This window comes from Leptopilina heterotoma, unplaced genomic scaffold, assembly GCF_015476425.1.
Source record: "Leptopilina heterotoma isolate Lh14 unplaced genomic scaffold, ASM1547642v1 Lhet_183, whole genome shotgun sequence".
Taxonomy (NCBI): domain Eukaryota; kingdom Metazoa; phylum Arthropoda; class Insecta; order Hymenoptera; family Figitidae; genus Leptopilina; species Leptopilina heterotoma.
Genome location: NW_025110901.1, coordinates 2367198 through 2655555, shown reverse-complemented (window position 1 = coordinate 2655555; position 288358 = coordinate 2367198). Strand labels below are relative to the sequence as shown.

At 23.6% G+C, this 288358-nt stretch overlaps 18 protein-coding genes, 1 long non-coding RNA gene and 1 other non-coding gene across 36 annotated transcripts; 8 read left to right on the top strand and 12 right to left on the bottom strand.

The window, feature by feature from the left end:
• Nucleotides 1-2460: 2460 nt before the first annotated feature.
• On the top strand, nt 2461-2579 carry LOC122500403. Its single transcript, XR_006301472.1, has one exon. It is a non-coding gene; the product is annotated as a 5S ribosomal RNA (ribosomal RNA).
• A 3945-nt stretch (nt 2580-6524) lies between these two features.
• Nucleotides 6525-10137, bottom strand: LOC122500324. The gene is made up of 2 exons (XM_043609208.1): nt 9662-10137; nt 6525-8069 (listed from the first exon to the last, which is right to left on the bottom strand). The coding sequence occupies exon 2, from the start codon at nt 8044-8046 to the stop codon at nt 6574-6576; it is 1473 nt and encodes a 490-aa protein (XP_043465143.1). The 5' UTR covers nt 8047-8069; nt 9662-10137; the 3' UTR covers nt 6525-6573.
• A 2571-nt stretch (nt 10138-12708) lies between these two features.
• Nucleotides 12709-25421, bottom strand: LOC122500323. Of its 5 annotated transcripts, XR_006301459.1 has the most exons (4): nt 16521-16810; nt 15891-15936; nt 15167-15416; nt 12709-12882 (listed from the first exon to the last, which is right to left on the bottom strand). XR_006301459.1 is itself a non-coding variant. In XM_043609207.1 (3 exons), exons 2-3 carry the CDS (start codon nt 15409-15411, stop codon nt 12761-12763), a joined length of 243 nt encoding a protein of 80 aa, XP_043465142.1. In that variant the 5' UTR covers nt 15412-15416; nt 25240-25421; the 3' UTR covers nt 12731-12760. The 5 variants fall into 5 exon arrangements, 3 of the variants coding, with proteins under 3 accessions (XP_043465142.1, XP_043465140.1, XP_043465141.1); XM_043609207.1 differs by lacking the exons at nt 15891-15936; nt 16521-16810 and adding an exon at nt 25240-25421 and having other exon boundaries at nt 12731-12785; nt 15194-15416; XR_006301460.1 differs by lacking the exons at nt 12709-12882; nt 15891-15936 and having other exon boundaries at nt 14848-15416.
• Nucleotides 25422-26616: 1195 nt separating this feature from the next.
• On the bottom strand, nt 26617-32065 carry LOC122500322. Of its 2 annotated transcripts, XM_043609203.1 has the most exons (4): nt 31672-32065; nt 29726-29947; nt 29429-29474; nt 26617-29143 (listed from the first exon to the last, which is right to left on the bottom strand). In XM_043609203.1, the coding sequence occupies exon 4, from the start codon at nt 29136-29138 to the stop codon at nt 27438-27440; it is 1701 nt and encodes a 566-aa protein (XP_043465138.1). In that variant the 5' UTR covers nt 29139-29143; nt 29429-29474; nt 29726-29947; nt 31672-32065; the 3' UTR covers nt 26617-27437. The 2 variants fall into 2 exon arrangements, with proteins under 2 accessions (XP_043465138.1, XP_043465137.1); XM_043609202.1 differs by lacking the exon at nt 29726-29947.
• Nucleotides 32066-35515: 3450 nt separating this feature from the next.
• On the bottom strand, nt 35516-45028 carry LOC122500321. Of its 2 annotated transcripts, none has more exons than XM_043609201.1 (2): nt 44796-45028; nt 35516-37828 (listed from the first exon to the last, which is right to left on the bottom strand). In XM_043609201.1, exon 2 carries the CDS (start codon nt 37821-37823, stop codon nt 36078-36080), a length of 1746 nt encoding a protein of 581 aa, XP_043465136.1. In that variant the 5' UTR covers nt 37824-37828; nt 44796-45028; the 3' UTR covers nt 35516-36077. The 2 variants fall into 2 exon arrangements, 1 of the variants encoding a protein (XP_043465136.1); XR_006301458.1 differs by lacking the exon at nt 35516-37828 and adding an exon at nt 40911-41870.
• Nucleotides 45029-46300: 1272 nt separating this feature from the next.
• LOC122500332 lies at nt 46301-51462 on the bottom strand. The gene is made up of 2 exons (XM_043609217.1): nt 51333-51462; nt 46301-48464 (listed from the first exon to the last, which is right to left on the bottom strand). Exon 2 carries the CDS (start codon nt 48457-48459, stop codon nt 46756-46758), a length of 1704 nt encoding a protein of 567 aa, XP_043465152.1. The 5' UTR covers nt 48460-48464; nt 51333-51462; the 3' UTR covers nt 46301-46755.
• A 1188-nt stretch (nt 51463-52650) lies between these two features.
• Nucleotides 52651-83722, bottom strand: LOC122500335. 8 transcript variants are annotated; one of them, XR_006301463.1, is made up of 5 exons: nt 83585-83716; nt 75644-75934; nt 63259-63680; nt 59418-59510; nt 58619-58994 (listed from the first exon to the last, which is right to left on the bottom strand). XR_006301463.1 is itself a non-coding variant. In XM_043609220.1 (2 exons), the coding sequence occupies exon 2, from the start codon at nt 54783-54785 to the stop codon at nt 53037-53039; it is 1749 nt and encodes a 582-aa protein (XP_043465155.1). In that variant the 5' UTR covers nt 54786-54790; nt 83585-83716; the 3' UTR covers nt 52651-53036. The 8 variants fall into 8 exon arrangements, 3 of the variants coding, with proteins under 3 accessions (XP_043465155.1, XP_043465154.1, XP_043465156.1); XR_006301461.1 differs by lacking the exon at nt 75644-75934 and having other exon boundaries at nt 58621-58994; XR_006301465.1 differs by lacking the exon at nt 63259-63680 and having other exon boundaries at nt 58635-58994.
• A 16799-nt stretch (nt 83723-100521) lies between these two features.
• Nucleotides 100522-103259, bottom strand: LOC122500359. The gene has a single exon (XM_043609259.1). It carries the CDS (start codon nt 103044-103046, stop codon nt 101064-101066), a length of 1983 nt encoding a protein of 660 aa, XP_043465194.1. The 5' UTR covers nt 103047-103259; the 3' UTR covers nt 100522-101063.
• Nucleotides 103260-120077: 16818 nt separating this feature from the next.
• Nucleotides 120078-126818, bottom strand: LOC122500375 (autophagy protein 5). The gene is made up of 4 exons (XM_043609280.1): nt 126500-126818; nt 126212-126414; nt 123382-123704; nt 120078-120969 (listed from the first exon to the last, which is right to left on the bottom strand). The coding sequence occupies exons 1-4, from the start codon at nt 126653-126655 to the stop codon at nt 120857-120859; spliced, it is 795 nt and encodes a 264-aa protein (XP_043465215.1). The 5' UTR covers nt 126656-126818; the 3' UTR covers nt 120078-120856.
• Nucleotides 126819-130541: 3723 nt separating this feature from the next.
• On the top strand, nt 130542-131972 carry LOC122500376. Its single transcript, XM_043609281.1, has 2 exons — nt 130542-131623; nt 131728-131972. The coding sequence occupies exon 1, from the start codon at nt 130758-130760 to the stop codon at nt 131118-131120; it is 363 nt and encodes a 120-aa protein (XP_043465216.1). The 5' UTR covers nt 130542-130757; the 3' UTR covers nt 131121-131623; nt 131728-131972.
• Nucleotides 131973-137931: 5959 nt separating this feature from the next.
• LOC122500374 (growth hormone-regulated TBC protein 1-A) lies at nt 137932-143130 on the top strand. The gene is made up of 7 exons (XM_043609279.1): nt 137932-138098; nt 138360-138561; nt 139043-139273; nt 139485-139645; nt 139730-139838; nt 140024-140209; nt 142532-143130. Exons 1-7 carry the CDS (start codon nt 138079-138081, stop codon nt 142637-142639), a joined length of 1017 nt encoding a protein of 338 aa, XP_043465214.1. The 5' UTR covers nt 137932-138078; the 3' UTR covers nt 142640-143130.
• Nucleotides 143131-143846: 716 nt separating this feature from the next.
• Nucleotides 143847-145701, bottom strand: LOC122500372 (mitochondrial import inner membrane translocase subunit TIM14). 2 transcript variants are annotated; one of them, XM_043609276.1, is made up of 4 exons: nt 145558-145689; nt 145424-145462; nt 144754-144885; nt 143847-144215 (listed from the first exon to the last, which is right to left on the bottom strand). In XM_043609276.1, the coding sequence occupies exons 1-4, from the start codon at nt 145558-145560 to the stop codon at nt 144003-144005; spliced, it is 387 nt and encodes a 128-aa protein (XP_043465211.1). In that variant the 5' UTR covers nt 145561-145689; the 3' UTR covers nt 143847-144002. The 2 variants fall into 2 exon arrangements, with proteins under 2 accessions (XP_043465211.1, XP_043465212.1); XM_043609277.1 differs by lacking the exon at nt 145424-145462 and having other exon boundaries at nt 145558-145701.
• A 12-nt stretch (nt 145702-145713) lies between these two features.
• On the top strand, nt 145714-147649 carry LOC122500370 (40S ribosomal protein S16). Its single transcript, XM_043609275.1, has 5 exons — nt 145714-145824; nt 145914-145958; nt 146437-146568; nt 146775-146889; nt 147433-147649. Exons 1-5 carry the CDS (start codon nt 145798-145800, stop codon nt 147576-147578), a joined length of 465 nt encoding a protein of 154 aa, XP_043465210.1. The 5' UTR covers nt 145714-145797; the 3' UTR covers nt 147579-147649.
• Nucleotides 147650-163889: 16240 nt separating this feature from the next.
• LOC122500369 (protein kinase C) lies at nt 163890-210397 on the bottom strand. Of its 2 annotated transcripts, XM_043609273.1 has the most exons (9): nt 208659-210397; nt 196189-196249; nt 188038-188266; nt 178829-178860; nt 178056-178126; nt 174415-174556; nt 173498-174049; nt 167335-167927; nt 163890-164385 (listed from the first exon to the last, which is right to left on the bottom strand). In XM_043609273.1, exons 1-9 carry the CDS (start codon nt 208989-208991, stop codon nt 164221-164223), a joined length of 2178 nt encoding a protein of 725 aa, XP_043465208.1. In that variant the 5' UTR covers nt 208992-210397; the 3' UTR covers nt 163890-164220. The 2 variants fall into 2 exon arrangements, with proteins under 2 accessions (XP_043465208.1, XP_043465209.1); XM_043609274.1 differs by lacking the exons at nt 178829-178860; nt 196189-196249; nt 208659-210397 and having other exon boundaries at nt 188038-188249.
• Nucleotides 197387-208718, top strand: LOC122500373. The gene is made up of 3 exons (XR_006301467.1): nt 197387-197598; nt 199845-200143; nt 208581-208718. It is a non-coding gene; the product is annotated as an uncharacterized LOC122500373 (long non-coding RNA).
• A 5861-nt stretch (nt 210398-216258) lies between the features above and the next one.
• Nucleotides 216259-220811, top strand: LOC122500368 (iron-sulfur cluster assembly 2 homolog, mitochondrial). Its single transcript, XM_043609272.1, has 3 exons — nt 216259-216415; nt 216996-217217; nt 220353-220811. Exons 1-3 carry the CDS (start codon nt 216339-216341, stop codon nt 220528-220530), a joined length of 477 nt encoding a protein of 158 aa, XP_043465207.1. The 5' UTR covers nt 216259-216338; the 3' UTR covers nt 220531-220811.
• A 131-nt stretch (nt 220812-220942) lies between these two features.
• On the bottom strand, nt 220943-235379 carry LOC122500367 (protein phosphatase 1 regulatory subunit 21). The gene is made up of 6 exons (XM_043609271.1): nt 235305-235379; nt 230741-230900; nt 225116-225982; nt 221709-221855; nt 221328-221561; nt 220943-221181 (listed from the first exon to the last, which is right to left on the bottom strand). Exons 2-6 carry the CDS (start codon nt 230801-230803, stop codon nt 221161-221163), a joined length of 1332 nt encoding a protein of 443 aa, XP_043465206.1. The 5' UTR covers nt 230804-230900; nt 235305-235379; the 3' UTR covers nt 220943-221160.
• Nucleotides 235380-235648: 269 nt separating this feature from the next.
• On the top strand, nt 235649-277695 carry LOC122500365 (transcription factor IIIB 90 kDa subunit). The gene is made up of 16 exons (XM_043609268.1): nt 235649-235863; nt 239459-239672; nt 239783-239867; nt 242004-242140; nt 242367-242471; nt 265732-265881; nt 265966-266059; nt 266156-266288; nt 266401-266497; nt 269647-269772; nt 269855-269943; nt 270032-270164; nt 270241-270348; nt 272584-272767; nt 272855-273003; nt 276626-277695. The coding sequence occupies exons 2-16, from the start codon at nt 239459-239461 to the stop codon at nt 276760-276762; spliced, it is 1941 nt and encodes a 646-aa protein (XP_043465203.1). The 5' UTR covers nt 235649-235863; the 3' UTR covers nt 276763-277695.
• LOC122500366 (BTB/POZ domain-containing protein 6-B) lies at nt 245852-262337 on the bottom strand. 2 transcript variants are annotated; one of them, XM_043609270.1, is made up of 7 exons: nt 262088-262337; nt 257445-257726; nt 254660-254807; nt 254351-254567; nt 250498-250684; nt 250227-250405; nt 245852-247389 (listed from the first exon to the last, which is right to left on the bottom strand). In XM_043609270.1, the coding sequence occupies exons 1-7, from the start codon at nt 262176-262178 to the stop codon at nt 246925-246927; spliced, it is 1569 nt and encodes a 522-aa protein (XP_043465205.1). In that variant the 5' UTR covers nt 262179-262337; the 3' UTR covers nt 245852-246924. The 2 variants fall into 2 exon arrangements, with proteins under 2 accessions (XP_043465205.1, XP_043465204.1); XM_043609269.1 differs by lacking the exon at nt 262088-262337 and adding an exon at nt 261369-261608.
• A 2429-nt stretch (nt 277696-280124) lies between the features above and the next one.
• LOC122500320 (protein jagunal) lies at nt 280125-286204 on the top strand. Its single transcript, XM_043609200.1, has 4 exons — nt 280125-280420; nt 280940-281081; nt 285586-285801; nt 285892-286204. The coding sequence occupies exons 1-4, from the start codon at nt 280329-280331 to the stop codon at nt 286018-286020; spliced, it is 579 nt and encodes a 192-aa protein (XP_043465135.1). The 5' UTR covers nt 280125-280328; the 3' UTR covers nt 286021-286204.
• Nucleotides 286205-288358: the final 2154 nt, after the last annotated feature.

Sequence of the window (288358 nt, the reverse complement as noted above, 5' to 3'; positions counted from 1 at the left end):
TACTTAAGTGTTTAAGTTATAAAAAATGTCACAATTAAGAAAAAAGTAGGAATTTATAGTTTTAAGTACAGTAAATTGAAAAATTAATAGAATAATTTGTTTAAACAATGTTTAAATATTTAATTTTTTGTTTTTCTTTGATACTTAAATGTGGTAGTTACAAGAAAATGCACAATACAGAAAAAAACTAAAAATTTCTAACCCCAAGTACAATTTATGAAAAATGTAACAACAATTAATTGTTTAGACAATGTTTAATTAATTTTAATTTATTATTAGCAGATGTTATACTCATGACAAATTGCACAATTATTGTGAAAAAACTAGAAATTTCTAGCCCTAAGTGCAGATTAAAAAAAATAACAACAATTAATTGTTTAAACAATTTAATAAATTGTTATACTCTTTTTCATACATCAGAAACACTCAAACATTATTTAAATAGGTTTTTTAATTAATTTTGTTAATTAATGAAGCAAAAAAGGAATTTTTAAGATTTTAAGATTTTTTAATGCTTATTGTTATTAACATAATTATTTATGTCTTTTGAACAAATGTTAAATACCAATTTTTTCTTTTTGGTAATACTTGGGCATTAAATAATAAACAATATTCAATTTTGAAAAATAAAATAACAGATTGAGAAGTTGCATTTATTTTCATTTGTTTAAATAAATTGTTTATAATTTTATCAAATTACTTTAAGTTTTAATATGAAAAATGTTAATCAAAAATCGTGTTATTTTTATACAATCATACCAAAAATCATTAAATTTTACCTATTACTTTATTAAAAAAAACTTTTCTAAATTCGTGCAAAAAAGTTTGTTTAACAATATGTACAACAAAAAATCGAATTTCGCAAAACTGTTTAATTTGTATTTTTTATTTCAAACAGAGAAACATAATTTTTATGAAAAAATCTTGACCAACTGAAAATTAGTTGCCCACTTCACGAACTTTGTCCCATATATTTAAACAATAAGAATAAAAGTATAATTATTTTGAAAAATAAATTGTAAAAAATAAAAATTTTAATAAATGTACTTTAAAGTAATTCTTGCGTTTCTCTATTAAAAAAATTTATATTTCAAAACTTAAAGTTTCTTGTTAGCTTTGGGTACTTTTAAGACACAAATATCGTTCTCGTGAGTACGAGTTTTGTACAAACCTATTTTAAGTGTAGTACTTTAGTGTGGTCGCACATTTTTTGATAAATAAATTGTCACGATTTTACTGATTACACAATTTTTAAAAAATATTTTCACAATCAGTGCCACAATTTATTTCTGTGATTATTGTTTTCTTATTTTTCACAAATATATCTAGATAATATTGCCTTAATATGTATTATTCACACATTAGAAATATTTCATTTTGATATTTCTACAATCTATATAAATAATCTTTTAAAAATATTTCACTTAAAAATTTGTAAAATATTGTTTTTCTTATTTCACGAATATTTAAAATTAAGATTTTAGTCATTTTTTATTCTTATATTTCCTGAACATTTCACTGAAATATTCATACAACCAAATACTGCAATATTTCTTTTAGGCGGACATTTCACTGTTTCATCAACATGTTATGAACCTTTCATTGAAATATTTCAATATTTCCACGAAATATTCAGGACATATTCAGGAAATTTAACGTGCTGTGTGGGCGTTGTCGAAAGAAAATCTTATCAGTTGATATAGTTTGACGCGTGCTTCATTGTTAAAGAATCTTTAAATTTGGAAGACAATGTCTCTTTAAATTCAACAAAAACATTCTATTATATCAGATATATGATATAAGAATAAGAATTATCAAATAAGTAAGTGTGAGATAATTCTCATGTTTGGAGCACGTGGACTTTCAGAAATTCTGCGTACAGTGGTCTATATCTAATCAAAATTTAAAAAAATATATAAATTATACTTTCCTCAGTCTGGTAGCTAAATATCTAATCAAAATTTTAAAAAAATATAAATTATACTTTCCTCAGTCAGGTAGCTATATACACAAATGCTTCAATTTATTTTAAATTGAAGTTATTGATGTCTTTGTTTTCGAAAAAAAATAAAAAAATTTTTCCCTTATTTTTAAAAATATTTTATTTTCTAAAAATTTAAAAATTTCCGACTAAACTTTATAATTGACAATCAAAATTCATAATCATTTTTTTCCGTTATTTTAAAAAAATTTTGAATACAATTATTTTTTCAAAATTGTTTATCAAATTAACTATTCCATTATAATAATCCTAACAGTTTTAAATATTTTACTAAACTGAATGGACAATTTTCCGATTAAAATGGAAAATACAATAAAATTAGAACAAATTACAACTGTAGTTAAATTAGGAAATAATATAACTTCCACTTTTAATTATTTTTCTACACTAGACGAATATATTTTCGATTACGAATGGAAATAATTATGTCATTAAGAAAATCAACATTTCAGTATACAGGCAACGGCCACACCACGATGAAAAAACCAGTTCTCGTCCGATCACTGAAGTTAAGCATCTTTGGGCGCGGTTAGTACTTGGATGGGTGACCGCTTGGGAATACCGCGTGCTGTTGGCTTTTTTTTATTTTTTTTAATAAAAAAATTATAATAAATAATTTCATATCCAAAGCCTTTTTAACGTGTCTCTAATAAGACTTTTGTAAGTAAACCAAATTTTTATGATTTTTTTCGAACTCCTTAACAGTTTCAGATTAAAATTACTTCACGACTCAGAGTGATCGATTTCTTCATATTTTATAATAATTAAAGATGACTAAGTAATAAAATCATTATTTTATATTATAAGAATATTATACTTTTTAAAAATTATTTCCATTACTTCAATTCAATTATTATTTTCAAAACTTTTTAAAAAAAAATAATTTTAAAATTCAACTATTTCAAAGATTTACGCTATATTGCTTTTAATATTCAATTATAATCTAAAGTTTTAACTGAAAGTCATTTTTATGAAATGAAAATCAATTTTTATTAAAAACTTTTACAAGAATTTAATTATTTGAATGCAAAAGTAAATAATTTATTGAATAATTGAATGTTTCTCAAAATTTAATTCTCGTAATGAATTTTTTTTTGCTTAGGGAATTTTTGGAAATCTATCTACAGATACCTTGGATTCCGCACTCCAAGGTTATGTGGGGTTGGTATAATTAAAACATAAAGAAATATATAAAAAAATAAATGACATAATAAATTTAATAAACTGACGACCTACTGCCAGCCCGACCCACTGAAACCCGTAACCCTTCTTTTGGAGCCCTTTACCCTCCCTGGGAATTGTCGTAAGACTTTAGCCTTCGAGGTTTGCGCTCCAACTCTGTCGCTGATGCGACACTGTTCTTTCTCTGCGGTTCTCCTGCGTCATTAGTTAAAATTTAAAACTATTTCAATGTCAAGGCGGCATTCACAACACAACAATAAAAAAACAAATGTTAAAAAAGTGTAAAAATAAAATTGTAAACAGACATAGGCAACAGAAACAAGAAAGTAAACATATTGGAAGTAAAGTTCAAAAGATAAAATTGTAAAAGGACAAATAAAAATCACAAAATAAATTAAAATTGTAAAAGGACAAATGAAAATCACAGAGTAAATTAAATTAAACATAACAAAAATAAAAAGCTGATTAAAGACATAAAAGTTGTAGTGTGAAATTACGCCTTTTTTCTACTTTTGGTCCTTGCGAAAGTCTTCTTCGCCTCCTCAAGGGCAGTTCGGAAGATCCTGCAAGTTACACTTCCCGCAACGTGATGAACGTTTTTCGTTTCTGGGAACTTCTCCTTACACCAAAAGCAAAGCATATTCCTCTTGCAATCCACAGCCTTATGATCCACTTCACCGCACTTAAAACACACAGTCGATCTATCCGTCATGTTACATTCTCTTGCTAGGTGACCATAGCCGAGGCATCGATGACACCTTACTATCATAAGCCTCCTTCTGATCGGGCATGACATAAAACCAATTTTTATGCGTCCGAGCACCTCCAGCTTTGCAGCCTGATCCTGGTCGGTGACCACAATTGCGAGTTTCATCCCCCGCTTGTTAGGTCCAAGGACCGTCACTTTTCTGCTTTCTGCCGGTTCACTTATGAGATCCGATAGTGCCTCCTGCACCTCGTCCTCCTGGGTAAGGCAGTCCAGGTCGCGAATTCAAAAGATCGAAATCATCATTTCTTAAAAATTGACTTTAAAAGTACCGCATTTTCGTTTAAAATTTTTTTTTTATTTCAGCACATTAGTCCACTAGGTATTAATGTATACTAAAGAATAAATTTTGTTTTTTTTTATTTTAGACTGTCAGGAGCGGCTCTAGAGGGGGCACCGCAAACTCTTACAAATTTGAGATCGCCATTTTTGGGGCCCTCTACGAATCGTAAATAACGGTTGAAAAACGAAACAATTCTTTGTTTTTGTAGTTTTTATAATGTACTTTAAGGTGCAAAAATCGTTTTTAATATTTCAAATAAAATGTCTGTGAAGAAAAACATTAAAGTGGGGCCTATTTTTTGCCTTCGCAAACGCAAGTACGCCTTAAATAATTTAATTTCTTTTGTCGAATTTTATTAAAATTTGCATGAGCGTAATTACTTTTCTCATGGAATTTAATTATAATTGTAAGAAAAGTAATTAAAACGCTGCGATCAGTTTTATTATCAGTGAAAATAATTGAATCCTTAAGAAAAATTTCATTACTCTTCAAAATAATTGAATTTCTGCAACAATTTGTAACTTCTATAAAATAAAATTTTTTTCTAGTGTTTTTACCTAAAATTCTTCAATAAATCTATTATTTTTAATAATTTTTAAATTTTATGAGAATTCAATTATTTAAGTACAAAAATAAATCATTTACTAATTTCATGTTTCTTGAAATTAAATTCTCATAAAAGAATGTTATCAACAAATTTTTTAAATCATATTAAATTCTTTGAAAGAATTTTAATAAAAATTTTAAGAATAATTACATTTTTCGAGAAATTCGAATAAAATTACATAAAAAATAATTGAAACTATGCAATCAGCTTTAATATTTAGGAAAATAATTGAATTTCTGCAAAGAATTTTATTATTTATAAAAAGAATTGAATTCCTATAAAAAAGTTATTATTTATGAAAATAATTGAATTCTTGTGATGAATATTGTTATTTATGAAAATAATTGAATTTTACAATTAATTGAATTATTTATAAAAATAATTAAATCCTTGTAAAGAATTTTATAATTTATGAAAATAATTGAACTACTGCAAAAAATTTAATACGAAATTTTAAAACATTTCTTTTTAATTTATACAAATTCTATTTTTAATAATTGAATTCCTGTGAAATTTTTATTTTTTTTTTGGTAAATAATTCAATGTTCGTGTAGAAAATTGCACAAATTTTTTTAGTGATTGAATTCTTTTGGGAAATTTTATTAAAATAGTAGAATATTGAAAATTATTGAATTAACATAATTTTAGAAAATAATTGAAATTTTGACAAGAATTTTGCTATTCATTTATAAATATAATTGAAATCATCACAATTTTTTTAGATGTTTTGAAAATAATTGAATTTCTGCGAAGAATTTTATTAATTTCAAAAATAATTGAATTCTTGTGATGATTATATTAGTATTTATGAAAATAATTGAATTTTACAATGTATTTTATAAAAATTCCTGAAAATAATTGAATTTTACAATAAATTTTATAAAAATTCCTAAAAATAATTGAAAATCTATATAAAGAATTTTATTATTTATAAAAATAATTGAATCCTTGTAAAAATTTCTATTATTTATGAAAATAATTGAATGTTTGCGTAGAATTTTATTAAATTTTTTTTATAATATTGGAATTCTTTTGAAAAATTTTATTAAACTAGTAGATATTAAAAATCATTGAATTTTAGAAAACTTTTGAAAATTATTGAAATTTTGACAATAATTTGATTAAACTTTTGTAAAATAATTGAATATCAGAGAAGATTTTTATAATTTATACAGAGAATTGAAATTTTGACGAGAATTTTTTTTTTAATTTTTGAACGCAATTGAATTTAGTAACTATGTTACTAAGTTAGTTTGTAAGTTAGTAATTATAACTCACTAATTTACTATTCTCCTTGAAGAGGCTAAATTCCTTGATTTTTTACAAATCGTCGACTTTGGAGTTTTATTGAAAGTAAAATTTCATTCATAGTTAAAAATAACACCAAAATAGAGTATTTTAATCCTTTCTGGTGTTCATTTAATCCTAAAGGGATTAAACTGTTGGATATTATTTTAATCCATTCTGGTGTTATTTTAACACCCTCACGTTTGACTGTGTATGAAAAAAAATTTATTTTCATCTCCGAAGCCTTTTCCTTAAAATGTGCGAGTTTTTCTTTTGTTTTTAGAGATTTTAAGAACTAAAATTAATTTAATTTAATTTCAAAAAATAGTTTGAGTTAAAAAAAAGCTTCGTAACTTCATTAGGATTTTGATTACTTGATTGTGATTAAAGAACAAAATTTTGAGAATATTCCAATAATTTTATTTCATCCGTAAAAAATTGAGTATTTAACCAAATAAATCTTCGAGAATTTCCAAAACTCCTTTATTAGCTTCTCTTCTTTTTTGCTCGAATATCCAAGAAAGTCGATCCAATTCTTCCTGTTGCCTTCTTCTTTCCTCAATTCTTTGAATTTCATATTTCTTCTGTATTATTGAATTCAATATTTCTCGAACAATATTTTCAGTTTCTTTCACTTTCAATAATGATAAACTCAGTTCTTTTTGAATTGCAAACTCAAATTGTTTGGATTCATTCAAATTTAATAATTTATCGACAAATTTCATTAGATTATATTTCTCTATTATTTTCAATTCGTCAATTTTTCGAGACAATTCACTATGAACGTTTCCATATGCTTTGAGTATTTCGGGGAACGTTCGACTGTAATTAATGGCAATATTCAATTTCTTCTCATATCCGATTAAAATCGATAGAACATAATTTACGAATATTTCAAATTCTATAGCGCCATTAAAATTATTGACAGCTTTTGCAGTATTATCCATATCGGCAATAAAATCGTTTTGTAATTCTTCTAATGACTTCAGTGAATACAATGCTTCACGAACTTTAAATAAACAAATTCTCGATTGTTCAGAAATACTGGGACTTAGTTCCTTTAGGGAATATTTATCAATTCGTTGAGAATTTTGAATGACCGGAAAAATATTTACATCAATTGCTGAAGTGATAAGTCCAATTTCTTGAGGTCTTTTGAAGAAAGCAATACGATTATTATTCTTTATTAAAAATTGAATAAATTCTTTGGAAACTTTCGATATATCCATCTCACTGTTTGATAAGAATTGTGAGAATAATTTTTCATTTATAACTTCCATATCAACGGGAATGCCTTCGATTTTATTTGGAACCTTTGTAAATATTACGGATATACTGGTAAAGTATGGCTTCATTTTGACACCTAATAAATTTTCAACTGCGCTTAAAACCAATAGAAATGGTTTAATATTGTCATGAAGTATGTCATTTATGTCGATGGTTAAAATAATTTTCATAGATTTTACATTTTGTATTAATTGATGGAGATAAAAGGCATTTGTGATATCCTGTATTGCTCCTCTATTATCATCAAATCCAGGAGCATCCCAAATTGCAATTTGGGGTAATTTTTTCGATAACCATCTCTTTGGAATTGTTGTTTTTGACATTGGGCCAAATCCAATTTCCGGTCCTGGGGATTTATTGTCGACTTTTGATATATTTATGGAAGTGTATCTATTAATTCTCTCGGCTTTTAATTTATTGGCAATTAAATAATTTACCAAGGTGCTCTTTCCAGCTCTTGTTGCTCCAATGCAAAGTACAATATCCTCTTCCTTAACTTCCCTTTTCATGTATGCTGAAGCAGAGTGAAAGGTTTCTTCTAAAACTTTCAAATCTTTCTGACTGAGACAATCATTGTTGCCCTTGACAATTGATATCAGTGCACAAAGAATCAAAATGAACTTTAGCTTCATGGTTCTGCTTAAGTGAACTGATTCTGAAAAAGGAAAGTTAATTATATTATAATTATTTTGTATTGCAGTTTATTGTAAACAACTACAATTCATTTTAATTTAAGTAATTTTTAAAGAAATACTTATTATGACACAAAACTGAAAAAACTAATTAGAATTAAATTTTCAAATTATATTATATTTTTGAACTTTAAAGTATATAAAAACAATTTTAACAAATTTTGATAATTTCAAATTTGACATCGGATTTTCAAAATTGAAAATAATTAAACTTTCTTGTACGAGTAAAATTGAATTTCGCAAAAATTGTTAAAAATTAAAAATAAAATAAAATAAATTTAAATGATAAATAATCTTTATTACGAAAATTTTAATTATTCTGAAGAATAAAGAAGGTAAAAAAATTATTATATATTCAACTTTCTGAACAAAGAATATAAATAATATTTTTTTCAGAGAATTAACACTATACTTTTAATTCGCTAATTTTCAAAAAAAAACATCGAAAAAATCAATTATTTGACAAAAGTTTATGCAATTTATTTTTCACAATAATTCAATTACAAACACTAATATATTTACTAATAATCAAATTTTTCATAATAATTCAATTTTTCAACAAAAATTTTTATATAAATTCTGAGCATGAATTTAAATATTTTAATAAATAATAAAACTCATCGAAGAATTGCAATTATTTTTAACTCTATTTTAAATTAATTAATCGAAAACTTCAATTATTTTCACAAATAAAAATTAAATTAAAAATTAATTAAATTAAAAATTTATTATTAATTAATTAATTTATTTATTTATTAAATTAAAAATTAAAAGTACAAATGTTTGAATCATAAAGATGATGCTTTTAAATTTAAAAATTATAGTCATTGACTCAAAAGCATATATACTGTTAAATTAAAAAATTTTGTTCATTGATTCAAAAGGAATACCTTCGAATTAACATAGTATGCTGTGAATTTGAGAAATATGCTTTTGTTTCAAAGAAAGTGATACTATCGAATCATTAGAATCGGTGCTTTCAAAACAACAGCATATACGTTAGGCAGCCCGTTATGACACCCGTGCAGAAATTGCCCGCCCGGGCCCTGACCCCGCATGAAACAGGGAACCCGACCGGGCCCCGGTCTGGGAGCTCGTCAAATCGGGGGCAAATCGGGCTGTCGCCATGGCCCCGGTCGGTTTTATTGTTTCACCCCGACTTAGGGAAGCCCGGTCTGGCCCCGGCCAAAATTTCTACACGGGGCACTATTCAATGAATCAAACCCATATGTCATTGATTCAACAGCATTTTTTTCTCCGTGTATTTAAAATAAATTATTGTCAGAAGTAGAAAAAATTAAAGAGTTCTTTAGAATTCATGGAAATTTCATAGTTTATAAGGAAAACAAAAAGACAAAAATTCAGAATTTTCTTGTAAATTCTAAACGCATTTAATTTTTTCCATAATTTTATGAAATTTTCTGAACAAATATAAATATAATTATTATAAAAAAAAATTTTCTAAATAAGGATATTTCTTTAAAATGATTTACACTTGTTTCTGTTATAAGAGAAAATATTAACAAATTACAAAGTACTATTGTTTATAACTTACTTTTAAATTTACCGGATGAAGAAATTCATTTCCAACATTAGAAACCAAGAAATAATATATAATACACAAATAAGGCTTCAGCTACCAAATGAGACTAAATGTACAATGTAAATGTCCTCTTTCTCGTCTACAGTCAGGTCTCGCCAAGTGTTGTTTTCAGTAAGTGTCATGACTCACAAAGTGTCATCGTTCAAGACCCGACAACTGTCACTTTCCCTACTTTTTTTTACCCTCTCCAATGCTAAAAATGGACTTCCCCAAACCGGTTTGCAACATAAACCAATGAAATGACCACTTTTATTAAAGAAGCGTGGTTTAGGTCACTGACACTTACTGAGATAGACGGTCCCAAAAAATTCCCAGTGACGACACTTAGCGAGACCTGACTGTATATTAAAAAATTTAAATTAAAATACGCACATACTATATATTTGTGCTTATAAATAACAATAACAGTATTTGTGTGGATGAGAGATAAATCATAATCAGAAGATAATTGCGAGCATTTGCTGTTTTTTGTCACGAGAAGAAAAAAGAAGAATGAAAAATAAAAATAACAATAAGTCTACTATAATAGAATAATTTTCTATCTGGACGAAAGTGAATAAATATAAAACATTATTTTCCTTCTTGTTTGGAAAAAAACTATATACATCCGTTGCTGCACAAAATATTTCTTTATTAAAAATATAAAAATACAAATAAGAATACTTTAACATTTCGAACAAGTTTCACGAGACGTATTTCTGATTACATGGTCAACGAGAAAATACTGCAGATAGCGTTCGTGTCAGAATTTTATTTATCACTGCGTCTGGAATTATTATTATTATATCAGTGGTTCATATAACTATTAGTTTAACTATTAAAAATTAAAAAAAGCTATATTTAACTATCGAATTAGCAGCTGGTTTACTGACAAAAAAAATGGTATTCTTAACCATTGTATTTGTCTGTAGCTTTATATCTATAAATTCCAAAATGTGAATAACGAAGTAAAACTAGTTTGAAACATATTACAATTAAAAAAGCGAACCAACAAATCTTTTTCTTATTTCGTTTAAAATAGGAATCTGATTTAGGTAGTACAGCGCCAGATTGGGCCAAAGATACTGCATTATTATTATTAGGTTCTACCACTACATTTTGCAATTCCTCATTTATTTTATCAAACCTTCTTTCAAATTTTTCGATTTCCTTTTTCCAATCTAATTTTTGTATATCTGAACTCTCAAAGAAAACTTTTCTTTCATTATTTTTGCTTTCTACTTCTTGCAAACGCTTTCTAACTTCATAAACTCTATTTTCTTCATACTCTTCACGTTCTTCATTTAGCAAGTCATCATACTTTTTATCTACTTTATTCCCTAACATAAGCTCATAAAATATATCTATTTTTACAGTCAAAGCTACTTTATACAGAATTAATTGCAGATTTAAAGCGAGTTCATCCCATTCATTCATTTCTAAAATTTTGTCACTGAACTCAATTAATGAAGCTCTTTCCATCAATCTATCTATTACAATTATGATTCGAATTGAAACATCAATGGACTTAAGAAGCTTAATTTTCAGTGTTAAACTATTCTCTTCAATTATCCTTGAAATTTGTTTTTCTATTAACTTTAAATTTTTCAGATAAGTTTGTATTTCACATTCGTTCGACATCTTATTTATTATATTCTTTAGATCATGAATCTTTAACAGGCATATGTAACGCAACATGTTTTCTAATGCAATAAATTCTGCTTTTGAAGTTAATACTGAGCGCGTATTGAATAGAAAAATCTTGGAAGAATCGGGAATACAAATTTTCAATTTCTTTAGAGCGTCATTAGTTAAGCTTGTTAAAAACTGTTCTTTTAATGTCTTAGTAATAAATTCGATATTAATTGGAATATCATTTATAAAATCGGGTACCTTTGAAAAAACAATGGAGATGCTAGAAAACATGGATTTCATTTGATCTCCCAACAGATTTTCAAGTGCATTTAAAACAGAAAAAAACGGTTTGACGGAGTCATTTAGAATGTCATTAATATCGACAACTAAGATAATTTTTAACGACTTAACTCTTCGAATTAAGTGGAAAATGTAGAAAGCAAAGCAAAGGAAAGCACCTTTTGAGTCATCGAAGCCAGGAGCATCCCAGATACTCATGGAAGGAAAAGTATTTAACGTCCACCTTGAGGGAACTATAGAAGCGAATCCCATTAGAGGTCCTGCAGATGGATCATCAGCTACCCTAGTAGAAAAATTTGGTGGCGCTAGCATGGTGCTTTATTTATTTCGCGATTTAAAAGATGATTCTTATGTCATTTCTTTTGACGAATATAATTAAAAAAATTGTGTAAACATAAAAAACATTTACTAATTATCTGCCTGCAATGAAATTTAAACGTATTTAAAGATAAATACACATTTCGTTTAAAGTTATGGTAATAGATTTTAATTCAGAAAACGGTAACCTATTCTTAATCCCAAGCCTAATCAAAATTTTGATCATTATTTGCTGTATAAAATTGTTTTTAAATATGGAAATTTTAAGAATAAATTATTATTAAATTTCCATAAAAAATTATTTATTTCTTCACAGTAACAGTGTCAAAAATAGTTACACATGTTAAACATTGAAATTAAAATTTTTGAAATTAACCAATTCTTTTATAATAATAATAATAATAATAATAACAACTGAAAAAATTAAGTTCCTATTTAAAATCAGTAAATCTTTTCTGTCAGGTCAATTAAAAATAAAGAAAAAATAAATCTAGTTTGAGGTTATGTTTTCTAATTCGAATGGAGAGAAATTAATAATATATTTGATCCATTAAAAAGTATTTATTGTTATTCTTGGTGATAAATCGTTAGATTAATTACTTAAAATATATTAAAAAATTTTCTTGGAGGTTGAATAAAGCTTCATATATTAAAAATTCTTTTATAAATAAGTGTATAAATTAACGAATGAACAATAAATTTATAATGCAATATTAATTTATATTTAAATTTAATACAATTACAAATATATAAATACTTAGAATCCTTTACTATTATTGTTTTTAAATGCCACAATATTCAACAAGCAAACATTTACTTTTACTTTAAAAATAAAAGCAAACACCTTTGACAGTTTATGCAACAGAAATTTGAGGTTATGTTGCATTCTAGCAAAAAGTGCTCGCGCCATTCAAGGCGCTAGAAGACGTCGGCGAAATAAACTGCCATGCAAATTCCAGTGGTGGCGCTAGCATATATCTGGTAAGTTCTCAAATGCGCCACCGGTCAAATGCGCCACGGATCAATTGCGCCACTGGACAAAGGCCCCACATTTGTATATTCCAATTTTTATTTTTTAATTAATGGTATTTATATTAAAAACAGTAATATTTTGAAGAATAATTTTTTTTTGGAAACGTAATATATAAAAAAAGCAGGCTTCGCACTCATCTACTAAAATCTATACTATTTAGTCCTTTTTTTGTCAAATTTCTGACACTAAAAGATACATTTCCACAAATTACATTAGTTTAAATCCTCTAATGATTGAAAAAAAATTATTCTCAATCAATTTTTTGTGGTTCGATTAAAACGAGATTTTTTTAATCGTCAAATTTTAATTTTTCGATTGCTACTTTTTACTACTATTTTCAGATTTAAAGCTACTTTCTGCTACTTTTTTAAAAGTAATTGTCGAGTGCGAAGCCTGAAAGAGTAATAATTTATTAATTATTTGACAATGGTATTGAATTCTATAAATATTTCATTATTTTAACCTCTTAAAATATGTGACTTCTTTTTTTTAAATTCTGATCAAAGTGAAGCTCTGATGATTAAAATCGAGCCTTAAGATGTATAAAAAAGTTTTAAATAATTAGGCATCACAGACCGTGACAATTTTAAAAATTATATTAAAGCCAAATAATGTAATTAAAAGTTTTAAAAAATATGTTAAAATTGAATCTCAATTTTTCGACCAAATTTTGTAACTTTATTCGTCAATTAAATTTTTTTAAATAAAATCCTTATTTACCCCTATATTATTGCTAAATTAATATCTATCCTATCTCTCAAAAATATTAAACAGAAACAATTACAAATTGCATTATTCTATAGAAAAATTATATTAATAACTATAGAAAAATTATAATGTGAGTATAAAAATTGTAATATAATTAAGAATATAAATTTATTGGCAAAAAAATTATTTTATTGCCAAAATGCAGACGACAATCGACTCGAGCGCCAGGAAAAAAATAAAATTGCAAACGAATATAAATAAGATCTTCTCTTGTTTTGTTGAAAACTTCACGCTTCCAAGCGGATTTTTAAGATTAAAAGTCGATTTTCGGCTGCATTTTGGCAGAAAATTCTACACAATTTCTATAATATTGGAGTTTACTGATTTGTCTTTTTTTAAATTAATCCTTGGAGTTTTGCGCATCAATACATGGTAATTTAATATTAAAAAAAATATTGCGAACATTCTTCAATTTCCAATTGTTTAAAAGAATTTTCAATAACAATTATAATTATAATTTAGTGTCAGAAATTTGACAAAAAAAGGAGTAAATAGTATAGATTTTAGTAGATGAGTGCGAAGCCTGCTTTTTTATATATTACGTTTCCAAAAAAAAATTATTCTTCAAAATATTACTGTTTTTAATATAAATACCATTAATTATAAAATAAAAATTGGAATAATTTTTCTAAACTTCCGTAATATTTGAAACTTTATAAGAAGTCTTATCATTTCTAAAAGTATGAACGTGAATTCAGAAAAACTTTTACGTTAGCTAATTTAAAAAATTAATTAAATGAAATTCAAATTAGAAAATAGAATTATATTCAATATTACAATTGTTAATAAATTATATTTTATTTGTCTTCAAGAAAATTTAAGTACTTTCTAAGTTTAAAATAAATGCAATTAATTTATAATTATGAAAGTAAAATTAAGTATAATAAAATAAAGAATTCTTAATCTCGTTATTTAATTAAAATACAAACTAATTCTATAAAAATAAAGAGCTTTTGAAAATATCAAAAAATCTTATTATTAAAGGAATTATTAAATTATTCCAAAGAAAAAATATAAATAAAAACGATTTAAAAATAAAATGTTTCATAAATTAGTTATTAAAAAAAATTTCCACATTTCTTTAAACAATAATAATAATATTTATTATTATTATTATTATTAATATAAAATAAAAACAGCAACTTACCTCAAAAATGTTATCCGTAATTGATATAGAACATTTAATTAATTACCAGTTAATTAACACTTCACTTAAATTTATTTTCACTATACGGAGCGAAATTGGCAAGAAATTGAATTCACTTGACAAATTTCTATACCAAGAACACCTAGCTCCATCTCTCGAACAAACTTTTCACTTTCCTCAAATATGACAAATGTGGGGCCTTTGTCCAGTGGCGCAATTGATCCGTGGCGCATTTGACCGGTGGCGCATTTGTCCAGTGGCGCATTTGAGAACTTACCTCTAGGCTTCCATTAAATTTTTCTACCTGGGTAACGATATCTTTAGGAAGTTGCCTCTTCCAATTCTTTCAGCTTTCAAACGGTTACCAATGAGGGCATTTATTAAGGTGCTTTTGCCGGATCGAGTGCTTCCTATGCAAATAGCTGCATCTTCGTATTTGGCGTTTGTCGTTATATATTCCGAAGCATCAAGGAGAGCTTCTACTAACTTATTCTCCACATCATCGGGTGTTGCGACGTTCATGACGACTGAATAAAAAAAATTATGGTTATTATTAAGTTATAAAACATGAAGATATCGATTACTCCGAGTCGTCAAAATTGTAATTTTACAAAATTGCAAATTAAAACCTTTTGAAGTTTATCTATTTATGAAAATTGTAAATTCAACTCTTTTAAAATTCAATTTTAATAAATATAATTTTTAATTTTAATAATAATTACATTTATCTAGAAATTTGATTAACATTTTATTAAAAATAATTGAAATTCTGCGATGAGTTTTACTGCTTACGAAAATAATTAAACTCCTAAAAAGAATTTTATTATTTAGAAAAATAATTTAATATTATATTGCAAAGAAATTTATAAGAAAAATTTTTAAATAATTGAATTTCTTTGTAATGTTTATTAGTTTATGAAAATAATAGATATATTCGAAATCGCCGTACCGTCGGTACGGTAGTGTAAATGACATTTGGTAAAAACATAAATAAGACTCACTAAAATTTTTGATCCTTTTTGTCCTGGATCAGCCCTTCGTTATTTTCTGGAAAAAGAACAAAATTAATTTATTTTTAATTTTTAAAATCATTATATTGTAAATTGTAGTTTGAAAAGTGATTTATGTTACTGGAAATCATAAGTGATGAAGCATAAAATTATTTATTTTTTTGATAGTGATAACACATGATATCTTATCCTGCAGATGATCATAATTCATAAAGAAATATTTCTTATTTAAAAAAAAATAAACGTATTCTTTTTCTTACTTTTATAATTTCCAGACTTTCTTATCGTTTATATTTGGTTGATTGTACAGCTTTTGATTAATTTGAAACATATCATTAATGAGAAAATTCGGGAAATAAAGGACCCCGAAGGAAATACATTAGTTTTGGGTTCCAGGCGATTTTCTTATAAATTTTATGTTTGTATTCAGTTTAATGAAAACTGTTAAATTCAAAACCTTAATGGAACATGAACTGGAGCACAAAACTATAATGTATTTCCAGCGGGGTCCTTTTGATTAAGGAGAACTTGGGATTGAACCCTGATAAAGAGGGCAATTTTATCAAAATAGAATTTAATGGTAAAGAAAAATTGAAGAGAAAACATAGGAGGTCAACTTACAGATGCCTTTCTCTGCTCCCAATTGGCGTTAAATGTAAATATATTTTTATTCAATTAATAATTCACTGCAACACGTTTCACATTGCCGGTTGTGGATGTCAAATCTTTCGTCTCCTGCGTCGCTTTGATGAACCAGTCGGTCGACGCGACGACGAGATTTGCAATGAACCGCGTCGACTCAGTCTTGTCCACTTACTATAACTGGGCCGTACAGTACAGGAATTAACTACTTCACATTTGGTGGGGGTTTTCAAGGGGGTCGCAAACCCATCCCAAACAGAATGCAAGCTTCCCAGTAAACGAAAACTAATTGAAATGAATTAAAAAGAATTCACAAAGAGCTTTCGTGAATCCCGCTTTGTGACAAATACGAATTGGAGCCATGATGCAATTTTCCTGAATTCGTGAAACTGTATTGAACTTCCGAACCTTCTATCCGTACCAATTCACTGGACAAGTTTTGAGCCTTTAATTTTTTTCAATTCGTTAGCACGAATTCAATGCATTCCTTGGCCATTTCTTTCGAATGCGAATTCGTTTGGACAAATTGGTACATATTGAATTAAATTCAATTGAATATACAAAGAGCTTGAGTGAATCCCGCTTTGTGACAAATACGAATTGGAGCCTACCAAAAATGTTAATTCGTTTCAATTCATTTGAATTAGTTTTTTTTTACTGGGTTGCAACTTCCCGTGTCAAAATTTTGACCCTCTGTTTTTAAACCTTTTTTAAACCTAAAAACGATCCTATAGGTGACAGAACGGTGGACTGCTATCAAATTTCGTAAATCATTTTTGAACAATATTTTTAATACAATTTTAATCAAATTCCTGAAAATTGTACATATCTCTAGTCTTAAAAATTTTATTAAAATTCGTCAAAAGAATTCATTTCTTTAAAAATTTGGTAATAAAATTCTTTATATAAGAATTAAATTTTAAGAAACATTCAATTACATAATTTACTCTTGCATTTAAATAATAAAATTCTTATAGAATTTTCTAATAAAAATTGATTTAAAAATGAATTTTATAGTTAAAATTTAAGATAATAATTGAATATGAAAATATTTTAATGGATTTTTAATTATCTCGTCCGCCATGTTGGATCCGCCACTTTGAATTTTGAAAGTCTAACATTAGATTCGTAATCAGCGACCCCGAAGATCCCCGAGGAATGAATTTCCGTTAAAACTCATCAATTTTAGAATTATCCGCCATTTTGAATTTTAAAAAACTGACTTCAAATTTGAATTCAGCGACCACAAAAACCTTATATACATGATAAAACATATTTTTTTTGTGAACTTTTTTTTGGGTCCGTTTTTGGACTACAAGCGATTTTTAACTGAACTGCGAAGGGTTTAACTAAAATTCTTCTATAAATTAATTATTTTTAATAATTAGTTAAATATATATTGCCAAATGTAACTAATTTGACAAGATTTTGAATTATAAAAGTTTTTCAAAAATCTAAGTTTATTAAAATTTCTAATTAAATTCATTCAACATTGAAATTTTATAAAGTTTTAAATTGAAACCGTTTGAAGTTCATTTATTTATGAAAATTTTAAACTCAACTCTTTTAAAATTCAATTAATTTTGAAATATTTAAGAAAAAGTATTCATTAAATAATTTATTTATTTTATAATAGTTGTTCAAGATTTAAGTTATTTAAAAAAAAAGTTTTTTTACAATTTTCTTATGAAGTCTAAAAATTTAATTTTTTTAGTACCTACTTTTAATAAAAATTCCTGACTTTTTCCTGAATTCCCTACGTTAGAATTTATGATGATTATAATTATAATAATATTAAAAGGTTTTTTGGTTTTTTTTTGGTCCATCGTTTTTAGGTTCAAAAAAGGTTTAAAAAGAGAGAAAAAAACTTTAACTCTGGAGGGCACATTTTTCAAAATAGAATTTGATGTTAAAGAAAAATTAAAACGAAAACACAAAGAGGTCAACTTACCGAAGCCTTTCTCTGCTCACAATTCTATTAATTTAATTAATAATCCACTTCGATGAACCAGTCGGCCGGCGACGAGATTTAACCGCCGTGACTCAGTCTTGTCAACTTACTGACTACGCCGTACAGTATACGAATTAGGTACTTCACGATGATTAGGGGATTTCAAGATGGTCGCAAACCCATTATTCGCAAGCTTGCGGCTAGCTTAACTCAGCTGAAAAATCACTTAACAATTTTTATAACTTTTTTTTACCACAGTAAATTGTGAGGTAGTAAAAAGCGTTACAGATTAAATTAACACCAAAAAAGGATTAAAATAGTCCATTTTGGTGTTATTTTTTACTATAATAGAATTTTAATTATTTTAAATCAAAACCAAGTCATCAACGATTACTAACTGAGTGAGACCTGCTTAACTGTGTTAAAGAAATGTCATTGATTTTCTAAAATGTTAAAGCTTTTATGAAAATCTGTAGTTCATATAACAAAACAAAAAAACCCATATAACTGTTTTTTTAAATTTTTCTTATTTTATTTTTCATTAACAAAATATTACAACATTTTGAAAAAAGATTGATAACTCAAAATCCGTTTATATTAAATTAATGACACTTACTCTGATTACATAAAATTTTTCACTCTTTTAACAGAAAATATTTACATGATTGTGAATTTTAAAAAATTCCATATTTTTATTAACAATTTTATAAACAATTTGAATTATTTATATGTTCTACCATTACAATTGCAATAAAACTCATAAGGTGTACTCAGTAGCCTCTTCTTGAAGCCCAAAAAAAAATTTTTGTATTTTCAATTTGGAATGTACATATGGGTGACTTCAAATAAAAGAGAATTCTCCCTCCGAAGCATGTTGGAAAATGACAATTTTCAAATTAATGGTTACCAATATTAATTTCGAGTCATTTATATTTTCAAAATTACGGAAATAATATTCGCCGAGCTTAACATGACAGAATTTTTGTAAAAAAAAATTATTTTGTTTCTGAAAACCGTTAAAATTCTGCCAATTTTTACCTTGAAAAATTAAGCTGTGTATTGAAAATTTATAAGCTTGAATATTACAAAATAGTTATTCATTATATTCTGCGATGATAAGAACAGACAATTTCGAACCTCGGACCACTTTTATTTATTTTATTTACAAACGATGGCTCTTCTATATTTAAACATTCTTTATTTCTATTATTTGCGGATGATATGAAATTATATAAAGTTATCACCTCCATAGATGATGCCGAAGAGTTTCAAAAAGACATTGACAGATTATATCAATTTAACTCTTGTTAAATGTTAAGAAGTGTTCGGTAATCACTTTTTCAAAATCTTTATCACCGCAATTAATCAATTATAATATTAACAACACTATTCTAAATAGAGTTGGGGAGGTTCATGATCTTGGAGTAATTTTACAATCTAATTTCGATTTCACCAAAACATATAGATCACGTAGCTGAGAATTCTCTCTAAATCGATAGAGAATCTAATTACGTAGATTTAGAAGAAAAGAAAAATTGTTTTGGTAAAAATTGAGACCTGTAGAGTGATTTGAAACGAAAAAGTACATTTTTCGCCACTGTGTGGTGTAACTCCAGTCCGTGACTATATCGCTACCGGATGCTAAAATTCATGTATGATGGTTAAATTTTAATATGTTCCATTATATTTGAGTTTCTGACAGTAGACAGTTAAAATGTAAAAAATATACAAAAAATATTTAATCGAAAAAGTTAGGATATTTGAGGAGGTCGTTAAAACAATTAAATCAATGAGAATATTTTTTTTCGATTTTCTGTAAAATCACACTTATTGTCGTATAATTGTTGATAGATATGCACATACACACACAAACCCACATAGCACAATAATTTTCTGCAAATTTGCGGCAAGTTTTTAAAGCCAAATTTGAAAACTTGCCTGGCAAATTTGCGGCAAATACCAAAATGTCCGTTTGGTGGCAAGTTTGCAGAGCAAATTTGCAGAAAACTTGCGTGTCAAACTTGCAGATAATTTTGTAGCAAACTTTAGGAAAATTTGCAGCAAACTTTCAAAAAACCTAAAAATTCCCAAAAAAAAATCTTTTTGTATTCAAAATGTATGTAATTTGATAAACTTTGCTTTCCCTTACAGGGAAGGTGACATAAATGTAGTGCGCAGCTCTAGATGTCATAGAAAACTACTGCGCATGCATTTAACATTTACTTTGCTATGCAAATTTTCTGCAAATTTGCTCTGCCAACTTTCCACCAAACGAACATTTTTGTATTTACCGCAAGTTTGCTGCAAATTTGCCAGGCATGTTTTCGAATTTGACTTTGAAAACTTGCCGCAAATTTGCAGAAAATTATTGTGCTATGTGGGAAGTCGAACTCTAGAAAGACTAAAAATGCGGGACAGTAATGCCATTTCTGTCTATTTTTGTCTGTTTCTGATGGGTTATCTCGTTTTCTGTTTTGCCAATAATTGGTATCAAACTTGGAGGGTCAATTAATTGCACCACTAACTACCGGGAAAAAGTTTCAAATTAACAAAAATAAGCCCACAAGTCAATTTATGGAGCGGGGGACAGCAATATTTCCTTTTCAATGAAGTCACCCATATAAACTGCTATCATGATTTCGAGTTCTTTCGATTGCCTCAAGCCAATAGTTGGGTTTGAACGTTGGTAGTGACGAGGGAAAAGCTTCATCGCGGGTGTTAATAACATTGGGAATATTATACTGCAGAACTTCTTCTTTCCTGTTAAGATAAATAATTAGTGCTAGTACTTTTATAATTATGACTATACCAATCCTTATTTTCCACCACTTCGAACAACACGATGAATGCGGTTCCACCGGACCAGATTGGGCCAAAGATGCTTCATCATTATAATTAGGTTCTACTACTACATGTTGCAATTCTTCATTTGATTTATCAACCCTTCTTTCAAATTTTTCGATTTCGTTTTTCCAATTTTCATTTTGTTTCTTTAGTAGTTCATCTTGATCTAATTCAGAAAACACACCTAATTTTTGTATATCTGAATTCTCAAAGAAAACTTTTCTTTCATTATTTTTGCTTATTACTTTTTGTAATTCCTTTTCGCATTCATAAAATCTATTTTTATATACTCTTCGTGTTCTTCATTTAGCAAGTCATCATACTCTTTATCTACTATAGTCCCTAATATAAAATCATAAAATAAAATATCTTTTTTTACATTCGAAGATACATTACACAGAATTGATTGCAGATTTAAAGCGAGTTCATCCCGTTCATTCATTTCTAAAATTTTGTCACTAAATTCAATTAATGAAGCTCTTTCCATCAATCTATCTATTACAATTATGTTTCGAATTGAAACATCAACGAATTTTAGAAGTTCCATTTTCACTGTTAAACTATTCTCTGAAATTATCTTAAAAATTTGCTCTTCTTTTAACTTTAAATCGTTCAGATAAGTTTGTATTTCACATTCGTTCGACATCTTATTTATTATATCCTTTAGAGCATCATTTTTTGACTCATATATGGAACGCAACATGTTTCCTAATGCAATAAATTCTGCTTTTGAAGTTAATACTGAACGCGAATTGAATAAAAAAATCTTGGAAGAATTCGGAATACAAATTTTCAATTTTTTTAGGATGTCGTTATTTAAGCTTGTGGAGTTATTAATAGCATGACGAATATTATCAGTTGCTACAAAGATTTCTTTGCTCGGTTCCACTCTTTTAAAAAGAGCGATACGTTCGACATTTCTTGTTAAATAGAGTAAAAAACCTTTCGCCAAAGTTGTTAAATGAATGTCTTTGTTTGATAAAAACTGTTCTCTTAATACCTTGGTAATAAATTCGATATTAACTGGAATATCATTTATAAAATCGGGTACCTTTGAAAAAACAACGGAAATACTAGAAAACATGGATTTCATTTGATCTCCCAACAGATTTTCAAGTGCATTTAGAACAGACACAAACGGTTTGACGGAGTCATTTAGAATGTCATTAATATCTACAACTAAAATAATTTTTAACGACTTAACTCTTCGGATTAAGTGGAAAATGTAGAAAGCATTAACTACATCCCGCAAAGCACCTTTTGAATCATCGAAGCCAGGAGCATCCCAGATACTCATGGAAGGAAGAGTATTTGACGTCCACCTTGAGGGAACTGTAGAAGTGATTCCCATTTGAGGTCCTGAAGCTTGACCATCAGCTAAGGATATCTCAATGGTGTTGTCTCTTCCATTTCTTTCAGCTTTCAGACGGTTACCGGTGAGGGTATTTATTAAGGTGCTTTTGCCAGATCGAGTGCTTCCTAAGCAAACAGCAACATCTTCGTATTTGACGTTTGTTGTCATATGTTTCGAAGCATCATGGAGAGCTTCTACTAACTTTTGCACATCATCGGGTGTTGCGACGTTCATGACGACTAAATAAAAAAAATTATGGTTAAATTCAAATACTAAATAATAATGCAACTAAAATATAATATAAAAGAAAAATAGAGCAAATAGCACAAACAATATTGCGTTAATATTGACACCCCAGCTGAAAATGTTCTATAGAATTTCACCAGAATCATTCTATAGAATCATTCTATAGAATCACTCTATAGAAATTCTAGTAAATATTCTACAGAATTTCACTAGAACGATTCTACCCAATTTCTACATGAATTCTACTAAATGTTAGTGATTTTTAATTAAACAGAATTTCAATTCGTGAAATAATATTTTTCAACTTTATAATATTGTGTATTTAAATTTTACATCTGATTTATATGACAAATTTAAGGCAAAAATTTTATATATCATTTAAATATTTATAATTCATTTAACTTATAGTAACAGGGCTGCTCGCATCAGTGAAAGTATTTAAAAATACGGTTTTACGAACCCAAAATGAAAAATTACGAACCAATTATTATTATTACTGACGAAAATGTAACCAGTCTGAGTCAAATAAATTAGATATTAGAAATACTAAATACTAAATGCTAAATATTAGAAAATAAAAACTTAAAATATAAAAAAATTCAAATAAATAAACTTTTTCAAAAAAATTAATTTCAACATTCAATTATTTCTAAAAACTCACGCTAGGATATATGTATATTGCTTTTAATATTCAATTATTATCTTAAATTTTAACTGAAATTTATTTTAAATCAATTTTTGTTATAAAATTCTACTATAATTCAATTATTTAAATATGCAAAAATAAATAATTTATTGAACAATTGAATGTTTCTTAAAATTCAAAATTCTCATAAAGAATTTTACCAACATATTTTTAAATAATTGAATTCTTTTGTCGAATTTTATTAAAAACTATAAGAATAATTACATTTTCCAAGAAATTCGATTAAAATTGTATTAAAAATAGTTGAAATTCTACATTTAGTTATTTAGTTATTTAGTTTACTCTTGAAAACAATTGAATTTCTGCAATAATTTGTAACTTCTCCAAAATTAATTTTTTTTTAGTGTTAACTAAAATTTTTCTATAAATGCATTATTTTTAATAATTTTTTAAACAGTTCTTTCAGAATTTTCAAATTCAATTGTTTTTAACTGAAATACATTTTTAAATTAATTTTTATTAGAAAATTCTACTAGAATTCAATTATTTAAATGCAAAAAAAAATTTATTGTATATTTGAATGTTTCTTTAAATGGAATATAATTCTCATTAAGAACTTTATCAATAAATTTTTAAATAATTTAATTCGTTTGACGAATTTTAATAAAATTTTTGATAATAATTACATTTATCGAGGAATTTGATTAAAATTTTATTTAAAATAATTGAAATTCTGCGATGAGTTTTACTGTTTATGAAAATAATTAAACTCCTAGAAAGAATTTTATTATTTAGAAAAATAATTGAATCCCTCTAAAAATGTTATTAATTAGAAAAATAATTGAATTATATTGCGAAGAAATTTATAAAAAAAATTTGTAAATAATTGAATTTCTTTGAAATGTTTATTAGTTTATGAAAATAATAGATATTGAAAATCACCGTACCGACGGTACGGCAATGTAAATGACATTTGGTAAAAACATAAATAAGACTCACTAAAATTTTGGATCCTTTTTGTTCTGGATCAACCAACAATCCAACCTTACAGGCTACTTAGGAAATTGAAAATTAATTTATTCTTGTACTTTCGAGAAAGTATTTTTCATATAGCTGACTTCAGCATACTGGCTATAGTGTAATGTAAGCAAATAGTTTCAGATTTCACTTGCTATTAACGTTCTCTCACACTTCGTGTTCAAAAAGTGCGTTCAACAGCAAGTTTATGTTTCAAAATCATAAAGAAATATTTCTTATATTAGTAAAAAAAAATAAATATATAACTTTTCCTTACTTTTATAATTTTCAGATTTTCCTATCGTTTATATGTAGTTGATTGTACCGGTTTTGATTATAGTTTGAAACATATTATTAATGAGAAAATTCGGGAAATAAAGGACCCCGAAGGAAATACATTAGTTTTGGGTTCCAGGCGATTTTCTTATAAATTTTATGTTTGTATTCAGTTTAATGAAAACTGTTAAATTCAAAACCTTAATGGAACATGAACTGGAGCACAAAACTATAATGTATTTCCAGCGGGGTCCTTTTGATTAAGGAGAACTTGGGATTGAACCCTGATAAAGAGGGCAATTTTATCAAAATAGAATTTAATGGTAAAGAAAAATTGAAGAGAAAACATAGGAGGTCAACTTACAGATGCCTTTCTCTGCTCCCAATTGGCGTTAAATGTAAATATATTTTTATTCAATTAATAATTCACTGCAACACGTTTCACATTGCCGGTTGTGGATGTTAAATCTTTTGTCTCCGGCGTCTCTTCGATGAACCAGTCGGCCGACGACGAGATTTGCAATGAACCGCATCGACTCAGTCTTGTCCACTTACTATAACTGTGCCGTACAGTACAGGAATTAACTACTTCACGTTGGGTGGGGGTTTTCGAGGTGTTCGCAAACCCACCCCAAAATTGCAACTTCCCGAGTCAAAATTTAAACCCTCTTTTGACCCTCTCTTTTTAAACCTCTTTAGAACCTGAAAACAATGCGGAAAATCCATATTCCGATGTTTGGAGGTTTGAAAAGAGGATTTCAAATTTTTATAAAAATTAAATTTTTTAAATTTCTGACTGTCCTAATAGATTTATTGAAATTATTTAAAAACTGTTATTTGCATCTTCTATAGGGCAATTGAGGCTCCGGATCTTAAAAGGGCACTTTCCGCATAGAGTTTACATGGTGAAAGTGCCCTTTTAAGATCCGGAGCCTCAATTATAATACAACTACAATTTTTAATTGCTTTAATTGTTTTGTGTGATCGTAAGGAAACAATATCACCTGAATGAATTTGAAAAATAAATATGAATTGCATTTTTTAAACAGTGAAGATTGCTTTAGGTGACCGATTACTGTCGTATTCAGTAAATAAAAAATAGACTAACTTTACCCTTAAATTTTTTAACGGAAGCATACCTTTCTGTATTCTTATTTTAACAACGTTTGCAAAATCTGAATTTCATCATACTTTAAGGGCAATTTTTTCAAATTCTAAAAAAACTAATGGTGACGTTTTAATTCTGACGCTGATTTTGAGTTTTTAAAACAAAAATATAGAAACGTATGCTTCCTTTAAAAAATTAATCTTTTTTCTCATTTTTTTCCTGTTAAAAGTAGTTTTTTTAATTTTAACAAAAACAAGGGGTAATGTTTGAATTATGACATTCTTTTTGAATTGTTGAAAGAGAAATCTATGAATTTATTGTTTTGTTTAAAAAAAACAATCTTTATTTCATTATTCTGGGTTCACTATGCGTTAATAATTGCATAGGTATTAAGAAATCAAACATTGTAAAAATAATTTCTTTGTCATGTCAGAATTAAACCAACTTTGGTTTTTATATTTTGATGAACTACAAAACTTTCTCCACGAAAAAGAAAAATTATTAATAATTGTGTTCAGAAACTTTTTTTGGTTTTACATTTATAATAATTCTGTTCTTTATATTTTTATAGTTTATTTTATATTAGAAATGAAAATACATTTATAGTAGGTAAGTTAAATGAAATAGTTTAGGTAGACAAAAAATATAGAAACTATATTATATTTACTGATAAAGTTTACACACAAATAATTTTAAAATACAACTTTTTAAAAAACCTCCAAATTTTTCATTCGAATATTGTCAAATTTTACTAGGACTTAATACAGGAAAATGAACACATGATTCCATTCTCTTAAAAAAAAGCGATGAGGTTCACATTTTCTGTTAAATGTCAGATGCGGTCGGAAATATGTGGAAAATTTTTTTCGTATCTAAATTCTTAAAGAAAACTTTTCATTTACTATTTTTGCTTTTTACTTTTTTAAATCCTTTTTCACAATCATAAAATCTACTTTTTTATTTACTAATTTGTTTAACAAATAAACATTTTTTTTCATAAAAATGATTGGTTTAATAGTTTTGTGTGAACGTAAAGAACAATATCACCTGAATGAATTTGAAAAAATATATAAATTGCATTTTTTAAACAGTATTAATTAAAAATATTGTTTCAGGTGGCCGACTATACTGTTGTATTCTTACTTGTTTATTTGCAAATTTTCTTAACGAATAAGAAATTTTTTTTTGTAAACATGATTGGTATAATAGTTTTTGTCAGACCATAAGGAACACGAAAAAAAAAGATTATCAATAATTCTTTTTAGATATATTTTCTGGTTTTACATTTATAATAATTTTGGTATATTATAAATTTATTTATATTATATTTAAATAAATTTATTTTTATAGTTTACTATACATATTTGAAATAAAACTGTTTTGATAATCAACGAAAATTCAATGAAAAACTCATCAATGATTATAAAAGTGAAACTTTTATTTTTTAAATGAAATTATTTGAAAATGTAGTTACGAATTATGTACCTAATAAAAACTCCTGCTATAATACAAATTATACAAGTAAAAGCAAATTTTCCAATTTTAAACACTATTTGTAATGCCTTCGAACGAGGTTGGGCCACAGATGCTTTATCATTAGGATTAGGTTCTACTACTACATTTTGCAATTCCTCATTTACTTGATGAACCCCTCTGTCAAATTCTTCGATTTCATTTTGTTTCGTTAGTAAATTATCTAGATCTGATTCAGAAAACAAATCTATTTTGTTTGTATCTAAATTCTCAAAGAAATGTCTTCTTTCATTATTTTTGCTTATTACTTTTTTTAATTCCATTTCACAATCATAAAATCTATTTTTATACTCTTCATGTTCTTCATTTATCAAGTCGTCATATTCTTTATTTATTATCGTCTTTAATGTAAAATCATAAAATAAAATATCTTTTTTTACATTCGAAGATGCATTACATAGAATTGAATTCAGATTTAATGAAAGTTCATCGTATTCATTCATTTCTAAGATTTTGTCACTGAACTCAATTAAAGGAGCTCTCTCCAGCAATCTATGTTCTTCAATTTTGTTTCCAATTGAAACATCAATGGATTTTAGAAGTTTAATTTTCAGTGTGAAATTGTTTTCTTTAATTATGATAGAAATTCGTTTTTCGATTAACTTTAAATCGTTCAGATAAGTTTGTATTTCACATTCGTTCGACATCGTATTTATTATATTCTTTAGATCATGAATCTTTGACTGACATACGAAACGCAACATGTTTCCTAATGCAATAAATTCTTCTTTTGAAATTAATACTGAACGCGCATTAAATAGAAAAATCTTGGAAGAATTGGGAATACATATTTTCAGTGTCTTTAGAGCGTCATTATTTAAGCTTGTGGAATTATTAATAACTTGACGAATATTATCAGTTGCTACAAAGATATTTTCGCCTGGTTCCAATCTTTTAAAAAGAGCGACGCGATCCACATTTTTTGTTAAATAGAGTAAAAAATCTTTCGTCGACGGAGTTAAGAGCAAGTCCTCGGTCGTTAAAAACTGTTCTCTTAATGTCTTGGTAATAAATTCGATATTAACTGGAATATCATTTATAAAATCGGGCACCTTTGAAAAAACAACGGAGATGCTAGAAAACATGGATTTCATTTGATCCCCCAACAGATTTTCAAGTGCATTTAAAAGAGACAAAAATGGTTTGACATTATCATTTAGAATGTGATTAATATCTACAACTAGGATAATTTTTAACGACTTAACTTTTCGGATTAAGTGGAAAATATAGGAAGCATTAACTACATCCCGCGAAGCACCTCCTAAGTCATCGAAGCCAGGAGCATCCCAGATACTCATGGAAGGAAAAGTATTTGACCTCCACCTTGAGGGAACTGTAGAAGCGATTCCCATTTGAGGTCCTGATGATTGACCATCAGCTGAAGATATCTCAATGGCTCTGCCTCTTTCATTTCCTTCAACTTTCAAACGGTTACCAATGAGGGCATTTATTAAGGTGCTTTTGCCAGATCCAGTGCTTCCTAAGCAAACAGCAGCATCTTCATATTTGACGTTTGTTGTCATATGTTTCGAAGCATCATGAAGAGCTTCTACTAACTTCTGCACATCATCGGGTGGATTTTCCTTCGGCAAGTTATTCACGACTGATGTTGCCGCATTCATTACGACTAAATAAGAAAAATTATGATTACATTAAAATATTAAATAACGATTTATAAAAGAATAAGTTTTTGAATTTATTATTTAACAATTTAGAAGATATTTTTGTCCCAATAATCAATATGATGAAAATTTTCAAATTATCTAATAAATTTCGACCGTTTCGTTGGATTTTTGGCCAAAAATATATTCTAAATTATTAAACAATAATGCAACTAAAATATAATGTTAAAAGAAAATAGACCAAATAGCCTCAACACTACTGGTATTATGGTATAAAAAATAAGACTCACTAAAATTTTTGATCCTATTTGTTGTGGATCAACCTTTCGTTATTTCCTGGAAAAAAGAAGAAAATTCATTTATTTTTAATTTTTTAAATCGTACACTAAAAAAAATTTACTTGTAGAAAATGCTAAATCTTGTGTTGCATTATAAGAAACTATTTTCTAATTTAGGAAAAAGTGTCTTTTTTAAAATTGTGGTAAAGACTTTACTAATTTTTGTAGTGTAGCTTTCTGGTTTTTGATATATTTATACTAAAAATTCGAAGATATGAATGAATACCTATATTATATAGATATGAATACCTTTATAAATAGTATAATTTTATATGGGCCAATTACTGAGTCGATGTAGAAATCTGTTTGTCAAGAGGCGTCAAAAAGTAATATACGTAATATACATAAATGAAATATTTTAATTTTGTTAGCTCGCGCGAAGCATGAAGGTTTTACAAGGCAACTTCGGTTCAACTCGGAAGTGATCGGAGAAGTCCGCCATTCTTTTTGTATAAAGTTAACGAATATTCCCTAGAAAAATACAAACTCTTAGTCATTTCTATAAGAGAAGATGAAAATAACTGTAATAATTTTTGGCATTCTGTACTTTCATATTCAAATACTCAATTTTTAAAATAAATATACTAATTTTTACTCCTTTAAATATTGTACAATGATATATTCATAATATATTTTCTTAAATACTGAAAGAATAATTCAAAAAAACATATTAAAATACGTATATTAAAAAAATATTAAAATGCGTCAAAAGAAATAAATTCTTTAAAAATTTAATAATAAAATTCTTTATAAGAATTAAATTTTAAGAAACATTCAATTATATAATTTACTATTGTATTTAAATAATAGAATCCTCAATAAGTAGAAACTTTCTGTTTTCTCTCGGACTACAATTTGGGTTTTTCCAAGAGTAATAAAACATCTGTTTTCTTAACTCTGGGAACCTTCTCGAAGGCGCGTCACCAAAAATCCCCTCCGCAAGCAGGTAAATATGTAACCATTATGAAGGGTCAGAAATCAGTCCTGACAAGTAGTTGAAAGAATAATGATGTTTCATGTTCTAACTAAATTTATAATTATTTCTTTTCGCCCTCCTACACTTCTTAAAAATTATTTTCATATTCTATTATTATGTAAAATTTAAACTAAAATTAATTTTTAAATTAATTTTCAAAATAATTTTTAAATTAATTTTTATTAGAAAATTCTACGAGAATTCAATTATTTAAATTCAAAAATAAATTATTTATTAAATAATTGAATGTTTCTTAAAATTTAATTCTCATAAAGAATTTTATTAACAAATTTTTAAATAATTAAATTCGTTTGACGAATTTTAAGAATTTTTAGAATAGTTACATTTTTCAAGGAAAATTGATTAAAATTTTATTAAAAATAATTGAAATTCTGCGATGAGTTTTATTATTTCTAAAAGTAATTAAATTACTGAGAAGAAACATATAAAAAATTTGTAAATATTTAAATTCCTGAAAAATTTTTATTAATTTATGGAAATAATTAAATGTTTGCGTACAATTTTATCAAAATTGTTTTTAAATAATTGAATTATTTTGGGTAATTTTATTAAAATAGTAGATATTAAAAATCATTGAAATGAAAAAAATTTTTGAAAGCAATCGAATTTTAAAGAATTTTTTTATTTGTATAAAGATAATAATTTGGATTTTGTCAAAATTTTTTTGTAATTTTTTAACATAATTAAATTTTGTGATAAGAATATTATTACTTTTGAAAATAATTAAATTTCTACAATCATTCGAAACTTCTTCAAATGTCAATTTTTTAGTATAATATATAGTTAATTGTTTTGACGTTTATAACCCAAAAATATGTTTCTTTTTACTAAGTAATTACAAGCAATTTTATCTTTTAAAATAAACGAAGAATGAAGTTCAAAATGATGTTTGTATAAAGTAATTATTATATTACAAGTATTTAAAAAAATTATTTTTCATTCGATAATATTTCAAATTCTTTCTATATTTATGAACCAAGGTGGTTTATTTTTGTTGCTATTCAAATTGAGTAGTGTACACTAATCATTTTGAACATAGGTTTTTTTGGTGCATCGTTTTTAGTTTCAAAAATGGTTTAAAAAGAAAGGGTCAAAAGAGGGTCTAAATTTAAACTCGGGGGGGGGGGGGCACTTTTATCAAAATTGAATTTGATGTTAATGTAAAATTGAAGAAAAAAATACAAAGCGGTCAACTTACCGAAGTCTTTCTCTGCTCACAATTCTATTAATTTAATTAATAATCCACTGCAACACTTTTCACATTGATTCGCCATAAAGTTGACGGTTGTGGATGCTAAATCTTTTGTCTCCTGTGTCTCTGCGATGAATCAGTCGGCCGGCGACGAAATTTAACCGCCTTGACTCAGTCTTGTTCATTTACTGACTGCGCCGTACAGAGTATCCGAATTAGGTACTTCACGTGGGTGGGGGTTTTCAACGTGGCGTGGTCCCAAACAAAGCGAAACTTCCGTGTCAAAATTTAAACCCTCTTTTGAACCTGAACACGATCCTAAACAGGTTCCAATGCAGGAACATTAACTATATGAAATTTGATTAACAGTGGAAAATACCTTACAGTAATAATAAAATTACTCCTGATTCTCTTTTAAAACATTTATCAGTTGAGACTAGATAACAAGCTTAAAGTATATTTACTCAGTCATTAATAAAAATTTTAGTATAATGAGAAATAGTTATTGACAATAGAATGATTACAATATATATTAAAGAAAAAGTTTTATCTTTAGAATTTATTTAAACAAGATTTTTATTTGCAAATATGTTCATATTAAATATAAAATAATAATAATAATTTATTAATTTAATAGAATGAAGAATAATAATGAATATAATATATAAAATATTTTAAAAAATTAATAATAATCCAAGTTTCATATTTAAATCGTTTTAATCGCGGTACCCCGGGATTTCGCCCGGTTTGCCCTATAGTAGTTCCGCCACTGTCTAAATCTAAATCAGTAAAAATTACTTGTTTTTTTATTCTGACAAATTAACATTTAAAAAAAACATTTTAAAAAACGTTCCATGTTCTAAAAATGTTAAAAGTACGTAATTTGGCAAATATTAGACATTTGAGGAACGTAAATTTTTTTTATCACCGGACAGGACCCGGAGTTTATGTAACAAAGATCATTATTTATTGTCTAATATCCCACCAAAAAAAAAATTCTTGTTTTAAGCTTAGGTTTGTTTATGATGCATTGAAAAAATTTCAGTGCATCATAAATAAACCTCAGAGTTGCCACAGGTCAGGAAATTCAGGGAAAAGTCAGGGAAAGTAAAATTGGTCAGGGAAGTCAGGGAAAAGTCAGGGATTTTTAGTAAAAGTACTGGAAAAAATTGAATTTTAAAAATTCATGAAAAACTCTGAATTCTGATGTTTTTTTTATTTGCCTCGTAAACTATGAAATTACCACGAATTCTAATACAAAACCCTCAATTTTTTTCTATTTCTAATAATTATTTCTTTTTAAATAACTTAATTTTACAAGAACAATCAGAAAATTATGACTTATAAATTATTTAATGAATCATTTTTACAATTTTCATAAATACTAGATTGATAAAAGAATTTTAGTTAAAAATACTAAACAAAATTGAATTTTGGAAAAGTTACAAATAATTTCAGAAATTCAATTATTTTCAAAAGTAATAAAATTTTTCGCATAAATTCAATTATTTTCAAAAATTAAAAAAAATTCTGGTCATTTCAATTATATCTTTAAAAATAATAAAATTCTTCTCCTAAATTCAATTATCTTTATAAATAATACAATTTTTCTTCGAAATTCAATTATTTTTAAAAACTTTAATAAAATTCTTGGCAAAATTTCACAGGAATTCAATAATTTACAAAATATTTAATAAATTTCTTCGAAATAAATCAATTATTTTCATAAATAATAAAATTTTCACAGGAATTTATTTATTTAATATAAAAAATTTCAAAAAAAATTTTCTAAAAATATCAATTATTTAAAAAGAATTTTAAAAAATTCGTCGCAGGAATTCAATTATTTAAAAAAAAATTAACAAAATTCTTTTCAAAAGCATTCAATTATTGTTAGAAATAGTAAAGTTCTCCACAGAAATTCAATTATTTTTATAAACTTGAATAAAATTCGTTGGAAGAATTAAATTATGTTTTTATTATTATTATTATATTCAATTATGTTCAAAAATTTAAAAAAAAAATTCTTGTCAAACTTTCAATTATCTTTATAAATAATGAAATTCTTCAATATTCAATTATTTAAAAAAAATTTTTAAATATTCTCGTCAAAATTTCAATTATCGTTATAAATAATAAAATTCTTCTTCAAAATTCAATTATTTTTGAAAACTTAAATAAAATTCCTGTTAAAATTTCACAGGAATTCAATAATTTATAACATTTTTAATAAATTTCTTTGAAATAATTCAATTATTTTCGTAAATAATAAAATTTTCACATGAGTTCAATTATTTAATTATACAAAATTTCATAAAATTTTTCGAAAAAATATCAATTATTTAAAAAGATTTTTATAAAATTCGTCGCATGAATTCAATTATTTAAAAAAAATTTAACAAAGTTCTTTTCAAGAATTCAATTATTTTTAGAAATAATAAAATTCTTCACCGATATTCAATTATTTTAGAAAAATTTTAATAATATTTTTGGGAAAATTTCTTAATTATTTTCATGAATAATAAAACTCATCGCAGGATTTTTCAATTAATTTTTGATACAATATTTTAATCAAATTTTTTTAAAAAATGTAATTATTCTTAAAAATTTTATTCAAATTTGTCAAAACAGTACAATTATTTAAAAATTTGCTGATAAAATTCTTTTGAGAATTCAATTTGAACAAACATTCAGTTATTCAATAAATTATTTATTTTTCAATTTAAATAATTGAATTCTTCTAGAATTTTCTAATAAAAATTGATTAAAAAATGAATTACCGAATAATCGATTTATTATTATTTATGAAAATAATTCCATTATTGCAACGAATTTTATTAAACTTGTAATAAAAAAAAATTTTTAAAAATAAATAAATTGAATAATAAGAATAATAATAATAATTGAATTCTTGCGAAGGATTTTATTAGGATTTTTCTGAATAATACAATTTTTTTGAAAAATTTTATTGTAATTTAAATGATAAGAAAATATGAAGAATGCGATTTATCCGAGTCGAAGACTCGGAGTGATTGCATTCTTTATGTTTTGTAATAATATTCTTATAAATTGTTGAATTTCAAAAAGGTCTGAATTTGAATGTATTGAAGAATTTTTATTTCTACGGAAAAATAATAATGATTAAATATTTATTTAAAAAAGAAATTATTGACGTTTTTGAATAATTCTACAATTAATGAAATTTGTAAATAAATGTAATAGAACATTTTTTTGAGTATCTGATAAATTTTATAGTGAATTAGAATATTTTTTTGGGTCAAGGAAAAAGTGAAAATTTTGTCTAAAAATCAGGGAAAAGTCAGGGAAAAATAAAATTAAATATTTGTGGCAACCCTGAACTTAATTGTTTATAATAAATAATAATATAAAACTATAATTGTATTGTAGAAAATAACTAATTAAAATTTGATGAGAATGCCTTGCTCAATCTCTCATAACTTAGTTCTTTTTATGGAATAGAAAAAAATTCCAAACTAGTTAGAAGCTTGGAAAGAAATTTTTAATTCCGATTTTATAGCGTAAAAAGTAAAAAAGTAGCTTTTCCATGTCACTCTATACTCTAAACTTTAAATAATACAGTATTGATACACCTCTATTACTCGATCAGAAAAATTTCTTTATTTCAGTTATAGGTAGGTTAAATCAAATAGTTTAGGCTGTTTAGGTAGACAAAAAATATAGAAACTATATTATTTACTGATAAAGTTTACACACAAATAGTTTTAAAATACAACTTTTTAGAGAACCTCCAAGTTTTTTCATTCGAATATTTATATACGATTGTAGAATAAATGTAACGAGTAGAGAATAAATGAAAGTAGAACCACAATAAAATATTAAATAGTGTTAGAGCACAAATTTATGCAACAAAGAAGATTAAAATAATTCATTTTTTAGATTAATATATTCTTTGACAAAAATATGTCACTAAATGAAAATCAAATTATTTGTAACTATTTTGAAAAAATAATGATACAATTATTCTCTACTACTATAGATTTTGCAGCTTCTCATGTATTTTACCATCCTTTGTTTTAAATTTATTTACTTCATTACTCAAAACTTCCAGTTCCGACGTCCCAACTATAAAATCACAATGTAAAATACATCTTTTACATTCAAAGTTTATATTTCCATAGTTTAATTTTTCTCTTGATAAGTTGTTTCTCTTGATTTGTTGGTATTTACTATTTAGTGTATAATATACACTATATAGGGTAAACCAGACAGTAGTCGGCCACTTTTCAATTTTGAATAGCTATAAAACCGTATGAGATAAAAATATTTTGTTTGTTGCTAATCATTTCTAAGGTGATCATAAACAAATCTAAACTTTTGTAATAGAAAAAAAAATTTTTAGACGGTTTTTTAAAGCTTTTTTAAGTGGCCGATTACTGTCGGACTCTTACTAATTTATTTACTAATTTTTTAAACAAATAAAAAGTTTGTACTATTTTGTCCCAATTGTACCAACAAAAGAAAACTATTGCTATAAGTTTTACAATAAAAAGTGTCCAAAACAATGTAGGGTCGTCTCTTGTACTGAATTCTGATTGTAATGCCTTCGAACGAGGTTGGGCCATAGATGCTTTATCATTAAATTTTGGTTCTACTACTACATTTTGCAATTCCTCATTTATTTGATGAACCCTTCTTTCAAATTCTTCGATTTCATTTTTCCAATTTTCATTTTGTTTCTTTAGTAATTCATCTAATTCTGATTCAGAAAACAAAACTATTTTTTTAGTACCTAAATTCTCAAAGAAAACTTTTCTTTCATTATTTTTGCTTATTACTTTTTGTAATTTCTTTTCACAATCATACAACCTTTTTTTATACTCTTTACGTTCTTCATTTATCAAAACATAATATTCTTTATCTGGTATCGTCCCTAATATAAAATTATAAAATAAAATAGCTTTTTCTACTTTCGAAGATACATAAAACAGAATTGAATGCAGATTTAAAGAAAATTCATCCAATTCATTCATTTCTAAAATTTTGTCACTGAACTTAATTAATGGTGCTCTCTCCGTCAATCTATGTTCTTCAATTTTGTTTCGAATTGAAACATCAATGGATTTTAGAAGTTCAATTTTCAGTGTTAAATTGTTTTCTTGAATTATGATAGAAATTTGTTTTCCGAATATCTTTAAATCATTAAGATAAGTTTGTATTTCACATTCGTTCGCTTTCTTATTTATTATATCCTTTAAAACATCATTTTTTGACTCATATACGGAACGCAAAATGTTACCTAATTCAATAAATTCTGCTTTTGAAGTTAAAACTGAACGCGCATTGAATAGAAAAATCTTGGAAGAATCGGGAATACAAATTTTCAATTTCTTTAGAGCGTCATTAGTTAAGCTTGTGGAATTATTAATAACTTGACGAATATTATCAGTTGCTACAAAGATATTTTCGCCTGGTTCCACTCTTTTAAAAAGAGCGACGCGATCCACATTTTCTGTTAAATACAGTAAAAAGTCTTTCGTCAAAGGAGTTAAAAGCAAGTCCTCGGTCGTCAAAAACTGTTCTTTTAATGTCTCGGTAATAAATTCGATATTTACTGGAATATCATTTATAAAATCGGGTACCTTTGAAAAAACAACGGAGATACTTGAAAACATGGATTTCATTTGATCCCCCAAAAGATGTTCAAGTGCATTTAAAAGAGACAAAAATGGTTTGACATTATCATTTAGAATGTCATTAATGTCTACAACTACGATAACCTTTAATGACTTAACTCTTCGAATTAAAAAGAAAATGTAGGAAGCATTAACTACATCCCGCGAAGCACCTCTTGCATCATCGAAGCCAGGAGTATCCCAGATACTCATGGAAGGAAAAGTATTTGACATCCAACTTGAGGAAACTGTAGAAGCGATTCCCATTTGAGGTCCTGAAGATTGACCATCAGCCAACGATATCTTTAGGAAGTTGCCTCTTCCAATTCTTTCAGCTTTCAAACGGTTACCAATGAGGGCATTTATTAAGGTGCTTTTGCCAGATCCAGTGCTTCCTAAGCAAACAGCAACATCTTCGTATTTGACGTTTGTTTCCATTAGTTTCGATGCATCATGGAGAGCTTCTACTAACTTCTGCACATGATTGGGTGTTGCGACGTTCATGACGACTGAATAAAAAAATTATGGTTAAATTCAAATACTAAATAATAATGCAACTCAAATATAATATTAAAGGAAAATAGAGCAAATACAGGGTTGCCACAAATATTTAATTTTATTTTTCCCTGACTTTTCCCTGATTTCTAAACAAAATTTTCACTTTTTCCCTGACCCTAAAAAATATTCTAATTCACTATAAAATTTATTAGATACTCAAAAAAATGTTCTATTACATTTATTTACAAATTTCATTAATTGTCAAATTATTCAAAAACGTCAATAATTTCTTTTTTAAATAAATATTTAATCATTATTATTTTTCCGTAGAAATAAAAATTCTTTAATACATTCAAATTCAAACCTTTTTGAAATTCAACAATTTATAAGAATATTATTACAAAACATAAAGAATGCAATCACTCCGAGTCAAAGACTCGGAAAAATCGCATTCTTCATGTTTTCTTATCATTTAAATTACAATGAAATTTTTCAGAAAAAATTTTATTATTCAGAAAAATCCTAATAAAATCCTTCGCAAGAATTCAATTATTATTATTATTATTATTATTATTCAATTTATTTATTTTTTTTTTATTTAATTTAATTTTTTTGTTTCGATATCCATAAAAGTTGATTTTAACCTGTTTTTAATTTTTTAAAAATTGCGTTTGTTTTCTGTATGGTAAAAATTAATTTTCTTCTATTTCCTTTCTCACAGAGAAAGTAGTTTTGGTAACCGTCGAAAATTGTCGGGTATAACAGATTTTATTATTACAAGTTTAATAAAATTCGTTGCAATAATTCAATTATTTTCATAAATAATAATAAATCGATTATTCGGTAATTCATTTTTTAATCAATTTTTATTAGAAAATGCTAGAAGAATTCAATTATTTAAATTGAAAAATAAATCATTTATTGAATAACTGAATGTTTGTTCAAATTGAATTCTCATAAAGAATTTTATCAGCAAATTTTTAAATAATTGTACTCTTTTGACAAATTTGAATAAAATTTTTAAGAATAATTACATTTTTTAAAAAAATTTGATTAAAATATTGTATCAAAAATTAATTGAAAAATCCTGCGATGAGTTTTATTATTCATGAAAATAATTAAGAAATTTTCCCAAAAATATTATTAAAATTTTTCTAAAATAATTGAATATCGGTGAAGAATTTTATTATTTCTAAAAATAATTGAATTCTTGAAAAGAACTTTGTTAAATTTTTTTTAAATAATTAAATTCATGCGACGAATTTTATAAAAATCTTTTTAAATAATGGATATTTTTCGAAAAATTTTATGAAATTTTGTATATTAAATAATTGAACTCATGTGAAAATTTTATTATTTACGAAAATAATTGAATTATTTCAAAGAAATTTATTAAAAATGTTATAAATTATTGAATTCCTGTGAAATTTTAACAAGAATTTTATTCAAGTTTTTAAAAATAATTGAATTCCAAAAAATAATTTACTGGTAAAATTTAAATACATTCTAAGAACTATGATTTATTCTAAGTAACACTATTTACAATATTTCAGGAGTATTTCTGAATAATTTTCAAAGAATTTCTGGAAAAAATTATTTCCGGAAATGCTTCCACATGGATATATAATATAAAATATTAGAAAACATTTATGTAAAGTTCTTCAAAAAAATTTATTAAAATTTTTGAAGATTAATATTGAATTCTTTCGAGTTTAATTAAAATTGTATTGATAAATAATTGAATTCCTGTAATGAATTTTATTGAAATTTATGAAAATAATTGAAAATCCTTTAGAGAATTTAATTATAATATATTCTTTCGAAAAATTATTTTTAATAATTTCTTTCAAAAAAGTTTCTACAATTTTATTAATATAAATGATTCAATTTCTACCATGTATTAAAATTTGTTGATGGGTTCTATAGAAGAATTTAATCGAAATTGTTTTAAAAGTAATTAAATTGCAGCGAAAAATTTCACTATTTATGAAAATAATTGAATTCTTGCAAAGAATAATATTATTTATGATAATAAATAGAATACATGCAAAAAATGTTATTACAGATATTGAAAATAATTGAATTCTTAACAACATTTTTATTGAAAAATTTGAAAATAATTGACTTCTTAACAACAATTTTATTACAAAATTTTGAAAATAATTAAAATCCTGTAAAGAATTTTCTTATTTTTGAAAATAAAATTAATTCCTATTAAAAATTTTATTCGAATTAGGGGAGAGTGGTCCTAATTTGCCCTCCAACCTAGTCCTAAGTTGGCCGCTACTTTTTTTCGCACGCATTTACTTTTCAATTTGTCGACAAGCGAGAATAAAAGTGACGAATTTGAAAAATGATTAGACGTCAATTAAATGAAAGTTAATTGTATGAGTAAATGTGTGTGTGTGTTTGTATTCATGTTAATGAGTGGTGATTAATGAAAAGAGAGAGTCGTGCTCGAACCTTCGAAATAGTAATAGAACTTTTATATTTAATTTGTGTACAGAACTTTTATCAAAAACTATTATTTATATGTTCAGTGAAGACGTAATTATTAAAAGAGTTTGTAGTGATTTAAATAACAAGAAAAACTAAATTTTGAACTTAATAAATTTTTATACGTTGCTTTGTGAATTTGTGAGTTACTTAATTAAAAAACCTTTTTCTTAATTGTGTAAATTATTCCGAACGAGAAAGAAACATTTTATTAAAAGACTCGTTCGAGTTCACAATTAAACAGAAATAATCAGCATTATTTATATTCATTTAATTATTTAAACTTTTAACGTATTTAAAAAAAATTTTAATATTGTTTAATAATCTTATAAGAATCGCAATAAATAATAAAACAATTTCAGTAAATAAAAATATGTTATTTAAATAGGTAAATTTAATTAAAATAATAAATAAATATTAATTATGTTTCTATAATTAATTTTCATTATATTGTAATAGTAATAATCGTGCAAATAATTTTTTTTAAAAAGATGTATTTTTAATTAGTTTTTAAGTTGTTTACAAAAAGTTACCAAAAGTATTTTAAAATGCATTTGTTTCTAAGATGAAGGATGAAAAAATAAGTTGTTTTAAACGTTTTAAAAGTTAATACAATGTATTTTAAGTTGCTTGTTTTTGCAGTGCAACTATATATTAATAATTTTAAAGGTAAAATTTAAATTGTGTTTAAATTAATTTAATTTTGTACATGATATTAATCATAAAATTTATTCGAAGAATAAAAATAATGAAAATTACATTTTACCAATATTGCAAATTTGTTGTACAATTGGATTATATACTTATCGTGTATAAATCTACATTTGAATATTGCAGAAGTTGTTAGCTGTCCGTAACTCGTAAGCAAACTGTTTTGTTATAACTCTCGAGAAAGATAAATTCTTTTATGCTAAACACATCATATATTAAATATTAAACACACATTATTTTTTAAATATACAAAACTTCTTTTTTCTTGTTCAGATAAATAATAAATGCTAGTACTTTTGCAATTATAATTATAAATATACTAATCATTATTTTACAACATATCGAACAAGACTCTGAATGCGGTTCCACCGAACCAGGTTGGGCCATAGATGCTTTATCATTAAATTTTGGTTCTACTACTACATTTTGCAATTCCTCATTTATTTTATCAACCCTTCTTTCAAATTTTTCGATTTTATTTTTCCAATTTTCATTTTTTTTTTAGTAAATTATCTAGATCTGATTCAGAAAACAAAACTATTTTGTTTGTATATCTGAATTCTCAAAGAAAATTTTTCTTTCATTATTTTTGCTTATTACTTTTTGTAATTCCTTTTCGCATTCATAAAATCTATTTTTATGCTCTTCATGTTCTTCATTTAGCAAGTCATCATACTCTTTATCTACCAATGAGGGTATTTATTAAGGTGCTTTTGCCAGGTCGAGTGCTTCCTAAGCAAACAGCAGCATCTTCGTTCTTGACGTTTGTTGTCATATGTTTCGAAGCATCATGGAAAGCTTCTACTAACTTCTGCACATCATCGGGTGTTGCGACGTTCATGACGACTAAATAAAAAAAATTATGGTTAAATTCAAATACTAAATAATAATGCAACTCAAATATAATATTAAAGGAAAATAGAGCAAATAGCACAAACAATATTGCGTTAATATTGACACCCCAGCTGAAAAAGTTCTATAGAATTTCACCAGAATCATTCTATAGAATCACTCTATAGGAATTTTAGTGAATATTCTATAGAATTTCACTAGACCGATTCTATACAATTTCTACATGAATTCTATACTAAATTTTAGTGATTTTTAATTAAACAAGATTGAAATTCGTGAAATAATATTTTTCAACTTTATATTATTGTATATTTAAATTTTACATTTTATTGCTTTTAATATTCAATTATTATTTTAAATTTTAACTGAAATTTATTTTTAAATCAATCTTTATTAGAAAATTCTACTAGAATTTAATTATTTAAATACAAAAATAAATAATTTATTGAATATTTGAATGTTTCTTATAAGTGACTTATCATAAAGAATTTTATCAAGAAATTTTTATATAATTGGATTCTTTTGACGAATTTGAATAAAATTTTTAAGAATAATTACATTTTTCGACAAATTTTATTTACATTGTATTCAAAATAATTAAAATTCTGCAATGAGTTTGATTATTTATCAAAATAATTGAATTAATGGGAAGAAATTTATGAAAAATTTGTAAATAATTGAATTCCTGTGAAATTTTTATTATTTATTATGAAAATAATTAAATGTTTGTGTAGAATTTTATTAAAATATTTTTTAAGTACACTGCAAAAATAAGTGTCTTATTTGATATCTTAAAATAAGATGTAAGATGGAAAAATGGTATCTTACATCTTAAAATAAGATGTTTTCTAAAGTATCTTACTGATTTTTAAGATGTTTTATACGTCTTAGATATTTCTTCTATCTTAAAAAAGTAAAATACTTCTGTAAGTTTTTTAAAGTATCTTAAATGAAGATGTTTCTGTCTCAATAAGATGTTTAGCAATAAGATACTTGTGAATTGTAAGATGCGAAAAAAATTTAAGTTACTAAAAACTAAGATGCATAAAATGTCTTACATATAAGCCCATAGTTAACCTCAAAACTTTTTTCCCAAAAAATATGATGAAAATGTGTACGAAGATACTTTAAACATCTTAAATTAAGATATTTTAAATAACTTAAAAGTGACTACAAAAACATCTTAGAAATGACTACCAAAACATCTTAAATAAGATACTTCTTTTTGCAGTGTAATTGAATTGTATTGAACAATTTTATTAAAATAGTAGATATTGAAAATCATTGAACTGAGGAAAATAATTGAAAATAATTGAATTTTTTCCAAGAATTTAAAAAAAAAATTTGAAAATAATTTAACTTTTGACGAGAATTTTATTAGTTTTGAAAATAATTGAATTTCTGTAATCATTTATAACTTCTCCAAAATTCAATTTTTTCATGGGTATTTTAATAAAAATTCCTGACTTTTCCCTGAATTCCCTGACCTGTAGCAATCCTCAATATTTAATTAATATATTTCAGTTAAAATTTTAGATAATAATTGAATTTTGGAGAATTTACATATAATTGAAATTCTTAGAAATAATTGAATTTTGTAAAGGTTTAAAATTAAAATCTTTGAAAATTTGAATTATTCATACTTTTTAATTTAAAATTTCACGTAAAATTGAATTTTTAAACAAATGGATTTAAAAATTCTGAAAGAAGAACTTTTTCTAATGTTAATAAAAATAATTAATTGAAAGAAGAATTTTATTTTTAAATTGTAGAAAATAATAATTGATTTAAAATCATGAAAATTATAATAATATTCTTATAAGTTGTTTTTCAAAAGGTTCTAATTGATGTTATTGATGTCTTCGAATAATTTTAATTTTCCAAGAAATTCGATAAGAATTGTATTAAAAATAGTCGAAATTCTGCATTGAGTTATTATTATTTATAAAAATAATTGAATTCCTAAAAAGAATTTTACTATTTATTTAACATAATTAAATTTCTGCGAAGGATTTTATTACTCTTGAAAACAATAGAATTTCTTCAATAATTTGTAACTTCTCCAAAATTCAATTTCTTTTAATGTTAATTAAATTTTTTCTATAAATCCATTATTTTTATTAATTTTTTAAACAGTTTTTTGAGAATTTTAAAATATAATTGTTTTGAACTGAAATCCATTTTTAAATTAATTTTTATTAGAAAAATCTACTAGAATTTAATTATTTAAATGCAAAAAAAAAATTATTGTATTTTTAAATGTTTCTTAAAATGGAATTTTCGTTAAGAATTTTATCAACAAATTTTTAAATAAGTTAATCCGTTTGACGAATTCTAATAAAATTTTTAATAATAATTACATTTATCGAGGAATTTGATTAAAATTTTATTAAAAATAATTGCAATGCAAACAAATGGTTTCAGATTTCACAGTAGCTATTAACGTTCTCTCACACTTCGTATTCAAAAAGTGCCTTCAACAGCAAGTTTATGTTTCAAAATCATAAAGAAATATTTCTTACATTAGTAAAAAAAATAAATATATAACTTTTCCTCACTTTTATAATATCCAGACTTTCCTATCGTTTATATTTAGTTGATTGTACCGGTTTTTATTAATTTGAAACATATTTAATTAATGAGAAAATTCGGGAAATAAGTGACCCCGAAGGAAATACATTAGTTTTGGGTTCCAGTCGATTTTCTTATTAATATTAAATTTGTATTCAGTTTAATGAAACGTGTTAAATTCAAAAACTTAATGGAAAATCAACTGGAGCACAAAACTATAATGTATTTCCAGCGGGGTCCTTTTGATAGGAAAACTTGGAATTGAACCCTGATAAAGAGGGCACTTTTATCATAGTAGAATTTGATGGTAAAGAAAAATTGAAGCGAAAACATAGGAGGTCAACTTACAGATGCCTTTCTCTGCTCACAATTGACACTCAATGTAATTTTAATTTAATTAATAATTCACTGCAACACGTTTCACATTGCCGGTTGTGGGTGTTAAATCTTTTGTCTCCTGTGTCTCTGCGATGAACCAGTCGGCCGGCGATGAGTTTTAACCGCCTCGACTCAGTCTTGTCCACTTACTATAACTGTGCCGTACAGTACAGGAATTAACTACTTCACGTTGGGTGGGGGTTTTAAGGTGGTCGCAAACCCACCCCAAACAGAACACAAGCTTGCAACTTCCCGAGTCAAAATTTAAACCCTCTTTTGACCCTCTCTTTTCAAACCTCTTTTGAACCTAAAAACGATGCGGAAAATCCATATTCCGATGTTTAGAGGTTTGAAAAGAGGATTTCAAATTTTTATAAAAATTAAATTTTTTAATTTTCTATCTGTCCTAATAGATTTATTGAAATCATTTAAAAACTGTTATTTGCATCTTCTATAGGGCAATTATAATACAACTCCAATTTTTAATTGTTTTAATTGTTTTGTGTGATCGTAAGGAAACAATATCACCTGAATGAATTTGAAAAATAAATATGAATTGCATTTTTTAAACAGTGAAGATTGCTTTAGGTAACCGATTACTGTCGTATTCAGTAAATAAAAAATAGACTAACTTTACCCTTAAATTTTTTAACGGAAGTATACCTTTCTGTATTCTTATTTTAACAACGTTTGAAAAATATGAATTTCATCATACTTTAAGGGCAATTTTTTCAAATTCTAAAAAAACAAATGGTGACGTTTTAATTCTGACGCTGATTTTGAGTTTTTAAAACAAAAATATAGAGACGTATGCTTCCTTTAAAAAATTAATCTTTTTTCTCATTTTTTTCCTGTTAAAAGTAGTTTTTTTAATTTTAACAAAAACAAGGGGTAATGTTTGAATTCTGACATTATTTTTGAATTGTTGAAAGAGAAATCTATGAATTTCTTGTTTTGTTTAAAAAAACAATCTTTTATTTCATTTTTCTGGGTTGACTATGCGTTAATAATTGCATAGGTATTAAAAAATCAAACATTGTAAAAATAATTTCTTTGTCATGTCAGAATTAAACCAACTTTGGTTTTTACATTTTGATGTACTAAAAAGCTTTCTCCACGAAAAAGAAAAATTATTAATAATTGTGTTGAGAAATTTTCTTTGGTTTTACATTTATAATAATTTTGATTTTTAAATTTTTATTAGTTTATTTTATATTAGAAATGAAAATACAGTTATAGTAGATAAGTTAAATCAAATAGTTTAGGTAGACAAAAAATATAGAAACTATATTATATTTACTGATAAAGTTTACACATAAATAGTTTTAAAATACAACTTTTTAAAAAACCTCGAAATTTTTCATTCGAATATTGTCAAATTTTACTAGGACTTAACAGCATGTGACATACATTTTAAAGTTATTTTTTAATAAATAATTTTAAAAATATTAAAACTTTTTCACATCACTGCCCTTCTTTATGATATTTTAGAGTTATTCACAAAAAACTAGCTTAATTTATTTAATATTTTAAGACAAAAGTGGTCGAAAAAATTAACATTGAATTCTGTAACAATCACATGCTGTTAATACAGGAAAATAAACACATGATTCTATTCTCTTAAAAAAAGCGATGAGATTCACATTTTCTGTTAAATGTCAGATGCGGTCGGAAATATGTGGAAAATTTTTTTTTTTAAATTCTTAAAGAAAACTTTTCATCTACTATTTTTGCTTATTACTTTTTTTAATTCTTTTTCACAATCATAGAATCTATTTTTATACTATTCATGGTCTTCATTCATCAAGTCATCATATTCTATGTCTATTATCGTCCCTAATATAAAATCATAAAGTAACATTTTCTTTTACTTTCGAAGATACATTACATAGAATTAAATGCAGATTTAAAGAAAGTTCATCCGATTCATTCATATTTCTAACGTTTTATCACTGAATTTTTTTTTCGTGTTTTCAGAAAAAGCTAGTATTAGTTTTATAGCCCAATATGTATATAAAAAAATCATTATCAACAAATGAGTTTCGGGCATAAATTCATCACGTAAATCAGGTTTTACTACTACATTTTGCAAATCCTCATTTATTAGATGAACCCATCTTCCATCTTCATCGATTTCATTTTTCCAATTTTCATTTTGTTCCTTTAGTAAATTATCGAGATCTGATTCAGAAAACAAAACTATTTTGTTTCTTTCTAAATTCTCAAAGAAAACTTTTCTTTCATTATTTTTGCTTATTACTTTTTGTAATTCTTTTTCACAATCGTAAAATCTATTTTTATACTCTTCATGTTCTTTATTTATCAAGTCACCATATTCTTTATCTATTGTCGTCCATAATATAAAATCATAAAATAAAATATTTTTTTTTACTTTCGAAGATACGTTACATAGAATTGAATGCAAATTTAAAGAAAGTTCATCGTATTCATTCATTTCTAAGATTTTGTCACTGAACTCAATTAAAGGAGCTCTCTCCAGCAATCTATGTTCCTCAATTTTGTTTCGAATTGAAACATCAATAGATTTTAGAAATTCAATTTTCAGTGTTAAATTCTTTTCTTGAATTATGATAGAAATTTGTTTTCCGATTAACTTTAAATCATTAAGATAAGTTTGTATTTCACATTCGTTCGACATCTTATTTATTAAATCTTTTAAACCTTCATTTTTTGACTGACATTCGGTACACAAAATGTTTCCTAATGCAATAAATTCTGCTTTTGAAGTTAAAACTGAACGCGCATTGAATAGAAAAATCTTGGAAGAATCGGGAATACAAATTTTCAATTTCTTTAGAGCGTCATTAGTTAAGCTTGTGGAATTATTAATAACTTGACGAATATTATCAGTTGCTACAAAGATATTTTCGCCTGGTTCCACTCTTTTAAAAAGAGCGACGCGATCCACATTTTCTGTTAAATACAGTAAAAAGTCTTTCGTCAAAGGAGTTAAAAGCAAGTCCTCGGTCGTCAAAAACTGTTCTTTTAATGTCTCGGTAATAAATTCGATATTTACTGGAATATCATTTATAAAATCGGGTACCTTTGAAAAAACAACGGAGATACTTGAAAACATGGATTTCATTTGATCCCCCAAAAGATGTTCAAGTGCATTTAAAAGAGACAAAAATGGTTTGACATTATCATTTAGAATGTCATTAATGTCTACAACTACGATAACCTTTAATGACTTAACTCTTCGAATTAAAAAGAAAATGTAGGAAGCATTAACTACATCCCGCGAAGCACCTCTTGCATCATCGAAGCCAGGAGTATCCCAGATACTCATGGAAGGAAAAGTATTTGACATCCAACTTGAGGAAACTGTAGAAGCGATTCCCATTTGAGGTCCTGAAGATTGACCATCAGCTAAAGATATCTCAATGGCTCTGCCTCTTTCATTTCTTTCAACTTTCAAACGGTTACCAATGAGGGCATTTATTAGGGTGCTTTTGCCAGATCGAGTACTTCCTACGAAAACAGCAGCATCTTCATATTTAGCGTTCGTTGTCATATAATTCGAAGAATCATAGAGAGCTTTTACTAATTTCTGCACATCATCGAGTGGATTTTCCTCCGGCGAGTTATTCACGACTGATGTTTCGACGTCCATGTCGACTAAATAAAAAAATTATTGTTAAATTAAAATATTAAATAATAATGCAACTAAAGTATATAAATAAAAGAAAATAGATCAAATGATACAATATTGTATCGCACAATATTGATACTGAACAGACATAATAAATGTTAAATGAGACAAGTGTCTCTGCATTTTGTATATAGTGAGCTAAGATAAGCGACTTTCACAAAGATGTTCCTGTTAAAATAAGAGAGTTTCTGTATTGCTCAGTCTTACATTTATGAATTCTTAGTAAATTAGGCCATATAAGTTCTTTGAAAGTGATCTCAGATCTAAAAGTGAGTTTATTAAGAATGTATTTTGGTCTTTTAGTATTATGAGAATTAGATATACATTAAACTTCCAATAAATAATAAACTTCTATTTTTCATATTGAGCCACTCAAGTCTTTCCCGATAAGGATATGTTCATCCCCCATTCAAGTTCGAAAATAATGCAGAAATTTTTTTTCTTAATTCTGATAATTTTTATTATAAAATGTAAAATTGGGGAAATAAAGGACCCCGAAGGAAATACATTAGTTTTAGGTTCCAGGCGAGTTTCTTATCAATTTTATGTTTGTATTCAGTCTAAAGAAAACTATCAAATTCAAAAAACCTAAAGAAAAACTTGTTTTGACTACTGGGACACAAATCTACTCGGAATAAAAATTTTATCTGGAACAGTGTTAACTTTCTCTAGAATAACGTTTTTTCTCAAAATTTGGAAAAATGTTGTCCCTAAGGTGAACAATAAGTCTACCAAATTTGAATTAAAAATTTTGCATATTTTCGCAAATATTTGCATTTAAAGATTTTAACAATTTTTTTTTCTTTTGCTCACAACTTTTTTTCTAATAAAAATAGAAAAAAATTATATAAATGTTTTTTACACAAAATAACGTAATGTTTTAGGAAAAAAACATTGAAAGAAAAAAAAGTTAATTTTTAATTAATTTATTTAAAAAATAAAATTTATTTTTAAATTTTAACCCTGTTCTCCCTATTTTTCAAGCTTGAAAAAAATTGTAAATATAGCTTATTTCATAATAAAGAAGTAGTTAAATTTTTAAAATGGCAATATTTTTTGTTTTCGAGAAAAAAATTATTTAGTTTTGTAATCCGACCGCCCCACAGTGGTTCAAAACTGCAATTTACTGTTCAAAACAGTCTACAGCCTACAATTTTTAATCGATTTGAGTGTTCTTTGTTTTAAATTAAAGGGGAATAAATTCTTAAGACATTCCTCGAGATCGATTTTTAAGTTTTTAATTGTTTATAATTTTTTTAATTAAAGTTAATAAATTAATATAATTTTTAAAAAAACGACGTTTATATTTTTAACCCGTTACTGCACATACCCTAAATCAGTTTCAATTAAAACGAAATGACCACCAGAAAATTAATAAAACATAAAATAATTTATTTAAATTGTTATAAACAATATTAATTAACAAATAGATAACTTTGATTCCTCTCCACTAAAATGTGTTTTTTAACACATTTTCTTCATAATTTAAGTTCGTTTGAATAATATATGTCCTTTTTGTTTAAAAAGTAACTTATTTAAATTGTTATAAACAATAATAATTAAAAAATAGTTAACTTTGATTCCTGTTCAATAAAAAAATTTGTTTTCACGTTTACTTATTTATTTAGGTTCATTTAAAGAATATACGTCCTCCTTGTTTAAAAAATAACGTGTTTAAATTGTTATAAATTAATAATTAGTTAACTTTGATTTCTCTCTACTAAATATGTTATTTTTACACATTTTCTTTTTAATTTGAGTTCATTTTGAGAATATATGTCCTTTTGGTTTTAAATGTAAAATATTTAAGTTGTTATAAAAAATATTAGGTAAATAAAAAATAGAAATTTTGATTCCTGTTCAATAAAATTTTTTTCATCAAAGTTAACTAATTGTTAATTAATATTGTTTATGACAATTTAAATATGTTATTTCTTAAACAAAAAGGATGTATATTCTTTAAATGAACTTAAAATAAATAGAAAATGTGAAAAAAAGTTTTTAGTGGAGAGGAATCAAAGTTATCTATTTGTTAATTAATATTGTTTATAACAATTTAAATAAATTATTTTATGTCTTATTAATTGTCTGGTGGTCATTTTGGATGAATTGGAACTGATTTAGGGTATGTGCAGTAACGGAATAAGAAAATAAACGTCTTTTTTAAAAATTGCAGTTTCGATTCACTGTGGAGCGCGGTCGGATTACAAAACTAAATAATTTTTTTCTCGAAAACAAAAAATATTGACATTTTAAAAATTTAACTACTTCTTTATTATGAAATAAGCTATATTTAAAATTTTTTTCAAGCTTGAAAAATAGGGAGAACAGGGTTAAAATTTAAAAATAAATTTTATTTTTTAAATAAATTAATTAAAAATTAACTTTTATTTCTTTCAATGTTTTTTTCCTAAAACATTACGTTATTTTGTGTAAAAAACATTTGTATAATTTTTTTCTATTTTTATTAGAAAAAAAGTTGTGAGCAAAAGAAAAAAAATTGTTAAAATCTTTAAATGCAAATATTTGCGAAAATATGCAAAATTTTTAATTCAAATTTGGTAGACTTATTGTTCACCTTAGGGACAACATTTTTCCAAATTTTGAGAAAAAACGGAGATATGACCCCGTCTTTTCATATCAAATGCCTCAGTAAAACTAGTGAAAGCATAGCTATTCCAGGTGAATAATTTTTTCGTGTATAATGTATTTCCAGCGGGGTCCTTCGATAACGGAATTTGGAACTGAACCCTGAATAAGAAGGCACTTTGTTCAATATAAAATTTTATGCTAAAGAAAAGTTGAAAAGAAAACACAAGATGAGGTCAACTTACCGAAGCCTTTCTCTGCTCACAATTGGCGTTAAATGTAAATATATTTTTATTCAATTAATAATGCACTGCAACACGTTTCACATAGAGTCGCCATAAAGTTGCCTGTTTTTCGCAATGAACCGCGTCGACTCAGTCTTGTCCACTTACTAAAACTGTGCCGTGCAGTACAGGAATTAACTACTTCACGTTGGGTGGGGGTTTTAAGGTGGTCGCAAACCCACCCTAAACAGAACGCAAGCTTGCAACTTCCCGAGTCAAAATTTAAACCCTCTTTTGACCCTCTCTTTTTAAACCTCTTTTAAACCTGAAAACGATATACAGGTTCCAATGCAGGAACATTAACTATCAATGTACCATGTAAAGCTTTCTATACATGATCCTGCGCAGGAAAATTCTTTATTTTTCAGATGCTAATAAGGTTTAATAGTTTTGTGTGATTGGAAGAAAAAATATGACCTGAAAGAATTTGAAAAAAAATCAATGATTATGAAGGTGAGAATTTTTTTTGTTTAAATAAATTTATAACATGTTTAGAAGTAAATGACAAGTTTATGAAATTTTCGACAACTAGGAAATGCATGCTAAAAATTCTTTAAAATTTTAAATTTATTTAAATTTTCTTAAATCGCAATGTGGCTTTTTAAATACTCAAAATGTTGCAAAAAAGGCCTGCATAACTTTTCAATTTAAGAATTAGCAGAAAATAACTAATTAAAATTTAATGAGAATGCCTTGCTCAATCTCTCATAACTTAGTTCTTTTTATGGAATAGAAAAAAATTCCAAACTAGTTAGAAGCTTGGAAAGAAATTTTTAATTCCGATTTTATAGCGTAAAAAGTAAAAAAGTAGCTTTTCCATGTCACTCTACTCTAAACTTTAAATAATACAGTATTGATATACCTCTATTACTCGATCAGAAAAATTTCTTTATTTCAGTTATAGGTAGGTTAAATCAAATAGTTTAGGTAGACAAAAAATATAGAAACTATATTATTTACTGATAAAGTTTACACACAAATAGTTTTAAAATACAACTTTTTAGAGAACCTCCAAGTTTTTTCATTCGAATATTATATATGAATGTAGAATAAATGTAACGAGTAGAGAATAAATGAAAGTAGAACCACAATAAACAATAAAATATTAAATATCGTTAAAGTACAAATTTATGCAACAAAGAAGATTAAAATAATTCATTTTTTAGATTAATATATTCGTTGACAAAAATATGTCTCTAAATGAAAATCAAATTATTTGTAACTATTTTGAAAAAATAATGATATACAATTATTCTCTACTACTATAGATTTTGCAGCTTCTCATGTATTTTACCATCCTTTGTTTTAAATTTATTTACTTCATTACTCAAAACTTCCAGTTCCGACGTCTCAACTATAAAATCATAATGTAAAATACTTCTTTTACATTCAAAGGTTATATTTTCATAGTTTAATTTTTCACTTGATAAGTTGTTTCTCTTGACTTATTGTTGGTATTTACTATTTAGTGTATAATATACACTATATAGGGTAAACCAGACAGTAGTCGGCCACTTTTCAATTTTGAATAGCTATAAAACCGTATGAGAAAAAAATATTTTGTTTTTGCTAATCATTTCTAAGGTTATCATAAACAAATCTAAACTTTTGTAATAGAAAAAAAAATTTTTTAGACGATTTTTTAAAGCTTTCTCAAGTGGCCGATTACTGTCGGACTCTTACTGGTTTATTTACTAATTTTTTAAACAAATAAAAAAATTGTACTATTTTGTCCCAATTGTACCAACAAAAGAAAACTATTGCTATAAGTTTTATAATAAAAAGTGTCCAAAACACTGTAGGGTCGTCTCTTGTACTGGATTCTGATTGTAATGCCTTTGAACGAGGTTGGGCCATAGATGCTTTATCATTAAATTTTGGTTCTACTACTACACTTTGCAATTCCTCATTTATTTGATGAACCCTTCTTTCAAATTCTTCGATTTCATTTTTCCAATTTTCATTTTGTTTCTTTAGTAATTCATCTAATTCTGATTCAGAAAACAAAACTATTTTTTTTGTACCCAAATTCTCAAAGAAAACTTTTCTTTCATTATTTTTGCTTATTACTTTTTGTAATTCTTTTTTACAATCATACAACCTTTTTTTATACTCTTTATGTTCTTCATTTTTCAAAACAAAATATTCTTTATCTGGTATCGTCCCTAATATAAAATTATAAAATAAAATAGCTTTTTTTACTTTCGAAGATACATAACATAGAATTGAATGCAGCTTTAAAGAAAGTTCATCCAATTCATTCATTTCTAAAAGTTTATCACTGAACTTAATTAATGGTGTTCTCTCCGTCAATCTATGTTCTTCAATTTTGTTTCGAATTGAAACATCAATGGATTTTAGAAATTCAATTTTCAGTGTTAAATTATTTTCTTGAATTATGATAGAAATTTGTTTTCCGATTAACTTCAAATCATTCAAATAAGTTTGTATTTCACATTCGTTCGCTTTCTTATTTATTATATCCTTTAAAACATCATTTTTTGACTCATATACGGAACGCAAAATGTTACGTAATTCCATAAATTCTGCTTTTGAAATTAATACTGATGAACGCGCATTGAATAGAAAAATCTTGGAAGAATTGGGAATACAAATTTTCAATTTCTTTAGAGCGTCATTGTTTAAGCTTGTGGAATTATTAATAACTTGACGAATATTATCAGTTGCTACAAAGATATTTTCGCCTGGTTCCACTCTTTTAAAAAGAGCGACGCGATCCACATTTTCTGTTAAATACAGTAAAAAGTATTTCGTCAAAGGAGTTAACAGCAAGTCCTCGGTTGTTAGAAACTTTTCTTTTAAAGTGTCAGTGATAAATTCGATATTTACTGGAATATCATTTATAAAATCGGGTACCTTTGAAAAAACAACGGAAATACTAGAAAACATGGATTTCATTTGATCCCCCAACAGATTTTCAAGTTCATTTAGAACAGACAAAAACGGTTTGACGTTGTCATTTAGAATGTCAATAATATCTACAACTAAGATAATTTTTAACGGCTTAACTTTTCGGATTAAGTGGAAAATGTAGGAAGCATTAATTGCATCTAGCGAAGCACTTCTTGCATCATCGAAACCAGGAGTATCCCAGATACTCATGGAAGGAAAAGTATTTGACATCCAACTTGAGGAAACTGTAGAAGCGATTCCCATTTGAGGTCCTGAAGCTTGATCATCAGCTAAAGATATCTCAATGGTGTTGCATCTTCCATTTCTTTCAGCTTTCAAACGGTTACCAATGAGGGCATTTATTAAGGTGCTTTTGCCAGATCCAGTGCTTCCTAAGCAAACAGCAACATCTTCGTATTTGACGTTTGTTTCCATTAGTTTCGATGCATCATGGAGAGCTTCTACTAACTTCTGCACATGATTGGGTGTTGCGACGTTCATGACGACTGAATAAAAAAATTATGGTTAAATTCAAATACTAAATAATAATGCAACTCAAATATAATATTAAAGGAAAATAGAGCAAATACAGGGTTGCCACAAATATTTAATTTTATTTTTCCCTGACTTTTCCCTGATTTCTAAACAAAATTTTCACTTTTTCCCTGACCCTAAAAAATATTCTAATTCACTATAAAATTTATTAGATACTCAAAAAAATGTTCTATTACATTTATTTACAAATTTCATTAATTGTCAAATTATTCAAAAACGTCAATAATTTCTTTTTTAAATAAATATTTAATCATTATTATTTTTCCGTAGAAATAAAAATTCTTTAATACATTCAAATTCAAACCTTTTTGAAATTCAACAATTTATAAGAATATTATTACAAAACATAAAGAATGCAATCACTCCGAGTCAAAGACTCGGAAAAATCGCATTCTTCATGTTTTCTTATCATTTAAATTACAATGAAATTTTTCAGAAAAAATTTTATTATTCAGAAAAATCCTAATAAAATCCTTCGCAAGAATTCAATTATTATTATTATTATTATTATTATTATTCAATTTATTTATTTTTTTTTATTTAATTTAATTTTTTTGTTTCGATATCCATAAAAGTTGATTTTAACCTGTTTTTAATTTTTTAAAAATTGCGTTTGTTTTCTGTATGGTAAAAATTAATTTTCTTCTATTTCCTTTCTCACAGAGAAAGTAGTTTTGGTAACCGTCGAAAATTGTCGGGTATAACAGATTTTATTATTACAAGTTTAATAAAATTCGTTGCAATAATTCAATTATTTTCATAAATAATAATAAATCGATTATTCGGTAATTCATTTTTTAATCAATTTTTATTAGAAAATGCTAGAAGAATTCAATTATTTAAATTGAAAAATAAATCATTTATTGAATAACTGAATGTTTGTTCAAATTGAATTCTCATAAAGAATTTTATCAGCAAATTTTTAAATAATTGTACTCTTTTGACAAATTTGAATAAAATTTTTAAGAATAATTACATTTTTTAAAAAAATTTGATTAAAATATTGTATCAAAAATTAATTGAAAAATCCTGCGATGAGTTTTATTATTCATGAAAATAATTAAGAAATTTTCCCAAAAATATTATTAAAATTTTTCTAAAATAATTGAATATCGGTGAAGAATTTTATTATTTCTAAAAATAATTGAATTCTTGAAAAGAACTTTGTTAAATTTTTTTTAAATAATTAAATTCATGCGACGAATTTTATAAAAATCTTTTTAAATAATGGATATTTTTCGAAAAATTTTATGAAATTTTGTATATTAAATAATTGAACTCATGTGAAAATTTTATTATTTACGAAAATAATTGAATTATTTCAAAGAAATTTATTAAAAATGTTATAAATTATTGAATTCCTGTGAAATTTTAACAAGAATTTTATTCAAGTTTTTAAAAATAATTGAATTTTGAAGAAGAATTTTATTATTTATAACGATAATTGAAATTTTGACAAGAATATTTAAACATTTTTTTTAAATAATTGAATATTGAAGAATTTTATTATTTATAAAGATAATTGAAAGTTTAACAAGAGTTTTTTTTTTTAATTTTTGAACATAATTGAATACGCTGTTTTTGTTAGTTTAGTTATTTCAGCTTTTCACAAACTTTCAGTTACCACCAGTTGTAACTATACCGCCCCCAGCTACAACTATACATTCAAAAGTAACAACCAAACTGCCGCGTTTGTACTTTCGGTATACGTGTGTTAGAAAAAATAGTATGTGCAACTTGGGAGGAAAATTGATTTCCACTAGTGTTTTACAGTTCTCGGCTTCGCTTTATTTTTAATTTTTAAAATCATTATATTGTAAATTGTAGTTTGAAAAGTGATTTATGTTGAATTCAATATATTTTTCATATACTCTCTAAATCAGAATTCTGAATTAGTTAAAAATAATAAACATTTTATGTTTTTTTTTATTTTTAAAAATTACATTTTTATGAGATATGAAATTGTTGCTCGAAATCATAAGCGATGAAGCATAAAATTATTTATATTTTTGATAGTGATAACACACGATATCTTATATCCTGCAGATGCTTCCCTGGATTATCAGTGAGACTCTACATGGAAGAATTTAGCGACTGATCAAAGACTATCGAATATGAACAAATTTGAATTTTAAGAATACTTTGCTAGTTACAGCAAGTTTACAGTCCAATACCTTACAAGCTACTTAGGAAATTGAAAATAAATTTATTCTTGTACTTTCGAGAAAGTATTTTTAATATCTGAGTTCAGCTTACTGATATTGTAATTCAAACAATAATGGTTTTAAATTTCATAGTTGGTATTAACGTTCTCTCACACTTCGTCTTCAAAAAGTTAAATATGCATGCAACGCAGGGATACATATTCAGCGAATATAAAAATTATGAGTATTAAGTAGTACAAAACAAAAACATGATTTTTAAAAATTGCAGTAGAAAACCAATTACGAGCTTACTACGAAAAGTTCTAAAAATTTTACAGCAAGTTTGTATCAATCATAAAGAAATATTTCTTATATTAAAAACAATGAACATAACTTTTTCTTACTTTTATAATTTCCAGACTTTCCTATCGTCTATATTTGGTTGATTGTACCGGTTTTGATTAATTTGAAACATATAATTAATGAAAAAATTCGGGAAATAAAGTACCCCGAAGGAAATACATTAGTTTTATACCAGTCGATTCTCTTATAAATTTTAAATTTGTATTCAGTTTAATGAAAACTGTTAAATTCAAAACCTTAATGGAACATCAACTGGAGCACAAAACTATAATGTATTTCCAGCGAGGTCCTTTTGATTAAGGAGAACTTGGAATTGAACCCTGATAAAGAGGGCAATTTTATCAAAATAGAATTTGATGGTAAAGAAAAATTGAAGAGAAAACATAGGAGGTCAACTTACAGATGCCTTTCTCTGCTCACAATTGGCACTCAATATAATTTTAATTTAATTAATAATTCACTGCAATACGTTTCACATTGCCGGTTGTGGATGTTAAGTCTTTTGTCTCCTGCGTCTCTTCGATGAACCAGTCGGTCGACGACGAGATTTGCAATTAACCGCCTTGACTCAGTCCTGCCCAGTTACTAACTGTGCCTTGCGTACAGTATCCAAATTAGCTACTTCACGTTGGGTAGGGGTTTTCAAGATGGTCGCAAACTTTTTAAATTTTAATGTTAAATATTTCTTATTAAGCTGAAACTGGCACCCAGTTATCATCAACCACTTATTCTTTTATAATTTTATGTTGGTTTTAAAGAAAAAAATATTTAAAATTAAATCTCAAAAATTAAGTGGGTGCCGCAAAAACTAATCTCTAAAATTGAAATAATATTAATTTTAAATCCAATTAAATGTAAGTATATCTAAATTACCCATTATAGTCACAATTAATGTGATAAGTTGTGTTTCTCCATCAAACTTTATACCAGAAAAAGCCATAAATTCACATCTCTGATTTGAGTTTTGTTAATTTTCCAACTTTTCCAATGTGAATTACATTGTGTTTTTAAGTTCATCAGTGACAAAAGAGATTTAAACCAATTTAATGAATTAAGTATTAATTTTATTTTCAATTATCCAAAAATAAAAGCAGCTCTATACGTTCCAAGGAAATTTTAAATATTTAATAATAATATTAAACCATTTTTCAAAGCCCTCAAACTTCCTGATCTAAAAAGTCAATAAAAACATTTTTTCGTAAATTTATTGTAAAATCTACAAAAATAAATATTTTTTAACCGGACTAGTCTCTTTCTCATCAGGAACGTTCAAAGAATGAAACCTAATTGTTTAATTAAAAAAAATTTCATTTTTAATTAAGTCAATGTTAGGACTTAAAATAATACTCACAAAGCTAGAATTCAGTTAAAAATGTTTTTAATGTAAACGGTTTTAGTCAAAAGTGGACTGAGAATAAAATTTATTTTTCACGGCGTGGAAGTTCTTATTTCCAGTACAAATAAATAGTTACTGCTATTACTTTTATAATTATAAATAAGCAGATTCTAAGAATTATTATTTTGCACCCATTCGGAGAGTCCTCTGATTGCGGTTCCGCCGAAACATGTTGGACCATAGATACTTCGTATGTGGAGTACGTTTTCACTAACTTCTGCACATCATCGGATTTTGCGACGTTCATGATGACTAAATAAAAAAAAATTTATGGTTAAATTAAAGTATTAAGGGTTATGTTAATTATTTAGCGGGAAATTTATCATAAAATTTGAATGAAATTGAAAATGAGATTGAATTGAAAATAAAATTATAAGCTTATTTTTTGGCGAAAAATTTGAATTTAAATTAAAAGTTTGAAATTAAAAATGAGTAAGAATTACTCGAATAAAATTGATCTATTCTCTATTCTTTTATATATTACTTTATTTTATTTTTATTATCTTATTTCTGAAGAGTGAAAGTAAAGTGAATGTAGTATAAAAGTTAAGTTAACAAAATGAGGTGTAAATATTAAGTAAAGTGCAATGAAAGTGGAGTAAAAGTGAAGTGAAATTACAGAACAGCACCTCTGCTGCTTTTTAACAATTTTATTAAATGACATTTGATACTTACAAAAATTCAATGAATGAGAATTCTGGCATAAAAATAAGGCTCACTAAAATTTTGGATCCTTTTTGTTCTGGATCAACCCTTCGTTATTATTTTCTGGAAAAAAAAATTAATTTATCTTTAATTTTTAAAAGCATAGGGGAGTATAGTCGAGGTTGGACCACTGTCTAGGTAGGCCATTCGCGTTTTTTTGTCAAGTTCACTAGCGCCACCTACGCGCATGCTTGTCGAAGCTTGTCTTAGTAAAACCTAACTTTTTGTTAAATTACATTTTCGGAGGATCGAAAATTGTGTTTTCTGTGACGTCGGTACAAAAAAAGCTGAAAAAAAGTTTTGTGCATAATGTGAAAAACCATTAATAAAAGATAAAAAACAAATTGAATCGTCAAGGCAAGTATGCAGAAAATTTGTGGGACTCATGGTTGAAAGAAAAACAAAGTAAAAAATCGAATCCCGAAACGTATTTCTTTATGGTTACAACAATTCGGTAATGTTACTTACTGTCAAGGTCGGCCACTATGTGTTTAAAATGCGCAAAGATGAGGACGAGCTACTTCATTTGCAAAAACTGCAATTCTGTATAACTCGTAATATAATTGATCATCTTATTAATATTTTTATTTAATTTTATTAATATTTTAGTGCAAAATTTTTTTTTATTTATATTTATTTTTTTATATTGTTTATTTTTATTATTTTGTTATTTCATTAAGTTACAAACTGTAAACAATAAAGAATCAATTTTCCGTAACTCCAAACATGTTATTTTATTTTTTAACGATTAATGCCCTTTGAATTTTAAACATGGCCGACCTTGACTGTAAGGACCAACCTCGACTACAAATTTTTTTTTTTAAATCTTTATAACTTTTTCATTTTAAAACCAATCAATTTACTTTGTACAGAAAAGATGTTCCTATTAAACAGGACTTTCCAACCATATACTTCAATTGTCCAAATTCATTTTTTAAAAAAAGTTATAAACAAAAGTCAAAAAGGTGGCCAACCTCGACTATGTTCCCCTAATATTATAAATTGTGGTTTGATAAGTGATTTATGTTAGTTAAAATTTACTGTTGTACTTTCGAGAAAGTATTTTTAATAGCTGACTTTAGCATCCTGGCTAGTGTAATGTAAGCAAATGGTTTCAGATTTCACAGTTGCTATTAACGTTGTCTCACACTTCGTTTTCTAAAATTTAAATTTTTATTCAGTTTAAAGAAAACTATTAAATTGAAAAACTTAAAGGAAAATCGACTGGGACACAAAACTATAATGTATTTCCAGCGGGGTCTTTTGATAGGGGAATCTGGAACTGAATCCTGAATAAGAGGGCACTTTTATCAAAGTAGAATTTCTTAGTCAAAAAAAATTGAAGCGAAGAAACAGGAGGTCAACTTACAGAAGCCTTTCTCTGCTCACAATTGGCGTTAAATGTTAATATATTTTTATTCAATTAATAATTCACTGCAACACGTTTCACATAGAGTCGCCATAAAGTTGACGGTTGTTCGCAATGAACCGCGTCGACTCAGTCTTGTCCACTTACTATAACTGTGCCGTACAGTACAGGAATTAACTACTTCACGTTGGGTGGGGGTTTTCAAGGTGGTCGGAAACTCATCCCCAACAGAACGCAAGCTTACAACTTCCCGAGTGAAAATTTAAACCCTCTTTTGACCCTCTCTTTTTAAACCTCTTTTGAACCTGAAAACGATCCTATACAGGTTCCAATGCAGGAACATTAACTATCAATGTACCATGTAAAACTTTTTCTACATGATCCTGCGCAGGAAAATTCTTAATTTTTCAGATGCTAATAAGGAACATTTGACATACATATTTGTTTGTTACTAATCAATTCTAGTATTACACCGAAAACAAAATATTCTTGTTTCAAGCGGATTCCTCTTATTTTAATGCATATTTTCCTCTTGAATATGGCTCAAAAATAAACCTAAGCTTTTGTAATTGAAAAAAACAATTTTTTTCTATGATTTTCGAAAGTGTCCGAATATACTGTCGTATTCTTATTTGTTTATTTACAAATTTTTTTTTAACAAATAAACATTTTTTTTTATAAACATGCTTGGTTTAATAGTTTTGTGTGATCGTAAGGAAAAATATCACCTGAAAGAATTTGAAAAAAATATTAATTGCATTTTTTAAACAGTGTTAATTAAAAAGATTGCTTCAGGTGGCCGACTTATTCTTACTTGTTTATTGGCAAACTTTTTTAACGAATAAGTTTTTTGGAAACATTATTATGGTATAATAGTTTTGTCAGACCATAAGGAACAATCACACGTGAAAGAAATTTTAATTGCAATTTTTATACAGTATACAATAATTTCAAAAAATTGAATTAAAACTGTTTTGACAATAATCGACGAAAATTCAATGAAAAACTCATCAATGATTATAAAAGTGAGAATTTTATTTTTGAAATAAATTTATAACATGTTTAGAAGTAAATGACAAGTTAATGAAATTTTCGACAACAAGGAAATGCATGCTACGAAAACAAATTCCTTAAAAATTCTTTAATTTTAAATTTCATGTACCCAGAACAAAAGAATATTACTGCTGCTATAATAAACATTATACAAGCACAAATAAATTTTCCCATTTTGGAAAAGACTGCTTGTAATGCCTTCGAACAAGGTTGGGCCTTAGATGCTTTATCATTAAAATTACGTTCTACTACTACATTTTGCAATTCCTCATTTATTTCATAAACCCCTCTGTCAAATTTTTCGATTTCATTTTTCCAATTTTCATTTTGTTTCTTTAGTAAATTATCTAGATCTGATTTAAAAAACAAAACTATTTTGTTTCTATCTAAATTCTCAAAGAAAACTTTTCTGTCATTATTTTTGCTTATTACTTGTTGTAATTCTTTTTCACATTCATAAAATCTATTCTTATACTCTTCATGTTTTTCATTTAGCATGTAACGATAATCTTTATCTATTATCGTTCCTAATACAAGATCATAAAATAAAATACATTTTTGTACTTTCGAAGATACATTACATAGAATTGAATGCAGATTTAAAGAAAGTTCATAGTATTCATTCATTTCTAAGATTTTGTCACTGAACTCAATTAAAGGAGTTCTCTCCATCAATCTATGTTCTACAATTTTGTTTCGCATTGAAACATCAATGGATTTAAGAAGTTTAATTTTCAGTGTTAAATTATTTTCTTGAATTATGAGAGAAATTCGTTTTCCGATTAAATTTAAATCATTCAGAATAGTTTGGATTCCACATTCGTTGGACATCACATTTATTATATTCTTTAGATCATGAATCTTTGACTGACATACGAAACGCAACATGTTTCCTAATGCAATAAATTCTGCTTTTGAAGTTAATACTGAACGCGCATTGAATAGAAAAATCTTGGAAGAATCGGGAATACAAATTTTCAATTTCTTTAGAGCGTCATTAGTTAAGCTTGTGGAATTATTAATAACTTGACGAATATTATCAGTTGCTACAAAGATATTTTCGCCTGGTTCCAATCTTTTAAAAAGAGCGATGCGATCCACATTTTCTGCTAAATTCAGTAAAAAGTCTTTCGTCAAAGGAGTTAAGAGCAAGTCCTCGGTCGTTAAAAACTGTTCTCTTAATGTCTTGGTAATAAATTCGATATTTACTGGAATATCATTTATAAAATCGGGCACCTTTGAAAAAACAACGGAGATACTAGAGAACATGGATTTCATTTGATCCCCCAACAGATTTTCAAGTGCATTTAAAACAGACAAAAACGGTTTGACGTTGTCATTCAGAATATCATAAATATCTACAACTAAGATAATTTTTAACAACTTAACTTTTCGGATTAAGTGGAAAATATACGAAGCATTAATTACATCCCGCGAAGCACCTCTTGCATCATCGAAGCCAGGAGTATCCCAGATACTCATGGAAGGAAATGTATTTGACGTCCACCTTGAGGGAACTGTAGAAGCGAATCCCATTTGAGGTCCTGAAGGTTGACCATCAGCTAAAGATATCTCAATGGTGTTGCATCTTCCATTTCTTTCAGCTTTCAAACGGTTACCAATGAGGGCATTTATTAAGGTGCTTTTGCCAGATCGAGTGCTTCCCAAGCAAATAGCAGCATCTTCATATTTGGCGTTCGTTTTCATATAGTTCGAAGAATCATGGAGAGCTTCTACTAACTTCTTCACATCATCGAATGGATTTTCCTCCGGCGAGTTATTCATGACTGATGTCGTGACGTTCATGACGACTAAATAAAACAATTATGGTTAAATTAATATATTGAATAATAATTTACAATTTACAATATAATAAGTTTTTGGATTTATTATTTAACAATTTAAAAGATATTTTTGACCAAATGATGTAAATTTTCAAATTATTGATTAAATATCGACTTTTCAATGGATTATTGAATTTGGATTATTTGGTCAAAAATATCTTCTAAATTATTAAATAATAATGCAACTATATTATAATATTAAAAGAAAATATTGATAAGTAAAATTAATTAAATGAACAGTGTGAATAGTGATTTTTATAAGGTTTTTCACGAGCTACAAGCTGGTAATAAAAAAAAGTTGTTTTCTTTCATTTTGACCTTGAAATTCAAGGTCAAATTCTTAATTTCAATATATCTCAAAATCGGTTTTTCTTTATTTTTTTCTAACCTATCCCAATGGAAAGCTTATCTTTTTTCCTATGAATATGAACTATGTAAAAATCTAAGTAGGACCTTGAAAATTTTTGAAGAAAATAATTGTAAATCATCATTTTCTATATAAAGTAATGCTAAATTATTATTTTTTGCAAAAATTTTCAAGGTCCAACTCTAATTTTTACATGGAACATATATAGCTCAAAAATTATCCATTATATTTTGTTTATCCTACTTTCAAATTTTGCACCACTGTTTTACTTCATTTTAAAACGATTTGTTATCAAAAAAAAATATTTTAAATAGTACTAGGCCTTGGAAACTATAACTTATTCGACTATTTTCGAAAAATGCAAATTTTTATTTTTATCGTGTTGAAAATAACTATAGAAAAATCTTTAAAATCATATTTTTAAATAATTTTTTACGATAATTAAATTCTAAAAATATACGTGTAATAAAAAAATTGTAAAATAATAAAAAATTTTTAAAATATAATTGAAAATAATTTTTTTTAAAATTGTATTACTAGTTTTAAAAAGCAACTATTGGACCACTTTAATTGGAAAATTTGAAAATTATTGAATTCATTTAAAATTTTTAAAGTTCAATTACCTTTCAATATTTTTAATTACATATATTTCCGAAAATTCAAATACCTATACATACAATAAATAATAATATTACAATTTTTTGAGAATCATTTTTAACATTTTAGAGGAAACAATTGCATGTTTAAAATTCTTCAAAAAGTTTATTGTTTTTTTATTTTTCAATTCTTCAAAAAATTTATTGTTTTTTTATTTTTCAATTTTTAAAAAAATTTATTGTTTTCTTTTATATTTTCCAATTTTTCAAAAATTTAATCATTTATACAAAGATTTTACCAAATTTTAATTATTTGAAATTTTTTAATTGTAGGGTAATGTCACCTTGAGTGGACCGCCTAAGCTTTTTTTCGAAAAAATTCTTTATGAAAGCAAATTAATCGGAGGTTTCTATTCTAAGCTTTAGTTTAGATCCCTAGGTAAGTGTTTACACCATAATAGCTTTGTTTTATTTTTATTTGGAAAAAACAATTGACTTTAAAAAAATAGCTAATTTTTAAGGAATGAAAAAAGTGTAACCTTGAGTGGACCACTCCTAAAAAATTGTAAAAGTTATTCTAAATTCTTTAATGTGTTTAATATTTCTGATATATTGAAACAAAATGTATGCTTATGCAGCTTCAGACCATGTATGTGTCGCAATGTTTGCAAGTGAAACCATTTTTAATAATTTTGGCACATATCACATCAATATCATAAAAAAATTAATAAAGAACATAAAACATAGTTTCAAACCAATTTATTGTCAATTTATTTCCTTAAAAATGGTAAACTGACATTAAAAATATAAAAAATAGACAGTCCTCTCATGGTTATAAACAGTGGTCCACTCATAGTGAAATACAACTTTTTATGGCAGCCACCACAATTTTTTTTTGAGTCAAAATTATTACTTAATTAAACTTAGACAATCAATTTCATTGTCCAAAGTAGCAGGATAAAAATAAGTTACCTTTTAAAACTTAAATTTTACACTACTTTTACACTTCTGAATCACTTTACTCATTGTAAGAGCGACTTCTTTTTTGGTTTGTATTCTTAAAAATGCGTTACATCAAACAATAACGTACATGTTTATCGCGGAACTTAATTTCTTACGGTTTCTAGGTGCGGTGCTGCTATTCGTTTTATTTATTTCATGTTTCCGCTGTCAGATAACTTAAAAGCTCAGGTGGTCCACTCAAAGTGGCGGTCCACTCAATGTGACAGTACCCTATGTATTATAAATAAAAAAATATTATCTTTCAAAAATTATTTTAAAACATTTTTAAAAAATTAATTTTAAGAATTTCTTTAATATAATTTTTTTGAAAATATTATACCTTTTTTAATTTTAAGAAAGGATATAGTTACAGTTGCAATTATTATAAAAAATTGAATTTTCGTATTTGAATAATTAAATTCTCAAAGAACTTTCGGAATATTATTTTTAAAAAACAGATTTAGAGATGAAGTTTTATTAAAAACTGTAGGAAAACAATTGAATTCAAAAAGGGTTATGTTGTAATTTTTAAAAATTATTAAATTTTTTAGGTTTTAAATTTAAAATCTTTTAAAGAAAAAACAAATAAGAATTATTTAAATTATTTAACAAAATTATTCAAGTTGTAAATAATTGAATTAAGAAATGATTGAAAGATCAGGGAAATACAAAATAAATTTTTTATAAATTTATTAAATATCACTTTATTTACCATCATAAAATAAAAAAACCCTCTTTATAGTCTTAAGTTTTTATATTTTACCAAAAATATTAATTTCTCATCAAAAAATGTCAAATTGTAAATTTGTAATAAATCTTTTTACAAAATATATATTAGTATATTTCGTAACGAGTGCGAGCAGTTGGCAATTTTTGAATGAGCACTTTTTTTGGAACAAATTGTAGGCGAAGCTTCGCTTCGCCTACATAAAAAAGTGCTCGTGATAAAAAAGTGCTCGTTCAAAAATTGCCAACTGCTAGCACTAGTTACGAACGATATTTTTCATAACAAGGTGCAAAAAAGTGCCCTTTTTTGCACCGCGTTATGAAAAATATATTTTCATATACTCTTGTGGGATTGTTAGGAATGAGTGTCAAGTTTACTTCTCAATTTATCAACAGTTTATTAATTAACAACAACAGAATTTACACTGAAAATTTACATTAAATAAAAAAGTGAATTCGTATAGGAAAAAGTTGCTCGTGTGTATTTCGGTTACTACTCGTGTTGGTCGAATCGCTCGGAAAATTGAACTGTGTGTCTGTAAAGAAGACGGGGCTTCTTATAGCAAGAAAACGTATTAAAAATCATTTAACAGCTATTAAAAATTACTTAAAACTAAATTTAAGGTAACTCAGATGCATGAATGACATTCATGCAATAGTAGACTAAGGGCGAGACGAAACACGTTAAAAACCTATTAAGTTGGCGACAGGGCTGATTTTGCGACAACCGAACTATTGAGTTTACCTAGGCTCATAATAGGTGATTAAATACAAATTAGAAAGCGATCAATTGAGCGAGTACTTACATAGCAATATGAAATTCAATATTATATGTAGAAATAGTAAAAATAGAGAATTGAAATGAATATAAAGAAAAGAATCATTTTTTAACTGAAAATTGTGCTGCCGCTACAGTACCCCCCTGCTAGTGGTTAACGATTACGAAAAACCACCCTGCAGGCGGTCAGGGAAGCGTACGCGTCTGCCAGATCTTGTAGAGTGTGGTACTGAAACTTCCTCTCGTTCTGGTGGTGGTAACTGCTCTGTGTTTGCAGCCTCCTGGCTGCTGGTATCTGGAGATGACTGGATGTTGGCCTCAGGATCACCAGCCAAAATATAAGCTGGTTTCAGACGGTCTATCGAGACATTAACGTCACGACCATTGATGTTGACGAGGAAGGTTTTCTCGAACCTTCGGATGACCTTGTAGGGACCGTCGTAGGGCTGCTGAAGAGGTTGCTTAGGAGAATCGTGTCTTACAAGAACTTGCCCAGTTGTCGCAAGGTCCTTGAAGACAAAGGTTCTCCTAACTCCATGGTGAGATCCTCCAGTAGGCTTGATGTTCCGTAGTTGTTGTTGAAGAGCAACAACAAAATCAGCTGGAACGGAAGAGTTGTCGAAGTTGCTGCTGTTGTCCCCCAGGAATTCACCAGGGAGGCGAAGAGACTGACCATACACTAGGTCAGCTGATGTTGCTTCGATGTCGTCTTTCCACGCTGCTCGAATCCCAAGCAGCACAGTTGGCAGCACCTCAGTCCACCGGTTGGTTTGGTGGCACATGATTGCTGCTTTCAGCTGTCGGTGTAGCCGTTCTACCATTCCATTGGCTGAAGGGTGGTAAGCCGTTGTGCGAAGATGAGTTGTACCTAATAAGCGATTGAGTTGCTTAAATAAGTACGACTCAAACTGGCGTCCTTGGTCGGTGGTGATCCTCAGCGGGGTTCCAAATCGAGCAATCCAGGTGTTGTAGAATGCTCGAGCAACAGTTTCAGCTTCCTGATTTTCCATGGGTATTGCTTCGGGCCACCTAGTGAATCGATCAACCATGGTGAGGCAGTAGCGATGTCCTTCAGATGATGGCATGATGACGATGTCCAGGTGGACATGCTCAAATCGAGATGACGGTGGTGAGAAGTTGCCTACTTGAGATAGGACATGGCGTGAGACCTTTGATTTCTGACAGTTGATACAGCTGCGAGCCCAATTCCTGCAATCAGATTTAATCGACGGCCATACGTAACGCTGTGTTACGAGCTTGACCGTAGATTTAATTCCAGGATGCGAGAGGTTGTGGATGGTGCTGAAGGCTGCTTTCCTGAATTTTTCTGTGATGTAAGGTCGTGCTGACCTAGTGGATACGTCACAGAAAATCGAGACATCTGCATCAGGAATCCGAATCAGCTTCAGTTGGAGGGAAGAATCTGCATCCTCCAGGATTGTCTTCAGCTCCATGTCGTCACGTTGACTGGCTGCAAGAGCATTGTAGTCCAGGATGGTTTCAATTGTAGAGATGCGAGATAGGGCGTCTGCTACAACATTATCCTCTCCAGAGACGTGGCGGATGTCGGTTGAGAATTGACTGATGAATTCCAGATGTCGAAACTGACGTGGAGAACACTGATCACTCTTCTTCTGGAACGCATAGGTGATGGGCTTGTGATCAGTGTAGATGGTGAATGACCGTCCTTCGACCATATGCCGGAATTGCTTGATGGCCAAGTAAATCCCCAGGAGTTCACGGTCGTATGCTCCGTACTTCGTTTCAGCTGGACTCAACTTCTTGGAAAAGAAGTTCAAGGGTTGCCAGCTGCTATCGATCAGCTGTTGCAAGGAGGCTCCAACAGCGAAGTCGGAGGCGTCGCAGAAGATGGCCAGTGGTGCGTCAGCATCAGGATGAGCAAGCAAGGTTGCCTCAGCGAGACTCTCTTTGCTAGCTTCAAACGCCTTGATGGAGTCTGGAGTCCAGGTAACTGGAGCTTTTCCTTTTAGGTTCCCCTGCAGCAGATTGTTGAGCGGCGCCTGGACCTTGGCTGCATTTGGAAGGAAACGTCTATAAAAGTTAATCATTCCAAGGAACTTACGGAGCTGCTTAACTGTTTCCGGGCGAGTGTAGGCACGGATGGCATCAACCTTGTCTGGCAGGGGCTTGGTTCCTGCAGCTGAGACCAAGTACCCAAGGAATTTAACTTCAGGTTGGCCAAATACGCATTTGGCTGGGTTGACGATCACTCCGTACTTCTTCAGTCTCTCGAAGATGATCTCCAGGTGTCCCAGATGTTGCTCAGGTGTCGCAGATGCTATCAGGATGTCGTCGATGTATACGTAGCAGAAGTCCAAACCCTGGAGCACTTCGTCCATGAAGCGTTGGAACGTCTGCGCAGCATTCCGCAAACCAAAGGTCATGAATTTGAACTCGAAGAGTCCAAAAGGTGTGGTGATGGCTGTCTTCGGGATATCCTCCTCGGCGACCGGAATCTGGTTGAAGGCTCGGACAAGATCTATGGTTGAAAATAGGGTCTTACCACGTAGAGCATGTGAGAAGTCCTGAATGTGCCTCATCGGATACCTATCAGGGTAGGTTCTCGCGTTGACGGCACGGTAGTCGCCACATGGCCTCCACTCGTCTCCCTTTTTCGGAACCATGTGCAGTGGTGATGACCAGGATGCCTTAGATGGTTGAGCAATTCCCAATTTGACAAATGTTGCAAAATTGGATTTTGCAATTTGCAATCTGTCCGGTGCCAAACGCCGTGGTTTCTGCGCCACTGGTGGTCCAGGAGTTGTCAGTATGTGATGCCTTGTTGAGTGTGGAACAGACCTGGTTGTACCATCCGGGCGAGTTATTTCGGGAAACCGCTGCAGAAGCTCGTGGAATCGAGAAGAACCAGTGACAGTCTTGATGCTGGAAATCTCGCACTCAACCACCTCGCCCTGGGAGGTAAGATGAGTTACTTGGTCGTGAAGCCGTTGGTTCTGTAGGTCCACCAGGAGTCCGTAGTGTGCCAGGAAGTCAGCGCCGATGATGGGTTTCTCTACGTCAGCGACGACGAATCTCCACGTGAATTGGCGACGCAAACCAAAATTTAAATTCAAAATTTGCGTTCCGTAAGTCGCGATGAGTGTCCCGTTAGCCGCGTAAAGTTCGTAGGTTGATTTCTCACGAGGTTGAGGAAGTTGCACACGCGGAAAGACGCACAGATCAGCACCTGTGTCGACAAGGAACCTTATTTTCGAAGATTCGTCCGTTAAAAATAGTCGGCGCGATTTACCGGGAGTTACGTCGTTGGCCGACATTAACGACTTCCCGCAGCGTTTTCCGCACTCTCGAATTTACACGGTTTTTCACATTTCCTAGCATCACTACCGAACTTCCAATGGTACCAGCACATGTCCCTGGACTGCTGTCGTCGGTTTCGAGAGTGTGATCGAGACCTAAACCGTGACCTTGAGTGAGAGTGGTCTCGACCTCGAGACACTTGGTTCACTTCAAGGGAGGCAAATTTTTGCAACACAAGCGCGAGAGTCTGTTCTAGTCCGGCAAACCGGGCCTCAAACGGATTAGCAGCGGCACTCGAGGCTGTCACACTTGCACCCGTGTGCGTTTCCGCGACGTTACACAAGCTCCCGTAAGCGTCCGCGACAGAGTCCGCGATGTCAGCACGTTTGTCCAGGGGAAGATCTCTGTGTGCGGCAAGCATGGCTTGCATATGTTTCGGCAAGCGCCCGAGCCAGAGAGTCTGCAGGACATCCTCGGGAAACTTATTTCCTGCCAGGTTGCGGAGATGACGTAAAAATTGCGTTGGTTTTCTGTCACCGAGCGGTTCGTTTTCTAGGAGACGGCGAGTATTTTGTTCCTGAGAAGTACCCATGCGCTTGATCAGTTCTGATTTGAGAAGCTCGAAAGTTCGTTCGGGTTTTGGTTTGAGCAAAACGTCACGAATTTCCACGGTATATCGCGGGTCTAAGGCACTAAGCGCGTGACCGAATTTCGTTGCATCTTGAGTGATGCCAGCTGCATCAAAACTACTCTCGAGCAACAAAAACCATAACTCGGGATCTTCAGGCATGAATACTGGCATTTTTAACGCGATTCTTTCGATCGATTCGTTGCTCGTTACACCACTTGTCATTTTGATTTGTTAGAAGAAAAAAAATGAATGTCAAAAAATGAGAAAGAATGTCAAAAATTGTCACAAACTCTCAGTGTCACGAGTAAATTTTTCACTTTGTCGACTATTTTCGTATCACTTGATTGTCACTTGACCGTCACTTTGTTGTCACTTTTTATCACTTAATTGTCACTCTGTTGTCACTTGATGGTCGCTTTGTTGTCACTTAATTGGCACTTTGTTTTCACTTGGTTGTCACTTTGTTGACACTTGATGGTCGCCTTGATGTCACTTAATTGTCACTTTGTCCCACGAAAAAATACTTTAAAATCACGATCACGTCGGGGTCACCAATTTGTGGGATTGTTAGGAATGAGTGTCAAGTTTACTTCTCAATTTATCAACAGTTTATTAATTAACAACAACAGAATTTACACTGAAAATTTACATTAAATAAAAAAGTGAATTCGTATAGGAAAAAGTTGCTCGTGTGTATTTCGGTTACTACTCGTGTTGGTCGAATCGCTCGGAAAATTGAACTGTGTGTCTGTAAAGAAGACGGGGCTTCTTATAGCAAGAAAACGTATTAAAAATCATTTAACAGCTATTAAAAATTACTTAAAACTAAATTTAAGGTAACTCAGATGCATGAATGACATTCATGCAATAGTAGACTAAGGGCGAGACGAAACACGTTAAAAACCTATTAAGTTGGCGACAGGGCTGATTTTGCGACAACCGAACTATTGAGTTTACCTAGGCTCATAATAGGTGATTAAATACAAATTAGAAAGCGATCAATTGAGCGAGTACTTACATAGCAATATGAAATTCAATATTATATGTAGAAATAGTAAAAATAGAGAATTGAAATGAATATAAAGAAAAGAATCATTTTTTAACTGAAAATTGTGCTGCCGCTACACTCTCTAAATCAGATTTAGTTAAAAATAACAAATAGTTAGTTACAATTTTTAATTCATTAATAAATTATTAGTAAATGTAGGTTTTAAAAAAATTTGTAATTTTTGTTTTTTTTTGTTTTACAAGTTTTTAAAAAATGTAGGAAATACAAGACTATGATTTTTTGTTTAAAATCTACGAATTCATATCCTTTCTAATAATCAGATTAAAATTTTTCAAATTAGTCAAAAATAATGCAAACCGTTTTCTTTTTGATTGTGATATTTTTTATAATAAACTATGATATTTTCAGGACAATTTCCGATAGGTATTGGGAAATTTTAATCGGATTATTAGAACAGAATTTATAGACTTAAAAAAATAGTACAAAAAATTCAAAGTTTTGTATCTCCGACATTTTATAATTTTTTTCAAAAAATATTTTGGAGAGATTTGTTTTCATCACCTAAGGAGTGTATAAACAGAGTATTAAGTGAATCCCATTGGGTCATGAAAATATATGTGATAAGTTGAAGAGGAATTCACCAAGTAACATAAGATAGCTTTTCTTTTGAACTGTTTATATTTTGAGGCGACAGAATGGTGGACTGCTATCAAATTTCGTTAACCATTTTCAACAATTATTTTTAATACAATTTTAAATTTAATAAAATTCCTTGAAAAATGTATGTATCTATTCTTAAAAATTTTATTAAATTTCGTGAAAAGAATTCATTTCTTTAAAAATTTGGTAATAAAATTCTTTGTAAAAATTAAATTTTAAGAAAGCATTCAATTACATAATTTACTCTTGCGTTTAAATAATAAAATTCTCATCGAATTTGCTAATAAAAATTAATTTAAAAATAATTATAATTAAATGTTTATTTAAAAGTGCAGTTATTGATATTTTTGAATAATTTTACAATTAAAGAAATTTGTAAAAATGTAACAGAACCTTTTTTTGAGTAAAATTTTTTCCTTTATTTTCTAAAAATTCAAAAATTTTCAATTTCATTTTCAATTTCATTTTCAATTGAAATTTGTAATTGACAAATAGAATTTATAAACATTTTTTTCCTTTATTTTTCAAAAACTTTGAATTTCATTAAAACAATTGTAATTAAGATATAGAAATGATGTACATTATTTCGTTATGAAAATTGAAAATTTTCTACAAAAATATTAAGAAAGGGAAACATATCTAATGTTTTTTTCTCAAAATAAAAAAATGAGTTTGTGGACAACATTGGTATTGAAAAATAAAAAATTATGCATAAAATGGGTATTTATTTCCTATTTCTTAATAATAATGTTTTATAAAAATTAACAATTTCAGTGAAACGAAATTTTTTATAGAAAAAAGCATATAATAAACAAAATAGATATATTTTTATTTGTTTATCAATTTTTTTTTTAATTTTAAAATTTCAAAAAAAATTTTTTACTATGAACCATGAAAAAATACCTACGTATTTTCGATTTTTTTCGTGACTTATAATAAAATAATATTACAAATTAAAAAATTTTTTTAAAATTATGATTCAAACCTTCTAAAAAAATAGTTATTTTCTATTATAAGAATATTGTTACTATAACTTCTCAAAAAAATTATTTTTATATTCTATTGTTAACTAAAATTTAAACTAAAATTCCTTTTTAAATCAATTTTTATTAGAAAATTTTACGAGAATTCAATTATTATTTAAATTCAGAAATAAATTATTTATTGAATAATTGAATGTTTCTTAAAATTTAAATTTTTATAAAAAAATTTTATTACATATTTTTAAATAACTGAATTCTTTTGACAAATTTAAGGAAAATTTTTTAGAATAGTTACATTTTTCAAGGAAATCGACTAAAATTATTGTATTAAAATTAATTGAAATTCTGCGATGAGTTTTATTATTTCCGAAAGTAATAGAATTACTAAGAAGAAACTAATAAAAAATTTGTAAATATTTAAATTCCTGAAAATATTTTATTATGTATTTATGAAAATAATTAAATGTTTGAGTAGAATATTAATTGTTTTTAAATAATTGAATTATTTTGGGGAATTTTATTAAAATAGTAAATATTGAGAATCATTGAAATGAGGAAAATTTTTTAAAATAATTAAAATTTTGACAAGATTTTTATTAAAATTTTTAAAAATAATTTAATTTTTAAGAATTTTTTTATTTGTAAAGATACTAAGTTGGATTTTGCCCAATTTTTTTTGTAATTTTTGAACATAATTGAATTTTGTGATAAGAATTTTATTACTTTTGAAAATAATCAAATTACTGCAATCATTTGTAACTTCTTCAAAATTCAATTTTTTTTGAGTTTTTATAAGTAAAATTCTTCTATTTATTCATTATTTTTAATAATTATTTAAATATATATTGACAAATGTAAGTAATTTTAGAAGATTTTGAGTTATTAAAATTTTTCAAAAATCCAAGTTTATTAAAATTTCTAATTAAATTCATTCAACATTGAAATTTTATAAAGTTTCAAATTAAAACCGTTTGAAGTTCATTTATTTATGAAAGTTGTTAACGCAACTTTTAAAATTGGATTAATTTTGCAAAATTTAAGTAAAATTATTCATTAAATAATTTATTTATTTTATAATTATTGTTGTTTAAGATTTAAGTTATTTAAAAAGAAATTGAAAAAATTGAAGGTTTTGTATTACGCAATTCGTGTTAATTTTATAGTTTATAAGTCAAACAAAAAAGACACAAAAATTCAGAATTTTCTTATGAATACTAAAAATTTAATTTTTTTCAGTACTTTAAATAAAAATTCCTGACTTTTCCCTGAATTCCCTATGACAGAACATATGATTATTATAGTTATAATAACATTAGAACTATATATTCCAATTCATATTTTCTTTTTATAAGGGAAAATTTGAATGAAAAATTTTTACTTTCTATTATTTATAAAATTGCTATAATTTCATTTAAAAAATTGAGGTAGAAGTTAGTCGTCCGCGTAAGCGCGCAAATTATTGCTATAGTCCTATAATTCGAAGATTAATATAGTTAATTTTTTTGACGTTTATAACCTAAAAATATGTTTCTTTTTACTAAGTAATTATATCTTTTAAAATAAATGGAAAATTAAGATCAAAATGATGTTTGTTTAAGGTAATTACTATATTACAAGTATTTAAAAAAAAATTATTTTTCATTCGATAATATTTCAAATTCTTTCTATGTTTATGAACCGAGGTGGTTCATTTTTGTTGCTATTCAAATTGAGTTGCGTACACTACTCATTTTGAACTTAGGTTTTTTTTATACATTGTTTTTAGGTTCAAAATTGGTTTAAAAAGAAAGGGTCAAAAGAGGGTCTAAATTTAAACTCGGGGGGGGGGGGGCACTTTTATCAAAATTGAATTTGATGTTAATGTAAAATTGAAGCGAAAATACAAAGAGGTCAACTTACCGAAGCCTTTCTCTGCTCACAATTCTATTAATTTAATTAATAATCCATTGCAACACTTTTCACATTGATTCGCCATAAAGTTGCCGGTTGTGGATGCTAAAGCTCTTGTCTCCTGTGTCTCTGCGATGAACCAGTCGGCCGGCGACGAAATTTAACCGCCTTGACTCAGTCTTGTCCGTCCACTTACTGACTGCGCCGTACAGTATCCGAATTAGGTACTTCACGTTGGGTGGGGGTTTTTAAGATGAACGCAAACCCATTATCACAAACAGAATGCAAGCTTGCGGCTAGCTTAAATGTATGACAAAATTTAATTTTCTTGCAACAATAAAAGTAGATAGTATTACTTTTGTTCTACTTAAAAATTATTGTCCGGCTAAAAATTTCCCTTCTTCTTAACAAATATAATAATAATGAAAATTAATCATTTTTCTCACAAAAAAACTTTTTTCTACTTAAAAAATCAAAATAGTTTGATACTAAAACTTTTCTTCCACTTGAAAATTAACGTCTTACTAAAATCTTTTCTTCTATAATTTAAAAAATAAATTTGTCCGACTATAAACATTTTCTTCTACTGGAGAATTAATCAGAAAAATAATTAAATTCTTTCCAAGAATTTAAAACAAAATTTTATTTAAATAATTGAAGTTTTTCAAGAAATTTTTTACAACTGTATTGATAAATGATTAAATTTCTGCGACGTATTAAAATTTTTAAAAACAATTAGATTCTTTAGAAGAATTTAATTAAGAATGTTTTTGAAAAATAATTAAATTGCTATACTGAAAATTTTATTATTTATGAAAATGATTGAATTTTTAATTAAAAATAATGAATTTCTATGCGAAGAATTTTATTATTTACGAAAATAATAGAATTCTTGCAAAGAATAATATTATTTATGATAATAATTAAATTTAGCAGTTTCTGAACTCGTTTCAAATTTGAAAAAAATTATAAACTACGATTTTATATTAATTTTTACTTTATTTTTATATACGATTTTGTTTAGCCACTCTACTCTAAACGTTTAATATTTTCCAGCAATTATTCCTCTGTAAAATAATTTTAAATTTGTAGAAAAATATCTTTATTTCAGTATTATTACAAAATGAATAGTTCAAGGAGATAAAAATATAAAAATAATGTATTTAGGTATAAAGTTTACACATTAATAGTTTTAAAATACAATTTTCACAAAAGTTGCAAGTTTTTTCATACATTTTATATATGAATACAGTATGTACTATTATTACAAGTGTAGAACAAACATAAGTAGAAGGTCAATAATTAATAGAGTATTAAAAAGTGTTGCAGCTTAAATTTACAACAAAAATTATTAAAATAATCCACTTTTGGATTATTTTTTTCCATGAAAAAAATGTATTGAAATAGTATTTTTTCTGTAAAGTATTTGGTACGTGAAAAAAATAAATAAGGAGCACCCTGCACAGGTCAAAAAAATATTTCGCTTATTCCATTTAAAATAGGGCTTTGATATGGGTTCCGCGGAGCCATGTTCGAACACATATTCTTCATTTAAATTATCTTCTTTTTCTAGATTTTGAAGCACCTTATTTATTGCAATAACCATTTTATCAAATTTTTCAACTTCATTTCGTAAAACCGCATTTTTTTTCTTTATTAATTCATCTCGTTCTAATTCATAAAACAAAACTAATTTTTTTATATCTATACTCTCAAAGAAAACTTTTCTTTCACTATTTTTACTTAGTACTTCTTGCAAACGCTTTTCAACTTCATAAACTCTATTTTCATGCTCTTTGCGAAACTTATTTACAAAGAACTCATATTCTTTATCTGTTAACGCATCGGCTAATGTAAAAGCATGATAATAAGTAACTTCGTCGTCTTTCAAAGCTACAGGTAATAGAATGAATTGAAGATTCAAAGCGATTTCATTGCTCTCATTCATTTCTAAAATTTTATCACTAAACTCAATTAATGAAGCTTTCTCCAGCAATTTATGTTCTTCAATTTTGTTTCGAATTCAAACATCAATTAATTTTAGAAATTCTATTTGAACTGTTAAACTATTCTCATCAATTATCCGAGAAATTTGTCTTCCTATAACCATTAAATCTTCCAGATAAGTTTCCAATTCACATTCGTCCGACATCTCATTCATTATATCCTTTACAACATCATTTTTTGACTGATATACGGTTAGCAAAATGTTACATAATGCAATACATTCTGCTTTTAAAATTAATACTGGACGCGCATTGAATAGAAAAATCTTGGAAGAATCGGGAATACAAATTTTCAATTCTTCTAGAGCGTCATTATTTAAGCTTGTGGAATTATTAATAATTTGACGAATATTATCAGTAGCTACAAAGATTTCTTTGCTCGGTTCCAATCTTTTAAAAAGAGCGACGCGATCCACATTTTCTGTTAAATACAGTAAAAAGTCTTTCGACAAAGGAGTTAACAGCAAGTCCTCGGTTGTTAGAAACTTTTCTTTTAAAGTGTCAGTAATGAATTCGATATTTACTGGAATATCATTTATAAAATCGGGCACCTTTGAAAAAACAACGGAGATACTAGAAAACGTGGATTTCATTTGATCCCCCAACAGATTTTTAAGTGAGTTTACAACAGACAAAAATTGTTTGACGTTGTCATTTATAATGTCATTAATATCTACAACTAAGATAATTTTTAATGACCTAACTCTTCGAGTTAAGTGGAAAATGTAGGAAGCATTAACTACATCCTGCAAAGCACCTCTTGAATCATCGAAGCCAGGAGTATCCCGGATACTCATGGAAGGAAAAGTATTTGACCTCCAACTTAAGGAAACTGTAGAAGCGATTCCCATTTGAGGTCCTGAAGATTGATCATCAGCTCTCGATATCTTTAGGAAGTTGCCTCTTCCAATTCTTTTAGCTTTCAAACGGTTACCAATGAGGACATTTATTAAGGTGCTTTTGCCGGATCGAGTGCTTCCTAAGCAAATAGCAGCATCTTCATATTTGCCAATTGTTGCCATATAGTTCAAAGAATTATGGAGAGCTTTTACTAACTTCTGCACATCATCGGGTGGATTTTCCACTACTGATGTTGCAACGTTCATGACGACTAAACAAAAAAAATTATGCGTAAATTAAAATTTTAAATAATAATGCAACTGAAATATAATATTAAAAGAAAATAGACCAAATGACACAAAGTTTTATCGTACAATATTGCGTCAATATTGCCAACCAACAGATATAATAAATATTGAGGTAATATTGTTTCAACATTGACAAGCAATATCGACACAATATTGTGCTATTTTAGAAACAATTGTCGAGCATGAATATTTTCAAAAAGTGACAAAATGTTTAATTAACAAACCAGTCAACAGAAAGATATCGACAACATCCATTGATTATTTAAATCTTGTACCTATTATATTATTACAGAAGTTATAGTGTTTAAAGAAAATGCTATAATGTCAAGAAATGAATTTCGTACCTCAATGAAACGGTTCTACAGAAACCTCTCTACCGAGTGATTTTGCAAATATTCCACATTTTATATTTTTGTAGAGTTTTCGATAACTTTTAAAAAACTGTTAAACTATTACCAACTACAATTGGATTTGGTAGCAGTTTAACATTTTTTTATCAATTAAGGCTTTTTTTCCGTGTAAAATTATTAAACAAAGAATAAAAATTAAAAAAATATATAATAATAAGGAAATAATATTAAAAAGTATAAAAAAACTGTTACCAACTTCAATTGGAATTTCCGTAGAGCGGTTCCCGTAGAATCGTTTCACGTGGGTAGGTATAATTAAGGGGTTACACCACCCTGAACGCCTGAAAATTTCAAAAATAAATTTTGACAAAACTACTAAAAATACAACTTTTTACTAATTAGAGTATAAAAATACATATATTTAACTGTAAACAAAATTTTGAAAAATGAAAAAATATTCAAAAATGGCGAAGATATGGCGTTTTTCGAAACTACATTTTTCGGAACGTTGTACATGATTTCTCAAAAACTACTCAACCGATTCTCTTTAAATTTTGTACCTACACAACTACTCAATAACATTCTCTATGGCATGACGTAGGATTTTTTTTATATGATTTTTTAAAAAAAAGTTATACATTTTTTAAAAAAATTTTTTGTACCAAAAATTTTAGACTTTTTTTTTAAGTGCTCCCATTTGCTCAAAAAAATTTTTCTTTAAAAACGGCTACGTCATGCCATAGAGAATGTTATTGAGCAGTTGTGTACAAAATTTAAAGAGAATCGGTTGAGTATTTTTTGAGAAATTATGTACACCGTTCCGAAAAATGTAGTTTCGAAAAAACGCTATATCTTCGCCATTTTTTAATATTTTTTCATTTTTCAAAATTTTGTTTACAGTTAAATATATGTATTTTTATACTCTAATTAGTAAAAAGTTGTATTTTTAGTAGTTTTGTTTTTAGTAGTTTTTAGTTTTTTTGTTTTGTTTTTAGTAGTTTTTTTTGTTTTTTTAGTAGTTTTTGTTTTGAAATTTTCAGGCGTTCAGGGTGGTGTAACCCCTTAAGGGAAGGTTACCGTTCTCAATGTATAAAAATGCATGAACATAATTATATAATAATTATATAATTATATAAACTTCTTACATATTTATATTATAAAAGAAATTAAAAAAGGTTTTTTTTAATCCATAAAGTAAACAAACAGGGTAAAAAATGAGTAAAAAACGATTTTTTAAAAAAAATGGAAAACGATAAGGCCCCCTAAATGTATCCTAGTTTAACAGTTTATCAAGAATACATGTGGGGCATTCCACGCCAAGTCGCGGAAATCATTTTGCTTTTGCATCTCAAATTTTTTTTCAAATATTATTTTTTCTTTCAGTACTCATTGAAATAAGCTACCATGATTTTTTTCAAATTTTTTCATAAAACGATTATTAAGAGGTACAGATTTTTGAAAAATTACATTTTTTACGTAAATTTTTTTTTTGAAATGCTTATAAATATGAAATTTTTTTTTAAATTTACAATAAGATTTAAAAAATTTTTTTAAAAAATTTTATTTTTAACAATGTATGTAACGATTAATTTTTTTTTAAAAACTAGTATTAAATTAACAATTTTTAAGCCTTGTCTAATTGTGGGCAAACAATGGGATCTATTTATTTTGAAATTTTTTATTTGTATTGTGACGTATAATTTTAACTAATTTTAATTTAGTGTAAAAGTTCTGCTTTACGTCAGGCAAAATCCGACGCTTTCAACAAAAATAATAATGAGAATTTAAATAAATAAAATCTCGCCGTCAGGCGCCAATTAATTTTGAAGCTTAATTAATAAACTATTCTCGACTCTTTAACAACCCGACAAACAACAACACCTCTGAGACGCTCTCAATCGTCAGAGGAAATTCTGCCTGAACAAGTTGGCAAGCAGAAATGCCAACGACGAGACACGACTGGTACAACACTGGCACGATACTGACTCACCAGATAACTCTTCTCGATTCCACTTTCCTACTGGACTCTCGGCGGCTGCTTCCTTCAAGGATAATTCGAGGGAAAATCCAAGGAAACAACTTCGCTTCTATTTACACTCTTTATTTATCCACAACTTTTTACACAAAACTCCAGTTCTCTCACAACACTCAAAATCCAACACAACTGTTTCACACTCTCTATATCAATGTTCTCTAACAACACACTTTCTACACATCTCGTAGAACTCTTTTTCAAGATGCCGGCGAAAAACTACTCACTCCTGATTCTCGCTTTTCTCAACACGTGCTCGGCTTCTTCTCTCTCCTCTCTCTAATAGACAGCGGCTCTGCCCTCTAGCACTTTCTCTCCTACTAACTAGCCGCGCGACACACATTCACCACTGATAGTGGGTCACACGGCAGTTTCGACTTTCTAAATTACCATACCAATTAACGATCACAGTTCAGGGATAATTCCGACAGATGACATGACGATTCAGAATTTCGACAAAATAAAGAACGACAATTCACATCGTCACAGTATACGCAGTAAAAACGGTAGGTATATTCTCTGAAGCATTTTAGTTAAAGACGATCCGAGCCCTGCGTGTTAAACTTTTCCTGTTTGTTGTAGTGAGTATAAAGTGTGAATTTCTACAACTAAAGCTTAAAAATACAAAAAATGGACTAAAAAATATTTTAAAAATTTTTTAAATATTTTGTCCAATTCTGCATAAAAAAGGAACAATTCATGTTTAAAGGAATTTTTTTTAATGAACCGTTTTTGAGTTATCAACAATATATGAAAAAAAATTATTAATTTTTTAAACAAATGACTATATTATTCTTAAAAATTATCATACAAAAATTTTTAACTAATGCGTTTTAAAGGTATTAAAACTAGGATCCTATATATGTCCATTTTTAATACACACGAAGCCTGTTTTGCAAAATACAAAATGTCAGACCCATTATGACGGATCCATTTTTCAAAAATCGTACTGTTTTGCTTGAAAGTGGTTTTTCAGGAGTTTTTGGGGTTGCCAATTACGAATCTAAAGTCAATTTTGCCAAATTCAAAATATCGAATTCAATATTAATAATATATTAATTTAACTATTATTTTCAATACGTGTTCAATTACTTCAAAGAATTAAACTATTTTCAAAAATTCTAATGAAATTTTTGTAACAATTCAATTTTTTTCAAAAGAATTTTAATAAAATTTTTCGTAGAAATTTAATAAATTTCAACAATATTTGTCAAAAATTCAATTATTTTTAATATCTACTATTTCAATAAAATTTCACAAAAGAATTCAATTATTTTCAAAAGTAATATGTGAATAATTCTTCGCAAAAATTCAACTATGTTTAAAAATTTCTAAAAATTCTGGTCATAATGTTAATTATCTTCGTAAATTTAATAAAATTCTTCTCCAAAATTCAATTATTTTCGAAAATTTTAATAAAATTCTTGGTAACAATTATTTTCAAAATCTCTTTATAAAATTTTTTTGCTAAGATCAATTATTTTTAATACAATTTTAATCAAATTTCTCGAAAAATGAAATTATTTTGAAAAATTTTATTAAAACTTGTCAAGATGATTCAAATATTTAATAAAATATTTATTTTTTTATATAAAGAGTTTAATTCTCGTAGATTTTTCTAATAAATATTTATTTAAAAATGAATTTCACTTAAAATTTTAGATTATAATTGAATAATGAAAGCATTATAGCGTGAATTTTAAAGAATAATTGAATTTTTAAAAAGGTTTCAAATTAAAAACTTTGAAATTCTGAATTTTTCACACATTTAATTAATAATTATGTAGAATTAATTTCTTCAAAATGTTGAATTGAATTTTTTTTTAATTATTTGAAATTATTGTATAGGTACTAATGAATTTAAAAATCCTCAAAAGAACATTATCAAAAATTATTAAAAATAATTAATTTAAAGAAGAATTTTAGTTAAAAATTCTAGAAAAGAGTAATTGAATTGAAATGATGAAACTAATTTTTGAAGAAGTTACAGTAACAATATTCTTATAAAATAAAGTATGTAATGATTTTGTCAAGTTTTAATTATTATAAAATCTTTAAGTTTTATAATAATATTCTTAAATGTTATTCAATTTGAAATTTTTGAAAAGCTTAATTTCTATGAAAAACTAATAATATGATTAAATATTTATTTAAACATGAATTTTGTGATGTTTTCAAATATTGCGTTTAGCAAAGTTTCAAATTTATGGTTTCTTGTGATTAAAATTTTTGACTTTTTAAAATTTTTTACAAATTCCCCAATTTTTTCCTGATAAGCAGCCACCCATTTTATAACTTTGTTGCAAAAAATTACCATTCACAACAAAGTGAAAATAATAATTCAGAGAATTTAAGCCTTAATATAAAAAAGAACACTGTAAAAATTGAAAAGAAAACACATTTGGTCAACTTACCGAAGTCAGTCTCTGCTCAACAATAGTTATTGGCACTTAATGTAAATATTAATTTAATTAATAATTCGGTGATACACGTTTCACATTGAGTTTTCGTAACGTTTTTCGAGTCGCTTCCATGTAACCAGTCGGCCGGCGACGAGATTGGAAATGACTTGGTCTCGCTGTGCAGTATCACAATTGCATTGGGTGGGGATTTCAACATGGTTGCAAACCCATCCCAGAGAGATTTACCAAATTTCACCAATCATTACATTTTGAGAATCATTCAATTATTCAATAAATAAATTACTTTTGTATTTGAATAATTGAATTCTCGTAGAATTTTCTATAATAAAAATTGATTTTAACATTAATTTTAGTTTAAAATTTAGATAATAATAGAATATGAAAATAATTTTTAAAAAGTTACACTAACAATATTCTCATAATATAAAATAATGATTTTAACACTCGATCGTCTTTAATTATTATAAAACATGAAGAATCGATCGTTATCGATAAAGTATGTAATGTTATGTTTTATAACAATATTTTTAAAGTTGATTAATTTCAAAAAGGTTTGAATTTGTAATTTTTGAAAATTGTAATTCCTATGAAAAAATAATAATTAAATATTTAAAATATTAAAAAAGAAATTATTGCTTTCGAATAATTTTACAATAATTAAAGATATATTCGTAAATAAATTGAACAGAACATTTTATTCAATAAAAATATGTTTTCCTTCATTTTCTAAAAATTAAAAAATTTTCAGTTTCATTTTCAATTACATTTTCTAATTGACATATATATTTTTTAAACCTTTTTTTCCTTTATTTTTAAAAATACTTTCAATTTTATTAAGACAACTGAAATTAAGAAATAGAATTGATGCAAATTATTTTCTTATGAAAATTGAGAATTTTCTACAAAAATAGTAAGAAACGGGAATATCTAATGTTTTTCTTCCCAAAAGAAAAAAAATGAGTCTCTAAACAATATTGTTATAGAGAAATATAAAAATGATGCATAAAATGGGTATATTTCCTACTTTTTAATAAAAAGTTGTTAACAATTAACGATTTTCTAGTATTTTTCATAAATAAAAAGGAGAATATTTTGCATAATAATTATTTAGATCAGTCAAACGAAATTTGTTATAGAAAAAAGCATATATAACAAACAAAATGAATATATTTTTTATTTGTTAATCGTAATTATTAAAAAATTCATGGAATTGTCAGGGAATTTTATAAAATCTCATTCTGAAAATTTAATTTTTTGTTTTTGAATTTTTAAAAATCTCAAGTTTTCAAGTTGACTTTATACGCAACTTTATGATTTTAAATTATTCTCAGAGTTGATTTTATAGAAAGGAAACATAAAATTAAATACAGACTGCATACCGAAACTCTTATAAGTTAAATGTGAGGAGTATTTACATACTTCATATTTGAGCTTATAAACACAAATTGTAATAAGACACTACTAGTCCTCTGCGGCAAACCTTTTTAGCCCGAATCAATTGCTAAAAATATTTCCTAGAAATTTATTCTGCTGTATACGGAAATTGATAACTAAAAATATCAAATTAATTTTGAATTTCCATTGTAAACTTAGGGTAGAGTGGGGTAAAAAAGCCACATTTTTACTTTTGATGCTGTAAAATCTGTATTTAAAATTTTTTTCTCAAATTTCCAATTGTTATTGAAAGTTTAGTTATTAAGTTTGAAAATTCTTGACGGAAATATTTTTTATCTCATGAAAGGACTAAGTTATAAGAGTTTTACGAAAGCACTGTAAGTGGCTTTTTTGCACCACCTGGTGGGGTGAAAAAGCCACCCTACGATTTTAGCAAAACATGTTATCAATTTAGGTATTTTTATAGTTTTCCTTTATTTATATGACAAATAGTCTTATTTGAAAAATATTTTAATAATTATGAAAGAGTTTTTAGCAAGCAAAATTGAAAATTATATTAAGTTTACCTGTTTTCGATTTGCACTTTTAATTTTTCGTACCTTTTTTAGAAGTTCTCTTTAAGTTTCACCACAGATAACATATTTCGTTGCAACCGTTTATTCATTGTTTATTTTTTTAATGCACTTTGAACTACTTTTTCGTCGTGTTTAATTAATTCTATTAAATAAACACGAGAAATTTTGTAAAATAAGAAGGTTAGTTTAAATAGCTAAAACAAGTGAATTTCAAAAAATATTCAATGGATTTTTTGCTCTGGCTTTTTTACACCCAAGGCCAGTTATTAAAAAAGCAAAACTAAATTTTTAATTCAGTTCAATTTCCAAAAATTAACATTGCCCACAAAACACAGTATTTTTCTGCAAGTTTGCATCCAAGTTTGCAGCAAACTTGCCTTCAAATAAAAATGTCACCCTCTTGGCAAGTTTGCAATGAAAACTTGAGGAAAATTTGCAGCAAACTTTCTAAAATACCTAAAAAATTTTAAAAAAAATTTTTTTTTCAAATTGCATATATTTTGATGAACGATGCCTTCCCTGCAGGGAAGGTGACTAAAATATAGTGCGCAGCTCTAGATGTCATAGTAAACTACTGCGCATACATTTAAGATTTTGATATTTGGCGCAAGTTTGCTGCAAACTTGCAGTGCAAACTTGCCAAGTGGGTGACATTTTTATATTTATGCAAGTTTGCTGCAAACTTTCAATGCAAACTTGCAAAATTTGCATGGAAAACTTGCAGCAAACTTGCAGAATATGTCTGTGCTTTGTGGGTGTATATACGTTTTCGGTATACTTTTCTCCTTATGTACAAACATTTACTTTTATTATTCGTTCACTTAATCAGATTGTAATATGTTTGAAAAGTTCACCAAAATGTTTTCAAAAAAGCAACAAAAAATTAAAATTACAATAAAAACAATATTAATCTAGGTACAACATTCAAACTAGATTCAAAAGTTGCGTATTACCTAATAGTACATATTTATATTCTAAACAGCTGATAAATCGGCTTAATAGTTTTTAAATAAAACTCAAATGGCTTTTTCACCCCACTCTACCCTAATTATTATTTTTTCATAGGAATTAAGATTTTCAAAAATTTAAAATTCAAACCTTTTTGAAATTAAAGCCACTTTATACCCACACGGAGAGAAAATAAATATTAATATTTGAAAAGTATTCTACAATTTATGAAGAATATGCGACAAAGCGAAATTTTGGTATAAAAACACTAAAATTGAAAAGAAATTACACATAAAGTATAAATAAATTATAAAGCAATTCAAAAAGTGATATTAAGTGAGATGACATCTACGGTTGAATACGACCAACAAATTATCGTTTTGTAGATAATGTTACCTACAACTGACAAACTGGACATTCATGTTCTTTGCCTCCATTGAAATTTGCAGTTTTCTACTTGACCATTGGCTGATAATTTACATGTGACAGTGTTACCTACAACTGACAAACAGGAAATCCATGTTCTTTTTACAGTGGCGCCTCCATCGAAATTTGTAGTTTTCTACTTGATCATTAACTGGTAATTTACATCCTACTTTTCTACATGACTTACATACTAATATTAATAATTTTATTTCAAACTTTCATTGTATTTTATTTATAAATTTATATAAAATGTTAGAGAAGTTTTTCGAATTTTATCATTTAAGTTTTAATAATGTCATATAAACAGTATAAAACAAATTTAACAAAAATTATTATTATTATCAATTACTTACTTTGTTATAAGTGAAAATAATTTAATTAAAAAATTTTTATTGTATTTTATTTAAATATGAAATATTAGAAAAGTTTTTTTCGAATTTTATCACTTCACTTGATTTTTAATTTTATTATATAAACAGTGTAAAACAAATTTAACAAAAGTTATGTACACGAAAATTTATATCTCTAATTTCTAACAGTCTCAGGAGTGACCGACCTACGCAAACATATTAGATTAGATTAGATCTTCCTTATATACTAATTGGTCCCGCTTTCTTTACAAAATTTGTAGGGTAGGAAAAAAAGTGATTTTATACAAAGTTCTCAAAATGAAATTAATTTTCTATTAGGAATTATATAATGAATACAAAATAAATAGTACTTCCTCCTTCTATGAGAAAAAAATAGAAATAATAAATTCCGTACCAATTTTTCGTTAAAAGAGATTCCATGGGACGCATGATTATTCCCCAAATGTCATTTTTCCGAAATGTCATTTTACCGAACTGCACTTTTGCGAATAGTCATTTTTGCGAAAAGCCAATTTTGCGAAATGTCACTTTTGCGAATTGTCATTTTTGCGAAAAGCTATTTTTGCGAATTGTCATTTTTGCGAATGGCCATTTTTACGAATTGTCAATTTTCCGAAAAGTCATTTTTGCGAATCGCCATTTTTACGATTTGTCAATTTTTCGAAAACTCATTTTTGCGAATTGTCATTTTTACGAAAAGACATTTTTGTGAAATGTCATTTTTGCGAAAAGCCATTTTTGCGAAAAGTCATTTTTACGAATTGCCATTTTTGCGAATTGTCATTTTTAGGAAATGTTATTTTTGCGAATTGTCACTTTTGCGAATTGCCATTTTTGCGAATTGTCATTTTTAAGAAATGTTATTTTTGCGAATTGGCACTTTTGCGAATCGCCATTTTTACGAATTGTCATTTTTGCGAAAAGTTATTTTTACGAATTGTCATTTTTGCGAATTGTCATTTTTGCGAATCGCCATTTTTACGAATTGTCAATTTTCCGAAAAGTCATTTTTGCGAATCGCCATTTTTACGAATTGTCAAATTTCCGAAAAGTCATTTTTGCGAATTGTCATTTTTGCGAAAAATACAATAGAAAACTTGTAGGTCTATAAATTCACTATTGTATTTTTCGCAAAAATGACAATTCGCTAAAATGACTTTTCGAAAAATTGACAATTCGTAAAAATGGCGATTCGCAAAAATGACTTTTTGGAAAATTGACAATTCGTAAAAATGTCGATTCGCAAAAATGACAGTTCGCAAAAATAGCTTTTCGCAAAAATGACAATTCGCAAAAATGACAATTCGTAAAAATAACTTTTCGCAAAAATGACTATTCGCAAAAATGACAATTCGTAAAAATGGCGATTCGTAAAATAGCGATTCGCAAAAGTGACAATTCGCAAAAATGACATTTCTTAAAAATGACAATTCGCAAAAATGACTTTTCGGAAATTTGACAATTCGTCAAAATGGCGATTCGCAAAAATGACATTTCACAAAAATGTCTTTTCGTAAAAATGACAATTCGCAAAAATGACTTTTCGGAAAATTGACAATTCGTAAAAATGTCGATTCGCAAAAATGACTTTTCGGAAAATTGACAATTCGTAAAAATGGCGATTCGCAAAAATGACAATTCGCAAAAATAGCTTTTCGCAAAAATGACAATTCGCAAAAGTGACATTTCGCAAAATTGGCTTTTCGCAAAAATGAGTATTCGCAAAAGTGCAGTTCGGTAAAATGACATTTCGGAAAAATGACATTTGGGGAATAATCATGCGCCCCAGATTCCATATTTTTGCAAATATATTAATTTAAAAAATGACATGTGGGTCAGTGGTTAGAGTACGGGGCTTGAGTCCTTTAGGTTGCGTGTTCGAATCCCGCCGAGGGTCAGATATTTTTATTATAAATTGCACTCAGAAAAAAATTGTGTTCGAATCAAATAATACTCTAATTTTATATAAATAAACCCTACTTTCAGGTTATATAATAAATTTAATAATAAATTTTGTTTAAATTGAAGAAATGTATTTACTTGAATCAAAGAAACATTTTAATACTTCAGTTTAACAAATTATGCATTCGGAAAAAGAATTTGGACAACCGAAACAATCTTTTAGTTGAACTAAAACCAAAATAATTTTTTTTTGAAAAATAATTGAATTCTGCAAAGAATTTTCAATTTATTAAAAATTACTAAAGTTCTTCGAAGGATTTTATTAAAATTTTTATAAAGATATAATATTTAATTCTTTCGAGAAATTTAATTAAAATTGTATTGATAAATAATTGAATTCCTACAAATAATTGAAATTCCTTTAAAAAATTTGTATTATTTATTGAAAAATAATTTAATTCTATCGAAGAATGTTACTAAAATTTTTAAAACATTAAATTCTTTTGAGAAATTTTATTAAAATTAGACTAAAAGTAATTTTATTATTCAGAAAAATATAATAATACATGTAAGTGTTTTTTGGATTATATTTAAATGTAGTATATGGAAAATAATTATATTTTTTCGAAAAATTTAAAACAATATTTTTTAAATAATTAAATTCTTTCAAGAAAATGTCTAAAATTGTGTAGAATAAGTGATTAAATTTCTACGATGTATTAGATTTTTTTTAAATAATTGAATTCTAGCGAAAAATTTAATTAAAAATGTCTTAAAAACAAATAAATTGCTGCTTAAAATTTTATTAGCTATATATTTATGAAAATAATTAAATTCTTGACAAAATTTTTCTTCAAAATAATTGAATTCTTGACAAGATTTTGTATTAAAATTTTTGAAAATAATTGAAATTCTGTGAAGATTTTTGTTATACATTTATAAAAATAAAATTGAATTTCAACGCATTTTGAATTTTTGAAAATAATTATAATAAATTCTTTCGAGGAATTGTATCGCAAAATTTTTTTAAATATTTGAATTCTTTCTAGAAATTTTTTAAAAATTATACTAAAAGTATTTGAATTTTTTACAAAAAAATGTTATTACCTATAAGTTGAAAAAAATTAATTCTTGGGAAGAGAGGATTTTTATTAAAATTGTTGAAAATAATTAAATTCTTTTCAGAAATTTTATCAAAATTTATTTAAATAATTTATTTCTCTCGAGAATTTTTTTTAAAACATACTGAAAATAATTATAAATAATTAAAAATATAAATAATTAATGAATAATTCCTGCAAGCATTTATAATATTTATGGAAAAAATTTGAGCCTTCCGAAGAATTTTATTAAAATTTTCATAAACAAAAATTATATTTGGTTTCAAACAGTTTATAAAATTAAAATTTTTTTTTTTTAAACAAATGATTTCTTTCAAGAAATTTTATCAAAGTTGTATTAAAAATAATTGAATTTTTAAACATTTTTAAAAAAAACTCTGTTCAAAATAATAAAATTCTTGTCAAAATTTCAATTATCTTTATAAATATAATAAAAAATCCTAGAAATTTAATTATTTTCAAAAGTTATAAACTTCTTCGGAAAAATTCAATTATTAAAAATTTTTTTTTAAAATTTCTCTTCAAAATTTAGATTATTATTTTTATAAATAATTAACTTCATCCTGGAAATTTAATTATTTTCCAAAGTTCTGATAAAATTCGTGCAAAATTTAATTATCTTCAGAAGCAAGAAAATTCTTCGCAGAAATTCAATTATTTTCAAAATTTTTTTATTTAAATTCTCGTCAAAATTTCAATTATTTTTATAAATATATCAAAATTCTTCTGCAAAATTCAATTACTTTTAAAAATTTTTTTAAAAATCTGTTCAAAATTTCAATTTTCTTTATAAATAATAAAATTCTTCTCTGAAATTTAGTTATTTGTAAAAATTTTAATAAAATTCTTGTCAAAATTTCAATTATCGTTATAAATAATAAATTTTTTTTTAAATTTATCGTCAAATTTTTATAAATAATAAAATTTATCATGGAAATTTAATTATTTTCAAAAGTTTTGATAAAATTCTCCTCAAAATTTCAATTATCTTTATAAATATCAAATTTCTTCTGAAAAATTTAATTACTTACTATAATGTCTTAAAATTTTTTCCCAATACATCAATTATTTTCATAAAAAATAATAAAAAAAATTTTTTTTTTCATAAAGTCTTATAATATAAAATAATGATTTTATCACTCAGTCATCTTTAATTATTATAAAACATGAAGACATCGATTGCTTGAAGTGATCGATTTCTTCATATTTTATAACAATTTTTTATTTAAAAAAAATTTTTTTATTAAATTTAGTTTGTGTACTTACCTGTCACATATTATTCTTAACTTCATCTGTTCAAGTAAATATTGAATAAAAAACACTTCATTTGCTTACAAAATTATCGAAAATATAATAATTAATACCACTACTACTGATAATTAATAAAAATATTATTAATAACAATAATAGTAAATATTAATAAAAAATAACAGTAAATATTAATAAATAATAATAGTAAATATTAGTAATAATAACAATAATAATAATAATAGTAATAAAAAAATAAAAGTGAGCTAGGAATGGAAATAAAGACACCAAAATTTTAAAATATGTAATTATTTGTATTTTCTCTCAGGTTTAATAAAATTTTAATCTCATTATTCCTATTATTATAATATAATACAATATGTAACACAATAATATTATTATTATTATTCTCTGGACGATTTTTCTCGCAATTTCATTAATTTTTTTAACAAATACAATTGAAACGTCATTTTTTTCTTAAATTTTATTTTGTCTTTCGTTTTTCTTTTATTACAGTCGCACTCTCTCTTCTTTTTTCTATTCTCACCGCGATTAATCACAATAATAATTGTCAAATAATATGCTCAATTCATTTATATAATAATAGAGTAAAAAAAAAATTTTCACAAAATTCGGAGACATACTTTTATTTAAAAAAACATTTTTTTCAATATATATATATATATATATATAGATATCATTTTTAAATTTTCTCTATCACAAAAAAATATATAATAATTGTCGCCTTGAAAATTTTAATTCGATGCGATTTTAATATTTGCATTTAATTTTCTTTTTTTGATAAATCACAAGAAAAAAATTACATTTTTTTTTATCTAAATCGATTTTTTCGTCTATTAATTAAAAATTAATATGTACAATGTATACAGTGTATAAGAATATTTTTTTCCTATAATTCTTAAAATTAAAAGTTTTTCAAAAGTGATTTTGATTTTAGTTTAGTGAACAATTTTTGTTACGCAGTATTTTCTTTCTATTTGTTATTCAACCTTTGTGGAAATTAATTCAGTAATAAAATAATTAATAATATTAATTTATTTAATTAATATTAAATTTATTAAATTTATTTAATAATATTAAAATAATTAATAATTAATTATTTTGAACTAGGAGTGAATTTTTCATGCGGTAAATAGACCTCTGATGGTATTAGGATATCACTTAAAAAATTGTACAAAAAATTGTTCTCGCAGCGTCTCGAGCGCCAAAATATATAAATATTACAATCGCCAACTAAATATTTAATAAAAAAAAAATTATAAGCTGCTTTTGACTATAATTAATATTGATGTTTTTTTATACATAATTCTTAAGTTTAAATAATTTATTGTTAATAAAAATTTTTTTAAACTATTTACAAAAATAATTCTAGAGAGTGATTAATTTTCTCCTAATTTAGATATATATATATATAAAATATATAATATTTATAATATATATAATATTTATATAGTATTTATAATATTTATAATTAAATTAAATATAATTAAATTTTAATCATATTTTCTTTTAATTAACATACACCTATTATTAAAAAAATATTAAAGCTATTTATTTTAATTTTAGCACCGTCATAACATTTCGTTCATTTTATATTTTAAAAATTTTACCAATATGAAAAATCCGCATCCCAGTTGGGTGTTAAATGGCAAAATAATTTTTAATCTTGACATGATTAATTTCCACAAGAATTAAGGCACGTTTTGTTTTACAAGAGCCGGAAATTGATAATTCCAGAAACATTAGGAGAATATAAACATATATATAGATATCTTGATTGTATGTATAAATTATGATAATTTTTTTCTGTTTATGTACAGATAGAAACAATTTGTCGTAAATTCTTTAGAGGCTCATTAGGGGTATCAAATATTAAGAGTTGTTCAAAAAAAAAAACTATTTTTTCTGAAAAATACTGGACTTTTTCAAAATATTTCATGTTCCTAAAGTTTTTTTTTTACACGGAGAAAACGAGTTTAGTAACTTTTTACTACACGTGACGCGTAGTGAAGAAAGAAGCAAAAATTTATAGGTTATGTTTGTCGACGTTTTACCTCGAATAAAGGATTCTTTTCGAATTTTTTAAAATAAAAATAATTTTTACTGAATATTTTAAGTGTATAAAGAGAAATTGAACATAATCCGTTTGAATTAAAAATCAACCCTAACCTATAAATTTTCGTTTCTTAAGTTTCTTCGCGACATTTAAACTGAAATTTTTAATTCAAGAATTCATAAACTGAAATTTTTCTACAAATTTTTACTAATTTATGAAACAAATTTTACTATTTTCGAAAGTCAAGATATTTTTTTTCCTTTTGCCTTTTCTTCAACGCTAATTTAGGAAAATATTGCTTACAAATGAATTACAATATTATTATACAAATGAACCTTACGTGTCGTTAATAGACTCTGGTAGGCAGCGCATTTACAAAAAAACGCTAATATTGTATATAAATATAAATATATTTTTCCAAAATACATACGTCCCATTTTTTTTTACTCATCAGTCATTTATTGCTATATGTATAATATTATATTCTGTAATCGTTATGGCATTATTAGTTTATTATGGCTTACGATTACGCTATTTCTGATCCAGTTTCGATCAGTTTTTTTTTGTTTTCCGTTTTTTTTCCTTTAATTCCTGTTTTTTTCCATTTTTACCAGAAAATAATTTTTTAAAAGCAGGAGTAAATTTTTTTGAAAATCTAATTCCACTCTTTTTATAAAATAGAGAATCAAAATTTTTTTTTTTTTTTTATTTTTTAAATAGAGGTCCCTGAAGTTAGCGTCGACGCTAAATTTTTTTTTTAATGCAAAAATATGTAGAAAAAACAATTTTTTAAAGCTTTTTTTTATTTATTTATAAATCAATATCCCGCAGTTTTTTAATTAAAAAAGTAACCTGAACTTAACTAAATAAATAAAAGAAGTGAAATTAGTGCAGTTTTTGTCTCTAAACACCCCAGAACGTAGTTTTCGATACTTAGCGTCGACGCTAATTTCAGAGACGCTAATTTCGAAATTTGGTTTTATAATTCATTTGAATTTCAATTTGGTTCTAAAATTCTCGAAAAGCTATTTGTTCTGATTTAAAATAAAATATTTTTCATTGCGTCCCTGAAGTTAGCGTCGACGCTAAGTGTCGAAAACTATTTTTTCGCGTTTTTAGAGACAAAAAGACACTATTTCACTGCTTTTAATCATTTAAAGAAGTTTAAATCACTTTTTTTTACCTAAAAGCTTAAAAAAATTGTTTTTTCTTTCCATTTTTGCGAAAAAAAAAATTTGACGCTAAGCGTCGAGGCTAACTTTGAAGGGGCCATGTCACTAAAATTCTATAAACGTTCAAATGAAAACTGAATTAAATTGGAAAAAAAGTTCTTTTTCAAATTCAAGTATTGAGCCACGGATTAAAAAAAATAATTCATAAAGTTTCAAAAAGTGTAAATAATTTAGAAATATAATTTTTTTGCAGTCTACGTATAGACTTTCTGGTTTAGATAATTTTTTTTTTTTTTAATTTAATAGTTTTCAATTTTTAATAATTTTTTAATATATTTAATTTATATTCCAAATTAATATTTATATTCAAAAATTAATAGTTTTGTTCAAAAATTAATATCTTTATTCAAAAATTAATAATTATATTAAAAAATTATTATTTACATTCAAAAATTAAGTATTATATTCAAAAATTAATATTTCTATTCAAAAATTAATTTTTGAAAACATTTAAACACTGAAAAAATATTTCATTCATTTGAACGTTTATTAAATAGAATTTTTCGAAATACGTTGCTTTTAAATGAAACACTTTTTAGGAAAAGATTTTCTTATCGGAGATGAAAAAAGATTTCCAAAATATACTCTTTCTTAGTGTGTGCAAATAGAGATATCTGTTAGTTTTTCTGTTTCTCTTTTGGACCCCTGAATATATACAATAAGGCACATAATTTAATTTTTATATAAAAATTTATTAATTTTTTATTTTTTTTATTTTATGTCGAAAAAAAATCCCGAACAACTTTAATTATCGTTTAAAAATTTTTTTCCTCATAATTAGCGTCCTTTAAAGTTAGCGTCGACTTTCGGCGTCAAAAATTGTTATTTAGAATAATTTTTCCTTTTAGAGGCAAAAATGGTTCTTTTTCCCCTGGGAGTTAAAAAAATTAAAAAACTAGAAATAATTCTATTTTTTATTTTGATTTCGGAAAAGAAAATTATTTTCGACGCTGAGTCGACGCTAACTTCAGGCCCCTTATTATTTTTTAAGTTCACATTAAATTTTTACTACTTTCCAGAATACTTCACAGTATGAGTAATAAAAGTATTTTTAGTAAAAGTTTTTCCTTTCAAAAAAAGGCACAAGAAATTGACTTCATTTTTCCTTACGACGAATCTTTAATCACAGAACTATATGTTATTTTACATTACAATAACAAATTTTGGTTTTAGATTTAAAAAAAAACATTTTTTAATTTTTTAATTCTTTTCAATTATAAAAATATTCAGACCCAATAAAAAAATAATTTTTTTTTATAATTTTGTCCGTAAATTCTTAAAAATTCTTTTTTTTAAAAAACTAACTCGATTTTAATTATTAAAAATGACACTTTCCGGTGAAAGGGATTTTACGGGCCAAAAATTATAGGTTATGTTTAGGTAAGTTTTTTCAGGTTTTTTATGGTTTTTTCCTTAAGATTCATTTTTTACTTATTTTGAAGTCAAAAAGAATTTTTATTGACTATTTTACTTTACTAATTAATAAAAATTATTTTTTTTTATTCAAATAATTAAAAAAGAATTGAAGTGAATCAAAAGCAAAAGTTAGCTAAACATAACCTATAATTTACAAAAGATCTTTTTTTGCAGATCTTGCAGATTAAAATATTTAATGAGGTCCCTTTCATCAAAAAGTAGAATTTAGTGGGAAAAAATTGAAATTATATCGAATAATGGAAAAATGATCGAATTGAAAGTATCGAACAAAGGAAAAAAAATTAAAAGTTAATTTTAAGTAACTCCGATTTTAACTAGAATGGATTCTTCTATTTTCTTTTTAGATAAATTATTATTCAACTTATATAAAATACGCAAGTGATGCATATAGAGAAATTTTTTAAAATTCTATATTCAACTATAAATTCTGTCATTGCTTCGCCCTTTTTTATTCGTTTTTCTAACCTTTAAAAATATTTATCAATATTTATAATTCATTCTTCGTAACAAACTCGTATCTTAAAGACAAAATTTATCAATATATCTTTATTTATTTATTTACAAAAAAAACCCCCCATTTATATAAAGACAAGAAGGGAAACAATTTTATATATGCATAATACTCTATTTCGTCCATTTGGAAGATTATTTTTTTGAGCAAAATTCATTGCCCAACTCTGAGAAATATGTAAATAATTTTTTTTTTTTTTGAATAAAAGAAAATATTTTTAAAAATTACTTACAGAATTCTCAGCTTGGTATTTTTTGTGTGTGTGTGTTTTCTCTTATATAGTTTCTCGAGTTAAAACAATTTATTAAAAATTTCTCAATTCAGAATAAATTATTTCTAGACTCGCGGAAAAGTTATGCAACAAACATATTAAATATTCGACGATTGATATTAACTTTCGCGAAGTTTCCGATATTATTTCAGTATAGTTAGGGAAAAAAAAGCGTCAATGCTAATCACTTTACTGATAACAATATATATTGTGTTGAGTTATTTCATTCTCTTTGGAAAGTTTAAAATATAAAAGAAACTTCAAATAGTTTTGTTCTAGTTTTAATTTTTAATTTTATTTTTTTAGCAAGACTTTGAAGAAAGAAGAAAATTCTATTTTTTTTATTACGAACTTATTTATTACAAAATCAAAATTTTAAGATTTTTTCTGAAAATGATTTTTGAATGGAATAAAAAGAAATGTATGTGCAATAAAAAAAAATTTTTGTTCTAAAACACTATACTTTTTTAGTTGAGGAAGTTAACAATTTTTATCGTCAATAATTTAGAGGAAAAATATTTTTCTATTCAAATTTTTTTTTAAGATTTTTTTGTTCTAATTTTTAAAAAAATATTTTTGAGTTCAAATTTTTAAAAAAATATTTTTCAATTCAAATTTTTTAAAAAAATATTTTTTTAATTCAAATTTTTAAAAAACTATTTTTCTTTTCGAATTTTTTTAGATTTTATAATTTTTTTTTATTTTTTTCTTTTTTTAAGTTTATTGATCGACAATTTATTGAAAGAGAAACGTAAAAATTTTGTCAACTTCATCAAATTTTTAAAATTCAAAACTCAATTTCAGAAAATGAAAATTTGATCCCTTTTTCTAGTGAAGAATTTTTTGCAAAGCATTTTGAATTCTCTTTTTCTTTCTCCGCACATTTTTTAAGTTAAACGTCTTTTTTTGTTTGAATTATAAAAAACTATTTAAATAGTAAAAATATTACTGTAAATTTTATCGTCATTGTTTTTTTTATAAAATATATTTAAATGTAATATATTTATAAATTTCTTTAAATTTGTATTTAAGTTGAACATTTTCGAGAAGGTTCCATGTGGAAATTTATCATTAAAAAGTAGATGAAACATAATTTTCCAAAAGTTCTTCCATTTATTCAAAATCAAATAAATTCAATTTTTCATAATAATTGTAACTATTTATGATTCTTTTTTAAAAAAATGTTATTAAGATGAATTAATGAAAATATTTAACCAACAAATTTTGAAAATAACTGATTTTCAAAAAATTATAATAAAGAAATTCTTGAAATTAATTTTTGAAATACATTTTTTAATAATTTTTTAAAGGTAATAAACTTTTTAATTTATACAATTTTGAAAAATTTCCAAATAATTGAAATTTGGTAATTGTAAAAAATCAATTATTTTCAGTTATATTTTTTACAAAATTTCAATTACTGAAAAATTTGATAATTTGTTTAATTCTATATTCAGGCCTTGGATCGACTTCAAGACGCAAAAAAAATTCGCTTCAATCGATTTAAAACAGAAAAAAAGTCGAAAAAGTCGTTTATTTAATTTAGTGTTGTCACAAAAATTTTATTTTCTATTTTTCTGATCTTTCACTGATTTATAAATTCAATTATTCAAAATTTGAATAATTTCGTTAAATAAATATTTAAATACTTTCTTTTTTATTATTCGGGAATAAAATTTCAAAAATTTCTATTTAATTATACATATAAAATTGAAAAATTTCCAAACAATTGAAATTTGGTAAATTATATTAAAAAAATATTTGAATTTTTGAAGAATTTTAATTATTAATACGTGATTATTAAACATGATTTCTCCAAAATTTTAATAAATATAAAAAAGTAAATTTAAAAAAATTTTAATTTACTTTGTTCAAAGTTAATTAAATCTTTAAAAATTATGACGAAAAAATAAGTTTTTTTTTAAATATTGTAATAAAATTTTTCAAAAAGAATTGAATTTCGTAAAAGAATTTTTGTACAGTTAGAAAAAATAATTTTTTAAAGAATTTTGATTAAAGATTTTAAACATAATTGTTATGTTGTTAAAATGTTAAAAATAGTTGTAAAAAATTGTAATGTTATTATTTTTTTTATTTACTTGAATTTTTGGCAATTTGTATTTGAAAATATTGAAAATAATTGAATTTTAAAAAATTAGAAAGCAGAAATTCTAAATTTTTTTTTGAAAAATATTTCAATAGAATTTTTAGAAGCTAATTTTCATTAATTACCTAACATTTTTAAATTTACACTTGAAAATTCTTCATTAAAATTTTTTAAGAAATCAATTATTTTCAAAATTTGCAATGAAAATTTTTTAAAAGTTGATTATCAAAAATTTTTATAAAACACTTTGAAAGAAAATCAATTATTAGTTCCAATTAAATTTTACAAAATTTCAATTATTGAAACTCTTTTTCATTGTAAATTTTGAAAATTTATTTAGTATTTATAAAAATAGTTGAATTGTTTAGAAGAAATTATTAAAATTTTAGGAAATAATTGAATTTTATAGAAATATTTAAAAATATTTGAATTCTTCCGAGAAATGCAATTAAAAATTGTTTTGAAAATAATTGAATTCCTGCAAAGAATTTTACTATTTAAAAAAATAATTGAATTCTTGCGATGAATTTTACTATTCATAAAAATAATTGAATTCTTGCGATGAATTTGACTATTTATATAAAAATAATTGAATTTTTTTTAAGGTTTTATTAAGATTTTAGAAAATAATTGAATTTATTCCAAATAATATTAAAGTTTTTTTTAAATTGAATTCTTCCGAGGAATTCAACTAAAATTGAATTCAATTTTCAATTATTTTCAAAATTTACAATTAAAATTATTCAAAAGTTGATTTTCAAAAATTTTTATTACTTTTATTTATTATCAAAACTCTGTTTTATTGTAAATTAAAAATTTTTTGACAAAATTTCAATTATTGAAACTCTGTTTTGTTGTAAATTTTCAAAATTTAACAAAATTTCAATTATTGAAATTCTGTTTTGTTGTAAATTTTCAAAATTTAACAAAATTTCAATCATTGAAACTCTGTTTTGTTGTAAATTTTCAAAATTTAACCAAATTTTAATTATCACAACTCTGTTTTGTTGTAAACTTTCAAAATTTAACAAAATTTCAATTATTGAATCTCTGTTTTATTGTAAATTAAAATTTTTTTTACAAAATTTCAATTATTGAAAATCTGTTGTGTTGTAATTTTCAAAATTTAACAAAATTTCAATTATGAAAACTTTGTTTTGTTGTAAATTTTTAAAATTTTACATCAATTATTGAAACTCTGTTTTGTTGTAAATTTTGAAAATTTAATTAGAAAAATTATTTAAAAATAACTTTTGAAAATTTCTCTAGTTATTTTTCACACTATATAAAAATCGAAATAAATTGGATTTCATACTATAAATTATTTCAATATTTGATGGAAAAGTCGAAAAAGTCGTAATTTTTGAAAATAAGTCGAAAAAAGTCGAATTTTTTTGGAAAATAATCGAAAAAAGTCGAAATAGTCATAATATCCAAGGCCTGCTTGTTAGGGATTATAGAAACTTTTTAAATATTAAAAGATGTATTTTTCTTGTCGTTCAGAATTATTAATAAAAATAAAATTTACTTTTACAAAAAAATCTAGAAAATGTTTCTTTTTTGCTAGTCTCTAGAATTTTATCCTCCAAGCTTTAGTCTTTCTATAAAAACTCCTTAAACTTTTTAAATTTCCGATTTCAAAAATCTAGAATTCAACCATGTTCCAGAATAGTCTCAAAAATGATAAATTTCCCCACGGAAACAATTTAAACAAAAAAACCGCCTTTTTTTCCCTCCATTTGACTAAAAATCTAAAAAAAATTAAAGCTGTTTTAAAAATATACGTACATTGTATACATATTTCTGATATGATTCACAAATTTTTTATCTCGAAACAAAAAGCTATGATTTAGGTATAATGAGGACTGGTTGGATACCTAACAAAGGCGCTCCTAACAGGAGAGGGAAAATCACAGTAAGAAGTGTGCTGTGCTCTCCATGAGATAGGTACCCTTAGACTGAGTTCAAGGGCATAATCGTAGCCCCTCCCTTCATTCAGATTGCAAATGCCCTGGCAATTATTATTGTTGTTGGTGTTCATCATCGAAAGACCATGATCCGTAGGTTTGCTGATTGGATTATCCAAATAGGGTTTAAATAAAATGGCATCCTTCTTCGAAGACGGTGGTGTGGAAGTTGTAACTGGTGCAATGGGTCCCGTTTGTACTGTACTGCTGACAATTTCAATTTGTGGATTCATTTTCGGCTTTACTAGGCACAATGGTGTTTCCTGTGGAGGTAGATGTGTCTGCTTCGCTCCCTCAAGGCAGAGTTTCTTCGGCGATGGTGTCACTCGATAGCAGCAGAAATCAGAAGCTGATCGTTTATTGTCACTCGGGGTAATATTGTTGTAATATTGGTTCGTATCCTTGTTGGTCTTGAAATTCGAGAAATTCTCTTGATAGCATATGGCATTGTCGGTGCAACACGATAGGGAACAAAGTCTTGTTGGTGATGTTTCACAACAGTAAAGTCCTCCGGTTCTTAGATCCACGGGTGCTTCTTCCGGTAGTTTGTAATCATTTGAGCCTAAACGTTGGCGGGAATTACCGCCACGACGTGCGATTTCACCTCGGAGTTCGGTCTCTTGACCGAGCCATTTTTGCACTTGACGACGATTAATGCCGAATTTTCGGGCAGTGGCACGTTGATTGCCAGAGACAATGACGTCTTGATGAAAGGCGTCGAGGACGTTGATTTTGAAGCGGAGGGAGAATGATCGTCTTCTTGTTAGTTCACTTGTTGGGGAATTGTCGATGGCATCTATTTCGCTCTCGGAGCAACTGCTGCTGGAACTGACCGGACCATGTGGACTCGAAGAGGTTGAATAGGAGTCTGGACCATCTTCTTCCTTCTGAAATTCTAGTTCTATCTTTGTCTCTCGTTTCTCGTCTTCTTGGCAACAGGGCTTCTTGGAATCCTGGTAAGGGTGTTGGTGCTCACGAACATAGTGCATAGAGGGACTTTGTTGTGTTGGTTCAAAGTGAGGGGTCTGATGATGTGGAGATAAAAATGAGACCAGCGAAGCACTGGGTGATCCTGGCATCTCATACATCCCTGGCGTCGCCGCTGAGTCTGGGCTCGCTCGTTCCGCCTTTATCTCTGCCGGTGCGTTCAGTACTGTAATTCTAGTATCCTCGGGCGAATCCACATTTCTTATTTGTGATAGAGATTCTTCCTGATAGGGGGTTAGTGTTTGATATTTCACATCACCCCGAAAACCCGATGGGGACTCATGTTCATATCTCTCGGATATGTAGAATTTTCTCTCCGATTCGGGCAGGAATTTAAGATCCGGCAAATCCGGAGTGTAGCCAACTGGAGCTAGTGGAAGAGTGGGAAGGAAACCGAATTCAGCAGTGAGGGGTGAATTTCGAGAGGGTGGGGACCCCTGTTGAACAGGCAACAACTCGTCGCCATGCAGTCTGGCGAGACTGAGGTTCAAGGCCGGCGATGATGGGGAGACGTCGGATCCAGAATTTTCTTCTGATTTCAAAATTCCATTAGAGTTAGTTGTACTAGTTGCTTCTGCTCCAATCTCCGGACAACTGCTACGTAAATTATCCTCGCATTGTAACCATTTTTGTATTTGTCTTCGATGAATTCCATATTTTCGTGCGGTGGCTCGTTGATTACCACGACAGTCAATATCATTTCTATAGGAATCTAATACTTTTAGCTTGAAAGCTGGCGCGAATATCCTTCGACTACCCATCACACCCACTGTTTTCCTAACCGTTTGCTGATGCGGATGCTGATTTTCTTGCTTAGCTATCACAATTTTCACAGAACTTCCTTCACTATTGAGCACATCGCTCACACCATGAGCCATAATGTTTTCACTCACTTTTGAATTTCTAAATAAAATCACAAGAGAAGAGAAATTCACAAACTTAAATATAAAGAAACACTGGCAACGACGCGCGAATAAAATTTAACGCGTAACATTGCACGAAGCAGCCTGGTCGCTCTGCGCACGGAGTTCCTTTTAGGACTTGGTAGATGCCGTAACTAATTTTTATCCCCACTCGTCGGCAGCGTCTGCTTCCCACTGAATGTCTTTCCCCACCGCTTTAACCGACTTGGTCACCCCACCTCACCCCCGATTCGCCTCTCACTTCTATAGAACTTCTATGCTATGTACTCGCCCCTCTCCTCAACTCCTCTCACTGTCGATGTCTTCCCCCCCCCTCTCACCACAAACTGATTCCGCGCTGTTGCTTTTCTCACTACAGACGCAGACGGGATAAAGTGTATGTACTTGCAGTATCTTATTATGTAGTTTATTCTTACATTTACGCTACCGACCTAACCTCTAGCAAGTTCTCTTTCGGTTTCTCCGACGGTAAACGTCACCACAATGACGTCTCGGCGCCATGTTGTCTGCCTTGCTGCCTTATATGTATTACATACAACAGACTCTTTAGCTCGCTCTTTAGCTCTTTTGCAAATATAGAGAGAAAAACGGAAACTTTTCCGGAAGTTCGAATTTTTTGAATATACATTCTCAATTCTAGAATAATATTTAAACATAATTTCTAAAAATTTCTACAGAAATGTTTACCATCCATTTCTGTATTTTAGAAATATTCCCGGATAAAGTTTTATTGAAACTGTTTTGAGTCCTCGATTGGAAACTGGTTAATTGAATAACAGTCCTAAACCATCCGCAATGTATCTATAGACATTCTGAGACAGTCGAAGGCAGAAAACTTTTTAAAATATACTAATAATCTTCTTGCGAGAATCAAATCTCATTATCAGAATAATTTCATAAAATGATTATTATTTCTTGCGTATACAATCTCAAGTAACCTTGGTATTTATGCAATATTATTATGCTAAAGAATGCGAACCAAGTGGAACTTAATAATAGATTTTGCCTTTTAGTTTTAATAGTTGTACAAAAAAAAAAAATGCTGATAATTTTTCAGAATATTTTCGAAAATAATATTCACTCTTGTTTATAATACGATTTATGTTATATTTGAAAGATTCTAAGTAGCAATATATTGCAGCATCCTTACATATCAAACTTGCAACATAGGAATTTTTTTGATTGAGAAAAGACGAAAAGTTCGTAAATTGTACCGATATAAATTGGAAAATTTTGAAAAAGTTACAAATGATGGTAGAAATTCAATTATTTTTCAAAAGTGTAATAAAATTCTTCGCAGAAATTCAATTATTTTCAACAAATTTTAATATAAAATACTTGACAAAATTTCAATTATTTTCAAAAATTTGCCTCAATTCAATGATTTTCAATATCTATTTAAATAAAATTTTCCTATTCAATTATTTTAAAACAAATTTTAATGAAATTCTACACAAACATTTAATTATTTTCACAAAATAATTAAAATTTCACCAAAATTCATTTATTTACAAATTTTTTATAATAATTCAATTATTTTCATAAGTAGGGGAACATAGTCTAGGTCGGCCACCTTTTTGACTTTTGTTTATAACTTTTTTTTAAAAATGAATTTTGACAATTGAAGTATATGGTTGGAAAGTCCTGTTTAATAGGAACATTTTTTCTGTACAAAGTAAATTGACAGGTTTAAAAATGAAAAAGTTATAAAGATTTAAAAAAAAAAAAATTTGTAGTCCAGGTTGGCCATTACAGTCAAGGTCGGCCATGTTTAAAATTCAAAGGGCATTAATCGTTAAAAAATAAAATAACATGTTTGGAGTTACGGAAAATTGATTCTTTATTGTTTACAGTTTGTAACTTAATGAAATAACAAAATAATAACAATAAACAATATAAAAAAATAAATATAAATAAAAAAAAGTTTTGCACTAAAATATTAATAAAATTAAATAAAAATATTAATAAGATGATCAATTATATTATGAGTTATACAGAATTGCAGTTTTTGCAAATGAAGTAGCTCGTCCTCATCTTTGCGCATTTTAAACACATAGTGGCCGACCTTGACAGTAAGTAACATTAGCGAATTGTTGTAACCATAAAAAAATACGTTTCGGGATTCGATTTTTTACTTTGTTTTCCTTTCAACCATGAGTCCCACAAATTTTCTGCATACTTGCCTTGACGATTCAATTTGTTTTTTATCTTTTATTAATGGTTTTTCACATTATGCACAAAACTTTTTTTCAGCTTTTTTTGTACCGACGTCACAGAAAACACAATTTTCGATTTTCCGAAAATGTAATTGAACAAAAAGTTAGGTTTCACTAAGACAAGCTTCGACAAATATGCGCGTAGGTGGCGCTAGTGAACTTGACAAAAAAACGCGAGTGGCCTACCTAGACAGTAGACCAACCTTGACTACATTCCCCTAATAAAAACTCCAAAAAAATTCCATTATTTTCAAAAATAATCAAATTCTTGGCAAAATTTCAATTATTTTCAAAAATTGTCATCAAAATTTAATGATTTTTAATATCTATTATTTCAATAAAATTTTTCAAAAGAGTTCAATTATTTAAAAAAATTTTGATAAATTTCACAGGAATTCAATTATTTACAAATTTTTTATAAATTTCTTCGCCATAATTCAATTAAGTTTCATAAGTAATAAAAACTTCATAGAAATTCAATTATTTTCAAAAATAATAAAATTCTTGGCAAAATTTCAAATATTTTCAAAAAATTTCCTCAATTTAATAATTTTCAATTATATTATTATTTTCAAACTTTTTAATAATGTTCCTGACAAGAATTCAATTATTATTTTTATAAATAACAAAATTGTTCGCAAGAATTCAATTATTTTATAAATAGTAACATTTTTTTGTAAAAATTCAATTCTTTTAAAACTTTTAATAAAATTTCAAGGAAGAATTCAATTATTTTCTTAATTCGTTATAAAACTTTTCAAAAGAATTCAATTACTTTCTACAAATTTATAAAATCCTTCAATTTTTTTTTAAATCTTTAATAATATTTTTCGAAAAAATTCAATTATTTTCTATATTTTAATAAAATTTTTTAAATAAATAAAATTATTTAGAAAATTGTAATAAAATTCTGAGAAGAATTTAATTATTTTCTAAAAATTTTAATAAAATTCTTGTGAAGAATTCAATTATTTTCATAAACAATAAAATTCTTCAGAGAAATTCAATTATTGTTAAATTTTTTGATAAAATTATTGTCAAGAATTCAATTATTTTCATAAATAATTAAATTCTTCAGAGAAATTAAATTTTTTTCAAAAATAAAATAAAATTTTAAACTTTTCATAATTTTGATAATAATTTTAATTAATTAATTAATTAATTTTTTAAATTTTTTCATAATTTTCTTTGCAGATATTCAATTATTATTATAAAAAATGTATAGGTATATATTACATTTTTGAATTGAATTCTTATTATAAATAACAAAATTCTTCGCAGAAACTCAATTATTTTTGAAAATATAACAAAACTTTTATCAGCAATTCAATTATTTTCAAAAATTTCATAAAAATTCTTCGCAGAAATTCAATTATTTAAAAAAAAACTTTCAAATAAAATTCGTGGAAAGAATTCATTTATCTTTTCATAAATAACAGAATTCTTCCCAAAAATCAAAATTTTTTTAAAATATCAACATTTTTAGCAAGAATTCACTTATATTTTTTAAAATTTCCATAAAAATTTTTTACAATATTAAAGGCATTACATAGCTTCAATTTTTAGCAATAATTGAATTTTGAAAAGGTTTATGATTTTATATAGTTCAAATGTTCACTGTTTTGAGGTTTACAAGGTCGAATTCGGTGAAAAAAATGTTAATAATTAAAAAATTTTTTTAAATATTTAAAAAATCAACTTAACAGAATTTAAAAAAATAAAATTTATATATTGAACAGAGCTTTTATACCGAAGAATTTGTATTCAACCGAATTTTTATTTCAATAAATGTTTCTTTTAGAATAATTCTCATTCAACTGAATTTTTACTTAGCCAAATGTTTAATAACAGAATTTCAATTGCACCAAATTTTTAAATTCTTCAAAGAATTGATTTTTTATTTGTCAAAACTTTTAATTGTCCGAATAAGCGTTCGGTATTAGATAAATCAAAAATATTTCAGAGTGGCTTTTAAAATTGACCAAACTTAATTTTCTTAATAATTTCTGATACGGGTTAATTTTCAAATATAAACTTAAATTTTTAATAATTAACATTAAATGAAATTTCGAGAATTAAAAATTCAAAAACCTCAAAATGCAACTAAATGGAAGCACAAATAACATAATGGTAATTAAATAAAAATTATATTATATAAAATTTCTGTTAATAAAAAATTTGGGTTCATATAAATTTTATTAAACGAAAAATCCATTCGATAGATATTCAGATTTAGAAAAATTCTTTTCAATATAAATTCTGTTAAATACACAATAAGCACAGAAATCAAAGTCTTTTAGTATGTACATTATATTATATATACATATAAACACGTCGGGAAAATAAATATTTCTGCTAAATTATCATCTATGGGTGCATTAAAATACATAACATTATATTGCAAACTAAAGTGTATATAATTTAAAATATAATACACGTTGGAACTGACATTTTCATAAAAGTTTTATATCCAATTTATCACTATCTTGTAACAGAAATGACTCATTTTTGAAAGCAAGAACTCGAATAGGATTAACTAACTGATGTGAAAAAAATTTATCAACATTCTTCATATCCTTAATACAGATAAGTTTTCATACAAAAAAAAAGAACAAAATTCCCTTCTTTTATCACAAATTATATACACACATATAATTCTTTCCTTTTACAAGCACATCCGCATCACGCACAATAACCAACTTGTTTACTCTTTTTAATTTCAAACATCCGAAAAAATTTTGATTCATTTTGTTACAACCGTTACAACTTGCGAAAAATTTAATTAATTTCTAAAAGTAATTATAAAGTTTCAAGTACAGAAAGACTTAATTCTAAATTTTTTTTATTTAAAATTTTAAATCTATGAGCAAATTATATAACGATCCAATGGGAAGAAGGAAAACTGGTATTTTAATATTTTTAAACTATGAACAAATTAAGGAGAACTATGAGGAGAAAAACATATTTTTTTGATATTTATAAACATTTGATCGAAAAGCCATTTGATAGGAAAGTCATTAGATTGAATTGTCATTTGATCGAAAACACAACAGATAGAAAAGTCATTAGATAAAATTGTCATTTGATAGAATGATCATTTGATCGAAAAGCTATTTGATAAAAAAAGTCATTAAATAGAATTGTCATTTGGTAGAATGGTCATTTAAATAATGTCCATTTAAAGTAATTTAATAGAAATGTCATTAGATAGAATTGTCATTTGATAGAATGGTCATTTGATCGAAATGTCATTAAATAGAATTTTCATTTGATCAAAAAGTCATAGTCTCTATGAGGAAGCAAAGTGTTAATGAAATGAGCACCAAAATTATTAAATAAAATATACAACTTGGCAGGGGTTTTATTTATTATTATTATTATTAATCAATAAATAAATTTATCCAATATTATTTTATAAATAAATAATTATTGTAAAAATTGAGCAAATTCCCTTTATGCATTATTCAAATTTAAATTATTAAAATCAATTTCTTTTTAGAATTTTTTAAACCGATGCTAATATTGAGGACAATTGAAATCATTTACTATTCAAACGTTTTTCTTTTTTCCAATAAACTTCTAACATTTTTTTTATTATTTGTTTTATATTATTTTATATATGTTATGTTCAACAATAAATAATTTATTGAATAATTGAATGTTTCTTAAAATTCAATTCTTATAAAGAATTTTATCAACAAGTTTTTAAAAAAATTAAATTCTTTCGACGAATTTAATAAAATTTTTAAGAATAATTACATTTTCCCAGGAGTTCGATTAAAATTGTATATTAAAAATAATTGAAATTCTGCGATGAGTTTTTATAGTTGTGAAAATAATTGAATCCCTGTAAAAATGTTACTATATTCATGAAAATAATTTGAAACCTTTTCAAAATTCAATTATTTCTAAAAATTTACGCTTTAATGCCTTTAATATTGTAAAGAATTTTATTAAAATTTTTAAAAATAACGGAATTCCTGCTAAAAATGTTAAAATTTATTAAAAGAATTGAATTTTTGGGAAGAATTCTGTTATTTATGAAAAAATAATTGAATTTTTTCTAAGAACTTTATTTGAAAGTTTTGAAAATAATTGAATTTCTGCGAAGAATTTTATGAAATTTTTGAAAATAATTGAATTCTTGATAAAAATTTTGTTATTTTTGAAAATAATTGAATTTCTGCGAAGAATTTTGTTAATTATAATGATAATTGAATTCTTGCTAAGAATTGTATTACATTTTTCAATAATAATTGAATATCTGTGGAGAAAATTATGAAAAGTTTTAAAATAATTGAATTTCTGCAAAGAAAGTTTATGAAATGTTTAAAAATAATTGAATCATGTTAAAAATTTTATTTTTGAAAAAAAATTGAATTTCTGCGAAGCATTTTGTTATTTATAATGATAATTGAATTCTTGACATGAATTGTATTACAATTTTTAAAAATAATTGAATTTTAACGAAGAATTTTGTAAGAAAAAACTTTAAATAATTGAATACCTATACCAAGAATTTTGTCCTTTATGAAAATAATTGAATTCTTAGGAAGAATTTCGTTATTTATAAAGATACTTGAATTCTTGACAAGAATTGTATTACAATTTTTTAAAATAATTGAATTTTATCGATAAGAATTTTGTAAAAAAATTTTTAAATAATTGAATACCTATACTAAGAAAGGGTATAGCCGGATAAGTATGCAAAAAGTGCCCCCGCATGTATTTTATTCATAATTTATCCATACATTCCTACCCACTTAAAGATAACATTCTGAAAGTTTGAACTCAAAATTCGCTTTTTTGGGGGAGTTATGGAGGGGGAAAGAAAAATCAAAAAATGCGTTTTTCTCGAAAACTACTGAACCAATTTTAATGAAATTTAAATATGTTATAAATGTCAACAAAACAGTTTTAAAAAAAAATTTTTAATTTTTTTTTCAAAAAAATCCAAAAAAATTTTTTTTTTGAAATTTTCAAAAAAAAAATTTTTTTCTTTTTTTAAGAGCGACACCCGCCATTTTTTTACTATTTACTTGTTAAAGTGTCTTTTTTGAGAAAAAAATTTTCCTTAATTTTTTTTTGAGGTGCGTGATAGTGAAAAAATATAAAAACCACAAATGGGTTATGGAGTTATAGAGGGGGAACGAAAAATAAAAAAACTTATTTTTCTCGAAAACTACTAAATCGATTTTAATAAAATTTTAAGAGGTTGTAAATATAGATATGACGATTTTAGTAAAAAAAATCAAAATTTTTTTTTCAAAAAAAGTCAAAAAAATTTTCTTTTTGATATTTTCAAAAATTTTTTACAGGGTTATTTTTTGAAGTGAACACTTTTTCTTTTATTGTAAAAAGTACCTTATAATGTCCCCTTTAACATATATTTTTTCAAAATTTTTAAAAAATACAGTTTTTGATTAAATGGCAAAAACCATGGTCATGCTATTTGTCACGTACGGTAATGCACATATATGCATATGGGCAATTTGATGTGATAGGGTATAGCCGGATAAGTATGGAAAAAGTGACCCAAATATATTTTTCCTATTCATTCCTACCCACAAAATAACTTTTTGAAATTTTAAACTCAAAATTTTGAGTTTTTTGAACTTATGGAGGGAAAAAATCAAAAAACGCATTTTTCTCTAAAACTATTGTATGCATTTTTATCAGCTTTGGATTTGTTGAAAAGACAATTAAAAAGATCAAAAAAAAAATTTCAAAATTTTTTTCAAAAAATTCCAAAAAACTGTTTTTTAAAAAATTAAAAAAAATTTTTTTGGTTCTATTAAAGTGACATTTTTATGTATTTTCTCATTTCAGTCTCTTATGTGATCTACTTAATGAAAAAATTTTGCCTGATATGATTTCAGTGTGTGTCACAGTAAATAACTCAAAAACCCTACCCGGTACATTTTTATGTGGTTTTTCACCGTGACACACACTGAAATCATGTCAGGCAAAATTTTTTTATTAAGTAGATCACATAAGAGACTGAAATGAGAAAATACATAAAAATGTCACTTTAATAGAACCAAAAAAATTTTTTTAAATTTTTTAAAAAACAGTTTTTTGGAATTTTTTGAAAAAAATTTTGAAATTTTTTTTTTGATCTTTTTAATTGTCTTTTTAACAAATCCAAAGCTGATAAAAATGCATACAATAGTTTTAGAGAAAAATGCGTTTTTTGATTTTTTCCCTCCATAAGTTCAAAAAACTCAAAATTTTGAGTTTAAAATTTCAAAAAGTTATTTTGTGGGTAGGAATGAATAGGAAAAATATATTTGGGTCACTTTTTCCATACTTATCCGGCTATACCCTATCACATCAAATTGCCCATATGCATATATGTGCATTACCGTACGTGACAAATAGCATGACCATGGTTTTTGCCATTTAATCAAAAACTGTATTTTTTAAAAATTTTGAAAAAATATATGTTAAAGGGGACATTATAAGGTACTTTTTACAATAAAAGAAAAAGTGTTCACTTCAAAAAATAACCCTGTAAAAAATTTTTGAAAATTTCAAAAAATTGTTTAAGCTGTATATTGTACCCACTTGCGGTTTTTATTTTTTTTTAATATCACGCACCTCAAAAAAAAATTGGGAAAAATTTTTTTCTGAAAATAGACACTTTAACGAGTAAATAGTAAAAAAATGGCGGGTGTCGCTCTTAAAAAAAGAAAAAAAATTTTTTTTTGAAAATTTCAAAAAAAAATTTTTTTTGGATTTTTTTGAGAAAAAAATTAAAAAATTTTTTTTTAAAACTGTTTTGTTGACATTTATAACATATTTAAATTTCATTAAAATCGGTTCAGTAGTTTTCGAGAAAAACGCATTTTTTGATTTTTCTTTCCCCCTCCATAACTCCCCCAAAAAAGCGAATTTTGAGTTCAAACTTTCAGAATGTTATCTTTAAGTGGGTAGGAATGTATGGATAAATTATGAATAAAATACATGCGGGGGCACTTTTTGCATACTTATCCGGCTATACCCTTTGTTCTTTATGAAAATAATTGAATTCTTACGAAGAATTTAGTTATTTATGATAATTGAATTCTTGTTAGGGACTTTATTTTATTAAAAAGATTTGAAAATAATAGAATTTCCGTAAAACATTTGATATGCCAATTTTTAAAAGTAATTGAATTTCTGCTGAAAATTTTGTTATTTTTGAAAATACATTGAATTTTTACGAAGAATTTTATTAAAATTTTTGAAAATAATTGAATTTTGAAGAAGAAATTAAATATTTCTAAAATTAATTGAAAGTTTGACGAGAATTTTTGAAAAATTTTTTAACATAATTGAAAATCATTAAATTGAGGAAAATTTTTGAAAATAATTGAAATTTTGCCAAGAATTTTATTATTTCTAAAAATAATTAAATTTCTATGAAGTTTTTATTACTTATATGACAATAATTAAATGTTTGCGTAGAAATTTATCAAAATTTTTTTTTAAAGTATTTATGAATTCTTTTGGGAAATTTTATTAAAATAATAGATATTGAAAATCATTTATTTGATGAAAATTTATGAAAATAATTGAAATTTTGACAAGAATTTTATTAAAATTTTTTTAAATAATTGAAGTCTTTTGGAAAATTTTATTAAAATAATAGATATATTAAAAATCATTAAATTGATGAAAATTTTTGAAAGTAATTGAAATTTTGTCAAGAATTTGATTATTTTTGAAAATAATTGAATTTTTTTGAAATTTTTATTACTTATGAAAATAATTGAATTATTATAAAAAATTTGTAAATAATTGAATTTCGGTGAAATTTTAATTATTTTGTGAAAATAATTAAATGTTTGTGTAGAATTTCATTAAAATTTGTTTTAAAATAATTGAATTCTTTAGGAAAATTTTATTTAAATAGATATTGAAAATCATTGAATTGAGGAAAATTTTTGAAAATAATTGAAATTTTGCCAAGAATTTTATTATTTTTAAAAATAATTAAATTTCTATGAAGTTTTTATTACTTATGACAATAATTATTAAATGTTTGCGTAGAAATTTATCAAAATTTTTTTTAAAGTAATTGAATTCTTTTGGGAAATTTTATTAAAATAATAAATATTGAAAATCATTTATTTGATGAAAATTTATGAAAATAATTGAAATTTTGACAAGAATTTTATTAACAATTTTTTAAATAATTGAAGTCTTTTGGAAAAATTTATTAAAATAATAGATATTAAAAATCATTTAATTGAGGAAAATTTTTGAAAATAATTGAAATTCTTTCAAGTTTTTGTTACTTATGAAAATAATTGAATTATTAGGTATAAAAAAAATTATAAATAATTGAATTTCTGTGGAATTTTTATTATTTTGTGAAAATAATGAAATGTTTGCGTAGAATTTTATCAAATTTTTTTTAAATAATTGAATTATTTTGGAAAATTTCATTAAAGTAGTAGATTTATTAAAAATCATTGAATTGAGGAAAATTTTTGAAAATAATTGAAATTTCGCCAAAGAATTTTATTAAAATTTTTTGAAAATAATTGAATTTTTGAGAAGAATTTTATTAATTATATGAAGATAATTAGAATTTTGACGAGAATTTAAAAAAATTGTTGAACATATAATTGAATTTCTGCGAAGAATTTACGGACCTTTACGGGATTCACGGACCTATATTATCCTCGAGAAAATGATAGGCCCCTGAAAACTGTTCGAATTTAACTTGAAATATCTCTGTCAAAAAAATTATTCGAAAAGAATGAGAAATATTTTTGAAAAGCGTGGAATCTCATATATATTTGTATACGAAACGATAATATTGAGAAAAAAAAATTTGTACCAAAACTAAGGGACCAAATCTTAAAGTGATCTTAATTTTTAGTATCATTTTATTTAATACAGTTTAGTATCAATTTAATACTTTCAAAGAAAACTAACAGTTATTCATTACAGTAAAAATTCAACTCAAAGAATTCTAATAATTTTTCCAAGAAAATAACTAATTTCACTTTGTACAACAATCTATTTTTTATAATGATAAAACTGAAATGAAATTTTAAGAATAAATTACAATAAATTTTCAAGGAAAGAATTTCATAGTGACAATTACCTGCCCTAACATACCGTTAAATTAGAACGATACATTTATGCGGAGGCCTTTTGAATACGCTAAAGATAGTGGTTTTGAATGAGATTTCGAGAGGTTCTTGCATATGCGTCGTAAAATGAGATCATGTTGTTTTTGTGGCGTGAGTCGACAGTTAATATGTTTAGCTTCCCGCGTAGTTGCCAAGTCTTTGTAAGAAGGCAAAGGAACGCACGCACACATATATATAGCAGCTACGAGACATGACGCAAACTGCGGTATGCCGACAAAGAGAAAAGGAGGCAGTTCTCGTAAATTTTCACCACTTATATACCCAGCAGTGTCGAGAGCCGAGGAAATACCTAATATCACAAAAGAAATTTTTCTCCAAACTTGAAAATTTCTTTATTTTGATTTGCGCATTTTCGATGCTCGATCGATGCGAAAAAGAAATAGAGAAAATAGAAATAGAGAAATTTTCGATTAATCAAAATATTTTAGAAATGAAAAATAATTCAATTATTGGCGAGTGGAGTCTCTCTTTCACCTGTTTCACTTTAACCTCGAGTCCTCGACGGGCTCGAGAGGAGGCTTGAGTCATCGTTTAGGAATCTGATCGTTTTCTTGAGTCTCGCAGGTCTTATAAAGAGTATATTCTCGATCGAGGCATTCTGTTCTTTTTTTTATGATGATGAATTCTTATTCTTTGGATTTAGAGATAGGAATCTTTTACCCGTAGTGTTTAGGTGTGGAAAAAACTAGCGAAGAAAGATTCTATTTGGGATTATTATGCCGGACGGGTGTTAAAAGCCTAGGCCGCGCAGGTACATTTTAAGCTGGTGAGAGAGTCCAACCTGCAAAACACATTCATAATTGTTTGTGTAGGAATCTCGATATTGTATAGTTGGGGATCGTATAGTCAACACAAGTGACTGGTGTGGTCACCGCGCCACAACGGCTGGCAAGATCGGATATGTCCTTGAGTTAAAGGTAGGCGCAGCGATCGAGGACGTGGCAACGCAGCGTCATTTTTCCCCTCCCTTTGTCCGACACAGCCGGTCTTGGCAGACAGGGTGTCGCCAACTCGGTCGGCCTGGTCGTCCGGGTTTATACGTATTGAAAAAGAAGGGAACTGTGGGGGGGCAATGGGGAATCGAAAGTTATGGAGGAAGGGGTTTTTACGGAGAATCGCCTTCGAAATGGTGTGCGGTGCGCGGTGTGGCGAGAGGGCAGGGGAAAGGCTCGGCACAGATCAACGCTGCGTGGATCGGTCGAGGACCTACATACATTCACGCGCGGGGTAGCCATGTTTGCAAACCCGCGGCAATGGATGGCAGCAGCCCCCCTCTTCGCCCCTCGTTTCCCCTCCAGCGCTAGGCGCCCCAAATGTTCTTGTAACCAGAAACGCGCTCTAGACTTCTCGGCGCCCAAATGATGTCGACTCTTCTCTGCCTTCTTTCCTGTCTCGGACTCTAACTTCCAAGTGTCACATAACCATCACCAATAAAAGATTATTTTTTTTCTCCAGATTTTTTTTTATATTTTAATGAAGGATTATTTTTCCAATTTTTATAAAATTTAATTATTTACAAATTTTTGAAAATATTGACATACATATTTATTATTGACTTTTTCTTGATGTGCCACTATAACGAAAATAAATTTATTTTAAAAAAAATACGTAGCGACTATTTTATATTTAAATTTAAATAAATGATATAAAAAAAATATAAACTATTATTCAATTAAGGAAAAATTAAATTCTTATGACGAGTTTCTTTAAATTTTTTGAAAATATTGTTCTTTTAAATAATTTTAATTAAAAGTTTGGAAAATAATTGAACAAAGAATTTTTTCAATTTTTTGAAATAACAGGCCTTAGATCGACTTTAAGACACAAAAAAGTCGCTTTAGTCGATTAAAAATACAAAAAAAAATCGTTTGTTTAATTTTTTAAAGATAAAAGTCTTTCAATTATAAATCCTAATAAAAAATTTCCAAACAATTGATATATAAAAATGGAGGTAAGGTTTTAGTATGTCCTCAACAGTTTACCCTATTTAAAACTGGGCTCCAAATATAAACTAGTCACTATAGTGGGTTTCTAGTCGTTTTTGACACGCTTGTATTGATAGCTTAGAAATTCTAGTCTGCTTCTAATGATTCTGTGAATTATTCACTTTTTTACATCACTTTAGTTATGATAATCTGCATTTCACTTCACATGACTATGGAATGTTTTAAGTGAAACACTTAAAACTAGAACTCGAAAAACTCGTGCCCACGAGAAATAGAACCATGAACCTTGGGGAGGCAGGTTGGAATCACACATATTACAGTCACGCTAGGTTAGAAAGTTACTTAGGGCTACTTACCGTACTTATACCACTTAGGCTACTTAGTCTAGTTGGGATACCTAGGGTACTTAAGCAACTTAGTAGAATTGGGCTTCACAAGGTGCTTAGGCAACATAAGCTAATTAGGTTTGGCAGGACACAAAGAGTAGACTTAAGGTCCTCAACCTACGTTGGAAACTTAGGCTTCTTATAGTGTACATTCTTAGGCAACTAAGGCTTTGAAGGTAATTAGACTAGGGGTCATTCACAAACTACGTCACGCTTTTTCAGACTGATTTTAACCCCCTCCCCCCCTTCTTCACATTTTTTACATACAAAAACAAATTTTTTCCACACTTCGTCACACACAGCTCGACACCTCCCCCCCACCCCTAGGAGTGTGACGTAGTTTGTGAACGACCCCCTACTTCGGTTACTTAGACTTTTTAGGCCTCAAAACTCTAAGTAGTTTACTTAGGTCTTGAGCCTAAGTAACCTAAGTAGGTAACTTAAATTTTTTTACTTTTTTTTAATTTTATCACATACGTCCACTAGGTATTGATGTATACTAAGGAATAAATTTTGTTTTTTTTATTTTAGACTGTTAGGAGCGGCTCTTTGGGGGGCACCGCAAACTCTTACAAATATACTTTGACGCCCTCTACGAATCGTAAATAACGGTTAAAAAACGAAACAATTTTTTCTTTTTATAGTTTTTATATTGTACTTTAAGATGCAAAAAACGTTTTTAATATTTTAAATAAAATGACTGTGAAAAAAACATTAAAGTGGGGCCTATTTTTTGCCTTCGCAAACGCAAGAACGCCTTAAACTGTTTAGGCCTAAGACACCTAAGAATTCTAAGTATACTATTTAGGCTTGTTAAGCCTCTAAGTAACCTAAGTAGATTACTTAGGTTTTTTAGGCCTAAGTAACCTAAGTAGGTAACTTAATCTATTTTGGCTTAAGAGTAGCCTAAGTAATCTAAGTATGTTATTTAGACTTTTTAGGCCTAAATAATCTGAGTAGATTACTTAGGCTTTTTGGTCCTAATTAACCTAAGTATAACTTATAAACTTTTGAGGGTTTAGTAACTTAAGAAAGGATTTAGGCTACATTTGACTTTTGAGACCAAAATAATCTATATGTAGGTGACTTAGGTTTTTTGGGACTAAGTAAATCTAAGTAGGCTATTTAAGGTTTTTAGGCCTAAGTAACCTAAGGCATTTTGAGCCTAAGTAACATATGCAGTTGACTTAGGCTTTTTAGGCCTAAGTAGATTACTTAGGTTTTTTAGACCTAAGTAACCTAAGTAGGTAACTTAATCTATTTTGGCGTAACCTATAAGTAATCTAAGTAGGTTACTTAGGCATTTTGGGGCTACGTAATGTAAATAGGTTTATTAGGCTTTTGAGGTCAAGGTAATCTATGAAGGTTACTTAGGTTCTTTAGGCCGAAGTAATCTAAGTAGGTTTTTTAAGCTTTCAGGCCTAAATACTATAACGTAAGTAATCTAAGTAGCTTTCTTTGGCATTTTAGGCCAAAGTATAGTCTAAATAATTTACTTAGGTCTTTTAGTCTTAAGTAATCTATGTAGGTTTCTAGGCTTTTTAGGCAAAAGTAATCGATATAGGACGATTATGGAGCTTTTAGGTTTAAGTAGGTAAGTAGATTATTTAGGCTTTTTGGGCCTAAGTAGGTTACTTATAGGCTTTTTAAGCCTAAGTAGGTTATTAGGCTTTTTATGCAAGTAATCTAAGAAGAGTATTCAGGTTTTTTAGGCCTAAGTAATTTAAGTAGATTAGTAAGTGGGTTTAAGTAGGAATCTAAGTAGGTTATGTAGACTTTTTGGGCCTAAGTAGGTTACTTAAGCTCTTTAAGCCTATAAGTAGGTTATTAGGCTTTTTATGCCTAAGTAATCTAAGAAGAGTATTCAGGTTTTTTAGGCCTAAGAAATGTAAGTAGATTAGTAAGTAGGTTTAAGTAGGTTATTTAGACTTTTTGGGCTTAAGTAGGCTACTTAGGCTTTTTAAGCTTAAGTATAATCTAAGAAGGGTATTTAGGCTTTTTAGGCCTAAGTAATTTAAGTAGGTTTAAGTAGGTAAGTAGGATCTAAACTGGTTTTTTAGGCTTTTTAGGCCTTAGTAGGTTACTTAGGCGTCTTAAGCCTAAGTAGATTACTTCGGTTTTTCAGGCCTAAGTAGGTAACTTAAGCTATTTTGGCTTAAGTAATCTAAGTAGGTTTATTAGGTTTTCGTTATAAAAGTAATCTACGAAAGTTACTTAGGTTTTTTAGGGCCTTAAAAATCTAAGTAGGTTATTTAAGCTTTTTAGGCCTAAGAAACGTAATAAATCTAAGTAGGTTATTTAGGCTTTTTAAGCCTAAATAACTACCTACCTTTCTAAGAAAGGTATTCGTGTTTTTTAGACCTAAGTAATTTAAGTAAGTTTAAGTAGGTAAGTAGGAATCTAAGTAGGTTATTTAGGCTTTTTGGGCCTAAGTAGGTTACTTAGGCTTCTTAAACCTAAGTAATCTAAGAAAGGTATTCAGTTTTTTTAGGCCTAAGTAATTTAAGTAGGTAAGTAGGAATCTAAGTAGGTTATTAAGGCTTTTTGGGCCTAAGTAGGTTATTTAGGCTTCTTAAGCCTAAGTAATCTAAGAAGGGTATTCAGGTTTTTTAGGCCTGAGTAATTTAAGTAGGTTTAAGTAGGAATCTAAGTAGGTTATTTAGGCTTTGTAAGCTTAAGTAATCTAAGAAGGGTATTCAGGTTTTTTAGGCCTAAGTAATTTAAGTAGGTAAGTAGGAATCTAAGCAGGTTATTTAGGCTTTTTGGGCCTAAGTAGGTTACTTAGGCTTTTTTGTCTTAAGTAATCTTAGTAGGTTATTTAGGCTTTTTAGGCCTAAGTAATCTATGTAAGTTACTTAGACTTTTGAGACCTAAGGAGGTTACTTAGACTTTTTAGTCCTAAGAAATCCATTTAGGTTATTTAGGCCTTTTTGGCCTTATTATTCTAAGTAGGTTAATTAGTAATTTCAGGCCTAAGTAATCTAAGTAGATTACTCATGCTTTTTGGGTCTAAATGACCTGAGTAGGTGACTTAGGCTACTAGAGCTACTAAGCCTACTTGGTCCACTTAGTGTACTTGGACTACTTAGTCGGATTAGGCTACTAAGGCCATTTAGGGTACTTAGGCGACTTAGACTAGTAAGTCGCCCAATAAGTTCGATAAGATTTTTTTTTTCTTCTTTTTTTTTAATCTGAAAAACTGAAGAGAAAGTAAAAACTATACTACAGTATAGTAAGTCCTTTTTTATGCTGTTTAAGGGAAAGTTTTATTAGCAATAAATTTTATACATTGAAAGATGTAATACATTTATTTACAATTTTTAGCAGAACATTTTAGCGTATATAATTTTTTTTATTTTTACAATCCTCACTTAATCTCATAAATTTCCATGATTTAATAATTTAACACACACATACTCGCGCAAAACTAATATTAATCGAACAATTCATTTTTATATAGAAACAATTAAATTTTTATTTTTCACACTCACATATACACACCTTTTCATTCTAATGAAATTTCTCGAACAAGTAAATAAACTTCAAGACTGTTTAACAACATTGAATGAAATTAGCGTCACCACAAACTAAAAAAAGAAGAAAATTTTATTTTAATAGAAATAATTTGTGTTAATTATCAGTGCTTCAAAAATTTCTTTTCATTTTCACTAACACGATAGATTGCAAGATTTAATAAATATAAATTTGAACCACATTTTCATTTACTGTAAACTTTATATATAATTTTTTTTCAATCTAGTCATATTTTAAAACTCTGTTTTAGAAACTAAATTTCTTTCAACAATTCAGTTATTTGTATTTTGTATTTTTTTACTTTATGATGAATGAAATGTATATAGATTGAAAATTTAGAATTCTTCAAAATAAGTTTATAAACTTGAGAGTTTTACAAATACGTTGTAAAGCAGATATAGAAAAATAAAATATAATTTGATTTTTTGTTACTACCGATGGTATAACCTTATCAATAATGAAAATAAGAACATTTTCTCGACTTTTGTTTAATCGATTAACGTTCATGAAAGTATTGCTACATTTATAGAAGTGTTACGAAGACACTAAACATAAATGCAAAAAATTATCAGGATAACTAAAGTGTTCTGAAAGCCATTGAAGTGGTGTTTCCTGAGGTGGTAAAATTCCATGTATTCGAATTTGTGCTGTAAAAAATTACATATTACATAATTAATTAATTAATTTACTAACATGCCTCAGATCGACTTTAAGACACAAAAAAAGTCGCTTTAGTCGATTAAAAATCCAAAAATATCGAAAAAGTCGTTTTTTATAAATAATTTTAAATTCAAACTTTTAAAAAAAATTCAATTATTAACTTACTTACTAATTAATTGTTCTTGTTTATTAATTTCAAAATTTTTAATAAGATTCTTCGCAAGAATTCAATTAATTTCAATTCAATTATTTTCATAAATAATAATATTCTTCGCAAGAATATTCAATTATTTTCATAAATAATAATATTCTTCGTAGAAATTCAATTAATTTTATAAATAGAAAAATTCTTTGCAAAAATTCAATTATTTTTAAACAAAATATTACTAACATTTTATAAACGAATACAATTATTTTCTAAAATTTTAATAAATCCTTCAAAACAATTCAATTATTTCTTTAAACATTAAAATGTTTAAAAAAAATTCAATTATTTTTTAAAAAATCAACAAAAAAATTCAATTTTTTATTAATTCGTTATAAAATATTTCAAAAGAATTCAATTATTTTCTAAAATTTTTAACAAATTCTTCGAAAAAAATTCAATTATATGTATAAATAGTAAAATTCTTTGCAAAACTTCAAAAATTTTCAAAAAAATTCCACGAAAAAATTCAATTACTTTTTTAATTTTTTAAAATATTTTTCAAAAAAATTCAATTATTTTCTAAAATTTTATTAAATTCTTCTCAACAATTCAATTATATTTATAAATAATAAAAATCTTTGCAAAATTTCAATTACATTAAAAATAAATACAACATTTGTTAAAATCATTTTAAAACAATTGATTTTTGTTAGGATCGTTTAAAAATAATTTAATTTTTGAAAAATATAAATTGAATTATCAAATTTTTTAAAAATTTTAATTAAAAATTTTCACAATAATTGTTTTCTCTAAAATGTTAAAAAAAATTCTGTAAAATTTTAATGTTTGTATTCTGTTTTGTAGCTAATATGTACAATTTGAATTTTCGGAAATCATCTATTTTTCTTTTTAAAGATATTAGGGTAGAATGTTTTCCAAAATTTTAATAAAGAAATTCGTAAAATTAACTTTTTAAAAATATTTCTATAAATAATTTTTGAAAGACAATAGTTTTACAATTAAATACAATTAAAAAATGTCCAAAAAAATTGAAATTTGGTAAAATCTTTTAAAAAATAATTTAAATTAAGTAAAATCTTTGAAAAATGATTGAAAATTTGATAAAATCTTTTAAAAATAATTGATTTTTTAAAAAATACATATACAAAAAATAATCAAATTTTTCGATGAATTTTAATTTTAAATAATTTCTCAAAAATTCTAAAATAATAAATTGAAAAAAAATTTAATTTACTGTGCTCGAAGGTAATTGAATATTAAAAAATTATGAGAAACTAAATCTAAGAATTAGTTTTTTATTTAAATATTTTAATGTAATTTTTTGAAAAAAATTGAACAATTTTTGTATAATTTAAAGAAAAATCATTTTTTTGGAAGAATTTTAATTAAAAATTTTGAATATGATTATTTTCTCCAAAAATGTTCAAAATAATTCTAAAAAATTTTAACGTTATTATTTTGCGTTTGTATTTGAATTTTCAGAAATATTCAAAATATTAAATATCAAAAATGTTGAAAATAATTGAATTTTAAAAAATTAGAACAAAATAATTCGGAGATTTACTTTTTTTAAAACTATTTTAATATTATTTCTAGAACCTAATTTTCATTAATTTTCATTCTTATTGCATTTACACTTGAAGATTATTCATTAAAATCATTGAAAATTCAATTATTTCAAAAATTTACAATTAAAATTCTTTAAAAGTTAATTTTCAAAAATTGTAATAAAATACTTGAAAAAATGATTTATTTTCATTTAAATTTTACAAAATTTCAATTATTCAAAATCTTTATAATTTTATATTTCAAAAATTAATTAGAAAAATTATTCAAAAATAAATTTTCAAAGATTTGTCTATAGTTATGCTTTTCACAGTATAAAAATCGAAATAAGTTGTATTTTATACTAAAAAATATGGTATTTCATCGCAAAATTTGGAAGAAAAGTCGAAAATGTCGGAATTTTTTAATATAAGTCGATAAAAGTCGCATTATTTGAAAAAAGTCGAAAAAATCATAATATCTAAGGCCTGTATTTGACAAAATAGACAAATAATCGTTTACTTGAATCAAGTAAATTTCTTCTCAGTTTAATTTAAAAATTAAAAATAAAATAAAATTAAATTAAATAAAAAAAATATAATAAAATAAAAAATAATAAAATTAAATAAAATTAAATTATTAAATTTAATTTAAAAATCGCCAAATTAAAAAAAAATTCACGAACCTTCTTCTTTGTCTGGTAAAACTTCGTGCACTAGATCTTTCAGCGTTTTCCGATGACCCTCCTCACTAAGAGGTTTCACTAATTTTTGAATGTAAATTTCATCATTTATATAACAGCGAAAAGGTATATATTTAAAGCCTTCATCAATACTGGGTTCCATTAATCGATGATTAACAGCCCAAAACTGATCGAATTTATCATTCAGCAATCCAAGCCACAGTTGATTATGATCCTTTTTCTGCATACTAGACACTACTTGGCCTCGATGTTTCAGGACGTCAGCCTCCTTTATGCAAGAGAGAAAATACGCTTCCACTGCTTCTCTAGAAAATTTTAAATTATTAACATTAATTATTACAACCTAAATTCTTATACACGGTTGCCACTAAAATTTCATTTTGTTTTTCTCTAATATTTCACTAATTTCATGTCCTTAAATTTCTGAACGTTCAAATGAACAAAATTGTATTTATTTTTGTTTCAAATTTTTTAGAATAATATTGTGTTACATTGCATAAAAATAATTTAAAGAAAGTGTTTCAATTAGACTTTTAATTTCTATTTCAATCAATAATTTTGGAAAATATAGAAAAAAAATATTTACATTGTCAGGGTTGCCAAAAAAAATTTAATTTTGCTTTTCCCTGATTTCCAGACGAAATTTTGACTTTTTCCCTGACTCACAAGAATATTCTAATTCACTCTAAAAATTATTAAATACTCAAAAATTCTATTACATTTTCTTACGAATTTCTTAAATTGTAAAATTATTCGCAAACATCAATAACTAAATTTTTAAATAAGTACTTAATTATTACTTTTCCATAGGAATTAAAATTCTTCAAAACATACAAATTCAAACATTTTTAAAATTCAACAATACTTATAAGAATATTATTATAAAACATAAAGATATCAATCACTCCGAGTCTTCGACTCGGAGTAATTAATATCTTCATGTTTTATAAAAATTTAATTCTCCATAAAATTTTTCAAAAAAAAAAAATTATTTTCAAAAATTATAATAAAATTCGTTCTTGCAAGAATTCAATTATTTTCATAAATAATAAAATTTTTCACAGGGATTTAATTATTTTTAATACAAATTTAAATAAATTTCTCGAAAAATTCAAATTATATTCAAAAATTCTTTGCAAGAATTTAATAACATTTTACAAATGATAATCATTTTTAAATAAATATTTAATAATTTCCATAAAAAAATTTTATTTTACAATAGGAATTAAGATTTTCAAAAATTTCAAATTAAAAACCTTTTTGAAATTTCAACAATTTATAAGAATATCTTCATGTTTTATAATAATAAAAAGATAACCTATATAGTGATAAAATCATTATTTTATATTATGAAAATATTTTTACTATAACTTCTTTAAAATTATTTTCATCATTTCACTTCAATTATACTTTTCTACTATTTTTAACTAAAATTCTTCTTTAAATCAATTATTTTTAACAATTTTCAAATTCGTTTGTTTACAATAAGTATTCAAATTTTACGAAATTTCGATTATTCGGAAATTCTTCAATTAAATATTAATTAGAAAATAAAATCTTCAAATAATTTTTTAAAAAATTCAATTAAACTTCTTAAAAAAATTAATTCTCCAGAATTGTTAGTTAAAAGTATGAAAAATTCAGACTTTCAAAAATTTTGAGTTGAAACCTTTTAAAAATTCAATTATTTCTAAAAATTCACGACGTAATGCAAATTCTGTCAAATAAAATTTTTATGAAATGAAAAAATTCTTGTTTTATAGAAATTGGATAAAATAAAAATTATAGTAAATAAAAATCGGCAAAAATAAATTTCGATTAAAGAAAACTTTTAACATAATAAAATTCTGTCTTTCAAAAATAATTAAAAAATTGTTTCAAAGAATAAAAAGGCGCCTCCCATTCAATTATCCAAAGATTTAACTGAAATTAATTTTTAAATCAATTTTCAATAGGAAATTCTACGAGAATTCAATTATTTAAATATAAGAATAAATGACTGTTTCTTTAAATTGAATATATCAAAGAATTTTATCAACCAATTTTTAAATAATAATTAACTTCTTTCGACGAATTTCAATACAATTTTTAAGAATTTCAAATTTATAAAAATAATGAAATTTGTGCGAAGAATTTTATAACAAATTAAAAATTTTTTTTTTTAATTTATGCAAATTTTATTTTAAATAATCAAATTCCTGTGAAAATTTTATATTATAAAAAAATTTTATCAGCATATTTTTAAATAATTTAATTCCTTAGACGATTCTTAATAAAAATTTTAAGAATAATTACATTTTTCGAGGAATGCGATTAAAATTACAGTTAAAAATAATTTTGCGATGAGTTTTATTACTACTAAAAATAATTGAATTCCTAAAAAGAATTTATTATTTATGAAAATAATTGAATTTCAAAAATGAATTTTATTATTTATTGAAATATTTGAATTTTCGAGAATTTAAAAAAATTTTTGAATATAATTGAATTTCTGCGAAGAATTTTATCACTTTTAAAAATAATTGAATTTTTCAAAAATCAAAGTTCATTAAAATTTCTTTTTAAATTAATTAAAAATTGAAATTTTCTAAAATTTCAAATTGAAACCTTTTGAAGTTCATCTATTCATGAAAATCATAAACGCAACTATTTTTAAAATTTAATTAATTTTGAAATATTTAAGTAAAATTATTCATTAAATAATTTAAAAGTAATAATGAAAAGAAAAATTTTGTTCATTTCGTTCAGGACTTAATCTTATTTAACGTACAATTGAAAACTAAAACACTAGATAAATAAATAAATTTCATACTTATTCTGACAGTGCATTAAAACGTTCTCTGGAAATTTATCGAAATGAACAACAATATTCCATGGCAACTGAATATCGTTACAATATAAATCTAAAAGTACTCCTATGGGAAAGTGCCATTTCAATGGTGTTCCATTAAATTCAAGCCACATCTCATTTTCCTGTTTCTCTTGTTGAATATGTCGCATAAAATGTTTTCGTACCTAAAAATTTCATGTTGATAATTCAAAATTGTAAAGAAAATAGAAAAATTTCTATTCTTGTTTGACATGTGAGTTTTTTATTTACCTTATCAGTGCAAAGAGGAAAATAACTTAGTCTTGGCACCATCAAATAAAATGGATCTGGAGCTTGAAGTTCAGACACTTCTTCCGAGTCTAATTGAAAGCAAACGGGAATTTTTCCCTCCCATATTTCACGCAACACTTCCCGATCGTTCGCCATTATGTATTTTATTTATAATCTAGGTTTCTATTTACTTCAATTATTGTGAATAAATAAAAAGCACAAGTTGAATTATATTCTCGATGACATTTTGCCTAACATTTATAGGTTATGTTGACGTTTGTCTAGAATGAGGGAGAAAGGGGAAGAGAGTGAGAAGGAAAGCGTATCGTACATTGTTAAAGAAGGAAATTTTTCGACAATCTTCCAGATGGTAACTATCAAAATTCCTCAACGGCAAATTTCCCCAAGCGGCGTTTGACCCAATATGCTATAGTGAGTGCTGTTTTCGAGGATGTTAGGGAAATCTGTAAAAATGATAAAAATGTAGTTCTGAGAAGTCCGCGAGATGCCGATATTGTCTCCGTTTGTGTGTTTATAAAATTGACATTGTCGTAGATATTTGGAGAATTCAGAAAATAATATGAGTGGTGATTCAATAAATAAAGTGTTAAATTATTAAAATTAATTAATTAGTATTAACAATCAATGTATTTTTACAAAGGAAATTGCATGAAATTGCGTGACAGGGGGAGGGAGGGGGTCTAAAATCCCAAAAAATTACGTGACATCATTTGTGAACGCTCCCTTATCTACAAGAAGTAGGAAAAGTAATCTAAAATGTTTTAGGCACGGAACAAAAAAATTTTTCAGCCTGCTAAAATTTATACTTAACTGCCTTTAGATAATTTCAAAATTGGTGTTTCAGTAAATTTTCTTTAACAGAAACAGTTTGTGTATCTTATTATTAAAAAGGTAAAAAAGAGTTTCTGGGAAGGAACAAAGTTCTATATTGATAGGACAGGCTATATTTTTTTCTCATATGCATTGTACAGAGTTGCTACTAGCAAGTATAAAAGTGGAATCCAAAAATTGTTAACAGGGAGCAAAGTCGTCCAACAATTTATTAATAATAATTCATCAACTTAATAAGTTTGAGGATTAGAAAAATTTAAAACTTTTAATTTATAAAGGACGGGTAATTTTATTATCTCACGCAAATTATACATTCTTTCTACTATATAGCAACAAACAAATTAAAATCCAAAAATTTTCGACAGAGAGCAAAGTTGTCCAACAATTTTTTTTTATAAAATTTAACATTTTGATCAAACTGAGAATATTAGAAAAATTGGATAATTTCAATTTTTTGGTAGTAGGAAATTTTTTTCAGGCTCCGAATTGCTCAGGCGTTTATATGTCAAGTAAAAGGGTGCAAACGAAAATGTTTTGAAAGGGAGAAAAGATGTCCGACAATTTGTTTCCAAAAATTGAACATTTTGATGAAACTGAGACTTAAAAAAATGAGATAATTTCAATTATTTGGAATCAAGATATTTTCTTCAGGTCCCGAATTGCTCAGCTGCGTGTTATGTATATAATGTGCTATTAAAAAATAATTTTTTGTATGAATATTATATATAATATATATATATATATATATATATATATATATATATATATATATATATATATATATATATATATATATATATATATATTTTGAAATTTCGATGAATCCGCTCTTTGCCGAACCCAGAGTCACGAACGAGGACGAGGCGGAAGATGATTCCATATTTTTTTTTGTTTTTTTTTTTGATTAATTTTTTTTGTTTTTTTATCTTTTTAATTTAACAATTTTTTTATTTTTTTAATTTTCTAAATACCTATATATTTATCTCTTTTTTAGCACGATTGTGCAAACGTTAGATGTTTGTTTAGAGCACTTCTTGGTTTTTGGCATTTTTTTTGTTGTTTTTTTTTAGGACCACCTTTTTATTTTCTTTCTTATCGTTCCCTAATTCCTTGCGGCTTCCATTTCGCTAAGGATTTTCTTCACTTCCAAAAATTTGTTTTTATAAGTGTAAAAACATCTTTGCACATGTAATTTTACTGTTCTTTCACTATAGGTTATCATGAAGTTCTTACATATCTGATACCAAATACAATTTTCTCTCTTGTACGATTCCTTTCTCAATCTTTCAACAAGAGTATCTGTAGCTTCATTGGGAAATAAAGATTTAATCCCAGAAGCTACATCATCAGGTGTGAATCTCATTTTCACAACTATAAAGATAAAAATTGTGAACTGAACTTGCAGGAATGTCGTGTAAACAAAACAAACTTAACCTCAATTTCGTAAGTAACAAGCTTTGCGGAACCGGAACAGGATTTCTTTATAACGTGCATGCGCACTATAATCCAAATAAAATTTTATGATTTGAAAATGTAAATACAATTTAAAAATTTTGTATTCTTATTTATTTTAGATAGTAATTGATGATAAGAAATTTCATCGAGAGCAATTAATAATTTTGTAATGTTAAAAATCCAAAAATGCTTGACAGAAGCAAAGTTTTGATTTTTAAATTATACTTCCTTGTAGAAAACAGAAATGCGCATCTTTTTTCCTTTGTCTTTTTTTATAGGATAAAAACTGTAGATAATAAAATTTGTAAAATAACAATTAATTGTAAATAGTGAACGGTCGGTAATAGGGTTTTTTTACCTTCGACGAAAAAAGTCTGTGGGGAATTTTGATTTTGAAAATACTTTCAGTGAGACATTTGCTTATCATAATATAAGGAATTTTTCTGGAAATTTGCAAACTAATTCATTCAGAAGTTTCGAAAATATAAGCGTTTTTCTAAAAAAGCGGGTGACGCGTTACCGCGTCTACACGTGGAGAATGATTCAAAGAAAACGGACTCGGAATGAAGATTGTTGGTTAAAAACTGTCAATAAGGTAAAAAGAAATACGGTATGTATTTAAACTGTAACAGATAAAGGGAAACAAATATTATTTAAAATTAATCTTTTATAACATAAAATTGTTGTACTTAAGAAAAAGAAACTTTTAAAAAATTTCTGTGAAAATATTTTTTTCATAATTTGAAAATACTTAGACAAAAAACTGTTAGAATATTATATTTAATTTTTTTCCTTTATTGGTCAAATTAATAATGTTTTAAAACTTTTACTTTATTTCATTGTTTAATATTTTATAAAAATTACACCCACCCTGTCACACGTTTTATTTAAAAAACGATAATAGTTATATATATATATATATTTATTTATTATAATTACTGTTTCACTAGAAACGTCTCGAAAAATAAAAAATAAACGGTTAAAATCGTCTGCTTACATTTGAAGGACGGCTCAAGGACAAGACAATAATGAAACTGTAGAACAAATATTTCACTTTTTTTAAAATTATTGTACTTCTAAATTTTTGAATTTTTAAGTAAAATAAAAATATTATTAATTATATATATATGTATATTTAAAGTTTTGTTTTAAATTGAAGCAGTAAGTAATAAAACAGCCCTGATCGTTCCACGTTCATTCAAGATATACTTTTAATCATTCTCCACGTGTAGACGCGGTAGCGCGTCACCCGCTCTTTCGAAAAACGCTTATATTTTCGAAACTTATGAATGAATTAGTTTGCAAATTTCCAGAAAAATTCCTTATATTATGATAAGCAAATGTCTCACTGAAAGTTTTTCAACTTCAAATTTCCCCACAGACTTTTTTCGTCGAAGGTAAGAAAACCCTATTACCGACCGTTTACTATTTATAATTAATTGTTATTAACAAATTAATGATTTTTCAAAATTCCTTTATTTCGTAGTCTTTTATGTATCCTAATAAGTGTGCATACCAAATATTAAGTGATTTCATTAATAATTGTCAAAGATACGACGATTTATGGTTCAAAATTTAATTAAATTGATAAAAATTTTTTTTAGTTTTTTCCATTTATTATCTACAATTTTTATCCTATAAAAAAAGTCAAAGGAAAAAAGATGCGCATTTCTGTTTTCTACAAGGAAGTATAATTTAAAAATCAAAATTTTGAATTTTAATTTTTTGAACATTTTGGGTCGCTTGACTAGCAATAGCGTGTGCAGTGGAGCGCTCGGCGAGTTCTTCTTCCCGACTCCTCAATTTGTTAATAATAATTGTACTTCTTCCTAAGTTTGAAGATTTTCGAAAGTGTAAAATTTAAATTTTTAAAGGACAGGTAATTTTTTTAACTCACGTGAATTATACTTTTTTACTCCTAACGAGTAACAAATTACAATCCAAAAATTATATGAAGGCGTATAAGTCCATTAAACAGTTTGTGGAAAAAGTGAAGTACTTGGCCCTTCTGCCTGCACAAAATATAGAAACAATTTTCGAAGAATTGCTTAAGGACTTGACTTCAGAGGATCAGGTTCTTCTTCTTCTTCGTGGCACAGAACATACGTTTACATCCGTGTTATCAATTCTCGACGATTTCATTGGATATTTTCGTCGACATTGGCTGAGGATAACAACTCCTGCGAACTTCTCAGTCTGCAGGGAGAAGAGGAGGACGAACAACGATACAGAGCGGAATAATCGATCGTGGCATGAATTCGTAGGAAATCATCCACGATTTGTAGACTTCACCGGTATGTTGTATGCTATTTAGCGATTTGGTTGAAAGGACATTTAATCGAAAAATCATTTGGTCGACTGAACATTTTATCCAATAGTAATATGGTGGAAAAGAAATTTTATCAATAGAAATTTTTATAGAATATTAGCTTAAAAAACATTTGTTATAAATAAGACAAAACAGTATAAACAAAACTGAATTTCACTTTTACATATTCCAGATTCGTTAGTTAGGTTTATCAAGAATACGCACTTAGATTATGAACAGAGGAAAAGGAATAGTAGTTCTCAAAGGCGATTGTCTGAAAAGGAGAAGAGACGAGAAGGCATCATCAAAGAAGGATGGAAAAATTTGTCAGAATGCGAATTCCAGACACAGAGGGGACGTAAAGAAATAATTATGAATTTCTTGACCAAGTGTACCACGATAAAAGATAATTGTCTAGAGACTCACAAATCCTTTATAAATGGAGGTAATATTTTATAAAAGAAAAAATTCTTATTCAAGGTCCAAGAAGACTAGAAACAGGAGGTGAGGTAAGTATCTATTTTAAAATAAAAAAAAATAATGAACATAAATAAATTTGTATCTTGATTTTTCTCTAACTTTAATTATTAAAATAAGAATGTTCTTTATTAAGGAATCTAAACATATGTGGCTAGAAGCTATGGGAGATAACCTCAAGAGAGAAAGAGGCAATCGAGTCAAGAAGTGTTTATTCATTTGTGAGCAACACTTCACAGAAGATTGTCTTAAACATGATCCGAGAGAAATATTGAAGGATGGGAATGTAACTGTCATGTCACAGCAAAATTTTATTCTTTTATATATAAGTAAAAAAAATTGTTTAAAATAAAATTTATTTTCCATGCAGTCAGATGTTGAGTCCTCGTCACCGCCAATCTCACATCTTGTAGATCCGGTAGATCCTGTGAATAAACAAGAATTGTTACATCGTCCACAAAATGCGATCAAGCAAATAGAATTGTCACCTCGATCGCGTAGAGAAGTTGATATTGCAAATCACATTATGACACTTCAGGATTCTATTCCATTACATGAACCCACTATTTCTCACAATTCTAATGTAATAACGGAAAAAGTCATAAAAAATTATACATTAATTGATTTGGTAAAAGATTGGATTTCAAGGGACATTGCAGTGTTTTCTAAGTCGTCTTCTTTTTGCGTACATGGGAGATCAATCGTGTATAATTATTCGATCGATTTTGGTAAAAGAAGATATGAGTGTCGTAGTAAGTAGATTTACAATTATTATAAATGAAAATTATTTTAATTACAAATTAAAGTCGGCTTTGTAGTAACATCAATATCTAGCATTGAGGTGTTGAAATTTTTATGCGAATACTGTGATTATACTTTTTTAATGACTGCACGTCTTAATCAAGATGCTCTTGAGGTTGGGAATTTTTATGAGTAACATATTGTATCATGAAAATAATGTGATAAAAAAAATTTATTATACGTTTTGTTTACCTTCTCCTGATAATTTTTTTAGGATATGTTCGGAATTATTAGAGGATGCTGTGGGGAACACGATAATCCTGATCCACTTTTGTTTATACAAGTATATCGCCTAGTGAGCTTTTACTTATTGATTAAACCTCCTAAAGATTTTAATGTAGATGGAATAGAAATTTTCGAAACCCTATTAAATGAAAAGGATTCAGAAACAAATAAGAATAAAGAAGATTGGAGAGAAGCCCTGAATTTAATAATAGAGCGTGGTGAAAATAATGAGACGGAATTTACAGTCAGACACGAGCATGATATTATAGCGTCATGGGGACAAATGAATTTGTGCAAGCCTATTTTTCAGGCTTTATATGCAGAAAAATTGAGAAGTGGACAAAGTGTAATAACTGTATATCATCCGTTACAAAACCCAACGCAGATCTTCCTCGAAATAAAATGATAAATAATATCAACAAAGGATATCTAAAATTTCCATCGGATTAGAAAAGTCATAAATTTTTTTTTAATTTTAAAGTCTTTTGTGTTAGTAGTAACTTGAGTTTTACTAAAAATGAAAATCAAATAAACGTTCTTTGACATTTTTCAAAGTTGAAGAACCAACTACATTGGCGCCGATTTCGAAAAAAATCGCATCAGCGTCATCAACACTAAAAAGTGGTGCAGAAGAAGTGATTTCTCATCGAGCAGGTATGAATCAGTTATTAAACCAGTCCCAAAACTCAAAATTTTAAAGGCAAAAGAGTATGGTAATAATGAAATTTATATAATGAAGTAATAGTTGGATATCACAGTCAGTTTTCGCTTTTTATGAAATATTTTTAAGAACCACTACCTTATATGGTTAAAAATGTCCAATGTAATACTACTACAAAACACAACTGACGTTGCTACCCTACTGTTCGTAATTTCGTTCGTAAAAATAAATATTTAAAATACTTTAATAATTTTTTTGTATTTTTACAGTAATAATAAAAATGAGCAAACAACAAGAAAAAAATGAGAAGGAAGATAAAAAATAATTCTTGGCAACATTATGATATGGCAATTGCATGCGAAAAGCTTACATAAGTAAAGAAAATTTATATTACGAGAAAAAATGTTTCATTATTTATTCCCTTTGAAAATAAATCCTTCGCAAATGCGTGATGCTTAGAAACATGGGATGTAACCCAAGTAGAAATTTGTCATGGAGCGACTCGATTGTTCAAGTTACTGGACAGTTTTTGTCACGGACGCTGATTCTAGGCAGACTGGTAAATAACTGTGAAGTTACTGACCAACCCTCTTCGTCAAACATTCAAGTTGAATTTGATATTTGCTAGACATAACTTATGTCTAATTTTTTTAATGATATTTCTAAGTTTGTCGTGTCGATGTCACTGCAATAATGTCTAATAACTGGACAGCTCGACTGATTATTTGCTTTAATTATTATTATTATTATTATTTAATTAATTATTTTATTAATTAAAAATTTAACTAATTTATAATTATTAATAAATTAATTATTAACCAATTAATAATATTAATTAATAATAAATTAATAATATTATAATATAAAATAATAATAAATAATAATAATAATAATCCCCGCCGATGGTTGTCCACTACCGAACATCATCGATGTCTTTGATGTGCTGGGAGAAGCGGGCCCACTGCCAAATGTCTTTGATTTCTTTGATGTGCTGGGAGAAGTGGATCCACTGCCGAACATCATTTATAAGAAGAGAAGACAGGGTTCCTACAGAATCTGGACATCATGGAAATGGTATGGAATTTTTAAAAGGCTTCTGGAAATCAGGGAAATCATGGAAAAGGCCTGGAATTTTTAAAAGTTTCTAAATTTTTCCTGTTTTCCATTTTTTTTCTTCAATAGAAATTCAATTAGAAATTTTAAGATATAATATATATTTTACGACGTGGAAATTAAATTTAAAATTCCACTGGAATTACCTAAAAATTTGACCTGGAACTTTCCGAAAAGCCAATTTTGCAAAATGTCACTTTTTCCAAAAACTATTTTTGCGAATTGCCATTTTTGCGAATCGCCATTTTTACGAATTTTCAATTTTCCGAAAAGTCATTTTTGCGAAACGCCATTTTTACGAATTATCAATTTTTCGAAAAGTCATTTTTGCGAATTGTCAATTTTCCGAAAAGTCATTTTTGCGAATTCGCAAAAATGACAATACGTAAAAATGTCGATTCGCAAAAGTGACAATTCGCAAAAATGGCATTTCTCAAAAATGACAATTCGCAAAAATGGCAAATCATAAAAATGACAATTCGCAAAAATGACTTTTCGGAAAATTGACAATTCGTAAAAATGGCCATTCGCAAAAATGACAATTTGCAAAAATAGCTTTTCGCAAAAATGACAATTTGCAAAAGTGACATTTCGCAAAATTGGCTTTTCGCAAAAATGACTATTCGCAAAAGTGCAGTTCGGTAAAATGACATTTCGGAAAAATGACATTTGGGGAATAATCATGCCTCCCGGATTTTAATTTGTTTGTTGCTAGTAGTAAAAAGAATGTATAATTTGCGTGAGATAAAAGAGTTACCTGTCCTTTATAAATTGAAAGTTTTAAATTTTTTTAATCTTCAAACTTATTAGGTTGAGGAATTATTATTAACAAATTGTTGGACGACTTTGCTCCCTGTTAACAATTTTTGGATTCCACTTTTAAACTTGCTAGTAGCAACTCTGTACAATCCATATTTGAAAAAAATATAGCCTGTCCTATCAATATAGAACTTTGTTCCTTCCCAGAAACTCTTTTTTCCCTATTTAATAATAAGATACACAAACTATTTCTGTTAAAGAAAATTTACTGAAACACCAATTTTGAAATTATCTAAGACAGTTACGTATAAATTTTAACAGGCTGAAAAATTTTTTTATTCCGTGCCTAAAACATTTTAAATTACTTTTCCTACCCAGTGAGAAATTTCTCACCGGTCCAATATCGGTCCAATATTGGGAGCCAAGAGACCGATCATCGGTCCAATAAAGGCTCCCAATATTGGACCAATATGGGCTGATGCTTGGGATGTAACGGCATCGCCAATCATCGGTTGTTAATATTGGTCCAATATTGGCCGAATATTGGCAACCAAGAGAAAAAATTTTTTTAAATAAATTTTTTTTAATTAAATAATAATAATAAAAAATTAATGTTTATAATTTTTTTGTTTAATATATTTATTTGTTTAATTATTTATTTTTAATAATTCATGTAAATAATAAATAATTTATTATTTATAAATTATAATTATTTAAAAATGCAGCAGCTATTAGAAAATAGCATTCTGCAAAAAAAATTCTATCATTGAAAAATCAATGATAGGCGAGAAAAATCCGCGTCTTTAAATAGATTCGCAGATGATAGACAAGAGATATCCGCGTCATTAAACGGATTCGCAGATATACTCTGGTCTCGCGACGAATCTCTCGATACTTATATACACTGGAGTCGCCGTGTCAGTTGCGAGAACGGTTACAGCGTCCCTCTTTCGGCGGAGATAAGAATTGTCACGTAAACTGCGGGTAAAATAAGGCCGTCGGTAAAGCGATTTAGCAGTTAACGTGACAATTCTTATCTCTGCCGCAAGAGGGACGCTGTAACCGTTCTCGCAACTGACACGGCGACTCCAGTGTATATAAGTATCGAGAGATTCGTCGCGAGACCAGAGTATATCTGCGAATCCGTTTAATGACGCGGATATCTCTTGTCTATCATCTGCGAATCTATTTAAAGACGCGGATTTTTCTCGCCTATCATTGATTTTTCAATGATAGAATTTTTTTTGCAGAATGCTATTTTCTAATAGCTGCTGCATTTTTAAATAATTATAATTTATAAATAATAAATTATTTATTATTTACATGAATTATTAAAAATAAATAATTAAACAAAAAAATTATAAACATTAATTTTTTTTTATTATTATTTAATTAAAAAAAATTTATTTAAAAAAATTTTTTCTCTTGGTTGCCAATATTCGGCCAATATTGGACCAATATTAACAACCGATGATTGGCGATGCCGTTACATCCCAAGCATCAGCCCATATTGGTCCAATATTGGGAGTCAATCGGCGCCCAGCACGGCAACCAATATTGGACCGATATTGGACCGATTAAAGTCTATTGGCAATTTCTCACTGGGTACTTCTTAGTAGATAATGCTCTAATCGGCTCTAATTGTAAAATTGAAAAAAAAAATTGTTTTTTTTTAACTTTTTAATTATTTATATCTATCAAACGTAACTCCAAGCATCTTAACATTTTTCCCCTTCCAGAAACTGTTGCAATGTCATTATGGTAATTTATTATTAAAAAGTGGAAATGCACTCAGTGGCGGATCCAGAATTTATTCCAGGGGGGGGTCATTTATAGATCCGGCGAGCAACGACCATAATTAGCTGACCTTTTTTTATGTAAATTTTTCGCCGCGGGGGGGGGGGGGGTCATGACCCCCATGACCCCCCCGGATCCGCCACTGAATGCACTTTATTTCCTGGCGAAAATCGTGTAAGCATCGTGTATTAAAAAATTTCTTTTTTTCCCAAAGCTTAAAAATATCTAAGTTCATCAAACATAAGTTTTTACAAAATAACTAACCTCAAAATTGGTATCCATTATTATTCTCATTATTTTTTTTCGTTAGAACTGTTGGCACTCAATCCTCGCATAATTAATTAAGACAGGCAATAACTCCGTCACTTCTCAATTAAATAATTAATTAATTAATTAATCAGTTCATTATACAAAATTTTAATATATAACACTACATAATTATAACATTGATTGTTAATACTAATTAATTAATTAATTTTAATAATTTAACACTTTATTTATTGAATCACCACTCATATTATTTTCTGAATTCTCCAAATATCTACGACAATGTCAATTTTATAAACACACAAACGGAGACAATATCGGCATCTCGCGGACTTCTCAGAACTACATTTTTTATCATTTTTACAGATTTCTATAACATCCTCGAAAACACCACTCACTATAGCATATTGGGTCAAACGCCGCTTGGGGAAATTTGCCGTTGGGGAATTTTGATAATTACCGTTTTCTCACTTACCGACAGTAGAACACTTAAAATTCCTTTTCTTTTAATTTTTAAATTTTTTACCCAAATTTCCCAAATTTAAATAAACTTTTCTACGAATTGAATACATAAAAATATGTAAAAGTCGCTTTAGTAAACAAGGTAAATTACCGAATATTTAATGAAATATAAAAATTACATTAAAATTGAACTCGTAAAAATTGTATGTAAAAATTGCTTCACTGGATTCACTAGAATTATAACCTAAAATTTTTTAGAATGACGAGAATATTCTCGAGGTTCTCTCGTTTCTCCGTCCAGATCGAGAATATTCTTTTTGTATCACTCGAAGGAATTTTCTAATCAGCTGATTAAACCTGTGTTGTATTTTTATTTCCATTCAGTTTAACGCAAATTATGGAATGGCCACTTCATGTTTCAGGTAAAATTAATTCGTAAATTAATCCACTCGACACTATTTTAATTGTTACCTATTCAATTCAATGGAACATTGTTGTAAATTTTCGTAAAAGTTCATTTTCTCTGAAATTCGTTTTTCATCTGTCACTTTTTTTACTCGTATATTTTATATTTTCAAAGAAAGAATAATTCACGGAATAAAAATGGTTTTTCATCAAGAATAAATATTCTTGATAAATCATGAAAAATAAACTAAATACCTACTTATTTTTCATTTAAATAGCAATGTGGACGAATATGGATTCGAGAGACCATCAGAGTTTGATTATCAAACTTATGAAGATTTTATGTCGGAATATTTAAAGGTTTTAGCGGAGAGAGCTAAAAAATGGGCAGAAATAATTGGAAGTGGAAAACATCTTCGACGAACGGCAACATTAAAACGATTTGTCCGAAAAGGAATTCCTGGCGAACACAGAGCATTGGTAAAATAAATGTTTTTTTCAATTTAATTAACGTTTTTTGTTCTTAATTAATAAGAAGAGTTAATTCAGGCCTCGGACTCATCTAGTAAAACCTACTATTTACTACTTTTTTTACGATTTGCTACTATTTGGATACTTTTTTTTATTTTTTAAACAAAAAGCTATACTTTTATCCATGCTTGAGAATTTACACTATAATTTTAATTTGTTAACAGTTGAAATAAAAAAAAATTATTTTAAAAAAGTTATTGGAAAAAATTCAAAAAATTTTATTTTACATATAAAATTCTTTAAAACGATTCAATTATTTTCACAAATTTTTCGTAATTCAATGATTTTTAATATCTACTATTATTAATTGTCGAGTACGAAGCCTAGATAATTAAAATTAATAAGAAGAGAATTATAATTAGTAAGAAGAGTTAATTAGTATTAATAAGAATTTCCAAATAAACTTAATATTGACTATTTAAATTCACAGATTTGGTTGATTGTAAGTGGAGGCGAAGAATTAAAGAATGCAACGCCAGGTTTATATCAACATTTGTTAGACGGTCCACATAATTCAGAAATATCGGAAATTATAAGAACAGATCTTCCTCGAACTTTTCCCGACAACATTTTCTTCAATAACACAAAAGCCTATCAACTTCAACTTTATAATATTTTACTCGCTTTTGCTCATCAAAACAAAGACGTTGGTTACTGCCAAGTAAGTTTTTTTTCTATAAATTTTTAATTTATATTCCCCAATAATCTCTCTAAATAAATTTACACCTGTTTCCGTCTTTTCAATGCCTTTCAAAAACAAATCTACCAAAAATTAATCTAATATTTTTAAATTTCCGTTTTTTCTGAAATTGAAAAGAAAATGAAGTTTACGATAAGGAAAAAATGAATAAAAATTCTATTTTCTCTTCTAGGGACTGAATTACATAGCAGGATTATTATTTCTAGTGACGAAAAATGAAGAAACCGCTTTTTGGCTTCTAAAAGCTTTGATCGAAAATATTCTACCTGATTATTATACTCCAACTATGGACGGTTTATTAACGGACATTGATGTCTTAGAAGAATTAGTCAGGTAAATTAAAATTAAATAAATTAAATAATTAAAATTTTAATTTATTTAAATCTCTAATGGAAAATGTTTCTAATGAAATTTTAGAATTAAAATGCCAGATGTGCATCGGCATATTACTGATTTGGGTTTACCCTGGGCTGTGATCGCCACAAAATGGTTCATCTGTTTATTTGCCGAAGTTCTGCCAATCGAGGTAAAAACTAAAATTTATTTCACAAAATAAACTCAGAATGGATTATTATAAATAATATTTGCTTTTTGCTAAAAAAAGAAATATTTGTTTTCTGCAATAATTTTTTTAATAAATGCGGCCTAATAATTTTAAATAATATTAATTCATTATAAATTATACTAAAAATTAAAAAATGTTGTTTACAGACAACTCTGAGAATTTGGGACTGCCTGTTTTACGAAGGTAGCAAAATTATATTTAGAGTCGCCTTAACATTGATAAAGAGAAATAAAGAGAATTTATTAGCCTGTCAAGATTTTGCAGTATTAGCCGGTTGTTTTAAGGAAATTACAAAAGACAGTATCGTCCTACATTGCCATGACTTTATGCAGGTACTTTTGGAAATATACACTTTTTTCTATTAAAAAATAGATTTAATTTTAATAACAAAATTTTTTTTCCATAATTTTTTCGCTAAAAAAAAGTCGAAAAATGTTAATATTTGAAAACTAAAAAGACTATAATAATTATAATATAAATTAATTGTTTATACTCTTTCCAATTTGCGTATATTTTTTCAGTTTCAATTTTTTATTTTTTAATAAAGTTTTATTTTGAATTATGAATTTTTTAATAACTAATTCGAAAATCAACAATTAAATTAATAAATGTCTCTAAAGTTTGAACGTTCAAATTAACGTCGATATTTTTTTTACAACTTTGAATTTATATTTTATCAAAAAATATTAATAAAAAATCATTTTCAACAAAGCAAATGTTGAATTTCTAATGTTTTAAATATTTTTTCTTTTCAAATGTTTTAATATTAAATTAACGAAATTCTAACTTAATATTTTGAAGTAGTTAAATTTTGCTAATAAATATTTTTAAAAATTTATTAATTTATTAGTAAATTATTATGTAATTTACAACATTTTTTATTTTCAAATATTAATTTCAATTTTTAAGTAATTTCAAATGCAAATATTAAAAATTTCACTTACTAAGTACATAATTAATTACTATTGTTTATTATTTTCAAAAATTTTAATAAAATTCTTCACAAGAATTCAATTATTTTCAAAAACAATAAAATTTGTTGAAAGAATTCAATTATTTTCGAAAAATTTTAACAAAATTCTTCACAGAAATTCAATTATTTTTATAAATAATAAAATTCATAGCAATTAAAGAATCAAATTATTTTTCTAATTCTTCTCAGGAATTCAATAATTTTCAAAACAATTTTAATAAAATTTTCAATTACAATTATTAACTGATACGATTATTTTAAAATATTGAAAAAGATTCTTTAAAAAATTCAATTATTTTCAAAACTTTCAATTAAAATTATTTTTAAAAATTATTATTATTATTATTATTATTATTATTATTAACTACATTATTAACTACATTATTTTCAAATACTTAAAGAAATTTTTTCAGAAAATTTAATTAAAATACAAAAATTCTAATAGAATTGATTAGAAGAATTTAATTTTTTGAATATATTCGATTTTGTTAATAATTTTAATAAAATTTAATAGTAAAATCTTTATCTTAATTATATCTAAATTAATGTATTGGAAATCATCGAATTGTTGCAAAGAATTTTATCAAAAAAATTAATAATAAAAGAATTCCTTCGAAGAATTTTATAATTTAGAAAAATTATTGAATTCTCGCGAAGAATTTTGATAAAATTTTTGAAAATTCTAATTAATTTCTTTTTGAAGAATTTCTTTGAATTTTTTTAAAATAATGGAGTTTGCTTAATAATTTTAGTTAAAATTTTTGAAAAGAATTAAATTTTATGAACAATTTCTATCAAGTTTTTAAAATAATCGTGTTTCTTAATAATTGAAATTAAACATTTAAATTATTGAATTTTTTAAAAAATTTTAGAAAATTGAATTCTATTGAAAAATTTTATAACGAATTAAGAAAAATTTGAATTCTTTCGTGGAATTTTTTTTGAAAATAATTAAATTTTTTGCTAAGAATTTGACTATTAAAAAAAAATTATAGAAAATATTTTTTACCAACTTACATTTTTTTTAAACTTTTAACAGTATCCATTCTTCGAAAGAATTCAATTATTTTTAATATTATAATAAAATTTCTTGAAATGAATTAAATTATTTAAAAAAAAATCTAATAAAATTCTAAGAAAGAATTTAATTATTTTCTAAAAATTTTAATAAAATTCAATAATTAAATGTTGAATTTCAATTATTAACAAAATTATTTTAAAAACTTGTAAGAAATATTTCATAAAATTCAATTACTTTCTTAATTTTCAATTGAAATTATTAATGAAACTTTTAAAGAATTATTTTTTAAGAATTTTATTAAAATTTTTGAAAATCTTAATTAAATTCTTTTAAAAAATTTCTATTTTTCAAAAGAATTTAAATAGCATTTTCAAAAATTTTAATAAAATTCTTCTCAAGAATTCAATTATTTTCATAAGTAATAAAATTCTTCTAAGGAATTTAGTTATTTTCCAAATTTGAATAGAATTCTTTGCAAGAATTTAATGATTTTATTCATTTTCAATAAATTAATTAAAAAATAAGTACATAGCCTATTATTATTGTACCTACAATAAAATGGAAATTTAATTTCAATTTAGATAGAAAAAAATTTTGTTCATTTAAATGTTCAAAATCTTAGTAAAATATTAATAATAGTTTCAAAAAATTATTTTTCAGAGCATTTTCAAGGAGCCTGGATCTCTACCTCGCAGGGCAATTACTAAGTTAAGAACAAGAACCACCGAAAGGCGAATCGTTCTCAAAAAAGCGAGATTAAGTAGATAATATTTGTATAAAAAAAATCTACAAATCCACCGAATCATGTTTTTATCATATCTAGTCATTGTTCGTGTATTTACACATAAAAATTTTAATATATTTTTTTAATATTGTTCAAATGGACAATATTAAAAAAAATCAAATTGGTGCAGCTTTGCCTAAAATATTATACTGTATACTTTTTTTTTGTAAAGAAAAAAAGAGGAGTCAATTACTATATACGTAAAAGAAAAATGAATCCACTATTTAGCTGAATCTTTCGTCAATTTTCATGAAATGACGATTACAATTTTTAATAATATTCATTGTCACTAATCGGAGTGGAATTAAAAAGAAACTGACGAAAAAAGGGAGCCATAGAATAAATTAAAATAGGTTTTGTTTTTGGGTTTTTTTTTGGGCTAAAAAATAGGATTGGGGTTTCAAAAAGTAATTAATTTGTTGTGAGTGTAATATTTCAAGTTTTCTGTTGAAATATGAAAATTTTACAAAAGTTATAATTTTAACTGATTTAATCTTTTAAACAAAATATTTTTTATCAAAATAGAATTAGAAATAAATCTCTTCCATTTGTTTTGTAAAATTTTCTCTACAGTATTTTACCTGAAGATTGTAATTATTCAGAAGGAATTTTATTTCCTTTTCTTTTAGATTTTTACTCTGCTTTTATAAATTGAACAAAAACTGAAATTACCTGTGTGTTTAGTTTTTTTTTCTAGAAACACTGATTTTATCATTACTCTAGTTTTAAAATAAGAAAACTGTTAAATTTGCGTGAAATAAAATGTATAAAATGTATATTTCAGATTTATGTGAATATTTAAAAAAAAGCTTTCACTTTAAAAAATCCCCTTTAAAAGAATTTATATTTTGAATTATCAAAAATCTTCGCTTCAATTTCAAACAGAAAAAAATTGTCAATTTTTGAAAAAAATTACAAATCACCTAAATCTGAAATTTTCTAGATTAAAAAATAAAATGTGTTAATTAGTAAAAAATTTTTCGAACGCGATATATTTTTCAGTATTAAAGACTGTTAATTAATGAGCAGGCTCAATATTTGAATATTATATTCGTTTCCTAGAAACAATTTTTGAATCTATAAATAAAATACTCTATAAAAATTGAAAAATGCGTATTTTTCTTCTCTGAGTAGAGGCGCTTTTAGAATCTAATCTCCCTTTTTTTATTTGGGAAAGAAAAGATCAAGTCGTTTTACTTAAAATGTACTTTATAGATTATTTACAAGTAATTTTCAATGATTTCTTTAAAATCTGTAACTTTTGTCACAATAAAAATTTCAATGGGGTAAAACAAAAAAAAAATAAGGACATTACCTAAATTCGACGATCAATTGGAATAACAAAATTCATTTTTCTAGAAGATCCTTAGCTTCATTGATTTTTGCAGCAATATAAGGTGAACCGCCTCGATCCGGATGATTTGCTATCATTACTTTTTTAAATTGATCTTTAATTTTTAACTTCGATGCTGTTGGCGAGACACCCAATATTAAACTCGCTTCTTTTCTATTCATTTTTGGCTCGAAGCCACCTTTATAATATTTACTATTTGCCAATGTCTGAAAATCAAATAATTTTACTGTAGAAGGAAAATTCAAAAATTAATTAAATTTATTACATTATTCATTAAATTCATTACATAAATCTTTAGAAAAATATGTTAACTTCTGCAAAAAATTATATTAAAAAAAAATCGACATAATCTGTTTTCACGTGAACTTAGTGTTGTTTTATTCCAATTTTTTGTTTTAATATTTCGAATTGTTGTCAAAAGTTTGACAGTTAATTTGTAAATAATAAAATAAGTGGAGTAAGAAAATTTAACCTCAATTTCAAAAACTCAATAAAGAGGTACAGTTGCAATATTTAAAAATAATTATTCTATGAATTATTTATTTTTGTCGAAAAAGTCGTTTATTTAATTTAGTGTTGTCACAAAAAAATTAATTTTGTATTTCCCTGATTTCTGAACTCAATTGTTCAAAAAATGGAAAGAAAAATAATTTTATTGTCAATAAAATAAATGTTTCAAAGAAAAAAAAAATTTTTTGACTTAATTTACAAAGTACATAACTTAATTTACAAAATAAATCTCACCTGTGCATCAATTTTGGGTAAAGCATTCATAGCCTCAGTCATTTTTTGTGACAATTGTGGCATTCGTCTTAAAATATAACGACCGGTGAATCCAACAACCGCAAGACCCAATCCGGCAGCAATAATACTACTCTGTAAATAAATTATAAATTTTTTTCAACAATTGTCTGAATAGAGAAATCAGAATTTTACCTTTACGAAGATAATGAAATATTAGAAAAAATTTCAATTTACTATTTTAAATGAAATCAAATTACTAAAAATTGTAGTATTTTAATATTAATTTTCACTTATAATTAAATATTCATAACAATTTGTCATTTTTTTCACTTAATATACAATTATTGCATGTAGTCAACAAAAAGAATTGCAATCACAAAAGTGGCGAAGAAGAAACTTTTCTTAAAAAATATATTTAAGTGACGAAATCTTAAAAAAAGGATAATTGAATAATAATAAAATAATCTACAGCAGTATTTCTAAATTATTGAAGTAAATGCAACTATTTTTTACAATTTGTGCCATTTGCGCAAGTAAAGAAAATATTGCGAAAACATAACCTCAAAAAATGTTTTTGAAACAAATTTACAGACTTTCGTTTTACGAGTCATGGAGAAAGAATGAGATGAAATTATTATTGAAATCGCAATAAATTTAATGAATTTTGTACCTTAGAAGAATTTGGAATATCTCCGGGAAAATTTTGAGCCTATAATTTATGATGTTGAGGTTAGAATTATTTTAATAGTTAAAAAAAAGTATTTTTCTCAATATTTAATAACATTTAAACTGTCAATAACTTACCATTTTTAGTTAAATAATTAATATTACACCAAACAAATTTTAATTAATGCGTATCACCGAAATAATGTAATATTGTGCAATAATAAATAAATATATTTCACACAATGCATAATCAAACTGTTCAAACTGAATACAGTAACACGTCAGAACAGCTCCATCGATAAATCGAATATTGCGATAATCGAAAAACTGTTACTCGTGGCTAACTTCAATTTATTTCTTTCTGATCCAAATTCCAAAATGGAAAAAATGGAGAAAAGTCAAAAGGTAAATGATTTGCGAAAGTTTAAGTATTTTGTAGGATTATTTATAAAGCGTGTAAATTGTATTAATTGTCGAGTGATTATTTTTTTCAGAAACAAAGGGAACCGATCCATTCCGTTCAAGTCTTCGGACGCAAAGTAAGTAACTTTACGTTTTTGAGGTTAGGTTTTCCATGCTTGAAACGCGAAACTTTGAAAGTGTCAACAATTATTTAAGTCTAATTTTTTATAACAAAAAAACAAATAAACTATTTTATATTTTTGTTTTATTTTGATGGGTAAATGAAGATGTACTTACCTATTTTAAAAAAAACCAATAAAATGTTTCATTTGTAAAAGTAAAATTCAATGTGACAGGTTTTTATGCAGTTCATAAGGAAATTTTTTTATTCTACTTTTAAAGTGTAAATAAATTATCGAAAATTAACTATAATAATCGTTATCAATCGTTATATTCCTGTAATCTGTTTGCAGTTTTGAAGTTAACTGTTGTTTACGTTTTTGTTTCCTAACTTTTTAAATATTTTCAATTTTAAAATTAATGAAATTTTAAATTCGAATTAATCGTTTGTTTTATTTATTCGTTTGTTTCTAAAATATATTAATTTTTTTTTAGAAAAGCGCAACTGCAGTAGCTTATTGCAAAAGAGGACGTGGGATTTTAAAAGTAAATGGTCGTCCTCTTGAATTGGTAGAACCTCGTGTTCTACAGTACAAACTTCAAGAACCAATTTTACTTCTTGGCAAGGTAAATATTTTTATTTATTTATTTTTTATTGATCCCATTATTTATTAGTTAGAACTTTAATTTTTGTGATTTCAAATGAATTAATCATTATTTTTAAAACACGATTTTTAATTTATAGAAAGTAAATTTTTAAATAATAAATTAAATTCTCTTAAATATTTCACATAATCTTTGATTGAGAAATTTAAAAAAATTCTTCTTCGCAGGAAAAATTTGCAGGAGTTGATATTAGAGTGAGAGTAAATGGCGGTGGTCATGTCGCTCAGATTTATGCAATCAGACAGGCGATTTCCAAAGCACTCGTTTCCTACTATCAGAAATGTTTGTAAAATTTTTTTCATTTCAATTTTTCTACTATATTTACATGTATATAAATTTATAGTCTATTTATAATCTAAATTTTTATATTTCTCTGCAATTTCTTTTCTTTCATTTTCTTACTTTTCTACTTAATTTTAGTATTCAAAAAAATTACCTACTATTTTCCAAATATTTTTCGAGCTAACAAAAATATAGTTTTTCTTTAATTTAATCAAGAATTAGTATTTTATTTAACTTATCAAAAATGTCGTATTGTTTTTCTTTAATCATGTATTAATTTTCTAAATAATAATTCAATTTTAAATACTTTATTTTATTTGTTTATTAAAATTATTTAGATTAATTAATTTTTGATAATGTTTAAAATACTGTGAATTATAATTATTCTAAGACAACAATATTAGACTATTAAACAAAATTTTTTTTAGACAAAAATTGATTTACATTATTATAAAAGATATGTTAAAAAATGCACGACTATTGGAACAAAAACGGAAACTGTCGCATCCTGATAAAATTTTCTAATAAATTTTTTTTTAACAGATGTTGATGAGGCCAGTAAAAAGGAAGTAAAGGATATTTTAATTCAGTACGATCGGACTCTTCTCGTCGCCGATCCAAGGCGTTGCGAGCCAAAGAAATTTGGTGGTCCAGGTGCAAGAGCACGCTATCAAAAATCGTATCGTTAATTATCGAATTTCCCTCCAAATTCCTAAATTCCGTTTCAATAAAAAAAAAAAAAAATGAGCGAAACACGAAACAAGTCTCAAGGTATTTATTTCTACCATTCTTTTTTTTCAATTACATATTTTCTTTTATTAAGTTTATTTATTTTAAGTATTTTTCTCACTCCTTATGGATTTAAAAAAAGATTTTATAATATAACTCAATAGTATAAAAATATTATCAATTACTTGAAATTTTCTTAATCTTAAGAATTTAAATCAATTTATTTATTTATTTGAAATTACAAAAGAATTGAATCGGTTTAGTTGCAAGTTTTTGAAAATGAAATTAAAATCAATTAAAAACAATTGAATTTTCGTTTAATAATTTTTTAATTTTTGTTTAAATTGAAATTTGAATCAATTTTGAAAATGAAATCGTTTGAAATTTGAAAAAATAAAAATTCGAAAAATTTGAATCGATTTATCTTCAAATAGATTGAAATATTGAAAGTTTCTATTTTTAAAATTGATTGAGTTTTCATTTATACTAAAATTAGAATAAATTGAAATTTAAATAATTATAAATATTTTTGAATTTTAAATTATAACGTCGATTAAAGTTTTTTATTCAATAATTGTAATAATCAATTAAATGTCTTCGTCAATAAATACCTATTACAATTATTCAAACATTTATATACAAATTTTTATTTAAATGGAAATTTGAATGAATTTTAAATGTTAATCAATTATATAATTTGAACAAATTAAGATTAAAAAAATTCGACTTAATTCAACAAAGTTTATTTTTTGTCGATAAACTTTTTAAGCAATTTAATTGCGAAAATAATTATAAAATGAAAAATTAAAAATAGATTTGACAAATTTATTTCGTACATAAAATTAAATAAAAATAAAATTTACGAAAACTTTGGGACTATGAAAACAATACATAAAATTTATGTATATATATATATATACCATTTGTTTTTTTTTATTCATTATTCTTTACACGATAATCAGACAAATAACAGTGTTTACTAAAGTACCAGTGTCTGTCTGAATTTATCCAAAAATCGAAAAATAAAAACTAAAAAACACTCCTTCCTCCGCATAGTCAAAAATTTACTATTTTATAATTGAAAATAGTAAAATAATAAATACAGACAGTTCACAAGGTAATTAGCGTACTTTTTATGTTTTATAGTAAATAGTAATAGGTACATTATCTATCTAAACGCTACATTCACGTAGATGCAGACATTCTCTTATTTATTTATTTTTTTTTCTTTTAAATAACATTTTTTTCCGTATATTTAAATTTCTTTTTTTGTGTTTCAATAATAATAATTTCTTCAAAATTCATTTGAGCGCACGATAAATATAAAATTATACAAAAATTTTATATCCATCGCACTTGCGTTTTATTATTTTTTTTCTGCTCTTCTATATATTTTTATTTATTTATTTAATAATATAGATTAATTTATAAATTGTGGCAAGTGCCGAAATAGGCGGATGCAAACCGTCCCTTAAGCACTCTGAGATTACAAAAAAGAGAAAAAAAAAATGCAATTCAGTAAAGTAGAAAATAATTCTCAGGTACTAGAACGTTAAGCACATTTTCTTTATATGCGCACAAAGAAAAATACACAATCAATTCCAGAAAATCTCTGTGAAAATTTTTGACACCATTATTAAAAGAATTTGAATAAATATTCATTTGTATAAAAAAAAGAATAAGTAACGGTGTCGCGTCTTTTTGGGAAAAATAAGTACAAATTTTTATTTTTCTCCCAAATACCTCGAATATTACGAAAAGTGTGCGTTATTGAAAATTGCACTCTAAAAAATACATATTCGATTTTCGGCATTTATTTTCAACTCATTTTCACTTAGGAGGAAAAATACTAATTTAATATTTGATAAAAAATATATTCACCAAATAAAGAAGATTCAACTATTTTTGTACAAGGGGAACAATTATTTACGTATTTAGGCTGTTTTTTTCCATACTGTACACATTTTTCCATTTTTTGAATTCTTTTCTTTCAAAAATAAAAAGTGTGTAATAAAAATAATACTGATTTTCTATTTTATTATTATATGAGAATAATCCGCTATAAGTGAAAATGAGTTTCTAATTTTATTATAATACTTTGTTTTTATATGCGCTTTAATTTAATTTCTCTTTCCCCTCTTCATTCAAAAAACATCAAAAGCGAGACTTATTATAATATTTATTTTATACCTTTGAAATCCTCTTTTATCGATGGACGAAAACGTCTATAGATTACAACAGTAATTATTAATTTTTTTTTTATTCTCGAAGCGAAGGTACATTAGCGTTAATACACAATTTGATATTACAATATCCGGAATATAATAGACAAATATATATATATATTTGTTTATTATATGCAACAATTATTTTTTTTCACTTTTTCTTCACGCTCAAAGTAAAGAAAGAATTGGGTGGAAAATTTTCTAAAAAAAACGATGTTTTTTGAGTATTTTTTTTTCAAATTACCAGACCTGGATCATTCTTAAATGCGATACACTCCGTTTCAAAGAAAAAAATTTTTTTCTGTTTGCAATTACATTTTTTGAAAGCGGAGAGTTTCGAGATTCAATTCTTAATTACTAGACAATCTAAAAATTCATGATATATTTGTTTCATATATTTTTCTGTATATATATAAACAGTCAAGAAATAAATACTCGATTTATGCAGGTAAATATTACAATAACTGGTAATATTTTCTTTTGGGGCTCGCGCGCAAAATAAAAATCGAATTTTCAATTTAATTTTATGTATTGCACCATTTTTCCATATTCGAGTTCTTTTTGCTTAACAAAAATAAAATAAAAAATATAATTAAATAATAAATGAAAATTTAAAAAAATATAATTAAATAATAAATTAAAATTCAAAAATAAAATTCAAATAAAAAAATAAAAAGACATATTATTGATTAAATAAATAATTTCTTACACAAATTTGTTTTAACCCGTATTTCAAAAACGAGTAAATTTGATTAATTCTGCTCGTATCGTATATTTTAATTTTTCTTCCTATTTAAGATAATAAAATTATTTGAATAAATAATTTGAATAAAAATTAGATTATTACAGTTAATTTACAGGTAAAATTATAATAATAACTCGATATTGGATTTTCTTTTCAAAACAACAAATAAAATATTTTTATGTATTTTTTTTCTTTTTGTTTCATTTCAATATTTAAATCGACGAAATTTTACGAACGAACCCCATTTTTTAGTATCACAATAATAAAAATTAGACTCTTTCAGATTCTCTCAATATTGACCTGCGATTATTTATATAATATAAAAAATCTTGTCAATGTGTGATTTACATTAATAAATATTGCAAAAAAAAAAAAAAACAAAATGCACTGGCCGGCAGCGAGGCGTTTTTTCATTGAGAAAAAGAAAACAAAAAAACAAAATTGACTGAATTTTAAAAGGGAAACGGAAAATTCTTTCCCAGAAAGACTCATGTCTATTAGTTTTTTTTCCTTTTGATTATTTTTATAAAAATTGCTATTTTTAATTCGACAAAATGTTCATTATTTAAAGAAAAATAATTTCTAACGTAAAAAAAAAATTGTTCAAAAACATTTTTTGTGAAAAACAAGTTAATATTTTTCAAATAAAATTTTTTGATGAAAAACAATTATATTTTTCGAACAATTCAAATATTTTTTGAAAAACAAAATTATATTTTTCAATATATTTCAGTTTTTTGTGAAAAAAAAAATTCTATTTTACAAAACATTTCATTTTTTTCGTGATAAAAAATTCTATTTTACAAAAAATTACAATTTTTTGTCAAAAATTAAATTTTGCAAAACAATATTTTTCACGAGTATTTGAAATTTTTTTACAAAACCTAATTACATTTTTCAAAATATTTCAATTTTTTGTCAACAAAAAATTCTATTTTATAAAATATTTCAATATTTTGTCAAAAAAATTCTATTTTACAAAATATTTTAATTTTTTCTCAACAAAAAATTCTATTTTACAAAATATTTCAATTTTTTATGATTTTACAAAACATTAAAATTTTTGGCAAAAATTGAATTTTGCAAAACAATGTTTTACAAAAATTTTTCAATTCTTTGTAAAAAATAATTAGATTTTATAAAATATTTCAATTTTTTGTGAAAAATAATTAGATTTTACAAAATATATCAATTTTTTAAAACATTTCAATTTTTTGTCAACAAAAAATTCTATTTCATAAAACATTTTAATTTTTTGTCAAAAAAAATTAAATTTTACAAAACATAAATTGCAAAAATTTTAAATTGTTTTACAAAATATTTCAATTTTTTGTGAAAAATAATTAGATTTTACAAAATATATCAATTTTTTGTGAAAAATAATTATATTTTGCCAAAAAATTTCAATTTTTTGTCACCAAAAAATTCTATTTTATAAAACATTTCAATTTTTTGTCAACAAAAAATTCTATTTTACAAAAAATGTATTTTCCAAAACTTTTAAATTGTTTTTCAAAAATTAAATTTTGCAAAACAATATTTTTCAAAAACATTTGAATTTTTTTGAAAAATAATTATATTTTACAAAATATTTTAATTTTATGTGAAAAATAATTAGATTTATAAAAAATTAGATTTTACAAAATAAAAAAAATTCTAATTTTACAAAATACTTAAATATTTTCTCAACAAAAAATAAATTCTATTTTACAAAACATTTAATTGTTTTGTCAAAAAGATTAAATTTTATAAAACATAAATTTTTTGTCAAAGAAAATATATTTTGCAAAACATTTAAATTTTTTGTCAAAAATTAAATTTTGCAAAACAATATTTTTCAAAAACATTTAAATATTTTGTCAACAAAAAATTCTATTTTACGAAATATTTAAAAATTTTGTCAACAAAAAATTCTATTTTACAAAACATTTAAATTTTGTGTCACAAAAATATATTTTGCAAAACATTTAAATTTTTAGTAAAAAAAAATTATATTTGACAAAAAACTTAAGTTTGTTAACCAATTTGTTTTCAAGGCATTTAAATTTGCCAGAAAATTATATTTTTCTATAAAGAATTACAAAAATTTTCAAAGCGAAAATGAAATCTTTCGTATAATTTTTTTTCTGTATAGAAAATTTAATGCTAAATTTATTATATCAATGAACTAGTTAGTTAATAATTCAGCATTAAAAATTAATACAAAATTCATTTACTATTAATTTAGTCTTAATTTGACTTGGAATAATAATTTCTCTCTAATAATTAAATATTAATTAATTAACTATCAAATTTAAAACACAATTTCTTAACTAATTTAACATTAATTAATTAATTATTAACTAAATAATTGATAATTTGAGTTGATTGAACATTAATTTCTCTCTCAATTTAATATTAATTAATTAATTAATTATCAATTAAGTACAATAATTCCTTTTTTTAAATTTAATATTAATTAATTATACATTAAGTTGAATAATTTCTTTTTTAATTTTATTATTAATTAATTAATTATAAATTGAGTACAACATTTTTCTCTATTTTCATTTTATGCTAATTGTTAATTAACAACATCATTTTTGTATTTCTGAATAATTATTTAATAATAAATAATTCTATTGCTAAATAATTATTAATTAATAAATAATTATTCTATTGTCAAATAATTATTTAATATTAAAAATTTCTATTGACAAATGAATATTTAATAACAAATATTTCTATTGCTAAATAATTATTTATTAATAAATAATTATTCGTTTGTTAAATAATTATTTATTAATAAATAATTATTCGATTGCTAAATAATTGTTTATTAATAAATAATTATTTAATAGCTAAATAATTATTTGTTAATAATTATTCGATTGCTCAATAATTATTTATTAGTAAATAATTATTCTACTGCCAAATTATCATCTATTAATAATTAATTATTCATTAACTAATAAATAATGATTCATTAATTAAAAATGAACTATTTTGTTTTTCAACAATTAATAATTAATCAATTTAACATTAGAAAGATTCACCAAATGAAATGCAGTTTTGTACAAATAAACTATGATTTCATTAAAAAATTTGCACGATATTAAAAATCGATTTGAGAATGGAAAATTGGAAAATAAAAATTATTTTTGTACGAGTCTCTTTGATCATCGATTGCTCTTGCGGCATATAAGAGTTATTATTATTAATTGATAATAATCGTCGTGATCAAATAATTCGACGGACGTGTCACAATATTTTTCTTTTGTTTCTTTTTTTTTAATAAAATAATATTTACTCTCACTCACAAAATTCACTCTCACTTTAATCAGATACCTCGTAGATATTGCACTAGCTTCACTCAATTTTACATATTATTTTTAATAACTATATTTATAATATAATATATATATTTATTTATTTATTTACTCGTGATTAATGTTTCGATTATTAAATGGTACTCTCTACACATTAACGTGAATTAGATGGTATTTTAAATTCGAGTGATGATTTGGAAGATAAAATTAAATTGCGATGCGAGTAGATTGGCAAATTGAATTAATAATTAATAATATAAATAAAAAATAGGAATTAATATTTTCAGAATTTGAGAAATTAATTAATTTTTGAAATTATTTTTCCTTCTTAATTAATAACGTGATTTTAATTAATTTTTGAAAATAATTTCTAAAAGTGATTAGTTTCTGAAAAATTATTGCACTGTTGAATAAATAAGTTTCTAGTAAATAAATTTCTAGTAAATAAATTTCTAATAAATAAATTTCTAGTAAATAAATTTCTAGTAAATAAATTTCTAGTAAATAAAATTCTAATAAAGAAATTTCTAATGAAGAAATTTTTAACAAATAAATTTTTAATAAATAAATTTTTAACAAATAAATTTCTAATAAATAAATTTTTAACAAATTTCGCAAAAAATGGAAAATTTATGAAAATTAAAAATTCGAAAGAAAATATTTAATTGGCCATCTACTCGCAATCAACAACAGTTTAATCTTTAAATAGCAACAATTGTAAATTAGCTTTATTCAAATTTAATCATATTTCACTGATAAATATCTCTCGGATCGTTTTTTATTATATAATATACTCTTAATAATATTAATTTATTAAATATTTATTAAATTAGTTATTTTTTTTTCTTTTGCTTTAACATCAAATCTATTTTTACTGTGCTAACAATTTATAAGTGTACCTTTTTCTCTATCATCTAAAAACACGAGTGCATAATAATGGCGACGTTAAATTACACGACGCAATTAATTATATTGTAACATTCAACATAAATTTTCTTGTATTTCTCCATCTTCATTTATTTATTTATTTTATTAATTAGCTAAATAGAATATTTTGTTTTTTAATCAGCGATACAAAAGAAAACAAATCACATCGATCAGAACAACAAATTGTACTAAGACAGGGTCAACTTTTTTTTTTTTTGTTTCGCAATTCCTACTTTTTTTGACGTCGATCCTACCTAATGACTAATATTTTATAAGTATACTTAAAAACGACCGATTATTAACTAAAATCGCGCACGATTTTCTTTTTCTTTTTTGTTTAACTTTTTAAATATTCGAAATACACGATTTCTCGCTACGTATCTTCGCGAACGGTTTCTTTTTTTCTTTTTTTATGATTTGCCTCGAGAAAAAAAATAGTACATTTTATTAATAACTATATTAATAAAAGTATTTTTAATCATTTTTAATAAAATATTTTATTCATTTTGGCGGAATCGTGTATTAAAATTTAAAATAATAATTAATATTGTTATCGCACCGAATAACGAAGAGTCGGAAAAATAATATTTGTGGTGAAAAAGTTTTCGAACGACGGATTTTTTTTTTGTGTGCGACAAGGACGGTGTGCCGATTTTCTTTCCCAAGTGTTCGAAAACTGAAAGAAAATATTGCAATTTCTTTTTTTAGTTTTTTGTTTTTGCTCGAATCGATGTGAGTATATTAATAAGGACGGCAACGGAGCGTCGCGTTTTCTGTCTGTATTTTATTATTTTTTTGGTTTCTTTTTTCCTCCACAAAATTCAATGTCGTTCGAATATCAATTGTCGTTAGTGATATTATTTTTCGTTAATTATATTAATTAATTTAATTTTAATTAATTTGGTAAATTAATTCGTATTTTTGATAAATTAAGTAAATTTTTTATTTTCCTAACAATTTCTTTTACTAATTTTATTAATTTAATTAATTTAATTAATTTTGCTGAGTTTAATTAATTCATTTTTATGAATTTGATTAATTCATTTTCATAAATTTGATTAATTCATTTTCATGAACTTTAGTAATTCATTTTCGTGAATTTAATTAATTAATTTTCTTTCAGCGATTTTTATAAATTTATTAGATTAATTAAAATTAAATTAATTTAATTTCGCCTAATTAATCGTTAATTTCACATCAATTTAAATCGGAGATACGTAAACGACAAACGATTTCGTTTATTTATTTTTTTTTGTGTTTAATTCTCAAAATTATTACAGACAAAAGCGTTTTTTCGTATACAAATATATTTTTCTTTTTTTGATCTATTTTCTTTCTAATTATACGCTAGATACTAAATTTATTAAAAAATCTATTCTAAATATAAAATAAAATAATAAAAGTTCAATATATAAAAAAATTGACTAGAAAAAATTGATAATTTTCAAAAAAGAATATCATACAGTATAAATAAAATTTTTGAAAAAATTCAGAAATTTACCTGTCGAAATATTGACTCGAAAAAAATGTTTAATAAAAATATATATACACATTTTGATAATGTGAAATTCAATTGAAATCTATTTTTAATAAACATTTTTTTTGTATTGAAGAAAAAAAGTTTAAATTATTAATTTACTGTTTCCTAGAAACTAAGTTGATAATCAATTAAATTCTAGGAAAAGAAAACTTTTTTCTTCGTAGAATTAATTATTTTTTTCGTAAAAATTAATTAACTATAAATTTTACCAATTTTTTTGTAAATTAATTATTAATTTTCTAGAACTTAAATTAATAATTAATTAAATTCTAAGAAAATAAGACTTTTTTTCTTCATAGAATTAATTATTTTTTCATAAAATTTTTTCATAAATTTTACTATTTTTTTGTGAATTAATTAGTAATTAATTATCAATAATTAAATAAATAATAAAATTTATTAAATTAATAATTAATTACATTCGACAAAAAAAACCTTTTTTCCTTCATAGATAAAAATAATAATTTTTTGTTGTTGTAGAAATTAATTATTTATAAATTTTACTATTTTTTTGGAAATTAATAATTAATTTACGAATTATTAATTATTAATTAACTAAAACTCTACGAAAAAAGGCTTTTTTCATAGAAAAGAAATATTTTTTATCGAACAAATTAATTTTTGAACAAATTGTATAAAATTTTTCTAAAAATTTCAATTTTTTCAAAATTTTTGATAAAATTTGTTTAAAAGAATTCAATTCTTTACAATAAAATTTGAGTTAAATTCCTCGAATGAATTTAATTATTTTTAACAATGTTAATAAAATTATTCGAAACAATTCAATTACAAAAATTTTAATAAAATTCCTCACAAAAATTCAATTACTTTTTCAAAAATAATAAAATTTCTCAAAAGAATTCAATTATTTTCAATGCAATTTCAATAAAAAATTTTTTTCAAAAATTCAATTACTTTTAAGAATCGTAATAAAATTTTATGAATGAATTTAATTATTTTAAAATATTAAAATATTTTATAAAACTCTGCGAAAGAATTCAATTTTTTTCAAAAATTTTGATAAATTTTAATTAAAAGAATTCAATTCTTTACAACATAATTCAATTAATTACAAAAATTTTAATATAATTCTTGACAGAAATTCAATTATTTTCAAAACTAGGATATAATAAATTTTCTCAAAAGAATTCAATTATTTTTAAAAATTATGATAAAACACTTTGAAATAATTCAATTATTTTAAATACAATTTTAATAAAAATTTCTTTAAAAAATTCAATTATTTCAGAAAATTTTAATAAAATTTTATAAACGAATTGAATTATGTTTGAAAATTTTGATAAAACTCTGCAAACTAATTCAATTATTTTCAAAAAAATTTTTGTATAAATTCTTCCAAAAAATTTAATTATTTTTATAAATATTAAAATTCTTTGTAGAAATTCAATTATTTTCAATTTTTAATAAAGTTTTTCTAAAAAATTCAATTTTTTTTCAAAAATTTTGTTGAAATTTGTTTAAAAGAATTCAATTCTTTACAATAAAATTTTAGTTAAATTCCTGGAAAGAATTTAATTATTTTCAACAATGTTAATAAAAATATTCGATACAATTCAATAAATTACAAAAAAATTATTTTTCATAAAAATTAATTATTAACTAATTTTTTTCGTAAGACTTAATTGTTAATTCTTATTTTTTCGATAAAAATTAATTATTATTAATTAATTTTTTTACAATAAGAATTAATTATTAAATAATTTTTTACAGTAAGAATTAATTATTCATTTTTTTCGATAAAAATTAATCATTAATATTCACTAAATTTTTTCGATAAAAATTAATTGTTAAAAATTAATTTTTTTTTGGGAAATTAATTGTTAACTAATTTAGTTTAAGAAATTAACTAATAATTTTTTCGCCGGGGGAAAAAAAAGGAAAATATTTCAGTCGAGTATAAAAAAAAACGATTTTGTGTGTAATTTTTCAAGATCAATGACAAGCCTAAAGAAAGGGCTCTCTAACTAACAATGATAATTTTTTTTGTTTTTTTAATTTCTTCACAGGTAATGTGTGATGACCTATACAAGTACTTAACGTTAACTGGTATTTTTTTCAATTGATTTTTTTTCGAAAATTACGTGCTATCACCTGTTAGCTAAACATAGGCCGGACTAACCGTTTTTCTTTTTTTTTTTTATTAACGTACGGTCGGTGGTAAATATTATACGATTGTACGCATATCAACGAATTTACTGTTACTTTATTTTTATAATTATATTATTATTTTTTATTATTATTTTTATTATTAATATTATTTTTATTTTTATTTTCATTATTATTATTTTTATTATTATATTATTTCTTTTATTTATTATTATAAGTATTATTACGTAATTAAGCCTCCTGTGTCCCGCGGGTGTCGGAATTCGACTTCTAAATTTACTTTTTTTCGAGACTGACTAGATTTTTCACGCTTATGTGTATTATAATAAGTTATGGAGGCCATTGGCTTCTAAGCCGACTGATATTTAGGTAGGTACGCGAATGAGTCGAGTCCATTTATTTTTTTTTTCTTGCTTTTTTTTCGAGGACTCTGAAAAGGCAAATGGAGATAATCACTGAGAGGGAGAGAGAGACCATAAAGTCGATGAGTGAATTTTCTAACAATATTTATAACTTATCTAGAAAATATTTGGTTTTTTCCCTTTAAATCTATAAGTTTCGTGTATTGCGACACGATTTTATTGTACCAAACAGAAAAATTAAATCGAAATCCTAAAAGTAGTGAAACTGAAAAATGGAAAAAATGTCCTTTTCTGAATGACGGGCAATATTTTTCCTTCTTGATTTTTAATACAGAATTGGAACAATTTTCAAATGGAACTAAAAATTTAAACCTGAGAAGAAGACACTATTTTTAATTTGATTTCAAGAAAATCTATATATTAAAATTGAATAACCAGGGCTCGAACTAGGTCCGTAAATCCCTAAAGAACCGTAAATTTGCTTGAAATTCGTAAAAGTAAGTTTTTTTGAAAAAAGGTCCATAAAGTCCGTGATTTGATTGAAAAAGGACGAAAAGTTCGTAAATTTTACGATATATTTTTGAAAATTTTGAAAAAGTTAAAAATTATTGAAGAAATTCAATTATTTTCAGAAGTAATAAAATTCTTTGCAAAAATTCAATAAATTGTTAAAAAATTTTTTTAAATTCTTGACAAAATTTCAATTATCTTTAGAAATAATTAAATTCTTGACAAAATTTCAATTATTTTTAGAAATAATTAAATTCTTGACAAAATTTCAATTATCTTTAGAAATAATTAAATTCTTCTCCAAAATTCAATTATTTTCAAAAATTTTAATAAAATTCTTGATAAAATTTCAATTATTTTAAAAAAATTTTCCTCAATTCAATGATTTTCAATATCTACTATTTTCAAAAAATTTTCCAAAAGACTTCAATTATTTAAAAAAAATTTTAATAAAATTCTACGCAAACATTAAATTATTTTCATGAAATAATAAAAATTTGTCAGAAATACAATTATTTATAAATTTTCTATAATAATTCAATTATTTTCATAAGTAGATAATAATAACTTCAAAGAAATTCATTTATTTTAAAAAAATAATAAAATTCTTGGCAAATTCTTCTCCGAAATTCAATTATTTACAAATTTTTTATAAATTTCTTCGCAATAATTCCATTATTTTCATAAGTAATAAAAATTTCATAGAAATTAAATTATTTTCAAAAATAATAAAATTCTTGGTAAAATTTCAATTATTTTCAAAAATTTTCCTCAATTTAATAATTTTCAATTAGATTCAAAAATTTTTCAAAAATTCTCATCAAACTTTCAATTATCTTTAGAAATAATTAATTTCATCTCCGAAATTCAATTATTTTCAAAAATTTTAATAAAATTCTTGTCAAAATTTCAATTATTTTCAAAAATTTTCCTCAATTCAATATCTACTATTTTAGTAAAATTTTCCAAAAGAATTCAATTATTCAAAAAAAAAAATTTTAATAAAATTCTACGTAAACATTTTACTATTTTCAGAAGCAATAAAAATTTTTTAGGAATTCAATTATTTATAATTTTTTTTAATTTCTTCGTAATAATTCCATTACTTTCATAAAGAATAAATAACAAAAATCTTGATAAATAACAAAATTCTTCAGAAAAATCCAATTATTTTAAAAATTGTAATACAATTCTTGTCAAGAATTCAATTATCATTATAAGTACAAAATTCTTCGCAGAAATTCAATCATTTGCAAAAATAACAAATATTTTATCAGAAATTAAATTATTTTCAAAAATTTCATAAAATTATTCGCAGAAATTCAATTATTTTCAAAAATAACAAAATTTTTAGCAGGAATTCAATTATTTTTAAAAGTAATAAAATTCTTCGAAGAAATTTAATTATTTTTAAAAATAATTGAATTCCTGCTAAAAATTTTGTTATTTTTGAAAATAATAAAGTTCTCCAAAATTCAACTATTTTCAAAAATTTCCTCAATTCAATAATTTCAATAATTTTCAATATCTACTATTTTCATAAAATTTTCCAAAAGACTTTAATTATTTAAAAAAATTTTAACAAAATTCTACGCAAACATTCAATTATTTTCATAAGTAATAAAAACTTCAAAGAAATTAAATTATTCTCAAAAATAATAAAATTCTTGGCAAAATTTTTCTCCGAAATTCAATTATTTACAAATTTTTTTATAAATTTCTTGTCAAGAATTCAATTATCATTATAAATATCAAATTTGTTCGCAGAAATTTAATTTTTTTTAAAATAACAAAATTTTTAGCAAAAATTCAATTGTTTTTAAAAATAATCATTAATTTCTTCGCAAAAATTCTATTATTTTCAAAACTTTTTGATAAAGTTCTTGACAAGAATTCAATTATCTTTATAAATAACAAAATTCTTCGTAAGAATTCAATTATTTTCATAAAGAACAAAATTCTTAGTATAGGTATTCAATTATTTTTAAATTTTGTTTACAAATATCTTGGAAGAAATTTAATTATTTTTAAAAATTGTAATACAATTCTTCTCCAGTATTCAATTATCATTAAAAATTTTATCAGGAATTCAATTATTTAAAAAAATTATCATCAAATTCTTCGCAAAAATTCAATTATTTTCAAAACTTTTGCATTTTTTTAGCAATAATTGAATTTTGAAAAGGTTTGCAATTTAAAGTTTTTGAAAAAGTTTTATTAAATTTTTTTAAAAATTATTTGAATTTTTTATTTTCTACAAAATATTATATTTAATTGGAGAATTTCCGAATAATCGAAATTTCACGTAAAATTGTATTGTAAAGAAATGGATTTAAAAAGAAGAATTTTTTCGAAAATTATTAAAAATAATTGAATTGAAATTATGAAAATAATTTTGAAGAATTTACAGTAACGATATTCTCATAATGTAAAATAATGTTTGGTCCGTATTTTCAAATACTTTCACTGGTTCGAGCCCTGAATAACTAAAATCGACTAGACGGTTCTCTCGATGAAAATAAATACAAAAAAAAAATCAAGAGCATCGAGAAGAGAAGAGGTACTTGTTTTCATTTATTCGGAAAATATTTTTTCTCTAATTTCAAATTTGTGTATACTTTCAAACGCAGAAAGTATTTTGCCCAAAGAAGATGACAATATTTTCGAAATTGATTCCAGCTGATTTTTATTTTACAATTGCAAAAATATTTGCCATTTTTGAATTTTTTTTTGCAATGTTTTTAATTTTTTTTGTGGATTGTACATCGAATCGGCTCGAATCATTTTCGAATTTCTGTCAAATCGAGAATATTCGAAAGGCACAATCCCGAATTTCAAGTCCAGACTTGAAATTAAAGGAAGACCTCGAACGATAGTATAAAGCTACATGAACGCCTTTAAAATACTAAATTAATTATTTTTTTCCTAGAGAAAATTAGCTAAAAATGACAACACGATCACAACATCTATTTTTCTCCTTTCTTAAAAAAGACTTTTTTCCTTGCACTCGAATTTCAAAAATTTTCTTTTTCGACAAAAATTAATAGATTGCAAATAATTTTGAAATATTGTTGCAAAAGAAGCAGAATTTTAAAAAGTGAATTACTCACTCGGAGTGATCGATTTCTTCATGTTTTATAATAATTTTTTCTAAGTTGTTTAATTTCAAAAAAGTTTGAATTTGAAATTTTTGAAAATCTTATGGAAAAATTATAATGACTAATTATTTAATTTTGTAAAATATAAATGTAATTTTAAAAACCTTGCAAAATTGTGTTTTTTAATCTGGAAAAGTCAGGGAATTTGAAATCGGCAAAAGCGTGGCAACCCACTCGAGAGATTTTCTAAGAATTTACTAAAGCATCAAAAGGATAAAATAGTCACAGGAGTTGTCCGTAAAAAGCGTTCCCACACTTTTTTTTTTTTACTTTTCGAGCGTCAATTATAGTTTGAACCAATGGCCGAATTTGTAAATCCCGTTCAAACCCAGAACTCGATGATTATGTACAAGATTGTGAATAATTTTTTTTTTCCCCCAAAAAAAGATTCTTTTTTTTGGAAATTATTCTAAAAAATTAAAATTATCTTTTTGTATCTTAGTTGCGACGTTTTGTTTGTTTTTTTAAGTAAATATAATGCGAACGTGCGCGAACGTTACGCTGGTAAGACTAGAAAAACTGAGATTATTTTTTTCTCTCTCTCTAAAATTAATAATTAACAAATGGAAGTGAATGTAACGAAAAACGTTTTGGTCGAAATTCTGGACACTGGACGTTTCCGCACGTGCGCTGATTAACATTTGGTTTCTTTTAGTTTTTTTTTTTCGCAATCAAAGCCTTAATACATTTAACTATAGAGACAAACGCTTATTTATTATTTTTGCATCGATTTTCTTTTTTCCCAAAAAAAAATTTGAATTTGCCTCTTTATGTTGTATTTAGGCGTAAGAATTGCTAAAATAATTTAAATTGTATAACTATTATATTTCTCTGATAGACCACCTGTGGTCATTGCGACACTTTTCTAAATATTTTTCTCTCTTTTCAATCTTAAACTCCGAGAACTTGAAAAAAAACGACAAATATCGCACGTTCATCGAAATTTCTATTTTTTTAATACTAAAAATTTTTTTAATCTATTTTTTTCGAAAAGCGATCCGTGAGAAAAAAAAACTGACAAAAAATTGCGAATCAAAGAACGAACCTTCTTTTTTCAAAGAATTATTTTCGTTGTAATCGCCCAGCGATTTTTTTTCATTATTTAAAAAAAAACAATTTCTTTTTTTGAGTATTGTGAACGGATAAAGAAGGACATTCGATTCGCAAATATAGTTTAAAAAAATCGCGTATAAAATCTCTTTCCTTCTATTTTTTCGTATCCAATATTTTTGTGCGAGAATGTGCACTGGTTTTTTTTTTCTTTTTCAATAACAATTTATATTTAATTCTCCTATAACTCTCATATTTTGTAAAACAACCAATATATTTATATATTTTGTAAAATATTGGTAAAAGAAAAAAAATTCTCTTTCTTGACTCGCGTGACAAGTGTCACCTTGACGCGTTTAAGGCTCCATCGAAAAATGTTTTTTTTTTTTGGAAATAGATACGATGGGCATTTTTGGTTTTTGTCGCGATATTACTTTTTCTTCAAATAAATAATTGCAAAGAGAATTTTCTTTTTTTTTGAATTGTCACCTTGTTTATGAATTTTTTTTAATGCCTCCATGAGGAAATGCTCGCGAATTGAAATGAGCTGATCTGGAGACAAAAAGAAGGCGATTTTCTTTGTTTTCATTTCTTTGAAAAAATCCTTTCCTTTCTTGGTTTTCAGATTTCTTTCCACTCTCCAGGAAAATTTATTGCGTCACAAATCTAGTGGGATTGAAGTCCTTATTCACGAATGAGAAACCCTTGAATTCTTCTTGATTTATACAGGGAACGATATCTGTATTAATTGGCGTTAATTCAGGTGTTTCTCTCGTAAATTCAGCGTCGAAATTCACGGCGTCCTTCTTGCTTTTCTATAAATTGAGAATAATGTTAATTTTACAATTTCAAAATTTTCAAAATAATTATTATTAACCATTTTGTTTTACCCAAAAGTAATTGTGATCTAATAAAAAAAGAATAACAATTAATTTCTAACAGAAATAAAATTATGAAAAAATGTTCGTTTCTTAAATTAGTGAAAAAAAATTCCTCTTAATTTAGAGAAATCAACAACACTCGTGAGTTTATTAATAATGAATAATAATATTATTTATTATTATTATTAGTTTTTCAAATATTACCCAAAATAAAAAGAATCTGAAATTGTTCGAAAAATACAATAAAATTTTTTTGATTACAGGGCCAGGGAAACTTTCGCAAAATTATTAAAAATAATAATTGATTTAGAGAAGAATTTTAATTGCAAATTTTAAAAAATTGGCAATTGTTACCTACAATATTTAGAAATAATTAAATTTCTAAAAATTTAATTGTATGAAAAAAATTTTATCTTTTGAAGAATTTTTTTTAAGTTTTTAAAAATAATCCAGTTTTTGAAGAATTTTAAGTGAAAATTTTGAACAAAATATTGAACTTTACTTTGATCAGGGAAAAAATTAAAAAAAACTTTAATAAAATTCTACAAAACAATTAAATTATTTCCAAAAAATTTTATTAAAATTCTTTACAAATATTTAATTATTTTCATAAATAATAAAATACTTCGCTGGAATTCAATTATTTTTGATAAAATTTTAATAAAAGTTTTCAACAGAATGTAATTATTTACAAAAATTATTAATAAAACTCTTGTAAATATTCAATTTTTTCAAAAATTTAGATAAATTTCAATTAATAGAATTCAATTTTTCACAATAAAATTTTTGATAAATTTCAATTAATAGAATTTAATTCTTTACAATAAAATTTTTGATAAATTCCTTGAAAGAATTCGATTATCAATTATTTTCAAAAAATATATAATTCTTCGTAGAAATTCAATTATTTTCAATACCATTTTAATAAAATTTTTCGAAAGAATTCCATTTTTCAAAAATTTTGTTGAGAATAATTGTTTAAATAATTTCAATTCTTTACAAAAAAATTTTTAATTAAAATCCTCGAAAGAATTTAATTATTATCAAAAATGTTAATAAAAATATTCGAAACAATTATTCAATTAATTACAAAAATTTTAATAAAATTCTTGACAGAAATTCAATTATTTTCAAAAATAATAAAATTTCTCAGAAGAATTCAATTATTTTTAAAAAATGTGATAAAACATTTTGAAATAATTTAATTATTTTAAATATAATTTTAATAAAAATTTCTTTAAAAAATTCAATTATTTCTGAAAATTGTAATAAAGTTTTATGAGCGAATTTAATTATATTTATAAATTTTGATAAAACTCTGCGAAAAAATTCAATTATTTTTATAAATAATAAAATTCTTCGTAGGAATTCTACTATTTTCAATAAACTTTTTCGATTTAATATAATTATTTTCAAATATTTTAATAAAACTCTTTGAAATAGTTCAAGTTGTATCCGTATTTTCAAAAAAATTTTGTAAAATTCTTCCAAAGAATTCAATTATTTTTTTATAAGTAATGAAATTCTTCCCAGAAATTCAATTATTTTCAATACAATTTCAATGACGTTTTTCGAAACAATTCAATTAATTACAAGAATTTAAATAAAATTCTTGACAGAAATTCAATTATTTTGAAAAATTTTAATAAAACTCTTCGCAAGAATTCAATTTTTTTCATAAATTAATCAAATTCTTCGTAGATAATCAACTGATTTTAATTAAATTTTGATTTAATTTTTCAAAAGAATTTAATTATTTACACAAATTTTAATAAAATTCTTGCGAGTAATTCAATTATTTACGAAAAAATTTTAATAAAATGCATCACAAAAATTCAATTCTTTTCATAATTAAAATTTTTCATAATTAAATTATTCGCAGGAATTCAATTATTTTAAAATCCATTTTCAATTAAAGTTTCCAAAAGGATTTAATTGTTTTTAAAAGTTTTAATAAAACTCTTGCAAATTAACTCAAATATTTTCAAAAAATGTTAATAAAATTCTTCCTAAGATTTCAATTATTTTTGAAAATTGTGACAAAATACTTTGAAACAATTCAATTAATTACAAAAATTTTAATAAAAATTTCCTCAAACGATCCACTTACTTTTTAAAGATTGTTATTGTAATAAAATTTTATGAACTAATTAAATTATGTTTAAAAATTTTGATAAAAGTCTGCGAAATAATTCAATTATTTTCAGAGTATTTTTCATTAAAATTCTTACCAAGAATTCAATGATTTGCAATATAATTTTAATCACATTTTTCTAAGGAATTTAATTATTTTCAAAAATTTCGCTGAAATTTGTTTATAATTCAATTCTTTATAATAACATTTTAATTAAATTCCTCTAAATAATTTAATTAATTTTTAATTATATACTAATAAACTTTTTGGAAACAGTTCAATTAATTTAAAAAAATGTGAATAAAATCCTTCACATGAATTTAATTATTTTGAAAAATTTCATTAAAATTCTTTGCAAGAATTCAATTTTGTTTTCATAAATAATAAAATTCTTCGCAGAAATTCAATTATTTGCAATACAATTTTATTTAAACTTCTTGAAAGAATTTCAAAATGAAAAATTGAAGTAATAAATAATAAACTCAAATACAGAAAAATAATAAAATAGAAAAAAAAATAAAAGACTAAAAATAAGAAACTAAATGTAAAATATTATAAATAAAAAATTAAATATAGAAAATTAAAATAATGAATAAAGAGAATAATGGATAAATATTAAAGAAAAATTACAAAATAGAGTAAAATTTCTTTGAATAAGAATTTCTTCGTCTATAAATTGCGAAAAAAAAATGAAAGATAGATGAAAAAATTTCAAAACAATCGAAAAAAGATGAACAATGAAAACTTACGATTTTTGGTCTAAATGGCGGTTTCAGTTTTCGCCCCTCAAGTGCCTCCCAATCCATATATTGAAAAAATGGATGTGTCCTAATTGCACTCTCGCCGCCATTCGCCGTGACGCATCCCAATCGTTTGGCCGGGTTTTTCGTCATAAAACCCTTTAAAATTGATACCGCCTCTTTGGTGAGCCACACTGGATAAAGAACATCATCGTGAAGAATCGATTCAAAAAGATCGTCCTCATTATCGGCTTCAAATGGTGGTTGGCCAGCCATCATTTCATACATAAGTACACCAAGTGCCCACCAATCGACACTCGCACCATATTCCAATTCCTGTAAAATTTCTGGCGCAATATAATCGGGTGTGCCACAAAATGTTGTCGTTGTTGCACCATCCAATATTCCTTCTTTACACATTCCAAAGTCCGCCAATTTACAATGACCCTCCTGATCCAATAGAATATTATCCAATTTCAAATCGCGATAAATCACTCCATTCTTGTGGAGAAATTGCAATGCTAACGTAACTTCGGCCGCGTAAAATCGGGCTCGATTCTCCTCAAATTTCCTCGCTCTTTGTATTTGAAACATCAAATCACCTGTGTAATGTTCAAAACAAACATTAATTAATTAGAAATTTATTATTACAATTTTTGGTATTTTTACTTATTTCATTTTCATTCTAAATTTACCCGTAAATTTTGAATATATAATTTCAGGGTTGCTACGCTTTTCCTCATTTCAAATTCCCCTGACTTTTCCAGGTTAAAAAACGGAATTTTTCCAGATTTTTAAAATTACATTTATATTTTACAAAATTAAATAATTAGTCATTATAATTTTTCCATAAGATTTTCAAAAATTTCAAATTCAAACTTTTTTGAAATTAAGCAACTTGCAAAAAATGATTATAAAACATGAAGAAATCGATTACTCCGAGTCTTCGACTCGGAGTCATCGCTTTCTTCATGTTTTATAATCATTAAAACTTGATACTATCTTTATTTTATATTATAAAAATATTATTACTGGAATTTCTTCAAAATTATTTTCATTTCAATTCAATTCTTCATTTCTAGAATTTTAAACTAAAATTCTTTTTTAAATCAATTTTTTAAAATAATTTTTCAAAAATGTTCTTCTTTGAGAATTTTTAAATCCATTTGTTTACAATTCAATTTTACCTAAAATTTCGATTATTTTCACATTCTTCAATTAAATAAAATAGAAATTAAAAACTTCAAATAATTACAAAAAAAAATTCCATTAAACTTTTTGAGAAAAATTAATTCTAAATGTCCTTAAAAATCTTGTCAAGAATTTAATTATTTTTATAGATAATAAAATCATTCGCAGGAATTCAATTATTCTCAAAAATATGATTAAAATTCATCGAAATAATTCAATTATTTTTAAAATTGACAAAAATTCTTCACATGAATTCAATTATTTTCAAAATTGATAAAATTCTCAGCAAGAATTCAATTATTTTCAAAAATGATAAAATTCTTTGTGTAAATATTCAATTATTTTCAATATTAATTTTTACTCAATTTCGATTATTCTGACATTCTTCAATTAAATATATATTAGAAAATAAAAACATGAAGAATTAAAGAAAAATTCAATTAAACTTTTTTATAAAATTAATTCTACAGGATTGTTAATCAAAAAGTACGAAAAGTTCAAATTTTCAAAGATTTTAATTTGAAACTTTTTGGAAATTCAATTATTTCTAAAAATTTATGCTATATTGCTTTTAATATTCAATAATAATCTAAAATTTTAACTGAAATCTATTTTTAAATTAGTTTTTATTAAAAAATTCTGCGAGAATTCAATTATTTAAATACAAAAATAAATATTTTATTAAATAATTGAATGTTTCTTAAAATTGAATTTTCATAAATAAATTTCAAGGTAGAGTTTAGTTTTTTTTTGTAAATAAAAAATTAATTAACTGATAATAATAATTGAGTGCTTGGATACAACAAGGGGACGTACGCTCGGCGAGCCGCTTTAAAGTCAGTCAAAGGTACCGTAAAGTGTAAAAAATGAAAATTCAAAATTTTGAATTTTGAAAACTGCCATCTTATAGGAAATAAAAATGCGCATCTTTTTTTTCTTTGAAATTTCTTTGAATAATTAATATTTTTATATGATAATGGAAAAAATGTGATTAATTTTCAATGTTAAATTTCATTGAATTTTAAAATATAAATCGTCGTATCTCCGACAAAAATGAATGAATTCTTTTGATTTTTGGTATACAAATGCATTTGGACCTATAGAAGACGACAATATCACGAAAATGTTAAAAGCAATTAATTGTTTATTGATTTTTAATTGTTAATACTGACCGGTCAAAAATAATTTTTTCTTATCTTTGGCTGCAAAAAGTATGCGGGGAACTTTAAAATTCAAACAACTTCCAGTGAGACATTTGTTTATTACGATGTGAAGAAGTTTTCTGTAAAATTGCAGAAAGATTAGTTTTATATTTACAGAAATACAATAGTTTTAAGAAAAATGCTCGCGCCGCCAACGATCCCTACCGCACAGATTTTAAGGTTAGTTGCACGGTAAAGTTTTATTTATGTATAAATATATGTGTGTAATATTTGCATTGAATTATTTATTAACTATTACATACTATACAACATAGGTATACACTTTTTTAATAATTTTGTAAAATATTATGTGTATGAATAAAAATATTACAAATAATTCTAGCAATATTTAATTAAATTAAGATTATTTCTGATATTTATTTTTGTTAGTATATCGTTTATTTACAACTCAATTTTTATCGACTCTATAATGTATTAAAACTATTACTCAATATGCTGCAACAACACTTAATGTCCTTTTTAATTACATACTATGTTGAATCTAGTATAATCTAATAATATCTATTAAAATATAATAGTTCAAAATATCACAATTGTCAAAAATTGTTTAAAATAAAAATTTTTCCTAGTTTTTAAACAATAATATTAACATCTAAAAACGTTTTATAAATTTAATAATGTTTAAAATAAAAACATTTCTTTTAACACAGATATTAATCTTAATTTAATTAAATACTGCTAGAATTATTTGTAATATTTATATTCATACACATAATGTTTTACAAAATTATTAAAAAAGTGTATACCTATGTTGTATAGTATGTAATAGTTAATAAATAATTCAATGCAAATATTACACACATATATTTATACATAAATAAAACTTTACCGTGCAACTAACCTTAAAATCTGTGCGGTAGGGATCGTTGGCGGCGCGAGCATTTTTCTTAAAACTATTGTATTTCTGTAAATATAAAACTAATCTTTCTGCAATTTTACAGAAAACTTCTTCACATCGTAATAAACAAATGTCTCACTGGAAGTTGTTTGAATTTTAAAGTTCCCCGCATACTTTTTGCAGCCAAAGATAAGAAAAAATTATTTTTGACCGGTCAGTATTAACAATTAAAAATCAATAAACAATTAATTGCTTTTAACATTTTCGTGATATTGTCGTCTTCTATAGGTCCAAATGCATTTGTATACCAAAAATCAAAAGAATTCATTCATTTTTGTCGGAGATACGACGATTTATATTTTAAAATTCAATGAAATTTAACATTGAAAATTAATCACATTTTTTCCATTATCATATAAAAATATTAATTATTCAAAGAAATTTCAAAGAAAAAAAAGATGCGCATTTTTATTTCCTATAAGATGGCAGTTTTCAAAATTCAAAATTTTGAATTTTCATTTTTTACACTTTACGGTACCTTTGACTGACTTTAAAGCGGCTCGCCGAGCGTACGTCCCCTTGTTGTATCCAAGCACTCAATTGATAAAATTTTTCATAAAACTTTAATTATTTTCGTAAATAACAAATTTTCTTGAAAGAATTCTGTTATTTTCAAAAATAATAAAATTCTTTACAAAAATTCAATTTTTTTAGATTTTAATGAAATTCTTCGAAATAATTCAATTATTATCCAAAATAATAAAATTCTTCGCAAAAAATTCAATTCAATTCAATTATTTTCAATAAGTTTAATAAAATTTTTTACGAAAAATTCAATTATTTTCCAAATTTAAATCAAATTCTTGACAAGAATTTAATTTTCTTTCTAAAGAATATAATTTTTTGCAAAAAGTTAATTATTTTCAATGCAAGTTTAATAAAATTTCTCTAACAGATTCAATTATTTTTAAAAAAAATTGTAATTAAATTTTTCCAATAAATCAATTTTTTTAATATAATTATTTAATTATTTAACTTTAATATAATTCACGCAGAAATTCAATTATTTTTAAAAATGTTTCTAAAATTATTTTCAAGAATTCAATTATTTTCAAAAATAATAAAATTCTTCACAGAAAATCAATTATTTTCAAAAAATTTAGTAAAATTATTGACAAAAATTCAATAATAAAATTCTATGCAGAAATTTCAATTACTTTCAAAAATTTTAATAAAATTTCCGTAGAAATTCAATTATTTTTAAAAATGATAAAATTCTTCACAGAAAATTAATTATTTTAAAAATTTTTAGTAAAATTCAATTATTTAAATACAAAAATAAATATTTTATTAAATAATTGAATGTTTTTTTAAAATTGAATTTTCATGAAGAATTTTATCAAACAAATTTTTAAATAATTGAATTCTCTGGACAAATTTTAATAAAATTTTAAGAATAATTTTATTTTTCGGAAATTTGATTAAAATTTGATTAAAATAATTAAATTTCTCCAAAGAGAAAAGAGTTTTTAAAACTTTTTTTTTATAAGAGTTTTTGAAAATAATTGAAATTTTGCCAAGAATTTTATTAAAATTTTTCGGAAAATATTTAAATTTCGGAGAAAAATTTATAAAGATTATTGAAATTTTGACAAGAATTTTTGTAAATTGTTGAACAGAGTTAAATTTCTGCCAAGAATTATATTACTTTTGAAAATAATTGAATTCTTGAGATGAACTTTATTAAAATGTCTTTTTAAATAATTGAATTTCTTTGATGAATTTTAATAACATTTTTAAGAATAATTTCATTTTCGAGGAATTTCATTAAAATTGTATTAAAAATAATTGAAAGTCTGAGATGAGTTTTATTATTTATGAAAATAATGAAATGTTTGCGTAGAATTTTATAAAATTTTTTTTTTAATAATTGAATTCTTTTGGAAAATTTTATTAAAGTAGTAGATTTATTAAAAATCATTGAATTGAGGAAAGTTTCTGAAAATAATTGAAATAAAAAATAATATAAAATAATTTGACATGAATTTTATTAAAATTGATGGAAATAATTGAATTTCTAAGAAGAATTTTACTAATTTGGAAAATAATTGAATTTCTGCAATCATTTGTACCTAATTGATTCAAAATTCAATTTCTTTTAGTCTTTTTAATTAAAATTCTTCTATAAATCCATTACTTTTTAATAATCAATTAAAAATATATATTAAAAAATTTAACTAATTTCAGAAGAATTGGAATAATTGAAATTTTTCAAAAATCTACGTTCTTTAAGACGATTGAAAATTAAAATTTTATAAAATTTCAAATTAAAATCTTTTGAAATTCATCTATACTTATGAAAATTGTAAACGTAACTCTTTTAAAATTCAATTAATTTTGGAATATTTATGTAAAATTAGATTTTAAGAATAAACTTTAGAAAATAACAATTTTCCAGGATTTCGATCAAAATTTTATGACTTTTACAGGTTTTTCAGAATTTATAAAATTCCCTGACATTTCTAGGTTTTGCAGGTTGTGTGGCAACCCTGAGAACTGAATTTCAAAGAAATTAGTTGTAATTTTTAGAAAATAGTCAAATTTCTGAAGGTTTGAAATTAAAATTTAATAAAATTTTAATTCTTATGGAAAAATAAATAACAAATTTAAATATTTATAAATAGAAAATAATTAAATTTTAAAAATCAGTGAAAGGTTAGGCGATACTTTTCTGATAAAATAAAATAAAATAAAATAAACGACTTTTTCGTTTTTTTTTCATGTGCTTAGACAAAAGCCATTTTTTTCGCTCCTCAAAGTCAATCCGAGGCCTAAATTTAACGATTTTCGTGACTTTTAGAAAAACCCTATTACTTATTATAAAAATTTTTTTTGTTGTATCTGTTTTTACGAAACTGACCTCCATTGACGTATTCCATAACAAAAAAGAGTCTCTCTTTGGTTTGAAAGCAACTGTGTAGAGCAGTGAGAAATGGATGTTTGGCAGCGAGAGCTAGAATACGTTTTTCCGTCATTGTACAATCGACATCGTCGTCCTGAATAATGACGTCCTTTTTCAATACTTTAACAGCGTAGACCTCATCAGTATTGCTCTTTTTCTCAGCCAACATGACTTTACCAAAACTACCTTTGCCCAATACTTTGATAAAATTAAAATCAACGAGATTCACTTTTTTCATTTCACTCTCGCTTCCTGACACTGAACCCTCGACGGGTGTTGTTGCATCCTTCGATTTTTGCGACGTTAACAATGAATCGGGCGTTGGTGATTCTCTGCTTGGAATCGATGAATGTCCACCAGCTGCGAATTTATAATTAATTTTCGGCGTTTTCACTTGTTTATCAGCCGAGATGCCAATTGTGCTGAGCACCTCGGCCATTGCTTTGGTATTAATTCCACAATTATTCGCCACATTCTTTTGGCATCTCTTGTGAACATTCATACTGCAAACTGGAAAGAAACAAATTTTATATTTATTAACAAATAATATTATTTAACAAATTTATTTACCAAAATTATTAAATGAAATTTATTTATCCAAATTATTCAATGAAATTTATTTATCAAAAGTATTAAATGAAATTTATTTACCAAAATTAGATTTTATTTCGACTTTTTTATTTAATTCGATAAATTATATCTGTAGTACTTTATTTATAAATGTATCAACTTTTTTTTATTTTTTTCTAATTTTGTAAATTGGAAAAAGCAATTTTTGGTAATTTTTATTTTTAACAAAAAAAGTGAATAGAAAAATTTTTTTATTTTTGAGAAAATATTTTAGTTCTTTTCTTTCGAAATAATTGAAAAATTACCTTCACATTGTAGTCCCTGCTTGATCAGACCGTAAAGAAGTGATCCACAATGATCACAAAATGTGAAACGCTTGTAATTGTGAACGACAAAACGGTGGGGCACGTCTATACTGAATCGAGCCCCTTGTGTGCATTGGCTCGTCTGAAAAATTCATTTTCAAATTCAAAATTCAATTTATTAAAATTGTAAAAATAGAAAATAAAATCAAAAAAAAAAAAAAAAGAAAACAATAGAAAATTGAAAAATTAGTTTTCAAATTCAAAATTCAATCTATTAAAATAGTAAAAATAGAAAATAAAATAAAAATAAATTTAATATATTAAAACCTAGTAGAAATAGAAAATAAAATAAAAAAGAAATAAAATAAAACAATAGAAAATTAAAAAATTAGTTTTCAAATTCAAAATTCAAGAAAGTGAAATAAAGAAATAAGAAATAAAAAAAATAAATAGGTGGAATAAATAAATAGATCGTAAAAAGAGAATTTTACAAGGATCACAGTATGCTTTTTTTTCCTTAGAATAATTAATTAACTAATTTATTTAATAATTAATTAACTATTTTCTCAAAATATATGACAAAAATTAAATTCAGTATTAATTTTTTTACTTTCATGTGTTTTAATAAAATTCTATGAAGCAATTCAATTATTTTCAGAAATTTCATTAAAATTCTTCATAAGAATTAAATTATTTTCAAAAATTTTAATAACATTCTTAATAAGAATTCAATTATTTTTATAAATAAAATATATTCTTCGCAGAAATTCAATTATTTTCAAAAATTTTAGTAAAATTCTTAACAAGAATTCAATAACAAAATTCTTTGCAGAAATTTAATTACTTTAAAATTTTTTTTTTTAATTCTCAGAGAAATTTAATTACTTAAAAATATTTTTTTTTTATTTTCCATAGAAATTAAATTATTTTCAAAAACTTTAATAAAATCTTGTGGCACGAATCCAATTATCTTTTAAAAAATTAAAATTCATTCAAAAATATCAATTATTTTTAAAAACTTTAGGATAATTTTATGCCAGAATTAAATTATCTTCACACATAACAAAATTATTTTTAAAAATTCAATCATTTTTAAAAACTAAAGTTTTTGAAATTAAATTTAGATTTTTTATTTTCTAAAAAATTCATTTATTTCCGTAAATATCGAAATTTTTCGCAAAAATTTAATGATTTTTAAAATTTTAAATCAAATTTCAGACAAGAATTTAATTTTGTTTATTAATACCAAAGTTAATTAAATAATAATAATAATTAATTAAATTGTTCATCAAACTTTAATTATTTTCGTAAATAACAAAATTCTTCACAGGAATTAAATTGTTTTTAATAAATAATAAAATTTCTTGAAAGAATTCAGTTATTTTAAAAAATAATATAATTCTTCCTAAAAATTTAATTTTTTAAAAATTTTAATGAATTTCTACGAAATAATTCAATTATCTGAAAAAGAAAATAAAATTCTTTGCAAAAATTCAATTCTTCAAAAATTTTAATGAATTTCTTCGCAATAATTCAATTATTTTTAAAGATAATATAATTCTTCCCAAAAGTTTTAATGAAATTCTACGAAATAATTCAATTATTTGAAAAAAATACAATTCTTTGCAAAAATTCAATTTTTTAAAAGTTTTAATAAAATTCTTCGAAATAATTCAATTATTTTAAAAAATAATAAAATTCTTAACAAAAATTCAATTATTTAAAAATTTTAATGACATTCTTCGAAATAATTCAATGATTTTCAAAAATAATAAAATTCTTAACAAAAATTGAATTTTTTTTAAATTTTAATAAAATTTTACGAAATAATTCAATTATTTAAATAAAAAATAAAATTCTATGCAAAAATTCAATTTTTTAAACATTTTAATGAAATTCTTTGAAATAATTCAATTTTTTTCAAAAATAATAAAATTCTTAACAAAAATTAAATTTTTTTAAAATTGTAATGAAATTCTACGAAATAATTCAATTATTTGAAAAAAAAAAAATTAAATTCTTGGCACAAATTCAATTATCTTTATAAATTATAAAATTCTTCGCAGAAAATCATTTATATTTAAAAAAATTTTAGAATAATCCTTGTCATTAATATAATTCTCTTTATAAATAACAAAATTATTTTCAGAAATTTAAATATTTAAAAAAAAATTTTAATAACATTCTTAATGAAACTTCTATTATTTTCGTAAATAACGGAATTCAATTATTTTCAATAAATAATAAAAGTTCTTAAAGAAATTCAATTATTTTTAATAACTTTATTAACATTTTTCACAAAAATTAAATTATTTTCAAAAAATTTAAATTTCTTTCTTGTCAAGAATTCAATTTCCTCTATAAAGAATAAAATTGTTTACAGAAAGTTAAATATTTCCAATGTAAGTTTAATAAAATTTCTCTATTAGATTCAATTATTTTCAACAAATTTTAATGAAATTTTACGAAAGAATACATTTTTTTATAAAATTTTTTTTAAGAAATTAAATTATTTTCAATGCAATTTTAATTAAATTTCTGAAATAAGGGAAAGAATTGATTTATTTTTAATGACTTTAATATAATTCCTGCAGAAATTCTATTATTTTTAAAAATTTTAATAAAATTCTTGTCAGTTATTCAATTATTTTCAAAAAAAAAAATAATAAAATTCTTCACAGAGAATCAATTACTTTTAAAAATTTCAGTAAAATTTTCGACAAAAATTCAATAACAAAATTCTTTGCAGAAATTTCAATTACTTTGAAAAATTCTAATAAAATTCACACAGAAATTCAATTATTTTTAAAAATTTTAATAAAATTCTTGTCAAGAATTCAATTATTTTTCCAAAAAAAAAATAAAATTCTTCGCAAAAGTTCAATTATTTTCAAAAATTTTAATCAAATGCTTGTCAATGATTCAATTTTCTTCATCAATAATAAAATTTTTTACATGAATTCAATTATTTTGAATGGAATTTTAAATAAATTTCTGGATTTCTTTGGAAAAATTGAAATTGAAATTGAAATTATTTGAATTTGAGTCGAATTAGAAATGAGATGAATCACAGAATCCAAAAGATGAAAAATTTTTGACAAAATAAAATTCAGAGTCAATTAAGATTTTAATCGATGGAAGTTTTAAGAATTTAGAATTTAAACTTATGATATATAAATTCTGTTAAAACTTTTTCAGTTTATAAATAAATTAATTAATTAATTAAAAATTTCTTAAAATTAGCTTTGATTGAAAATATTATAAAAAGTTTAGAAAATAGTTGAGAATTAAAAATTTTGAAAAAGTAAAATGGTGACAATCTGTGATCCCTGAATTTATTATTAGTTATTATTTATTAAAAAGTAAAATGAAAAATAAAAATTACAAAAAGATACTAATTTATGAAAATTTAAATTTCTCAAAAAAGTTTATTTCATGTTGAACCATTTTTATTTAATTTTTATTTTATAATAAATAAATAAAAAATAAGAAGACAATATTAAGTAAAGTTTCAAAAATGAAACCAAATTATAAAAATATTTAAATTAAAAAATTGAAAAATTAAAAATTAAATTTAAAAAAGAAAAAAAAGTTTAAAAGTTGAAATTATTAAAAATATAATAATACGAAAAATAATTTACCTCGTCTCTCATTCCAGGGCATTTTGTTACTACCAGTTTGTGACATCTTTTGTGAACAACACACGTACAAACTGTAACAAATATCATCATTTAAAAAAACAATTCTCGTACATTAATCACCAAATATAAAATTCATTTAAAGCGACTGTCACATGCATTATAAGCGTATTAACAAAACAAAACAAAAAGAAACGAAAAAAAAAAAAAATAATTAGTCTGATCCATAATTGAAATTAAATGAGTAAGCAGACAATGAGGAAAAAAAAGACAATGAAACAAGGATTAAATACACGATAGAAAAAAATCCAAAAAACCACAAAGACAAAATTTAAAAATCAAAAAAATAATAAAGGCGAACCTGCGATATTATTTCCCCGAAAGGAAGAGAGAGAATACATGCAAAATAAAAAGTGAGCCAAATTTTTATTTTTTTAATGTTTTTTAAAATTCGGACTTCCACAGTTGAGAGAAGAAATCAGAAAAGCATTTTTATAGACATCAAAGAGACGAAGGACAAATGTCTGAGGAAGCTGAGATTCTCAGGCTTAATAGTTCTCTGAGTTGATAAAAACTCTACCTGCGTGAAAAGAAAAATAATAATAATAAAAAAGTATACCAAAAAAAATACGCATCACAAAAAATATAAAGAAAATGAAATGCACACTCAAAAAAAAAAACAATTGGTTCTGCAAAGCGAGAACATATATTTAAATTATATGTATAACGTAAAATATGTATAAACGTTAATAAAACGTGATTTGTGTCTTTCTCACCTTGACACTGATAGCCCTGCTTGCCCAAGCCCCTGAAATACAACAGACAAAAAACACGTCACATCATCTCGATGATTAAACCCCTTATTATGGTATTTCAAAAAAAAAAAACACACACACATACATTCGTCATTATTTCCACTTTCGCCCAAATTGTAATATTTTAATGCAAAAAAAAAAAAAAAAAAAAAAAAAAAAATTTTAAAGAAAACTATTTTGAACTCTTAAGATACGAAGATGGATACGAACAAAAATGAGAAACGAAAGGAAAGTACAAAGGAAAAATAAGAATTTAAAAATATTATTTACTGATAGAAATGAAAATTGTCTATAATTTCTACTTTTAACAAATTATGCTCATTTGTAATTATAAATTATCACATTTTTTTTTATTATTTATTTTATAATTCAATGATAATAAAAAAATATTAATAAATAATACTAATAATAATAATAATTTAAATTTTTTCAGAATTTTTCACGAAACAATTGTCAATTCATTATACTTTAGTCAATTCAATTGTCAATAATAATAATAGTTACAGGGTTGTCACGCTTAATTTCAAATTCCCTGACTTTTCCAGGTTTTCCAGGTTAAAAAATGTAATTTTTCCAGGTTTTTAAAACTACATTTATATTTTACCAAATTTTTAATTTTTAATTTTTAATTCATGTTTTATAATAATTAAAAATGGCTCAGTGATAAAATCATTATTTTATATTATAAGAATATTGTTACTGTAACTTTTTAAAAATTACTTTCAATATTTTAATTCAAATATTGTTTTCCACAATTTTTTAACTAAAATTCTTCTTTATAAAGTTTAAATTAATTATTATTAATAATTTCTAAAAACTCAATTATTATCTAATGTTTTAATTGAAATTCATATTTCAATCAATTATTATTATTAGAAAATTCTACGACAATTCAATTATTTAAATACAAACAAAAATAATTTATTCAAGAATTCAATGTTTTTTAAAATTCAACTCTCATTTCAAGAATTTTATCAACAAATTTTTAAATAGATAATTAAAATTCTTTTCACGAATTTCAATAAAATTTTTAAAAATAATTTCATTTTTTGAGAAATTAAATTAAAAATGTATTAAAAATAATTGAATCTCTGTAAAAAAAAATTTCAATGAATTGAGAAAAGTTTTTGAAAATAATTGAAATTTTGTCAAGAATGTTATTAAAATTTTTTTGAAGAATTGAAATATTGACAAGAATTTTATTAAAATTTTTGAAAATAATTGAATTTTAGAGAAGAATTTTAATATTTATAAAAATAATTGAAATATTGACTATAACTTTTTTTAATCTTTTGACCATAATTGAATTTCTGCGAAGAATTTTATTACTTTTAAAAATAATTGAATTCTTGAGACGAATTTTTTAATAATATTTTTTTTTTAATACCTAATTATTTTTAATACAAAAATAAATAATTTATTGAATAATTGAATGTTTCTCAAAATTGAATTCTCTTAAAGAATTTTATCAAACAAATTTTTAAATAATTGCATCATTTTGAGGAATTTTAATAAAATTTTAAGAATAATCACATTTTTCGAGGAATTCGATTAAAATTGTATTAAAAATAATTGAATCTCTGTAAAAAATTTGATTGAATTGAGAAAAGTTTTTGAAAATAATTGGTTTTTTCAAGGTTTATAAAAATTCCCTGACATTTCCAGGTTGCGTGGCAACCCTGTAATAGGCAATAATAAAAAAAAATTAATATTAGGTCACCAATATTTTTCAAGAAAATATTTGAAATAATTCATAAAATTATTTTCACCACAATTTTTTTGTGAATAATTCAATGTCCATAAAATATGGGTCAGAAAATATTTTGACTCCTTTTGAATTTTTATTCTTCTAAAAAATTGTGATTTGATTTGATTTGATATTTTAAATTTAAATTTAAAATTTTTAAATTTGATTTTTAAAACCCATGCGTAATTTTATACAGAAAATGTTTTTGTATCTAGAACAAAATTTCCGAATGAAAAATTTAATTTTGACTATTTTTGTGAAGCAATTTTTTTTTTTGAAAAAAATTTATTTTTAGTTCAAAAATGTTTAAATAAATTAATTGTTATGCAATTTTTCTATTCGACAATTATTCATTTGTTTATTCTTCTAACTAATTTCAGGTCATAATTTTTAAATAATATATTTATGATATGAATTTTTTTTTCTTCTCTGCCTTTTTTTCCTTAAAAAAAAAGAATTCTTAAAATTCTTTTCTGTTCATAAAATAAATAAATAAATAAAAATAAGTATTTTCTATTTTTTATGCAGAAAAAAATTATTTGAAATTAGTTTCGAAAAAAAAACAAAAGAATTTTCAAATGGAAAACTTGAATATAATAGAATTTTTTAACATTTTTCGTCTAAAAATAAATTGCTGCAAAAATAATAAAAATCAAATTTTTCATTCGGAAATTTTGTTCTCGATACAAAATCATATTTTCTTACAAAATAACGCATGGATGCCCTTAATAAAAATAAAATTATAATAATTATAATGAAAATAATTATTAAAAATAAATAAGTAAATAAAAATAATAATAAAAAAATTATAAAAAATAACAACGATTGTAATAATAAATACTTTGATTATTTTTTTTATTATTATTAACGGAGAGAAATTCCTTTCAAAATATGTTTCATTTCAATGCTATCGTTTCGAAAATTTCCTCGAAATTATCATTTACATTCAAATAATATTTAATTATCGGCGCGTTGATTTTAATTATAAAGTTTCATTAAATTTTTAAAAAATAAATGTGAATAACCGTTTAATTTTTTGAAATTTAAACAGGGAAAATGGAAATTGATCAGGAAAATCAGAGAAATATTAAGGAATTTTATCAAAAGTGATGGAAAAATGTTAAATTTCTAGAATTTAATTATAAAAATTCTCGTTTTTAGTGTAAACAAATTTTTTTGACACACAAATTAAAAATAATTATTTATGTTAAATATTATTTAAATTTTAAATAATTTTATTTCAAAATCTAAAAATATAAAAAAATTCTAATTCAATTTTTTAAAATTCTTTTATTTAAAAAAAAATTTATTAATTTTATAAATTTTATTTAATTTTAATTTTTTTTAAAATTCTATTTATTAATTTAATTTTATTAAATTTAATTACAAAGTAATTATTAAAGAATTTTTTTCGATTATACAAATAATGATTTTATCACTCGGTCATCAGAATAATAAGTAATAATAATTTAACCATTTTTATTAAACATTTAAAAAAATCGATTTTTCAAAAAATTTCAATGCAGAAATTGGTAAATCATTGAATTTTACAAAGAGTGACAATCAAATGTAATTAAAATGTTTGTTAGTATTATAAAGCATCCAAAAAAGGGTCCAAATTTCATCTAAAATTATTTAATTTCGAATGAGTAAGATTGAAAATTTTTATTATAACGAAATAACAAAAAAAAAGATATAAAATAAATATTTAAATAAATTAATAAAATTAAACAGTTAATTTTAAAAAGATTTGAATTCAACATTTTTTCTGTATTTTAAATTAAAGTTGCAGAAAAAAAGAAAATAAAAAATTTTTTAATTCTGAAAAACTTGGTTTTTTAAACATTTCAATTCAATATTTTAAATTTAATCGAATTTTAAAAACGATTAATTGAACATTTTTCAAATAATTGAAATTTTTCTAAAATTCCTTAAGTTCCTATTAAAAATAATTGAAATTTTTTCTAAAAAATTTTATTGGAATTTTTAAAAATAGTCACAATAATTAATTTTATTTTTAAAACCAATAGACACTTTTAAAATTTGAAATCAAATGTTTCCTTTTGAAAATGATCTTTTTTTTATAATAATTATAATTATTGAACTTTCTTTAAATTTTTATTGTAATAGGAATCAGGAAAAAAGTAAATTTTCTGAATCCGTCTAAAAATCAGGGAAAAACAAAATCAAATTTTTGTGACAATTAATTAATTAATCCCAAGGATCATTAATGGACAAAATATTAAAAATAAACTAAAATTCTCAAGTTTAACAAAATTGTAACAAAATGGAAAAAAATGTTCTTTATTTGTCATTTAATTAAATTCATATTATTAATAATAATTAATTTGAAATATATTTTTTAGTCTTTATTTAAAATGCAAATTTTCAATTTTTAATTTGAAATAAAATTCAAGTAAAATAAGCAGCAAATTTTCAAAAGCTGCAATTGAAGTAAATAAAATATTTGAAATAAAATTGAAATAATTTTAAAATTGGAAATAAGATTGAAATAAATTAAAAATTTTTAATAGAATTGAAATAAATACAAAATTTGAAAAAAAATGGAAAGAAATAAAAAGTTTGAAAAAAAATTGAAATAAATTAAAAATTTAAAATAAAATTGAAAGAAATAAAAAATTTGAAATAAAATTGAAATAAATGCAAAATTTGAAATAAAATTGGAATAAATTACAAATTTAAAATAAAATTGAAATAAATTAAAAATTTGAAATAAAATTGAAATAAATAAAAAATTTAAAATAGAATTTAAATAAATAAAAAAATGTTAAATAAAAATGAAACATATAGATTGAATAAATATTTTATTTACTTAATTCTTATATCGATGAATAAATTCGCAAGATTTTTACGAGAATTTTTCTCAACACACTGTACTTGAATATTAATGACAAAATCCTAATTCAGAAATAAGCGCTTCCATGAAACAGATAATTCCCGCAATATTACACAATTTATAATCTGAGTCATCATATAGTATATAACGTAAATGTGAAAATCCACTTTTTAGTCATATGTAAAGAATCTCAAAGATTTCATACTCATTAGCTCGAGTTGTATATATTAAAGGCAAAAAGAAAGCATGCAAACTTCTAGGAAACTGATTATAACGGTTGTTAATTATAATATTATATCAAATTTATATATCCGTTTAAAGAGATCTTATGAAATGAGTCACACATGCAACCTGAGAGTAAAACCCAAAACCCCGTTTATATCGTAAGAATTCAGTACATAAACACCTAAAAAAAAATTTTCAAAAAATTTTTCAAAATTTTCCTCTTTTTCTCTTAATTTTTGATTATTTTATTTTACAAAAAATATTTTTCTTCTCAATTTATAATAATAATTTTCCACTTCTGGACCAATAAAACTTTTAATTTTTTATTGCACAAAAAATATTTTGTTTCTCAATTTACGATAATAATTATTTCCACTTCTGGGCAAATAATACTTTTTATTTCTTATTCCACAAAAAATATTTTGTTTCTCAATTTACGATAATAATTATTTCCACTTCTGGGCCAAAAATACTTTTTATTTTTTATTCCACAAAAAGTATTTTCTTTCTCAATTTACGATAATAATTATTTTCACTTCTGGGCCAATGAGCTAAAGTTTCGAAAAATAATAATTACAGAGTTATACCACGCTTTTGCTTATTTCAAACTCCCTGATTTTTCCAGGTTTTCCAGATTAAAAAACGAAATTTTTCCATGTTTTTAAAACTACATTTTTTACATTTAAACAAAATTAAATAACTCTCTGATTCTCAGGCAAAACTTTGACGAATTTCGATTCAATTATTCATTTCTAGAATTTTTAACTATACAATTTTTGAAAAAGTTGTTTGAGAATTTTTAAATCCTTTTATTTTACAATTCAATTTTACGAAATTAAGATTATTTGAAAATTCTTCAAATTAAATGTATATTTGAAAAGAAAAATTTTATAGAATTAAAAAAAAATTCAATTAAACTTTTTGAAAAAATTAATTCTACATAATTATTAAAATGTGAAAATTCAGAATTTCAAAGTTTTTAATTTGAAACCTTCTAAAAATTCAATTATTTTTAAAAATTCACGCTATAATGCTTTCAATATTCAATTATAATCTAAAACTTTAACTGAAATTCAATTTTAAATCAATATTTATTTAAAAAATCTACGAGAATTAAATTATAAAAAAAAAACAAAATTAATAAATAATCTATTGAATAATTGAATGTTTCTTAAAATTAAATTCCCATTGAGAATTTTATTATTTACGAAAATAATTGAATCCCTGTAAAAAATTCTATTATTTATGAATAATTGAATGATTGTTAAGAAATTTGTAAATAATTGAATTCTTGTGAAATTATTATTATTTTATGAAAATAATCAAAGATTTGTGTAGAATTTTATTAATTTTTTTTTAAACAATTGAATTCTTTTGAAAAATTATATTAAAATAGTAGATATTGAAAATCATTGAATAGAAGAATTTTTTTTTTAAATATAATTGAAATTTTGCCAAGAATTTTATTTATCAAAATTTTTGAAAATAATTGAATTTTGGGGATGAATTTAATTATTTCTAAAGATAATTGAAATTTTGACGAGAATTTTTAAACATAATTGGATTTCTGCGAAAAAGTATGAAAAATTCAGAATTTCAAAGTTTTTAATTTGAAACCTTTTTAAAATTCAATTATTTTCGAAAAATTCAGACTCTAATGCTTTCAATATATTCAATTATAATCTAAAATTTTAAATGAAATTTATTTTTAAATCAATATTTATTAGAAAAATCTACGAGAATTCAATTATTTAAATTGAAAAATAAACATTTAATTAAATAATTAAATGTTTCTGTAAATTGAATTATCATAAAGAATTTTATAAACAAAAATTTAAATAATTGAAATATCTTGACAAGTTTTAATAAAATTTTTAAAAATAATTTCATTTTTCGAGAAATTCTGATTAAAATTGTATTAAACATAATTGAACATAACCAAAGAATTTTATGAGTTTTTGAAAATAATTCAATGCCTGTGAAGTTTTAATTAATTATGAAAATAATTAAATATTTGCGTAGAATTTTAAAAAAAAATTTTTTTAATAATTGAATTCTTTTGGGAAATTTTTTTAAAGTAGTAGATATTAAACGTCATTGAATTGAGGAAAGTTATTGAAAATAATTGAAATTTTACCAAGAATTTTATTAAAATTTTTAAAAATAATTGAAAACCAAAAATTTTATTAAAATTTTTGAAAATAATTTAAATTTTACCAAAAATTTTATTAAAATTTTTTAAAATAATTGAATTTCGGAGAAGAATTTTTATTATTTGTAAAGATAATTGAAATTTTAAAAGAATTTTTGTAAATTTTTGATCATAATTGAATTTCTGTAAAGAATTATATTACTTTTGAAAATAATTCAATTTGATGAATTTTATCAAAATTAAAAAAAAATATTTGAATTTTTTCCAGAAATTTTATGAAAATTTAATTGAAAATAATGATATTCCTTCGAAGAATTTTTTTATTTTTTGGAATAATTGAATTCTTGTGAAGATTTTTATTAATATTTTTGAAAATATAATTTAATTTTTTCCAGAAATTCCTGTGAACTTTTATTTATGTACGAAAATAATTAAATGTTTGCGTAGAATTTTATTAAAAATTTTTTTTTTAATAATTGAATTCTTTTGTGAAATTTTTTTAAAGTAGTAAATATTAAAAATAATTAAATCGAGAAAAGTTTTTGAAAATAATTGAATTTTGAAGAAGAATTTTATTATTCATAAAAATAATTGAAATTCTGACGAGAATTTTTCTAAATTTTTGGACATAATTAAATTTTTACGAAGAATATATTACTTTTGAAAATAATTGATTTCTCGAGACGAATTTTATTAACATTTTTAAGAATAATTATACATTTTTCGAGAAATGAAATTAAAATTTTATTAAAAATAATTGAAAATCTGCGATGAGTTTTATTATTTATAGAAATTAAAAATAATTGAATTCCAAAAAAGAATTTTATTATTTATGAAAATAATTGAATAATAATTTATGAAAATAATTTGTAAATAATTGAATTCTTGTGAAATTTTTATTATTTATGAAAATAATTAAATGTTTGCGTAGAATTTTATTTAAAAATTTTTCAATAATTGAATTCTTTTGTTAAATTTTATTAAAGTGGTAGATATTAAAAATCATTGAATTGAGGAAAGTTTTTAAAAATAATTGAAATTTTGCCAAGAATTGTATTAAAATTTTTGAAAATAATTGAAATTTTCCCAAGAATTTTATTAAATTTTTTAAAAATAATTGAATTTTTGAGAAAAATTTTATTACTTTTGAAAATAATGGATTTCTGCAATTATTTGTGATTGTTTTAAAATTCAATTTCTTTTAGTGTTTTAACTTAAAATTCTTCTCTAAATCCATTATTTTTAATAATCAATTAAATATATATTAAAAAATTTAACTATAATTTCAGAAGAATTTTAATTATTAATCTTTTCAAAAATCTACGTTCTTTAAGATTTCTAATTAAATTCATTGAAAATTGAAATTTTCAAAAATTTCAAATTAAATCCTTTTGAAGTTCATCTACTTATGAAAATTGTAAACACAACTCTTTTAAAATTGAATTAATTATGAAATATTTAAGTAAAATTAGTTTTGGAGAATAAGCACAATAACTTTAGAAAACAACAATTTTCCAGGATTTCCATCAAAGTTCCCTGACTTTTCCAGGTTTTTTCAAGGTTTTTAAAATTCCCTGACATTTCCAGGTTTTCCAGATTTCCAGGTTGCGTGGCAACCCTGTAATTATTATTATTTCTCACTGGGCTAAAAGACTGAAGTCTCAATTATTATTATGATTATTGATAATTATTTTTATTTTTAAGGTCGTCTACTTTTAGAAATAAGTATATTTCATTTATTATTAATTTCAAACCCGAAAGGCAGGAAATAAAATTAAATAAATAATACTTAACATTTTAATATATAAAGACAATAATAAATAAAAATAAAAAACTTCTTTCCTTTTAAATAAAATTAAATAAATAATACTTAACATTTAAATATATAAAGACAATAATAAATATAAATAAAGAAATTCTTTCCTTTTAAATAAAAGACAACAAAAAAGGCGATTTATGTACCGAATCCAGCATGCAGTAATATATTTTTTTAATTTTTGTTAATTTTAATAATTTGACTTTGCGAAAGTGATTCGTTTGGATTTTTGTATATATTATTAATTTCACGAGAGAAAAAAAAATTTGCACCAATATCCCAAAAGATAGCGTGATAAAGAGAATATTTAAAAAAAAGAATTGTTCATATATAATTTGAGGAGAGAAAAAAAGAGTGGTGAAAAATACGTTACCATATAAATTCACGGCAGTGAGAGCAGAATGTTGGTTGTCTGAGGAAAGTGGCCATAAACTTATGGCCATTGACTTGATGAACCCTTCTTCGCATTGCACCACGACGACGATTAAAACCCTGACGTTCCTTAAATTCACGTCGTGGCTCTTTTCCTCCGCTCACTGTCCCACCGACAACGCCACTTCCAATACCATCTCCGTCGCCTGCAACGCATCCTGGCTGTTGTCCTAAAAATACGTAATTTCCATTAAAAATTAATGTTTTCCTCTTAAATAAAATTTGTCTTCTTTTATTTCTATTCAAAATTAATGTTTTCTTCTTCCATACAAATTCTCTTCTTCTTTACATTAAAAATTAATGTTTTCTTCTGTAAAAATTCCCTTTTTCACTCAATTACAAATTTTTTGAATTTTTATATTTTAAATCATTATATTATTAAATTTTTAATTTTTCAATTAATTAATTAAATTAAATTCTTTAATTTTAAAATTTTTATTTTTTATATTTTTAAATCATTTTTTCATTTTAATTCAATTTTTTTTGTTTTTGCTTTCTGAAGAAGTAAACACTTCTTCAGAAAGCAAAGAAGAAAAAAAGGATTAGTTTCTATAGTGAAATACAATTTTTTTCCTCTAGTAGAATAGAGACAGAAATATAAGATATTTTTTTTCTTTATTTTCACTTTCACATCTTCTTTTTGAGTTTTTCAACCAAAACGTATTCTACGTTTTTTTTTTAGTATTATCAAAAACGTAAATTTGAATATAAAATTTTTTACATTTTCTAAAAATTATATAAAGTATTAATTTTATAACACAGTTGGAAAAATTCAGTAAAAAATAAAGTATTTTTTTTAATTTAAATTTTTTAAATATATTTTTAATAATTCTTTTGTTTTATTAATTAATAAATTACAATTAATTTTTTTGTATGTTGATTTTAATGATTTTAATATATTTTTTTTATTATCAAAAGCGACTTTGATTATAATTATTAAATTAATTTTCCAATTATTACTCTCGAATATTGTTAAATAAATAAATTATTATTATTATTAATATTTGCTCTTTCATTAAAATGAAAGAGCAAGTTCCGTTTATAACAAAATCAAATTAAATCAAAACCGCTTTTCAAATTATTTTGTAATAAAAAGATATTTAGAGAATATTTAGGACTTTTAGATATAAAACATTGTATTATTAATAAACAATATTTTTTTACAATTATTAAAAATGAATTACGAAATAATTTATTATAATTCATTAAATTTAGGTTCTCACGAAATAAAAAAATATTAAAAAGTATTATAAACTTGCTGAAGTTACGCTCGAAACATGGAATAGAATTTATGGTTATTATGAATATTACAAAACTTATTTTTATAAAAAAATAATAAAATTCTTTTTAAGCATTAAAATATTTTTCCATACAATTTTAATAAAATTTAGCAATAAATTAATAAATAAAAATAAAACAAAAAATAAAATAAAATTTCGCATAAATTCAATTATTTTCAAAAAAAAAAAAATTTTTTTACAGAAATTTAATTATTCATTATTAAGTTTCACTTTTAAGTTTTATAATTAAATCTTTGAAAAAAATTAATTATTTTTAAAAATTTTAATCCTACAATTTTTTTTTGTATTTTATTCAATTATTTTCTAAAATAATAAAATTCTTCGCAGGAATCCAATTATTTTCAATACAATTTTAATAAAATTTTTGAAAAAAATTCAATTATTTTTTTTAATTTTGATTAAATTTATCAAAAGAATAGAATTATTTTCAATACATTAATTTCATTATTCAAATATATTTTATTGTTATCAACACAATTTGAATTCAATTCTGTAAAATATTTTAAGTATTTTCAATCAAATTTTCAAAAAATTTGTGGAAAAAATTTTAGATTTTTGTTAAATTTTGATAAAATTTATCAAAAAAATTGAATTATTTTCAATAACATTTTTAATAAATTATTCAAATAAATTCAATTATTTTCAACACAATTTGAATTCAAATCTTTTAAAAATTGTATTGGTTTCAAAAATTTTGATTAAATTTTTTCCAAGAATTCAATTATTTACATAAATAATAAATTTCTTTGCAGGAATTCAATTATTATCAATATAATTTTAATAAAATTTTTGGAAAAATTCAATTATTTTTTTTAGTTTTGATAAAATTCATCAAATGAATTCAATTAATTAAATTATTCAAATAAATTTTTTTACTTTCAACACAATTTTAATTCAATTCTCTAAAAAATTCTAAGAAAAATCTTCGCAAGAGTTCAATTATTTTCACAAATATTAAATTTCTTTGCAGGAATTCAATTATTTTCATTACAATTTTAATAAAATTTGTGGAATGAAAAATTCAATTATTTTTAAATTTTGATCAAATTAATCAAATTAAATTATTTTCAATAACATTTTAAATAAATTATTCAAATAAATTCAATTATTTTCAACACAATTTAAATTCAATTCTCTAAAAAATTTTAATTATATATTTTCAAAAATTTTGAGAAAAATCTTCCCTGTTAGAAATATTCAAATTGAGCCTCCCTTTTTTTATTACTTATTTTATTTTATATCTGGTGGTGCCATCTGCTTCCGCTATATTTTTCTTTAATCGCCTGTTACGGCGTCTTTCTTTTTTTATTCGTTCAGTTCTCATAGAGACGCTTGAGACAATAGTACATTTTTGTATCTAATTAATCCTTTTTCGCTCATTATTAATAAATCTGTGACTTTACTTAAAACCCTGAATCTTTGGTCTTATTTCGTGATCCCTGGAACCTCGTTAATAGGTTATGGGCCCAGGCCACGAGTAAATAAGTGAAAATAAGTTTAGATTCGAAAGTAAGTTCATTCATTCTCGCGAAAAGAAAGAAAAATGGCGTCGCAAACGGTAACGCGAATAGAAATGCTTAACAAGGATAATTTTGATACGTGGCAAATCCACATGAAAGCATTACTCATTAAAAATGACGCGTGGGGCTTTGTAAATGGTACAAAAGTTAAACCCGAACCTGGTCAGAACAATGTGAACGCGGCGGCTGTAACGCAATGGGAACTCGAAGACAGCAAGGCTCTGTCAGACATATTTTTGGGAATTTCCCCCACGGAATTGAAACAAGTGAAAGAGTGCGTGACGTCGAATGAACTTTGGACGAAGCTAAAAGCCGTATACCAGTCAAGGGGCCCCGCAAGAAAAGCTAACTTGCTAAAACAAATTGTGCTACAACGCATGGACGAGGGCGACGACGTTCGTAGCCATCTTCGAAAATTTTTCGATGCTGTTGATCGACTGAGCGACATGGAAGTTCCGATAAACCATGACCTGCTGTCGATATTGCTACTTTACAGTTTACCGGCCAGTTTTGATAGTTTTCGTGTCGCAATCGAGTCGCGCGACGAGCTCCCCCAACCCGAAACGCTTCGAATTAAAATTGTCGAAGAAAGTGATGCGCGATCGAGTAATAGGAAAAATTCTGTGCAGAACGCGATGTTTTCACAAAAGTCAAATAATCGAGTTTACGAAAAGTCGGGTAAATCGGATAAACAAAATAGTGAAAGCAAATTTAAATGTTACAAGTGCGGGAAGTTGGGTCACAAAGCATCGAAATGTTGGTCGAAAGTGAGAAGTGAACAAAACAAAAACAAAACAGAAAATGCGTCGTTATACGCTACTTTCGTACCAAATGAGTGTCGCGAAGCGAGTACCGCGTTAATTTACCCGTCGAATAAAGAACGATGGTGCCTAGACAGTGGATGCACTGCACACATGGCTAAGGATATTAGTAATTTCAAGTTCCTCGATGCAAATATCTCGGAAACATTGAACTTAGCGAATTCTAGTTCAACGAAAATCAGTGCAAAAGGTGCTGTGGAAATGGTAACGCGTGTGAACGAAAGTGACAAAACGATAAATCTCAGTGAAGTCTTGCATGTTCCGGACTTAAGAACGAATCTTCTCTCGGTCGGGAAGATCGTCGACAAAGGCTATCGTGTAATGTTCGATAAACACAAGGCCGAAGTTGTAAACAAGACTGATAACAGTGTGATTCTACGTGCGGATCGGGTTGACGGACTATATTTTGTGAACGATCCAAATGCAAGTGTCAAAAATTCCGCACTAGTGAGCCGCGAAGAGAAAAATACCCTACTCAACTGGCATAAGAAGATGGGACATCTGAATGCCAGGGATCTTCGTGAGGCAGTGAAAAATCAAACAATCAAAGGAATAGAGATCAATAACATCAACTCCAACATCGAGTGCGAAGTTTGTCTTCAAGGAAAAATGACACGCAAGCCGTTCCCGAAAGCATCCTCGAGAAGTTCCGCTCCAGGTGAATTGATCCACACGGATTTATGTGGGCCGATGAAAGTCACATCGAACGGTCATGCCAAATATTTCCTGACATTTACTGACGACTCAACACGTTGGACGGAAGTTCGTTTCCTGCGACAGAAGAACGAGGCATTTCAGGAATTCAAGGCGTTCAAGAGCATGATCGAGACACAATATCAAAAGAAAATAAAATACGTACAATCGGATAATGGGACGGAGTATGTCAACAGGGAATTCAACGACCTTCTCAAGAACTCTGGCATCAAGCATCGGCTGACGGTTCCCAATAACCCGGAACAGAATGGTGTGGCCGAGCGCAAAAACCGAACCTTAGTCGAAATGGCTCGCTGTTTGCTGATTCAGTCCGGACTCCCGGCTTCATTTTGGGCAGAAGCGATCTCAACTGCAAATTTCATAAGGAATCGTTGCCCCTCGGTCTCATTGAAAGGTAAAACTCCCTTTGAAAAGTGGATGGGAGAAGTACCGAATGTCGGAAACTTTCATGAATTTGGCTCGTCTGTTTATTGCCTTAATCGGACTAAAAACACAGGTAAATTCGGACCACGTGCTCGCAAAGGTGTCTTCCTGGGTTTCGCTGCGGACTCCAAGGCCTTCAGGATCTGGATTCCTGAAGAACACAGGGTGGAAATTTCGCGGGACGTGGAGTTCTTGAAGGAATGCCAGAAAACAGATGAACGAAAATTCGAGGACTTCTACCCGGAGCAGATAATCGACAACCACGAGTCAAACGAAATCTTGGAACGGAACGAGACAATCGAGCAGCGCATGCCAACGGATGAAGTTGACGTCATCTTGGACAGGAAAGCAAGCAACCTAGAGGATCAGGAAATCATCGAAACACAAAATTTGACCGATGACTCTGGTGATGACGAGTTACTCTTCGAGGATGCCTCAAGTGAGTATGAACCCTTCCTGGGTTTCGACGTTAATCCAGATCAAATTCCAGGAGATGAGCCTCCTGACGTTCCAGTTCCGGCGAAGGTCAGAGGAAGACCAAGGAAGATTCTCACGGGAAGACGTGGTAGGCCGAGGAAGGGGAACAGGGTCGTTCAAGAGGACATCGATAATGATACGAATTTCGCAAGCACAGCGGAAATCCCGATTGATCACGCAATCTCTGGTCCAGAAGCTGACTCATGGATGGAGGCAATGGCGGACGAATTTTGTTCGTTGCTAGGAAACGACGTCTGGGACCTGGTGGAACGTCCTGGAAACCGGTCGACTATAGGAAGTCGAATGATCCTCAGGAACAAACGTGGTGCTGATGGATCTGTAATCAAGCGGAAGGCGAGGGTTGTCGCAAGAGGATTTTCCCAGCGTCCTGGCATGGACTACAACGAGACGTATGCTCCCGTAGCACGATTCAGCTCTATCCGTGTCGCAATGGCTTTTGCGGCGGAACACAAGATGTACACAAGACAATTCGATATTTCAACTGCTTACCTCAACGGCGTTATCGAAGAGGAAATTCACATGGAGATCCCGGAGTGCACCGAAAAAGTGTTAAAATTTATAATCGAAAAGAAATACGGATCTAGAGAAATCGTCGAAAAATCTGAGAGGATGTTATCCAAACTCCTTTCGGGAAACAAAGTGTGTCGGATAAAGAAATCCCTGTATGGACTGAAACAATCCGGACGTTGTTGGCACAAACGCCTGGGTGAAGTGTTGTGCAATTTCGGAGCAAAACCGACTTTTGGTGATGCTAGTGTGTATGTGAAAGGTAAAGGTGATGACGCCCTTATAATTATCGCGTACGTCGATGACATCATCACACTCTCAAAGAACCGCGAGAAGATCAATGACTTTCACAACTTCCTGGGGAAGTCGTTTCAAATCAACGACTTAGGCGAAGTATCCTACTGCCTGGGAATCGAATTCTCTCATGATGCATCAACGATCACCATGAATCAACGAGGATACATCTTGGAGATCCTGGACCGTTTTGGGATGTCATCGTGTCATCCGGTGAACACGCCACTCGACCCGGGAACGAAGCTGTCCAAGACCGACACCTGGACAACTAAGGATGGTAAGAAACCACCATTTAGAGAGCTCGTGGGAGCACTCATTTATCTATCGGTGGCGACGCGCCCCGATATAACTCATGCAACAAGCAACTTAAGTCAATTTAATGACTGTTTCGGAATTAGTCATTGGCAGGCCGCGAAGAGAGTGCTTCGTTACCTCAAGGGAACGCTGGACGTGGGGATCACCTTCGGAGCAGGAGGGGGCAGTATTACCGGTTTCGTCGACGCAGATTGGGCTGCGTGCATCGATGACAGGAAATCTTACACCGGGTACATTTTTACAATGAACGGAGGTCCAGTTTCCTGGGAGTCGAGAAAACAGCCTACGGTAGCACTATCCTCTACAGAGTCGGAGTACATGGCTCTCAGCGATGCCTCCAAGGAGGCAATCCACCTACGTCGGATCCTGGAGGAGATTAGTAAAAAGAAGCAGCCGGCCATCACGCTACACGTGGACAATCAAGGAGCAAAGAAATTGGCAGAGAACCCCGTGTACCACTCGCGCACGAAACATATAGACGTGCGTTATCATTTCGTGAGGGAAGCCTTGTCAGCAGAGGAAATTTACTTGAAATACCTTGCCACGGAGAACATGCCAGCGGACGTCTTTACCAAAGGACTGCCGAGGATCAAGCATTGGAAATGTTTGAACAACATCGGAATATTAATGTGAAACTAGATGGACATCACTTTGAGAGGGGGTGTTAGAAATATTCAAATTGAGCCTCCCTTTTTTTATTACTTATTTTATTTTATATCTGGTGGTGCCATCTGCTTCCGCTATATTTTTCTTTAATCGCCTGTTACGGCGTCTTTCTTTTTTTATTCGTTCAGTTCTCATAGAGACGCTTGAGACAATAGTACATTTTTGTATCTAATTAATCCTTTTTCGCTCATTATTAATAAATCTGTGACTTTACTTAAAACCCTGAATCTTTGGTCTTATTTCGTGATCCCTGGAACCTCGTTAATATTCCCAACAATTCAATTATTTTCCACACAATTTAAATTCAATTCTCTAAAAAATTTTAATCATTTTCAAAAATTTTGAGAAAAATCTTTGCAAGAATTCAATTATTCCAAAAAAATAATAAAATTCTTCAAAGGAATATAATTATTTTCAATTAAATTTTCATAAAATTTGTTGAAAAAATTAAATTATTTTTTTTAATTTTGACAAAATTCATAAAATGAATTCAATTATTTTTCAATAAAATTTTAATTGAATTATTCAAATAAATTTTATTATTTTCAGCACAATTTGAATTCAATTCTCTAAAAAACTTTATTTATTTTCAAAAAAAATAAAAATCTTTGTAAGTATTCAATTATTTACATAAATAACAAATTTCTTTGCCGGAATTCAATTATATTCAGTACAATTTTAGTAAAATTTGTGGAAAAAATTCAATTATTTTTTTAATTTTAATCAAATTCATCAAAAGAATTGAATAATTTTTAATAACATTTTTGTTAAATTATTGAAATAATAAATTCTATTATTTTCAACACAATTTGAATTCAATTCTAACAGTTATAATTCTAACAGTAATGTAAAATAAAATACTTTCTAAATTTTTCTTGCAAAAATTGATCTAATTTTTGTTATTTTTTACTGTTCAAAAAATTCATTAGCGATTTGAATAATTAAATTTTTTTCAAATATTATACAACTTGGTATAAAAAATAAATTATTATATAAGAAAATTATATTCTAAATCCGAAAATTGAAATTATACCTTGATTATTCCGCTGTAAATCTATCTTGATTCGCAGCTTTCCTTGAGGTTCTAAGTCGACCTGAAAAAAAAATTTCAACAATTAGTAAAATTTTTTACCAAACTACGAATAATTTTTTACAACAAAAATATTTTTACTCTCATTCGATTGAAGCTAAAACTTGTAATTTAATAATTATTTTCAATATTGTTAATATTATTAATTATTAACTTCTAAATAAAAAAAATTATCTATAATTTATTTTTTTAAATATTTAATATTTATTTTTAATATTTAATATATTTTATTTTAAATATTATCAATTATGATTTAATAATGTATCTAATTTAATTATTTTCATGAGTACTAATTATAAATTTTGCAAATTAACTCAAAGTGTTTAAAACAAAAAAAGTTTTACAAAAGTAACAAAAAAAGTTTTAATTGTATATTTTTTAAATTTCATTAAAATAGTGTTTTAAACAATTTGAAAAAAAACTAATTATAAAATTGACAATTTAACTCTAAGTGTTTAAAAACTATTTTAACAGAATTAAAAAAGTTTTTAATTGCGTATATTTTTGTTGTTGTTGTTAAAACTGAACGATAGTTTAAAATTATAATTAATTCAATTTAGATTAATTTGATACAATTATGAATTCAAAATCATAATTAGAAAATTGTTATTAGGTAGTTCAAAATTATAATTAGACAATTCCGTATCAGTATCATAATAGAAAATTCGAAATAATTAATTATAATAAATAATTCATTTAATACAATAATTAGATAATATAATAATATTATTTATTATTATAATAAAAGAAAAATTAATTAAAAATTTCAATAAAATATTCTTATATCCTCACTAATGGTATTGGATGTGATATTGCAATTTTTCCAAGTGTTTCCTGTTGTATTTTAATCAATCTACGAAAGCATATTGCTAACGCATAATTTCTATGAGTTTGAAACATATTTTCACCTCAAATCAAATTTCAATGAACAAATTTCAATTAACATATAAAATAATAATAATAATAATACACCACAAACGATGTAATTTATTCACATGGGTTATAATGAACTCTTATCGGAATGTACAATTTTTTTTCTCCTTTTTTTTGAGAGGGGAAAAATAATTTTACAAAATTAGTTTATAGACACTCCGCTAATCACTGAATACAATCTCGAGAATGGGTTTTTTTTTCTTCAGTTTGTTTTCATAATCTTATCTCTAGTTAAAAGTGTCGTCAAAGAACTGCGTGTCTTCAAAAATTATTATTACACAGTTCTGCAAAAACCGGTGAATTGGTTTTTTTTCGCTTTTTTACCAAAAAATTATTTTATTTTTTTTTGCAAATAGAAGTAAATAAAGAAGAAGGAAAAAAGAAATTTTTGTTATCAGTAAGAAATGGAAATTACATCTGGTAAGTGTAATTAAAAATTAGTCTCTTGAGTTTGATATTCACGTAAAAAGTTGAGAACTAAGAAATATTTTTTCAAACTCAACTGAGGAAGAAAAAGAATTTTTTTGAATTCAGAAATAAATGAAAATCGAGAGAAATTTTTTTCTAATTCAAAAAAAAAAATTAAAAAAGAATCGAAATAATTCTTTTTAATTCAAATTTTTTAAATTCAGAAACAAATAAGAATCCATAGAAATTTTTTCTTCTAATTCAAAAACAAGTGACAAAAAACCAAAATAATTATTTTTTAAATCAAATTAATTCAATTCAGAAACAAGTACGACAAAAATTTTTTCTAATTCAAAAACAAGTGAAAAATAAGAATAAAAAAATATATTTTTAATACAAATGTTTTAAATTCAGAAACAAGTAAAAATTAACCGAAATTTTTTTCTACTTAAAAAAGCAATTAAAAAACAATAATTCAAAAACAAATGAAAAACAATGAAAATAATTTTTCTTTAATTCAAGTTTTTTAAATATAGAAATAATTAAAATCGATAGAAATTTTTTTTTCTAATTCAAAAACAAGTGAAAGCCAATCAAAATAATTATTTTTAATTCAAATTAATTCAATTCAGAAACATGAAAGAATCGACAAAATTTTTTTTTCTAATTCAAAAACAAGTGAAAAATAATAATAATAAAAAGAAATATTTTTAATACAAATTTTTTAAATTCAGAAACAAGTGAAAATTTACAAAAAATTTTTTCTACTTAATTGAAATTGAAAAATGCAATTGAAATACAATAATTTAAAAATAAATAAAAAACAATTAAAAGAATTTTTTTTAATTCAAATTTTAAATTCAGAAATAATTAAAATCGACAGAAATTATTTTCTAATTCAAATTAATTCAATTCAGAAACATAAAAGAATCGACAAAATTTTTTTCTAATTCAAAAACAAGTGAAAAACAATAAAAATTCATTTTAATTCAAATTTTTTAAATTCAGAAAAAATTTGAATCGACAGAAATTTTTTTCTAATTCAAAAACAAGTGAAAAACTATAATAAAAATAAGTATTTTTAATACCAAGTTTTTAAATTCAGAAACAAGGGAAAAACAATGAAAAGAATTTTGTTTAATACAAATTTTTTAAATTCAGAAACAAGTGAAAATTGAAAGAAATTTTTATCTAATTCAAATAATAATTGAAAAACAATAAAAGAATTTTTCAATTCAAATTTTAAATTCAGAAAAAAAGGGAATCGACAGAATTTTTTTTCTAATTCAAAAAAAAGTAAAAAAGAATTCTTTTTAATTCAAATTTTTTAAATTCAGAAAAATGAGAATTGATAGAAATTTTTTTTTCTTATTGAAAAATAAGTGAAAAAGAATAAAAAGATATCTTTTTAATTCAATTTTTTTTTAAATTCAGAACATTTAGAAACAAATAATAATCGACAAAAATTTTTTTTGATTCAATAACTAATAAAAAAATAACAATAAGTCTGTTAAATTCAAATTTTTTAAATTTAGAAACAAGTGAGAATCTACAAAAAATTTTTTCTAATTCAAAAATAAGTGAAAAACACAAAAAGAATTATTTTTAATACAAATTTTTTAAATTCAGAAACAAATGAGAATCAACATAAATTTTGTTCTAATTCAAAAACTAACGAAAAAAATAAAAAGTGATTCTATTTAAATCAATTTTTTTAAATTTAGAAACAAGTAAAAATTGACAGAAATTTTTATCTAATTTAAAAAACAATTAAAAAACAATAAAAGAATTCTTTTTAATTCAAATTTTTTAAATTCTGAAAAAATGAGAATTGACAAAATTTTTTTTATTAAAAAAAAAAAGTGGAAAACAATAAGAATTCTTTTTAATTCAAATATTTTAAATTCAGAAGCAACTGAGAATCGACAAAAATTTTTTTTTAATTCTAGAACTAACGAAAAAAATAAAAAGGAATTTTATTTAAATACAAATTTTTTAAATCCAGAAACAATTGAGAATTGACAGAAATTATTTTCTAATTATTTTCTAATACAAAAAATAATTGAACAACAATAAAAGAATTCTTTTTAATTCAAACGCAAGTGTGAATCAATAAAAATGAATGTTTTTCAAAAGTGATTGTGTAAAACAATTATACATTGTTTAATTCTCACGACATGTGTAATTAACAAGTATAAAAATAATTATATTACTATATAAGCAATTGATGATTGTTTTTTTTGTTATTATATATTCAGGGGACTGGAAACAATTAACCGAAAAAGAAGGAAAGAAAAAAAATTGACAAAAGAAGAAGAAGAAGAAGAAGGCCATACGATAGACATGAATGTTTCATTTGAATTTTAAATAATAAATAATAAATAATGAAAAAAATACACTAATTAAGCCTCAATGGGTGCTCATTATTGACTTTAGAAGGATGGCAAGTACTTTTCAAGTGTGTTTCAACACAAAATTATAAGAAAATGAAACAACAACTATATAGGAAAATAATCATCTCAACTAAAATTATTATGATGCTGAAGTAATCTTACACGTGAGTTGAATCTAATTTTAGTACAAAGCCACTTATTTCAGTACAGGGATGGGACTGTAAGAAAAATTGTTTTACTTTGATGCAAAAATAATTAAGAGTACTCTAAATCAATTTTGATAGATCTTTTTTTTTCTTTAAAAAAAAAAATAAAAAATACTAAGAGAACTAATTAAAAAGAATTAATTTTAAATACGTTTTTTCCTTATTTATTTAATTTATTTTAAAAGAAAGAATAATTTTGAATTAAATTGTCAAATTATTTCAAATATCCTAATTTCGAAATAAATGAAAATTGAAAAATAAAAAATTTGATTTCGTAGATTTTTTCTTCAAAATAAAAAATACTAATAAAACTATAATAACACTTTAATTAAATTATTCAAATAAATTTTATTATTTTCAACACAATTTAAATTCAATTCTCTAAAAAAATTTTATTATTTTCAAAAATTAAAATTAAATTATTCAAATAAATTTTATTATTTTCAACACAATTTGAATTCAATTCCCTAAAAAATTTTAATTATTTTCAAAAATTAAAATTAAATTCTTCCAAAGAATTCAATTATTTACATAAATAATAAATTTCTCTCACAAGAATTCAATTATTTACATAAATAATAAATTTCTTTGCAGGAATTCAATTATTATTTTCAATATTTTAGTAAACTTTGTGGAAAAAATTCAATTATTTTTTTTAATTTTGATAAAATTCATCAAACGAATTGAGTTATTTTCAATAATATTTTAATTAAATTATTCAAATAAAATCTATTATTTTCAACACAATTTGAAGTCAATTCTCTAAAAAATTTCAATTATTTTCAAAAATCGAAATAAAATTCTTCGCAAGAATTCAATTATTTATACAAATATTAAATTCCTTTGCAGGAATTCAATTATTTTCAATACAATTTTAATAAAATTTATATAATGAAAAATTCAATTATTTTTTAATTTCGATAAAATTAATCAAAAGAATTGTATTATTTTCAATAAAATTTTAATTAAATTATTTAAATAAATTTTAATATTTTCAACATAATTTGAATTCAATTCTCTAGAAAATTTTAATTATATTTTCAAAAATTTAAATTAAATTCTTCGCAAGAATTCAATTATTTACATAAATAGGTAATAAATTTCTTTGCAGGAATTAAATTATTTTTAATACAATTTTAGTAAAATTTGTAGAAAAAAATTAAATTAAAGATTCATCAAAAGAATTCAATTATTTTCAATAACATTTTAATTAAAGTATTCAAATAAATTCTATTATTTTCAACACAATTTAAATTCAATTCTCTAAAAAATTTCAATTATTTTCAAAAATTGCAATTAAATTCTTCGCAAGAATTCAATTATTTACATAAATAATTATATTAAATTTGCAGGAATTCAATTATTTCTTTAAATTTGGATAAAATTCTTTATAAGAATACAATTTGTTTTCAATGCTATTTTAATAAAATTCTTCGAAAGAATTTAATTCTTAAAAAAAAATTTTAATAAAATTCTTAAATAGAATGTAATTCTTTTCAAAATTTTTAATAAAATTTTAATTATGTCAAATTATTTTAAATATACTTATTTCGAAATAAATGATATTTGGAAAATAAAATATTATAGGTATTTCATAGACTTTTTCTTCAAAATAAGAAATACAAAAAAAATTATAATTAAAAATACATTTTTTTCTTATTTGTTTTATTTTAATGAAAAAAAGAATAATTTTTCACTAAATCGTCAAATTATTTTCTTTTATTTATAATTATAATATTTATAATTTCGAAATAGGTGAAAATTATAGAAAATAAAAAAAGGAATTTTCGATTTCATTACATCGAAATGAAAATTAAAGATTATAATCAAAACATGGAAATCAAGTTGAATAATTCATCTAATTGAAATTATAATTCAGTCCATGTAATTAATTATTAATTTATAATTTACTTAATTCTTGTATCTTATTATCAATTTTTTACTTTTGCTCGATTAAATTATAATTTTATTATCGACTCTAGAAGCATTTTATTTATCATTTTTAAATATTAAATTATATTCTATTTTCGATTTTATTTTATGTCAATTTTAAATCAAAATTTAATTAATTAATTTATAAATTAATAATTTTTATAATATGTAAAATAAAAATAAATAATTATATAGAAAGAAAGGTAATTTTTTTCGAGTCAAATAAAAAATAAATAATATTATTGTAATAAAAGGTAGGTGGTAACTTTTTTTAAAAGAGTATTTTCTATTTCTCTTTTTCGGAGAAAAAAGTGATTTCTAATGAAATCAGTTTTCTAAAAAAAAGTATTCCTAACTATTTATGATCTGTAAACAAAATTTTCTATTAAGTTTTTATTTGTAAAAATTATTTTACAGCTTCTGATAATATTTTATTTCTGAAATCTTTCTTTTCTGAAATTTATGAAGATTCTATAATTTTTCTAGAAGAATAATTATTTTAAATTGAGTTATTAAAAATAAAAAACTAATAATAAAGCCCCATTAGCATTTTTTTTACTGTGAATTTATAAACTTGAAATTTAAAAAAAGAAAAGTGTTTGACTTTAACACGATAATAATTTTGAAATCATACAAAATGACTGATCAGACTTCTTCGAAGTTGTTTGCAAATAACAAGAAACGATTTCTGCAATTTCAAATTAAATCATTTAAAATTACATTAATTATCCGCATACTTGAATAATTAAATTGAATTAATAAATACATTCAGTAGAAATTCATCTTCATAAGAAAAACGAAAAACTAAAAATTGAATATTAGTAATAGATGTAAAATATTTTTGGATTTTTTAAAATTCTTGTATTCTAGTTCCTGAAAATTCACTTTGTATTGAATATTATTTGAAAATAAAAATTTTAGAAAATTACCTTCATTAGAAAAAGAATGTTTTCTAATTTTCTATTTTCGAAAACTTTTTTTCTAACAAAAGGTGAATTTTTAAAAAACCTTTTTCTAATGAAGGTAATTTTTAAATTTTTTTTCTAATAATATTTATTTATTTAAGTTTGGATGGACGAAAAAGTCCATTTTTGTACTGACGATCAATAAGTATAATATGATTTAAAAATAAAATTTATGAAAATTTTTTAATTCTTTAAAAAAAATACTTCAGAGTTTGTTAATTAAGAAATTGTAAAAAAAAATATAAATTATGCAAATTTTTTAAGAAAGTTTTTAAATAATCTAGTTAAAAATCGTAATTAACAAATAAAAATTATAGGGATTTTTTCCTAAAGATATTTAAAATTTTCTTAAAAAAATGTTTTATAAATATATTAATTTTTGAAATTTTCGTATAAAAATGATGAAAATTATTTCTTTTTTTTCAAAGAAGAATAGAATTTTGTTAAAAAATTGTGATAAGAAATAGGAATTTCATACAATTTTTCTTTTTTTTTCAAAAATAAACTCATAATTTTGTGAATACAATTGTGATGGAGAGGCAAAAAATATACAAAACAGTTTCTATTTCCTAATCTAAATTTTTTAAAACAATTTTCTAACTTTTATCAAAATTATGAAATTTCACAAATTTCAAGAAAGAAAACAACTTTTTAGAAAAACTTTTTTTTAGAATTCAAAACATACTAGAAAAAATTTTTTTAGAAGACACATTTCATTAGAAATCGACATTTTTCAAACAAAAAGAATAAGAAAATATTTTTTAAAAAAAGTGTCCACCTATCAAAAATAATAATAATAATGATGTTAATAATAATAATGTACGTTCATTATAATTATTATTAATAATGATAATAATTTGATTTTAATAATCTTTAGACAAACTAAATTTTCAGTAATTTTTAATTTTCGAAAAAAATTTTACTCAATTAATAGCAAAGTTTGTTAATTAATTCATTAAATATTTTTGAAAAATTAAAAATTACCAACTTAAAATCAAATAGAAAGAACAATACAAATTAATAACGAAATTAACAAATTAAAATTAAAACCAAAAAATTAAAACTGAATCAAAATCGAATTGTTAATTTTAATCATTTAATGTTTCGATTTTGTTTCAATTTTAATGTTTTTTTTTTTTTTGTTTTAATATTCTAATTTATTAATTTTGTTATAATTATATTTTTTTTATTTTAATTTTAATTTCATAAGTTCCAAATTTATTTTGTAAATTTCGAATTATTTTGAAATTTTGCCTATTTGATATTTATATTAAACTCACTGAAATCAATTCTATTTAATGAAAAAATTACATTATTTCACTAAATTTTTTCTATTCTATTCTTTTTTAAATCGTGAATTAAATAAAAAATTTCTCAGAGAAATGTTTTTAAATATTGAATATCATCAGAAAATAATAATGGTGATATTCAATCTAATCATACTTGTAATGTTTCCCGTGAATATCAAATTTAAAAATTGTTTTCTTTTAATTTTTTTTTCTACATTTACTTTTCGTAAAATTCTTCTTTTTGTGTTTCGATTTTTCTGCTCTAAATTTTTTGCAAAATAAAAATATATCCCTTTAGGGAAAAAAATAGAAGAACAGTAACGATCCTGAAAGCAAACAAAAAATGTATTAAATTTAATATTTTATTTTTGAATTTTTCACGAAAAAAAATAAAATATTTTATTTTATATAATAAATTTTTATAATTTCAGGCCTCGGATCGACTTTAACGAGCAAAAAAAGTCTCTTTAGTCGATTAAAAATAGAAAAAAAGTCGAAAAAGTCGTTTATTTAATTCAGTCTTGTTACTAACATTTTATTTTGTATTTCCCTGATTCTTCACTGATTTTAATGTAATATTTTCAAAAATAATTGAATTTATAAAAACGAGTTTTTGCATAATTTCAAAAAAAAACTAATTAATTTTTTGAAGAATTTTAATTAAAAGTTTTGAATATAATTATTTTCTCTAAAATGTTAAAAATAATTTTAAAAAATTTTAATGTTGTTATTTTTTGTATGTACTTGGATTTTCGGAAATATTTAATCGAATATAATTTAAAATACTTGAATTTTAAAAATTAGAGTGAACAAATTCTGAGAATTACTTTTTTTCAAAAATATTTCAATATAATTTTTAGAAACTAATTTTCATTTTCATTAAATTTATTACACTTGAAGATTTTTCATTAAAATTTTTGAGAATTAAATTATTTTCAAAATTTTGCAAATAATTGAATTTCTTCAAAAGTTGATTTTCAAAATTTATAATATGAAATACTTGGAAAAAATAAATTATTTTCAAATAAATTTTACAAAATTTCGTAAAAGTAAAAGTATTACGATTCATTGCTTTTGTAATTTTCTTTAGATTATAAGATTTCTCTTGTTAAGGACTTTTTGTCCGTCCAAATTTTAAATAAATAAAAAAAATTTCAATTATTCAAAAGCAGACTTCGCAACCGTTTATTAATTTTAAAAAAGTAGCTTTTAAACTAAAAAAAAGTAGTAATAAAAAAGTAGCTATCAAAAAATGCAACTTGACGATAAAAAAACTCGTTTTAGACACTTCACAAAACTGACAAAAATGAATTTTATCATTCATGCGAAAGAATTAAAATATTTATAAAAATAATTTAATTCTTGCGAAGAATTTTATGAAAGTTTTTAAATAATTGATTCCTTTCGACTAATTTTATGCAAATTATAATTTAAATAATTAAATTACTGGCAAATTTTTCTTATCCATGAAAAGAATTGAATTTTTAAGAAGATCTTTACAGAAAATTTTTAAATAATTGAATTCTGTTTGGAAATTTTATGAAAATAGTAGATATTGAAAATCATTGAATTGCGAAAAGTTTTTAAAAATAATTAAATTTTACAAAGAATTCAATTCAAATTTTTGACAATAATTGAATTCTTGCGAACGATTTTATAAGAATTTTTTAAAATAATTGAATTTCCAAGAAGAAATTTATTACTTTTAAAAATAATTAAATTTTTGTGATGAATATTGTCATTTATGAAAATAACTGAATTTTGCAAAGAATTTTATTAAAGTGCCTCAAAATAATTGAATTTTCCGGAATAATTTTGTTATTTATCTTTAATAATTAAATTCTTTCGAACAATTTTATTAAAATATTTGAAAATAATTGAATTCTTCCAAAGAATTTAAAAAAACATATTTTTAAATAATTTATTTTTTCGAGGAATTGAAATTAAATATTTAAGAATTATTACATTTTTTGAGAAATTCCTGTGAAATTGTATTAAAAATAATTGAAATCCTGCGATGAATTTTATTATTTATGAAAATAATTGAATAGTTGCAAAGAGTTTTATTAAAATTTTCAAAAATAATTCAATTCCTGAGATGAATTTGATTATTTATGAAAATAATTGAATTTAATTGCGAAAAATTTTATTAAAATTGAATTTTGGGTTAATTTTATCATCAATTTTTTTTAATAATTGAATTCTTTTACTAAATTTTATTATTTTTATTTTTCCATAGGAATTAAAATTTTCAAAAATTTCAAACTCAAACCTTTTTTAAATTCTACAACTTTTAAGAATATTATTATAAAACATGAAAATATCGATCGAATTCTTCATTAAATCAATTATTTTTGAAAAAGTTCTTTAAGAATTTTCAAATCCATTTGTATATTAATTCAATTATTATCTAAAATTTTAACTGAAATTTATTTTTAAATCAATTTTTATTAGAAAATTCTACGAGAATTCAATTATTTGCATATAAAATTAATAATTTATTGAATTGAATGTTTTTTAAAATTTTATTCTTTCGAAGAATTTTAATAAAACTTTTGAAAATAATTACATTTTTCGAGGAATTCAATTTAAGATTGTATTAAAATTAATTGAAAACCTGTGAAGATTTTTATTATTTATGAAAATAATTTAATTCTTGCAACGATTTTTATTAATTTCTTTAAAAATTGTATTCCTTTGAATCATTTTATTATTTATAAAAATAATTGAGTTGTGAAGGGCTTTATTAACATTTTTCGAAATAATTTAATACATTTCAATCATTTGACGAAAATTTTAAAGAATAATATAAATTCTTTTGAATAATTTAATTTCAATTGTATTAAAAATAATTGAAAGTCTGCGATGAGTTTTGTTTGTTATATGAATAAAGAATTGAATTCTTAAGAAGAATTTTATTATTTGTAAAAATAATTGAATTAATGCGGAAAGTTTGATTAAAATGTTTAAAAAAGAATTGCATTTTTGTGTTAAATTTTGTTATTTTTGAAAATAATTGAATAATTCTTCATAGGAATTTTATAACCATTTTTTCGAAATATAATAAATATGAAAATTATATTTTAAATAATTAAATTTTTTGATTAATTATTTTAAAATAGTATTAAAAATAATTGAAATTCTTGGATGAGTTTTACAGTTATTTATGAAAATAATTGAATTCTTGTTTAGAATTTTATCAAAATTGAATTTTGGATGAATTTTATCAATTTTTTTCTTTAAATAATTGAATTTTGCGAAATTTTATGAAAATAAATGAATTTCGAATATTTTTTGAAAATAATAATTGAATCTTTTAAAAAAAAATTTATTATTTACGAAAAATATGGAATTATTGCGAAGAAATTTATAAAAAAAATTTTAAATAATTGAATTCCTGTAAAAATATTATTTCTCAAAAAAAAAATTTTCAAAAAAAATTGAATTTCGGAGAAGAATTTTATTATTTATAAAGATAATTGAAATATATATTGACGAGAATTTTTCTAAATTTTTTGACATAATTGAATTTTTACGTAAGAACTTTATTTCTTTTGAAAATAATTGAATTTCTGCAATAATTTGTAACTTCTCGAAAATTTTTCAATAAATACATTATTTTTAATAATGACATAGATATTTAGATATTTTATTTGAACCCTTAATTAATTTTTAATAATTAATTAAATATATAGGTATTAAAAAATTGAACTAATTTCAAAAGAATTTGAATTATTAAATTACCTTTTTATTCAGTAGTAAAAACAGTCAAAGTAAAAATATAAAAAATGAATAAAAACTTTTGTGTTATTGCAAAAGTTTTTTAATTGTTTAATTCGAAAATTTAATTAGGAAAATTTTATCAAAACTAACTTTTCTAAAAATTGTCTTGTACTTTTTTCACTCAAATAAAAATTGAAATATAAGTTACAGTTTATATTGAAAATTTGGTGTATTTTGTCGCAAAATGAGTAAAAAAAAGTCGTAAAAGTTGCAATTTTTTAATGAATAAGTCGATAAAAGTCACATTATTTTTTAAAATACATAGTCGGAAAAAATAGAAAAAGTCATAATATCCGAGGCTTGTAATTTAGTTAAATTTTTCAATTTGATTTTCAATTAGATTTTTTCTCTATCAGAATTTTTCTCATATATATCTAATGTGTCATAGAAAACTTCCTGTATTTGATAAAAAATTTCCTGTTTTAGAAACACAATAAAGGAAGGAAAAAAATAAAATTGGAAAAAAAAGGAGAGAAATTAAAAAATAGTTGAAATAAAACACACCCAAAAGTCAGCAGCTGAATCATCCCTTTGAAGGAGTTCCTCGAAGGGGATGCAACAGTTAGCCACAAAATCATCGGGAGGCAGGGCAGCATTGTGGAAGACGGTGAGATTCAACATCATTGCATCCTGAATTTCATGGGTGAAACTTTCATTCCAAACTGGATCAAATGTTTTTGGCTTTGTGGAAGAGCGATCCAATGGATTTTCATCGACATCCATTGAAACATAGGGGTCGAGAATTGGCGATTCGTCCTGCCAGAATTTTCTTTGCTTATCAGTTGCCCTGAGACCTGAGGCCTGGCAAATCTCCACTTTTATCGTTCCGGTGAACATTTTTTTTTTTTTTTTCTTTGTAAATCCAAATATTTTATTTACAAAAAAACGAAAACAAAACACTACTGTATTGAGAATTAAATGAGATGTCGTGTGTCCTGGAATATTTGAAATATCGATAAAATATTTATATTTCTTTTTTTCAAATTCTTAAATATTCAAAAATGTGAATTTATATATGAATTTTTGTTTGTAATCATCAGTCTCCGAGGTTTCCTGGTGACTTTGGCGAACGTCGTTTTCCTTCACCGCCACTTGTCACCAAGTACGTAGTTATAAACACCTCCACTTGCACCTCACGTTTACACATAACCGAGTTGGCGAGAACGAGAGCAAGAATAGTGGCTCCTCGTCAAAGACGAATTTCCTCTCACAATAATATGAAACGATGAAAAGGACGAATTTATCGAGAGAGAAACAACTTTCTTAATACTTGAAATTATTTCTTCTAAACTCAAGTTAATTTGACGTCGAGCTGTCCTGACAGCCATAGGTCTCCGCTTCAATCCAAAATGCACTCACGAATTTCTTTTTCTTTGCGGGGTATTTTATATTTGATTTTCTATTTTTTTAATAGCCATTCATATTTTTTATTGATTCAAAATAAATTGTGTGTCGTTAAATAATAAATTTTTTGTTCCTTCCCGATGTGTGTGTGTGACCGTATTCCGTTATTCACGAATATTGTATATTCTCTCTCTCGTATTTTTCTTTTTTCTTCTTATTCTTGTAAATGTTCCTTTTCTCTCTCTTAAAACAAAAATCGTTCAATTGGTCGCTGCTCATCGGTCTCGCGACACACAAGAGGCAACTCCGCGCATACGTACTACAAGGATGAATCCCTCTTGACTTCGGCTTTCATTTCGGAGTTGATCGAGCATCTCCGTAGTTAGACAATTTATCCTATGGGCACCTCTATGGGCCGGTGAGCAAATGTCACGATGAAAAACATTTATAATAATACTCCCCCTCCAAAAAATTGTGAGAAGAGAAGACGTAGATATTCGTAAATAAGCGTAAAACCGTTCTGGTGAAATTCCCTTTTTTAAATATAATATCGAAATACCTAGAATTTTTGTATTTTATGTTCGTCATCCTGGACCACCAACAGGAGGAAATTTCAAGTTTCGCAATTTTCCTAGAAACATATAAAATATCAATTTTAAAAATAATAGAATTAAAAATATAGATTTGAGAGAGAGAGAGAGAGTGTTTTATTGGCAATATTTTTCTTCTTAATAAATTCTTGGAGAAAAATACTAATATTGCTATAAATAAAATTTGTTAAAATGACAAAACTAATTAACAATTGTTAATTAATTAATTAACACAATAATATCGATTATAAATGTTCCGAACATCGTAAAAGACAAATTGTAAACGTTAAAAAAATATCAAACAGTATTCTACTTATTAAACAAAAATAAAATTAAAATTTATAATTAAAGAAAATTTTTTTATCCAGAAAAAAGGGTTGCCAGAAAAATTTAATTTTGCTCTTCCCTGACTTTTTCCTGATTTCCAGACTAAATTTTGAGTTTTTCTCTGACCCGAAAGAATATTTTGATTCACTCTAAAAATGATTATAAATACTCAAAAAAAAGTTCTAATAAAAAAAATTTTCAACAAAAAATTTCAATTTTTCAATTTTTTTTCAAACTTTTCAAATTCAAACTTTTTCGAAATTTAACAACTTTTTAGAATATTATTACAAAACATGAAGATATCGATCACTCAGAGTCTTCGACTAGGAGTAATTGATTTCTTCATGTTTTATAATAAATAAAAATGGCCAAATGATAAATTCATTATTTTATAATATAAAAATATTGTTATTCTAACTTCTTCAAAATTATTTTCATCATTTTAATTCAATTATTATTTTCTACAATTTTTAACTAAAATTCTTCTTCAAATCAATTATTTTTAAATATTAGAAAATAAAAACTTCAAATAATTTCAAAAAATAAATCAATTAAACTTTTTCAAAGAAATTAATTCTAACAGAATTATTAGTTAAAAGTATGAAAAATTCAAATTTTTAAAGATTTTAGTCTGAAATATTTCCAAAATTAAAGCTATAATGCATTTAATATTCAATTATTATCTAAAATTTTTAACTGAAATTAATTTTTAAATCAATTTTTTATTAGAAAATTCTACGAGAATTCAATTTGTTTTAATACAAAAATAAATAATTTATTGAATAATTGAATGTTTCTTAAAATTTAATTCTCATAAAGAATTTTATCAAAATGTTTGCGAAGAATTTTATTAAAATTTTTGAAAATAATAGAATTTTATTACTTTTGCAAATAATGGAATTCTTGTGATGAATATTGTTATTCTTGTGAAAATAATTGAATTCTTTGTACGAATTTTAATAAAAATTTTTAAGAATAATTACACTTTTCAAGGAATTAGATTAAAATTGTATTAAAAAATATATAATTGAAATTCTGAGATAAGTTTTATTATTTTGGAAAATAATGGAATTCCTGTTAAATTTTTATTATTTACGAAAGTAATGGAATTGTTGCGAAGAAATTTATAAAAAATTTGTAAATAATTGAATTTCTGTAAAATTTTTATTATCTCTGAAAATAATTATGTTATCGTAGAATTTTATTTATTAAAATTTTTTTAGACAATTGAATTCGTTTGAAAAATTTTGAATATAGTTAAAATTTTAACAAGAATTTTATTCAAATTTTTGAAAATAATTGAATTTTGGAAAAGAATTTTATTATTTATAAAGAAAATTGAAATTTTGACCAGAATTTTTTTTAAATTTTTGATCATATGTAATTGAATTTTTAAGAAAGAACTTTATTTCTTTTGAAAATAATTGAATTTTTGCAATAATTTGTAAATTTTTCAAAATTTAATTCTTTTTTAGTGTTTTTGTCTAAAATTCTTCAATTTAAATACATTATTTTTAATAATTAACTATAATTTCAAAAGAATTTGAATTATTAAATTTAATGTTTTCCAGTATTAAAAACAGAAAAAATAAAAATGAATAAAAACGATAAAAACTTTTGTGTTATTTTTTAAATAAAATAACTTTGTATTATAAATAAATACTTATAAATATGAAACAAGTATTTAAAGTTTAAATTCAAATAAACATTTATTTTATTTATTTATAAAGTAGAAATTTTTATAGTAAAAATAAAAGTATATCGAATGTAAACAAACAAATTTTATTGTAACCTCGTTATGTCAACGTTAATTAAATATCACACAAATATTAATAAATTAACACAATATTATAATTTTTAATTTAAATAAATAAAAAAATATTTATCCTTGTGAAATATTTATATATATATATACTTACAAACAAGGAAGGATTTTGAAAAATAAAAACATAACCTCTATAAAATTCAGTCGATGTAAATCACGATAAATACACAAATTTAGTATTTTCAAAGAATAAACAGTAAATTATAAAAACGGAAAAATTCTACTTACAAATATTTGATGTAAATGTGTAAAATAAAACTCAAAAGTGTAAATAAAGAAAATAACGTTTTTCCTCTTTCTTCCGCTCCTGTACCAATTTCATAATAACAGTTTCAATCGTTTCAAACATACAATTTGCGTATAAAACAAAAACTTGAAATATTCAGAACGCATTTTTTTCAAATTTCCTCTTGCGTGCACTACTATTAAAACAAATCAGACATTATTTATTTGTATAAATTGAAATAATTTGTTTATTGTTTAACGGATTTAACGTATTATTGTGACAACTTGACAGCTTCGTGAAAAGAGGACCAGAGGGCGGCAGGTAGCTCTTGTCAGCCAATCAGAGAGCTCGTTACATTCAAGTCGGCCATTTTAGAAATTTTCCAAACAGCCAATTACATCGCGGCATATAGTTCACTTGTTTCCTTCGGCCTCCTGCAGCCTGCTGTGCAGTGTCTCTTTGTTGTAAGTATCTCCTGAATGTTTTATCAGTTTTAACAAGATTTTTCTTCAATCCTGTTAAATATCCATGTCACAATAGTGACGAAACATTATTATTATTATTTGAAAAATGTTTGGTAAGAATGGACGTAACATTTTTGTATAAATAAGTAAAATTGATTTTTGTCAAGGTCATATACTTTGCACTGACAAAAATCCTCGATTGCTACGTCGATATCGGGAAAATTTTTTTTTAAATCTTGCAATTTTCTTCGGAAATTGTGCAAATCTTCGGAAATCAATAGACTTTTCAACGAAAATTGCATTATTTTAAAATTTTCACTATTTTCCAAATATTTCGATAGTCGTGATTGTTGACTTTTCGTCTTTGTCAATATTGTTGCGAAAAAATATGGCCGCGAAACATTGTTACATAAAAATCCGATGAAATCGCTAAAATCCTTGAATTTTTTCTTAAATTTCTTGAAATTTCATGATAATTAGTATAAAAGAAAGCTTTTTCTATGAAAATTTTTTACTATACAAATTTTATTGTATAAAATTATTGTCAAATTTTCGACGCTCGACGTCATTATTGTAAATACAAAATAGCAACCAATGAAAAATTTCTCTTTAAATAAAAATGTTCATTTATAGCAAATTATTAAATATTTTTGCCATAATCAAAAAAATTGTTATTTTGTTGCACATATTTCTTTTCGGAAAATTATCTTCTGAAATTTTTTTTTATTTTTTAACAAATCATTTGCAAATAAAAGCGTCTATTTTGTGCCTGAGGTATGAAAAAATATTTTGCTGATAGTTACGTTAATTTTTTCTAATTTGTGAATTCATGATTGAAAATGATTTTTAAACGATTATTTCTCATTTATACCTATCAAATAAACGAAATTAATTAATAAAAATGTTTGTTTTATTTTTCAGCGTCATCTGTGGAAAATGAGAAGCAAAAAAGCAAAAAAAATGCAGGAAAAGGGAATAAAAATTTCAAATTGTGAATTTTTTAAACCAATGTAGACAAATGAAAAAAAAAGTTTAAATTCAGTGCGCGTTTTCAGTTTTTTTGAAAATAAATTTCGCGAATTTAAAACAGCTAATTTAAATATATTGTTATATAAAAACTTCAAGAAAGTCAGTAATTTGTTTGAAAAGTTAAAAATTAATTTTAAATTTGTCTTCTTTTTAATTAAATTTATAATTTTTAATATTATATATTTTAAAAATTTTGTTAAATTAATTTAAATCAAGTATTTTATTTTCGTGTGTTTGTGTGCAAAGTGCTGAATGAAGTTTGGAAAGATTCCAATCTTGCTTTTTTCCATTTCCAACTAAGGTAAATTTTATAATTTTATTTACTTCTTTTCTAATTATAAATTTTCAGTGACTTTTATTTTACTATTTTTTTTAACTTTTTTCAGAATTCAGATATTGATATTTTAGATTTTTATATTAAGTAAAAAAATCTCATATGATTAATTGAAAAATTAATTAAAATTTTAAAAAATATTAATTGAATTTTAAATCGTTTTCTAAATTTAAAAAAAATTGCAATATATTTTTTAAAAATAAATTTCCATCTGTATATGAGAATTTTCATAAAAAAAAAGTTTTTTAATATTTTTATATCCAGTTTCTAATTTTTAATCTAAGAAAAAATTTTCTTAAATAAAATTTTAAATAAATTCGTTGAAAGTTAACGATAGGAATAATTAATTGAATAAGAAATTACAAAAGCAGTTTTAATAAAAGGCAAATATTAAAATAATTTAATATTGTCGAAATATATAAAATTTATTTTTTATTTTCAAATATAAATTTTTGAATAATTTCAGATTCAAACTTAAAAAAAAATTCAATTATTGTTAATACAATTTTAATAACATTTCATGAAAGTAATTCAATTTTCTTTAATTTTTCATATTTTTCATAAAAATTCAATTATTTTAAAAAACTTTAATAAATCCTTCGAAAGAATTCAATTTTATTTATAAATAGTAAAATTCACTGCAAAATTTGAATTATTTTCAAAAAAAATTTTTCGAAAGAATTCCATTTTTTTTTCTTAATTTGGTATAAAAATTTCAATAGAATTCAATTATTTTCCAAAAATTTTAATATATTCTTCGAAAAAATTCAATTATATTTATAAATAGTAAAACTCTTTCCAAAAATTCAATTAAAATTATTTTGAATACAATTTTAATAACATTTCATGAAAGAATTCATTTTTTTGTTTACATTTATAATTTTTTTTTTGAAAAAATTCAATTATTTTCTAAAATTTTAATAAATTCTTCGAAAAAAATCAATTTTATTTAAAACAGTAAAATTCTTTGCAAAATTTCAATTATTTTCAAAACAATATCACGAAAGAAAATTCAATTATATTTATAAATACAAAATTCTTAACAGAAATTCAATTATTTTTAATACAAAACATTTTTATGAAAAAAATCAATTTCTTTTTTAAAATTTTTAATAAATTTTTCGTAAAAATTCAATTATTTTAAAAATTTTTAATAAATTTTTCGTAAATATTCAATTATTTTAAAAATTTTAATAAATTTTTCGAATTAATTTAATTATTATTTATAAATAGTAAAATTCATTGCAAAAATTCAATTACACAAAAAAATTTCACAAAAGAATTCTATTTTTTTTTAAAACTTTTTAAAAGAATTCATTTGTTTTCTAAAATTTTAATAAAATTCAATAATTAAATGTTCAATTTCAATTTAAAAAAAACACGAATATTTTAAAAACTTAAAAGAAATTGTTTATAAAATTCAATTATTTTAAAAAATTTTAATTAAAATTTACAAAAATAAAAACTCCATTATGATTTTTAAAAAATTCAAAGAAATTCTTCAAAAAGAATTTAATTAGAATTTTCGAAAATTTTAACATAATTCCTCACGAGAATTAAATTATTTTCCTAAATAATAAAATTCTTCGAAGGAATTCTATTACACATCAAATTTTTTGATAAAATTCTTTGCGAGAATTCAATGATTTTCAATACATTAATTTTAAAATTGAAAATATTTAAAAAGAAAATGTATTGAAAAAGTTAGGAAACAAAAAAGCAGTTTTGGCTAATTAATTTCAATTTCGAAAATAGTTTTGTAACTATATTTTTTTTAAACTTAACGATTGATTAACAAGAATTGTTGTTAACAATATAATTTCAAAAAAATATTCGTTTTCAAAAATTTGAATTCATTTTAAATAACGCGCGAAAGGTGGTAACGAATCAAACTTTGAGAATTTACGTACTGTCAGTGCTTCCAATTTAAGTACATTTACGACAATTTGCGTTTCATTACGTTGTTAAATGAACAAGTCGATATATTTTAACAACTATATACAACAACTACATACAGAAATTATTGTTGTGAAATAAAAATAAATATGGCGAAACTGACAAAAGCGGTTTGGGGACTTTCATCAAATTTCGCATCAAATCAATACTTTTCAAGATTATTGACGTTAGTAAACAATTCAATTTTATTTCTGTATTCTCTGTTATTTTATTTACAACACTTTAGTAACTTGACAAAATCTCCTTCATTGAAAAATAAGCGAAATTCTTTAAATTCTATTTCTCTTCTCACGTTCGAATGACGATTTATAATATATTAGTTTCCACTATTTTTAATTTGTACTTATATGTATATTTAACAGCAAGAGATAATTTTTCATTCAAAATTATTTTCATAACCTACAAAATTTTCTAATTCTTATTTTTCGGAATGTCAATTAATTATTAAAAAATAATAAAATAATTTTAAATACAATTCAAATTTAATTTAATATTTAAACAAAAAGTTTTGATATTTTGAATAAAAATCAATTTAATTTAATGGTATTATTTACTTATCGAATTATTGGATTTAAATGTTTTTTTTTTTTTTTTTGTTTTGGGTTAAATGTTTTCTAAAATAATTTGGTTGTAAATAAAATAACGATTTTTTAAATAAAAGTTTAATAAATAAATTTACTTTTTAAATAAATTATAAATTTCGTTTTGCATAGGTTTATTGAAATTTATAAATTTTCTTTTTTAAGGCCATCGAGAATAAATATTCCTGTTTCAATTCAACGAAATTCATCAGCCAAAACTGCTGTTAATACATCTGAGGATGCACTTCTAATTAGCGATAGTTGTGTTAGACGTTTAAAAGAAATTTCGGAAAATGGAGCTTGTTTACGAGTGACCGTTGAAGGTGGAGGTTGTTCCGGATTTCAATATAAATTTGACTTGGATTCCAATATTCAAGACGACGATAAGTAAATATCAACAATCAATGTAGCAATTTATCGACACAGAGATGCTACGGTGTTAAAAACACTAAAACAAAAAATTAGAAATTTTGGAAATTATTTTTCAGTTGTTAAGAAAATCGAAAATTTAGGTATAATTTTTTTCCTCTTATTTAAAAATTTTATTCATGTCCAAATATTATTATATTTGGAGATAAATAAAATTTTGATGAATATTTATTATTAATTGAATTATTAAAACGATTAAAATTTCAATATTAATTCCAAAATAAATTTTTTCCAATTTAGATTGATACAAATTTTGAATCTGACAAATAATCGGAACGAAATTTAATCCAATGTTATAATTTCATATTTTAAAAGAAAAAGACAAATTAAATATTAAATTCCTTTTGGTAGAAGCGTAAGGCATTTAATTTTCTAGATTTTGAACAATTTAAAGTTATATTTGAATAAAAATTATAATTTTTTGTCAATAATAAATGATTTATGACTGTCCGTCAAATTTTTCCTCAATTTAAAAAAACTGTTTGAATAAAACTTTTTTTATTTAATATTATTTTATTTTTTTATTTTAACTATATTTTTATAATTAAATTTTTATCGATTTTTAATTTTATTCATTCAAATCTGAATAAACTTGTTAAATTAAATTTACAAAAATATTAATTCGTTGTAATTTTAATCAAAATGTAAATTCAATAGTTGATTGAAATTGAGAAATCTATGAATTTTCAATTTATTAAATGTTTGATTTATTTTACAAATTATTCTTAATTCGATTAATGGAAATTTTAATCGATTTGTTTTTCAAAATTGGTCTCAAATTCATTTTATTTGAATTTTAAATATTAGAAACTTAAATTTTATTCTACTTTAAGAATTTTTAAACAATTAAAGTTAAAATCAATCGAAAAGTTAATTATAAAATATTTACGCTATTAAAAAAATATTATTTATCAAAAGTTAGAGCTTGAAGTGGAAACATTAAAAATTCAATTAATAAAAATTTCAATATTTTTTTAAATTAATTGAATGTGATTGAAAATTTTTATTTAAAATTGAAATCATAACCAAATTTAAAAAGAATATTTTTAAAATATTTAAAAATTAATTGAAAGTCTGCGAAGAATTTTATTATTTATTGAAAATAATTGAATTTTTTCGAGGATTTTTATTAAAATTGTATTGAAAATAATTAAATACAGTTTCGATGAATTGAATTCAAATTGCATTGAATATAATTGATTTCTTTCTAGAAATTTTATCAAAATTTTTCTAAAGAATTCAATTATTTTCATAAATTTCTATAAAATTCTTAGCAGAAATTCAATTACTTTCAAAACATTTTTAAAGAGAAGTTTCTCGGAGGAATTCAATTATTTTTATAGATAAATAAAATTCGTCTCTAAAATTCAATTATTTCCAAAAATTTTAATCAAATTCTTCGCAAGAATTCAATTATTTTCAAAAATTTTAATTAATTTCTTCGAAACAATTAAATTGTTATCAAAAATTTTAATAAAATTCTTTACGACAATTTAATTATATTCAAAAATTAAAATATTCTTAGCAAAAATTAAAATTTTTTCATAAAAAATAAAAATTTTCGAAACAATTAAATTATTTTCCAAAAATTTCTTAAAATTCTTCATCATATTTCTATTGTTTTCTCAAAACATAAAATTTGTCGCTGAAATTCAATTAGTATCAAAAATATTAATGAAATTTTATGCAAGAATTCAATTATTTTTACACATAATACAATTTTGAGCAAAAATTGAATTATTTTCATAAATAATAAAATCATTCGTAGGAATTCAATTATTCTAAATAAGTTAAATGTTTTAAATTCAATTCAATTATTTCCAATAATTTTAATAAAATTCTTTTCAAGAATTCAATTATTTTAAAAAATTTTAATAAATTTCTTCGAAACAATTAAATTGTTATAAAAAATTTTAATAACATTTTTGGTAAGAATTCAATTATTTTAATAAATAATATAATTCTTCGCAGAAAATCTATTATTTTAAAAATTTTTAGCTAAATTCTTGACCAGAATTTAATAACAAAATTCATTGCAGAAATTCAATTATATTCAAAAATTTTAATAAAATCTTGACACGAACTCAATTATTTTTTAAAATTTAAGTATAATTTTTTGCAAGAATTAAAATTATTTTCAATAAATAATAAATTTCTTGAAAAAATTAAATTATTTTTAATAAGTTTAATAAAATTTTTCACAAAAATTCAATTATTTTCAATAATCTAAAATTCTAAATCAAATTCTAGACAAAAATTCAATTTTCTCTATTAATAAAAAAATTTTTTACAGAAAGTAAATTATTTAAAAAAAAATTTGATTTTATTCTTTATAAGAATTACGTAATTTTTTTTTATGTAATTTTAATTGCATTCCTTGTGAGAATTTAGTTGTTTTCAAGAATTTTAATGTAAATCTTGAAGTTTATGAAAATTTTAAAAAATAATTGAATTCGTGCGAAGAATTTTATTATTTTTTTAAAACAAGTTGATTTTTACATTGATTTTTATGGAAATTTGTGGAAATTAATTGAATTTTTTGTAAAGAATTTTATTTTAATATTTTTGAAAAAAAATTTGAATTTCTGTGAAGAATTTTATTTTTTAAAAATAATTGAACTTTTTGAGAAGTTTTATTAAAATTTAATTGATCGAAAAATTTTATTAAAATAAATTTTATTAACAATAATTTAATTTCTCCTAAGAATTTTATTATTTAGAGTTTTATTATTTATAAAATTATTTGGTTATTAGCTAAGAATTTTATTAACATTTTTGAAAATAATAAATAATAATAATCAAATATTCAAGAATCGAAGTTGATATTCAAAATTAAAAAATTTTGTAGTTCGCACAATAATAAGAGTTGGAGTACTACGTTGTTTTATTTGCTTAGTTAATATTGTAATTTTAATTGACAAAAAAAAATCAATTTTTACATTCTTGTCAAAATTGAGAAGATCTTGTTTTAGAATAGTTTGAAAATGAAAGAAATAAATTTTCCTTCTTCTCCAACCGTAGCAATTCTGTGCGATTATTTTTATATCCTTTTGTTATTGAACATTGAAATTCATTAAAATTTTGAATTTACAGAATTTTCCAAAAAGATGGAGCAAAAATAGTGATAGATTCAACATCATTAGAATATGTGAAAGGCGCAACTGTCGAATATCACAAAGAATTAATTCGTTCGGCTTTTAGAATAACGAATAATCCTCTAGCTGAACAAGGTTGCAGCTGTGGCGTTAGTTTTGCTGTTAAATTAGATTAATTTTCGACGAAATTATTATTTTTTTTTAGTCTTCTACGTCGTCCCAAGAAAGAAAGTGATTATTTGAAACTATTTTAAAAATAAGATGCATATTTTAAATACACACACATTTATATAAAGAATATATTTGAAATTTGATATTTCAAATTTATTCAATTCTATTTTGTATAGAATTTATTGTTTCGTGTTAAAATTTTTATTAAATTGTATGAATAAGTTTTTGTTACGGGAAGAAGAGGGTAAGAAATTATTAGAAGATTATAATTTATAATATATAATTTTGTAAATTACGTCCCAATATAGTAGTAATATTTTCCTCCTACTTTTTGGATCTCTTTCCAATATTCGTGAAATTTCTTTTTTAATTTCCAAAGTAAAGAGTGATGAGATTAAAAAAAGAGAAATAGACAAATAAACATTTAGAGATTTATTTAATATTTTATAAATAAAAACATCGAATTCAAAAGATAACTACAAGTGTAAAGATCGGCAGAAATCGAATTCATTGCTAGTCATCTGTAATTTTTTTTTAGTATGTACATAAAAACTTGGTTAGCAAGAATTTTTTTCTTCTTTTTTTTATCACGGAATGTGTCAGATTGCCGATTAAATCGACACTTGTGTTAGTCTTTATTTTCCCCTTTTAGTGTTCTGGAAAAGTGAAAAATTTTAAAAATTCGTTTTTAATAAATAATAATAATAAATAATAATTAAATTAAAGAAGAAAAAAATGTGGTTGTAAATATTAGGAAATTAATTGATTAAAAAGAATGAAAAAATATTTAATGTCGAATTACTTTGTTCGAAAGCTCAAATTTGAGTTGTTGAATCTCCTCGGTTTGTTGAATTAATTTTTCGTTCATATTGGCAAGATGCTCGCTCATAGTGCTCAATTGTAATTTATAATTTCCTTCTTGAGCTTCCTTATCTTCTTGTAATCTATTCCAACTTGAGAGCGTTTCTTTTAATTCTGTTTCGCATTTTTCTCTTCTTGCCTCGCTTGTATCTAAATGAACGTTCGTTACTTCGTTCTGAAAAGAAAATGGAAAATTTTTTCATTTTGAAATATTTTTTCCGAAGTTTTTATATTTTATTTTGTATTGAAATTGTTGCTGGTAATTTTTCACACTCTCATAAAAAATAAAAAGGTAATTTTGTTTAAGTAAATTTTCACTTACATTGGTAGCAATTGCCAGATTTTTGACGTGACAAAGGTGTTTTTCAGTTACTAGTTTATCTATTTCTCGTAAAAAGTATTCTCTAATTTTTGCTTCCCTCGCCTCGATTTCTTCAGGGACAGCAAATGGTGTTGTTAATCTCCCAATCTGAAAATTTGTTTGTTTCCAAATTTAGAAAATAATATTTTAGAAATTACAAATAAACATCTTTCTACCTAGTTGGTAAGTTGATTCATTAATTTTTTCGCTCAAAATCAAATTGAATCACTTGAAAATCGAATTAAAATTTTAATAAAATTGAAATTTTTATCGATTTTAATATTAGAATCTTGTAAAATTTGATTAAAGTGAATATTAATAAATAATTTAATAAATAATAATTTTTGAAATTAGCTATACTTTGGATGTATAAAATTTTTAATTACTTGAAGTAAAGATAAATTAGAATCAGAATGTATTTAAATTTCGATTGATTATAATTTCAGGCAAGAAATACTTCAAGTAATTTAAATTTAGATTCATTGGAAATATGGAACAAGTAAATTTAAATCGACGAAAAATTTTAGTAAATTGAAGCTTGAATTAATTGAATGTTTTATGAAAACAAAATTCGAAAATTTTTAAATTTTGATTTTTTTTCAATTAATTCAAGCTCAGAAATAGTAAAAAAAATTTCTTCTTCATCCACTAATTCTTTTTCTACATTTCTGAACTTTTATTTGCATTTTATATTAATAAATTTTAATTTTACAAGAAAGAAACAATATTACATTCAAAAACTAATTAAATCATGAAAAAGATGAAAAAAGTAACAAATTATCAAAATAATTTAAATTAAATTTTTAGGTTTATATTTTAAATAGATTTGAAATTTGGACGAATGGAATTTCGGATTAATTAAAGTAAAGAATAATTAGCATTATAATTAATTTAAATTTCGAGCAATTACAATTTTAAGCTTCAATGCATTGAATTAATGATTATTAAAAATTAAAATGAGTCAAATTTTCCACAAATAATTGCAGAAATTCAATTAATTTTTCTAAAGTGATAAAATTCTTCGCAAAAATTCAAATATGTTAAAAATTAAAAAAAAAATTCTCGTCAAAATTCAATTATCTTTCAAAAATAATAAAATTCTTCTCCAAATTTCAATTATTTTCCAAAAAATTTAATAAAATTCTTTGCAAAATTTCAATTATTTTCCAAAAATTTTTTCAATTCAATGATTTTACAATATCTACAGTTTTAATAAAATTTTTCAAAAGAATTAAATTATTAAAAAAAAAAAATTCTTGATAAAATTCTAAGCAAACTTTGCAATAATTCAATTATGTATTTTCAAAAACAATAACATTTTTTTTTTTACAAAAATTCAATTATTTTCATGCATAATGAAATTCATCATAGAATTTCAATTATTTTTAATACAATTTTAATTGAATTCCTCGAAAAATTTAATTATTCTTGAAAATTTTATTAAAATTTCTCGAAAAAATTCAAAATTTGTTGATAAAATTCTTTATGATAATTTAGTTTCGAAAAACATTTATTTATTTTTATTAAATTATTTATTTTTGTATTTAAATAATTGAATTCTCGTAGAATTTTCCAATGAAAATTGATTTAAAAATTAATATTAGTTAAAATTTTAGATAATAATTGAATATTAAAAGCATTGTAGCATGAATTTTTAAAAATACATAATTGATAAAATACATAATTGAATTCTTTCGAAGAATTTTAACAAAATTTTTGAAAATAGTTCATTTTTCGAAGAATTTACTTAAAATTGTATTAAAAATAATTGAAATCCTATGAAGAATTTTATTAATTTATGAAAGTAATTGAATTCTTGCAATGAATTTTTTCAAATTTTTTCTTAAATAATTGAAATAATGTAAAGAATCTTATTATTTATGAAAATAATTGAATTTCTACATCGAATTTTATTACATTTTTTTAAATAATTGAATTTTTTTGAAAACTTTTATTAAAAAAGTAGATTCTGAAAATATTTCAATTTCAACCAAGAATTTCATTATATTAGTGAAATGTAATTAAATTCTTACAAAAAAATTAAGAGAATAATTCCATTTTTCTAGAAATTTCCTTTCAATTGTACTATAAATAATTGAAATCCTCAGAAAAATTTTATAATTTATGAAAATAATGAAATTCTTACAACGAATTTTATCAATTTTTTTTTAAATAATTGAATTCATGTGAAAAATTTTATTACTTGTAAAAATAATTGAATTTATGCAACGAATTTTATTACATTTTATTTAAATAATTAGAATATTCTTTTGAAAACTTGTATTAAAAATGTAAATTTTGAAATTTTTTGAATTTCAGCGAAGAATTTCATTATTTGTGAAATGTACCTAATTTAATTCTTGCAAAAAATTTTTGAAGATAATTTTATTTTTCGAGAAATTTATCTGAAATTGCATTAAAAATAATTGAAACCATGTGGAGAATTTTATTATTTATTAAAATAATTGAATTCTTGCTTAGAATTTTATTAAAATTTTTGTAAATAATTTAATTTTTTTTTTTTGAAAAATTTTAAGGAAATTAAAGTTTTTATAAAACATGAAGATATTCTTATAAGATGTTTAATTTTAAAAATGTTTGAATTTTAATTCCCATGGAAAAATAATAATTAAATACTTATTTAAAAATTTAGTTATTGATGTTTGCGAATAATTTTACAATTTAAGAAATTCGTAAGTAAATGTAATAGAATTTTTTTTTTGAGTATCTAATAATTTTTAGAGTGAATCAGAATATTCTTTATGGTCAGGGAAAAAGTGAAAATTTTGTCTGGAAATAAGGGAAAAATAAAATTAAATATTTGTGGCACCCCTGAAATTGTATTTTGAGAAGATAAAAATTTGGATAAATTGAATTTTGAATAGATAAAAATTTGAAGAAATTGAATTTTGAATTAATTGAAGTGAAGATTAATTAGAATTAGAATGAATTTAAATTTCTATCGATTAAAATTTTAATTAAGAAGTTTCAAGTCATTTAAATTTAGATTAATTGGAAATTTGGACCAAGTAAATTTTAAATCGATGAAAAATGTTGATAAATTCAAACTTTGATGAATTGAATCATTTTTAGAGTCAAAAGGGTAAAAATTTATAAATCTATGATCCTTTAAGTAATTTAAACTTAGGAACATTAAAAAAAATTTCAAAGGATTGAATTTTTTGTTTGTTAAAAATAAAAAAAGCAAATAATTAAGCTAACGAATTGCTTTCAATATTTCTGAGCTTTTTTTATATTTTCCACTTTGTAAATTCAATTATTCGATGAAAGGAATGATGAGAATTTTTATTCCTTTCATTCCATGTGAAGAAAAATAAATAAAATTTGTATTATTAATAAAAAATTACCATATTATTAATCTCAATAGGCTGCAGAGAATCATTATCGGCCATGTGTGTTTCTAAACTTTCCTTAACCACAATCTCATCGTATTTGAGTTTTAAAATATTATATTGCGCTTTCCAGTGATTCAATTCTTTTTCAAGTTCCAGTGGTTTAGTGAAATCATAATCATCGCTATTGTCCTCCTGCGTTGGTAGCCATTGTTTTCTCGGGCCCATTTCTAGCGTTGATTTCGATGATCTTCGCGATGCCGATGGCGACGATAGTGGCGAATGATCATTCTGACGATGATTTATTATTCCTATTCTCAAATCATAATCACAACCCTCACGTTTACCCTCGCCACTTGACCATGAAACTGTTTCCTCTTGCTTTTGTTTCTCGCTCAATTTCCTCTGTAAATCATCGCGTTCACGTTCAAATTTATCAATAATTTCACGATAATGCGCCTCCAATGTTAATTTCGTTTTTTCGCAGTGTGTTAATTTATTTTCAAAGAATTTAATCTCCTCTCTCAATGCATCTATTTCATTATCCTTATCGGCAATTAGCGATAATAATTGAGCATTTTCGATAATTTTCTTTTGAAATTCCTCATCGAGAATATGATTTTGCGAATGAGGCTGCTGAGTCTTATTCTCTGTTGATGATTTATTGCGTTTTTGTTTTGGTTTCGTTTGGAGTTTATCTAATTCCTCTTGTAATACGGTAATTCGTTTAGTGAGCTGTTGATTACGAAATGAAAGACTGTCCAATTCTTGTTCGGCACGACGAAGTTCCACTTCTTTTTCTTTCAGTTGTTCACGAATGTCTGCATTACGTGTTTGCTCCTCAATCACGGCTGTCTTTAAAATTTTTGCTTGCGCACGAATCTGTAAAGATAGTGAAAAATAAACATTAATTTGTTAATTTTATAAAAATTAAATTTTTAAAATTTGTTATTTTTACAGAAATTAAATTTTTTAAATTTGTTAATTTTACAAAAATTAAATTTTTAAAATTTATGATAAAATTCAGAATTTTTGTGTCTTTTTGTTTGACTCATAAATTATCAATTTATCACGAATTCTAAAAAAAACCTTACATTTTTTCTATTTTTGACAATAATTTATTTTAAATAACTTAATTCTTTTGAAGAACTGCTATAAAGTTATAACTAATAAATCATTTACCAAAGTAACTTTTTTGAAAAATTTTAATTTCAATTCAGTTAAAATTTTATAGTTTAGTTTAATTAAGTTAATTAATTAATTTAATTAAATTTAATTAATTTTTAATTTAGTTTCAATTTAAAAAATTTTAACGCAATTCTTTGAAAGAATTCAATTATCTTAATAAATATATTAAAATTCTTCTCCAAAATTCAATTATTTTCAACAATTTTAATAAAATTTTTGGTAAGATTTCAATTATTTTTAAAAATTTCCCTCAATTCAATGATTTTCAATATATACTATTTTAATAAAATTTTCCAAAAGAATTGAATTATTTAAAAAAAAACAATTTCACAGAAATTCAATTATTTAAAATTTTGTTTACAAATTTCTTCGCAATAATTCAATTATTTTAATAAATAAAATAAAATTCTTTATAGGAATTCAATTATTTTTAAAAACAATAGAACTCATAGCAGAAGTTTAATTATTTTTAATACAATTTTAATTGAATTCCTCGAAAAAATTCAATTCTTTAAAAATTTGTTGCAATAAAATTCTTTATGAGAATTCAATTTTAACAAACATTCAATTATTCACTAAATTATTTATTTTTGTATTTAAATAATTCAATTCTCGAAGAATTTTCTAAGAAAAATTAATTTAAAAATGAATTTTAGTTATAATTTTAGATAATAATTGAATATTAAAAGTATTACCTATAGCATAAATTTTTAGAAATAATTGAATTTTGAAAAAGTTACAAATATTTGCAAAAATTAAATTGTTTTCAAAATTTTTTTTAAATTCTCGTCAACAGTTCAATTATATTTAAAAAATAATAAAATTCTTCTCTGAAATTCAATTATTTTGAAAAATTTTAATAAAATTCTAGACAAAATTTCAATTATTTTCAAAAATATTCCTCAATTCAATGATTTTTAAATATTTAGTAAATTCTTCCACAGTTATTTAATAAATTAATTTTTTCGATTTTTGGAAGACGTATATAAAAGGTAAAAGAAAAACACTCTTTTACTTTTTTATAAAATAGACGACGTTTCGGTGGTCAGGTTCGCCACCATCATCAGGTCACTAGTTAAAGTCAATAAATAAACATCACGTCAATAAATTAAAAACATAAATAAACGCAATACAACAAAAAAATAAAATATTTAAATTTACAAATCACAAACATATTAAAACGAGTGATTTTGTGTGTTTGTGATTTGTAAATTTAAATATTTTATTTTTTTGTTGTATTGCGTTTATTTATGTTTTTAATTTATTGACGTGATGTTTATTTATTGACTTTAACTAGTGACCTGATGATGGTGGCGAACCTGACCACCGAAACGTCGTCTATTTTATAAAAAAGTAAAAGAGTGTTTTTCTTTTACCTTTTATATACGTCTTCCAAAAATCGAAAAAATTAATTTATTCAATGATTTTTAATAAATATTATTTTAATAAAATTTTCGAAAAGAATTGAATTATTTAAAAAAAAAAAATTTTTAAACAATAAAACTCATTGCAGAAGTTTAATTATTTTCAATACAATTTTAATTGAATTCCTCGAAAAATGTAACAAAAATTTTATTAAAATTCGTCGAAAGAATTCAATTATTCTTTACAAAATTTGTTGATAAAATTCTCTATGGGAATTGAATTTTAAGAAACATTTAATTATTCAATAAATTATTTATTTTTGTATTTAAATAATTGAATTCCAGTAGAATTTTCTAATAAAAATTGATTTAAAAATGAATTTTAGTTAAAATGTTAGATAATAATTGCATATTAAAAGCATTGCAGCGAAATTTGTTAGAAATAATTGAAAAAGTTGAAAAAAAAAGTTTACAAAAATTCAAGTAATTTGAAAAATGTTTTTAAATTCTCGTAAAAAATTCAATTATTTTTATAAATAATACAATTTTTCTCAAAAATCCAATTATTTTCAAAAATTAAAATAAAATTCTTGGCAAAATTTCAATATTATTCGCAAAAATTTTCCTCAATTCAAATTAATTTTCAATATTTACGATTTTAATAAGATTTTCTAAAAGAAATCAATTAAATCAATTATTGAAATACAATTTTAATTAAATTCTACGCAAACATTAAAATATTTTCAAAAATTCTGATAAAATTCTTCGAAACGATTCAATTATTCTCAAAATTAATAAAATTCTTTGGAAGAATTCAATTATTTTTATGAATAGTAAAATTCCTCGGAGGAATTTAATTATTTTCATAAATAATAAAATTCATCCTCGAAATTCAATTATTTTCATGAATAACAATATTCATCACAAGAATTTAATTAATTCAAAATTAATAAAATTCTTTGCAGAAATTCAATTATTTTACAAAAATCTAAAAAAAAATGTCAACATTTCAATTATCTTTATAAATGAATAGCAAAATTTTTCGACAAAATTCAATTATTTTCAGGAAGTTTAATAAAATTCATTGCAAAATTCAATTATTTTTAACAGTAATAAAATACAATTATTTTTCAATCACATTTTAATAAAATTCATGGCAAAATTTCAATTATTTTCAAAAAATTTTCTTAATTCAACAATTTTCCTAACAAATAAAAATTTCATTGGAATTCAATTATTTAAAATAGAATTTGCATAATTTTTTTTTTAGAAAAATTCAAATATTTAAAAATTTGGCATTAAATTCTTCGCAGTAATTCAATTGTTTATAAAAAATTTTTAATTCTTTTCAGGGATTTAATTATTCTTAAAAATTTTATTAAAATTCGTTGAAAAAATTTAATTATTTAAAAATTTGTTAATAAAATTCTTTATGCGAATTAAAATTTAAGAAACATTCAATTATTCAATAAATTGTTTATTTTTGTATTTAAATAATTGAATTCTCGAAGCATTTTCTTTGAAAAATTGATTTAAAAATGAATTTCAGTTAAAATTTTATTTTATAATTATTGAATATTAAAAGCATTGTAGCGTAAATTTTTAGAAATAATTGAAATTTGAAATGGGGACAAATGTTTGCAAAAATTAAATTATTTACAAATGTTTTTTAAAATTCTCGTCAACATTCCAATTATTTTTATAAATAATAACATTCTTCTCCAAAATTCAATTATTTTCAAAAATTTTAATAAAACTCTTAGCTAAATTTGAATTATTTTTTAAAAAATGTTTCTCAATTCAATGATTTTCAATATCTATACTATTTTAATAAAATTTTTCAAAACAATTCAATTATTTAAAAAAAATATAAATAAATTTCTTTGCAATAATTCAATTATTTTAATAAATAAAATTCTTTATAGGAATTCAATTGTTTTCATAAACAGTAAAACCCATCGCAGAATTTTAATTATTTTTAATAAACTTTTAATCGAATTCGATGAGGAATGTAATTATTAATAAAAATATTATTAAAATTCATCGAAGGAATACAATTATTTAAAAATTTGTTAATAAAATTATGTATAAGATTTTAATTTTAAAAAACATTCAATTATTCAATAAATATTATTTATTTTTATAGTTAAATAATTGAATTCTCGAAGAATTTTTTAATAAAAATTGATTTAAAAATTAATTTCAGTTATAGTTTTAGATAATAATTGATTTTTAGATTAAGTTACTAATAATTGCTATTTTTAGAAAGAATTGAATTAAATGGATTTGAACATTCACAAAGATCGTTTTCAAAAAATTATTAATATTGATTTAAAGAAGAATTTTATTTATAAATTGTAGGAAATAATAATTGAATTGAAATGATGAACATAATTTTGAAAAAGTTACAGTAACAATCTTGTTATTTCATAATATAAATTAAGGATGTTATCACTTGGTCACCTTTAAATTATTATAAGTTATTGAATTTTAAAAGGTACCTACGAATTAGAAATTTTGAAAATCATAGTTCCCATGAAAAAATAGTTACAAATTTATTTGAAAATTAAGTTATTGGTGTTTTTGATTAATTTTACAATTAAGGAAATTCGTAAATAAACCAATAGAACATTTTTTGGGTATCTAATAATTTTTCGAGTGAATCGCAGAATATTTTTTAGATTCAGAAAAAAAGTCAGAATTTTGTCTGGAAAATCAGGGAAAAACAAAATTAAATTTTTATGACAACCCTGTACATTATAGAAGGATCAGAAATCAGAAAGAATATTTAGAAAATATTTCTTAATCTTGAGGAGAATATTTGAAAAAATGAATCATAAAATCTGTTATATAAAGAAACAATTTTCAGGAACAATAAAAAAAAAATGTTGATTCACGATAATTAGAGGTTATGTTTTCAAACGGGTTAATTTCGTTAATTTTCTGCGCCTACGATGCATATGATTTTAAAACTTGTATAATTAATAGAAATCGCAAATTTATTAATTACAAGTAATTTATTTTATTGTAAAAATAATAAATTTATTTTTACAATAAAGAAATGAAAATAAAGAAATAAAAAATTTACCTTGGAATATTCTGTGGCAATTTTCTGGTACTTTGTCTCAAGTTCTCCATTGACAGCTTCCATGACTTTTATTTGATAGTATAAATGACACTCGTTTATGAATATATTTTATTAACGATAATTGGACATTGTTGATGTAGTTGGATGCACGCAGTAGTTCCTGTTGAGGGTCATATATAAAACACTCTTTTTTTTTTTTTTTTAATACTCTTTCAAATGAATTTATTAAGTTTGAAAACAAGTAAATTCTGTATATCATTAATTGATGACGTTTCTAATATTACTTGAAAGCACATCATCACGAAACACTACAAGTGTAAAAGTTGAACGAAACTAGTAAATATTGCATGCACATTATAATTGTACGCCCCCAGCCATTATTTTTTTCGTCTGTCGAATGCAGACACAGAACCATCTGTGCCTGGTGAACTCATGGAAAATAGACCAGCAGGAGACTAATGCTCTCTCCATGCATGTACTTCACTCAATTCACTTTAAAAAGTAAAAAGTATTTGCTGCGATTTGTCGGAACTCGGAAGTATGAAAGCTAGTACTCTGTACATCACTGTAGGTGGCGAAGGATTCGTGTAAATTTTCAAATTTTCAATTGAAAATAGAAACTGTCAGTTGATTCTTATTCAGCTCTTATTGGAACTTTAATTTTTTCCCCGATTGTTATTACAAAAAAAAACAAAAACTTCAAGGGGAGTTAAATTATTAAAAAAAAAAAAAAAAAAAAAGACTATTTTTAAATTTTCAGGGCTCGGATTGTGCGACTTTTTCGACTTTTTTGTGAAAAAATTTAAAGTAAAAAGTTTGAGTCAAAGAAATGTTCTGTTACATTTATTTACAAATTTCTTTCAAATTTTTCTAAAACATCAATAACTTCTTTTTTAAATAAATATTTAATTATAATTTTTCCATAGGAATTAAAATTCTTCAAAAGATTCTAATTCAAAACTTTTTGAAATTAAACAACTTATAAAAAATTGTTATATAAAACATGAAGAAATCGATCACTCCGAGTCTTCGACTCAGAGCAATCGATGTCTTCATGTTTAATAATAATTAAAGATAACCGAGTGATAAAATCATTAATTAATTATTATTATATGACTTTATAAAAAAAAAATTTTTTTAATTATTTTTTATGCAAATAATTGAATTATTGGGAAGAAATTTATAAAACATTAGGAAGTAATTGAATTTTGCAGAAGAATTTTATTACTTTTGAAAATAATTGAATTTCTAGGATGAATTTTATTAATTTTGGCAAATAATTTAATTTCTGAGAATTTTAAAGCCAAGAATTTTAAACTTCTTTAAAAATAATTGAATTCTTGTAAAGAATTTTATTAATTTTAAAAAATAATTGAATTCCTGCGAATAATTTTATTAATTTTGGCAGATAATTGAATTTCTGCGTAAAATTTTATTAAACGTTTTAAAAATAATTGAATTATTGCAAATATTTTTATTAATATTTGAAAATAATTGAATTCGTAAGAAGAATTTTATTTCAAATTTTGTGAAAATAATTGAATTTTTGCGAAGAATTTTAATACTTTTGAAAATAATTGAATTTCAAAGAAGAATTTTATTATTTATAAAGATAATTGAAAGTTTGACAAGAATTTTATTAAATTTTTTTTTAAATAATTGAATTTCGGAGAAGATTTTCATTATTTATAAAAATAATTGCCATTTTAAAGAGAATTTAAAAAAAAAAATGTTAAAATTAACTAACTAAAATTTTGCTATGAATTTTATTTAATTTTTTAAAATTTTATATCGGATTGTTTGATATTAATATGTATCTGTTGTCGAGAAATGTGATTTTTTTTTACAATTTTGACAATATTGAAAGAAAATATTTTTACAATTACATACAATTAAAATATGTCCAAAAAATTGAAATTTTCGGTAAAATTTTTTTAAAATAATATTGAAATTTGATTAAATCTTTGAAAAATAATTGAGTTTTTAAAAAATATTAAAAAATAATCAAATTTTTGAAGAAATTTAATTAAAAATGATTTCTCCAAAATTTTAATAATTTCTAAAAAAAATAGTAAATTTAAAAAAAAATTTAATTTATTTTCTTTTGAAGGTAATTGAATCTTAAAAAATTATGATAAAACAATTCAAAGGATTACAGGACAAAAAATCCAATTCCATAAATCCAGATCGGAAAGACCAAGGAAAAAAGTCCAAAGTACAAAAAATCTAAAATAAAAAATGTCCAAAGTCAAAAAATCAAAAATAAATAAAAACGTCCAAAATAAATAATGAAACATGTGAAAAAGCCACGTTTTTACTTTTTCGCTATAAAATCGGAATTATTTTCAACATTTTTGATAAAATTCTTCACAAAAATTCAATTATTTTCAAAAATAAAAAAATTCTTCACAAAAATTGAATTATTTTCATAAATAAAAAAATTTCTGGAAGAATTTCAATTATTTTATAAAATGTTTTTAAAAAATGACAATTTCAATTAATTTTCATTTTTATAAAATTTACACTTGAAGATTTTTTATTAAAATTTTTGAGAATTCAATTATTGAATTCTCATAAATAATTTTATCGCAACAAATTTTTAAAGAATTGAATTTTTTCGAAGAATTCAATTAAAATTTTATTACAAATACTTCTGCAATGAATTTTATTGTTTAGGAAAATAATTGAATTCCTATAAAGAATTTTATTATTTATGAAAATAATTGAATCCCTTTAAAAAAAAGTCATTCAATTGAGGGAAATTTTTGAAAATAATTTAAATTTTGCCAAGAGTTTTATTGAAATTTTTGGAAATAATTGAATTTCGGATAAAAATTTCATTATTTATAAATATAATTGAAATTTTGACGAGAATTTAAAAAAATTTTTGAACATAATTGAATTTCTGTGAAGAATTTTATTATTTTTGAAAATAATTTAATTTCTGCATTTATTTGTAACTTCTCCAAAATTCAAATTTTTTTTGTAGTGTCTTTAACGAAAATTCTTGTATATGAAAATTATTAAAGAATTGATTGAGAAAATAATTTTAGTAAATAATACAGTCAGGTTAAATTTTTGTAAAATTGAAAATGGAAGAACAAATTGAAAATTAAAAATAAATCCAAAAAGATTTGGTAATTAGAAATTGTAAGAACAAATTGAAAATTAAAAATAATCGAAAAAGATTTGTTAATTCGAAATTGTAAGAACAATTGAATTTTAGACAAATTTTAAGAGAACTTCATTTTCTTTTTTGAATAATTAAACTCTCAAAGAACTTTCTCAAAATTATTATAAATAATTATAATAATTAATTAAAAGGTGAATTTTAGTTCAAAATTGTAAAAATAATTAAATATTAGAAGAGTTATATAGTTAAAATATTAATAAATAATTAAAAATTACAGAAGGTTACAAATTCAAATTTTTTTTGTAAATTAGGATAATTTTATTTAAAAATTTTAAAGGATTTTTTTTAAATTTGGATTTAAATTAGTTTGAAATTAATTTAATTTTTGAATACAAAATTAATTTTAAAAAATCTTCAAATAATCGAAATTTCGTGAAATTGAATTGAAAACAATTGAATATTACTCTTTTTAGTGAAATTTATTACATTTTTTTTTAATACTTAATAATGAATTTTTTAAAAAAATTTGTGAAAAATTTTTAAAAAAGAATTTAATTAGAGAAAAATTTTGTCTCTCTGATTTTGTGTACGAATTATAAAATAATTGAATTTTCAAGAAGTTGTGGTATCAATTTTCAGAAATATTTTAATTTCTGAAAGTTTTGAATATTATTATAATTTGTTTTCAAATTCAAATATTTTAATTTAATTTCTTGTGGAAAAATAAATAATATTTGCATTTAAATATTTTATTTAACATATTTTATTTTTAATTTTATTAAGGAAGAATTTTAGGTACGAATTATAAAATAATTTAATTTTGGAGAAGTTACATTTTAATTTCAGAAAGTTTCCAATTATAATTTTTTTTTTTTGAAAATTTCAAATTCAAATATTTTAATTTATTTTTTGTGGAAAAATAATTAATTATCTACGCATTTAAATATTTTATTTGACATAATTATTGAAATTTTGTATAATAATTGAATTCCTGAAAATAATTGAAAAAATTTTAAACATTTGGAAATTTCGTCAATTTTTATTTAAGTAAATTTTTTTATTTTAAAGAATTTGAACAGTAGAAGTTTATTTAAATATGAAATGTAATGAGAAAATTCACACCAAATAAATTAAAATTAAATGAAAATTAAGTTTATTAAACAATATTAAATTAAAACATGCCATCTATTTATACGAAAATATAAAATAATATAATGACAGATATAAATTAATGACAGATGAAAATTAATTTTAAAACAGTTGAAATTGATAAATATTTAAAAAACAAACAAACGTTTCGCGTTTCGCGCTAGGTATTCGCTTATAAAAGTAAATAAACTTAAAAAGTTCCTTTTTTTTAATTTTCTAAGTACCACAGTAAATAAGCAATAATATTGAGACAATTCTTTAAATACAAATGATAAATCGAACCTCGTCCATTATTTTATTTTCCACTTTGAAAATTACTTGCAAAACACATGAAAACAAGTGTGTTTTTACCGGAATTCTTGAGGCTGCGTCTACAATAGAAAAAAATAATGTGTAATTTGTAGTGTAATGTGTATTGTTTTTGGCATTGACAACTGTCAGGGTCAATAACACTATATATTACACAATTTTCTACACATTATTTTTTCTGTTGTAGACGCAGCCTGATGCATGAATTTACTAACCGAGAAACACATGTTCACGTTCACAACTTCAAGTAAAATAAATGCGACTGTCACGCCACTCGCGAGATGTTTTATAACTAAAAGCCACCGACAAGCTTGTGTAAAATGAAATGGAGTTAAAAGTGTAGAAGTGTGTCTTCCTTGCCATTGCTTGCAGATCCATAACGTGGAGAATTGTGGAGAGAATTTTTTTGTTTTAAAAACGATTCAACTATATACAAGTACAAGAAAATTAATTTCCACCAGATTTCCAATTAAAATCGTTCATCAGCAGATTTTTTTCTGTCTGAAATAAAAATAACTGAACATCATTCACGGTATGAGCACAAAATTTGTTTCTATATTGCTTTCTAGAAAACGTGTTTCTAAATTATCATTGAGGTTAGAGTTTCTATTATATATTTTACATAATGTCAATGAATTAAAGAATATTCTCATATTTTAATTAATCTTGAAAATAATCTATCTGAATATCTTATTAGTGAAATGATTTTCAATTTAATTGGAAAGAGAAAAATTACATTTATTCTCCTCTGAATGTAATTGCATCAGTCCTGCTGGCTATTTAAACCAAATATCGCATCAGTATCATCTTTTTTAATTCTACTTTTTTGTAAGAAAATTTTAACGTGGATTTTACATTTTGTAAAGAAAACTGACATTTAAACGTGAGCACGTGCTTTTTGTGCGATTTATATAGTTTCTCGGTAAAAAAATCTCGAGGCATCTGGGATTGAACCTAGATATCCTCACTGAAATACAAGTCAGGAGACATAACCATTGAGCTAATGTAATATAAAGTTTAAATTTCACTCAAACGTTTCTATAAATTAGAGGAAAATGTGTTTTAATTTTTATTGCAATTTTTTTTTATTTGTGGCTGTGAAATTTATATTTTTGATATTAAATTGCAATTAAATTACTTATTGAATTAATATTGAATAAATTTTTAATAAATTTGAAATTTTTAATTTAAAATTGCAATTTAATTATTTATTCACTAGTAATTCAATAAGTAATTTGATTGCATCTGTTAATTTATTATTATATAATTTTTTTTTACAAATTTTACTATTTATTATTATTGTTCTTTTATATTCTACAATTTGCAAATTTTCTATTTTTATTTTAATATTTATTATTTTAGTTATTATTGTGTAAATTAAAAACAAATTCTATTTTCAAATATTAGCAAAATTTTACTTATTTTCATAATTCATAAATTTTTTTATTAAAATTTTAACAAAATTTCTCAAAAAAATACAATTATTTTTTTAAATATTAATAAAATTCAATTATTTATTATTTTTTAATGTTTTAACAAAAATTTTTAGATTGATTTCAATTTTTTTTCATTCCACTTTTAATAAAATTTCACAAAAAAAATTCAATTATTTTCAAAAATTCTGATAAAATTCTTCGAAACAATTCAATTATTCTCATAAATAATAACTGTCTTTAGAAGAATTGAATTATTTTTATTAATAGTAAAATTCCTCGGTGGAATTCAATTATTTTCGTAAATAATAAAATTCTGTACAGAAATTCAATTATTTTTGAAAATTTTAATTAAATCCTTAGCAAACTTTCAATTATTTTCATAATTTATAAAATTCTTCGCAGGAATTTAATTATTATGAATGCAATTTCAAAAAAAATTCTCAAAAAAATTCAATTATTTTTAAAAAATTAATAAAATTGTTCTCAAAAATTTTTATTCAATTCTTTATGAGAATTGAAATATTTTTAATAGAATATTAATTGAATTCCTGGAAAAAATTCAATTCTTTTCCGAAAATTTTAATTAAATTCTTAGAAAAAATTTACTTATTTTCATAATTTATAAATTTTCTAATTAAAATTATTAAAATTTTTACAAAATTTCTCGAAAAAATACAATTATTTTTTAAAATATTAATAAAATTCAATTATTTACTATTTTTTAATGATTTAATAAACATTTTTAGATTGATTTCAATTATTTTTATTCCATTTTTAATAAAATTTCTCAAAAAAAAATTCAATTATTTTCAAAAATTCTGATAAAATTCTTCGAAACAATTCAATTATTCTGATAAATAATAACATTTTTAGTTTGAATTCAATTATTTTTACAAATAATAACATTCTTTGGAGGAATTCAATTATTTTTGTAAATAATACAATTCTTCGCAAAAATTTAATTATTTTTGAAAATTTTAATTAATTCCTTAGCAAACTTTCAATTATTTTCATAATTTATAAAATTCTTCGCAGGAATTCAATTATTTTCAATGCAATTTCAAAAGAATTCAATTATTTTTAAAAATTGGATAAAATTTTTCGCTAAAATTCAATTATTTTTAAAAATTTTTAATTAAATTCTTTAGGAGAATTGTTACATTTTCAAAAAATTTTTAATTAAATTCCAGAAGAAATTAAATTATTTTCGAAAAATTGAATTAAATTCTTAGCAAAGAATAATTTATTTTCATAAAATTTTTCTCAGAAATTCAATTATTTTAAAGAATTTTAATAAAATTCGTTGCAAAAATTTTATTATTTTGAAAAATTTCAACGAAATTCTTTATAATGAAAAAAAAATTCATTATCTAAATATTTTGAAAAAATTCAGTTTTTTCCTAAATAAAATTCATGATGAGAATTAAATTATTTGTATAATTAATCGAATTCTTCTCAGGAATTGAATTATTTTAAAGGATTTCAATAAAATTCGCCGCAAAAATTTTGTTATTTTGAAAAATGTCAATAAAATTCTTTATAACAAAAAAATTTAATTCTTTTCCTAAATAATAAAATTCTTCGGAGAAATTCAATTATTTTGAAAATTTTGATTAAAATTCTTATTAAGATTTAAATTTTTTTTTCATAATTAATAAAATTTCTCTAAGGAATTGAATTATTTATAAAAATTAAAATAACATTTCTGGAAGGAATAATTAAAAACAATGTTAATTTTAACATTCTTCGCAGAAATTAAATTATTTTTAAAAATTTGGATAAACTTATCTTTATAAGAATTCAATTATTTCAGATTCAAAATGAAAAAAATTATTTCTGAATGATAATAATTTGGTTTTATTAATTTTTGGTGTTTTTTAATCTTTAAAGCATTAAAATTAAAGTTTCATTAATTTTAAAATTCAGAACATTAAAAAAGAAAAATTATCAAAATTAAATTAGAAAACAAAAAGCAAACGAAAATAATACTAACATCAAACATTACTGCGAACAGATTATTGACAAAATACAAAGATTATTAATGCATAATAATTAGAATTTTTTATTTTACTATTTATTATTTTTGCTACATTTATTTTACGATTTTTCCTTTTCACAATTTTTAATTTTAATTACTTTTTATTGCTTTTGCTTAAACTATTGTTCTAAAATATTTATTTTACTGTTTTTTAATTTATTACATTTTTATTTTTACTATTTAATATTTAGAATATTTAAATATTCAATTTTTTTTCTAAGTAAAGAACAAATTAAATTAAAGAAAGATAATAGCTCTAGTCCTGAGATATTGTGGATAAAAAAGAAACAATGCTCATTTCTAAATAAAACTATTTTATCTTTAGTTGAATAGAATTTTTATAAATGTCATTATCAGAAAATCTGATGACCCTTCGTAACAATTAAACGATAAACAATTAGATAAAATAGTAAACAAAAACAATTAGAATTTTTTAACAGAATAGAATAGTTGTAGTCGAGGTTGTAGTGATGATATTTTGGCAATAAAAATACTTCTTTTTACAAAGTAATGATTCTAATTATTATTATAATTCATTTTTTATTTTTATTATATTCTACAGTAAGAAATTATATTCTTTTTCTTATTATTATTTTATAATGAAATTATTTATTGTTGTAAAATAATTCTAACGAAAATTGTTTATTCAACAGATGTCGGAATCAAAGTGTCGTGCCTGTGGATCCACTGAGATCGAAACAGATCCAGCGAGAGGAGACGCAGTATGTACACAATGTGGTGTTGTTTTGGAAGATCAGTTGATCGTCAACGAAACTGCCTTCGAAGAATCACCATCAGGGAACATGACTCTTCTGGGACAGTTTGTCGCAAGCGACAGCACCGGTGGTCCTTACCATTTTGGTGGAGGTAAAAAATTCAAATAATTAACGAAAAAATAAAAAAAAAATCGATAAAAAAATGTTCATATAAAAATTATTCAAATTTTAATTTTCTATAAATAAAAAAATTTTTTCAAGCATTTCCTATGAGTGGCAAGGAATCTAGAGAAATCACCATTCAGAACGCAAAGCGAGGAATCACTCATTTGTGTAATCAATTATCGTAAGTTTTATTTTTTTTAAATAACGTTCGTGTGAAGTTCACAACGTTTATAATCAACGATTTTTATTGGTTTATTATATATTTAATAGATTTAATAGAAGATAGAATTTTTATGCAAACTTTTAGCTAGAAATTTTTTTGTAACAATATTTCTTCAACAATAATTCAAAAAATAAAAATCTGTAAAATTCGTTTTCTGTGTAAAAAATATTTTTTTTCTTACAATCGTTGATCGTAAATGTTGTGAACTTCACCCACGTATTAAATAATATAGTAACCATAGTAAACTAATTTTAAAGAAATTAATAAATATTACGATTAAGTAGAATATTTAAGGTGAATTATAATTAACTAATTATTAGCAGGGTGGCCGCATGTTAGTAAAGTCAGAGAAATGTAAGGGAAAAAAATTATTGTTCAGGAAATTAATTGAGACTTTTTTCGAATCTTTTTCAAAAATTGCAAGAAAATACCATAATTTTTAATGAAAAAAGTGCAACTCATTTCGATTTTTATAGTGCGAAAAATAACTATAAATAAATCTTTCAAAAATTATTTTTGAATCATTTTTTAAGATAATTAAATTTTCCAAATACATCTACAATAAAAATCTTTTTAAATAATTGAAATTTTGCAAAATTTAATTGAAAATAATTGTTTCTTTAAGTATTATTATATTACAAATTTTTGAAAACCAACTTTTGAAGAATTTTACTTGCAAATTTTGAAAATAATTGAATTATCAAAAATTTTAATGAAAAATCTTTAAATGTAAAAAAATACAAATTAACGAAAATTAGCTTCTAATCTTTTCAAATTCAATATTTTCAATATTTTCAATATCATATTTCCGAAGATTTAAATACATACAAAAAATAATAACATTTTAGAATTATTTTTAACATTTTGGAGAAAAAAATCATGATCAAAATTTTTAATTAAAATTCATCAAAAAATTAATTAGTTTTTTTAAATTATACAAGAATTCTTTTAAGAAATTAAATTATTTTCAAAAAATTACATCCAAAATTTAGTTTTTTAGATTTATTAAAATTTCGGAGAAATCATGTTCTAATTTATTATAATAATTAGAATTCTTTACAAATTTTATTTTTTTTTTAAATTCAATTGTTTTTAAAGATTTTACCAAATTTCAATTGTTTGAACATTTTTCAATTGTATAAAGTTGATAAATCCATTTTTCTAAAAAATTGAGATAAACACATATTTAAAATATTAAAATCCTTAAAAATCGATTTATCACTGTTCAATTTAAAAAAAATTTATTACTAAAGAATTTTGAATTTAAAAAGTATTTTGGCCTAATCTTGATGATTTTTAATTTAAATTTTTTTTATTAGAAAAAATTACCAAAACCTTTGAATTTCCTTATTACAATAAACTTTAATTACAAACAGAGCATTGTAAATAGAAAAAATATTAAAAAATGAATAATTTATTACAATTTTTCTGTATTAAAGTTAATTTTAATGGTTATGTGAGAATCGTTATTTGTTTAAATTTCTCGAAATGACAAAATTTGGATTTATCAGGTTTTGAAAACTTACACCTCATATATAATTAAACAATTATTGTCTTTCAAAAATTATTCAAAAATATTTTAAAAAAATTAATTGTAAAAATTTCTTTATTATAATTTTTAGAAAATATTATAGGTACCTTAATAAAAAATTGAGTTTTTGTATATAAATAATTGAATTCTAGAAGAACTTTCGGAAAATTATTTTAAATAATTGATTTAGAGATGAAGTTTAGTTGAACATTTTAGAAAATGATTAAAAAAATGATTATTTTCTTTAAACTTTCATATTTTTATGTAAAAAGAATTTTTTCAAGGAAAATAATTTTAATGTCAATAAATTGTCAAAGAATTAATAAACTGAAACTTGTGACCATTCTTTAATTATAGGAAAATTATAATTACTTGACCACAATAATAATAAGTCAGGAAATTTTTTTCTTAATCCTTGCTAGGCACCCTGATAATGAAATTATTTCTAAGTAAATTATAATTAATTTAAAATTGAGAGAAACTATGGGATAACAGTAATAATAATTAAAGTAAATAAATAATTAAATGGAATGTAATACTAATAATTGAACTAAAATTTTTAGATTAGCTCATCTTCATATTGAGACATCAATGAATTTTTATAAAATGGCTCTTGCTCGTAATTTAACTCGAGGAAGAAAGCAACAACTCAATCATGCTGCCTGCGTTTATATGACCTGCAGAACCAATGGAACCCCACGTAAGTTTTTTTCTAGTGATGAAAGAAATTATTATACAATATGAATAAAAAAAATCTTCTTTACCTATTGAAGTTACAAAAATCGTTGTCAATTTTTGATAGACACCAAAATTTAGACATAAAAAATTATTCATTTAAAATTTCTCTTATTCGTGTTCGACTGTATAAGCAGAAAAAATAAAATAAGAAAAGACGACATTTTTATGCTTGAAAATTATTTTTACAGATCTGCTGATCGATATTAGTGACATTCTACAAATCTGTGTTCACGAACTGGGTAGAACTTACCTGAAATTTGCTCATGCCCTCTGTATTCAAATGCCGGCAGTGGGTAAGTCAATTTTTTAATTAAAAACATAAAAGTAGAAATCGAAAAATGCTAAACTGTAGAAATTTTCCGTTACGTATAAAAAAATATGCTTTGCATTTTAGAAATGAAAATTTATTCAGATTGTGAAGTATATTTAATTTTTATTTTAATTCAAAATTTTATCATGTAACACACATATGGCTCGAACTAGATTCGTAAATCCCGCTTCAAGTCCGTAAAAGTCAGTTTTTTTTTTAAAAAAAGCCCGTAAAGTCCGTAATTTGATTTGAGAAAAAAAAAGAAAAGTTCGTAAATTGTACGACAAAATTTTTAGAATTTTAGAGTAATTACGGAAATTACAAATGATTGCAGAAATTCAATTATATTTTCAAAAGTAATAAAATTATTCGCAAAAATTCAATTATGTTCAACAATTTTTTTAAATTCTCGTCAAAATTTCAATTATCTTTAGAAACAATTAAATTTTTCTCGGAAATTCAATTATTTTCCAAAACTTCCCTCAATCAATGATTTTCAATATTTACTATTTTAAAAAAATTGTCCAAAACAATTCAATTATTTAAAAAAAATTAATAAAATTCTACACAAACCTTTAATTATTTTCATAAAATAATAAAAATTTCACAGGAATTCAATTATTTAACATTTTTCTTATAAATTTCTTCGCAATCATTCAATTTTCATAAATAATAAAATTGTTACACGGATTCAATTATTTTCGTAAATAATAAAATTCTTTTTAGAAATTCAATTGTTTTCATAAATAATAAAATTCATTGCAGAATTTTAATTATATTTAATACAATTTTAATCGAATTCCTCAAAAAATGTAATTATACTTAAAGATTTTCTTAAATTTCGTCAAAAGAATTCAATTATTTAAATATATTGATAAAATTCTTTGTGAGAATTCAATTTAAAGTAACATGCAATTATTTAATAAATTGTTTTTTTTATTTAAATAATTTAATTCTAGTAGAATTTTCTAATAAAATTGATTTTAAAATACATTTGAGTTCAAATTTGAGATAATAATTGAATATTAAAAGCATTAGAGTGTGAATTTTTAGAAATAATTGAATTTTGAAAAGCTTTCAAATTAAAATCTTTAAAAATCTAAATTTTTCATATTTATGACAAACAATTCTGTAGAATTAATTCTTTTTAAAAGTTTAATAGGATTTTTATTAAAAGTATTTCAAGTTTTTATTTTTTAATAAATATTTAAATGCAGAATTTCCGAATAATTGAAATTTTGTAAAATTGAATATTTGAAAGAAATGGATTTGAAAATTGTTAAAGAACTCCTTCAAAAATTATTAAAAATAATCGATTTAAAAAAGAAGTTTAGTTAAAAACACGAAAACAAATTTTAATTTTGGAAAAGTTACAAATTATTGCAGAAATTGAATTATTTTCAATAGTAATAATATTCTTCGCAATAATTAAATATTGTTCAAAAATTTTTTTTAATTCTCGTCAAAATTTCAATTATTCTTAAAAATAATTAAATTTTTCTCCGAAATTCAATTATTTTCATAAATTTTAATAAAATTCTTGGGAAAATTTCAATTATTTTCAAATAATTTCCTCAATCAATGATTTTCAATATTTATTATTTTTAAAAAATTGTCCAAAAGAATTCAATTATTTAAAAAAAATTTAATAAAATTCTACGCAAACCTTTAATATTATTTTCCTAAAATAATAAAAATTTCACAAGAATTCAATTATTTACAAATTATTTTTATGAATTATTATTCAATTATTTTCATGAATAATACAATTTTTACATGGATTCAATTATTTTCGTAAATAATAAAATTCTTTTTAGGAATTCAATTATTTTCATAAATACTAAAACTCATTGCAGAATTTCAATTGTTTTTAAAAACAATTTTAATGTAATTATTTTTGAAAATTTTATTAAAATTCGTCGAAAGAATTGAATTATTTAAAAATTTGTTGATAAAATTCTTTATGAGGATTCAATTTTAAGAAAAATTCAATTATCCAATAAATTATTTAATTTTGTTTTCAAATAATTGAATTCTCGTAAGTATTTTCTTATAAAATTTGATTTAAAAATTGATTTCAGTTAAAATTTTAGATAATATATTTGAATATTAAAAGTATTGTAGCGTGAATGTTTAGAAATAATTGAATTTTAAAAAAGTTTCAAATGTTTGCAAAAATTAAATTATTTTCAAAAATTTGTTTAAATTCTCGTCAATATTTCAATTATCTTTATAAATAATAAAATTCTCGTCAAAATTTTAATTATTTTTATAAATAATAAAATTCTTCTCTGAAATTCAATTATTTTCAAAAATTTTAATAAATTTCTAGATGAAATTCCAATTATATTCAAAATTTTTTTTAAATTTCTAGACAAAATTCTAATTATATTCAAAAAATTTTCCTCAATTCAATGATTTTTCAGAAGAATTCAATTATTTAAAAAAAATGTTAATAAAATTCTACGCAAACATTTAATTATTTTCATAAATAATAAAAATTTAACTGGAATTAAATTATTTTCGTGAGTAATAAAATTCATCGTAAAATTTCAATTATTTTTAATACAATTTTAATCGAATTCCTCAAAAAATGGATAAAATTCTAAAAAGTTTTATTAAAATTCGTCGAATTCAATTATTTAAAAATTTGATGATAAAATTCTTTATAAGAATTGAATTTTAAGAAACATTCAATTATCGAATAAATTGTTTTTTTTGTACCTATATGTAAATAATTGAATTTCAGTAGAATTTTCTAATAAAAATTGATTACAAAATTAATTTCCGTTAAAATTTTAGATAATAATTGAATATTAAAAGCAATGTAGCGTGAATTTTTAGAAATAATTGAATTTTTAAATTAATTTTTTTGAAAAAGTTTAATTGAATTTTTTTATTATATTGTAAAGAAATAGATTTGAAAATTGTCAAAGAGCTTTTTCGAAAATTATTAAAAATTAATATAGATAATCGATTTAAAGAAGAATTTTTTTTAGTTATCGATATCTTTATGTTTTATAGAATTATGAAAAATTTAATTTATAGTTTTAAGTAAAATGATCTCTTATTTGACTTGGACCGGTTTTATTTTTGTCAGTAACGTAAATTGTCCGAAATTTTCATTTTTGGTCCATAAAGTCCGTATTTTTAAATACTTTCACTGGTTCGAGCCCTGCTGTAATCAAAATTTTCACATTTGTCAGTTTTAGCATTTCTTTCGAGTTCTAATTATTTTAAAATATATTTTCCCTATTTTCTGTTTTCTCAATATTGATTTATTTTCAATGTCGATGGAAAATTGAAAATTTAAAAATATTCGGATAGAAGGAAATGAAAAATGGGATAAAGAATGCACTCGAATAAATTATAAACTAGAATTATAATTTCAATAACTCAAGTATAAAATAATAAAAATTCAGAGATTCGAAAAATGTGTCTTTCAAAATTGACAATATAAAAAGGAGAGCACTTAAAAAATAAGATGATACGAAAATGAAATACGTTTACTAAAAATGAAGTATGATTTTTTTTTAAATTAAGTCACAATGAAATTCGCTGAGCAATGAAGACAATTAATCTTTAATTATATTAGTTACAGAGTTTTTTAAGTCAGTAATGAATTTGTGTGCAGAAAAATAGAATTATTATTCGTACAATATAGTTTGCGTAGTAAATTACGCAAGTAGATTGAAAGATTTCAAAGAAGGTCGACGACTTTTTGCGCATTTCTTTTCCTTTTTTTTGGCACAGAAATCGTGTTTCCTATTTTGGACATTCTGCCTCATTTATTTTTTTTTCTCCCGCACAAGTAAAAATAGTTTTCTAAATTTCTAATCGTCTCGACACTAAAATTTTTCATTTTATTCAACTATTGCCCAAACGTTCTTTCAAATACGTTTTTGTTTTTTTTTTAATAACAGGAATAATACACTTTATTGCACTATTTTTTTCTAGATTAAATCTATAAATATGCTCTTTAAACTACTTGACAAAAGGCAATGATCTGCGAAGAAATTTTTCTCGTTCGATACCAAATTAAAAATATGTATTTGTTTTCAAAATTTCATTCGCTCAAGAAATGCAGAAGCCCTTAAATATCTTATCGCCGATAATACTTTTCGTTGGCCGTATTCTAGTTTTTCTCTCTCTTAAAAAAAAAGACTTCTCGAAGCGTTTCATTCTAATTTACAACTTTTTTTTTCTCTTCTCTACTCAAATCGAGGAAACTAACAGTCTTTAAACTATCACTACTTTCTCTTTTTGACTTTTCCAACAGAAAAAAGAATTCTCTACATTCAAACTTTAAAAAGCTTTCTTTTTTTCTCTCAAATACAGATTACAAGAAGAAAAACGCACACTTTTCTTTACAAACAATATTATGAATTTATAACAGTTTTTCTTTTTCAAACCATAATTTCCAAGGAGAAATTACGTCAATCTTCCGTTGGCGGTCCATAGAAAATTAATTCAGGAATTTGTCCACCCTGGACGCCAGTTCCATTTGTACTTTCGGAACTGCATTGAAATTGAAAATTCACACTGCCAACTGTCGCCTCTGACATGCCTTCCTGACCAAAATAACTTAACTCACCGCCATCTAATATTGCACTTGCTGTATAATAACATTCGGGTTCTATTTGAATTGGATTCTCGAAATAAACATGAAATGTGTTACTCGAACCGTCGGAAAAGAATTTCGTATTATTCTCTGATAATACACGTCCAAATCTTTTTAATTCTATTCGTACATTGTAATCGGCTGCACCTGAGGAACTTCCATAGAGGCCAAAACCAACGACAAATATACGTTTGTCGACGCTAAATTGTATTGAATCGCATCTTCCTCGATAGCGCCATTGGTTTGATCTGTACGCACACGATTGAAATCTATGGCACACCTGGAAAAGAAATTTGTGTCAGTAAAGTCGGAAATAATAATTAATAATTATTAATTAATATTAATTATTGAAATCAGAAATTATTTAGAAGTAAAATTAATTATTAATAAGTGAAATTAATAATTGATAAGTAAAATTAATTATTAGTATGAAAAATTAATTATTAACAAGTAAAATTAATTATTAGTATGAAAAATTAATTATTAACAAGTAAAATTAATTATTAGTATGAAAAATTAATTATTAATAAGTAAAATTGATTATTTAATAGGTAAACTTAATTATTAATTAGTAAAATTACTAATTATTAATTATTAAATGTTAATTAGTAAAACTACTATTTATTAATTACTAATAACTATTAATTATTAATTGTTAATTAGTAAAATTACTAACTATTAACTAGTAAAATTACTAATTATTAATTACTAATAACTATTAATTATTAATTACCAGACCTCGGATTGACCTTAAAATTAAAAAAGTCGCTTTAGTCGATTAAAGATAAAAAAAATTGTTCTTTTTTCAGTGTTCTGACCAAAAAATCTAATTTTTTATTTTCTTGACAATTCACTGAATTTTAAATTCAATTATTCAAAACTTGGATTATTTTGTTATACAAAAATTTAAATACCTATTATTATTATTATTATTATTTTTTTTTATTTTATTTTTCTACGAAAATTAAAATTATTTAAATTTCAATTTTCAAATCTTCGGAACTTTAATTATTTTCGAAAATTACAAATGCAACTTTTCTAAAATTTAATTATTTTTGTCGTCTTTTTAAGTAAACTTCTTCTCAAAATAAATTTTTTTTGAATAATTTTACGAAAGTTCTTCGAGAATTAAATTATTTTAATACAAAAATTCAATCAATTATAATAATAATTGTAACCGTAAATAATCACAGTTTTTTTTTTAAGTTATGAAAGTGAAATATTCAAAATATGTAACGAAAAATATTAAAAATGGTAGATTTTGAAAAAATTGGAGAAAAATTAGGTACAAAAATTATTTTAACTAACTTTTTGAAAGATAATAGAGTTTTTAATTCTATAGTTAATTAAAAAATTTCCAAATAATTGAAATTCAGTAAAATTTTTCCAAAAAAAATTGACGTTTTTATGAGTTTTTGCTGAAAATATTAAATAATAATCAAGTTTGAAAAGAATTTTAAATTACTTTTTTTTAGAGAAATAAATTGGTTTTTAAAAAATATTAATAAAAATATTTATTATAAAATATTTTCGAAAATAATGGATTTTCATTAAAGAATTTCTGGACTCTTTAAAAAAAATTTCATTTAATAATTTCCGAGAATTCAATTATCTTCAAAGAATTTTAATAAAAATTATTCGAAAAAAATTGAATTTTTTGCGGAAAATATTAAATAATAATCAAATTTTTAAACATTTTCATTAAAAATATGAAAAAAACATTCTTTCTCAAATATTTAAATAAAAAATCTAAAAAAAAGTAGAGTTTTCAAAAAAATTTAATTCACTTTGTTTGAAAAAAATTGGTTTTTAAAAAATATTAATAAAAAATTTGTTTTTTAATGATTTTCGGAAATAATTGAATTTCTTTAAAGAATTTCTGGAATATTTAAACAAATTTTTATTTAATAATTTTCGAAAATTTAATTTTCTTCAATGAATTTTAATTAAAATTATTCAAAATCTTAATTTTTTGACAATTTCTAAATTCAATTATTCAAAATTTGAATAATTTTGTTTTCAATTCTTTTTAAATTTAATTAAGTTTTTTTATAATTTGAAATTTTCAAAATATTTTAAATAGAAATTTTCTGAAAGTTAATTATTTCTAAAAATTACAAACTATAATTATTTTAAAATCCAATCATTTCTCAGAATTTCAAACTAAATTTATTCAAAAATTCTCAAATTTTTAAAATTTTTCAATTTTCTTGAAGAATGTTAATTAAAAGTTTTGAAAATGTTTGATTTTGCTAAAATATTAATAACAATATTCTAAAAAGTAGATGTTTCAAAAAATTTGTAATGTAATTATTTCTTGAGAATATTTTAATTTTCAGAAATATTTCATTAAAATACTGAAAATAATATTGAATTTTGAAAAGTTATAATAAAAAAATCCAAGAATTACTTTTTTAAAAACATATTTTTCTTATTTTTTCTTATTTTCTTGAAGCTAATATTTATTGAAGCTTTTTTTATTATAATTTTAGAGAATTCAATATTATTTTCACAATTTGCTGTTAAAACTCTTTGTAATTTGATTTTCAAAAGCTTTTAATAAAAAAAATTTTCCTTTTCTTTAATTTTTAATAAAATACTTTTAAAAAATCAATTATTTTCAACAAAAAAATTTTTACAAAATATCAATTTTTTGAAAACTTTTTAATTATAAATTTCGAGAAATTAATTATCTTGAAATTGAAAAATAATTTTTGAAATTTTAACTATAATTATTTTTAATACTAAAAGTTGCATTTAATACCAAAAAAGTGATATTTTGTTGGCTAATATTTGAAGGAAGGGGAAAAATTTGAATTTTTTTGAAAATAATTCCAAAGGTGGCCTTTTTTTGTAAATAGTTGATAAAATCAAAAAAGACTTTTTTGTCCGAGATCCGAATTACTAACTATTATTTATAAATATTAATTTTATAATAATTATTGTATTTATTATTAGAAAATAAATAATTATCAAATACTAGTAATCATTCATTATTATTGAATAATTATTCATTTCTAGTGATTATTAATTACTAATTAATTAATTACTAATAATTATTAATTATTTCCCGATGAATAGGATTAAAATTTCTATTTTTCTTAAATTTTTCCATACCTGTGTTTTTAGACCCTGTCTTGGTTTGATTGGATAACAAAGTTGGGGTTTTGTGCTGGCAATGAAATGAAGAAAAATATCAATTGTTTCTTGTTGCGTGAGAATTCCCGTTTGCGCGGCATTATTCGCGTATTCCTCGAGGCTCATTGCCGGTAGCCTAATTAAATTTAAGGCAGAGCCTGGAAGAACATAGTGAGAGAGGTGCTAATTTAAATTTATGACGTTAAATTCATGATTATTTCATCATTTTATGGTAAATAATAATTCTTACCTAAAAGTCGCCTTTGATTACTTGGAATTGGCTCGAGATCTTGTCGTATACATTCGGCGGCCGCCCATCTTAACGCTGCATTCCATAAATGTATTTCTTTGCAATTTAAAGTTTCACGCGACAATACAGACTCGAGTGTGTGTATGTCAATTTCCACAAAACCCTCTGACCTTAGCGCCATTTCCGCCTGTTGAAAATCAATCTTTTATTATTCGACAGCCTTTCTTCTTCTTCTTCTTCAATTCATTGTAGTTCTCGTTATCTTTTCATTGATAAATTTCAATTAGAAAATTATAATTAGAAATTTGAATTTTACAATTATTAGAAATACAGACCTTGGATCGACTTTAACAAAAACAAAAAAAAAGTCGGTTTAGTCGATTAAAAATTGAAAAAAAGTCGAAAAAGTCGTTTATTTAATTCAGTGTTGGAACAAAAAATTCTATTTTGTATTTTCCTGAATCTTCACTGATTTCTAAATTCAATTAATCAAAACTCGAATAATTTTATGCTAAATAAATTTTTAATTACTTCTTATTTCTTTTTTCACTGGAAATAAATTTTTAAAATGTCAACTTCTGAAATTTATTAATTTCCAAAAATTAAAACTATAACCCTTACAAAATTCAATTATTTTCCACAATTGTTAATAATTTTTTAAATTTCAATTTCGAATCTACTTAAATTTAATTATTTCCAAAAATTACAGATGAAAGTCTTCCGAAATTTAATTATTTTTATAGAATTTTTTAATAAACTTATTCTTAAAAATTTCATTTTTAATAATCTTCTAAAAGTTTTCGAGAATTAAACTATTTTAATAAAAAAATTTAATTTTTTATAACAATTTTAACTGTAATTAATCACAATTTTTTTATTTTATTAAAGTAAATTATTCAAAATATGTAACGAAAAATATAAAAAATAGTAGATTTTGAAAAAATTGCAGAAAAATTATAAAAAATTATGGTAAATAATTTTTTGAAAGATAATAAAGTTTTTAATTCTATAGTTAAATATAAAATTTCCAAATAATTCAGATTCAGTAAAATTTTTCGAAAAAAATTGAATTATAAAAATTCAATTTTTTATAATAATTGAAACTGACCATTTTTTTATTATTAAATATATTAAAGTAGAATATTTTGAAAAATGTTAATAAAAAAAATTCTTAAAATTAATTTATTTTAAATATTTCTAAATAATTTTTGAAAGACAATATTTTTACAATTACATACAATTAAAAAATGTCCAAAACATTGAAATTTTTGGTAAAACCTTTTAAAAAATAATTTTTTGGTAAAATCTTTGAAAAATAATTCAAATTTGATAAAATCTTTACAAAATAATTGAGTTTTTAAAAAATATTAAAAAAAAAAATAATCAAATTTTCGAAGAATTTGAATTAAAAATGATTTCTAGGAAATTTTAATAAAGTTCTAAAAAAGTAAATTTTAAAAAATTTTAATTTACTTTGTATTTGAATTTTAAATCTTTAGCTAAATTTGAATCTTAAAAAATTATGATAAAATAATTCGAAGAATTAGTTTTTTTTTAATATTGTAAATGTAATTTTTCGAAAATAATTGAAGAATTTTTGTATAATTTAAAAAAAACTAATTAATTTTTTGAAGAATTTTAATTAAAAATTTTGAACATGATTTTTCACTCTAAAATTATGTTAAAAATAATTCTAAAATGTTATTATTTTTTAAATGTATTTGAATCTTCGGAAATAAGTAATTGAAATTATTGAAAATAATTAAATTTTAAAAAAATTACAAGGAAAAAATTCTATAAGTATTACTTTTTTCAAAACTATTTTAATATTATTTTTAGAATCTAATTTTCATTAATTTTCATTTTATTAAATTTACACTTGAAGATTTTAATTTTAATATTTTTGAGAACTGAATTATTTCCAAAATTTTTAATTAAATTTCTTTAAATGTAAATTTTTAAAAATTGTAATAAAATACTTTAAAAAAATGATTAATTTTCAATTAAATTTTACAAAATTTCAATTATTCAAAATATTTTTAATTTAAAAGAAAGTAATTTTTTGTTGAATTTGAATAAAAAATGTTAAACATGATTTTTTTCTCCAAAGTGTTAAAAATAATTCTAAAAAATTGTAATGTTATTATTTTTTCCACTTATTTGAATTTTCGGAAATATGTTATTGAAATTATTGAAAATAATTGAATTTTTAAAAAAATTACAAGGAAAAAATACTATAAGTTTTTTTCAAAAATATTTTAATATATAATTTTTAGAATCTAATTTTCATTAATTTTCATTTTTATTAAATTTGCACTTGAAGATTATTCATTAAAATTTTTGAGAATTCAATTATTTCCAAAATTTTCAATTAAAACTCCTCAAAATTTAATTTTTAAAAATTTTAATAAAATACTTGAAAAAATAAATTATTTTCAGTTAAAATTCACAAAAAAGTTATTGAAAAATTTTTTAATTGTATATTTCAAAAATTTAATTGGAAAAATCATTTGAAAATAATTTTTGAAAGATTAGTCTATAGTTATACTTTTTTACACTATAAAAATCGAAATAAGTTGCATTTTATACTAAAAAATCTGTTATTTTGTCGCAAAATTTGGAAGAAAAGTCGAAAAGTCTTAATTTTTGAAAATAAGTCGAAAAAATTCGCCTATTTTGAAAATAGTAAAAAAAAGTCGAAAAAGTCAATATCCGAGGCCTGCAAATAATTACGAAATTGTAATTGTAAATATAATTTAATAAAATTGTAATTATAATTTTTTAATTAAAAAATTATAATTCTAAATATTCTTTGCAATTCTTTGTCAATAATAAAATAAATATTCAATATATTTAGAACTAAAAAGTAATTTCGCGAATTTTGTCGCAGAAATAATAATATTAAATTTGCCAAGAAAAAATAACGATTTTTTTTTGAAATAATAAAGAAAGAAATTTCGACATAAAGAAAATTAAAATTTATTTAAAAGACCGTTAAATCGTTTTACTTTCTTTATTTACAATAACAATTAATAAATACAACGATTTTATTTTTCTATAGAAAGAAATTGAGATTCTATTCTTTTTTTTTTGTCACGATAAATTGTGCGATTAACAACCTTTTTTCTATAATTTCCTTTTTATACAACTATTATTAATTAAATTAAATAATCATTTAATAAATTAGTTAATTTAATTATTAATTTACATAAAGTAGACTAATTTTCAACTGTATATATAGACATCTTTTTTTTTTGAAGTTTTTTGTCATTCAGACTAAATACTTTTTGAATTTGGTTCCAACAATAATTTTTAAATTGGAGATTCAGTTATTTAAACTCTTACGATGTTTGATACGTTTAACAAATATTAAACTCTTTCAATACAGTTAATTTTTGTTTGAAGCGAAAAAGTTGAAACTTTCTCGTTAAATAGACGAAGAATAATAAATTTAACATTCCAATACATCATTATCACAGATCCCTTCAAAGCCATTATTTTCATTATTCTTATACAATACAGCGTAATTATCACGAAAAAATATATTTTGCACTTCATCGAGAAATTGAATTTTATTTCTATCGGAATATTTCTGACAGTTATTATTATTCCATTTGATATCGAATAGAAAGCAACTTTTGTTGATGAATGATGAATTCAATGGATTTAAATTAAAAATGGTGTTTTTATCAATTGTTTTTGTTTTAATGTGATAATTAAATGGAAATGTATAATCGAGTGACAATAATTTACTTGGAGAAATAAATTTCATTTTTGAATTTGAATTCGAATTTGAATTCTCTTCTTTGTTATCGTTCATTGTTAGTAAAAGTGGTTTGAGATTCAAACTTACTTGAGCGTCGATAACTTCCCAGCATCTCTGCATTAAGTCTGGCTCTTCGAAAAGTCGTGACTGACTTAGTAGTAAGCAAGCATTTTTTGCTGTTAAACTAGTTTCTAAGTAATTAACGCACGCTCGCGCTAAATGCGGAACAATGTATTTTTTAGCGACGTAAAGTGTCGCTAAAACAGTGTCCGCCTCTAGTTGAACCTCATCACAGTACATGTACCTTTAAAAAAAAGAAAATTTAAACAATTATTAGAGAAATTTTCCACTTTCAGAAAATTGTTCGCTAATTAATAGGGAATTTATTCTAGTCACCTGAGAAGGGCCAAAAATGCAGCAGGTTCAACGTCTGGCACTTCGATATCCCTTTTATTTTCTGCTAAGCCACCGTAAAACATGGCGTAAAATACAGAACTTCCGGTTGCTAGCACGTATTTATGAGCGGGAATTGATTGCGTGTGACCTGCGAAGATTAATTTCGTTAATTACGTAATTAAATTAATATCAATTAATTAAATCAAAATTCAGGCCTCGAATCGACTTTAAGGCGCAAAAAAAAATCGCTTTACTCGATTAAAAATAGAAAAAAGTCGAAAAAGTAATTTTTTAAATTTAGTGTTGTCAGAAAAATTGTAAAAAAAAAAAAAATATTATTAAAAAAATCATTATTTTCAAAATTTGTTATAAAATTCCTTCAAAAAATGCAATTATTTTCAAAAATTCATGAAAACAATTCAATTATTTTCATAAATAATAAAATGTTTCGGAGGAATTCAATCATTTTCAATACAATTTTAATAAAATATTTCGAATGAATACAATTATTTAAAAAATATTATTTAAATTCAATTATTTTGAAATTTCAATTCAATTTTAATCAAATTTCTATAGAAAAAAATTCAATTATATTCAAGATAATTTTAATAAAATTTCTCCAACAGGTTCAATTATTTCTAAAAATTGTAATAAAATTTTTCTAACCAATTCAATTGTTCTCAAAAGTTTTTAAATAAAATTCTTTGTAAATTTGAATTATTTTCAAAATTTTCAATTAAAATTAGGTACTGCGAAAAAATTACATTATTTTTTAAATTTTCTATGAATAATTTGCAATGTAATTTAATATAGGAAAATTGTTAATTACAATTAATAATAAACACGAGTATTTTAAAAACTTAAAAGAAATTCTTCATAAAATTTAATTATTTTTAAAATCTTTACTAAAAATTATTGAAAAAAACTTCATTATTTTCAAGAATATTGAAATAAATTGTTCAAAACAATTCAATTATTTTAAAGAATTTAAATAAAAATCTTTCCAAGGATTAAATTATTTTCAATACAATTTTAATTACATTTTCTTGAAAGAATTAAATTTTTGACAAAAATGTTGATAATATACTTGAAATGAATTCAATTATTTATTGTTATTATTATTATTTATTATTTATTTATTTATTATTTTTTTATAAATACTTTACAAGAATATAATATGATTATTTCAGTACATTGACAATTTAATTATTTCTGGAAATAATTGAATTCTTGAATAGAATTTTATTAAAACTTTTTTAAATAATTTAATTCCTGCGAAAAAATTTATTATTTCTACAAATAATTGAATTTTTGCAAAAATTTAAAAAAATAAGTGAATTTTTGAGAAGAATATTATTAAAATTGTATTTTTTAATTGAATTCCTGTGAAAAATTTACTATTAAATTTACTATTTATTGATGTTATTAAACTTTCTCGAAGAATTTAAAAATAATTTAATTTTCCCTTGGAATTCAATTAAAATTGTATTAAACATAATTGAAGTCCAGCGAAAATTTCATTATTTATGAAAATAATTGAATTCTTGAATTTTATTCAAAGTTTTTTTTCAGTAAAAGTTATAAAAAAAAAATAATTGAATTTCTTAAAAGAATTTCTGTAAGTTATACAAAAACTAATCAATTTTTTTTGAAGAATTTTAATTAAAAATTTTAAACATAATTGTGTTTTCCAAAATGTTAAAAATAATTCTTAAAAAATTTTAATCTTATTATTTTTTGTGTATATTTGAATTTTTTTGAAATATGTAAGTAAAAATATGGAAATATTTAAAATTTGAAAAAATTACAATGGAAAAATGCTAAGAATTTCTTTTGTCTAAAATATTTTAATATAATTTTTAGAAGAAAATCTTCATTGATTTTCATTTTAAAATTTACACTAGAAGATTTTAATTTTAATTTTTCATTAAAATCTTTGAGAATTCAATTATTTTCAAAATTTGCAACTAAAAAGTTAATTTTTCTCAAAAGTTAATTTTCAAAAATTGTAATAAAATACCTGGAAAAAATGATTTATTTTCAATTAAATTTTACAAAATTTCAATTATTCAAAATCTTTCCAATTGTATATTTCAAAAATTTAATTACAAAAATTATTCAAAAATAATTTTCGAAAGATTTGTCTATTGTTATTTTTCACAGTAGAAAAATCGAAATAATTTGCAATTCATACTAAGAATTTGGTATTTTGTTGCAATATTTGGAAGAAAAGTTGAAAAGTCGGCAAATTTTTGAAAATAAGTCGAAAAAAGTTGCCTTTTTTGAAAATTAGTAAAAAAAAAAAAGTCGAAAAAGTCAATATCTGAGGCCTGTTAAAATTGTAATTTTTAAGGAGTGGCGGTGACGCTAATTGAACTTCAAAAATTAATATTTGGAATTTTTCTTTCACTTTAGGGACAAAAATCGCATTGTTACAAAATAGTTGAATAATTGTTCCTCATAGAGGAAGTATTTCTAATTAGTTATTATTTTTAATTATTTATTTAATTTATTTAATTTATTTAATTATTATATTCAGTTTTTATGTTTCATGAAACTTGTATCACTCATCCCCTGGAGATCATGGAAAAATAAGAGAAATTCTGCTTCTTTGGATTTTGAGAAAATGGGAGAAATTTAGACTCTAATTTTTAAGAGTTCGAAATTTTTACATAATCATCGTTTCGTTTATGAGGTGATTATTAAATTAGTATCACCAGCCTCTCTCTCCTTAAATCGATGTTTTTGTGGGTGGAGTGAATTTTCATTTTCGTCATCTTATTACCTGGATTGCCGACAATAAATTGAATGTCAGCCATGAGATGATTATTGAACATGGCAGCATTTCGTTCACGAACGGTGGGTTTTGTCGCTTGCCAATTAGGATCTTGTGTACAATCTTCCGTTGACAATAGATTCAATTGTGCTAATGGTGAGCATAGCGATGATAATGGCGATGCAGGTGTACTCAGTGGTTGATTTATCGCACCCTCTCTTTGCAGTACGATAGACGATGAGATAGGACTTACTGATGGCGGCGATCCAGAAACATTGCTAGGCGATTCCGCTAAATTATACATACAAAGAAAACACATTTTTTTTACCCAAAAAAAAAAAAAATTTTTTACCCCCGAAAAATTTTTTATATTCTTATTTCTTAACTAGAAGAGAAAATTAACACTCCCTTAGCTCCTTCTTTGATACGAATTTTATTTTGAATTGTTTTAAAAATACTAAAAAAGAAATTTAGTTGTTGCTGTTTAGTTTTGATTTTTTAGTTTCTGGTACAAAAAGTTTCTCTTCGAAAAGCGTTCTAAAAGTTCTTCAAATTTGTTTGAAAAGTAATTTTAGAATCATCAAAGTTGCCAAAAAAAAATAATTTTGTTTTTCCCTGATTTTCAGACTGAATTTTAACTTTTTTCTTGACTGTAAAGAATAAGCGATTCACTCTCAAAAAATATTAAATACTCAAAAAAATGTTGGAATACTTTAAAGAATTTCTTTAATTGGAAAATTATTCGAAAACATCATTGCTAAAAAATAACAAAACGTCATCAAAATAAATATTCTATTTATTTTGATTCACTATTATTTTTCCAGAAGAATTAAGATTTTCAATTAGAAAAGAAAAACTTCAAATAATTAAAAAAAAAACAATTAAATTTTTTGAAAAAATTAATTCTACCGAAGTTTTTAGTTAAAAGTATGAAAAATACAAATTTCCAAAAATTTTAATTTAAAAACCTTTTTAAAATTCAATTATTTCTAAAAATTCAAGCTAAAAAGGTAATATTCAATTATTATCTAAAATTTTAACTAAAATTCATTCTTAAATCAAATTTTATTAGAAAATTCTACGAGAATTGAATTATTGAAATATAAAAATAAATAATTAAATGTTTCTTAAAATTGAATTATCATAAAGTATTTTATCAACAAATTTTCAAATAATTGAATTCTTTTGACGAATTTTACCAACAAATTTTTAAATAATTGAATTCTTTTGACGAATTTTACCAACAAATTTTTAAATAATTGAATTCTTTTGACGAATTATAATGAAAATTTTAAGAATAATTACATTTTTCGAGTAATTTCATTAGAATTTTATTAAAAATAATTGAAATTCTCCGATGAGTTTTATTATTTATGAAAATTATTGAATTCCTAAAAAGAATTTTATTATTCATGAAAATAATTCAATTATTGCGAAGAAATTTATAAACAATTTGTAAATAATTAAAATTAATTTTTAATTCAATTTTTATTGGAAAATTCTACGAGACTTGAATTATTTAAATACAAAAATAAATAATTTATTAAATAATTAAATGTCTCGTAGAATTGAATACTCACAAAGAATTTAGTCAACAAATTTTTAAATAATTGAATAGAATTTTATCGACGAATTTTAATGAAATCTTTATGAATATATACATTTTTCGAGGAATTAAAATTACACTCGATTAAAATTATTGTATTAAAAATAATTGAAATTCTGGATGTGTCCCATTAATTAGGAAAATAATGAAATTTCTGAAAAGAATTTTATTATTTACGAAAATAATTGAATTTCTGTAAATTTTTGCAGGAATTAAAATTGTATTCGATTAAAATGGTACTAAAAATAATTGAAATTCTGGATGAGTTTTATTAATTATGAAAATAATTGAATTTCTAAAACGAATTTTATTATTTATAAAAATAATTGAAATCCTGCAATAAATTTTGTTATTTATATAATTGAATTATTGCGAATTTATAAAAAAAATTTGTAAATAATTAAATTTCGGAGAAGAATTTTATTAGTTTTAAAAATAATTGAATTCTTGTGATGAATTTTGTTATTTGTGGAAATAATTGAATTCTACTTGAATTGAATTGAATTTTACCTTTTTCTAGAGGAAAATTGTATTTTAAAAAATATATTTTTAAAAATTCTAAAAGTTAGTTTTTTAAAAATACTAATGTAATGTCGTTTTTCGAAAAGAATTGTATTTTTGAAAAGAATTTCTGGAAAATTTTGAAAATGTTTCAATTTATTATTTTTGGGAATTCAATTATCTCCAAAAAATTGTAATTAAAATTATTCGAAAAACTATTTATTTTAATCTTCTAAATTCAGTTATTCAAAATTTGAAAAATTTTGGTTTTTAATTATATTTAAATGTAATTCAAGTTCGTTAAAAATGAAATTTTCGAAAAATTTTATGTTGAAACCTTCTGAAATTAAATTATTTCTAAAAATTAAAAATTTTATTTTTTAGGTTTTCTTTAAAGTTTTAGAAATGAAAAGAAAAATTCAAAAACATAATTGAGTTATTGCGAAGAAATTTAAAAAAATATTTAAATATTTGAATTCCTATGAAATTTTTATTATTTGTGAAAATAATTAAATGTTTGCGGTGAATTTTAGTAAAAAAATTTTTTAAATAATTGAATTCTTTTGGAAAATTTTATTAAAACAGTAGATATTGAAAAATCATTGAATTCAGGAAAATTTTTCAAAAATCAAAGTTCTTTAAAATTCCTTATAAAATTCATTAAAAATTGAAATTCAATTAATTTTGAAATATTTGAGTAAAATTATTCATTAAATAATTTATAAGCAATAATTTTTATTTTATTTTTACTTTTTCAAGAAGTAAGTTATTTAAAATGAAATTATTGTCAGAAATCTCAGAAATAGAAAAAAATCGAACGTTTTGTATCGGAGAAGAATTTTATTATTTTCAAAGATAATTGAAATTTTGACCAGAATTTAAAAAAAATTTTGAACATAATTGAATTTTTCTGAAGAATTTTATTACTTTTGAAAATAATTGAATTTCTGCAATAATTTGCATCTTCTCCAAAATTCACTTTTTTTTCGTGTTTTTAACTAAAATTCTTTAATTATTTTTAATAATTAATTCAATATTTATTCAAGAATTTAACTAATTTCAGAAGAATTTGATTTATTTAAATTTTTTAAAAATCTTAGTGTAAAATTTCTAATGAAATTCATTCAAAGAAGAAATTTTTCCAAAATTTCGAATTAAAATCTTTTGAAGTTCATCTATTTATGAAATAATATTGTAAACGCAACTCTTTTAGAATTCTATTAATTTCAAAGTATTCGAGTAAAATTATTTGTTAAATAATTTATAAGTAATAATTTTCATGACAGTTCTTCAAGAATTGAGTTATTTAAAATAAATTTTTGTCAGAAATTGAAAAAATTGAAAGTTTCTCATTAGAATTCGTGGTAATTTCCTAATTTATGAGGCCAACAACAAAAATTACTCCAAAATTCATGATTTTCTTATGAATTACAATTTAAATTTTTCCAGTTTTAACAAAAATCACTGATTTAATTAAAATTCCTGATCTGTGGCAACTTTGATAATAAAAAAAAGTAGTCGAAATTTATTTTTAGTACAAATCGGTTAGTAACGGAAAAAGAAGAAAATATGGAGAGAAAAAAAGGGTCAAAATGAATTTTAAGGAGGTTATGTACATTGTCAAACGTCCAATGACCTGAATTCGTGTTTATCTTATTTTCTTGAATTCTGAAATAAACTAAATACCACTTTTCACCCCCCGTTTGTCTTCGAGTGAAAAAGAAAATGGAAAAATAGAAATTCGAGTTATAATTTTTGTCTATAAGAGAGAAACTAAAAACAAGGAGTTGAGATTATTTATTCGAAAATATTGTGTTTGGTTTTACCGTCAGTAAACATGGACATGTTGGGTCGCTTTTGCGAATCACTTTAATTCACTATTATCGTAACATGCTTTAGAATTTTATTTTGTAAAACTATTTTTTTTTCAACGAGAAAAAGAACATTTTTTTAATATTTTTTTTTCAAAGTATTTTTGAAGAGAGCATTACGCAAACAAGACGCTTTTATCGCACTGTATAATCTTCTGCATTTTACGCTTGCGCGTCACCTTTTTTTCTACTTCCAAACTCACCAACCACCACAGACAGCACACAAACGTGTGATTCATACATATACTTGGAAATCACAATTTATTCCTTTTCCGGTGTATCGAAAAAGGGGAGTTTCAAATAAATCCTCCCGAAGAATTAAAATTTAAAAATAAAAACAAAATTTGTTAACAAAAATACAAATTTTCTACAATGGCTGGCAATTTTTTTTTCTCGAATTGTCTCGAATATTATTCGATTTTTCATTTCGAAAATATTTCCACAATTTTTCCTGTAGGAAACAATTTATCGAAATGTAAAAAAAAAATTTGCCAAATTTGCAAAAACGGTGAAATGTTTATCGTATTTAAATTAGAATTCTAATTAGCGTTCAAAATTCGAATGAAAAAAAAAATTATTTATTTTTTTTTATTTAGAGGAATAATTAGTTTGATTTAAAAGGAGGAAATTCTAAAGGGGGTTAAAATTGCAGTTAATTTATTTGTCATTCTCACCATTCACCCAGGCATTTGTTTGAGTCACGGCGATATTGTCTTGAAAACGTTTCACTGGTTTAGTACTAATTTTCGAGTAAAGATTCGACATGGCCAAGCGTCTTAAAATGGACACTTGTTTATTTTTACTCTTCCTCTTTGTTTTTCTTTTCTTTTTTGAATTTAGCGGAAAAGAATTTGAAAGAAAACACAAACTACACGAACTCCATTTTGAAAACGAGTGCTGGCAACGAGCACATCGGTCGATAGTAAGGAAATAATGCAGAGAGCGCGTGTCCAAAAGATACTTGCCAATTTATCTGGAATAGTTGCTATAGATGATGTATCCCGGCTGCTGTATAGTATCATCTTTTGAATATACATCTTCTTCTTTTGTCTATTTGACAATTTTTCTCTTTCAATTTTTTTTATTTCTTTTTTTTTTAGTGAGACTTTTTGCTTTCACTTTCGCGTGATTAGGTTTTTTTTTCATCAAAAAATAGGAGGAAAAATGAAAAAAAAAATTTTGCCCTTGAAGAAGAAAAAATTAGTTTTTTAATTTATGAAACAGTATTTTTTACTTGCTTACTTTACAAAATGTCTGGAATTGAAAAAAATAGTTTTTCAATTTATAAAACAGTATTTTTTTACCTCCTTAGTTTACGAAATATCTGGAATTGAAAAATGTTCAAATAATTGAAGTTTAGTACAATTTTTTAAAAATAATTACATTTTCAAAATAAAAGTTTTGGAAAATATTACAAAATAATCGACTTTTTGAAGAATTTTAAAGACAAATTGTACAGAATTGAAAAATTACCAAATAATTGAAATTTAGTACAATTTTTTGAAAATAATTGAATTTTCTAAAGGAAATTTTGGAAAATATTACAAAATAATCGAGTTTTTGAAGAATTTTAAAGACAAATTGTACAGAATTGAAATATTTCCGAATAATTGAAATTGAGTACAATTTTTTAATAATCATTTTTCTAAAGGAAATTTTGGAAAAAATTACAAAATAATCGAGTTTTTAAAGAATTTTAAAGACAAATTGTACAGAATTGAAAAATTTCCAAATAATTGAAATTTAGTACAATTTTTTGAAAATAATTGAATTTTCTAAAATAAATTTTTCCAAAAAAATTAATAAATAATCGAGTTGTTTTTAAAGAATTTTAAAGACCAATTGTATACAATTGAAAATTTTTTGGAAAATAATTGAATTTTGTGAAAAAAATTCAAAAATAATCATCGCGTTTTTGGAGGATTTTTAAAAACATATTAAATAGAAATGAAAAATTTCCAAATAATTGAAATTTAGTACAATTTTAGGAAAATATTTGAATTTTCCGAATGAAATTTTGAAAAAAAAGAATTACAAAATAATCGCGTTTTTGAAGAATTTTAAAGAAAAATTATATATAGAATTGAAAAATTTCCAATCAATTGAAATTTAGAACAAATTTTTGAAAATAATTGAATTTTCTGAAAGAAATTTTTGAAACAAAAATTACAAAATAATCGAGTTTTTTAAGAATATTTTAAAGACAAATTGTATAGAATTGAAAAATTTCCAAATAATTGAAATTTAGTACACTTCTTTGTAAATAATTTAATTTTCTAAAGGAAATTTTGGAAAATATTACAAAATAATCGAGTTTTTGAAGAATTTTAAAAACAAATTGTATAGAATTGAAAAATTTTTGCAAAATAAATGAATTTTCCGAAAGAAGTTTTTCAAAAAAAATTACAAAATCCCGTTTTTGAAGAATTTTAAAGAAAAATTGAACAGAATTGAAAAATTTCTAAATACATAATTAAAATTTAGCACAACTTTTTGAAAATAATTGAATTTTCTAAAAGAAATTTTGGAAAATATTATAAAATAGTTTGGATTTTTGACGAATTTAAAGACAAATAATTATATAGAAGTTAGAAAATACCAAATAATTAAAGTTAGGACAGTTTTTTTGAAAATAATTGAATTTTCTGAAAGAATTTTGCTCAAAAAATTACAAATTAATCGCGTTTTTAAAGAATATTAATGACAAAATTGTAAAGAATTGAAAAATTTCCAAACGATTAAAATGTACAACAATTTTTTGAATATAATTGAATTTTTTGAAAGAAAGTTTACAAAAAAATATTACAAAATAATCGCGTTTTTAAAGAATTTCAATTTTTAAATATTTTAAATTTGTATTGAATTGAACAATTTCCAAATAATTGAAATTTAGTACAATTTTATGAAAATAATTGAATTTTTTAAAAGAAATTTTGAAAAATATTTCATTCAATTATTTTGTGGAATTTAATTTTCTTCAAAGAATTTTAATTGGAATTATTCGAAAACCTAACTTTTTCAGAATTTTTGACTTTAGTTATTCAGAATTTAAATACATCTTCAATTGTTTTCAATTTATTTTTACGAAATTATAGATCATTCTGAAATTTTTTCATAAACTATGTATGTTTATAATTTAAATAATATCAAAAAAATCTGAATTACAACAATTTTTTTCAAAAGTAAGTTCTTCAAAATTTTGTTGTTAAATTTTTTAAAAGTTTAATTTTTCCAGAATTTCTGCAAAAGTTAATTATTTTATTGAATTTCCAATGAAAATTTTTTTCTACTTCAATTATTTTTAATAATTCTTGAGAAAGTTCTTCGATAATTTAATTATTAAAAGAAATTAAAACGCACTCAAAATTTGCCAAAAAAGCAATTGTTTTAATTTCAATTATACGACTATTTAAATATAAAGTTTTCCATTTAAATACATTTTCAAATATTCATTTTTTTAAAAAAGAATTTTTAATTAAAATTAATTAAAATTATTTAGAATTTAAATCTTTAATTTGAAACCTTTTTGAAATTTCATTGCTTTTTTTTACTGTCTAGTATTTTCAACTAAATTTGTGCTCTAAATTAATTGGTTTTCAAATTTTCAAAAAGTTCTTCATGAATTCTGTTATTTAAATAGAAAAATTATTTTTTTTACAAAAATGACAAACAGTAACTTTTCTTGGTTTTTGAAAAAAAGTGTTCAAGGTAAAAAAGAAAATTCAAGAATAAGTTCTAAGATTTTCAATATTTCCAAAAGGCACTAAAAAAACAGAAGTTTTGTATCGTTTTCACAAATTTGTTTAGATGTAATTAGAAATTTTCTTAGTGACAACTTTGTTATTGTCGAAATTCATAAAAATGATAAAACAAATTTTTTTTACTGTGAACATTGAAATAAGTTGCATTTAACACTAAAAAAAGTATTTTTTTTTTTGCAATATTCGTAAGAAAAGACGAGAAATTATCATTTTAGACCAAAAAAGTGGCATTTTTTGCAATCCCAGTAGAAAAAGTCGAAAAAGTAGCATTTTTCCAAAATAAGTCGGAAAAAGTCTCACTTTTAGAAAATAATTGAATAAAATCGATAAAAGCGTACTTCGCGAGACTTTTAATGAAAATCTTTATCACTTTTATAATTAATGGAATAATATTATTAATAACTTTTCCTTTTGTAGGGAATCTAATATTAATTAAATTTTTCTGCAATATTAAAACGATCCAATTAAATTGATTGGAAATATTGCTGCAAGTTCATGTAGCGTGTGAATTTTATTCTATTTTAATTGACTCGATCTTTTTTTTTTATTGTTTACAGATCCAATTTTATACGTATTGAGATTTGCAAACAAATTGGAATTTGGAGATAAAACCCATGACGTTCAAATGACTGCCAGTAGATTGCTTCAGAGAATGAAGAAGGACAGTATTCACAGTGGCCGAAGACCTTCTGGAGTATGTGGTGCAGGTTTGTAAAACATAAAAAAAATGACAATTTAAAAAGAAATGTAAAAATTTTATTACAATTTTTAATTTGTATTTTATTTCGCAGCTCTTTTAATAGCAGCGAGATTGCACGAGTTTAATAGATCACCGGCAGATATTGTGAGAATCGTAAAAGTACACGAATCTACTTTACGCAAGAGGTACTTTATTGTCCTTTTTAAAAAATTAAAAGAAGAGGAGAAATTAAATAATTCTGCCGCATTGTTTTTTTAATGTCTTTTATTATTTATTTGCAGATTAATAGAATTTGGCGAAACTCCATCCAGTGCTTTAACTTTAGATGAGTTCATGAATGTCGATTTGGAAGAGGAGCAGGATCCACCTTCTTTTAAAATGGCACGAAAAAGAGATAAGGAACGATTACAGAAGGTAAAAAAAAATGTATAATGGAAAACAAATATTTTTTTCTAAGTAGAGAATTGTTTTTTTACGAATAGTAAAATTTTAATAAGAATCGTATTTATTTCTTATTTTATTACAGTTGGATAATTTTGAGCAAGAACTGGACGAACTGCAAAAGGCAATTTTGCAACAATTGGACAAAAGAACGACTAAAAGTGTAAAACATAACTGTAAATGTAAGTATTTAGAGAAAAATATTTTTTACTATTGAATCGTAAATTTCGAAAAGAGCTCGACTCGATTTTTGTTTTAAATTTCCCTTTTTTGTATTTTTTACATTATTAATAATCATTGATGTTTTCTCAAAAGGAAAACTTTATCCGACGTATTTTTAACAAGAAATATATATATTATTAAAACAATTAAATTTTTTTCATAAATTTCAAAAAGAGCTTTACAGTTTTTAAATATTTTTTTTCAAAGACAAGACTATTTTTAAAAATTGTAATAAATTTCTTCTAAGTACAAAATTTATTTTAATAATTCATTTCAGAAATGTAATTTTTTTAGAATTTCTAAATTAAATTAAATTTTTTCTTTTTGTTTTTTAATTATTCAATGCATCAGTAATTTTCTTAATTTAATAACAAAAAAAAAACACAATTTTCATAAATATGTGAACTTCAAAAGGTTTTAATTTGAAATTTTATAAAATTTCAATTTTGAAAGAATGTAATTAAAAATTTTAAAGGACTTGGCTTTCTGAAAAATTTTAATAATTCAAATTCTTCTAAACTTCGTTAAATTTTTATTATATATTTAGTTAATTATTAAAAATAATTGATTTATATAGAAGAATTTTTGTTAAAAACAATTAAAAAATTGAATTTTTGAGAAGTTACAAATGATTGCAGAAATTCAATTATTTCCACAAGTAATAAAATTCTTCGCAAAAATTCAATTATGTTCAAAAATTTTTTAAAATTTTTGTTAAAATTTCAATTATCTTTTCAAATAATAAAATTCTTCACCGGAATTCAATTATTTTCAAAAATTTTCCTCAATTCAATGATTTTCAATATCTACTATTTTAATAAAATTTTCCAAAATAATTCAATTATTTAGAAAAAATATTTAAATAAAATTCAACGCAATTTAATTATTTTCACAAATAATAAGAATTTCGTAGAAATTCAATTATTTACAATTTTTTTTATAAATTTCTTCGCAATAATTCAATTATTTTCATTCGAAAATATTGAAAATCTTGAATTGTTTTTGAATTTTTCTTTTCATCTCAAAAACTTTAAAGGAAACCTATAAAATAGCATTTGTAATTTTTAGAAATAATTAAATTTTGAAAATGTTTCAAATTAAAATTTTAAAAAATCTGAATTTTCATACTTTTAACTAAAAATTTTGTAGAATTACTTTTTTTTGGAAACGTTTATTTAAATTTTTGTTATTATTTAAAGTTTTTATTTTCTAATATATATTTAATTAAAGAATTTCGTAAAATTCTTGTCATGAATTCAATTATCATTATAAGTATTAAAATTCTTCGCAGAAATTCAATTATTTTCAAAAATAACAAAATTTTTATCAGGAATTCTATAATTTTAAAAAATTATCAAATTCTTCGCAAAAATTCTATTATTTTCAAAACTTTTTAATAAAGTTCTTGACAAGAATTCAATTATCTTTATAAATAACAAAATTCGTCGTAAGAATTCAATTATTTTCATAAAGAACAAAATTCTTAGTAGGTGTTCAATTATTTAAAAAAATTTTTACAAAATTCGAAGAAATTCAATTATTTTTAAAAAATTGTAATACAATTCTTGTCCAGAATTCAATTATCATTAAAAATATCAAAATTCTTCGTAGAAATTCAATTATTTTCAAAAATAACAAAATTTTTATCAGGAATTCAATTATTTTCAAAAATTTCATAAAATTCTTCGCAGAAATTAAATTATTTTCAAAAATAACAAAATTTTTATCAGGAATTCAATTATTTAAAAAAAATATCAAATTCTTCGCAAAAATTCAATTATTTTAAAATATTTCAAATAAAGTTCTTGGAAAGAATTGAATTTAAATTGAAATTGAAAGTAACAGAATTCTTCACAAAAATTCAATTCTTTTAAAAAAAATCAATATTTTTAACTGGAATTTAGTTATTTTTTAAGATTTTCATAAAATTCTTCACAATATTAAAAAAGCATTATAGCTTGAATTTTGTTAGCAATAATTGAATTTTGAAAAGGTTTGCAAATTAAAATTTTTGAAAAAGTTTAATTAAATTTTTTTTTTAAATTATTTGAATTTCTTATTTTCTACAAAATATATTTTATTGGAGAACTTCCGAATAACCGGAATTTCACGTAAAATTGTATTGTAAAGAAATGAATTCGAAAATTCTCAAAAAGAATTTTTTTGAAATTTATTAAAAATAATTGAATTTGAGAAGAAATTTAGTTAAAAATTCTAGAAAGTAATAATTGAATTGAAATGATGAAAATAATTTTGAAGAAGTTACAGTAACAATATTCTTGTATAATATAAATTAATGATTTTGTCACTGGGTCATTTTTAATTATTACATATAAAACATGAAGAAGTCGATGACTCCGAGTCGACGACTGGGAGTTATCGATATCTTCATGTTTTATATGTAATAATTGTATAAATTGTTAAATTTCGAAAAGATTTGATTTTGAATGTTTTGAATAATTTTAATTTCTACGTAAAAATAATAATAATTAAATATTTATTTTAAGTACAATTAATTACATAATGAGTTTTTTTTTTTTCTAATAGAAACCATTAATAAATAACTTGTCTACAAAGTTGAAAAGCAATCGATTAAAATTACAATTTATTTTTATAATCATAAATTTGAAATTTTATTTTCTCATTTCTTACCCGTCGACTTTAAATTTGTCAGAGATGCTTTAAATTCTACTCTTGAAAGATAATTTATCGCTCACAAAAAGTGAAGTACAGAAAGTATAATTCGCTATGGCTAATATTTTAAGTCAGAGACTAATACCTAAAAGACTGCCAAGTTTCATTTCAATCGGTCTAGACGTTTTAACACGATGCGCGAACAAAATTTCACAGACATTTTAACAGATAGAAATATTTTTACAAATAATTTTATTTTTTATTTTCTCAATTTTTTTGTTTTTTGAAAAAAAATTAAACAAAAAAACAAACCAAAAGTTAAATTACCTGGGAAAAATTAATTTTGAGAGCCCAGACAAAAGTTAAATTTTAAGAATTGTAATTAATTAATTTTGTTAATGTTGTAAATTAATTTCAATAAATAATTAAAATTAAATTATTACTTTATATTAATTATAACAAAAATAATTTCTAGTCGTTGCTGAAGAAACCGATGCAGATAAATTTATCCGAGAGAGTAATATCAACGTAATACGAGATTGTCTTTCGGATGATGCTGAGACTTCGGTAATTGAAGAGCAAGAAGAAATAACTGGATTAGGTTCGTTGAAGGAAAAAGAAATGAAAGCATTAAAACGTAACACGTTGAATAAAATATCTAATTTTCTTTTTCAATCGTACAGGTCCAGATATTGCATCCATGAATCTCTCTACAAGTTTATATGGAAATGAAAATGCGGTTAAAGAGAAACGTACGATGCCATTTGAAAACGTAAATAATTTTCAGTCTTTGAGTAATAATAAAAACTACCATTTACTGAAATAATAATTTTTAATTTTGAAATATTTTTTAAATCCAGATATCTGGAGAATTGGACATAACTGGTTTGGATGACGACGAAATCGATTCTTACATAATGTCCGAAAAAGAAGCTCAAGGTAAAAATAGTCTGTGGAACGACGTTAACGCCAAATATTTAGAAGCCCAAAAAGGTATAGACTTTTATTTTTTAAATATAAAAATAAAATTGTCTTATAAGGAGGAAATAACAACTTTTTTATTCTTTAGAGAAAGAAGAGAAGCGAAAAAAGGAAAAAGAAGAAGGGAAACCAGAGAAGAAGAGAAGAAGAACGGCTGGTAGAAAAAAGAATAATCAAACTCCGGCCAACAGTGCAGGTAATATTGTTTAATTTTTCTATAATTTTCTTTACAATTTATTTTTATTTACTAGCAAATGATACGCGCGCCATTTATTATTATTTTGTAAATTAATAAATTTTATATTTTCAAGAATAAACTTCAATTTTTAAATGATTACAGATTCAAAATTTAAAGAATTCACTTATTGAGTACAGAATATGAAATATTCTTGTTTAGTATTTAAATTTTAATACAATTTTTCGCAAGAATTTCATTATTCTCATAAATAATAAAATTCTTTAGAGCAATTCAATTAATTTCAATACAATTTTAATAAAATTTCTCGAAAAAATACAATTATTTTTAAAAATATTAATTAAATGGCCTTATTTTCAAGAATTTTAATATAAATTCAATTATTTTCAACAATTTTAATGAACTTTTAAAAAAATTATTATTTTCAAAAAAATCAGATAATATTTTTTGAAACAATTCAATTATTTATATAAATTGTAAAATCCTGCGGAAGAATTCAATTATTTTCATAAATAAAAAAATTCATCGCAGGAATGAAAATATTTTCATAAATAATAAAATTCTTGAAAGGAATTCAATTTTTGTCATAAATAATAAAATGTTTCGAAGGAATTCAATTATTTTCAATACAATTTTAATAATATTTTTCGAAAGAATACAATTATTGTTAAAAATATTAAAATTCAATTATTTTCAAGAGTTTTAATAAAAATTCAATTATTTTTAACAATTCTGAAAAAAAAATTTATAAACTGTAAAATTCTTGTCAAAAATTCAATTATTTTTGTAAATAATAAAATTCTTCTGAAAATCCCCACTTATTTTCAATTAAATTTTATTAAAAATTCTCTAACAGGTTAAATTATTTTTTAAAAATTGTAAAAAAATTTTTCTAAAAATTTCTCAAAATTTTTTAATAAAATTCTTTGTAAATTTCAATTATTTTCAAAATTTTCAATTAAAATACTTTTAAAAATTATATTATTTTTACGTAATTTAATGAAATTCTTAAAAAGAATTTAATTTTCAAAGTTTTCAATAAATACTTTACAAAACATTTCAAAATAATTGAATTCATTTCAAGAATTTTAGCAACAAGATTTTTATTAAGAATTTTTTAAATAATTGAATTGTTTTGAATTGTTTTGAATCCAATGATTATTTTAGTACATCGACAATTTAATTATTTCTGGAAATAATTGAATTCTTGAATAAAATTTTATTAAAACTTTTTTTAATAATTGAATCCCAGCGAAAAAATTTATTATTTCTACAAATAATTAAATTTTTGCAATAAAAAATAAGTGAATTTTTGAGAAGAATTTTATAAAAATTGTATTTAAAATAATTGAATTCCAGTGAAAAATGGACTATTTATTGATATCTATTTTAGAATTCTTTCGAAGAATTAAAAAAAAATGTTTAAAAAATAATTTAATTTTCCCTGGAATTCAATTAAAATTGTATTTAAAATAATTGAAATTTCTCGGGGAATTTTTACAAGATTTTGAAAAATAATTGTAATTTTCGAAGAAATCAATTAAAATTGTATTGAAAATAAGTGAAATCCTGATAGGAATTTTATTATTTATATAAAAATAATTGTATTTTTTACGAAGATTTTAATTATTTATAAATTGACTTTTTGCAAATATTTTCATTACAATTTTCGAAAATAATTGAATTCTTGATAAAATTCAATTATTTTTATAATTTTTAGTAACAATTATTTAAAAAAAACTCCATTATTTTCAAGAAAATTGAAATAAATTCTTCAAAACAATTCAATTATTTTAAAGAATTTAAATAAAAATCTTGCCAAGAATTATTATTTTCAATACAATTTTAATTACATTTCCTTAAAACAATTCAATTATTGAAAAAAATGTGAATAAAATTCTTGCAGTAAATTCAATTATTTTTAAATTTTTTGATAAATACTTTGCAAGAATTGAATGATTTTCAGTACATTAATTTTAAAATTGAAAACATTTAAAAAGGAAAATTATTTCAAAAGTTAGGTAACAAAAAATCAAACAACAACTAACTTCAAACTGCGAACAGATTATCGGGATACAACGATTATTAATATAAATTTCTATAATTGTAAATTTGAAATTTTATTTTCTCAAAGAATAAATTCTGTAATTTTAATTAAAATTTTCAATGTAAAATTATTTTTAATTCAATTTTGAAAAATTTTATTAATCATTAAGTTTAATATTTTCTTATTAGGCGAAGCTATCGAAAAAATGTTGCAAGAGAAACGTATATCTTCTAAAATTAATTACGAAGTATTAAAAAGCTTAGATGTAGGACTTAATGATGCGAATCAACGGAATCAACCGCCAGAGTCGCCATTCCTTTCGCCATTAAAAGTCGATAGATTCAATTATTCTTCTTCATCTTCAATCGCCAAGTGAGTAATTTAAGAAAATGATATTAGCAGATTTTTTATAACATCATCATCATTATTATTAATCGAAACTATAATAATTTGTTTTAGACCAAAACTAAAATTAAATCTCGACGTGAAACCAAATTTCCAAGTACACAAGGAAAATGTGACGAGAAAGAGGAAACTTTCACATACGGAAACTACCACCGAAACATCGGAAGAGCGCCCGGAACCTGAGAATAATGTATCGGAAATTGGTATGTTTCTAAAATTGTTTAAATTAAAATTTCTAATTATATTAATTTACAATAATTTTTGACATTTCTATCAAACTAACATTACGTCTTTTAGTTTCTCAATGACTAATTAAATAAGCATTAAAGTAAAACATTTAAGATGTTAATAATATCAGTAAAATAATTTTGTTTTCATACAAATTTGTAAGTTTTTTAAATTTATTTTTGTATTTCTTACTAGCTGTTGTACCCGTTTTACTAGTTAAATTTTGAAATTTATAATTAACAGAAATATTGAGGATTCGACGTTTAGAATTTTCGATATTCTTCTCGAAAATTCAAAACGTCGACTACTCAACAACTCAAAAGTTCAACTCCCCGAATGTTTAAATCCTTAAAAGTTGTTTCAGAATGTTCAAAACATCGAAAATTCAAAACCTCGATACTTGAATTCTCGAGAAAAATTTTATAAAACAAATTTTGAAAGTAATTGAATTCTTACTAGAATTATATAAAAATCAGGGAAAAATCAGGGATTTTCATTGAAAGTACTGGAAAGAATTAAATTTTTAGAATTCATAAGAAAATTCTGAATTTTTAAAATCTTTTTCGTTTGCCTTATAAACTATGAAATTACCACGAATTCTAATACAAAACGTTCAATTTTTTCTATCTCTGATAATAATTTCTTTTTTTCTTAATTCTTGAAAAAGTATCATAAAATTATTATTTAGAAATTATTTAATGAATAATTTTACTTAAATATTTCAAAATTAATTGAATTTTAAATGAGTTGCGATCACAATTATATTTAAATAATTATATTAAAAATAATAAATTCAAAGAAGAATTTTAGTTAAAAACACAAAAAAAATGTAAAAGTTACAAATACCAGATATTTAATTATTTTCAAAAGTAATAAAATTCTTCAGAGAAATTCAATTGTTTTTCAAATTTTTTGACAAAATTTCAATTATTTTCAAAAAATTTCCTCATTTCAAAGATTTTCAATGTCTTATATTTTAATTACAAATCTTCTAAAATTTAATTATTTTTAAAAATTACAACTCTAATTCTTCTAAAATTAAATTATTTTCTAGAATTTTTAACTAAAATTCTTTGCAAAAATTCAATTTGTGTTAAAAAATTTTTTTAATTCTATTAAAAATTTCAATAATCTTTTTAAATAATAAAATTCTTCTTCGAAATTCAGTTATTTTCAAATATTTAAATAAAGTTCTTGCAAAAATTTCAATTATTTTCAAAACTTTTTTTCAATTCAATAATTTTAATTATCTACTATTTTAATGAAATTTTTCCAAAAGAATTCAATTATTTTTAAAATATTGATAACATTCTACATAAACATTTAATTATTTTCATAAATAATAATAATAATTTTACAGGAATTCAATTATTTGGAAATTTTTATAAATTTCTTTGCAAGAATTCAATTATTTTCATAAATAATAAAATTCTTTTTAGGAATTTAATTATTTTCATAAACAAAACTAATAATTGAAGAATTTCAATTATTTTTAATACAAATTTAATAGTATTTCTTGAAAAATGTAATTATTCTTAAAATTCTTATTAAAATTCGTCGAAAGAACTCAATTATTCAATTATTTTTCAATAGATAAAATGCTTTATGAGAATTTTATTTTTAAAAATAATCTCTTATTCTACAATTTATTTATTTTTGTATTTTAATAATTCAATTCTCGTAAAATTTTCAAAAAAAAATTGATTTAAAAATGAATTACAATTAAAATGTTAGATAATAATTGAATACTTAAAGTATTAATTATAATATTTGTAGCGGAATTTTTAGAAATAATTAGATTTTGAAAAATTTACAAATGATTGCAAAAATTCAATTATTTTCAAAAATTTTTTGAAATTCTCGTAAAAATTTCAATTATCTTTATAAATAATAAAATTCTTCTCCAAAATTCAATTATCTTCAAAAATTTTAATAAAATCTTTTAAAAAATTTCCATTATTTTCAAAACTTTTCCTCAATTCCAAAAGAATTCCATTATTTAAAAACAATTCAATAAAATTCTACACGAACATATAATTGTTTTTATGTATAATAACAATTTCTCAGGAATTCAATTATTGTCGTAGGGTAGAAGTACCGTTTGTGGCCACTGTACCGTTTGTGGCCATTTTTATAAAATTTTTATTTAATTATTTACTACAATTAATATTTCTTATTATAATAATATAGTACTACAGGATTTTAAGTATTTCCTTAAGTAAAATACTTAAATAAACTATAATATAAATAATTACGAGAAGTATTAACTAGTGACCAAAACTGGTGTTAAAGTGGCCAAAACTGGTGCTTCTACCCTATTTTTTTACAGAGATTCAATTATTTTTATAAGTAGTAAAATTCATTCATTCATTTATTTTTCAAAATAAATAAAATTCTTCTCCTAAATTCAATTATTTACAAATTTTTTATAAAATTTTTGGTAATAATTCAATTATTTTCATACATAATAAAATTCTTTTCAGGAATTTAATTATTTTCTTGAACAAATTTAATCGTATTCCTTGAAAAATGTAATTATTTCTTAAAAATTTTATTAAAATTCGTCAAAAGAACTCAATTATTCTATTATTTAAAAATTTGTGGATAAAAGTCTTTATGTGAATTCAATCCAAAAAAAGTAATCTCACATTCTACAAATTATTTATTTTTGTATTTAAATAATTCAATTCTCGTAAAATTTTCAATAATAAAAATTCTTCTCCGAAATTCAATTACATATTTACAAATTTTTTTATAAATTTCTTTGTAATAATTCAATTATGTTCATAACTAATAAAATTTACTACAGGATTTCAATTATCTTTATAAATAAAAAATTCGTTTTATAAATTCAATTATTTTCGTTAATAATAAAATTCGTTTTAGGAATTCAATTATTTTCATAAATCAATTAAAATTTTGGAAAATTTTTAATTTTTCGCACTTTTAAGTAACAATTGTGAAGAATTAATTTTTTTTGGAAAAAGTTTAATAGAATTTATTTATTTATATTTGATATTATTTCAATTTTTTATTTTCTAATATATATTTAATTAAGGAATTTCCTTAATAATCGAAATTTCGTAAAATTGAATTGTTAACAAATAAATTTAAAAATTCTTAGGGACCTTTTTTTAAAAATTATTAAAAATAATTGATTTAAAGAAAATTTTTAATTTTTAAAATTTCACTTGAAAATTTTGGAAAATAATAATTGAATTTAAATGATGAAAATAATTTTGAAGAAGTTACAATAATAATAATATTTCTTGTAACATAAAATTATGATTTTATCACTCGATCATCTTCAATTATTATAAAAAAATGAAGAAATCGAGTAGTCCGAGTCGAAGACTTGGAGTACTCGATTTCTTCATTTTTTATAATATTTTTATAAGCTGTTGAATTTCAAAAAGGTTTGAATAATAATAAATTGAAGTCTACGTGTCTCGCGTATTATTTACTAGTGTTTATAATATATTTTAAATTTATTTCAATAAATTAAAATAATTTATTTTCCAAATTTTAATTTTCCTTTTATTAACAATTTTCCAAGATCAATACATTCAAATATCTAATTTTAATTAATTTCCAAAGTCGACGAGGCAGACGACTACGTTGACGATGAAGTCGAGGAGCAGGACCAACCAGAAATGGGAATGAAAGCTTTATTGGGAGGCAATGAGGAAGGCGACGAGGATGATTATTACGGCTATGATGAAGAGGAATATTAAGGTGATTCCTAAAACAAAAATAGAAAGGAATTATTTCATTTCTTCAATGTTGGATGTGCGCATAAATGAGAGTGGATTATTTAAGAAAGAATGACTGTTAAACCTGGCGCCATACACAGGTACCTTTGTAAAGTTTACTTTGTCTATTTTTAAGATTGTTTTCATTTTCGACACTCGCATTGCATTCACTACATTTTTAAAAATATCCTCAATTTAAATTCTTCTATTTTACTATTTAAAAAAAAGGAATGCTATTTTATATATTATTAAAAAAAAAGAAGGAAGTATTATTAAATTATTGACAAATAAAAATATAAAATATAAATATACATTTATTTATAATGTACTCTAATGAAATTTTCATAAAGCGATAAATAATGTCAATAACGAAAGAATTTTACGAACAAAATTTTCATCGAAGATGATTAAAGAGTTTATTTTTAACATGAAAATATTAATTTAATCATTAAACAACTACTACCTAAGAATTTATTATTAATTTAATAATGCAATGCGAGATGTGAAAACCAAAGTATATAGAAAGAGGGGGAAAAAAGTGTGAAAATGTGTATTTAGATTGTAAAACATTTTTTTGTGATAGTCAAAATTTTTTACAAGTACATAAGTCCGAGCGATACAAGACTGATTACACAATTTCTCGCAGTACATTGTTTTTTTTTATGTTAAAAAAACAATCGTATCGCCTTTACGTTTATAAGATTGTTAAATATTCATTTACATCACATATTTTATTTTCATAGAAAAAAGAAAACAAAAAGTCTCTCGTGTTTATTTAGTACAATTTGAAACTTTGTTTATATTACAAAGTTTATAGTCACAATTTTTTTTTTTTAAGAATGAAAAACGTTGGTTTTTTTTTTGTAAATGTCGATGTTTTTCATAGTTTGTGGTGCAAAGTACCAACTTCAATTATTTTATTATTATTATGCATAATATGTTAATTGAAATTTGGATTTAAATATTTGCATTTCGTTTTAAATGTGCCAGAAAGTATTTATTACTTTTAGTAATTATCTTCTACGTGCACGAATGATGAATTGTTTGTTACTCGTATTGAACAATATAATTCTTATTGTCTATATAAACACAATTTTTAATTTATTTAAACAAAATAAAGCATTGCTTTTAATTGCAGAAAGTTTCTGATTTTTTTTTAGAAAAGGGTAAATTAAAGAATTTTACCCAAATTTATTAATATTACAATTCTAAGTTCTTAATTTCACAATTTTTTATTAATTTATTAATTTTAAACTTTATAATTTAATTTAATTTAATTTAATCAAAGTTCATAATTTTATAATATAAAATAACTGTTACTATTTACAGAGTAAAATCCAAAATATTTGGAATTTTTGTCAACTTGTATGTTTTCCAGAACAAATTTTACTAAATTAAAAGTATATTTTACTAATTTTTATTAATATTTACTCCGGATATTGTAAAATTTGCTCTGGGAATAACGATTTTTAATAACAATTTTTACTTTTTCCACAGATAATTTTTGTATCAACATTTTTTAAATTTTCTTTTAAAATGCAGGCCTCAGATATGACTTTTTGGACTTTTGTTTACTATTTTTAAAAATTGAGCCTTTGTTTACTATTCTTACAATCATTGAAACAAAAATATCACTTTTTTAGTAGAAAATGAAACTTATTTCGACTTTTACATTGTGAAAAAATAATATTCAAATCCTTCAAAAATTATTTTTACATATAAATTTTGTCAAGATAATCAAGTATTGAAGATAAATAATTAATTCGTTTTTAAATAATTGAAATTTTGTAAAATTTTATGGAAAATAATTGATTTTTTTCAAGTATTTTATTACTATTTTTGAAAATCAATTTTTGAAGAATTTTAATTGCAATAATTTTGGAAAAAATTCAATTCTCCAAAATTTTAATGAAACATCTTTAAATGAAAATTAGCTTCAAAAAGTTGTATTAATTAAAATATTTTTCAAAAAAGCAGAACAGTATTTTTTAAAATTTTTGTAAAAATTTAATTTAATTTAATTTAATTTAATTTTTTAGAATTATTAAAATTTTTGGCAAAATCAATAATTTTCTCAAAATTGAAAAAGATAATTCTTCACAAAATTGATTAGATTGTGAAAAATTTTCCAAGAAAATCTTTTCTGAAATTCAATTATTTCCAAAAAAAATCCCATTGCAATGATCAATTAAAATTGTTTTAAAAATAATTGAATTGTTTCGAAGGATTTATTAAAATTTTTTATTAAAATTTTTGAAAATATTTAAATTATTTCGAATAATTTTATTAAAATACTTGAAAAAATAATTAATTTTTTTCAAAGGAATTGAATTCAATTGAAATTAAAATCAATTGAATTTTTATAATGAAATTTATCAACATTTTTTAAAAGAATTTCTGTGAAGAATTTTTTTGTTTATGAAAATAGTTGAATTGTTTCGAAGAATTTTATTAAAATGCTTGAAAATAATTAAATTCTTTCGAAAGAATTGAATTCAATTTTAATTAAAATTAATTGAATCTTTATAATAAAAAATTTATCAACATTTTTTAAAAGAATTGAATTTCTTCAAGATATTTGATTATTTATTAAAAATAATTGAATTCTTGTGAAGAATTTTATTAAAATTTTTTTAAATAATTGAATTCTTTCGAAGAATTTTATTATTTATAAAAATAATTGAATTCTTGCAATGAATTATTCCAAGAAAATTTTTTTAAACTTTGTAAATAATATATAATAATAATTAATTAGGTTAGTAAGTGATTTTTGTTTTTAAATTTTAAATCAGAAATTATTCCAAAATAGAAGTTGTTATATTTGAAAATACAAATTTTTTTGGAAATCAAGGAAAAATCGTCATAAAAATGGAAAATCAAATTTTATTGCCAAGTTTCTGAATAAAAAACGACGAATAATTGAAATTAAAAATTTCAATTATTTAAATTTATTATTTATTTAAAAATTTTTAATTTTAAATTTCAATTATTTAAATTTATTATTTATTTATTTTCATTTTTATTTGTACTTTAAATCAACCAAAGCGACTTATTTTGCTTCTTAAAAATCAATCCGAGGCCTGTCAGAAATTTTAAAAACCGCGCCTTTTTTCCATGATAAGGAAGTTTACAAACTATTTTCTTCTCAAAAACCTAAAATTAAGCCTCTAATTACAATTTTATTGTTACTATCTCCATTAAATATTATCTATTTTAAAAATTCTTTTTTTTCTAAAAGTTACACCCCTTGGAAAAATATAAAAATTGAAATAAATTCTAACGTTATCCAGTGAGTTGACATATTCCGGAAGATGCTGACAGATGTCTGCGCATCCGCTTTAACAGGGTCCACGAGTTTCTTTTTTGATTTTGTAATTTGTTCCACGTTTAAAAATAGTTGCACTCGTCGGTGGGCCGATTGGTATTAGTGTGATGTTTTACCTTGGTTGCGCTTCAAAAAATTGTTCATCATTTAAAAGGCAAAAAAAAAATTGATTTTCCAATAAAACTATAATAAGGAAAATTGTTAAATTGTGAGAAACAAAAAAATGTCTGTTCGAAGTTCTGCTCATCAAGCATTTGGCACTGATGGCAGTGATTTTTCACATAGACAAAAAGTTGCAGGACAATATCAACTAAGGTACGCATAATGAACTTTCAAAATATTCAAAAAGTTTGACAATTAGAATGTTTGTTATAAACTTTAAATTTCATTTCTAACTTGGCGTTCGTTTCTAACCTATTTTTAAAATACAAAAACAATTTATTTACATTTTTGTCTCTCTTTTTCTCTTTTTTTGTAATGTATTTTTATTTTTAATACATAAATCCATTTTCCATATTGAACTATAATTATTTATCAAAAGATAATATATTTATGGAAGTACACTTCGGGTATTTTAAGCTCTTAAGCTCCTTTCAATATATACAGTTTAATTTAATTTTCATTTATTATTGAAAAAGGTAAAGTTGTCAACTTTTTTTTATTGTTGTGAAAAAAGTTAAGAATAATCGATGTTGATAATATGGAAATAAAATTATTCATGACTGTTTGTAACAATTTTCTTTTGTCAAGTGAAATTTTATTGTTACTTTATGTCAAGATTTTTAAAATTGAAATCGAATTGTATTAAAAAAATGTTTTCTTTTTTATTTTCAGTGTTATCAATAAGTCAAGACTGAAATGGTGCATATTTTTTCATTACCTATTATTCTTTGTCATGCTGGGTAAATTGTCAGCAGATATTCTAGATTTTTTCGATATATTTATTTTGGAAATAGAAGAATTACAAATACCACAGGTAAATATTATGGAATTTTCGATTTTTTATTCTTTTATAAACCTGATAGATTTTATTAATCATTGGATTAATATTAAACTATTTTTTAAAATATATTAAACTCTTTTTTTAATATTAAAACAGGCTTCGCGCTCATCTACTAAAACCTATACTATTCACTACCTCTTTTACGATTAGCTATAGCTATTTGGATACTTCTTTAAATTTGTGACACTAAAAGCTACTTTTTTTTTAAATTTGCACTATAGTTAAAATACGAAAATTAATCTTAAAAATTTTAATAAAATTCTTCTTCGAAACAATTCAAAATTTTTTTGAAACAATTCAATTATTTTAAAAGATATTTATAAAATTCTAGTAAAGGAATTCAATAATCATAACAATTTTTTGCGATAATTCAATTTTTTTCATAAATAATAAAATTCTTTGAAACAATTCCAATTATTTTAAAAAATGTTAATACAATGAATTCTACTTAATAATTTAATTATTTTAAAAAATTATGATAAAAAAAAAGAATTCAACTATTTTTAATAAATAATCAAATATCTGTAAAAAATTCAATTCTTTAAAAAAATTTTGATAAATTTCATTGTAGGGGAGAGGGCCCTAAGGTGGTCACCCATCTTTTGAACGACTGTAGATTTCAAATGGAATTATATATAAAGGTCAATAATACGGCGTTTGAAACTTTATCTTATTACCTAACTTCCTATCATAAAGTTTTTTTCATTTCATTAATAAAAAAAAAGTTATGGCACTTTTTAAAAAAAGTTGAAAATTCGACTTTTAAAAAAGTGGCCCCAAGGTGGTCACCATACAAAAATTCACTAAAAAAGTTTTTAAAAAATGTAATAAACGTATTACTAAGTTGTTTATTTAATATTAATTGTTTTTCAGGTTAACAGAAACATATTACATATTTTTTTTTGCACTTTGTCCTTTCGTCAAAAATGATACTTTTTGTGTATGTATTAGATAGGTAAAATTTTGAAAATACTTCTATTTCATTATTATTCATTATAAAACTTAAAAATTGATAAAATTCACATTCACAGTGATAAATGTTGATAAATATGGCGTATAAACACATTTTCATAAAAAATCAAAAGTGACCACCTTGTGGCCAAAAAAGTGTCCACCTTAGGGCCAAGACACAATTTTTTAAACGTTGATGAAAAAATTTTTTAAAGCACAATATTAATTATATTCATTTGGAATATTATTGTACGATATATAAAGATAATTATAACGATTTTTACTAATTTAAAATGGTTAATTTCGATGATTTTAACACCCTGAGAAAAAAATTTCTCGATCATTTATAAACAGAAATTTTACGATGTTCACGTTACAAAGAGACTCATACGACTATTTACCTCAAAACTTTACTAAAATCTTTGTCTTCTCAAATAATAACAATAACAAAAAACATTTGAAGATACTAACTAATATAACAAAATTTTCTTAGGGTGACCACCTTAGGGCCCTGACCACCTTGGGGCCCTCTCCCCTAAAGATTCAAATTATATTAACTTAAAATGAATTTAATTAAATTTCTTCGACAGAATTTAATTACTCTCAAGCAATTTAATAAAGTTATTCGAAACAATTCAATTATTTCCTTAATAAAATTCCAATAATAATAAAATTTTTTACAGAAATTCAATTATTTTAAAAGATATTTATAAAATTCTAGTTAATGAATTCAATAACATTTTTTTTTCATAAAAAATTTTGATAAAATTCTTTGCGAGAATTAAATTTTTTTCCTAAATAATAAAATTCTTGGAAACAATGTCAATTGCTGTCAAAAATGTTAATACAATTCTACTAAAGAATTTAAATTCTTTTCAAAAATTTTGATAAAATTTTTCACAAGAATTCAATTATATCCAATAAATAATCAAATATCTTGAAGGAATTCAAATTCTTTTAAAAAGTGTTGATAAATTTCATTATGAAAATTGAATTAATTTAAATTTAATTCAATTACTTTGAAAGAATTTAATTATTTTTAAGCATTTTAGTAAAAATCGAAATAATTTAATTATTTGCAAAATTATTGATAAAATTCTTCACCTTCTGGTGAATTAATTAACTTAAATTTAAATTTCATTCAATTCCTTCGAAAAAATTTAATTATTTTCAAGGATTTTAATGAAATTATTCGAAGAAATTCAAATATTATCAAAAATTTTGATAAAATTCTTCACAAGAATTTAATTATATTCAATAAATAATCAAATTATCTTGAAAGAATTCAATTCTTTTAAAAAGTGTTAATAATTTTCATTATAAAGATTCAATTAATTTTAAATTAAAATTTTATTCAATTTCTTTGAATGAATTTAATTATTTTCAAGCATTTTAATAAAATTATTCGAAATAATTTAATTATTTGCAAAGTTATTGATAAAATTCTTCACCAGAATTCGATTAACTTAAATTTAAATTTCATTCAATTCATTCGAAAAAATTTAATTATTTTCAAGCATTTTAATGAAATTATTCGAAGAAATTCGAATATTATCAAAAATTTTGATAAAATTCTTCACAAGAATTCAATTATTTTTAATAAATAATCAAATATCTTGAAGAAATTCAATTCTTTTAAAAAAATGTTGATAAATTTTTCATTATAAAGAATCAATTAATTTTAAATTTAAATTTAATTCAATTCCTTTGAAAGAATTTAATTATTTTCAAGCATTTTAATAAAATTATTCGAAACAATTCAATTATTTTCATAAATTAAAAAAATTCTTCGCAGAAATTCAATTATTTCAATAATAATACAATATTTCACAGAGATTCAATTATTTTAAAAGATATTTATAAAATTCTAGTAAATCAATTCAATAACCGTAGAAATTTTGGATAAAATTCTTTGCGAAAATTCTATTTTTTCTTAAATAATAAAATATCTTGCAGAAATTCAATTATTTTCAATTAATAAAAAATTCTTCACAGGAATTTAATTAATTTCAATAAATAATACAATTTTTTTGGTGGAAATTCAATTATTTTTAATAAAGAAGAAAATTTCTTCGAGAGTTTAATATTATTTAAAAACAAATATAAAGAAACCCAAAAAACATTCATTAGTTTTGGGTCCTAGTTGATTTTCCTATAAATTTTGGAATTGAATTTTTAATTTTCATATTTAAAACAGACTTAAAATTCAAAATTTATAATAAAATCGGTTGAAACCCAAAACAAAATTTTTGAAAATAATTGATTTTATTAATAGAATTTAAAAAAAAATTTTTTTGGCAAAAATTTTGAGAATTCATTTATTTTCAAGATATGTTACTAATAAAATTCTTCAAAATAATAAATCACGTAAATAGTCGATTATTTTTTTAATATACTTTAAAAGAAATTCAATTAAATGTAAAATCTGTTTAATTAAATATTTCAAAAATTTAATTGACTTACGAAAATCATTCAAAAATAATTATTGAAAGATAAATAATAGACTTTATTAAATATAAAATAAAAAAATTCCAAATTATTCAACTTTAGTAAAATTATTCGAAAATAATTGAATTTTTTAAAAGAATTTTTGAAAAAGTTTAACTAAAATTATAAAAATACATTATTTTTACAAAATTTTAATGATAAATCTAAAAAAGTAGATTTTAAAAAATTTTAATTTACCTTTTTTTGAAGAAAATTGAATTTTAAAAAATTAGAATAACAAAATTTGAAGAATTAGTTCTTTAAATTATTGTAATGGTGATTTTTTGAAAATAATTAAATTTCAGAAAAGATTTTTCACACAATTTCACAATCTAATCAATTTTGTGAAGAATTATCTTTTTTATTTTGAAAATTATCGAATTTGCCATAAATTTTAATAATTCTAAAAAATTAAATTTAGAGAAAATTTTAAGAAATACTTTTTTAAAAAATATTTTAATACAATTTTTTGACGCTAATTTTCATTTGAAGATTTTTCATTAAAATTTTGGAGAATTCAATTATTTTTCCAAAATTTGCAATTAAAATTTTTGAAAGGTTAATTTTTTAAATTTTACAAAATTTCAATTATTTAATTAAATATTTTAATTATTTTGAAAAATTAATTATCTTGTAAAATTGATTGAAAAATAATTTTTGAAAGATTTGTTTAATAGTTATTTTTTACAGCTATTTCAAATCAAAATAATTTGCACTTTGAATCAAAAGAAAGTATTTATTTTATTTTATTGCAATACTTGGAAGAAAAGTCATGAAAATTAAATTTTTTTTTTTATTTTTTTTTACATTTTGTCTTTTTTGAAATTAGTCAAAAAAAATTCCCAAAAATTATTAGACAAGCCTCTGTTGGCGTAAGCTAACAGAGGTCTGTCTAATAATTTTTTTTTTGAATTGAAAAAATTCCCTTTTTCCAAATTGAATTTCTTTTATAAAAACCAAAAAACCCCTTTTTACTTAGTCCTCCATTTTTTTATAGTTTTAAATTTGTTTTCAATTCTTAAAAAAACAATTTTTTCAGGCACTCTGGTGGGAGTGGATATGGTGCATAGGATTACCATTTTCATATCTGGGATTAAAAGCCATAAGGGAAAATGGAATAAAAAGAATTAAACACTACATGCTGAGTGTAATTGTCGTCTGTTTTGGTCCAATTCTCTACGCATTGATCTATTATTCCAAAGATGTTTGGACCTATTTAAGTAATGACGATACAACAAGTATTCAAATGTGGCAGGTGAGTTGACAAAAAATTTTTTCAATTTCAAATTAAATCCTCTCTGCTTTTTATCATCAGAAAACAATAAAAAAGAGAAAATATTTCCAGGGTTTACCGTATGGGGTTTTATGGTATGGATTTATATTACTTGCCTCGCAAGTACATTTGTTCTCTCTCTATTTTGCTTGGAATCTTCTTGTTGCTTGGAAAGCAAAAGGAATGAAACATCTGAACTAAGGCAACAAAAACAAAAACAAAAAAAAAGAACAAAAACAAAAAAAAACTGTAAATACATTTTTAAAAGCAAATTGAACTGATGAAAAGACACTTATGGAAATAAAAGGAATATATGTTCGTACATTTATGTGATATTAGTTAATTAAGAATTGCTCACTTATTAATAAATAACAGAATATATAAAGTGAAGTTTTTTTTTTTAAGGAAATAAAGAAAGGAATTTTTATTGCAACCGAGACTTGTCTTTAAATATCAATGAGTCTAGTTTTGTTTGACAAAAAACTTTTTTTCGATTATAAAACCAGATGGAATGTTTGATTCAAGTCTTGCAATAATTTCGCAGAAAATTTAAATATTTAGATATATACAATTTTAGAATAGAAAATATATTCTTTTATTATAAAAACAAAAAATGTTGACATTATAAAAAGAACTTTAGAAATGAGAGAATTAAAATACATTTTATATTATTTTCCAAATTTAGAGTAATTTTTTTCATTTAACGGTTGAGAGAACTAATTAAGTATAGAATAGATCCCAAAAAAAAGCGGGAAAATTTTTTATTTTTCGTATTCGCCGGTATAGAAAGAAAATATGTTGATTTTCTTGTCTTTACAACTCTTCTTCCCTTTTAAATTTCGGAAAAGGAAAAGTATGAAATCTTTACAATTGTTAATTTGAAACAATTTAAATTCATTCATTTTAATTTTTTAAATTTTATTCTTCACTTTTTAAATTAAGTTTTTATTTTTTAAAAATAATTTTTAATTTATGTATAATTATTTTTAGTTTTTTTGAATTATTTTTTATTTAAATTCCGTTTTAAAATTAGTTTTAATTTTTAGAATTATGTTTTACTTCTTCAAATTCTTTTTTTTTTATGGTTTTAATTTTTTACAATTCTTTTTTGAATTATTTTATACTTTTTTCAATTCTTTTTAAATTTGTTTTAATATGAATGAATTTCGTAATATTTCTATTCTACTCGAATATCATCACGTAATTGTGATTGGAATCAATAAACATATCATTATTGAGCGTTTCCATTTGAGGTGATCAAGGTGGAAAAAAAATTCTTTAATCACACTCAAACTTGGGGTATTGTAGTATTTTTAGGTAATATACATTAATAATACAATTGTTTTAATAGAAAAATAAAAATAACTTACCAAAAAAGAAAAAAAAATATTTTACCAAAAGAAAAAATATCTTATAAAAAAATATTTTACCAAAAGAAAAAATATCTTACAAAACATATTTTTCGAAAAATAAAAATATCTTAACAAAACAGTAAAAACGTTTAACATGAGAAGTCATACAAAATAAATTGTCAGTAAAACAATATCCAAACAGTGGAAAATATTAAAAATAATTTATTTTTAAAAAATTATAAAAAAGAAACTCTTAAAATTAATTTTTAAAGATACTTTTAAATAATTTTTGAAACACAATAGCATTTTTATTTCGTACCAGGAATTGAAAAATTTTCAAATAATTCAAATTTAGAGTAACATTTTTCGAAAATAATTGAATTTTTTAAAAGAATTTTTGAATAATTATTTTAAAAAAAATTAATTAAGTTTTTTGAAAAATTTGGATTAAAAAAACGAAAGAATACATTATTTCTCAAAAATTCTAATGATACCTAAGTCTAAAAATGTAAATTTTTGAAAAATTTTAGTTTACTTTTCTTTAACGATAATTGAATTTTAAAAATTAGGATAAAAAAATTTAAGAATTAATTTTTCGAAATTATTTTCACATAATTTTTCGAGAAAAAAGTTGAACTTCTCAGAAGAACTTTTGAACAGTTTAAAAAACTAATCAATTTTTCGAACAATTGTAATTAAAAATTTAGAAAACTATTTTTTTGACCAAAATTAAATAATAATTCTGAAAATTTTGATTGTTTACAAAATAATTTAATTACTTTTCATAAATATTTGAATTTCCAAAATATATAGTTGTTGAAAATACATATTGAAAAAAATGGAATTTTAAAAAATTATAATGAACAAATATTTCGAAGATTTGTAATTAAAAATTTAGAGAAAGATTCTTTTGACCAAAATTAAGAAATAATTCTGAAAATTTAGATTGTTTACAAAATTTAAATTCAATTACTTTTTATAAATATTTGAAATTTCGAAAATATATAGTTGAAAATATTGAAAAGAATTGAATTTTAATCAATTTTAATGAACAAATTTTTAAGAATTACTTTTTCAAAATTTTAATTTCCTTTTTTGAAAATATGTAATGGAATTTTTAAATATTTGATAAAAAAAAAGGTAATTTTTTTTTAAAGTTTTTTTTCGAAAATAATTGAATTTCTTTG

Excerpts from the sequence above, each read along its gene's own strand:
- LOC122500322 (XM_043609203.1), bottom strand. The coding sequence starts at position 29,138 with ATGAATGCGGCAACATCAGTCGTGAATAACTTGCCGAAGGAAAATCCA.
- LOC122500365 (XM_043609268.1), top strand. The coding sequence starts at position 239,459 with ATGTCGGAATCAAAGTGTCGTGCCTGTGGATCCACTGAGATCGAAACA. Across the intron at positions 242,472-265,731 it reads TATTCAAATGCCGGCAGTGG|ATCCAATTTTATACGTATTG; the intron begins GTAAGTCAATTT and ends TATTGTTTACAG. Across the intron at positions 266,060-266,155 it reads GAATCTACTTTACGCAAGAG|ATTAATAGAATTTGGCGAAA; the intron begins GTACTTTATTGT and ends ATTTATTTGCAG.
- LOC122500372 (XM_043609276.1), bottom strand. Across the intron at positions 144,886-145,423 it reads ATATTCCAAATTCTTCTAAG|AGTAGTATTATTGCTGCCGG; the intron begins GTACAAAATTCA and ends ATTTATTTACAG. Across the intron at positions 144,216-144,753 it reads TACCCAAAATTGATGCACAG|ACATTGGCAAATAGTAAATA; the intron begins GTGAGATTTATT and ends TTTGATTTTCAG.
- LOC122500320 (XM_043609200.1), top strand. The coding sequence starts at position 280,329 with ATGTCTGTTCGAAGTTCTGCTCATCAAGCATTTGGCACTGATGGCAGT. Across the intron at positions 280,421-280,939 it reads GCAGGACAATATCAACTAAG|TGTTATCAATAAGTCAAGAC; the intron begins GTACGCATAATG and ends TTTTATTTTCAG. Across the intron at positions 285,802-285,891 it reads CAAGTATTCAAATGTGGCAG|GGTTTACCGTATGGGGTTTT; the intron begins GTGAGTTGACAA and ends AAATATTTCCAG.
- LOC122500375 (XM_043609280.1), bottom strand. The coding sequence starts at position 126,655 with ATGGCGAACGATCGGGAAGTGTTGCGTGAAATATGGGAGGGAAAAATT. Across the intron at positions 126,415-126,499 it reads TTCCTCTTTGCACTGATAAG|GTACGAAAACATTTTATGCG; the intron begins GTAAATAAAAAA and ends TGAAATTTTTAG. Across the intron at positions 120,970-123,381 it reads TTTACCAGACAAAGAAGAAG|CACAAATTCGAATACATGGA; the intron begins GTTCGTGAATTT and ends AATTTTTTACAG.
- LOC122500370 (XM_043609275.1), top strand. The coding sequence starts at position 145,798 with ATGGAAAAAATGGAGAAAAGTCAAAAG. Across the intron at positions 145,959-146,436 it reads TTCAAGTCTTCGGACGCAAA|AAAAGCGCAACTGCAGTAGC; the intron begins GTAAGTAACTTT and ends ATTTTTTTTTAG. Across the intron at positions 146,569-146,774 it reads CAATTTTACTTCTTGGCAAG|GAAAAATTTGCAGGAGTTGA; the intron begins GTAAATATTTTT and ends TCTTCTTCGCAG.
- LOC122500367 (XM_043609271.1), bottom strand. The coding sequence starts at position 230,803 with ATGGAAGCTGTCAATGGAGAACTTGAGACAAAGTACCAGAAAATTGCC. Across the intron at positions 221,856-225,115 it reads CTATTGAGATTAATAATATG|ATTGGGAGATTAACAACACC; the intron begins GTAATTTTTTAT and ends ACAAATTTTCAG. Across the intron at positions 221,182-221,327 it reads AATTTGAGCTTTCGAACAAA|AACACTAAAAGGGGAAAATA; the intron begins GTAATTCGACAT and ends TCACTTTTCCAG.
- LOC122500368 (XM_043609272.1), top strand. The coding sequence starts at position 216,339 with ATGGCGAAACTGACAAAAGCGGTTTGGGGACTTTCATCAAATTTCGCA. Across the intron at positions 216,416-216,995 it reads TACTTTTCAAGATTATTGAC|GCCATCGAGAATAAATATTC; the intron begins GTTAGTAAACAA and ends TTCTTTTTTAAG. Across the intron at positions 217,218-220,352 it reads AATATTCAAGACGACGATAA|AATTTTCCAAAAAGATGGAG; the intron begins GTAAATATCAAC and ends TTGAATTTACAG.
- LOC122500324 (XM_043609208.1), bottom strand. The coding sequence starts at position 8,046 with ATGAAGCTAAAGTTCATTTTGATTCTTTGTGCACTGATATCAATTGTC.
- LOC122500376 (XM_043609281.1), top strand. The coding sequence starts at position 130,758 with ATGAAGGCGTATAAGTCCATTAAACAGTTTGTGGAAAAAGTGAAGTAC.
- LOC122500359 (XM_043609259.1), bottom strand. The coding sequence starts at position 103,046 with ATGGCTCATGGTGTGAGCGATGTGCTCAATAGTGAAGGAAGTTCTGTG.
- LOC122500369 (XM_043609273.1), bottom strand. The coding sequence starts at position 208,991 with ATGTTCACCGGAACGATAAAAGTGGAGATTTGCCAGGCCTCAGGTCTC. Across the intron at positions 196,250-208,658 it reads ATTCAGCTGCTGACTTTTGG|GTCGACTTAGAACCTCAAGG; the intron begins GTGTGTTTTATT and ends TTTTTTTTTCAG. Across the intron at positions 188,267-196,188 it reads TTTACAGCGGAATAATCAAG|GACAACAGCCAGGATGCGTT; the intron begins GTATAATTTCAA and ends ACGTATTTTTAG.
- LOC122500374 (XM_043609279.1), top strand. The coding sequence starts at position 138,079 with ATGGCCACTTCATGTTTCAG. Across the intron at positions 139,274-139,484 it reads AAGACGTTGGTTACTGCCAA|GGACTGAATTACATAGCAGG; the intron begins GTAAGTTTTTTT and ends TTTCTCTTCTAG. Across the intron at positions 139,839-140,023 it reads CCGAAGTTCTGCCAATCGAG|ACAACTCTGAGAATTTGGGA; the intron begins GTAAAAACTAAA and ends TGTTGTTTACAG.
- LOC122500332 (XM_043609217.1), bottom strand. The coding sequence starts at position 48,459 with ATGGACGTCGAAACATCAGTCGTGAATAACTCGCCGGAGGAAAATCCA.
- LOC122500366 (XM_043609270.1), bottom strand. The coding sequence starts at position 262,178 with ATGTCGAATCTTTACTCGAAAATTAGTACTAAACCAGTGAAACGTTTT. Across the intron at positions 254,808-257,444 it reads ATTTATTGTCGGCAATCCAG|GTCACACGCAATCAATTCCC; the intron begins GTAATAAGATGA and ends TAATCTTCGCAG. Across the intron at positions 247,390-250,226 it reads GACAGGGTCTAAAAACACAG|GTGTGCCATAGATTTCAATC; the intron begins GTATGGAAAAAT and ends TTTCTTTTCCAG.
- LOC122500321 (XM_043609201.1), bottom strand. The coding sequence starts at position 37,823 with ATGAACGTCGCAACACCCAATCATGTGCAGAAGTTAGTAGAAGCTCTC.
- LOC122500323 (XM_043609205.1), bottom strand. The coding sequence starts at position 22,924 with ATGAACGTCGCAACACCCGATGATGTGCAAAAGTTAGTAGAAGCTCTC.
- LOC122500335 (XM_043609220.1), bottom strand. The coding sequence starts at position 54,785 with ATGAACGTCGCAACACCCAATCATGTGCAGAAGTTAGTAGAAGCTCTC.